Source organism: Bombus bifarius, unplaced genomic scaffold (assembly GCF_011952205.1).
Source record: "Bombus bifarius isolate JDL3187 unplaced genomic scaffold, Bbif_JDL3187 scf7180000010271, whole genome shotgun sequence".
Taxonomy (NCBI): domain Eukaryota; kingdom Metazoa; phylum Arthropoda; class Insecta; order Hymenoptera; family Apidae; genus Bombus; species Bombus bifarius.
Genome location: NW_022885586.1, coordinates 395,798 through 639,590, shown reverse-complemented (window position 1 = coordinate 639,590; position 243,793 = coordinate 395,798). Strand labels below are relative to the sequence as shown.

At 42.8% G+C, this 243,793-nt stretch overlaps 2 protein-coding genes across 5 annotated transcripts; one reads left to right on the top strand and one right to left on the bottom strand.

The window, feature by feature from the left end:
• The first annotated feature begins 542 nt into the window (after positions 1–542).
• Positions 543–3,830, top strand: LOC117216326 (alpha-amylase-like). Its single transcript, XM_033462950.1, has 5 exons — positions 543–831; positions 1,456–1,886; positions 2,275–2,641; positions 3,208–3,696; positions 3,789–3,830. Exons 1-5 carry the CDS (start codon positions 652–654, stop codon positions 3,798–3,800), a joined length of 1,479 nt encoding a protein of 492 aa, XP_033318841.1. The 5' UTR covers positions 543–651; the 3' UTR covers positions 3,801–3,830.
• Positions 3,831–7,766: 3,936 nt separating this feature from the next.
• On the bottom strand, positions 7,767–183,702 carry LOC117216325. Of its 4 annotated transcripts, XM_033462946.1 has the most exons (8): positions 183,543–183,702; positions 181,164–181,217; positions 89,708–89,943; positions 86,372–86,598; positions 83,313–83,614; positions 81,870–82,147; positions 38,445–38,492; positions 7,767–9,513 (listed from the first exon to the last, which is right to left on the bottom strand). In XM_033462946.1, exons 1-8 carry the CDS (start codon positions 183,589–183,591, stop codon positions 9,226–9,228), a joined length of 1,482 nt encoding a protein of 493 aa, XP_033318837.1. In that variant the 5' UTR covers positions 183,592–183,702; the 3' UTR covers positions 7,767–9,225. The 4 variants fall into 4 exon arrangements, with proteins under 4 accessions (XP_033318837.1, XP_033318839.1, XP_033318838.1 ...); XM_033462948.1 differs by lacking the exons at positions 181,164–181,217; positions 183,543–183,702 and adding an exon at positions 156,622–158,615; XM_033462947.1 differs by lacking the exon at positions 38,445–38,492 and having other exon boundaries at positions 9,226–9,513; positions 183,543–183,591.
• Between the last annotated feature and the right edge of the window lie 60,091 nt (positions 183,703–243,793).

Below are 243,793 nucleotides of genomic sequence, written 5' to 3'. Positions count from 1 at the left end.
TCAGAAATAAATATCACGTTTCATGATACTCGGGGAAATATATCACTGAAAAGAAACAACAGTTTAATAAAAAATGATACATTGTTTCTTCCAAGGTGTTTTTCACATTTATAGACGTATCTTATCATTCGTAACCATAATGCACTCAGATACTTACATTTAGCCTTTCTTCCAATAATATTACGATACTTGAATACCGATTTTTCCACGAAATCGAGAACTAGGAAAGGATAGTTGTATTTAAAACCTTTTGCTTGTGACAGTGACAATATTTCAATCGATTCTATGATTAAATAACACTAATTGTAAATGAATTCTTATTTAGTCTAAACAAATTTCCAGCATCGCACTTTTTCTTTATATCGTGTTAAATTAAAATCGAAGAAAATTTATCCTAAACCGAATGAAATCACAACATTAAAGGCTCCACTGTTCTGCTTGCTTTAACAGCTCTGTTTGTTTCATTGTCACGGCGATAAGAAGATAAGTACCGTGTATGATTTCGTGGGATAGACAATAGACCTGAGTCGCACCGATAAAACGTAGTTCGTGGCAGAGGGGTGTAGACCTTTGGATACAGAAAGCGATTATGTAAGCGACGATAGGTTATATATTAAGAAGCAGAGCATTTTGCAACACAAACTGACCACGATGTTGGCGACTGCGACGTTTTTAGCTGTACTTGTATTGGCAGCGAGTGGAGCCACGAACAAAGACCCCCACTTTGTTCCTGGCCACGATACCATCGTGCATCTTTTCGAATGGAAATGGAACGACATTGCAGAGGAATGCGAAAGATTTCTTGGGCCAATGGGATACGGTGGAGTGCAGGTATGAAATAAAATAATTTCCCGATACAAATACTATCCGTGATAAAGCCAAGTGTTTTGAAAATTGACACACATTTGGTTCGTTTGACGTATAAAAATTTCTTGAATGTTTGTTATCGATTAAATTATACGAATAAAGAAAAATGAATTATTTTCAGTTAAGTCTCTAATAGAAAATTCGGGTGGTTTTAGAATCTCTTCTCACAGGTGTAAATAACAATAAAGCCCTGTATCAGCGATATCTTCAGTCGCATTATTGTTGGATTAATTTATCATTTATGATTATTATCGATCAAGTGCTTAATTAGTTTCACACAAAAAATGATATCGGAGAAATGATATCTATAAGAGGGAAACAAACATAACTCTTTTATCTGAAACCTGATTTTCACGCGTCATAATCACAACATAGTACTAGAATACAAGATAATTATCCCTTTCTACTAATCCTATTTCACGAGTTAGTAATTTATTCGAAATAAAAATTTCTTCGAAATTCATTAAATATGTACATCACTGGCTAAACTCTTTTTTTACTCGTGAATCTTCCTATTTTTTTTTTTTTTTTTTTTTACAATGTATCGAATGCATAGAATTCATTATCAACGAGATTCAATCACTGCAGGTATCACCATTACAAGAGAATCTGGTGATCGCTAACAGGCCATGGTGGGAACGTTACCAACCAATTTCCTACTTCTGGACTACGCGATCCGGCACGAAAGAAGAATTTATCAATATGGTTGCAAGATGCAACAATGCTGGTGTCCGAATTTACGTAGACGCTATCTTGAATCACATGTCCGGCAATTTGAACAATGCTCATGGCACTGGAATCTCCAAAGCAGACACGTACCACTACGAATATTATCAAGTGCCTTACCACGCTCAACATTTCCATAAACCTTGCTCGGTTAACAACTACAACGATCCACAGAACGTGCGAAATTGCGAACTGACTGGTCTTCACGATTTGGATCAGAGTCAAGAATACGTCAGATCGAAGCTGGTGAATTTCTTGAATGAAGCTGTCGACGCTGGTGTTGCTGGCTTCCGGTTTGTATAATATTTCAGGATAGATTGTCTTTTTCAGCAAAAATATTCGTCATTTCGACAAATCTTAAGAGCCGAAATATATTACAATATAGATGCTATTTATTAATTAATTATTTGTTAATTAGATTTTTGGTGAGGAACACTCGGGATTGTAGAGCTTTCGTCAACAATGATCAAGGAATTATTTATATCACAAATTGTGAATTATTTGTGTTTTAAAGTTGTTACGCTTGACTCAGTAAATGGAGTAATTTTTTTAATTTCTAATTTAAATCTCAGGTGCTCTTTTCTACCAGAAGTCTATGCTATTCTATTTTAATTAAATAAATGATTTCAATGTAACAATGTAAAATCGCGTGGGAAATTGTTAACAGTATATATAATTCAGAATCGATGCTGCCAAGCACATGTGGCCAAACGACTTGAACATCATTTACTCGAGAGTAAAGAACCTGAACACTCGGCACGGTTTCCCTCCAAATTCCAAGCCATACATATACCAAGAAGTGATCGATTATGGCGGCGAGGCAATTTCTAAACGCGAGTACAACCAACAGGCTGTGGTAATTGAGTTCAAATACGCCTCCGAACTCTCCAACTCGTTCCGGGGTAACAATCTTTTGAAATGGTTCGTCAACTTTGGAGAGCAATGGGGTCTTTTACCCTCTCAAGATGCCCTCGTGTTCGTCGATAATCACGACACGCAACGTGACAATCATCAAATACTCACCTACAAATCATCAAAACTGTACAAGGTAAGCCCTGCGTGAGAATTTGCTTTTATATTCCAAGAAGTACTTAATTTTTTAGCGTTTACATAAAAGTGTTTTCCTTTAAGTAATTTCGCGTTAAGGTAGGCAATATTTGGAGTTTTGGAAATGATAATTATCGTTCATTTGGCTTGTAAAGCGTAGCACGAGTCGTGTGGTCACGAGGGCGTGAGTCTGCAAGTAGAATAGGTCGTTTAGTTGTCAGGCATTAGGAAGCAAATAGGAACGCTTTTCCTTCGGTGTTTGATGGGATAATCTGATTTCAATTTTGAGATACTTTTGAATGAATTACGTATGAATTACGAACACTGAATTACGTATTCCGAGAGTAATATAGAGTTCTAATATTTTATTAGATTATTTCTATGGAAACATTAAATTACGTATTCTAAGAGCAGTATAATAAAAATAAAATACCAGTATTTCTCTGAACTCTGCAAATTAGGGTGAAAAACAAAGTTCCATAAAATTACCGAATCATGGCTAACAATTATCCAACGTTTTATTCTACGATCATTCGCCTGTTATATTTTGAACTAAACTACTTGCAGATGGCGGTCGCCTTCATGTTAGCCCATCCCTTCGGTACACCGCGAGTGATGAGTTCCTTCGACTTCCAAAGCAAGGATCAAGGACCACCTCATGATGGCAATGGCAATATCATATCTGCAACTATCAATCCAGACAACAGTTGCGGCAACGGTTGGATCTGTGAACACCGTTGGAGGCAAATTTACAACATGGTTCGCTTCCGCAATGCAGTTAAAGGAACGAGCATTAAGAACTGGTGGGACAATGGCAGCAATCAGATTGCATTCTGTCGTGGAAATTCTGGATTTGTTGCGTTTAACAATGACCGGAATGATTTGAGAGCCACCCTCAAGACCTGCTTGCCTCCTGGTCAATACTGTGACGTGATTTCTGGTAACTTGGAGAATAGAAGATGCACTGGAAAGGTTGTTAACGTGCAACAGAATGGCGATGCTTATATCGAAATCTCTAAAGGAGAGGAGGATGGAGTTCTTGCTATTCACGTTGGGGTGGGTTTGTTTTAGAGATGATCGAAAGAGTATAAATTGTCATAAAGTTAAGGATAATGATTATTAGATAATTGGAAATATTTTATTTTCAGGCTAAACTGTAAACGAGTATGAAGTCAATCACTATGAATGTCGAAAGACACGAACAAGGATGCTGAAATTTGCATTATATTAAGCGATGTCTCCTGTTTGTATTACATAGATTGATCTAACGTACAATTACACGCGGACGCATCTTGTAATCAAAGAAACATTGTACCTACCTTATGAGAATAAATAAATGTTATTTAAAGTTCAAGCACACTTTTATTTGCCACGTGTGACACATAAAAACTAATTTACTTATCAATTTTATAGTACGTCCGTTTCAAAGATAATGATGGACCTCTTTTTCATTATAATTATTGTTATTCCAATAATTCGAATTTATTATTACGAAAATTTACATAGCTCGTAATAATTGAATTCAAAAACTAAAACTCACGAAAAATGTACAAGATAAGCCCTACGTGAGAATTTGCTTTTATATTCTCCCAAAAGTAATCTATTCCAAGAAGTATTTAATTTTTGAGTATTTACTTAAACGTGTATTTCGTTAAGTAATTTTGTAGTAAGGTAGACAGTATTTGAAGCTTTTAGTTAGTTTTATTTGCAAAGTACAGTACGAGGCTCGGCGTGAGTCTGCAAGTAGAATAGGTCGTTTAGTTGTCAGACATTAGGATACAAATAGGGACACTTCTCCTTCGGTGTTTTATGGGAATGCTCTGATTTTAATTTTGAGATACTTTTGAATGAAAACATTGAATTACGTATTCCGAGAGTAATATAGAGATCTAATATTTTATTAAATTATTTCTATGGAAACATTGAGTTACGTATTCTAAGAATAGTAGAAATAAAATACCAGGAAAATTAGGATGGAAAACAAAACTTCCACAAAACTAATGAACATTGCTAACAATTATCAAACGTCTAACTCTACGATTCTTTGCCTCTTGTATTTTGAACAAAACCATTTGTAGCTGGCTGTCGCCGTCATGTTAGCCCACCCAATCTGTACATCGCGAGTGACGAGTTCCTTCGACTTCAAAGGCAAAGATCAAGGACCTCCTCTGGATGGCAATGACAATATTATATCCGTAACTATCAACCCAGACAATGGTTGGATCTGTGAACACCGCTGGAGACAAATTTACAATACGATTCGCTTCCGCAACACAGTTAAAGGAACGAGCATTAACAATTGGTGAGATAATGGCAGAAACCATGGTTCACCAGATGTGCCACATAAAAAATAAATTTGATCATAAATTTGCTTCAAAGATAATGGGAGATTTCTTCCCAAATTCTCTGCCCTTCAAATTTTTGTATTTTTCCCCCCTAAATTAAACTCCTATTTTTGTGAAATTTTTCACACAATATCGCATGATCTTCGCGCAATTTCGGGTCTGACGAAAACAACTTGACCAGGCATAGATATTTTTCAACAAGGTTTATTTTAACAGAAACAATGTACTGTTCTTGTTCTCTTTTCACCATTAATTTCTACTATACATAATATGACAGTTAATCAGTAAAATAATACACGACAGGCTCGCGATGGAGAAATAAAAAAGGGGATGTCGGAAGGAAGTTTTTCATGGGAGAATGGTAATGATTGGATGCGGAAATAAATTGCAGAAGGAAACGAAGGGTGAAAGAAGAAAAAAAAAATAGATGGAAAATAAAATCATCGAAGTATCACAAGATTGCCTTATCGCCCGCTTCTTCATCCCTCTTTTTCTCCAGCATGCTCGTCTCATTCTGTACATATATTCTCTCATTTATATTTTTTAAATAAGTCGATATGCATACGAATTTCCTCTCATACTTCTCCTTTCTGTATATCCTCTCCTTTCTATATCCACTTTCTTCTATCTCCAGCAAACACAAACACACGTATCTCGTAGCTCGCTACTCGTATGTCCGTTCGCACCCCAAAACGATCCTGTTGCCCGACAATTTAACGATCTCGTGCTAACGCGGTAATGATGTGCATGAACCTCTGCTACGAAACTAAATAAAATACTACGGGTTCTTCTTCTGTAAAAGCACGATATAAATAAATGCTTAAGCATTATGTACAATGATCTCGTTTTAAGTAAAAGCCGCTAGCTCGGTTAATGTCCGCTCGTGTCGTCCAACCTTCCGTTTATTCATTTTTCAAAACGTTTCGCAGATAGTCTGTTCAATATAATAAAATTTTCGAGAAACTTTGTACTCGTCTAATAAGAACGAATGAAAGGAAACAACTAAGAATTGAAAATGAACTCTGAAAAGTGTAATATCTTTGGGTCGCAGGTAACCATAACAGTTTGAGTTTGATTCGGGACAGGTTGTTTAATTTTAATCTGTGTTCTATACCTCGTCCGATATATGCCATTAATTGTTTTACTAAATTGTTAACGTACTACTAACATGTAACGGTCAAAGTATGTAAAGGATCGCGGATTTACCGAAAGCTGGAAGTACGAGCAGATGTACTGTGCGCGAGAACGCGCGTATAAGTGTATGTATACATAATATTTATAAACGTATAATAGTCTGCAGTAAATTCAGGCTAATGTAAATCTAAAAATACTGCTCGTCTCACGACTTATCAACTCTTCCATTTCTAACAATCGTCCTGGGCGACTCGCTCGTCTAAGAATATCTCTCTTTCTATTTACGACTAAATTGTTATTACATGAATACAATAAGGCAACGGGTTTACTGCTAAATAAATAAACGTTAAACGTTGTAAATAAGAGAGGGAGAAGATTAATTTACAATGTTTTCCCTAAATTATATTTACGGGTCCGTCCATCTCGTAAATCTATATCGATTTCCAACGTATCGGCTTCTAATTTGTATTCTCGTGTTTCTGTAATGTCGTGTCTATGCGTGTATGTATGCGTTTGTGTGCGTTACGTATACATATTCTTTATAGGTATATGAATGTTACCCGCTCGTGGATTTTCTCCGTGTGGTTTGCACGTAGAACGTTAGCAAAAATATAATTTAGTATATTTTATCATTTATAATTCATTCATATAAAAACTTTGTTAAAATATATAAAAGAAACAACGATTTGAGCAAATACGTATCATCCTATCGTACAGCTAGATATAAGTACCGTGTCGAAGAAACGTTCCCTTTCGTCGTTATTGCACATAAATTCTTCGTCTTTCCTTTTTCTTTATTTCTTCGCTAATAAAGTGTTGTCTCTTTTTCATTTTTTCTTCTTAGCATACTTTCTCTCACGCTCGCCCTCTCGTTCGTACAACTGTTTCACTCATTCGTTTTTCACACGCTCTCACTAAACAACAAATTGTTCACTTAGTTCGTTCGATATATTATACCTACTGCGGTATGTACTTATTTAATATTTCCTTTTTATTTCTTATCGTCGTTTACGATTTTAATTCTTCACACGACGATGAAGATTAGAATCGTCGTTCGACGCTTTACTATCTGTGTTTGTCGGACTTGGTGTTTCCGCGAAATTATTCGAGTTCATCTTGGATGACTATTATCGCTTCGAATGCTTCTAACTGCATTATTTAGAATATATTTACAATCTCTGTTATCCAATAGACATTTTCTAATGCTTTGCATTAATGAAATTGTACGTAGTATCGCAGAATTATTTTATTATTATTTTGTATCTTATCTTTAATATAGCATTTCATCCCTTGTACAGTATTCAAATGTTACAAATATTACTAGGACATTTTATATTTCAGCGACAAGCAAATTAATGTATTTGCTTGATTTCTAATCTACAAATTTATCGTACAACAGAACTCGAATAATTTTTCTCGGTACAATGAATCTTTCTCGCTCGAAAGCTTCAATTTCAGGTAACAAAGAACAGCATCGATGAGCATTACGAATTTCTAACTGACGTTAAAAATTGCCAATTGTCTCCATTGTTTCGTTCATCTAAGAAAGGCTAGCCTTGTGGAAGACTTTTTAAAGATAGAGGCACTCGTTTCGTTGATCTCGCAGAATGTACATTAATTCGCGCTTTAATCATTCTAAAACGTTAATTTCCATCGCTAAGTCGATATTCCGGAGATTTCGAGGCTATTAGTTCCGCGTGAAACCGATCTTGAAATCCTGACACGTTAATTGCTCACGAAGAATCGAACATGTTGCTTCCGGTTGGCCATTCTTTTTTTTTCTCCAACCGAAGGATGTAATTTGAATAAGCACGCAAACCAAGCGGTCTAATCGCTAATTACTATCCCAATTAATTTGATTATCACGCAGCGTCATCTCTTTTATGCTCATCGCGTGTCTATTTCTAATTTATAAGCGGCAGAACGCGAGAATGCTAACACTTGTTAGTCACCCTCCACTTCCTGCTCGTCGAAGAGAATCTGTTAGCATGACCAGCGGTACAAGTCTCTTAAGAACCGGACAAAGGAATTACAAATTAAAGAGAATCGCACCGTTGGAAGATTTCACGAATGAAACTCTGAATCGGGCTGCCCAGATTCTCTGGACAAGTATTCTTGTTTCAGGCACTGGCGATCATCCTAAAGGTTTACGATTTAATTAAAGGATACCGTAATCGTCGATTGAAAATTTCATTTTAAATTCGATGGTTTGCCGAGCTTTCGGATCAGCGTGCGGACAAGAAGTTTACTAGAAGATGTCTTATTGACTTATTACACTTCCTTCATGTTTCTTCCTTATAATAATCGTTGTAGTCCAAAGTGATAAAAATTTGGATGTAGATAAAGCTTACGGTTTAACGATTTAAATATCTGAAGATGTAATTTCATTACATCAAAATCGCACGCTACATTCGTCGGAACAACGTTATATGAATAGGAACGAAAAAAGGAATTCATTTATACGTACGTAACAATGAGAATTCTGTCAAAAATTAAATCAAACATGAAATACCATCTTCACAACAAATCCTCTACAAACTTATTATCCACATTTCAAACTCTATATCGAATCAACGTAAAAAACTAAGTCTTCTGGCTACTCAACCTTCGCATTTCCAATCTTCGCTCTCTTTCTCGAAGAGTCACCTACTCCCACGCACAATTTCACCCGATTCCACGAGCCAGTCATCTATAAGTAAGTACAACGCAGCAAAGTGAAATTTCGCCTCCGAGACGGAGCAATTTTTCTCCAGGTACTCTCTCTTTCTCTCTCTCTCTCTCTCTCTCGCTCTCGCTCTCTCTCTCTCTCTCTCATAATATACATATACATATGTATATATACGAAACTCTTTCTCGTTGTCGAACGTCCAAGGAAAAAGGAATATAACATGAAGGACAAGGCGGAGCCTCCGGAACTCCACAGCGTCCGCGGTCACGTGTACGCGCTGTCGCGTAGTCCGCGTCACTGTTTGATGGGCTTCTTGAAGACGACTTCCGGCTTGCGTATGGGACGTGATACGCGCCGTTCTATCCTGAGGGCCCTGTTCGGGTCCGTGGAGGGCGTGACCGTGCCCTCCGGGCCCAGAGGAGTCTCCGCCATTGTTTGTCAGTTTCCTGTGCTGCTCGGCCGCCTTCCAGGCAACTGTTGTTGCTGCGGTTGCTGCTGGTGTTGCTGTTGCGACGCGGCTGCCGCAGCCGCGGCCGCGTTCAATGCCGGCAAAGGTGTCTGATGGCAGTGTGCACAGTGCAAACAGACCGTGCAAGCGCCCAGCTTCCGGGCTAACAGCGCGCGAAGCTTCAGGGCTGGACCTAGCTTCATTCCCATAGGCCCGGTTAAATGATCCTCCGAAAGAAGGGGCAATGCCGCTCCATCGATCCGGTGCTCGCGGAAATTCTGCAAAAGAAACAAGAATGATGGTTATTTCTATTTGACAGCTTTGGTTCTTATTGGAAAAAGATTCGACGGTGTCTGGATGCAAAGGTAAAAATTCTTTGTTGCACAGTTCCTAACAAGGTATATAACGTTCTCAAAGGACATTTAATAGATTTATCAAAGTGATCCGCTCTTTAAGTCTGTGTCAAATGTGAAAACGTGACAACGACACGAGGTTTAAGAAACACGCGACCATTACCCGTAGAAAGCGGAACAGAAAGACGTGGGAATTATTTCTACCATAATTCAAACCAAGAAAAATACAACGAGGTCTCTAAACACTCCAAACCGCCTTAAAATAAAATGCCAAAAACAAACACTCCGCTCCGCCAATTAAAACCACCTTCTCTTCATGCTCATTCACAATGATCATGAACAATGACACCCACGCGTGCACCCACCGGTCGTCTGAATCAGCGGAACCCACGCGTGTTCCTGAACGCGTGGCGTGACCCACGACCCAGCGGAAGGTCGCGCGTTCCGCGCGGTGTCTCTTCTCGTTGCGCAACAAGCGGCATCCTCAGCGGCGTGGAACGCCGCGCAGCGCTCGCTCATTAAACCTCCGTTCCGCAAAAAGTCGGCTCGAGCTGCCCGCTACGGATAGAATCACGGTGCAGGACGTAGCAAGAGGAAAGAGGCGGAACGGCGGAGGAAGGAGGCGGAAGAAGAAGAGGAGAGAAAAAAAAAAGGACGGGCGTTTCATTCACGGGGGCCACACGATCGTAATTGCGGCTGCAACTCGCCGCGATTTACCCCCGCTTAGCGTTGCACGGTTCGCGGCCACTCACATCGTACTACGATCGTTTGCCCGTGTGCGCTCCGTTCGCGAGCACAGAATACGCCGATCGCTAGCTTATGAATGAAATATTCAGCGTTCTAACGCGAACGCCGCACGCAAACCCCAGACCGGTCTTCGTCCTGGTCTTCGTGCATTCCGCGAACGCCAGCCGAACATCCAGATCCAAGTAAGTCGAGTGGTCGGCTTTTACGAAGCTGAGGAACGATTTAGATTTGTTTCCAGCTTTCGTTCAGCTTTCGTGGCAAAAGAGTTCGAAGATAAATGTTCGCGGTGGTGGATCTCTAGGTTGAATAGTTCGCATCGACTTGGAGGACGAAGCTCCGGTGGAAGTTTTCACTGTACGAAGTTATTTCGAAACCCTACGAAGTTACAGTGGGAAGCATTCGTTCTTATTCTACAATATGTGTTAAGATAAGATATGTGTTATGCAATAATATAGGCTTCGTTTAGATAAAAATGAACTTTTTACAAGTTACGGAAGACTTGGAGCGAACTAAACAAAATAAACGGCTGTGGCATTCATCTTCGATTAGAAAGTTCCCTTTCGTTAACTCGAACTCAAATTTTCAGAGCGCGTTAACCAAGGTATAATCTCTCACAATCGCCACTTTGAAAAAGCCAGTTTCTCCGACCGTTCTCAGCACACGGTTACAACAAGCGCAGGCAACCGAGTAGCGAAGCTGGAAAGTTATTCCTCGTCGGCCGGCTCGCTGACTAATTACAAGAAAAGGACAAGAAGGAGGATCAACGAACTTGCACAAATTATCCCGTGCCGCGGTTCTCGCTTTACACGCCGTTTACTCGCGTGAACCTCGCGGCTCGGTGCACGGCTAATTATCCCGTTTCTCCCTTGCAGCTGACACTGTGATCGCGCCAGAATACGGCCACGGGGAATACACAGGGCCATCTATCACGGGCGACACGGCCAACATTGTTTCGAATTTCCGATAGCCACGCTAACGGTATGCGAAAGCGGGCGAGCGTAAGAATGGAAGCTCGTCGCGCTTACCGTTTTCTTACGCGTGAACGTTAATTAGCCGAGTTGTTAGCTGCTACAAGACAAAACAGGGTCATGGGATCGTTATTAGATGCAGACGCGAGGCCTGTTTCACGCCATCGAATCGTGCACGCTGGTTTCGGCTCGTTTGGGCCAAAGCGCAACAAACTATATCAGAAATATTCGTACGAGCCACGAAGATCTATGATCACACATTCCTCTAAATATTTTCGAAAAATGATAAGTCGAAGAGAAGCGTTTGATATTTGTCCATGTTGCTGGATATTGCGATTGGATTTAGTGATTTGGTTGAGGCGTTGGTTTGAGATATTTTTCTAGTCGAACAGATCGCGGATGTTAGTGCATCTATGGAAAATTTAAATACATTGGACGTGGAAAATGATTCTGTGATTTCAACAAGTTAAAGAGTATGACCGTTTTTCTCGCAGAATCTAATACAATTCAATTTCACCAAATCCCTGAAACTCTCTTTAATCTCCTCTCTCCTTTCACGTTATAAATTACAAATTTCATATACGCAACCTAAAAACATACCGGGGTATCCTAAAAAACCGTTTAAATTTCTGTCTACTCTATCATATTTTACAAGACACGGTTGCATCCCTCCTTCCGTGAACGATCATCGCAAAAATACCACATTACCAGTAGAAATTAACTAATGAAAACTTGCACCCGTATTACCTATCGTAATTTCAGGTGAAACAAACTCTCGAACTATTTCGTTATTAAAGCAAGTATATCAGAGAGACTAGCGCAAAAGACGTGGAAATTATAACTCGTGTCTCTGTGTGCTACGACGTGTGTTCTTTTTTTTTTCAAAATAGAGACCTGCCGTGATGTTTTTGCCGCGCGTTAAACATCGTAGAGAAATCGTCGAGCTGTATCGAGTGCCGTGCTACGAGAAAAAGGCGTACTTTTATTATATTAAATTGCGGTACGGAATAGAATGTTGCTACGAAAGGCAGGCTTCTGCTCGCGATCTCTTAGCTGATTATTATGAATTACCACTCTGAAATCAGGGTATCAATTATGCCTGCGAGCCGTGGCGCCCCCAAGTAGCAGGAAATTATAGTGCACGATGTCTCCTCGTTGATCGAACCGCGGCTTTTTGCACCGTGCAACGTTCGCGTGGAAATTGTCGAGCTGTGCAACGCCGTGTAGAACGTTCTATTTCATTAAAATGTATTTAGGGTAAAACGTTGCTCCCGGAACACCGAGATTTTTCCCTGATCCGTTGATGAGCATGAATTAAAACCGCCGTCTCCCGATCGTTTTTACCACCCTTGCTCCGCAAAGGCTTGCTAGATTACATACGAAGTCTGTCTGTTCGTTTTGGCCGACTGCGTGCAGAAATCTTGTCAAGCGACAGCGGTCTCTCAAAGAGAGAAAAAAAGATGTTTAATGCGAGTCGTGGCTCTTTTCTTTCCAGTGGGATTCTTTCTGCCTGGGATCAGATGAAGATTTTGACATTTAGCCGAGTGCTTGTAAGATTGGAAACGGGGAAGGAGAAGAAGATGAGCCGCGTTGAGAGATTTTCATGAAGCAATTGGAGCGTTTCCGGAATTGGAAATGCAACAGAGGATCGTTAGGTTTGCGTTGAAAGAACGATAGAGTAATTTCTGATACGATTATTAACACGGAGATAATATGGAGATTCAGTGGAGCCTGGAATCTTTTAATCCATTACTCGGTAATTGGATACCGTGGAGGAAAATACTGTAATTCATAATTTTACACTTTTTACGGGGGCGTAATATCATACGTCAGACAGTCTAGTCTCGACGATTAGAACGTAATTTGTTAACGCTACGTCATCGTAAATTCCAACTCTACGAATACAGAAAATTTCTTCGAAGAACGCATTCCTTCACGATCGGACTAATATCTAGAAAAAACTAGCATTGACAAAGAAACAAGAAGAAAGTGAAAGGAACCATAAAAAAGTTCGAAGATAAGTTGACAGGAGGTCCTTCGTGGGGGCAGACGTTCAAGATGGCAGAATCCACAGGAATCTCATCTCGGCGCATACATCTCATTGTCTTCGAGCAGGGATACAAGCAGAAGTTTCGTAATCTCACAAAACCTCGAGCCAGCCGTGGTGTCTGTGTGGTGCAGCTGCAGTTGCAGCGAATATATCATCCTCGTGTTGCACCGCGGGCGACCGCGGCCCTCCAAAGGCCCAGCCACGAAGACAACCTATATTTTCTCCACCCAGTTCCAAACTCTTAAGGGCAAACGCGATCCCAGACCGGGTCCAGCATCAATTATACCTTCCACAAACACGCTCTTATCTCGCGCGCTTGCCAGACAGCGCGAAATTCGAGCGCAACAACTTCCAGGGTGTGTTTAATGATTTTTCTACGTTATTGTTCCACAACTAGATATTTGGATTCCATATTTACACGTTACGGTGGACAATGCGATTCTCGAACGGATATGGAAGATCTTTTACAGAGAATAATCGATAGAAAGAGGCAAACTTTACCTTTTCTTGACATCTCGCTGATAGAAAGTTTTCCAAGAGAACCGTTTCCTTCCTACAAAATTTTATACGAGGAATATTTCTTCGATGGAAAACTTTGTTAAAGGAAAGGAAGTGATAATTGTTCGACAGAGAATTTTACGAAAGGAAAATTTCTCTGATACAAATTTTCACAGGCAAAGAATTTCCTACATACGCGATTTTATGGAGAGAATATTCCTCTCACAAAAGATTGTGCAAAGACAATATTTCTTATTACACGCGTATGTGCAGGGTAGCAAACGTATTAAGGAAATCGCATTGTCCTATTTGCAACGCGATTCGAACGACGATGAAGCAAGAACTATGGAAACGGACAGGAGAATTCTTTCCAGTCGAGGATCCACAGAAAGTGTTGGCCGAGCGTGAAAAAGATCGAGGTTCCTCGAAAAATAACGGCTTGCTTCTTGCCAAGTTCGAATTCTTGACCCCGAAGGATCTCGAAGCCGCGGTTATAACCTCGGAAGAGCACCGACTCGGAACAGCGTCACGTTAACTGGTCGCGATGGAGCCGTGGAATCTTTTCTCTCGGTCCATCGGTTTCTCTATGGGGAAAAACAGTCGCTGTAGCTTGCCCGTTGCAAAATCGAGTCGAGGCCTCCGGGAACGAATTTATGGAATGTAGCACTGCCGATACTCGTCGACGTTTTATACCTCGTTCTTCGGTTGGTTAAAGTTTCGAGATCTTTCTTAGATTCCCTTCCTTTTTCATATAAATGATAAGACGACTGTGCATGAAATTGCTGTCTTTCTTTTATATTATATATTATAATTTTAGTTTTCTGGAATTTTAATGTCTTCATACGTTTGTTATGGAACTATGACTACTCTATTCGCAGAATTGCAAATATTTTTCGTGGGAAGTGTTTTCTTTACTTAAAGCGACAACGATGGTTACCATATATTTTCTAGTGCTTTGTTTAACTTTGCTCGCTTTACCAATGTGAAAGTATTTGAATTTTTTAAGTGTTCGAAAATGTCTAATTTTGTATCATGCACGTGTTACCATGTCGCGTACAATTTTCTACGAGAATTACGATGAATTCTGTAAAAAGCTAAATATTTAACGCCTCTCGACGCCGATTTACGACGCGTAAAATACGTCCTTTAATTATTCTATGGGTTTAAATCATCTTCCATCAACTATACCATGTTCTTCGAGGTAGGTTCGTAATAAAAGTCGCGTCTGTGACATCTAGAAGCCTCGTCACTACAGCTGTTGTGCAATGACAATGACGAGTTAATGAGATGAACGTTTTACGATATGTGAAAAATTCCAAGATGGTTAGTCGCTGACAAATGACAAGCTAGCCCTGGTGAGTAATTTGCCGAGAACATAATGGAATATATCATTGGAAGTTTATTGGTCCATTATGGGCTTTTTGCTATTAAAATTCTTGATCCAAGAAGATTTAGATACTTGTCAAGAAATTTAATTTATCTTTCAAAACCAGACGAAAGATTTGTTTTATGCCGAATGTAAAAAGTCCCAATGATTTTGTCTCTTGCAATGATAGAATAATCTGCTCGTAATAAACTTTGCCTAATTACTATAATATCGAAGAAAATTTTTTAACCATATATCTTCATCAACGTAGAAATAAATAATTTCTTTCTCGAGTCCTACATTAAAATGTATCATTAAAGACTATATAATTAGATTTTACAGGATTAAGCTCTATATTGCAGGAATAATTATCGCTGTAATTCTTTTTCTCGTAGAAACTTCGATATCTTTTCCAATCATACGGATATTATCTTTCACTTTTCTCTAATCCAATACTCCCTCAAATTGACGTACATTACTTTAACAATCTAAAATCTAGACAAATATTTCACAGAAACCTGATATGTATCAGATATATTTCGCATGTCTGTATAATAACTATAATTGCGATATAACCTAATATAGTCGGCAATCTTGCCACAGCTGACAATTCTATACGCTAATCTGCACACGTCGAAGAGAATCTTCGTGACATTTGTAGCCGGACATGGAACGGTTGTTCGACGCAAAGAACAAAGTATAAACCAGCACGAATCTGGGACATAAGAGGCGAAAAACGTCGTAACCGCTGTTATAACTTTTGTTAACGCTATTGCATCCAGCTGCTGCATTCGCTTCGGGCTGTTACGCGCTCACGGTACCGCCTTATATGGCGTTGCAGTATGCAAAACACGACGTGGAATGAACTAGGATGAACCGATGCTCGGAATTTACGTTTATGACTCCCTGTCGGGTTGTACACTACTGGGCATACAACGGATACAGTTTGTAAAAACGAATGCTATCGCTCGTACCTTCGTTCTTTCCCGAGTTTAGATTCTAAGACGTTGCTGCTTCTGTAAGTTTGGAAGTGACTCACCAAAGTATTTGAACACTTAGCGTAGAAAACTTTCGCGAGTGTATCGTACGCGTTATATGAAACATTTTGGAATTTTATTACTACTGTGATGAGACGTGACTATAAAATTTGGAACCGATTCCTAGATTTATGTTACAGAGGGTCCCATTGAACACCGATACCTATTAATGCAATGGATAATTGATTATTCAAATACTTTCTGATCTCTGTGAGACATACACTTGTACCAAATATCATGCAGTTCCTTCGTCTAATTTCACATTTGTTCCAAATATTATCAACGTGATCTTGATAGCCTTATCAAGTCCTATGCTATACAAAATCGTTGTGAATATAATACGTACAGGGAAGTATATTATATGAATTAACGAGGAACGAAGCGTGGAAGGTTTTCTATGGAGACGTTGAATATTATCAGAGGTTAGGAAATGTAAAGGTTCCCCTACCGCGAGTTACTAGCGAGATAAAGGTCGCGATTAACGAAAGGTGGAAGGTGACCGGAATTTCAGATACCTGTTCGACACAAATTCCGGGCGTCGGTTGAACCTAGCATGGCGCATCGTTACATAAAGGAATACCACACGAATTTACGATTTCTCCGCACGCATGGTATTTTCGACACAAGACCAAAACGTACATCGAATTATCTGCAGAGATAACGCTGACAAATTATCGGCTAAATGTTCTACTGGAAACTATTTTATCACATAAAGTGATCGATTTTGTAGTACGAAATATCTTTGCTCTTTTAAATTCTTTAAACGAATTCGATGTAGTTTAGATACCCCTACCTTTGTCGACATCAGGAAATCAGCGCTCGAAATTTTTTAATACCCAATGGTAGCTCAAAGTGCTAAAGAAATTCAATATTAACCCTCATCAACAATCGTCTACGTACTGGATCGTTTAAGCCCATGTAGCTGTATTTAGATTCTTCTGTTTTAAAAAATCGACAAAACTTCTTGAATACTCTTCGAGGATTTTTCGAATACCATTTAATAGCTTTTATTGCTACATGTAACCTTCCAGGAAATTTAAACAAAGATATTAGAAAAATAGATCGTAGCAGTGGTATGATTAAAAATGTGATCGTATCAAAGAATTCTTTAAAAACTTTCAAAAGAAGCAAATAGTTTCCTGTAATGTCAATTGAAAATGGAAATTGAAATTTGACTATCAGGTTTTCCGTCAAAATTAAAATTGAATAAAAATGATAAAACAAGAAAACCAAGGATCTACTTGGCTCGCAAATTTCAAGTTCAACTATGACCGCTTTAAGATTGTCTCAATGGTAGAACGGTTAGAACTGATGCTCGCAATGGAATCACGCAGGAAATTCCTCGCAGCTGGCCTACCTTAAACCCGATCGGTGGCTACGCCACTGTGCACCAGCGAACAAGAACCGGTGACCTGCCACGCCCTGTCGAGGTCGTCGCGCGCCTCTCTCGCCGACGACCGGCGTACCGACGTCGACCGCGGCGTACCGACGACCGCTGCCCACCAGCCTAACCAGATCAACATCGCCCCACTGCTTCCCGCTACGCTCTATCTCCCGCTGTGCTTCCGTCTCTCCTCCTTTCTCCGCTCTTTCTTTATCCCTCTTTCACCGCTTCTTCCCTTCTGCTCTTTACTCTTGCCATCCAACCTCCTTTCATCTCGCTTCATACCTCTCTCTTTCTTTTTATATGTGTCTTTTAACTGCCTTTTTTTTTTCTCTTTTTTATCTTTGACGATGAATTTGTATTTTAATTCACTTACCGAATTCTTGTATTTTGAGATTTTTAGACGATTCGATTCGATTTAGTTACTTCGTCAAGTTTTGTAATTTACATATCTGTTCTCAGGTGTGTTTCGTCTTTTCTTGTTCGGCTGCTAACGAGACGATCTAGTTTTTTTATTTTATTCCTTTATTTTTAAGTTGAACTATTTCCATTTCCTCGTGGGTTGCATTAAACGTCGGCCTTCTTCAGGCACACGATTTTTATTTCTATCTTTGGTTCATTTACTGTTCTCAGCTTCCTTTTAAGCGACTTGTTCCTTTTCTACTTTCTCCTCTCGCGATAGAAGTCATTTTCTTTCTCTTATATTTCTCTTTCTGCCATCGGGCCAGTTAAACAAAGTGTCACACACCGTTCTTGCGACCGATTCATTTTATCCTCAGGGTTTCGTCTTCCTTCCCCTCTTTCTAAGTTACAATCCCAAGTTAAAATGTGCTCTGCCTAGCCGCACCCAACGTGACGTTTACGACGAGATTCCCTCGCTTTTTTCTCTCGTTTCTTCTCTCGCGCAGGAAGTCGAATGAAATCATACCTCGAGTTTCTTGAGTGTTTCGCTTCCTCGTGGAATTGCGGTTACCGAGAAAAGATACCGAGGATCAAGAGGTCAATCGGCTGACTCGCGACATCGCGCGATCCCATCTTTTCCTCTTTCGGTCCTTTTCTACCTCCACGGATGAACTTCGATTTTACAAACAAATGTGCGTTCGATCGAGCGAGACATGTTCTCCGGTGTATAACTTCTAAGCGACTAGAACGAAGGTAACAGCGTGGCGGATTAAAAAATTCTAACGTTCCCGTTAACGAATGTCAGAATTTTCAACGTTACATTTTTCCATATTTGTAAATTCTTTGTTCGATCAAAATGTAAAAATACACATGTTCAGATATAAAAATACACAAACTATACGAATGCGGTTCATCGATATCTGGAATAATTTTTATTTTACAAAATTTCGGACGCCTGCATAATATATCCTCTTAATCAACGTTTACGCGTTTAATTAAGCATCCTGTTCGTTCCCTTCGTTCAACCACGAAACGCAATCAGGCACACAACCACGCCCAGCCTATTGCACAATCGTGAGCTTCTATTTTCCACGCGCGATTCCTACCCTGGATCGCGTCGGGGTTCGTTAAATCGTTGTTATCTCTGATTTCCACGCTGGCAGCCAGCTGTTTTGCGCTATTTTTCATCCAACCGTGTTTTAATTATTATTCTAGCCCGTGTTACCAAACGATATCGAATCTGGAGTAATTAGAGTCAGGACGGCAACGAGGTAAATTAAGCTCGACGGAGATACGAAGTTATTTAGATAGACTACAGCGTGTAATCATGTCGCCTGGAAAAGAGTCGTGGCTGCTACGGAGAGAAAACCGTGTTCCATGGATGAAGGAACTCGCTTTGGATAAGTTAGCGTGTGACTATCCGTGATAAAGTTGCGGTTATTTTTGTGGAGAATAAATTGAACGATAGGAATTAGAAAAGTTTACTTTATAGGTATCTAAGGATCGTAAAGGGTGGTTTAGTTTCTTTTGTAAAGAGATACACCACGTTATAAAAATATCCAGCCACTTGTCTATTTTTGTCAAGATTTAATTTACTCGTGAAATTACCGATAAGATATTAGTACAATATACAGACTGTTTACTTTGAAATCCATTTTCCTTCGTTTTAAAATATTCAGGTGATTGCGTTTCTATTGATTAAAAAATCATGATAAGGTCTATTTAGTTTGTTTTTTTTTTTTGAGAATTAACAGGACCAATATCTTTTTTCAGAATCATGAATGGGCTTACACTAATTTCAAAATTGACGAATTGCAAAATGAACGATTATGAGATTCCATTTATCAACGAAACTTCAATTGATTAAAACGAACGAATATTTTAAGACTGAAATTATAAATTGTTTATAACTAGAAAAATCACATTCAACTATATGTGAATTTAAAAAAAAAAATGAACTTAACATCGCTTTCGAAATAAACCGACCCTATATATTTATTTCCGCTTCCCTTTCGACTTTACACGATGATCTCCAGTTTGCATTGTACAAACACGATATTATTATACTTTCCATAAGAGACGTAGCAATCCAGGAACGTAATAGTCCTTTCTCACCTCGCAATTTCCAAATTGCAACACGATGCATCGAAGTTTCAACCGCGAATTATCTATACCAAAGATATTCTCCGTGTACTTAATGAAAGATCCATCGAGCATAGTCTTCTACATATACGCGAGGATATCCGAAGGGTCCAGGAGGACATAAAGAGACCGGTGGCATCGTGACCGTGAGCGTGGCTTCATTACCGGGAAACCTGTTAGTTATGCTAATATCGGCTTACAAACCCTTCATTACTGCTGATGAGCAATTAATACGCCTGCCTGCCCCCTGGCCAGCAGCGCTAATGCACTCTGAATGTCTCTCAATTACACGACGACACGAGCGTTGTCCGCAAGGACGGCCGTAGTCGCGAGCTTTTTCGTCGTTGCGCCTTTTTCACGCTGGCCTTGTTTAATGGGAATTTAGAGGCTCGTTACGGGACAATTTCCTCGTTGTACGTTCCGACAACGGATGGAAATGAAGCGATATACGAAGTCGTGTTTGCTCGATGGGACTCGATGCAACGAATAGGAAGTTGTACATCTTTTAAATGGTTTTCAAGCGCAGAAAGATTATCCTGTTCGTTGGATCGGACAAAGATATCGCGGTTATTGCCGGTGTAGTTAAATGGTAGTTTGTAAGGGTAGTTCTTCTCGTCTGATTTATCTTTGATGACGTCGTTTCGAGTTTATTGAAGGATAATCAGTTTACGTTTAAAGCCTGTTAATACGTTTAGGACGATTCGTCGTTAAATTTAATAGTGTAATGTTCCGGTCTACTTAAAACCAATTTTAACGAAGACTCGAATTTTGCTTACTTCGAATAAAAATTATTTTCGTAGCATCCTTCGATCTTCTGTTTCACTCGCGAATCTTCAAAACTTTATCTCCCTAATCACCCGCCGACGAACAAACTTTTGTAATATCTTCGTATTGAAAATTCTCGGTATAAAATTTCGCAAAATTTCACAAGTCAAAGTTCGCAAATTCCATCGAAACTTGTCTTCGTTTTATTCGAACGGAAATATAGAAACGAAGAAAAAATCAGTGATATCGAGTAGTGGATTCTCTAACGGAAAGTTAGATGGTAAATTCGTCTGGAGAGAAGGAATGCAACAGGAGCCCTATATTTCGATTTTACGTTTTCACTGAGAGATAGAGTCGGACGATAGCTAACTCTTAATTAGCGAGACGTGTTCTTCAGACGGTAGCAAGTTCGAGGCAATCTGCGGTTGATTTCCACCTGGAATGCAACTGCCGCTTTTACAGACCAACATTTGTTGAGATTGCTTAAACACGGATTATGATGCTTTCGAGCATTCGGGTTAATTGATGTTTGCCTAATGGGATTGTACAGTGAAATATAGTATAATTACGAGATTTGGTAAATAGCAGTTGTTCGACGGAAACGTAATAAATTGCCACGAATATAATATGCATGAACGTAATAACCAGGAGGAAATAGTTGCTGACGTGTAAAAAGCTGGAATTATATTGTAACGTTAATTACACAATTACGATAACCTATGCTTAATGCAGTATTAAGTCAGAATTAATCTCAATCTTTTAACAAGACAATCAATTTGCGTATAAATTACGTTAAATTCCGATTTCTCAAAATTACATTTTCATCGTAATCGATACGCTCAATATGGAATCCAATTACGTCCAACCGGACTTCCAATTTTCACAAATACGAGAGATACAATCGGTCAACACGGATTTCGCTTGATTTAATCTCTAAAAGAAAACTGCGAAGAATCGCACGTTTGTATCCTACATCTATTCAACGTGCAGCAAAGTTTCTTAAAAACGAGATAATTTTCTCCTCGATTTTAATGGAAGAAAGATTGCGTATTACCACATAATTTATGGCGTGCAATATGCCCGAGGGTGGCTCTTCGCTCTAAAATTCTTTCTTCATCTACTCTACTAAGCACCGAGTCTTTAGAATTTGTCTCTATCGCGTAATGCTTGAAATCGTTTCATTCTGCATTTATCATTAAGCCTTGAAAACCAGTCTTTTCACAATAAATCATACCAACGCTCGAATCAAGAGTATAAAAAGCGACAAAGATAAAATATCAATAGTTATCAAATGCTAGATCTACCTGACCAGTCGTCAATGTGATAACTGAATAAATCCAGCCCAATACATTATCAATAGATATCGATATCAGCGTTCAAGACGTTCAGCGATATTTATCGATCCGTTTAAAACCGTCAGCGAGCCAGCCCCAAAGAAGATCGTAACGACGCGCTTATCTGCTCGACAGAGCAAAAAGGGATCGCATTTAGAATTTAAATTGCGACCGATCCTGCGAACTATCAGCGTCATGGCCGTGGACGATCGACTTCGAATGGCGCCACGACACCATTACGTTCCGTCGCGAAGGAAATCGCACCGGATCCGCCGTCTCGAGATTTCGAGCATCAAATTCGCAGCTTATGTGCCCCCTTCTTATTTCGAGAAATCGATAAGACCAGGTCACGTGAGAGGAATAAATTGCCGGTAGCCCTCTACACGGCCCTCTCTCCATCCATAGAAGAACAATCGGAGAAAGTATCGAACGAGAGGTCGAGGGAAAAATGCACGAAAGGTCGAGGCGATAACGAGATCGCGATAGCCGCGACAAAGATCTGTGTCGAACGGCCATGGTATGCATAAAGGCAAGTCTAGGGATTGGTTACTTTCTCGAACAGAATTGATAATTGACCCTTTCCACTTAATTTTTATACGATCGATTGTTATAGCTTTTGCAATGGTCTTTCTGGAAATCAAAGATTTAGATTCGAAAAGGAAAAGGTTAGAAGCGTTTATAGGTCCGTTTATACGGCAAGTCTCTTCCTTTTGTATCTTCTTTATCAGCGAAAATAATATGAGAGATAAATTTGAGATTATCAATGCCGTTGTTGTGGCCAGAGTAGACAAAGGATGAATATTCTTGAAGGAAGATCATATTAGACTTTCAAGAAACGTTTTCGAGAAGAAACTTCACTTCTTGGCTTCCTGTTAGCATGTATAACGGTACGGATATTCTTTCGCGTGCATCGGTTATGAGGCAGATAACAGTCTTTGATAGGAAGATCCAGATTAGCGTGATCTGCATGCAAATTTCAATGCACGATACTTGAATTGAATGTATCTTTGATACCTGCTGATGATTGTCTTGTTAGATTAGAGAATGCAGGTGATTTAACCGATTTCCGCTGAATAGGTTACATATGTGTGTTCTACAAAAGAAACAAGTTTGTTTCGTGAGTTTTAAATGAGTAAGCAAATAAGTCGTGTACAAATATAAATAGGGAAATACGAAGTCTTCGATATATCTCGATGTAACAAACTTTAACTTAAATTTTTGTTCTAAGGGATAGTACGTAAAACTGTGGTTATAAAGCGTCACACAACGTGTCATTTTTATTCATTTTGATGCACAGTTCTTTATATATATCCAAATATATAAAAATGGTGAATGTTTTTCACGATATACAAATAGAGAAAACATCTTCTCTTCGTATGTATCGTATATATCGTTAATAGAATTCTATGTTACTAATTAAATGTACATGTTGTTAATAAAATAATAGTTAAAAGTAATAAATTTTTCGTCGTAAAAATAGCTTTTGCCCATTGCTTTCTCCACCAATCAATACGAGTTGTCAACTCGTGGAAAAGGGAATTTCGCTATTTATATACTCGTCACTGTATACTTAGACAAAACTGGTATCTGCTGTTGGTATTCGTGATAGTTTGGTCTTGGCGTTTATTTCTTTCAAATACGATAAATCACACAGTGTTTTACTTTAATAATATTCGCCCCTCTACATACAACTTGTAAATCAACACGAGACTTGTAAGTCGACAAAACGATATAGAAATTAACAGTCTAACTGTCTCTTCGAGTAAATAACTAAAGAACTAGATTTACATGGTTGAATATTTCTTACCTCTCCGTATTACAGAAAGAGTAAATAACTTGCTGGAATATCATCGAAAAATCATAAAAGAAGTGCTGAAATCTAACAGACATCGAGGTTAGATTCCAGATCTGTGATTCCACCCCATAGACGCGTTGAACGAGGGAGGAACAAGGAACGAGACGCGTGGGTGGTTACACTTTATTATCCGGCATTGTTACAAATTGCCGCCCCCGCGTACTGCTCACGAACCAGCGCATTCTATTATCGGCTAAACCCCTGATAAATGCCTGCCTCTTTCGCGGCGTGGTCCTCGGCAATAACTCGTTATTAAAGTGCGGCTCGCGATAAACTGGCGCCGATAAATCGGCTCGATTCGTGCCGCTCGCAAATTCTAGTTTCCTACATCTGCGCACCCATTTCGCAAATCGACAAAACTCAATGCCTCGGGCAGCATTGATATTTTCTACTGTTATTTTCATAATTTGCCATTTTTGTGCTGCCGGCACGTTCTACCGTATTATTTATGCTATAGAAATTGTAGCGTGAAGTAATATAATATACGCGTATAGCGTAATATAATGCAATATGAAGTAAATTGAATGGCACCGAAGTAGATTGAATAATTTTTTTTATTCCCAGTCTAATCTCAAGGCAATGGGAATTATTGGTATCTAACTAGCCGCCCGCAGCTTCACCCGCACGGTGTTTGCTCGTTTTTATGGTAATTTATGTGTATCACGTTCTGTTTTCATACCATTCCGTTTCTTTTTAAATGAGCAGTCTGTTTGCCGAGTCCCAAATCTTCAGCTTTAACGGATATAAAAATATGGCTATTTTTCGAGAATAAACATACCTCTAAGAGTTGAATAAGTATGGCGAATTTCACGTCTGCAATTTTGGCAACTCGCGAGACACGGTCATACTATCGAAAGAAAATTTTTACCTCTTTTTACACCTTTGGGGTACGTATTTTCAAAAATCCTTCCTTATTCCCCGTGTCTACGTCATGAAAGAAGTATACTTTCCAAATTGGACGTTTCTAGTTACAGCGGTTTGCACCGAGTGTTGATGAATGAACCGGTCACTTTTGCCTTTTACACACAATGTCTAGATAACATTTGTTGATGGATTTCTATCGGATACAGAAGACTTAATTAAATTATGACTAAGAGGATTAAAAGTGAGTAAGCTTTGAAAGAATTAAAATATCGAAGCTTCTAGTTCTATTAAAACTATTCAGTTTCTTAATGTATATTTTCTTCTTTATCTTCGCTGGATATTATTTATCTCTTTGTGTATAAAGTCACTGCATGGTACTAATATTAGTAGGAGGAAACTTCAAAGCTACAACGATTAACAGAAAGAATTCATTAATCTTGGTCAACGAATAAATAAGCAAACATTAAAGAAAGAACCTTTCGGTTCATCGATCGATCCATGGCGTTTATCAAATTTCTCCAGGACGTTGTACGTATTAGTGCTTGTCAAATCAGTGAATCATTAATTCATGATTGATGAGGTAAACCTCGATCCGATGGGTATATTCAGCAGAGGCCAAGATCTAAATTCGTTCAAGTTCGACACATCACGAAACGCATTATCTGCCGGTGAAAATCAACCAATCGATGATTTATCGTTACGATGTTCCTTCGATAATAGTAGAATTCTTCTTCATCTCGCGTAACATCTGTTTAATGAGCTTCTTTTAGCTTTCCGTTGTAAGAACTTATCAGATACTCTCTGCCGTGTGTCTAACACAATTTCTTTTAATATTCAAACGTGTACTCATTTTTCAGAAGAAAATTGAATCTCTGTAGATCCGGTGATAAGTATTTGTACGTTCTCGATTCTGATCGCTACACGAATACTTTAATATTTCGAGTTTCGAAACGGTGTGCTACATTATTTCACATTAGGTGAGTCAATCGTTCGTAGTTACATCGCGCTTTTATTTATCAAATGTTTGTCGATAGAATTATATAGATCGCCATGAAGCATACGATCAAAAAATTTATATCGGCTCCTTCGCTGTCAATTTATTCAGTGGGTAAAATTTTTCTCTGCAATTTTTCTGTCTGTGTTTCCATCGGTTGACGATAGTTAGAAATAGAATTGTTTAAAAATGGAAGCAAACTTCTATCCGTAATTCTATCACTGTCTTCCGATGAAACGTTCTAAATATTTTAAATGTTCCATCATAGAGCTACGTATGCGAACAAGAGTGTTAGGTAAATTTAACACCGTGTTAAATCAAGTTAGTCGTTCGGATGAAAATGCACTTGCAAAAGGTAATGTTCGAGCGCCTTCTGGCAAAACAAACATGTTAAGCAACAAATTACAAGCTGCTTTTCCTTTCACAGCAGCGGCAACGGTATTCTACGCGGCGAAAATTCCGATCGAACCGATTTCCCCGCTTTAGCCGGGAGCTATCGTTTCCATCGATCTACAAGCAGCTGTTTCCCGTGCCGCTTTTCGTCGACGAGCGTACGCACGGACCCGTAGCGAGTCGACCCTGAACTTTCTAAGCTAATTTAAATTCTAGAATGGTGCTCGTAGGTGCGTCCTGACCTTTGGTCCCGACCTCGACCGCTTTACTTCCGGTGAAAACTCGTGCTATCAATGTTCACCTCCGGTTAACGCACCACCGAGGCAGTGACGGTCCACTGTCAGGTGTACGAGGGTACTGTATGTCATTGGAACGATCGACGAGATGCAAACGTGTTAAACTGATTAATTTTCTGGGAGATTAGAAAATCATTTTTTGTATGACAATCGAAGCTACATTTCTTTGAAAATGGGGAAAAAATAGTTTCTCTTGAGAGGAAGATATTTATTTGAATATCCACTGAATTTTGTAAACATATTTAGCACCGCGTTTATGAATATTTTTATTAGATATGTAATTTTATTTGGTCCTTTGAGTCTTGTCAAAAGCCGCGGTAGTTTCTTGCTCTAATTTCGACTAACTGTATTCAAGACTTAATTTATCTCATCGTATAAATTACACGAAATAGGGGAGGAATTCTGAGGGGTAAGATAAACTTGTTGGAAACAGTTAAAAACTCAATCCGAGCGAGTACAAGCGTAAGATCCATAGCTGGCGAGCTTGATACCACGTGTTCGCGCTTTTCCTTGCTCGAGGAAAGATCGAGCAAGCTGATTTATGCCCAGTTTGGAGACAAATTAACGGCATGACGTCTTATTCCCGAGCTCCGATGGTTTCCCTACGAACATATTTTATCTAGGCTGGCGAAATTTCTCGGAGAACCGACGTTCCAATGTTTTTCAAAGTCGGTGTCGTGCAGAGACCCGCGATCCTATCGACGAACTGTACAGTTAAAACGGTATAATGGATGAAATGCAAATTATCGGTGTGATTTATTGGCCGGGAATTCGTGGCCGGTCAAAGATGAAAACGGAAACACAAAAGAGACTGGACGATTAGTGTTCCTGCGAACACGTGTTCGAGATTTATCGCAGTGGAATCTCCGAGTCGAAGTTCTCGATTTGAATTTCGTATGGCGAATAAACTTGGCGCGTGATTTTAGCGGAACGAAATGTAAAGAGTGTGGTAGAATTTTATTGGGCAAAAATCCGAAGAATTTTTAGAAAGTCGATAGTTCGTTTTTGTTTAAAGAACTTACGAGCGGATTCTTAAAAACTTGTTGGTAATACTAAAAATAGGAAACATACAGGAAATATCGAGTAAGCGTCTATAAACACAGCAGTCAAAAACTCAATTTCGTACTTCAGTTTAAACTAATAGGGAAGGCGTTACAAAGCAACATATCATTATTGCTTGTTAGCTAGAGCGCCATAAACGTTCTAGTAGAAGTACTAGAAACTGTACTAGGTAGTTACAGTCACTCTGTCAATACAATTTCAAGCCTGAAAAAAGTACAACTGTACCATGCAATAAATTACAATACTCCATTACTATATACAGGTACTTGGAGGAAAAACAAATACAAGCTACGGAATATTAAACCGTTCTAATTTCCAACAACTATCCGAATTACATCGCCATGCCACAACACTTAAACAAACCTAATCCAAACCACCTTTCAAAGAACCACTCGGTACGTACTGATATGTACCAAAGATCTTTCGTTTACCAAGCAGTCTCTCCAAAAATTTCGGTGGATCCCTCAGAACGCCTTCGTCATCCCTCGGATCGTCCACCCACACGTCTCGGGGCAGGCACAGAGCGGCCCGTAAAAACGTCGGCGCAGAAAGCGCATCGACCTCATCGCGGGCTTCACCTTCAACCTCCGGGGCTGGCTCGTTGCAGCGGCAACACTCGAAAGAGCATAGCAGGGTGATCAAACGGGGAAAGTGGTCGCCCGGAGGAGAGGCTCGGCTGTTCGAGGCGGTCTCTTCGAAAGGCAACCTTGCAATGACCTCCGCTGAACCCAGGCTGCACTCGACGGCCACGGAGGGAACGAGCGACAGAGAAAGGCCAAAGAAGAGAGGGCAACAGAGGGACTATATTATACAGCCATAACCGTGGCTCTCTCACACGCATGTACACCTACGTACGTAGATCTCGTATATGCGAGCACACACACACATACACACACACGCTTGTGTAGTCAAGGGGAGAGCGCACCTATGGCCACCGGCGGACCTCCGTGCGGTCGCCGGTTTATCTGCAGGAAATCTACTCTTGTAGGCATGCCAGCGGATCTGGGCGGGGGCGTGCGGGGTTGCAGGGACGCGGTGGAGACCCCACGACGGCCTGATGTCCCCCGTGGAACCGCAGCCGCCGCCACACTACTGGCATCCGCGGCGGGGAGAAGCGAATGGCAGCGCCGCGGATAGAGTAGAACAACGTGCTACCAGCAGGGGATCGCGGCCCCGATACAAGATACTGCCACGTGTTACACGCTGTTCGCCACCAGAAGAAACGCTCGCCTCTGTCCCTTCTTCCTTCCCACCCCCTCCCCCTTTCTCCCCAGTACAGAGTCGTTCCTCGTGGTCTTTCGGTAGTAGCCCGGATATCCAGGCTCTGGTGCCGGTTGGCCACCTCGAACAATGCGCTTCGATCGTCTTCCGGGTGTTTGAATAATGGCCAAGCATCGACCGGGACACACCATGCTCTCGCGCGTCCGCCATACCGGGGATGGCTTGAGTTTACGACTATTGCGTTGAAATATATAGTATCATATATTTTTCAAGAAATATCGATCTACATCGGTCTTGACACTTCGTACCTAGACATCACCTAGACTAAAAGTTACAAATTCCCATAGCTTTGTCAATCCCTACCGTCCAGTTGTTAAAATCAACTACCTGTTCCTCTCATGGCTTCACGCTGCTTAAATCAGCCGACCACTCCACCCGCCATCCCATTAACCCGATCCCTAATCAAATTAAAGTACCATATCGTTACCCTCAGCCCAGCGCCACGCTCTTCCCAAACCCTCCTTTACTTCAGAACCACCTGTTCGCCTCTCTCTCTCTCTCTCTCTTTCTCTCTTCATCCCAATTGCACACCCTTCTCGCGAGACTCGTGAAATCGTTTACGCAACAGGGAATTTCGCGGAAGAACCGCGAGGCTCTTCCATGGCAGAATACACCGTGGCAGAAAAAAGCGGCTGGGGCGTGCTAATATCGGCGTAGCGAGTGATTACACAGGCACGCACGCGGCCATTCGACACGCGAAGGGTCAGACAAGAAGGCTACCGTCCGAGCAACCAGCGTTCAACTTTCTCCGGCGAGTTGTCATTAGCTCGTCGCCCGGCTCGTTTATCTCGCGCTTCATCCCTACGCGCGCGGAATAACCTCGTTTCCTTTCTCGCGATTCCACCGGCCGGTTATCGCCGTACGATCGGCATACATCGTGCATACACACGAGTACATACTTTCCAGATGCCATTTGAGATTACGCAAATGAACGACGACGATACACCACCGAGCGGGCAAGAGGGGGGAAAAAAAGGAAGAAAAATGGCAGATTAAAGGAATTGAGATGTTCGCGGAAGGGGACACCTCGCGGCGACAGCCAGCCCTTTCTTTATCGAACCAGCCGTAAAGCCACGGGTTTACCGATAAATGAGGGGTTTCGCTGTAATCTGTATCTACCAATTAGGTAGCTTGCACGGCCTGCACGCAAATTAACCTGGCACCATCGCTGTCATCCGACCACGATTATTAGTCTGCTTCCCTCGCGGACGTGTTCTTAATGCGCGCAACGGTTCAGAGGGAATTTGATTTATACAGAGCGTCGAGTTTTATGGATTTTATGAGTGGCGTGGAAATATGCGTTCGAGAGGAAGAGGATTATCGAAGAATCTTGGATTTAACGACAGCCCTCTTCTGTTAAAGGAATGAAATTGTTCGATTGAATTTCCTTTTTACCAATTGAATTCATAAAATTCATACGATTTATAAAGGTAATGATTCTCCTAAAAAAGAAAAGAACAGTGAAACGTCATAAGAGATCTCGCGTTGTAAAGTGAATTTAAATGACACAAATAAGCCGAAGAGAATTATCCGAAGAACTGCAATCGCCTCTACGTAAGAAGAGAAACTTCCATTTAATTTATCATTGCTTTTCTAAACTCAGTTAACGTATCAAAGCGTTTCCCAATACGCCGTTGTTCCCATTACATTCTCAATATTCCACGCGATTGTTGTCATCGAATGGCTGCAGGGTATTTTCGTAGTGTTCGTTTCCATTCTACTCGAAAATGATGCAGTTAATATCGTGTGCACGCGTCGTTTCCCATAAAGCCAGAAGAAGTTCACGAGAAGGCCCTCTAGCGAAACGCAAAACCGGGGTTACATCGATCACGTCCTTTTCAGAGAGTGACATTTAATACCGTGGGTGGTGGGCGCCACGCCAAGAGAAATGTCATGGGGCAAACGGGAACGCCGGCAGCGGTGCACCGGAGAAAAATACCCCCGACAGTGACATAAATTTGTCAGTCGAGCGATTCCAACCGGACAGAATGATACATTCACCTCATTTATCATTTAGCATGGTTTTGCGTCTAATTTCATTTTCCTTGTTAAGTAGTAGTCGCGTTTGATTAAGCCTTCGCAACTCTCTGTGATACATTGCGAGTAATAAATTAAGATACCTTATTAGACAAATCGCTGAAACGTTAGTCGAAAATTATATAGTTACTTGTTCGTCTTTATTTCTGGTTTAATTTCCTGTTCGCTTGATTCTTCGCCAATTTTCCTTCCATATCTTTATATAGCTTTATATAGCTATTACTCGCTGTTTCTTTTTTTATTTGTAAGTAGATCTTTCCAGGAACGAATCTAAATTAAAACAATATCGAGCTAAAGAAATTTGAATTGAAACAGAAAGGCGCCACTTGCAGCGTAATTCGCTTTGAAATAAACAGATCAATAATACTTGGCGTAAATAAGGCTGATGATCATTTTACACTTTCGAATTAACAAGTTACTATGCAGTAAGTAGAATGGCCCTTCTTCATCAGCCGCTTTACAGCCACTTCATTATATCACGTCGTCTCTAGCCAGCTCCCAATTAAGTTTAATAATTTAATAGCAGATTTCGATGTCGGAAATCACTTTACGCTTTTACAGCGTCGTAATTCACAGTGGCGTGCAATCGAGTGAAAAGTTCATTTGATCGACACTGGGTCGCGCCTAATTGAACCGAGTTTTTGATCGCGATCAACCGGTGAATACGTAAGTCGTGTTTACCTAACAAGATTTAGCGGCGCAAGTAAAACACAGCAGTTTTGTACGTGACGTTCTGGTTTAACGATTTTTCGCTTGGGAATCGCAATCGATTTCGTTATTCGTCGCGAGGTGCACGCGTGTTGGCGTATGCGCGATAGCATAAACGACTTTTACGATCGCGAAATTTATATTGCGGTCCGACTGAAATTTTACGAGTTCTCGCCGTGTATCTCTTACAAATTGCATTCCCCTCTAACTAACAGCGCCCGTCACTCGTCGCGATTCTAATTTCTATGCTACTACGGTTTATTATTAATCGTGCAGGGGATCCGGTTACTCCTGTTCCTACCAAAGGGTAATTCTGGCTATAAAAAGCGTCTGAACGATCATACTACCAAGAAAATGCTTCCTTTAACGATCAGAAATGTTTCATGACCCTTTAAGAAGATAAATGCACGCGGGCTAGAACATCTGAAATAAAAAGTTGCCAAAAATGAAATATTCGAATGTTTTCTCCGCACAAGCTGACGTTTCCACGCAAATACTCCACTGTGCACCGTACTGTTTCTTCGTTTTACGATTTTCGACTTGCCCAAAGATCCTTAATCTTTCGATATCGATTTTACGCGAATTCACGTGCCGAGGATGCTGCGGAACGGCAGAACTGCTCGGTTGCACACGAAGATGACGTAACGGCCGCTCCCACATACGTTCATACATCACACGAGTCTCGCGAGGAATGGATGTATGTATAAAGGCACCTTTCCAATACGCCGCGTGCACGGGACATGCAAACCGCCAGGCTACTGGAGTGAGATATTAACTGTCCAATCGGTTCGCGTTAGATCGAGTCTTGCCGCGTTGCGATAAACGCGATTTGGTAGTCGACGAATGGCGTTGTACGGTTTGCTCAAGGCGCTGCTTGGAAATTTGGAACTTGACGAAGCCAAGAAATATAGCGTTAACATTGGAAAGATCGCAAAACGTATATCAGCTCGTTGATTAGAATAAAGTTCGAATGTGACGGCGAAATGGGAATTTTCAAAAGTGTGAGATATGATTTTTGGAAAATTTGAAAAATCACAGCTTCACGATGTTTATGTAGAAAGAAATACGTAAGTCGGTAGATGAACGATCTACCCAGGTCTTCGTACCTGGAGCCGTTCTGTGCGAAAAGAAAACTACTAGCGAATCACGGCGATTTCTCCTTCGCCGTGCTGACACGATAGACTTCGCCGGATTAAGAGAGGAGTATATGGCAAAAGGTGTCTGTGGAGCAAGGTGACAGCGACGCGTCAGCGTACTCGAGAAGCTACAAGCAATATCAACCAGCTCGTACAGCACCGCTAATGAGACAGCTGCCCTTTTTGCGAGCGATTCGCCCATTTCGCGAGTAATAAAGTGTACGCTGAGCCTCGGCGTTTGCTGCAGCCACATCATAAGACGCGTATGACACTTGAGCAGAGACCGCTGAGATAATGACATTGTGAATTATCTCTGCGACGAGTATAGTAAGAACTGCAATTATCGAGATTCGTGTAATAATCAAAGACAGAACCGGCTGATATTTCGCGTAAAATAACGCAAACGTTCCTTTTCCCTTTAACGAATTATTACGTCAGATTATAGCAGATGTAGCTATGTACGAGAAATTTAGAAAAATGGGCGGAGAATTCCCTAAAAATACGTTTCACGTCGTCATTAGTCAAAATTGAAAAGAAATCTTACATTGTCCGTTCCAAGCCGTGAAAAAAATGTTCTTTCGAGACAATTCCCCTGTACTTTTACATTCGGGTACAGAGACCCGCAATCACATAACTTGGCCAGGTCAGAACCCATGCTTTAAACTAAAGTGGCCACTTTCGAGGGGTCTGGCTCGTTTTATGGTGCATTCCTAAACCATGGAACGTAGAAGGAGATGGTTCTTTCTCGTTGTTTAACTGCGGAATCGATGTTTCTGCCTTCGTACCGTGGCTTTCTCATAGACCTAATCCATGTTGAAGAAGGTTACGATGGAACCGTAGGAGAAAAGCTTTCCTTCGTGGAACAGAAAAGGAGAGAGGCGCTGCGTAATTCAGCAAGCAACTCTCGGAAAAACTGCTGTTAGAGTAATTGGCCGTTTTAACGGCGTTATTATTGCCGTGCGCGTTGCGTGCACTTTGCGTGCGTCTAGGATTTCAACCAGAATTATAGTTGCAACCGAGCGATCTAGCCAATTTATCTCTGGCCTCAGCCGTGGATTGCCTGTTGCGAGGCATCGAGAGTTCGAGTATAAAGATGCTGGGCTTCGATTTAGATGATCGTAATTAGGCGCCTGAGTATTTTATTAATGTTATTGAAGATGTCGTGTCGAGATACTTGACATCGGGGTCACGAGGAAGATGGAGAAAATCGAGTTTATATTGGTCGTTGTATACCATTCAATGAGAATGATGCGAAACTAATATGGGCTGCTGTTAGTATTAGTAATGGTAGCGTTATGCTAATGCTACTCGTTTTGGTACCTTTCAATTACTCTTCCAATTCGATTTGTATGCATTAGAAGAAAGTTTATTTGCACTCGTATTTATCTGCTGGATATTTATTAATACCATCGGCATCTGGTGTTTATATAGTTTTCTGACACGTTTATGGCTGCTGATAGATTTAATATTGGACTGTAAATGACATTCCGTTATTAATGATAGCCACGTGTCGTGAAAGTTAAAAGCATTGATTAGTTATAAAATAGGTATGTCTCAAGGCAAAGAATTAATACATTGCAGTTACTAAACAATCACGCGCTAACATTCTTATTGTGTTTCCAGAAGAAAGCGGTATAAATATGACAACGACAGCTTATAAACGGTTCAACTTCGTAATACTCACGTCCAAGAAACGCTAGTACAATTAGTTGGTCGTCTGACACGCGACGTCACATTCTACTTACAATCCGACCGCTGAAGAAACCTCGCCATTAACGTCTAAACGAACAAAAAGACGTTACGACGTTGTGATTCTACGCGTATGACGTCGTACGATTCACTGCGTTTATATTTCTAACGGTGCGCTATCTTACGCGTGGTAACACTAACACTTTATCAAACTGCGTAGCTTTATCGATACGAAACTGTAACGATGTCACGTTAAATCATGTTTTATACCAACGCGTGGTCTTCAAGGCTGTAGCAACGTCGCATCCCTCATCTGCATCCAGCCTAATCCGTATATCCTGCGAACAAATTTTATTCAGCGGGACTCGGTGAAGCTAGCGTACCCATATACATTCGCCGAACAAGCAGCGTGCATCCATTAAAAGGATGCACGGTGAAAGAATCGCGTACAAATGTTCGTCGAACGAAGCGGGGCCCGAGGGGCGGCGAGGCTGGCAGAAAGCGCGCGTCGATGAACGGCGGAGGGAGAGGAATAGGAAAAACCACGCCGACAGTGGGAGAAAGACAAAGAAACCCCTGGAGACAGAGCGAGAGGACGAAGCAAGGAACGAAATAGGAGGATCGAGCAAGGGTCGAAGGTTCACCGATCGTTCGTGTTATGATAGGCCGCGGGCCCAATAAAAGCACTGGCTAGTGAACAGAGAGGAAACTGTCGGAAAGAGAAGGATCGTGTAAGACAGAGAAAGCAACACGAAGAGAACTAGACGGAGTTACACGCGGTATTAGAAGAGGAAAGTGGAAGTAAGAGGAGGATGAAGAGCGAAATGAATGATAGGCGTACAGAGACGAAAAGGAGGAAGTGTAAGAACGAGGAGAAGGAGAGTGTAACGAGTGAGCGAGATGAATAGAGAAAATGTGAGGTATTGGCGAAGACGGAGAATGATGGTTAGTTGGAGAAAAGAGAGAGACAGCTGAGGGTAAAAAAGTCAATCGGAGCCCTCCCATTACCATACGTTATTGGCCGGCTTCAGGCCGGTCAGTGTTTGCCATAACTCCAGATAAATAAACCCCAGGGGCAGATAAATCTGCGTGCGCGCCGCGGCGTGTATAATGCAAATGCAATCATGTCCGCGATCCACCGGTCCTACGGACCTTAAAACTCGGACGTGGCCCCTTAAGAGCCCTTGCCTATAAAGGGCACGCAACCGAACCGCGGGGCGAATTTACAACTTCGGCTCCGAGCGACACGCTGTAACCCCGTGCAACCGAAAGAACAAAGAAGGGGGCAGAGAGGAAGAAGAAAGAGGGAGAGACGAGTAAAAAGGAAGGAATGAAACGAGCGAGATGTTTCGATGCAAGTAATTAAGACAAAGAAAGGGGATTGTATTACTGTGGCTTGGTTTCGCCAGTGACTTCGACAAGTTGCTGTTAAAAATGGGGTTGATAGAGAGAAAATGTTCATTGTACAATATTCGACGACGAATATTTGGATTGCTACAAGTCAAATTTAGAGAATCAACGTTCGGAATTTGATAAAATATTCGTTAATTGCGATTCGTTAATTGATCAAGCTACGTAAACCTTAATGACCGGAATTTGTATGGAAAGAGCTAAAATGAGTATTTCATGGAAGCCACGCTTATCGAGGAATTATATTAACCGAGAATACCGAGTTACACGAAACACGGAATTGAGAGAAGAGCGGTGTACATGGGGGCCGATGTATCTGCCGATTGTATCGATCGATGAAACGATTTATGGTTAATTATATCGGCCCGACAGATTTTATTGGGACCACTGGCTTTCGATGAGGCAACGTAATGTCTCGATTTCTTGAGTCTCGACGTGTATCGCGCAAAAACGTTTTTGTTCATCAATTATATACGGCTCCCTTTCTCCTTTATTGGACACGAAACTTGGTATTAAAATCGAAACGATGCGTATGGACCCGTGAGAATCAAGGAAAGTAAGAGCTGTCAGCGTGAACGTGACATTTATCTCGATTATATGAGAGAATGCCTTGTGTTCATTTCGTTTCCAACATTATAATGTCGATTTGCTGGATGATTATCTTGATTTCATTGCTTCGCTTCTTGATTATCTTGCTTTCAACAGAATAAAGACGTTAAAACGCTAAAGATTCGCGATTGAATGTTAATAATCGGGGATCGAAAGGCTTATGGAACATCTTAGTAAGTTCTATTTAAAACACAGACAGTGGAACTTTCTTAGATACCATTCCCACATCATAAGTTCTTATGCGAACAAATAAAGAAAAATTCTCTGTAAGAAAGTGTATCAGTTTGAATAGAACGTATAATACATAAAATGAAAAATGTCTATATTATAGGAACAGGTCGTTCGTTCATCGATACTAGAAGTTCTCAATTATTATAACAAATATTTAATAATATTCAATGAACAGTACTGTAATAGTATTAAGCAACTATTACAATTGAATTGATAGTTTCAATATGCCATTTATATTATTTCTGTAATATTTACGTAGATAATTCACAGTTCAAAACTCATTTGTGTTTCTCTTTGAAATGAATAGTTAGGAAGGTAAAAACAATTTACTGAATACAATCACATTGAATAGAAAAGATTAAATGGCATAATAATACACAGATAGTACGTATTCATATATTCTATTGTAGAAATATACAAATTACACATAAACAATGTAAATGTGTTTGTAATTAACAAACGTAATTACTGTTGAACTCGGCGAATGTAAATATGTTTGTAAACTTTCATTGAGCTTTCAAAAGTTCATTAAAATCGCTCCAAAAGAACTATACAGTTTTCCTCAATGAAATTTCACATCTCCTCGAGGGAACATCCTTTGTAACTGTTGCAACCTGCGCGATAATAAATTCCTCAATTAAAACAAATATCACCGGTCGATTGATTTATCGCAGTCATTGTTGAAAACGCACGGTGCTACAAGGCTGTCTGGTTAGTAGTATATTAATGACGATCTTCCTTGAAGCCGTGTGCTACAACATGCCGCAGCGTTCTGTACGCCATAATAACGAGAATGATGATCGCGCTAATGCACATAATTAAGGCCGGCGTCGATTCCGTGCACGTTGGTGATAACGTGTCGTTCGTGCATTAGATTCACCGTGTGCAAAATATCTGGCTGTGTACCAGGAATCGATATAAACGATCCGGCAAGATCATCTTTTAGGCCCATACGTCGTTGAACATCGCGCGATAACGGGAATGTGCACAGTCGTTTATCAATCATCGTGACACTTTTCCTTATTCTGTCATCTTTCCAGCGAAGGTGAGGCACTCGTGAAGATTTTTATTATTTAGACAGATTATTATTTCTTTTATCTCATAGTGAATTATTATCTGACTTTTCATAATCTTTTTGGAGCTATAAAAGCACGCGTGTGACGTAACACAGTGTTAACTAAGAAAACTCTAACGAGATCTACACAGCATTCGAACCGACGAAATAACGAATGAAAATTGTCAGTAAATTACGAGAGTGTAAAACGAAGGTGCTTCGTCATTAAACGGAGGTCCTCGAGCAACATGATAATTACGTTATTCTTGATAAGATCGCTATTCAACGTTAGTCGACATCAGCCGTCATTAACGCTACAAGAAGAGTTAATTTCACGATTTGCTAACACCCTCTATCATCGCGACCATTAGACATCTAGCTTTCACTGAATTTATTTTTGTCAGTGTCAAACATGCATATGCTATCCTCCCACGTTTGTATACTAAATATACGCGCTGCTTTCATCGTAATTTATTAGAACGGATTCATCTTTTGAACGTTACGAGTCTTTGTAGGTGGCCAGAAATTAACTTTTAATTCATACCTTGGCACCAGAGAAGGCATTGCGGTATGGCGTGGATAATTTTCTTACCTGCAACAGAGAAAGAGAAATTTTGGTTAATTAAAATTGTAGAAATCTCGTATTACAGAAAATTGCGAAAGATTGACATGTTGGAAATATTATAGCTTTCTTCTGTTAAAGAAAATTTATTTTGTGACGCTGTGGCGTCATTTTTCTATACTTTTCAGACGAGTAATGCTTGTTTGAATTCTTATGAAGTTGAATTCTACAACTTTTAATTATTATTTTTTACGAATCAGTTTAACATCTGCCGCTGGATACAGGTATGCTAGAAATTCGCAATAATCACAAAAGATCGCAGATGGTGCAAATCGAGCTGACAAATTACGAATTCTAGGACGAATTCTTTTCGCGTAATTCGAACAGGAGGAAAAAACATTCAGATTCTCCGACTATCGATGCGATATAAACGCAGGGAATTTTCCAACACGGTTTCTTCGATTCAAATTTAACAGTTTCATAAAGAATGCCAGTGGCAGGAAGAATGTCCATCATGTTGGGAAATTCCGTGGAACGACGTTCTTCCCGTGGCACGCAGAATATATCCTGTTGTTACGAATCTAAGAAATTTCCGAGTGTTTGCAATTTGACCTAATTATCGAACGATTTCCCGAAGGAATTTCTGCGAAGAACTAAATTCCTGCGTTTGAACGAAATTCGTTTCAACAGAACAAGAACTTCTTTTCAATTTATATCACTTTGATCTTTGTATTTCCATGTTTTTCACTTTGCGACCATTTTTTACCGTATTAATCAATCTGCTTTTTATTCGCGTGAAATATATTCATGCAGAATGTAAATCAAAGTATAATGAACCCTACGTAACAAGGACTGGTAGGTGTAAAAGAATGCACGACCTACGTTGCAATTTTTAATTAGAATCGCACAAAAGAGTAGATCGATCAATTCATTCCCTGACACGATTCTGAGAAATTCTTTGAAAGAGTCGATAGCTCGCTGACAAGATAAAAGATCTGCCGCAAGAAGAGGTCATGCTACGAGTTCTTTTTTGCCCCGATTTACTTCTTTTCGCAAGACAGTTAAAGAAGAAGAGAAGCATTCGTTATCCACTTGGACGTAAGGTCTTGAAATGCTTCACATTACGAATTAAATAATAAATTAATAAATAATAAATCAACTTATTAAAATTCTTAGTTGTAGAAATAATTTACGAGAAGGAAGGAATATTTCTTTATATGAACTAGTCGTTATCTTTTACCGATTATTAAACGCTATCCATTATAAATTTCTCAAATAAATATAATAACTGACCTTAGACTTTTGAAGCAGGACATGTACCTGTACCTGCATTAATCCAGCGATAAAATCTCAATCAAACCACCATATGTGTCACGTTCAAACACAAAATTCAAAGTCTCATCGAGTTCCCAATTAATTTCCTCGCTGAACAACACCCTCCACTCCGCTCTTCCCTGCAGCCGAGGAACATTCTAAACCGATGTAACGATATTTCGAGAACCATTAGGAGAAGAGTTCTCTTCACGAGCTGGCTCGAGAGATAAACGAGGTACACGGAGGCGCAGCGATCGCTTGGTAGAAAGAGAAAAACGTGACACGATGAGATGGCGAGGAAAAGGAAGGGTGAAGCGCGACATTAAATTGGGATTAGCCGTTGGTTTAGATGGCTGTAAGTACTGGGAGACACGGTCGAAGATCGGCAATGGTGACAAAGCTCGGCCTTTGGTTTAACCCCTGATGACCACTGCGGCACCGTCCACGTGAAAGAGAAGACAACGAGTACCGAGATCGCGACGTGTGTGGCCACCTTTAAGGACGCCTCGAAATGCGCCACGTCCTCCTGATCATCGAGACGCGATGAGAACCGCCCGACCGAACCGCCGCAAGAGCGATCTGAAACCATTCGAAAAAATCCTGTCCCCGATCATGTAGATCCATCGTCTCGTGTACTCGGGGCAGTGTTGCTCGCGAGATCGATGATTTTTCTGACTTAATCCATTTTTCTTTATAAATATCGATTTGTTAAAAATAAATGAACTAGAAGTAAATAAGTTGCAATTATCGTAGTATTATTGCGTTAGACTGCGATAAACGTATCTGTGTCACTGTCAGATTCTAATATTGATGCGAGGTTATCCATTGAGAAAAGAAAGCAAGATAACGACTGTATGTAATACTTTCCTCAATCTCAGGTTTGCACTTACGACCCAATATAAAGGCAAAGCTATTATTAATTTAATAATACCTTAAATGTAGTAATAATTGCATTTAATTATAGCATTTTAATTTAATCGTAATAATAATAATTTAATAAATGTAATAATAATTTACGAGTATATTACTGATTCGCATTTAAACGACTCGTTCACATTCGAACATGCGATATTACGTAAGATAGAGTAAGGTTGGGATTACATTTGCTATCATTTGATTCTGATTGTTGGTGCCTTGTCTAGTTGGACAGCGTACAGATTACAGGAAATGAACTAACAACACCATTTGCAAAATAAATGATTATGCAATTTCATCTATTAGAGAGATTTCAATTGCATTGTGACAAAACGAATATTTTAAGATTTCAATTATAAATTGTTTATAAATCGAAAGATCACGTTAAAGTATATGCAAATTTCTCGTCTTCTCAATTTCTTCGAGAAATGGCTGCCATTTTCAAAACAAACGGTTCAATAATCGATATTTGTAACAATAGCTGCAATATATTTTCAAATATCTAACTTGTTGCGTTTGATCTTGACTTGCCCTATGTAAGATATAGTCTTTTGTGTTGGAAAGTTGATTTGACAGAAATATATTAACATGCTCGCTACCATGTGGCGTGTGGAGAACCGACCGCTTCAGGTTTATTGTGTAGATACAGTTTATTATAGTAGTAAATCACAATGTGCTGCACGATTTCACTCTACGTACGTACAAAATGTGTTAAACTGACAATATGTTCAAAGCAGATTTCAATTATTTAAGTGATCAGAAAATTGAAAACCATGGCTGTCACATGTGTATGATGCCCGGCTGTCACGATGAATTAGGGCCATCGCGCAGATGTCACGACGGTAGCGAACACGTTACTCCTTACGAAAGTATGAAAATACAGACAGATAGTTGAAAGCAGCTGGTAAAATTTCCAAGTGACTCGAACAATAGCAGAGAATTTTGATTGTTACAATCTTCGCGTTGTGATCCTAGGACAATGATTTTTACATGGAACAGTGAAGTAACGTTTAAAACACAGAGCGTGGAATAACTAAATCCTCTGAATCTCAAATCAAAATTAATCGATGCTATTCTCCGATGATAAAATTAAAAAATCTATCCTGTTCCTTAATTACCCTCTTCCTCCGAATCACAGAAATCCACATTCCTTTCACACAAAAAGAAGAAGAGGAGGAAGAAAGAAAAAGTATATTACCCAGTCCATAACTCAACTCCAATTCGCAAATCGAAGCATTTTGTAGATGCAGAGCGGGTTTTCACTTCCTGCACCTGCAGCTACCGTCCGGTTCATCGGCTGCGGCGCGCGCGCGCATTCCAATAAGCAATCCTCATAACTTTGGTACGGAGGCCGGGGTTGGCTCGATATTTCATCCCGGCGAAAGAATCCAGCCGCGGACACGGACGGAAAGGTGGGCATCCGCATTAATGCAGATCGCTCTCGTCGGGTCGTTGCGGCGTGGAACATAACGACGATACAGCATTGCCTTCGGGATAGAGCCCCTGGCGCGATTAATGCCGATTAAAAAGGCAAAAGTCCCGCCTCTGATCATTACGCCGATGGAAGCGGCACTGGCAATTCCGTGCTCGAAGTAAGGTAGCCGTCGCGACCCCTCTTATTCCCTTTTCTTTCTCTTCTTACCTTTCTTCTTTTTCTTCTTTCCTTCTTCTTTTTTATTTCCCTTCGTCCCTTTCACCTTTCTCTCTTCCTTCTTCGCCATACGATACGATCCTTCCTTTTTCTTACTTATCCGCTCTTCTTCAACCTCTGCTTGTAACGTGTTCTTTTTCCTCTCTTTCTTCTCGCGTCCCTTCTTCTTTTTCTACGACGATCTCGGCTAAGGTCGCTGCCGTTCCGGGGCCCCTCCAGGGCCGAGTAATTACTTCTAGTCCGGCGCTGAGCTTCGCCGGCGGTTCGATAGCCAAACTTATAATTTAATGGTTAATTATATAAGGAGTCCCCCGCGATTCGGCGGAGCCACTGGGCGGACACGGTGACGTGCAGGAATTCCTCTACCGAAAAGAGAGAGAGAGAGAGAGAGAGAGAGAATGTACACGGTGTCCGTTTTCCTGGGCCACTCATGTTAAATCCTGGTGTTGCAACTTCGTAGCATTGAAGTTGATGTGTTGGGCGGAATTTGGTCGCGGTTGAACTTCGTCAAGTTTGTGAGACGTTTTCGGGCTGCTCGAAAGATAGTTATATTTCTTTATTTAGCGCGCTTGAATTTTAATAGGCTTCTGAATTGTAAAGTCAAAGAAGAAGAAATTTATATGGCACAAAGGTAATGATAATAGAAATTTAAATAGCGTATTCCCAATCGTGCGGACAAGCTACATCGTTTAAAATCGTGTTTCAAGTTTTACTTCCCAGCAACAGGTGACAGACACTCTTCGAGCTATTTTATTTCTTCGATAGACGATCAGGACAGCACTACGTTTAATTCCATCGTTTTCTCACTTAATTTCTTGCTACTGTCGTTACACATCCCGGCGAGTATGCTCATAAACGTTACATTTAAATTAAACCAGAAAGCAGATATTTTGATATTAGTTTATTGGACTCTTCCCAGAAACTATCTACATCTTCTCTCTCTAGAAATTATCTACGTATTCAAGCCCGGCTTTAGATATAACAGCTTCTTGAATACGTAATATACCCGATTAATTAAATCTTATCTCGATACACCTGCTGTGCCTTCAAAAAAAAAAACCATGTAAACATGTAATATCAAGCACAAAAAAAATATGTAAAGAAGAGCTTAAAAACCTATCATCTTGGCAAAAAGTACGACTCATTCGTAGGAAGAAAAAAATCGGTAGCCTGGCATTTCGTCGAAAAAGAAACGATCGTACGTTGTCGAGGAATAAGGAGAGCTGGCCGATCGAAAAAGATTGCTACAAGCTGATGGAGTCATCTCTCCCTCCGCGAGGGAATGCCTTGCATGGGAATTATCTAAAATCGTCGGCGAGCAATTTCCAGGAGCGAATTTGGTCAACGTTAAATCACAACGTTAAGCGCGAGTACACGGCTTGGCGATCTGGCCGGGCTCATTTTCGAATCGGCCACGGCTGATTGATATGTATAACGCGAGCTGAGCATACGTTATGAATATTGATAAGCTGCCACGAATATCTGACCCACGTCCACCTGGAACGCGTTCCACGGCCTCCAGCGACGATTTTCCAGTCTTTTTGCGGACGTGGATATAACACGAAAACAAGGATATTAATATCGTCCGATTCGGCGGGGCCAGGCGTGATTGAATAAAATAAGAAATGAAAGACCAAGATTCTATAGTTGCGCGGTTATGTTCATAAAAATAGTAACTGCGGCTACCGCTGAATCGGCGAAACGCTATATTAAATTTCGATCACTGTGTTCCTCTCACTCGCATTTACCAATCAAAATCAGCAAACAGGTTAAAGAGACTAACGATAATAACCCAATTTGTAACAAATTACCCGCAAACTACCGTTAATTTTCCAATTCCTTTAATTCGCGTAATTTCAATCAGCAAAAAACAGGCCACCGAGGGAAAAGCGGACACGACCGAACACGAGGTTCGTTAAAAAACGCGTCTGAATGATCATCTACTTAATTGATACGATACTGTCGCAATTACCTCGAGTTTTCTAAACCCGCGGGAGCATCCACTCTACCCAAAGAATAAAGAGGCAAAGTAACTGTACTTGAAGCAACTGTATCCAAGTAAAGGGATCTATGGTAATTATCGATGATGACGAAACGAGGGACAAAGTGGAGCAAAGCGATTACCAAGGATCGATGACTAGCTGATACGCATCTGTCCACTAGGTTAACGTAATAAGTATATACTAGGACAAAGGAGCGATCTAGTAGGTGGGTTATACCCAAGGGGAAAAATGCCAAGTGACAGAATCCAAAGATTCCATGGTGAACCTGTAACGTCGTTCCGCGTCCTCGCACACCAGGCGTGTCTCTTCTGTTTCTCGAGCAACGAACGCCTAGAGCGGAATCTCGAGTAAGCTTCTTACTCGATTTCTGTCCATCTCGCCTGTCCATCAAACCGTGTCCGCGCGATAGATTCCTGGTCACGCTTTAAATCGACCGTCTCTCGATTGCGACCGTCCTCTTGCCCTCGATTTTGTCGTTCCATACCAGGATATTTCTCGCGTTTGCATAAGAACGAGAGTATACACAGGGAAGATTGACTTTTTTCTCGAAGAAGTACAAATCTGATGGATTTTTCGATTAGTTAGTGAACGTGTCTCGGACACTTTTTACTTTTATTTACCGAAGTTGTTTCTCTACGGTGAGGATGTCCGAATATTGCTCGCGTTTCATAATATTTTTATTTAATCGTAGGATTATTCGAGTAAAACTAAGTTTCCTAAATATCTCTGACGGATATCAGTCAGATTGCTGATTAACAGCAATTTTAATATTTGTTTGGCAAATTAAAAGTTTCGAAGAAGATGTACAGGATATATCGGATAAAAATCTACAATGCGCTGAATCTTGTCTTTTTAGTGGAATCGACAAGCTACTTCCTAGCAACGTACCGTTTCCCTGAAAACGTTCGCGAGTCGAATTACCACGATCTAGCATACGGGTCTCGCCGATTCTATCGTCGTTCCTGTCGACAACAAGTTCCATTCTCATCGAGAACTTCAGAAGCTACTCTCGGAACACTCGATCCCGCGACGATATCATCGTTTCATGTAACTTCTGCCGCATGAGAAATCGAAACAGAGGAGAACGCGATTCGTTCCACGCAACGGACGCCACCATGGGAACGTCTAATCACCATACACTCCTCGTCACTTTTCAAACAATCACGCTAACGTCGAACGATGCACCGTGTCGTGACAAGATCTTTCTAAGAAATCGAGAAGCTTATTATACTTTCATTGGTTTAATTTTGCGCGTTAAGTGCAAAAGAAATAACAATGTGCTGTTTTAGTTTCGAAATTATTCCGGCACGAGTTGAAGGATTCAACATAGTTTGAAATATGTTTCAGAGGATGAGAAATTCCAGTAAAAATCGTAAATTCGGATTAATTCGATTTTCCCCGAAGTTCACGATCGATGCTCGTGATCGTCGCGATTTATGCAGCTTCTGGCGCTTTCTCCGCGCTATTACGTAAACCAATGCGGCAAAAACCGTGTAATATAGTCTGGGAATTCTCCGTTAGAACGGAATTCTGCGTTTTCTACCGCGGTTTCTGCCCGATCGACCGAAAGCCAGCCGAATTTAGGAACCGAGAAGGATATATTTTAATATTGTTGCTAATTTAAGATAATTATATTACGAAGTATATTACTTTATTATACCGTCGTATAATTTGATATATCGATTATTATTAATTTCTACGAGCTTTCAAAAGAAAGACATATCTTTCCTTTTAATACACCATTACGTGTATATTATCATAAATTGTAATTTTATAATCTTGTTATCGAAATTGGTCTATATTTATCTTCTCCCGATAACATTTTTAATATCGGTAGTCAATAACCATTACCTAGCAGTAATTACGGTCATAAGTTTCTAGATAGACGCAACTGAGCGAGCATTAGAACGCTGTTGACGTTCACAAATAAAGACGAAGGAGTCAACTAATCGTTGCAAAGAGAAAAATTCGAATCCTGTTAGAGGGAAGCTCTCCCCCCGTGGAAAAGAGTCGACTCACTCTGTTATTTCAACGTTATGAATAATGCATTCGCGATTGGTACCCATTGATATCGAACGAGTACATATAATTACAATGGATCGTGATAATTGCCAGGAACGCCGAAAGAGATTCTACAATGTTGGATCGAGCAACATTCCAGCGCCCCTAAAGCGTCTTCTTTACTAAATAATTTGTTTATTTCCTTCCTAAACTGACTGTACTCCTTATCAAATTTAATTTAAATTAATAAGTTCTAATTAGCTTTAACGGATGAAAATTCCAATCTTTTAACAGGATAACTACTGAATTTTCATGAATTTCTAATATTTATGAAAAATTTAATGCAAGAATTCCTTTAACTACGTCCATAAAAATGTCCATAAATTTACATAAACAGCCGAAGTCTACATCGGAAGTACTCCCAAATCTCGAAATAAATTCTAGAAAAATTCCAATGTTATTTAAATTTCCCCATTCTCCTAAAAAAAAAAAAAAAAATATTTCTATCAATCTTTATATCATAAATTCCACAATGGCCGCAAATCTTGGAACATTCCAGGCATTCCAAACGTTCACAATTGTCTCGCCAAAGTCGTTCGAAATCCTAACAGCCCTTCGCCAATGGTGTAAAATTAATACCGGACAGTGAGCCCGCAGCGAAACGATCCATAACACGCATACGCAATTATTGTCGTTAGAACGAAACTAAATCGGTCGTTGGGGCCGACTACAAATTGCACGTTCCTCGTCCAGGCAAATTAGCCGAGGTGTAGCTCGTCGTCCTGCGAATATATCTCGCAAGGAATGCGCTTTCGTGACGGTTTTATCTGATTCTACCATCTAGACAATGATTATGAATTATACAATTGTCTGTCCGTTTCGGGGACGAGCGCCGTTCTCTGCTTCTCGTTTATAGAAACTCCGATTGGTTAATTATACCGTGATCGTGCATGGCACGTTCTATTGTTGTCGGCATTGGAAACGTTCGTTCGTGCTAGGATTAAATTTTGGTAACGAGCAATTACTGACCTCTATGAATTACGCATACGTGATTTGATAACGTCGATGTCTGCAAACAGTTCTTGTGTATGTAATTATTGGCAAAATGGATAGGTAAAATGATCAGAGCATATAAAATATTTTGACGATCTCCTTCGTTGAAGTTCTGATTAAGGTTCAGGTTGATGTCTATTACATGTCGTAGCTTGCGAAATTAATAAGTTGTTTAACAAACTTCGATTTTAAATACGCAATTAGTACTTTAGTTTCACGCTGGTTGATATGATTGAAGAAACCTGTAAGGCAACTTCTGTAATATCTGTCATAATTCTCGTGTGCATATCAAACGTGGACTTCACATGGATATGTTAGACCTTTGCTGTATAATAAAAAATTTCCAGTTAAATGAAAGATAAATTGCAAACTTATGTCTACGAAGATTAGACTCGCAAATACGTGTAATAGACTTCAACTATCTCGTCGGAAATATTTCCTAGATTTCGATCAACGCTCCTTCTGAATATGTATAAACCTGTCGCTAATAAAACCCCAATCAAGCAATCGTTAGAAAAATATAGATTTTTAAATGGCCACGATTTAAATGTAGATTTTTAAAACCAATATCGAAGAAACCTTTGACGGTATCCGGAATCAACCTTAAAACTTTCTAAATTCTAAAATACTCTAAGTAGAACAAAATTTTCATCGAGATCTCGCCGAACAAAAACTCTGTACAAGAACCTGTCGTACAAATTGGAAACGCCTTTCGCCTACGGAAATCCAGTTAAAACCTATTAAAATCACAGACTTAAAATACGTTTGTTCTCCGTGACAAACATTTCCAAGAAAATGAACCGTGACTGTGATAAATAATCGACGAAGTCTCGAGTGGTACACGGTCTAATGAAACCTGGACGCCTCCCGGGCGCCACGAGTTCCACGCAAGAAGAGAACCGAGCGGAGCGACAGACGATCGTAAAAAGATAATGAAGAACGACCGCGGGTGTAGCCGAATAAATCGAGGGGCCGTTAAATGGGAAGCCGAAATGCCCTAATTGTCGATACAGAGACCCCCTATTGGCCTCGCGGTACGTATAATTACACGAGAATGACTCGGCGCGACCAAGAGCGCTGCCTTCCCTTCTTATCGCCGCGGCTCGAGCCTGTGGCTTGGCTCGATCCCACCAGACAGTCATTTAATCCCATGACGATCAGTGGAGGTACTGACCTTCGGCTCCGGTAACGTGTGTCCCAGACATTTTGCGGATCATACTACGTCCGCGTCGCCGCTTCCAAGCTCCATCCTATGCTCCAGCTCGATTGGATATCGAAGCACGATTTCCATGCGATCGAACCGATTCTTATCTCCATAGTGGCAGGTTATTAATTTTCTACGAAGATCATGCAGTATGTCATAGCCTGTACCATGGACGTGCGGCTAAGCGTGTGAAGGATGAGGTTTATGGAATTGATCGGGAATCGATGGTGAAGCCGAAGAATTTAAAATGCTTCTCTGGAAGCTGACGGTCTGCAAGATGTTCCATAGGTTGAAATTTGAAAAGAAATTTTATTTACGCAAGGTAGTTGATCGCGATGATAAGAAACGAAGATGCGAGAATTTCTTCTTGTTTCTAATAGATTCTAAGAACGAAAGTCTTAAACTGATAATAATGGACGTTCTTTTATTGGAATCTTTGATAAATGCAAGCTTTCTATCGTAGTGAAATTGGTGAAACTTTAAAACGTGGAGGAACAGAGTTTCGTTGCAGGATAAGCGATAATTAAAAAAGAGTTATTTCAGTGAGAGTTAGGTGGTCGAAGGGTTGTGTGCAAACTCGTGCAGGTCTACATTTCCATCGATCCTGAAGAAACGGCCGAGCATAAGCCGGAGGAGAGGTCGGCCGGGGCGTATACCAAAGCCACGTGGCGTGCGCGCTTCTGTGATTGCAGAGTTCGGCCTGTCATTACCTGACCCTAGCGTGACCTATTCGCGAGAGGCCTTCGAGGTTCAGGCCGAGCGTGTACGTGCGCACACGACGCTGCCAGCCTGTGCAATATAGTAAGAAGATACATGAACGCGTGTTCCAAATCGTGCCAAATGGAAACTTCCTCTCCTGACCCGTTTATTGAAAGTGGGTACTAACACGGAGATCGATTTTTGAAATCGGTCGAGGAATTCTTTCGTGGGAATTAATCGATGGGTTGGACCGAATGTTGGTTTTCAGCAAATGGTAGAGCTTCTTTTTTCCAGAAAGGAATTAGATCGTTAAAACGTATTAGTTTGCAACAGTAGTTTAAAGATTGCGCGCTAAATATATAATTTTACGTTAGGAAAACTTCTAAAGTATTCTACATCGAACGAAACAATATAATTATGTAGAAGTAAAACTGGTCTTGCAATTATCTTGAGCAAGACAAAACTGGAATAAATATGAAAATAATTCGACGAAAATAACACGAGCAAAAAAGTTAATATACTAGCTAAAAGAATCTCTAGGAATTAACATTCTTTTGTTATAAAGAAACTCTCAATTATTCCGTACAACCGCTCCTCTATTTCTATATCGAACGCACGTAACTAAAACGAAGAAGAATACCTAATTTCCTATACAACATAACCTACAACAACGTCGAGTCTCATATTACCATAAGTAGTTTGGTATACTTTGCCACGTCGCCGTGTATCCTAATTAAAGAAAATTATGCAACCTGCGATCAAACGGGGCGGCTGATTATAATTTCAAATTAGCGCCCGTAAATTTCGGCGACCGCGAACACCGCCTCGTAAATCACAATCGAATACAAATTGACCGTATTCGCGGCTCCGTTATCTGCTCTTTTTAATCGGTCAATCTTCAGCGTATCGATATCTCTCTCTCTTCGCCACAAAGTTCTTATACGTGTAATTCGTCATTAAAGGATTAAAATGAAACACGTAACGGCCATCGGCAACTACCGACTACCGGCGAAAGAGGAAAGAAATAGCAAAAAAGGAGAAAGAGCAAGAGAAGAAAAAAGGAGGACCGAGGGTCGAGCGAGCACAACTACCGCGGCTGAGTGCATTTGTTTGCCGTTTCCATGGGTTTCGACCTTAAAAGCGTGCCGACGAAACCGACATCGCGGATATCCTATCTCGCGAAGGGATCTCTCCGGCAAGATTTTTGCGGCTCGGACCGCCTGCGCCAGAAGGAATGCGTTTACGCGCTCCTGCCTTCGAGTAAATCTCGTTAAAGGCTTCCCGTGGATTAAAGGGAAAAGAGAAAGAGAAAGAGAAAGGGGTTAGACGTGCGAGAGGAAAAGAAACGAGAGAGCGGAACCTATAGGCTACCTATTCCAGTACTTCGGTATATGCATAACAATTTCGCAGGAGGTTTCATGGGCCAGCTGAAAGAGAAATTCACCGGGGGAGATGGTAATCTGATGTTGCGTTATCGGGGAACGCTGTGAACAGGTCGGATTATCGTTCCACCGACGTTCCGCGCTCCTCCTTGCTGTAATTTAGTGTATAACTGTTCGCGACTGGCGCACCGTGCCAGGGATAACTGATACACGTGTATACGCGATGATTAATGCGTTTACGATGCCACGTCGAGTGAAACGTTTTTATGAATAGTCAGTCAGTCGTGATGGGTCATTGCGAGCCGAGTGGAGACGGTTCTTTATCACATCGTTGTGCGATCCTTCTTTTTTCCTTCTTTAATAATGTACGGTTATGCGAGATAAACGTTATTCGATTAATCGTAGGTAAAGATGTTTGTCACAACTTCGGAAGGATATAGTTGACTGTCACATCTTTGTGAAATAGAATTGATATTTCCCCGCTTTTTCACAGATGTAGAATTAAATAAAGAATCCTACTTGTTCGCTAGTAGAATGCAACTTGCTTGCCATTTGCCAGAGTAAAGAACCCTTCCTTGAACCTTCACGCTCTCTGCACCCGTACACATCGAAAGACAAACCCGTAGATTTTCTTCAAAAGGACCACAACAAGCCAGAAACTTCCTCCTACTACCATTAACCTTGGCATCACACACGGCACACATCCGCGTGTTCGTAACTGCAAGTGCAACGTGCAACATAATTGCAGACCAGGCTGATACGTAGTAGCCAAAGGCCAGGGCAAAGCGTAGAAGCGAGTCGGTGAAGCACCGTAGACGCGGTCGTTTCGCTCTAGAGAGGAAAAATTAATTTCGTGACCTCGTTCAGGAAGAACCTGCCATGGCGGAGGCGGAGGTGGGTCTGGACAGTGGATGAAGAGGAGTAAAGAGAGTCATGAGCTCCCACAGGGGCTGACCTTCTGACCCTATCAGCCGGGCCTCTCTCCGGTATTGTTTATAGCGCTGAACCGTGCACCGGCTACGAGACGGCCATTGTTTCTTCAGGACCCTATTGTCTCCGGACCTGGCTCGTTCTTCACTGGCCGCCACCGTCGCGCCAACTTGCGAAGATACAAAGACCGGCTCTAATTATCATTCGATAATTGCTCAATTCCAATTGGACTACGATCATCGATAACGCGACAACTGACAATCTCTCGCGGAACTTCACGATTACAAGTACGAATGGACTGTGAATGTTTATGCATTTACATAAAAACGCCTAACTCAATATGACTCGATCGATTACTGAGACAAATGGCGTCACGAACACATAAGGATGAAAACAATACCCGTTTCCCGGACAGATTTTTGATACGGGCAACTTAAAAAAACACGGAATTCGTGACATGTTACTTTGTACGTTCACGTGGTAGATGTACACAGAATTTATACGATGACGTATAAAGTTATAATTAATGAACAAAATATTTAAAGTAAAATATTATAATATCTAGCGAGTAAAATAAATCTCTATTAACGTTCTTTAGTTGTATACATAAAGACCTGAATTTGCATAAATATATCCACGATCAACTTTATATTCTACAAGATAGAAACTAGTTCTTTGATATTCAATAAAATTGCAGCAACTTTCTTTAAGATACACGCTTGGTAGCATCGACGTACAATAAAATGAGCTTCGATATTTGTATCGAATAAACTGGAGAATTACGAGGAGAGAGGATTCGCCGTACGCTGATTTTTCCAGATGTTCGTTTCTCTCGATGATCGGCGCTCAAAGTGCGACAGTGCGTGAAATTAAGAACGCCGCAAACGTGACACGCGTGTCTGTGTGGATCGGTCATCGAAGTCGTAATCACAGTGATCGAAGTAAGAGCTAGAGGTCGAAGACTCGTGCTCGTATTCCTCGGGGGTAGAGGCACATCCTGCTTCCCCCTCCTTTTTCCGCCCTCATTTATGTCTTATTTCTCCCTGCCTCGTGTACACCTTTCATCTGGATGCAAATGCTGATGTCCGAGCCGTGTACGACTATCGATACGCTGGTTCGATGTCCTGATAGCGTTAAATATAGTCTTGCAGATTGTGTCAGATAATTGTGATGGCGGATGAAGTTCGCAAAGAAACATAATTAAATATGTAGCATTGAAGATTTACTCTGAAGAGGATGATAATTATTTTATAGATAGAAAGCGAAGATAGATTCCTCGATGATTCATATTCTTCGATAAAATTTCATGTTGTAAAATTCTTCCAAAATATCTCAAAAAAATTCTATAAAATTCAACAGGTTTCTGAAATTTATCAAATCGATAAAGAATAAATCGTTTAGGGTTCTCGGCTGAGAGATCTTTAAGTATATCGTAATAAGGGTCTTGAAACAGGCTTCCAAGTTGAATTATCCGACAATTTACCCTACACGAAAGCAGCATAGACAGAGAAAGAACGAAAAGAAAAGGATCTCGCAGCAAAGGAGCAATCTGTATCGACAGAGAGGAAACCCTGTCCGTCGTCCCCTAATAAAAGGCTTCCCTGTGCCATGGAAAAATAGAGTAGCGTGCAAAGCGAGCGAGAGAGCGCAAAAATTTGCGTACGCGGCGCACCGTATCGACGACATAATCACTGTGATCGACGTAACGTCGGCAAAAGTAGAGACTCCGGTATTCCTCGAGGACAGATTCACGTCCTTCTTCAGCTTTCATCCCTCTTCCGTTGAACCCTTCTTTTCTCTCTCTTTCTCTCTCTCTCTCTCTCTACCTTTCTTTGTCTTCTCTTTCCTTGTACGAGTTTTTCATGGCCTTGCTGGAACGGCAGAACGTTGCATCGCAGGTGGACGAGCGAGGAAGGATCGTGTGTTTCGAGTTTGAAAAGTGGCGTCGCGCGGCCTACCTCTAATGACAATGTAGATGTGGATCAAGGTAATGGTAATGCGTGGCTAGGCCGACATGCTGTACACGATTCACGGCTGCGAGCGCATCCGTGCGTAAATCGCGACCAGAATGACGGGCAAGCTGTTGACGTGTCACGAGATGCGTTCCAGAGTTTCAATTTCCTATAATCATGTACTTGAATTCGTAGTTTTTCATTTTTCGTATCGATGAAAATGTTATCCGCGTTCGCTTTTAACGACGGCCAATTATTTCATAGATTAGGGATAATCCTAGCGTATCTAATTTTTCTATAATGTGTGGGCAGGATCTTTAAAACACACTGTTATGTAGAATATATAGGATCGACAGGCGATAAGAAGAATCAGGATCAACGTGCATAGTACAGTGTTGCGTCACGGATGTAACGAAACGCTACAATGCAAAGGGTTGAAATCAGCGTTGAGAGAATTCTCAGAAAGCCTCTCACTGCCTCTTCAAATTACCGATACCGACGTTCCATGGCGGAATGTCTCGATTGCTTTCATCGGAACGTCGGATTCTGCGAACTTGCGGGACGAACGGTGAAAACGCGTCTTGGAATTGGAACGATCGCAATTAAAAAGAAGAACTACACGTGCATTGGCGCAGAAGCAGAGGCACGTAGTCTTCTCTGTGCCGAGTAAACGCGATTATCCTGCGTTTCTATGTGCGTCCACGTACACACGTACGAACGATCGTGTACCGACTGAACTTTCACCGCAATTAAACTAAAAGCGCAATTTCAACCGCGTCCGCGTTCGCTCCTACTAGGGTTAATGGCACGGGGTAGCGAAACATTGACGTAACGCGGAATTCCGCGAGTTACGGGATGAAAATTGGATTATCGTCGCGGCGAGTACATCGTTCGAACGAACGATGCCTCGAATTGATCGATTTCGAACAACTCGCTCCGACTGATTGCCGTTACGCAACGTTGCTGTCGATGGACGATTTTTCGCCTCGAAATCTATTTACGAAGATATTGCAAATAGTACGATAGATCTTTTGCATTGTTTCGTCAATGGATATTATATTTTTATAAATACTTGAAAAATTTGAATGTTCGACAAATAAACTCGATAAACTCGCCTAAATTCATCTGGTCTGTTCTAATATTCTTTCCTCCAAATATCCTGAAAATGTTTTATATTTGAAAAACACTAGGGGATCTCGAAATCTTTATCAATCTGCATCAATCAACAGCAACAATGTACCAACCATAAACGTCTGGATGAAGCCATCAGTATTGCTGACGAAACGCGAAAAAATGATTGCCAATAAGAAGAAACTTACGCAAGGAATTGTCCAACAACATCGATCTCGCTTTTTTCCCTCTATAAACGCATCGACTAAGACACCAGGATCTGCCAACGAACCGTAATCCACGGAACGAATGAACGAGAGTCGCGCGGATCTCGAAGCGTAACAGATCCTGACGTTAATCGCGGATCATTTTCTCGCAGCTGATGCACAGCAACGGGCTCCTCATTACCCATTAAGATCAATCATTGTTTTTATTAGACCTGGATGAGGATATAGGTTGGCTACGAAACGAGCGACAAGAGGGTGGTCGATCTACCGACTTTCCATCCACGAGCATCGTTCAATATCTTTCTTGCGCATTCAACATTCCATCCGCTTCACGCGCGCATCGTCGATTACGCGGTGATCAGCTCGGCTACACGCTTTTTACCGCTTCGATCTGGCTTGATTAAGTTTTTCGCGTTATGTAAACAGTCGAAGGTGGATACGTTGCACGGTAGCTACCGTGCGTCTTCTTCTCTGTAGACGAGAAGACAAGTAATGCAATATCAGTTAATGGCTGTCGTGTTAGGGATGGATCGTAACGTTTGCTGAATGAGCTTCTGCAGGCTTTGACGTAAAATGGATTTGTTAAAAGGAGTAAACAGGATTTAAGTGGTCTTCTTTGAATTTTACGACTCGAGTGAACGGAATTTTTTAGTACAATAAGCATAATTTTAACGATGGAATTCCCTTTAAAATTGTCTTTCTAAATTAAATGCGCTCCCTTTAAAGTCTTAGAATCGTAGCGCTTCTATAGAATCTTACAAGTAAACCGAAGAACTCGCATTTTGGAATGTTTAAAACGATTGTCTATGCAACCATCTGGGAATCTTACAAATACACTCAATGAAATTCCATTTTGTCATCCTGCAGACGAGCTAAATAAAATTCGTGTTCCTTCGATTACCGAATTCCCGCGTCAATTTATTCGACCCATATCCCGAGATTCGCTCACGTTCAAATACCTGAACGCCATTCGTATGTAAAACACGGTATATCTCCTGAAAAATCCTTTGAAAACGATTGAAACTCCGACCATAGCGACGAACCTAACCGCGAGAGGCCGCGACCATCCGAATCTGATCAACGATTACGCACAATCGAGCCAAAGGAACGGGCATACCCATCAAATCGGTTCTTGAAATCCACCTTTCCCCGGGTAATAAGCACCTTTTTCAAGGATCGTGAATCCTTGAAGCCACCTGGTACACCGATTTACCGTCCTTCTATTGCCGTTGGTCGCGGGTTCTCGTCCTAACGCTCCAAGACTCCGAGAGATCTCTCCAAACGGCCCGGGGCGGTGTTCCAGGAAAGGTGAAACTGGGAGGATTTTACAGGAGGATGGTCGAGAGGTGGACGCACGCGCCGGGGGCAACCAGGGGCTCGCACTCTGTAATCACTTTTCCCTCTTTCTCTTCTTCTTCTTCTTCTTCTTCTTCTTTATTCCCTTCCACGTCGTTCGCCACACCGCCTCCTCTTCTTTCTTACAGAAACGCACACGTGTGCTACACACGTAGAGGGGCGAGGGGGAGGGGCGATGGGGCACCGTGTTTCCGTTCACCAAGCATACAGATTTGTGTATGAGTACAGAGTATGCTAATTCCGGACAGACGACCTCTATGCATACGGTTTTGTACGTGTACGTATGCGTGTAGGTGCGTTGGAGGTGTGCACGCGCACGAGACTAACAGAGGATCCTGAAGCTGCACGACACGCTCACGCGTCCCGCTCTGCCAGCCACACATCTGCGTAATTGTCCCCGGCGGCAGCATCCGACCGAACGTTCTGTCCGACATGCGCTTATCGTACAGGTTCGTTCAAAATCGTGCAAGATTTCTCCAAGGGGAAGTTGATGTTCTCGAGCAACAGAAATCTTACGACTCGTAAAAACACAGAAATCATATCGCTCTGATTTAATCGTAGACTCGGATACCCAACGGATAATTTGAGAAACATTGAAAAACTTTTCAGTGTAGATAAGAAGGATAGCGAGATTATGAATAGAGAAGATATGCCGAGAGAACCAACGTAAAAGTTAATCCTCATCTTTTCCACTTCTCGCGCACGCGATAGGATCTTTGATCTATTAAACGCAACATTATCATAAATTCAATGAAACTCGCGTAGGAGTGGTTGTATCGCGTTCTACGGTGGAATCTGTTGCGGAAGATTTATCAGGCTGTTGCGCCCGCATTTATCTAGCCGGATAGTGGATAATTTAGTCCTACGTACGGAGGTGTAATATTCTGATTACATATTGTGATCCGGAGCGTGGGCCGATGGTGGGATGTATCTAATTGATAGTTTCCAACAAATTTACAAGCTACTGAATGGATTGGAGATCGCAGCAGGCAAACGAACGCGATCACCGAGATATCAAACGCTGGGGAATAATCGGCGTTTATTCCAGAAAGCGAGCTACATAAATTTACCCCTTTAAAACGCTAATTTTCGTTCAACGTGGCAGCTAACGAAATTCTTCCGTTGGTTAGTAAGTAAGATCCGAGTTGTTGGTTCGTGAAAGCACACAGTCAATTTCGAAAGCGAAAGTCACGATCGTACAGTAAGAAGGAGAAAGATTTAAAGTTTAAAAATAGACGACAGAAGACAAATGCGCTTTTAATAACTGTGCATTTGCTTAGCAAAATGACGATAGAAACCATTCTAAGATAACAGAATTAATAAATCTCCACAAAATAAAAAGGGAACAATTTTTATAGAAAAATCAACCCCTTCAAACCCTTCGTGCGGCTAGTGGTAAAATCATCTAAAAACAAAGTATCTGAACGCGTTATCGTTTTTCGTAAAATCCAACTGCCTTTGGTGGAACAGAGAGGAACAGAACCCAAACAATAACTGCCATTCTGTGGACTACCTCTTCGAATGGTCTGTCCATCGCAAAACCGCCCCCGCTTGATTTAAAAGCTTCCGCAGGACCGGAGCACCTTACCGAGCCGCAGGTATTCGAAACGAGTTTTCGATTCTCGCGAGTATTCCTAAGTATTGGATGTGGGTTGGGTAACTACCAGCCATCCGACGTAGCACACGCTGCCTGCATAAATCCCTTGGAGCTACGTTGGCCCGTTCTTGCGGGTCCCGACGTTTCGATCGCCTCTAGTATTCGTCGGAGAACGGAAGACAGAGAGGAAGACCAGGGTCTAACGATCGATGGTTGCGTGATTTATTTTTGGAAATGGCCGCGTCGACGCGGCGAAGATAACGCCGATGATGATCCAAGAAACGGGGGAGAACGGTGAATCGATGCTTTGGCTCGGTGTTTCGTGCCCGGAAGCAACGTCTAGGATCGTTTTGCACATTTAAGCCGCGCCTGAGAACCAGACGAATTCTTCCTTCCTGCCTCTTATACCAGGAAGAAAACTGATATTATCTCTAGCATAGGTTCGAGCCTAGAAGGGATCCTCTATCTATGGCTAACCCGTGGGGATAGAACAACCGAGGAAGACGAAAAAATCAAGGGCGAATTATGGGTGAAAGTTAATGCATTGTGCTATGTGGATTATGATGGGATCGGTTGACCCCTGGGAGGGGTTGATCGGTATTGTGATCGTGTTGATCGTAATTAGAAAAGAAAATAATTTAAGGAGCCAGGTATGTTTTAATACCTTTCGTCTTAAAGAGTCGATCTGTGTTCCAGAACTGTGAGAATTTAATTAATATCGGTATACAGTTGTAGCTCTCAACAATGTGTAGAGCAAAGTATGCACTATGAAATATGCTAAAGAATAACTTGAGAGTTGTTTCTCTCGTATGATCTCACGACACGACATTTGAGAAGATTCAGTGGCATTAGGCTGTCAGTGAACCGAGCCTCGAAACGTCAGACATTATTCATTTCTCACCTCTCAAGTGTAATAAAGCATAATAAAAATCAACCGTATAATAAAAAGAAAAATCTCAGCTATGCTTCGCAAATATTTTTCATTTATTCGCCGACAGCAAATCTTCTCGCCATTCTCATTTCCATGACGAACAACAGCCCAAAGAAATTCAAACTTCTAAATTTATATTCAACTATCTATATCCGAGAGATATTGCTTGACTTTGCAAATGGCCCCAATTTACGAATTAACGATTTAAAATATTTCTAAACGATATCTCCTGCCACGTCCTTATTGAAAATCGTCATCGACATTCCCCGAATTCTATCTCAGCAATTAACGCACATATTTCAAACGTTATTTGCTCCATCTTAGCACTAACGACACGGTCCTCCATCACGATCCGTAATCCTGGCAATTTCGAAAGACAAACGCATCGCGCCACGCCGTTAATCAGGGAAACCTATAAAATCCGCGTCGAAGCCGACTAGGGAGACACGTTTATGCAGTATTAATACCATTCTCGGCGACGAGGAACAGCGAGAACGGTATAAATTTCCCATAAAATCGCTGCGGCTAATTGAAAAATCTCCGATAGCAATGCATCATCCTCGCTTTCTAAATTATCCTAGCGCGCTCCCTCGCTCCACTCGGCTCGGCTCGCGTGTGCACGAGAAATGACGCATTAACAGGTAACGAGAGACAGCATGATCACGAGCCCACGATCGCGAGCTACGAGACGAGATACAAGGCTGGCCTATGTATGCATCCAGGCAAAGCGCACACGTTCCTGGGCGGCCTGGATCATTCTTCTTTTAGCCCTCTTATACTCATGAGTTTTCGTTCGCGGCGCAACATGTGTTACGATTTCGACATGGTCGGGGGCCCGGCGCTTACCACGCGTTTCTAAATCACGCCGTCGTCGACGCGATTCGTTCTGGTTCTTGCGATACGTCCACAGAAATCGAACCCGCTGCCTCGTCACGATCGTATTCTCGTCGTGTTCGTACTAATGGGATCGAAACGACATCTTCGACAGTATCTGCGGTAAGACAGTGCAACGAAAAAACTGGAGGATACTGCGATCCGTTTGAACGTGTGCGGTTGAGGATTAGTCCAGTCTACGTGTACCTGGCAAATTTTCAAATTCGATTTCACAGGGATTCGCATGAGAAAATCTTGCTCTATATCTTCGATTTGTTTTGCCGACCATTCGCTCCTATTCAATCGTGAATCATCAAAAATCGCCAATATTTTGTTGAAAATTTCTCAAATTGAAATTCAACAGAGATTTTGTTCTATACAATCGAATCGTCTTTTCTCATAGAATTGCTCTCTTGTAAGTTGTATCGCAATTACCGAAACACAAAATATTATTATACATATGAATGCGAAATAAATTAAGGTTTCAACATTCATTCATGATCTTTCATCACAAAATGCAAGTTTGCCACTCGTCAAATAAACGATACTTAAATATTTTAGTAGCAGCGTATCACTTTGGTTCTCGGACGTTTCATGAAAAGTGTAGCAATTTAAAAAATTATAAATTCTACAAACTCGTATCTGTCTGTGTTACCCCATCCTGTCGAAGTTTCTCCAATTTACAATATTCCGGACAGCTATACAACACACACGCAGCTTCGTCTCGCCTACGGTGGTCGTACAATAGATACGAGTAGATACAAAAGAGATACAGACAGCTAGGAGCGGGCAAGATGAAACGGAGAGCATCTCTCGCAGGTCGGTCCGGTTACGTCTGCCAGGGAAAGTGTGCAGCTCTTGCGGCCAATAAATCTTCGGCACACTCGGAGGTGGAGGGCTCCTCGCGTCTATTCGCTTCTCCGCTCGCTTATGACACTTCTGTACTACCAGACTGACGATCATCGCGTTGTTCATGCGACCGTCGCTCGCTTGTCGCGCGCGAAGCTCGCTCGCTCGCGTGATCGCGCGATTGCGACAGAATACGGTGGGGTGGCGCGATTGCGCGACGAACCGGCCATTTGTTAACCCCTTGCACTCGCGTTATTTCTTTCTCAGCTTCTGCATGTGTGTCTGACAATGTATATGCATGTATACAGGGTGTCTCGCGTAATATAAAATTGAACAACTTTTTTTTAAGGTGTAAGGAACATTTTCGTTAGAAGTTGAGCATTATAAATTGCCTTGAAACTGTATTATATTTAAATATGCATGATTTTTATGAATCAGAATTTCTTCGTTTCGATTTATGAGAATACTGATGTTATATTTCATAGTTTAAACGCAACTACGATGTCTGTTGCGGATTTTTTATTATTTCGAGTCATGCAAAGGAAACCGAGATGGCGAATTAAAATGGAATGGGAAATGTGTAACGCGATTTATCAAGCGGTCTTCTTTCGAGACAAAGCAAATTTTGCGCTCGCTATCGTAGCAGAACAACAGAAGGTTAAGTTGCCAAGTGGTCACAAACGATCAGCTCTATGCATAGTCTCACTTTGTCATTAAGCGAATCAGAATGCATTCGCACAATGAGAAATCTGATACGCAATAACAATGCAAATTTGTTTCATCGTACGTAGCTACGTTTGCAAGATAGAATGCAATTCGAACGCTTACTATAACTCAGTACTGAGCTCTACCATGACGTGATAAGCTGTGAAACTTTTAAACGTTTGTCGTAATTCGTTCGAACGCAAAAGAATCGAAAATCTTAAAGATACGAATCTTAGAAAAAAGTAGAAACGAAAAAAGTGTAAAGTATAAATTATATAAATTACGAAATCCTATTCTAAAATTCCTTAGTGGAACTTATACGAGCCACCCTGTATGTGTACATATATAAATACGTCTGCGAAGATCTCCGAAGTACAGAGGAGGTAATGAATGAGATTTATTGTGCGCGTCGATTAGCTGCTCCTCTTGTTTTACGTTTCACTCGCGCGCCCGGCTGTTGGGAAAGCTCGGGTTGGTTTCTTAATCGCGACGCTTTGTGATTTATGTTCTGAGTTTTCGTTTTTTTTTTCTTTCTGTTCGTTTCAGACGATGATGTTAACGTAATAATTCGCGAGGTCTTAGGGAACAGGGGCTGCTTCGTTGGGGCTAATTGGAAATTAATGAGAACTACGCCAGGAATGCGTGTTATTTCTTATGACTTTGTGTTGCTGTGGATGTTCTTTTTAGAATGAAATTGTTACATATTATATGTTGAAAGTCGAAGAACTTGAACACTATAAAATGAAAATGATACTGTGCGTCTGTTCAAGCAACGTCGATGAATTTTCTTTTGGTCAGAGCTGCTAGCACGATTGTGCAATACACAGGAAAGGTACAGCAATTTCTGAAACGCTAAAAAATTTCTACCAATCCTAACGATAAATATCGACACGTACTATCGAAGAGTATCAAATTAAACTCGCACGAAAAAGAAGCAATCACGATATTGTACAACCTAACACGAACATCCAATCAAATTTCACCCAATAATAATCCGATTGAAATACCCATTCCCCTATCTGGCTCGGAACTCGCCGTCTAACGACTTCATCTACCACGTTCATCAGAATCAGCCGTTAAATTGATCGTGCAGGCGTCGTTTGTCGCCCGAGCCGTAGCGTTGCATTTATGCAACCGTGCATTTAGATGACGAAAGATAAAGCCACTAAAGGAGCACGAAACGAATGTAATAATCTTGTTAAAATTCCCCCTATAAAAGCAATCGACCACGAGTCAACTAATAAACAGGCGCAAAACCACCTCTCTCGAGCGAAAAATTAACAAGACGGAGATTTATTAAAAATTTCATCGAATAAGAGAAAAAGAAGGGGGAAAAATGGATCAAAGTACGAAATCTCGTGGAATTTCGATTAATTGCAACATTGTGGCTCGCTCACGTTCACGACGTTAGCAGTTCAAAAGGTGAGACCAAGCGAATAAAAGTGGTTGCGTCAGTGTTGGCCGACTGAAAAGATCCATTGTTTCCGCTCTGCGTTCCCGAAAGGAAAAAAGAAAAGTTCGCTTGTGGCTTTATAATTGCCCGGACCTGGCCTCGCTATCTGTGTACGTTTTATCGTTGCAAGTTTATCGGGCCGCGTTATTTCTTCATGGTTCAAGTGGTACGGCCGCACTTATGCAAGCATTACGAATCGAAGTCTCCGCGTTACGAGCGGAAAACAGTCGGCGAAAAAGGTGAAAGAGTCACGATCTCCCTCTCTGCTTTTTTCCCTTTCTTCCTTACGATTTAAAGATCGAGAATATTCCGATCTAATCGCAAGATTTAGGCTCCTTGTTCTCGAGATTTTTATCTAATCAAATTTTTTACTGTTTCCTGTGGAACGTGTACTACAATGAACATCGATAATTCATAATTTTAATAACTAAACTAGTCGGAGCAAATGGAAATATATCTTTGCGATAGCTAAAGAAGGTTATCTCGATTGTATTCAACCGCTCAACTAATCAGCAAGATCTTCGCTATACACTCGTGTTGGCTACTCTTTGAACCATTCGATCTAATAAAGCTACTACAAATCCGAGAAAGGATATCCAACGAGACCAACTGAATGAAACGACTAAGGGAAGTAACAGGTCAAGAGCCAAGCGACTCGAGAAACTTCGTCAAAATCTATCGGGTTAAGAGAAAATGCAAAACCAAGAGAAGTACCGCTGAAGTCCTGACCACAAACGAGTGAAACGGCAACGTAGTAATTTAAAAAAAAAATACCAATCTTCCTCGTTGAAGAACCATCAAAGATCAGATCTTGGACCTTCGCGAAATTGCATTCCCGGGTGACTCTGTCCCCGCAGGATTATAATCGTCTATCTCGAGCGAGCGACGCTCTCTGTTCTGGGTTCTTCGAACCCAGAGCCTCAACAACCGAGCGCAGGTACCGTTCGCCAGGGTCAACACAGGGAGGAGAACCGGAACGGTAACGCCATAGTAGGTGACGTTATTAATTGGTTAATGGGAAGAAAAAGAAGAAACCGAAGAAGGAGGGCCGGTGTGTACGAGGAACAGGAAGAAAGAGGAGCGCGCTTGCTCTCCAGGCTGACCTCAGGCGCCTCCGACGTTGACCAGCCGAGGTCCGGTTGAAAGGAGCGGTCCCTGCTGGATTAATTATCATTACCCTCGTAGAAGGAATGGGATCGTGTGTACCCCACCTAGCTTCACCTTCGCCGTGACTGGCTACCGCGCCCGTGCCACGACCCACTTCTGTTCCTCCGGGTATAATGAGAAGTCCGCTGGCAAGAGGAAGGAAAAGAGAGCACACTGGCCACATCGGGCCATAGAACTGGTCCGACGAAAGACGACAACAGTGGCTCATTCTTCTTTTTACGACAGGTTGATGCTGGACGTCGCGGAATCTTTTCACGGGTTGGTCCAGATATGCGCGACGCGTAAGGGTTTCTTGAGTATTGGGGTGTTGTTGATGGCGAACGCGATGAAATGAAGGGAAATCGGAGGTTCTTGTGGTTGATCGTGGATGGTTCGATGGTTTATAGAATTTTGGTTCACTGGGTCGCGAAACGTAGATGGAAATGTTATAGTTCGGGGGACTTGAAGAGTATTATAGAAACTTTTTATGATTCTTGTGAAGTCGAGTGATGTGAAATGAATGGAATTTCGAAATCCTACGTCGGATAAATCATTCGCGATTCCTTTGAATAGTCTATCAGAATTTACAATTACCTCCAACTGCTCGATATTACGTATATCCTAAATCTACCTTGTCGTCTGCAAAGCTATATCCCGAATAATCCCAATCAACTGCACCACCCGTTGAAACTGCAATCCTTAACCAAGAAACACAACCTTCGTCCGACGTCATTCCGCAGCAACTAAATCACTTATCCACCTCGTGATCGTCTGCCCGCCGGTTCTCTATATACGAAAACCTTCGGACGATTCTCTTTCTACGTTGTGCGAAGCAATCGAACCGAAAGGTTCCGAGTTCCCTCGGTTCCCTGGCTGACACGCAAAAAAGCAGACGCATTAAGGAAGAAAAGAGCAGCAGAAAGAGTTGATCCTCCTCTTCCTCTCGGGTCTCGTTTCCATCATCGTCTCGTTAAAAGCCATCGATCCCATGCGGTACGGTCCGAACACGCTGGAAATGCGGCAAACGAACAGGCCGCTGCCTTTAAAGGGACTCCAGGAGCCGTCTCCCCCTGTTGGACACGTAGCTGCACGTCGCTCGTCTCCGTCGTATCGAGAGGTATCTGCTCGACCTCGTGGTTGTATCCCCTTCGCGTGTACGCCAGGTTTCAACAACGAAGAACCGAAGCTCTCTTCTCTCGGTCGAACGTCATAGACAGCTGGTATCTTTATCGAATCGATTCGGCTGACAAACTGGAGGATACCGCAAGACGAATAGCCGATCTGCATGAGCTATGGAGTCGTGTGCATTGCGATTAGTCAGCAAGACTCCGAGTCCCCGTGCTCTAATGGGCATCGTTAGCCGTTCACATAAAGGAGAAGGAGAGCGTGTCGGTACGCGCCGGGCTGAGAGAGCAGGCTATCTAACCTAACCTGGACAACGCGTATACCGACTCGGCCTCGTTGATGAACGGGTCCAGAGAGGAGACGTCAACGCGTGTACGTTCCTGCCGATCTACTTGTTCGGGGTGTCCTCGCTAATCGGGTCGTGATCGTCATCTTCGACTACTGCTGCCTAGTCTCAGAACCTTGGGATATGGGAACAGGATCCGCGATATATAGATTGCTACCGTTCGCTATGTCAGATTCAATTGGTGCGATTCTTTTCGTTCTACGTTTAGAGGAATTGTTAATGGAGCTTTGGTGAAGGTGTTTTTTAGAATAGTAATAGGTCATGGATTCTATTTTTTTTTACCTTCTGATTTTGTAACGAAAGATTAAAGTTAAGATCGGACTAAAATCCTATCGCAATCTTCAGGCCATAATTTACACCGTGAGTGTAATTTAGTCCAAGGCAAAGGATTAAATTTTACCTTTGAGTCTACCATCATGCATACATTAGTCCTCCCTGTAAATTAACCAATAATACATCTTCCTTGTAGGTATGTAGCTGGACATGAAACACATTTGAACTAAATAACAGGAAGATCAGAAAATATGGATGAGCACAATATATCTTAGAAATAGTCCAGAATGTGTCTTGCGAAACTTCGATGAGGAAAGTGAAAACATAATTTAAAATACCCGCGAAATGATTGATGAAGATCAACTTCGGAACAATTTCTCTTAATTTCCCTCTCTCTCTCTCTCTCTCTATCTATCTATCTATCTATCTCGGCTTATTAAAACCACTATAAAGCGTAATAAAGTTTGTAAAAACAACTTAGAGAAATATTAGAAGTATAACGATATTAAAAGACCACTAATTCGAAAATATCATAAAACGAGGAAGAAAATTTTCAATTTTTCCTTTTAGACGACGAAATGCCGGTTCAAACTCAATTAAACTCGAACCAACGAAGAAACTCGTGCCATTTAAGAGCGATGGTTAATGATCGTGTTGCAAGTACAACCCGGAGAAAGGCGAAAATAGTTTACCAGAGGGGATCGACGCACGATTTTACTTCCGTGACGATGATCGACGTAGATCAACTGGGACGATGAGATGAAAATGCCACGTGGAAGTGACGCCCCCGCGGGCAACGATTTCTATGCGCTACGATGTTACAAAGTAGATTCTTAAGCAAACTGAAGGTTTACGTGGTATTAATACGGGTCACAAATTATTATGAAATGTAGCTTATTGAATTGCATAGAGCGGCAGATTTCATCTACTGCGATAGTTCGTGTCATAAGTTCTTATCTCCGTAATAAAACTACACTGTTATATAAATGTAATTGAACTGTTTGATGCAGAAAGAAAACTGGGAAATAATACTATGGGTTAATAATAATAACAATAATATTTTTGACATGAAACTCAACGAATCTACATTTCGAATTGAAATAAATTCCCATTAAGATTTCCACTGTTTAATTAAAAAGCAAAGGGAAGAAAAAAGAACAATTATTTATTCCAAACCATCCCCTCTCCGACAAAGCCCAACATCTTTAGATCTTTCAATCAAAATCCAATTCATCAGTCATCTATTGTACAATCGTTTCTTCAAAAAGAAGAAAAACGACGAAGAAGCTGCGAGAGGAGCACGAGGAAGAGGCTAACAAGAAAAACGAGCATGACGTAACCGTCGGCAACCCAGATCTGTCACCCGAGAAAGAGACGAGGGAGGATCAACCTCTCGTAAGAGGACGAAGGGAGAAGACGAGAGAACCACGAGTGCTGGCCATTCATCAGGCCTGCGACTGGATGAGAGTGTACATCGAGAGAGAGTAGAACAGGTCACCGAAGAAGCATCGTCGAAGAGATCGAGGATTGGAGAGGAAGACGGTGGAAAAAACAGAGTCTAAAACGACCGGCGTCGTCTCGTGATCTCGGGTCTCATCATCGTCGCGCAATCGTTTCAACCGAAGGAAGTACACGGTCTATACGCGCCAGGCTTCGCCGCGTTTTCTAATCATCTCTAAATGATAACGAGATACGTGTAGAACGAGACGAGGAATCTATCTGAGGAAAATAAGCATAGGTGTGTCTATTACTGCCGCGTGCCACTGAAGGAAACTGGAGACGTCTCCCCTGAGGTAGAGAACACGCGAACTTTGGGCCACGCTTGCAGTATACGCTACTGGAAATATTTATTACAACGCTCGAATATTAAATATTTTACCGAAAACTCTAAACCGCGGATTCTTTTCGAATTTTTCAAAAAGTATAAATTTTCGGATTGAGAATGAATTAAGTATCAATTACGAACAACCACCCAACCACCAGCATCGTAACGATCAGTTTGCTTTAAGTATTTTGTACATTTTTGCATGTTATGAACGTTTCACTGTATGTAGCATTATGTTTCCTTTACTGTTATAATATTAAGATGTATGAAAAAGTAATTGTCAAAGTTTTAGTACATACCGTGCAGTAAACTACGATTTCCGGTAAGTAGTAAAACTGGAAGTCTTTACTTCAACGTAGGTGTGCATATTTGTGGCGGAATTCTTTTTATTATAGGACATAACATGTTGCGAATAAGGAAGAAAGGTTCATTCAGGAATATAGTAAAGATAAAACTAAAAGGATTTTCATATTTCTGACATTAGGCGAAAGAATACAGCGTATTACCGGCAACATCAAATTATCAAACTTCATTATCAAACAGTAAATGTAATAAAGGTATTTTTGAAGATGAAAGTGCTGCTATCGACATACCGTAGCTCGAAAATTAGTCATCAATATCCAAAGATATATGAAAGAGGAAAGAACTAAGAATAACTTGTAGTTTATTATTCTTTACTTTAAAGACTCGAAGCTAATCTCGTCGTTTTCCCTCTAACAAATTTTCTCAAGCAAACTGCTCGCTCCATAGATGAAGGTAACTCGACCACTCTACTGGCCACTCTTTGATCTCAAATATTCGCCAAAGGAAAAAGGTCAAGATCCAAACAGCAGCTGAGAAGCTGCATCTAAAAGGATACAGATATCTGTGCTACTATTTCAAGTAAGCGTCCGCAGTAACTTAATCTGAAGCATGCACCAACAAACCGGCGAGTATACTCGCCGTGGAGAGATGGGACTGGTAGATGTTTAGGGTAAGAGAACCGCGACGAAGAATTTCATGAAAGCAAGAGCGTGCATCTGTGCGCTACTGTGCAATGCAAGGACGTTCCTTTTAAGGATGGAGCCCACTGTTTTATGCACATGTTTCTACAATGGTGCACCAGTTTAATGCTGATACCAGCCGATGCACTCACTTCCTACTGCAAACTGCACGCTGGATTGTTCTCTAAACACGTGTCGTGCAATATTATCGAGTCGTGGGTCTGCACATGTTTATTTGCCTGCGAGGGATAAACGCGACTTTTTAAGCCAGCTGCGAAAACGTAGAAAATCGAAAATTCTGTCATTTAATATATTCTATATATGTTATCGTATACGCCGCATTCTATCGTCCCATATAAGAAGATTAATGTTTACGTCGAATTTAATTATCAAATATAATTTGAGAAAAATTATTTCAATATTGCTATTAATTTTGTTTAATATCACGTAGCTTAGTTATTCTTTATCTTCCAACTGCGCGACGAGATATCTCGATTTTTTTAAACAAACCAAACTTTCACCAAATCTTTCATCCACTTTCGATCATATTTTTCTCTATGAGGAAATAAACTTTAAACAAGACACGATCAACCAATGAAACGGTGGATCAATCGACCATCCTCTTGCTTTCATCGACCGAAACAGAAGTCGCTTTCCCCGTTTTATCAGTTGTCTGAAGCGCGATACATCGATCGCAGAAAGTAATTACCGCGATCAGGCTCACGGAACGACAGATCTACCAACACCTAAATAGGAGAGCCGGCGAATTCCGCGGCACGACTTGTGACACCGACGTGGAAAAGGTTAACAAGCTGCACGGATATTCGGATCAGAAATTATGGTAAAATCGAACCAGTCCGGAGGAGAACCTGTTGCCGTGTCTAAGATCGAGAAGTCGATAAGACTTCGAAAGCGGAGGTGGAATCTCGCCCGCGGTGTAATTAAGCATTGACCTATAACGAGCTATAATTAGTTATGTCCCAACGAGCCGGATAGGAATCGGTCGATAAACTGGCCGATATCGTCCAGACACTAACGCTTCCGTCACAGTAAATTTGTGAAAATCAGCCGTAGTTAATTATGCTGGTCGTGAGATCGAGCGAACGATGAAGCTATTACAGATTTTATTGTTTCGACAAAGCAGTTTGATATTACGCAACTAAGCAACGTTTGGCTAATTTCGTTAAACGTTTACTTCTGAAGAATTATTAATTTAAATACTCTAAATGCTACTACCTTTTATTGAAAGTTCCACTGCTAAAATAGAAACGTATAGCCATCTCTTACAATCAGAAGAGAGGGAAAAGTTTTGAAGCAACATTTCGTATCTTTGAATTAATGAAATTAATAAGTTATAGCTACTATTTCATTAGCAAATCATCAGCAACGCTTAATTTCACCAAAGCTGTCCACTAATTTCAGTCGTTACCATTGTAAACTATAATTACCAATAGGATTATCAATAAACTTTAACTACCCAACGATACCGGTGAATGCTATTAGGTTTACAGTTTCATCAAAAGAACGCGGAAAGGCGTAATAAGAGCACAGAAACCTAGAACGCGCAATTAGGCTAGCATAACTGTCTGAACTCGATCGACAGTTGCAACGAGCATTGGCTCTGACCATTCTAGAACCAGTTTAGGTAGCCGAGCACGTTGATCAATCACTTTTAAGAACGTATACAATGAATCTGATAAGAGGGGGCGCTGGTTTTTAGTTAGTCCTGGTAAGAGGATAAAACTCGAAGCACGAAGACAGGACTTTGTGTAATTCATTTTGTCGGATCTTAATGATGTATTAGCGCGATGAATCTGATAGCAGGTGATGAATCGTTTCCAACTAGTTTATTGAAGTTTTGGACCGGTCCTCGATCATTAGTGGAAACAGGACTAACTCAATTTAAGCTTCAACATGCTATACAAATGATCGCACGTTTCAAGTTGTTAGTTCCGCGGGGAAAAAATCCAAGATACTTACTACTTGCTTCATTCTAATTGGATGTTTAGTTATGAAGTATATTTATGTGGTTGAATAGACAGAGACATTAATTTCTTCTCTAAAATCTAATATCTTAAAATTATCCTCATCTGTTCGCTTTTAACTTTCCATCTATCAAATTGAAATTCTATCGTCCATGGAAAATATTCCTCCAAAAATCGTGAACGTAACTGCAAATCATTTCCACTTCACCGAGTCACCTCTCGAATCAATTTACCCTAAATTTCTCCACGAGACACATTTTCCTTCGATCTTAACCACAAAGAGGTCGATACGCGCGCATGTTCAACGTGTGTTCGATCAACGATGTTCCTCGTCGAATCTCATTCGACTTTGTCAATGCTGGAACGCTAACAAGGGACCGATGGATCGACGGTAGCCGGAAGAAGTGCTCACCGGTGTTGGTCGAAGAAGGGCAACGAGAATTATAGCGAAAGACAGCCAGTGGAACCAATAAGACGTTGATTGCAGCTCCGGGCACGGTAACCGGCTGTCGATATAGGAAACTCGCGCGTGTGCCTCGTATACACGTACGTGTGTCACGACCCTTCTCTCTCTTTCTTTTCTCCTGTTCCCCTTTTCACTCGCCACCACGTATATGTAATATGTAGCTCTTTCTTCTTAGTCTCGTTGTGTTACAGGGGCCCGGCCACGAGATGCGGGTTAAGCCTTAACTAGTCGAGAATATGTGGTAACCCGACGTTTAAGCCGGGGGCTTATTGAACCGCCACGTAGGAAACGTGAGTGATGGCCCCAGGCTGGATCATATCGATCCTCGCGAGGAGAAAACCCGAGCAAAAATTGGCGGGCATACGTGGTCTTCAGAGCCGGTGCTCGTAATTGGAAACGTCGACGACACCTTCTTCACCGGTTTTCGATCGTAGCCAAAGCGTTTCGAACTACCAGGATCTTTCGTTCAGCGATAGTTTAGCGACGAGAGGTTCGAAGAGACTTGAAGTCGGCTAAGAAAAGAAATCAAAGAATCAGGAACTCTGTGACCTATAACTGATATCTTTCCCGATTATAAAGTAGTATACGAAGGATTCCATTAGCACGTCTCCGATTTAAAAGGATTTCCTTCGAGAACTCGTTTCAAATCAACGACACTTTTATCGAAGAATTTTATTATACGTAAAAGTTAACACCTTTATCGAGTGCTTCAACTTTTCAGGATCCTCAAAGAATTAAGAAACTTCGTTTTATCTCGGAACTCGTTACTTCGCTCGCTATATATCTCAGTTTCTAAAAATTAAAAAAAAGAAAAAAAAAATGAGAAAAATATCGAGATAGCAGAATGGAGAACAACGAATGCAAATACCTAATTAAACGTCAGCGTCGTTCCCGATTTCGACATTCATTACGTCACAACGTTCCATGGTAGACGGTATTATCGCCGAATTCCCACAGCCGGCTGAAAAAGTCCGATAAACCGAGTAACATTGAACGCGTTCGCTTTCTACCAAACGCCATTAATCACAGAGCGAGGGGACAGGTATCGAATCGACCCATGAAAAACGCGCTGTTCCCAACTCGTTTTATCACCTATGTCCTATTGGACACGCGACGTCTCGCGAGAAAGAGCGATGAGAAAGAAAGAAGTTCGATCCAACTGGCTATCTTTCATTATCATAATGAACCCGTGTAAATAGCCACCGGTTAACGTCCCTCTAATTACACCTACGTTCAATTAACATATCAAGAGACATTTTCATCTGGAAATGACAGAACACGAATGCTACTGAAAGCAGTATCCAGCGTTTTATCGCCGCTACACGTTTCTAAACGTACGGTAGCGATCTGTCAGTCGAAGAAAAACGGTCTGGCCGGGGCTTGACTACATATCGGCTTGCATACATCTACCTACGTGCCTCTGTATGAATTTCTCTTTCTCCGCGCTTGCACGAGGACGGACAGAGATACCGTCTGTTTATGTGTATATTCCAGTGTAAATCAGAGTGTACACGATGTTGGTCTCGATTCCTTCCTCTGCAAAATGGTTACAGACCTTTTAATTCAGGCTGCTGGACAATCGGGGCAACTGGTTTCGCTGGCTTGTGTCAAAATTAGGGGTTCGGAGTACGCGAGCCAGAACGTATTGGCAATTGCACGCTTTTCGAGTAAAGGTAGTGACACGCGAGTGCGTATTGGAGTTACGGAAATTTAGTGGAGTTAACAGAAGGAACTGAGAATTTTGGAATTATGGATTTTCAAACGAGGGATGTGACGTGCAACGTTTCTGGATTAATGAAATTTAGCGAAACCAAGACTAGACAATAGGGCATTTCGAACTAGCGTGCTTACGATTAAGAGCAATGACACGTGTAAATTTTTTCCAGTTATGTAAGTGTAATATAACATAGCAATTCCTTCCAATTAGCCTCCAAAATAGAAGAATAAGAAAGATCGAACAATAACGATAATCTGTAACATTTTATAATACAAAACACTTTGCCAAGCAATTCTTCCTTATCCGCACTATCGCTAGCAAGAATCCAGTTATATAAGGACCAGTTCCGTTAATAAATAGGCCAACAGAAGCCCGATTATGACTCACCCTATACAAATGCCTACGTATGTATGTACATACACGTGCAAACATTCTCTTTCGCGATAATTCGAAAAAAAAGTGCCAGGTTCTACCCATTGACGTATTAGCTGCACCATTACCATATAAACTCACACGATCGGCTTCGTACGGTCGTTTCACCGTTCGCGTTTTGCCACCGATGTGTTCGTGTAATTACACGCACGCAGCGTCAAGGAGAAAGCGCGCACGTGGCCCTCCGGTTAATTAGCTTTCCGAACGATTAGCCAGACAGCGACCACGTGTCCAGTCATTAAATCGATCCTTGAATCGCGAGGATTCCATGAAAACCTCTTGGCTACGGAATAAATCGCTACTTTCTAAGTCGCGATTTGCATCAGGCCACATCGCGATCCACAGCGATCCTGTCGTGCTTATCGACCTCGGATAGAGTCGTAAGTTTCTGAGTCGATCGAGTAACTGTTTCTATCGACAACACGGCTCACTTGAATTTTGATAAGAAACTTCGTTGTGTTCGGATAACAGAGAGATTTTTACGAAAAATTGCCAGACCCGTGTTACCGTTTATCGCGAGATGTTAAGTTGTGCGAAGGCGAAAAAGACGAAGAAACACGGACTAGCTTAATCGAAATCGTTCCGTCGAAGATTTCAATTTTAAGTTACTCAAATTTTCGAATCGCCGCCTTTTCGAATAATCACGTTCCCGAATTTTTCTAAGCTTCGAAGCTTCTAAATTAAAAATTCACCATTAACCAACTTATCCCGAACCAAAGGTTATGCTATCGTTCGAATGCAATTCACCAATAACTTGAATTTCTTTGTATTTCTTGGCAGCACCTCTGATATAATTTCATTGATAACAAACTTCTCTTCGCAATACATCTGTCTATTATCGTCGAACGAATTAAAAGATAGTACAGTGAACGTCCCGTTGAAATTTCCAAAATCATAAATTCTGAAAGTATCCTAAATATCCGCGATACTCGAGACTTCGATAACTATTACTAAAGAGCGGTGTGCGTGGAGGTAACGAGCTCGGTTTCATCGTTCATCATCCGAATCCTCTCGCGGCGAGATGCCACGGGGAATCGCGCCAATAAATCGTCTGCAACGAATCGCGGCAGAAGATCCGCGCGTAGGTTCGCGACAAGTCAAACAAAGAGGCTCCTCGTCGCTGGCTAGTCGACGTGGGGCCTAAAGGCGGCTGATTTATACGTTAGCCGACGCGTGTCCGTGTATACGTATAAAGGTAACGTACTACAAGATCTTCAATTACACAAGACTTTTCCAGCGTAACGACCGCGAACGCGAAACCCTTTTCATCTCTCGGGGAGCGCTAACAACGAGCGAGATCCTCCGCGTTCGAACAATCCCGCTCGATGGATGGCTCTCTTCCTAACCGAGACGTTGGCTACCCGACTGCTATCGATACTGGCTCCAGTAAAGATGGATAGAAGGGACGAAGAGGTATATACGCTCGCTGACAAAAGTTAAGAAACATAGTGATTGCTTGAAAATTATATATATTTACAAGTATACATATTTTTTATCTTTCGAGGTACATTGGTTGGAATTAAAAATACCATAAAGAGATTACAGTCCACGCGTAAGCGTACAATATCTTTTAACGTTAACTGTCTAAAACGATCAGTGAAATTTAACGGTGATAACGCGCTGGCGTGGAGTTTTTCACGCGGAACGGTCCTGGTTCGCTAAGACAAATAAAAGAAACTACGCGTAGATTCGTGTATCGGGATATTTCACACACTCGCGCGTTTCCGTTCACAAACGAGGAAATGCCAACAGAGCGATCGTTTCAACACGATAAAGATCCGAAAAATTCCTCTAAAGTAATTTAGACGTTTCTTCTGGAACAGAATGTTAATGTAATTGAGTGACCAAATCAATCTCACGACTTCAACTCGATCGAACATTTGTGAGGTTACGCCAGACGTCAAAAATGTCAAAATCAAGGGTCATTCGACGTGCTACTACATTATTTTTTATTTAGTTCTTCTTAAAAGCAGATATATAATGCAAACAAAGCGTGTTTCTTAATAATAACTCTGTTATCAATGTAGAGAAAAATGTCAAACGAGGGAGACGAATGATGGAATTAGAACATTGAGCAGCACTACGTTCTTTTTATATAAGCGCAATAATACATGTGCGTTCAACAATTACTCTATATTAAAAGACCGAAGAAGATCTCGATTTTTATCCAACAAATTAGCACTTAAATATTCCTTCAGACACTACGTGTAATAGCGATTCGTAAAAAGATTACTTCCCGTAGGCAACGTAAACCAAAGCCAATCAGCCAAATCAACCTTTCACATACCAAAAAGACCGACCAACCGTCTAAAAGGAGCAACTCAAAAGACGGGAAGAAATCCAGCTGAACACGAAGGAAAAAGGAAAGAAGAGGTTAATACGTAGATTCAGAGCGGACTTTCTAACGATTCGGCGCGGAGCGTGATGTGACCCGGGTCGACCTCTCGTTTCTCGATGCAGAGGCAACGCGTAAGCGGTGCGCTTCTCGCGGCTAAGCCTGTCGGACGTCGTTCAATTAATCATTAATAGGCGATAATATTCATCCGGGGATCGCGCGTCGATCACGAACCGAGCGTGTCGAATGATCTTCTAGAAAGAGAGACGCGTCAAAATCGTTCCAGATCGAGGAGGCAACCGTTAGATCGTTCGCCTGGCTTCTCTTCTTCGTGAATCTGGGCTTCCTCGTTACATCGAATCTACGATTTACGACGAGGTACGCGTATAACCACTGCACGACGTAACACGACTACGTCGGGGTAATTGCACGGCACGCAGATGTGTCTGACGGTTCGACATTTTTGGAGCGGCGCACGCGGAATCGGTGATGAACGATTTGCATGTTGGGCGAGATGCGGAGGATGAGGTGCGCGGCTTTCTACCTCGTTTTGCTCACGCTTTAAATAGATCTGCGTAAGCGGTCGCTGGGGCGAAGCTTTTTCAAGAGGATCGAGCGAAAGCGGAGCAACCAGAGCCGAGGAAACCAACGGATTTCTAAAACCGGGAAGAATCATGCGTTCGATGCATGCTATCTCGTCGTGTCAGCTTCTCCGTTTCTATACGAGTCGATGTAAGATCGCGCGCTATCATTTGAAATTTTGCAGACGCTTCGTCCTCTTGTAGATTTTCGCGATTGTTAGTAGACGAGCATTCAGTTTGTTTTTAAATTGCATGTATCTTTGAATCTTATATATTTGGACAAATCACACGGTATAGGTATTGAAATGTTGGAAATTCCTAAATATATCTACGGTTAACTAAAATATCTAAAACAAACCTGTGATCTTATTCGCACAATCGACACATTTAAGAGATAAACGACGTTCATACTTCTCTCTCGCGGAAGAATCTTGGCAGTTTGCCCATTCGATCAGAACAAAGGTGTGGAATGGTCTACAAGCGAGGCACACACGAGGCCGATAAAACGCGAGCGAAAACGTACGGAGGAGTTTGCACGAAGAGGATGCGTGGGACGTGAAGACACGATATCCTCTCGTGTGCCACATCACGAAAGACGTACGAACCGATTCGATTCGCATTCATGACTTTCTAACGACCTGGGACCAAGTGTCTTTCGCCTCTTTTGCGCGTCAGTGCACACACGAGGGACACGTTCCTCGAGGATGCTTCAATGTGGCCACTTTAAAAACACTTCTTCCCTCTCGCTCTTTACAGGTCCCGAAACACGTTCAGTTCCTTATGAGTTTCTTATATCGAGACTCGAACGCCTCTTGTTAGCGTAAATTACGTCTCGCCTGCTTATCGTCTCTCTATACTCTTTCCTTTTTCGCTCGTGATTCCACTGCTAAATGGTTGTATCAAAGACGAGGCGAAATTCAGATGTTTTACTTTGCGGTTTATGGCGAATTACGGACGGTTTTCGGCGGTTATGGGGAACAGGAAGAGGGAGAGGTAATCATCCTTTATTCGCGGTTACTGCTTCTAATTTGGCGAAGTATAGCGCGCAGTGTGAAGATTCTCTGCGAGAAACCGTTTAAGCGATTTGCCTCGGATCAAGATTTTTGTAAGTTAGCCCTTTTTCCTGAAAAAGTTCCCCCGTTAATCAACCTTTAAACTACATTATTTCAAAATTCTGTCACCGTTCCTGGTATTTCTGGTACAAAAAGAAGCTGTCAAAATCGAAAAATATCTATTAGACAAAAGAACGATCGATTTGAAGGCGAAACAACGTGCAAAATCTCGAAGCAGGTATCATTAACAGGCAATTAAAAAGCTCTTCTCTTAACGTATACCTATTCGAGCGATCATAAATCGCGGGTGCCAAACGCGCCGCGATAATTAGGTACGCAGTCCTCGTGGCAATTATTTACATTTCCCGACGATTCAGTTTCTGGCCGCGTTCGCTTTGGCGTTTCTCGTTCTCGTTCGAACGAAAGTGAGCGTATATACGTGGTCGCGCCACTATTCCAGATCTAGATAAGGATCGACGCTATAATTCCAACCGGGGATCTCTACCGAACGATCTACTCTCACCGTTGATCAGACCCGCTCGCGGTATCCTTTATAAGATAATCTCGAGATGCCGCGACGCGGCTCGCTATTTACGAACTGGGGGAATCTTGTAAATCGTACGTTCGTGCTTCCACTATCTACTATTCGTCACGAGAACCTGGTCCCGCCTCCGTCGTCGATCACAAGTGAACTTTTGCCAACGTTTTTCGAGGCAGTTTCAACGAAACCGTACGCGAACACAAGCTGTACGCGATCTATCATGCTTTTTTCGAGCGGATTTATGATGTGATAAATTGCTCGGTTCGATATCCGCGCCGATTATTGCACAGGTTTTGTGTTCCCTCGTTGCTCGCCTTGTAGATCCCAGCAGAATTCTGCGTGTACTTTCTTGATGTGTACGATGATTTATGGACCTTACAGGGTATATCGTTCTAAATTTTGTGGGAAACTTGTATTTATTTAGATATTGCTAACGTTCCGGGTTAAAAATTGTTTCCTCGTCGAGCTTGATGTGTACATATTAGGTTCTACTGCTGAGTAATATCTGGCAAGTTTATAGAGCAACATGACTCGGTTACTCGTTTCGAGATTCGCGTGGAAATGGTTTTGTGGCAACGGTATCGGCAATTTCATATTGAATAATAGCATTAGTTTAGAAACCCTCTGGATATTATATTTTATATTTAAAACTCTACAAATCTTCTAGAGGATTTAATATTAGAGAAGTGAAAATACAATTACATAAAGTAATTCATTGCGCTAATTATTCAAAGAAACGGAGGATCTGCAATGATTTCGATCAACATCTATGCACAGAAGAAGAAATAGCCACCGAAAACCCTCAGAAATTCGCGACTCATTCGCTGCGAACGAAATCAAAGGACGTAGAAAGAGAAGGTCTTGATCGAAGCGTATACTTTACATACATTCGTATTTGATCCCTCGTCATTCTCGAATCGGTTGGGATGGTTGATCGAAATACTCGATGTCTTCCCCTTTTGAATCCAGTGTTCATGAATATGCATGTCTAGATGGGTGCCCGCGCAAAAATTTACGGCCCTGACAGGCTGACGTTTCGAGGACCGGCAAACGAGGCCTGATACTCGTGGATATAATCGGGACTGGCAGCCCTCGAGGAACCACGTTACGCCTCGAAATCGGGCCGAATCGTTCGACCGTGTTTTCAGAACGTCATACGGAGATGCTGTGAGAGGTTTCTTGTTCTCGATGGAATCGACCGTGTTATCGGAAGGGGCGCCACATCGCGCTGGATAAACACACGCCGAGGATTCGAAGAATCGACGCTTTCGAATTTTTCGGATGCTCCGGATGAAGAAACACTTTCGTGTTTTTATTGAAAATAGACGCGAGTTGAGACGTCGTGGAGACGGTAATCGATGAACGATGGTTATAGTTGAGAACACGTTTTTTTTTACTTCAGCCAATGTTTTCTTTTTCCTTTGACGAAAAGAGATGAAGCGTGGTTGTTCTTTTGGTAGACAGTGGAATGGATCGTTGTAATAGGTAAAAGTAAAAAAAAAAAAAAAATAGAGAGATTTGTTCGTTTGAATTCTACAAGAATTCATTGGTACAAAAATATGTACAAAGCTAATGTTACACGTGTAACCAATTTGTTTCTCCTCGATAGAGATCAGAATGCAAAGAGAGAAAAAAGGAAAGAAAAAGAGAGGGACGAATGTCTTTTATACTAATTGCAACGAAAGAATTCACGGCGATCGAATCACGAAGAATCCTTTTGACGTTTGACAATTTTGAGTGGTCAATGTGACAGGTTAATAACTTCGTTCGGAGAAAGCAGAGCCCGGGAGAAGTGGAAGAAACAAGCTCGTGACACGGTGAGCCTTAGTAAGAATACCAGCTCATGCTAACGAGCTCGGTAACGCTTAATTGTCCGGGATTAATCAATTTGCCCGTACCGCTATCAGATCCATAATTATAGCGTCGGGTTTAAGCTCTAATTATAAAACAATCCATCGTGTCTTTGACGATGATCGAGCAGGATACTCGGTTGAATGAATATCGCACTTACGCGATTAAAATCAGACACGGTTCACAAAAACGTGGTTTGAACCGGTTGCGTGACACCATGAAGGATTACTAGAGTCGAATGAAAAGGAATGAAAGGACGCGGCAGATTCTCATTCAGGGTTTAAAAATGCCAATGAAAAAAAGAATTACAAAGACAAAAATAATTACAGAAAGAAGTGTTCGAAGAGACGAAGAGCATTATGATAGATACGATGTTAATTCCTTATTGTCGGACATGGTCGTTTGTTCGAGAGAATATCGGATTATTCTAGGAGTGATTGCGTAATTTAGAAATCTATTGACGTTGTAAACGGATGTATAAATTACCGCGGTTATTGCTATATTAATTCAAATGTTAATTTATTCTATTTCCAAGTTATTAAAGTTATTAAGTTATTACATTATTATCTTATTAAAGAAAAATTATTAGAAAAGATTGATGTTAGAACGATAAAGGAAACTACGTATCTCTCTGTGAGTAAAATATGGACTTCGAAGTAACGGTGTATTTCTGCCTTTTTCAATGAACTGGCGAAGTAGAATTATGCGTGTGTAAACGTTGCTTGCAAAATTCCCAGCAATAGCATCGTTAAAGGATCAAATAATACCGAAACGATAAAAATCTCGAAGTTAATTTCATAATTCTAAATTTACAATAGTGAAACGTTCTATTCGCAAAGAAAAATCCGCATATACATATATCTTCATCGTTATCTAACAGTGTAACCCTGCAGCGCTCCTAAATTCAAATGCACGTCTCGTCCTCTCAAACTTCAACTTCACCCTTTCACTCGATTCTATTCCCCTCGACATCCTGCAACCACTCGTATTTTCACTAAGCGTCGGCTAACGATCAAACAAACGAGCGCACTAATACTCGAACAGGGTGTCGAAGCAGCTTTCCAGAAGAGACAACTTTTCCCCGTTCCATCGAATCTGCCACGTGAAAAGACAACAAAAACGAGCGAACACCGCCAACGATTACGAATAACTTCACGTTCGCAGCGGAATGCTCGCCCGGGGATAGAAGAGAGTGAAAGAGAGAAAGAGAAAAAGAGAGAGAGAGAGAGAGAGTTACAGCTCTCGTGGCGAAAAAGGGGGAGAAAGTGCGGACGCGAGAGATCAGAGAGGGGTGCAGGGTCGATTCTAGCTTCGAGGGGTCATTATAGAGCTCTCCTAACCGGAGAACAGCCATCTCTTTGGTCGATGCCAGCCAGACTGTCCGGATTGACTGATGTTAGGTCATTCAGAGCTTCCTAGACCTCCTCCGGTTGCCTCATCGACGTGACGACGTGGAAGTCGAGAGAGGAGGCTGCTCTCGAGGCTCAAACGATATTGCACGGCGGATCTCGATACGCCTCATTACGCCAACCACTTTCAAAAGCAATTAAAACTGCCACGTTCTCCAAACTACCATGTTCATTTGTTCCAGCTATTCTCGCTGTCGTCGGTCATTTGCTCGAGTTTCGCGATTTCAACAACCCACGCGTTTTTCTGCCAATCGTTTGGTATTTCCTCGGTGTTTCGCGAGACACCGCGAGCATAGAGAGAAATTTCTCGGTGAAATCGGAGCGACGCCGAAGCAATTAAAAGCGTAGCCTTCGGTGACCCGTTCTTTTCATTATGATCACCGAGTACGATAGCATCGAGCAAGTCGTAATGGGCGGTTAAGGTTTAAAATATAGAGTAATTGATGGATGTTTGAGTAGCAATACCAGGAATTGTCGTGTCAATCTCGTTTTTAAGTGCATAGCTAATGAACTAATAAACCGTCGTTATTAACCCTTCGTCTTACGATCACTTTTACGACTACATTAAATTTAAAGCAAACTGTTTTCAGAAATAAAACCACAAGTAATATATATTTCCATGTTCGGCAGCTCGTTAAACGTCAATGCTAATGAATCAAATTTTCTTTATTAATATCTTTCGTTCTAACGGCTCCAATTATCATCATTTCGTGTCAGATATCTACCTTCTAATCGTAAATCAAATCGAATGATAACTTCTAAAAAATACGAAATATATATGCGGCAAACTTTCCTTTAAATCGCGGACGATTATCATGACCGATCATCTAGATAAATCGCAACCGAAGTCTTCCTTTCCTGACGCGAATAAAACAGACTGACCCAACCTCCACTGACAATTTCGCGCTAAAAAAGCCTAACCTCGATTGGTTCACCTCTGTCATCACGGTGCAAAGTTTTCCCAGCGCCCGTGGCGCTTCTTATGAAACTTGGCAAACACTAGGCACCGCGTTTATTTGCCGTAGTAAATGTCGCAATCGCCATTTGCCATATTTACGGTTCTACTGTGCAGTTTCGAGAATAGAAAAATCCCCAAAACGAGCTAAGAAAATGTAAATACGTTTAAATGACTTACCTGTGCGTACTCTGCGCAAATATCGATCGACGATACGTAATTGACGACGTCCTCGATGGTCCATCGATTGACAGCTTGTCCATCACCGCAGGGCATGTGACCACATAGGGATGGACACCTGACTGGGGGTGGTGTGGTAGGCCGAGGGGTTGGTTTCGGCTTCGGAGAAACGCTTCCCGATCTCCTGGTTTCCGTCCTCTGCCTCTTCCGCGGAGCAAAGCCACCTGGACTCGAGAGATCCAGAGGACTCGTTACACCCGCGTCTCTTTTGTTCGCACCTGATTAAAGATAATTCACTTATCATTACGCGGTACTCGCTATCTAAGAGTATACTTTGTTGTTTATTCACACGCGAAAGACTTTTGTAAACGAATAGTTTAGAACGTTTAAAATAAAAAAGTTTCAGTTCCCTAAGACAACATAATCGGTTTTAATCTACAAACGCATATTACTTTTATCGTGTGTGTGTGTGTGTGTGTTTGTTGTATTATAAAAAATAGGTGTAGCTCTCCTGAAACCATTCGCTTCCTATCTGAATTACATTTTTATAGAACACACAGTGTGCGAGTATTTTGCATTTATAAATTAAAACCGGTCGCATGATATCTCATTCGATAGAATTTCACTATTGAAGATTTTGGGAATTTGATTCGAACAGCCTCTTGCAGTTTATATTTAAAACGATTATAGTTATATATTTGCATTATATTGTTATATATTTGATTTCCAACATTTCAAGGTTGGCATTAGAGAAAATGTTTTATTCTGCATTTTCTTCTCTTTCGTTTCTGTTATCCTATAACTTGCTTCACGTAGTAAATAATTGATACTTTAGTACAGTGTTTCAGTAAACGATGTGTAAAGTTAGAATTTACATCTGTTTTTAACTTTTGTGTCGAGCAACAGTAAGATAATGTCAATGCTAGCTAAAAATCTACTCACGAATTAAAAGAAGACTTCGCTTGTAGAACGAAATTGTTTGAACAGCTGTCTTCTCGGTTAATTTTCGCAATAAAATGGATATTCCAGTGATTTCATAACGAAACGACGTGTTACGCTCATGCCGGTCGGTGACAAACTAAACGCTTGAAGGTTACTGAACGACGCTCGAGTCTCAAATACGTGCGGCGTGTAATCAAAATATAAAAACGATAACATTTTCCGAGAATTTTAATAGCAGGTAATCAACTCTAGTCTATAAACAGTTTCGAGCCAGCTGCGTATTACGTTACATTAAAAATATTATTTTCTAACTGTGTCCGATTTCTCATCGCATGTATACAATTACATATTTCTACGAAATATTATTTAATAATATTAATTTTACAAATATTCATTTCTTAACATTCATAATTCCATAATTGACACTCTAATAGTCGTAATAACAGATAATACAAAAATATCACGTAGATGTATGTTTCAATAAAATCGTGCGTAAGTTACCTTTGAGGTACGTTTCTAATTCTGCTGCATTCTGTGCTGCATTTGCAGTCCTCACCATGTGCAAAAGCGCTTGCGTCGACGACATATCTAACATGGGTGGGAAGACGGGGTTGCCAAACAAACTGTCTTGTTTCTGCTCTTTCGGATCCTTATTGGAAAGGGGTGAGGTGGTGGACACGGTTGACGGTTGCGGTGCACCCAACGGGGCCATCAAACCGACGAAGGGTGTGGCGCCAGTTTTGAATCCTGGGAACCTTGGATCTAAGCCTGGAGGATAGCCGTTCCTTGGTGAACTGAAGTAGCTGCGAATTTGATTAATACTCTTCGTTGATATTAATTTAGCAATGGATATTAATATATATACAAAAATTGATACGGCAATTATAACAGGGGATATTAATATATATATATTAATTAGAATGGCGAAAGTTTCAGCTTGGAGTTAATGAAATAATTATACGACTATCTCTAGGCTATCTCTGCACTGCATCACTGGAGCTATTAAAGGCAACGAGTTATATCAGCGAGATATCGTTAGTATTCTATTATCGCCCATGTCTGCAATGTTAATAAAAGAAGAGAATCGTTCTCTGAATGAGATATAATTTATAGCTGACAATTTGTGACAGTTTTAACCGCTAAACTAAGTATCAACGATTTACGATTTTACTACGCAATAAAAACGAGTATTATGCGCGCACAGATACGTATGGATATATTGTCCAGGATAATTGTACAAGAACAAATAAATAAAATTCTGTTTAATCGAACTCGAATTTCTTGCTTATTAAATATCTATCATCGTGTCTATTCTTGCGTATATCATGGACCAAAATTTCCTAAGGTAACACATTAATGCAACACCTAGCTATACGTCTCATAAATTAATCCTAAACGATTCTACATTCCAACGATAGTTAACGCGAATCTCGAAAATAAAGTTCACTGAGCACATCGAACAACATTATGCAATAAAATTTTTCAGCGTAAAGTACCATTTACTGGAAATTGCATTATAGAGAACGAATGCCCGTGTCCAGGCAACCAACAAACAAGTTCTCCCACGAAATCTCAGCTTTTCTCCACATTTCTGTTTATCTGAACGAAATATAAGATTATTGCAAATTATTGTAAAATCGATGCAAGAATCGATTCTAGAACAGTTTTGCAATCCATGCTACCTCCAAGATTCTACAATGCTTTCAGAATTGCTATAGAAACCGGAACCAATTACAGTAAAAAAGTTCGATTCTTTACGATTCTCTGAAATAAAGATTCTACATAGTCGTTTTAAGAAACGAGATGAAATGGCAATTTCACGGATATTGGATAGACAGTAGCGTTTTTCGCAAATCTGCAGGGGATTTCAAAAGAAAAACTGACGTGTACTAATAATTTTGCTCATCGCTGTATATTTATTCAGTGACTTGGAACGACCAAGGAGGCACTTTCTCCTGGAAATGCCACAGATCGCAAGCATCGCGAGGATCTCATCGTCACGCGGATCTTTACTCGGCCGATCAGAAGTACCTTCTGCCAGAGCTGGGAGTCTAGTGCCGGAAGCTGCGCGGTTGAAAGTCGATGTACACGTCCGCGAACCTGCAACCGGTTAGACGCGACAATATTCTACGCCGGCAAGATACTCTGTCCACTCTGGACGAGCATCGATATTTCAATGCGCGTAACAACACGATCAATATTTTCCCTTTCCTATGTCGGCTTTGCGCAGTGTCCTCGTCGAGGATCGCTCCTTACGTCTTTCCCATCGTTCCCACGTATGCACACGGAACACAGTATGAAGAATGTCAAGGCAAGCGTTATGATTCCCAAGGTCTCATACTCTCTAAATAGTACCGGGTGGCGTTAGCTGCGGCTGTTGCGCTCATACCGGATGATTGCGTTTGAGAGAATAGCTCGTTTTATGTGTGTTCGTTGCAAGAAACTGAGAAATCTTCGTCGATCTCGATCGATCGAAGTTCTTCTAACCGCCGAAATAGTATTTTTCGATCTTTTTCTCGTCATGATCTTCGATTAGAATAACTGAATAACCTTGCAACAAGCCTTGACGCTAGACTCTATCGACTCTATCAACTACTCTCCTCTATTCAAATGTTTTGCGTTTTTCCAATATTTCCAAATTTTAGCAAATTTTCACCTTTCAAGATGCATGTGAAGCTTCTTCGTTCTTTACCGCCAAATACGAGGGTCATCCAGAAAATAATACATTTTAAAAAGATTTTTTGATTCGTAACTTTCCATACAACCATCAGCTCTACTTGAACACATAGCGTAACATTATGCAAGTTTTTCTACATCTTCGTCATACGCTTCCGCCGCCAGTTCACATAACCTCGTCTTACGCAATATCTTAAATCATCGTTTTTTGCGAAGCATTATCGATCATGCTATAAGTTGACCAAGCAAAATTTTAAGTTTTAGAAAAAAAAAAAAAAATTCAATGAATATCATTTGGAATGAAATCGCATACACTTTTTTGAGTTCCTCTGTCACGAGTCATTGACAGCCTGAATACTTACGATCACGTACAGTTCTTCTCTTCCCATTGATTTCCCGCAGCCATAATCTTACCAATAATTCATTCGTCATCCTATCGCCGTCAACTGCTGTAATTCGGTGGTGAATTCCTTTCGAATGAATTTTTTAGCGTTCGAAAAGCGTAAAAGCGTCACCGGCGGGATTTTCCATGCGCATCGTCGTTTGAAACGCGTGGTACAACGACAGTGTTAGGTATTTAAGCACAAAATGTTGTACGACTTATATACGACTTACATAAACACATTCAGTCGTTTTATATGGCTTCTATACGTGAACGTGTAGTATAATACATTCTGGACGACCCTTGTAAATTTATATCAACTTTGCACAAGTCACGATGACAATTCACGTTACATTTTTTCTTGTTGCATTATAAAAAATAGGAAATTGTCTCAACTAATATACGAGAAAAGGAAGAAGATATAGAGCTAAGCTGATTTGAATTACTGCTAATAGCAGGGAATGGAGGCTAGATGCTTTCAGAGAAGCAGCAAGCTACTCACTCATTAGGGTTGGCGTTATTGTACTTGGCAGCGAGGCTTCTCATAAAATCGCTATAATTTCGTCCCATCATCTGCTCCATGTGTTTGAGGTGATGGGGTGGTGGTGGGCCCTCGGGTCCACCCAAGGGGGTAGCATTTGGCGGCGTTCCTGGGTGGCTGGAGGATGAGGGCGTCACGCTCCTCGACGACGTAGAATTATTGTCTGGTGTAAGGCGTTCTGTTTTAACCTGAAACACCAATATCAAACATCGTTCTTGAATATGTACATTCTGTGGCGAGACACAATTTGAAAGTCCACCAATTCGATTCCCCACTGGAATACAATTGGAAATCAAAGTTCATTGAACGTTTCGTTCGATATGCATACAAAAGCAAATTTCTTTTCTCTGACAATTTGTTCACGAGTTCCTTAATCGTCATCCACTTACATCCTTCCCTAAATTGGATATCATTTGACGAGCAATTTTACATATAAGTCGATGAGCTTGTAAAACACGCGTAAGTGTCTCTTAATATTCGCATTGATACTTCCGTTTCAGCAGCACACATTTTATACACAATTCACGATACAAATTAATGACCTCGTAAGATTACACGTATCGTATCACAGGTCAATGTATCATTAAACACAACACATGTTTAAAAATAATTAACTAGAAGTAATAAATCATCCTTACGCTATAATACAACACATTGTTAAAAGACCCAATTAAAATGCAATTAATCACGACACTTGATCACTCGAACAGCTACCTCGCCACATCAATATAGAAAAAGCAGTATCCTTATAAAGAAAAAGAATCCCTAGTACCTCCGCTCTCCAATATCAAACGCATCAATCATCCATGATCTTCGCACTTCCACCTTCCACCGAGAAAACAATAAAAATCCTTGTAACCAAAAGGCAACTCTCAGATCGAGGCAAACGAAAAATCTTTTGAAATTCCATATCCTGTTGAAACCAGCACGAGCCACCACTCCGTCTCTGTCCTTCGACATGGGAAACGTCATCCTGAACCGCTCTAAGAGGCAGTTCAGGGGAGGATCCGAGCTAGCAGGAAATATCAAAGTGCGCATTAATTCCCGGGAACAGATTGCATCTGAGATATGGTAATGAAGGCAACGCGTGGCGTAACAGTTGACTCCTCTTCGGCGGCGAGAACGGCTACGTGACACCAAGAAGAACGAGACTCGATTGGCGTAGAATAGGGTCCCCGAGGAGTCCGAGGAGCCGTTCCAACAGACCACGGTAAATCTCTTTCTCGCCTCGAGACCTCTTCCTGACAAGGGGCCGGGGTTCTCGCAACGTAGACACGATCCCAACGTGTACAAGCTTCGAACGAGTCTGCTTGAATCGCTCGTCCACCCGTTTCTGCCAGTTTCTTGCGAAAGAAAAGCGACCAGAGGGACAGAGTTCTGGGCAAACGCGAGCCAGAGAACCATTCCACGATAAATGGAGAAATATTTGCCACCGTGGTCGATTTGTTGGGATTGATACAGGTCGAGGAGGATGGCCACGCTTTGGAGAAAGTAGGATCTTGGTGCTTGCCGCTACGTGCAAGGTCGAAGGTTTCTAATATTCCTTTCTGTTTTTTCTTTTTTTCTTTCTTTGGAGTAATTAGGCGAGCGACTGGGAAGACGAGATTGGCGTGAGATTACGAGCGATGAGGTAGGAGTTTAGTAGCTATAATTGCAGAGTTTAATACGTGCAATTGAAGAGAAATTACGATCTTATGATAAATTGTTTCGGTCCTCTTCTTCTCGTGTTTCTTTATGGTCGCGCGGGATATCGTCCTAGTGTTTCTTATTGATTTTGTGAGCCATTGAAAGACGCAATAAAGGCACGCAAGGGTTAAGTGTTTTATGGATTTCAAAGGAACTAACTATAAGAGAAAGGAAGAAGATGGGTATTTAAGAAACTTGTGGAATTGTCTATCACAATCTGAAATTCAAAATAAAGTAGTTAGATGGAACGAGTAGAAGAATTACATCATCCACGTTAATTACACAGTTCACCAATTAAAATATACCGATCAGATTAAAGTCGTCCATCCTTTCAAAATCCATCGATCAATCTGATCCAAGTCCAATTAACCCCGATCTCTTATTCATATTCATCGGAACGAACTCATCTTCGACATCCAAGATACTTCCTCCATCAGCAAAATAGAACAACATTGACGCGCATACCGTACTAATTAATGGATACATCGATTAAAAAGGATCAACAGCCTGGATCCATTAAATTCCAGCTTTATCAAGATTCCCTGTCAATTCTATCGTTGACTGTTGTTTCTACGCGAGGATCTTCATTGAAACGATGCAGGATAGTATTGCGTTGATGAGAAAGTTATGTCGAGCTCTATAAGAGTAGTGTTTTATATTCACAAAACGCTTCACTCCCAGCAGTTGTAGCTATAGACGTAAAATATTTTTACTTCAGAAACGATATTTTTGGAACAAATTTCAAAATAGTAACTCTGTCGTCATGCTTTCAAAAGAATTATTAACGTAAATTTTTCATAGCTTACTACATACCAGTTTTAGACAATTTATACAGTAATATTTATATAATAAATTGATTTACTTTTCTATTCACAAACCGACATTACTTTCCCATGGACCGGCTGGTAGCTGTGAAGAAATGTTCACGTGTCAATGGATGGCCATTCTTCCCGAACGATGACCATCGATACTTCTTGGCCACCGAAGCGTACACTTTTTCCTTTTTCCCTCTTTCTTTTCTTGGCCTCTGCGCCGCGTTTACAGAAGCGTCGAACGGCCGCGAGGATGTCAGCGACGGAATGACACTGCGGCTTTGCTTGACATCGCTGCCATAGAGCACCGACTAGGTCTGCCTCGAACGGGACCGCTCGTGTACACGTGTATACGCTACCGCTTCGATTGGTAAACTCTATCTCGAGAAGTCTCCTTCAGCCTGTTCCCGATGGCAATCAAACACTCGAGATCGCGCTCGCCGCAAGTCTTTTGGATATTTCGAAGGCAAACAGCGCGACCACCATCGTGTGTAAAATTCCTCCAAGATTTTTCTTCCGTTTTCCTCCTTTTAAAGTAATTTTTGCAGGTTGAATTGGAATTAATTTTAGACGGACTGTGCGTGATTGCAGAGAATGCTCGCAGGGACGTAGAAATTTCTGGGAAGAGTATCAGGTGAGAAATTCGATGCATAAACCAGAATGACACGTTATCGACGATTGGAAAGATGATATCGCAGAAATCAATGGAAAAATTATAAAATGAAGAGTGCGAGCGGATAATTAATATTTTTGATAACATTAAAGATTACAAATTAGGTTACTCTTGGTACAAACTTACTTGAGTAGTGTCGAGACCATTCTGGTTCTGTCGCCTCCTTCCCCTTGGCGGTCTGGGGGTGGCCGCACCGGAAAGGTGGGCACCCTGGGGGCTTCCGCCCCTAGCGTCGACCGCTGTGTTCGCGGCCAGGGTGGCCCCGTCGGTATTTTCCGTGTGTGTGCCTAAATCGGTCGCCTCTCCACGATCGCCGCCACGAGGTCCAGAGCTTGCAGACACGTTCTCACCTGATACCTCACCTGCAGAAGAACGAATCGATTTGCTAATCAATCTTGCAGCCTTTAATATCAAAAATGGATGTATCATTCGTTAAGACCGATCGTGATAAATATATGAAAATAGATACGAAGTTGGAATATTACTTCGATCCAAGTAGTATGACGCACGTGGGTTTGATAAACCAACGAATTTTGATTATCTATCGATTTTCGACCGAGGCATCTATCGGTATAATATCATTTTCTGTATCACCTAGCTTCTAATATCTTCCTATATTTTTAACAAATAGTACACCCTATTTCATCCTGTTTTTGGATTATTCTACACAAACACCAATTGCAAGTGTCTGTATCCTACCTGTCGATCTCCTTCTAACTCTTCATTTTCCCACAACAACATTGGCAAATACCAATAAACAATCCCGCCCCCATAAAACACACTGTCCTAAACTCATTATTCACCTTCCTCACCCTGGCCGTGGCAAATCCATCGAACTAACCACCTAACCACCCAACACAGTTCTCCAGGCCAGCAACAGCAATCCATCGAGCGTAGCCAACGGCGAGTTAAAGTCGAGCCCTCGTTCCGATCAGATAATCCATAAAATATCGGTTTCTCACGTGACGAGTAACTTCGTTTGCGAATACCTGGGCTGCGGAGAGTCGAAAGACGACGTTACCCGCGGCTTCGCGTCAGCCGCGGCTCGTATTTCGGCGGTCGGCCGGTCGGTCGTCGTCGATAAATCCAACCTCGTGCCGTACGGTTTCCTCGCGATCCACTCTCCTCCTCTTCCTGCTCCTAACACCGGTTTCGTAACGAGGCGGTAGCCGCGGCCTGCGTCGTAAAGCTTCCTTAACGTCGCGGCGTGTAAACGGTGTCTTTCGACACCAGGAATTTCGATGAAATACGTTAAGAGGGATAACCGTATAGGACGCGATTACACGGCGACCCAGGCGAGGCGCCGCTAGGCGGAGAGACGAGATTTACGCCCAATAAATGAACCCGTCCGTGGCGCCATTATCTTCATGCTCGATCAGTAAAGACGCGTATCTGCCGCGTTTCTGAGACGTGCGCGAGTGTTTTAGGACAGTCAAGCTTTCGGCCAGGGTGTACGAGGAATCAAAAGAATGATCAGATTTAAGGGAAGTGGTGATGAGAGAGTGAAAGAGAGAGAGAGAGAGGGTCCAGGTCACTGGCCACATTAGCTACCAAAAATATCCAATAAATTCTTGCCACCGTTAAATTGCCGGAATTTTATGGTCGGCTGTAACTCGTGCACACGGCCGAATTTGTTGGACGATAGGATCGCGATCGTTTCAAGCGATGAGAGATCCTCGTGATTCCGCTTCGTGTCATTGATGCACAAGTACACGTATGAGCGCTATCGTTCGAGACGAATTCGATGCGTGAGTTAATTTATAAGGCGGACTTTCGAGGATTGGAAACTTTTTATCGCAGATTGGTTACTGATGAAGTGGTAGTTCCTCGAGAATTATATCGCGGGATTAATTATGTATCGTTAAGAGCGTTTATCGCGTTCAAAGTTATTTATAGTTATTTGATTTCTCGATTCTTAATTGGCATTGGAAAATATGTGGGTGATCGACAGTCTAGGTCAGATTCGGACAATGTTGCTTAAAATTTAGAATGATTAATTTTATGTGTAACGCTAATATATATGATATCGATAATTAAATTCTCGATGAAGTTTCTCTCTTTGTCTAGATCGATCGTTTCGAAGAACGAGGCTTTAAATTTTCATCGCTATACTCTGAACGATCGTAAAAAAAAACTAACGTGAACTCGTTTCCTATTAAAAGCCAGCATCTAATAGAATTTTGATGGGAAGCTGTAAATATACTACTTGAAAACGATGAAGTCATTGGATAATGACTGTCATAGAACTGACTTTTACGATCGATGTTCCCTCATCCAGATTCTTCGTTCCCTCCATTTTCTCCAGGTTTCCTCGTTAAACCGTGCTAGAACTTTACCAATTTCAGAATAACCATCCCATAGAAGCTGTAAAATCGGTTTAATGTGTATCTTCACACTTACGTGTATTCGCGGCGCATCGTAAAACACGCTTTGCCGTAATTTAATGCTCTCCGATCTTATTTTACAGCATAAAGGATCGAGCGGGTTGAAATTGAAAAGTTCTATAATCGAGTGATAGAGAAGCGAGTTGCTCGAGGTTAAGAGTCTCGAACTCTCGTGGAATTTACGCTTCTTCCTCGATGATCAATATTTCCGTTAAAAGGGTGATTCTTCACTGGGTCTGCTCCTCTAATTAGCCTCGTTGAGTACAAAGTTAAAATTTCATTACAGGCTTGTTTCATAAAATGGCAGAGGAAATTGAAATTCTAAAACGTAATTGTATCGCTGTTTAGATAAAAATACCACCGAGAAACGTAATATTCTTTCTTTCTTTCTCTTTTTCTTCTCATGAATTGTTTCATGAAAATTATAAGAAGACGTGGAATCGCCACGAGATATTTAAAAACGACGAAAATATTTTCGTAATTAAAATTTTCCTATGTTCGAATTGGCACGTTGTTTAAACTTATCTGAAAGAAAGCTCATAAAATTTCGTGCGTTCCCATCGCGCATGCCGTCACGTTCTCTTCGAAACATACACTGGAACCGCAACTTTTATGAGCGCGGTAGCAAGGCTAAGTCACGTACCGCAAATATCATAACTCGTATTACGGAACTGTCGAAACGCCAAACTATTGTTTGCCAATGGTTCCCTCGATTCTATACAGTTGTTTGCGGATGAGTGAAAAATTGTTTGTAGTTACGATGGTCGTACGCGGAAAACTGCAAGTCAGCACGTGAATCGTTTCTAAATCGTCGACGAGCTGTCTTCAAACATTTGTCGTTTCCACGTACCGGAAATGATCGTGAAGAAAATAATGCAACGCTATAAATAGCTTCGTTATCGTCTATTTCTATAGATAATTAATAATCTGATATCTTCAATCAATTGAGTAATCAAACCAAAAACTGACGTTTCAAGGAGATTTTTTAACAAAATCTTTTCATCAAAAGTTCTCTATCGAAAAAAAATGTTTTTTCGTTCAATTTGAAACAATTTCGAATCATTTGCATATGGAATTTCTCGATAATTTCGCTTAAAAGTAATACTATTAAAAATTATGTAAGATAAAAATGTTCACTTACGGATTTTCCATAGAATTCTTCTTCTCAGGAGCAATTACTTTGTATCCACACGAAACTTGCTGATTAGAGTTGTACGGTATTCAGTATCAACATTGAGAGAGTTTTACGTATAGAATTTGTGACAAAACTGAACACACCGAGTTCAAAGAAGTAAGTTTTCATAGCAGGTGAGTAGAGGTTCGAGGTGCGACGACACGCTATTGTTAGCTCGTATTAACACGTCGTTACGATATTTCACACTGAAGCCTCATATTGTTTCCGAGTTCGAATGGAAGAACTTTGTGCCTCCTACATGTTTTTACCCTTTCGTAAACAAAATCTCAAATATTGTTGCAATATATGGTAGCTGGTTTATTAACGCTTGGCTCAAAAACACAGGTGAAAGATACACAGACAGAATTGTCGAAGAAATTAGCAAGCAGAAATACGATAATTTTTCCTGTCTGATGCTGTGAAAGTTGTCAAACTTATCTGAAATCCAGTTACGTTTGGACAAAACAAAACAATCTCGATATGACGAAATAATAAAATGAATTAATAATTTAAATCGAATCAACAGCCAACGTGTCAAGATTCATAAATTATCTGATCCCAGTAACAAGCATAGTCCATGATTTAAACATATTTTAAACGAACATCATCACAATCTCGGTGTATTAAAAATAATTTCTCAATCGTGCGAGAGAAACGCGTTTCTCTATCAAACATCACAGGATTGCAGACAACGTAATCATCGCAGGATCTATAGAAAAATGTCGTTTAGACACGACGACCCAGTGTGCACGAAGCGTCTTTTCACAGACGCGTATTGGATGGGTCGATGTTAACAGCAAATACGTTTCCACGCAGCGGTCATAGTAAAATAATGTGCACCTTTCCACGAAACAGCAGCGATCCGTTCTCGTCACGGCCACAGACGTTAACATTTTCAGTAGCGAGGCGTAAGTTACAGCTGCAAACGAATGTAGTGATATAAGATGAAAGCGTCTTCGATGTCGCTTGACATTTTAATAATGACGCGAAATGTATCTTGCTGTACGCTTCGTAGACCGGACACCTGCGTAGACGTATCGTCATGTCTCATAGACGATGCTTACGCTTCGTGGACAGTGGGTCTAAAGGTGGAAAATCGAAGTATCGAGAAATCTATCTATATTATACGCGGTGGGCATAAATTATTTCGCGAGATTATCGTTGAAACGAATTGACCCTCGAGGTCAAGAATAGAGAGTCTCGCGACAGGAATAAAAATGGCACCGTACCTTTTGGCTGACGTTAATTATTCCTCGAATTCGACGCTCTTTTTCGACGAAATCCACGCGAACCCGATTCGCTAACGTTTGCTCTTCGTTGAGGACACCTGAGACCAAAACGAGAGAAAAAGGAGAAGGGGAAACGATAATCGAAAGCCTGTCACAGAGATGACTGATCGTAGCTTGGCTCTCTTAAGAATCGTCTGGCTAGTGGAGATTGTTGCGAGTTCATGCTCGTTTCTAAATATAGCGAGAAATTGTGGAGAATAAATAATGAAAAGGTATTCGGAGGATGAAGATCGTTTCATGCGATTCAATACTTACTTTAGACGAAGCTTAACCGCGATTGTGCTTTAAAGTGATACAATTTTTGAATGAAAAGAATTTGAATGGGAAGAAACCTTAAACAGTTACGCAAAGAGTAATTATTCAGCAAAGAACTTTGAAAGAATGAAGAAACAGTTGGAATTTTTTAAGTGCAGACAAAGTTCGACGATCCTTCAATCGTAGAAACAGCGACGTTTTTCTTTTTAACTGGTTGTGTTTGAAGAGAAGTAGAAGAAAAAAGAAAGAAAAATAAACGTGTTGAGAAAACAAATTTCTTTGTCTTAGTTCTCTTACAAAGAACGATTGAAACAAGGTTTAGATACATTCGCATAATACAAATACATTTCCTCTTGGACGATCTAGTTCCAAGCACTTCGCCATCTGTGAAACAAAATTTACAAACAAATCAGTGGAACAACGAGAGAATTACCGAGTACATAACAATTGTATATTTCATATTATAACGAATGGAAAAGAAACCAGAACGTAGATCGCCTAAATTTCATGGAATCTCTCAGAATTTCAAACCACTATCCGAATCGATAAAATTCTAAATTTATGAACAGAAATTACTTTCTCCCGAGAAAAGTATCTAATATATTCAACACGAATTCAAAACGAAAGTTGACTTCGATTTTCCGCTTAATCCAATCTCGATATTACATACATATCAAATTGTGTTTAATATCGCCTGAGCTATAAACTTTTATAATAATTAATGCAGCGATGTAATAACGTTTCTCGGAGATTAGGTTTCTTAATATTTTATTACGGAGAATGTATCTTGTTCGATAAGGAAATACTGGAATTAAGCAACTCTGATGTACTTACACGTTTTCAACGATACTCTAAGCTCTTATGTTGGAAATAATTGAATTATGCAAATTCTACGTCGTCATTCTTAGCATATTTCGATGCATGAACATCGAGATAGTCAAAGTAGTATAGATAAAAATTACTCAACACGATTCTCGTGCATACGTTATTCGCCTGGACCGCACCCAATCCGCATTTGCATTCACAATCTTCACTCCTGCATCTCCGTTACGCAATGCACTGATTTTTTTTTCCAAGCCGCTGCAACACATTTCTCTGATTTTCATTCGAAGGCGGAGTAATCGTCGTTTGTAAATTCGAACAGAGACACGCTTTATACTTTCTTTCAAATCGAATAAAATCTAAACGATATCGTTTAATTCGCTTGATCGTTGATGCGTTTCGTCATTCACACTTATCACACCTGACGTATGTATGCATATCGCAGCGATTGTAAAGTTCAACAACTTCCTCCGGGTTCCAATGTTCGAGTGGTAAAAAATTATCGAAAACGTGATTCGTATCTCATTAGTCGGGATGATGTGACACGTCCTAACAAAGATCACGTAATTCGGAATACATTGCCGAGAGAATGCCGTGTTCTCAGCGAATTTTCTAAGCTCCCAAAGAAAAGAAAAATTTCGCAATTTAGTACTAACGTACGACAATCTCATCGTGTACTTTAAATATAATTTTCAACGCGAAACATCGTAATATTTTACCGATATTAATAAAAGAACGAAAGAATTTTATTTTCTTTCCTCTCAACCACGAAATAAGAACGTTCCACGACTTGCCTCCGAAACCATTACTCCGTCCAAAATGAGAAGCATCATCGTTGCAAAAATAAAGACCGTTTTCTTCATTAAACAGCCCTGAAAACCGAAACATTCATCATCCAAAGCCAATTATCTCGCAGGCTACGATTACAAGAAGCACCGACGAATATTTTTCGCGTGCTACTGACGCCACGGAGGTCTTAACCGAGACCAGTCATCATGATTAAAGGTTGAAACGCGAAAGAGCGGAAGCTGCTGTTTCCTCTGCGGCCTCCGCAAGGCTGGCCACGCCAGAAAAACAGCCGATGGATCGCTTGCTCCGCGAGGTTTGAACGCGTGCAGCACGCGTGCACGCACCTTTCCTCGCATATCCGCATCCGGGGTTAGCGTGGTGGTTAATGAACGATAAAGGCGGCCCTCCGCTGCACGTAGCCGGTCATTATAAATCCTCGACGCGACGAGCCATTATCTTTAAAACGCACGATTTTCTTCCTCGCCCTGTGTTAAACGTTTCTACTGTACGTTCTAAACCATTCGAGTTGAACATGGTGGAGGAACATTTGAATATAGCATTAATTGCAAAGTGTACAGCATCCGTATGTCGCTAGGAATTTAGTATTTTTATCGGATAGAATATATAGAATGGTGACAATTGAATTTGTAATTATAAAAGGGATTGTCATTAAAGTTAACAAGTACCTGGTAACTTACGGATGGCAATGGATCTCTTCACGACTTTCGTCGTTGTTTTCTCCATCTTTTTAGCCTTTCTACTTTTTATTACGAGGTATTCAGAGAGCTATATAATGTTCTTGCTTTGAGAATACATTATTTAGACCGTCGTTAGCGCATAAGTCGCAAAAATTATGGAAGATCTGGTGTATGTAGATTTTTAGTGTTTGCTATCTTCGCAGAAGCTTCGTTAGCTCGACAATGAACGTGCTTGGAATTTCTTTCTCCAATCTCATTTTTCTACGGTTAATTTTAGTTGATGGTTTGAGTACCTGTAGCATCGATAATTATATGGGTTTCTGTTAGTTTGTCGATTAATTCCGCAATTCTAATTAGACAGAATAGAAGCCTCGAAAACTCGCTAAACCTACATTCGTACATTACATTAACATTACATTACATTAAACGTACATTACCAATAGAACGAGTAAAAATCATCGAGCCTCTCGATCGAACGTCCTCGTACGAACGATCAAAAAGTTCTACAAAATTCTTCCACGTCGAAGATCTCTAGAACCCACTTTCTAACATTATTGCAGCCATTTTATTCGTTACGAACGATATCCGGCGCGTTGTATCCGTTGTTCTTAAATGTCGGTCCAAGAAAGATTCTAATCAAAGATCAACGATCAACCGTAGCAGTCAAAAAGCTGCGACAACTCTCCAACTCGTCTCATAAAGCTACTTTCCATAACAAACGACATTCTCCTGCAGAGGATTGGAACAAAATAACGTCGTACGAGCTCGCCCAAGATAAAACCTAGTGGACACCACCAGCGTCCGGCATTAATCGTCCTCGTAGCCTGTGGTGTGTCGCGGGCGACAATAATTACCGAGCGTAACGACCTTTAAAGGCCGGTCGAGGCCGTACCGTCGGCGTAAAAGAAACGCGAACGTAGGAAGCAGGAGAGAGAGATTAGTGTCGTGGCGTTAACACGATCAACGCACGGCGTCAGCAGCGGCTAGGGATCCGCTTGCGTTGTAAATCTGCCGTAAGTTATGCGCGACCAGGAGGGCTGGCCTGCGCCATTAAAGCGGGTTATGCCCGTTTCAAGTAGAAAATCATAAGTACCGCAAATACGCCGTTATTACTATAGACGCGCCACGAGCACGCCACTTACTTTGTAATCATGACTAATGCATAATGCAGTAGCCGGTGCGCCGGTTTCCCTCTGCGTATGTCATTCGCCGACGGTTCATGTGGGTGCGTGCATTCGTCCTGCGTTTGTACTGTTTCGTGAGTTCGACTATGAATGCTTTCGATCGTACGAAACGCGTCCACGGCGGATCGATTATTTCGAGCTGAGAATTTTTAAGCGAGCTTCGATAGAAATTTATAGGCGTCGTCTGTAGCTGGCGAATCACGGTCGAAGCTTCGAGAACGAGACGATATCCAAGTATACCAGAACGTCTGTAATTTCAGCTTTTTGATCGCCGCGTAACGCCGATCTCATCGCGACCATATTTCACGCCACGGGATCTCGTTCTGCATTGGTAGCATCGCTGGGTGCTATCCCTCGGGATGCTCGCGTGTTTCCAGTGCCTTCACCTACTTAATCGTAATACCAACTTCCCCTTGCCCCTCGCTTCACTTTGTACGTTCACTCTCGTTACCGCCTCTATATCCTCGCGCGTTTATTGATTTTCGTGGTTAACGAGTAGCGTACGATGGTTAAAAGAAGTTGGTAGAAAAGAGTACACTTTATGCTAGTGATATTACGAACAACTGTTGAAGAAAACGTAGCCCCGGTTCCAAGCACTTTCCATCTTTTTAATTCGCTGCTCTTTTCAAAGTAGGTAAAACCTACTTGTGTTATCGTTAGTGAAGATATTTCTAATAAAAATGGAATCTTCATATTCGTATTCGTTTGTCGCCTATCATAAACGTTGTCATTCACAAACTTAATACCAAATTTACAGATTCATCATCGTACAATGAAAACTCAATTCGAAGAGAAACAAAAGCATAAACTTTGCAAAATCATCCTGAGACCTATTATCGACTATTCGCCAGTCAATGCACAATCGAAATGAAAGAGCTAGGTTAACTTGATATAATAAGAACGCGTGTTCTTCTTAGCAAGGCGTAACCTTGGTCGTATGGAGAACGGCCGAATCAGCTGTTTCATTTGTGGAAGGCCTACCGCGGTACACAATGGACTATCACGTGACTGGCGAGCGTTTATTAGCCGAGGCGAGCAGAGAAAATACTCGGTGAAAGAAGGGGAAACGATAGAATTTATTACGGTTCTGGTTAATTAACATCCCTCCAGGAACACGCGACCGCGATACAGCGAGGTGTGTCTCTCAAATGTGGGACTTGGAACACGTGCTGGTGATTGAAAGCGTTCTCCCGAGGTGATTCTGTGCGTACGTGTGGCACACGATGATCCTACATATTTGATTTTTAACCTCGTTCGCTTACTATAGGAGGCTCTTACGTAAATATAATTCGATGAGCTAATTTATCGCAAACTTGCATATTATATTAGAGCGGAAAAATGCCTAGTTCTACATATAACAGTCTAATAAGTGAGAAGGAAAATCTGTTTTGTGAGAACGTGAGAAGGAAACATGAACGTTACGAATGTATAAATCTAGCTTTTCTACATTTTTACTACGAACGATAGTAGAGCTACTTTACGCATTATGCATATTTTAAAGAACATAAATATTTCAGACGTGTAAAGATATTTTATTCAAAGTAACTAACGTAAAAAGAAGAAAAAGGAAAATATCATGGTTAACTGCGAGCAACGATGATTCACCAATCTTTCCGTAATATCGAAGAAGATAGTTTGTTTCCAATAATTAATTCCGAATATGCAAATCGATATTGTATAAAAAAAACTTGCATCGATAGAATCTGTTGTAGGTGTACGTACATCGAGCAATTGTCCATGTCCTAGAACTGTATTTTTACGCAGTATCCATTTTGTTTTTTACTTCGAATGTTAATGAGATTTTTTGCCGCGAGTTCTTTCTTATTACGTGTATCTCATTTTTACCATAGGCTTTGATTCAAAGAAACACGGGAGAAACCAACATTGAAAATTATTTGAAGACATTTTCAATTAACTGTTTTTCTTTAACATCTTTCAGTTAAGATACGTTTTGTATCCTTCTTTTCTTGAAAAGTAAGATTTACTTGTTTATCGTGCGTATGTGTGTTCTTCTTGCGTCTATTATTTAACGTTATGCAAGTAACATTTCATAATTAACAGCGCAATATTAATATATTTTTTGTACGAGACACTTTTTTGTTGCTTTAGGTGCAACGTCGGCATTAATTATCGATTTCCGGTAGTTGCTCTTGCACAAACAGAAATAAACAAATTATCGATAAATTCCCTATAATAATCCGCATCACAGTTCTTTCTAAATTAATTACAATGGATTAATTGTGTAATCAAGTATTTCCAAGTTTGCTCAATATCCTTATCCGGCTGTCGTTTTGCTCAAATTTCCTGTATTTTAAAATCTAATTTTTAATTTCTTCGCTCACAACTAACGTTAACCATACAAAGGTGAAATTATACTTGCCGATACTTTAGCGCCTTAACCAACGATAAGTATATTTACCTTATGGTTTTTTTAATGATCAGATGCACTGAAATTGGCCGTTTAACAGTGTGGCCAACGGAATAATTCCGCTAGCCGATCGTTAAACATAAACTTATAGTTAAGATTGAACTTCATCGTGAATACATGGTTTCATCACACTTAGTCTATAATCCGTGGCACGAGCGTGACTCGATATTACAAAGCGAGAACTGAAAACGTGGGTCATCGGTGAGCCACGACACTTACTGGGGCTAAAACTATCATTATGCAAACAAAGATATCCTCTCGAGTTGCTATACCAGTCATGCAGGACTAAAAGAAGATCAAAGTGCCAATAATATCATAATCTCTGTAATCAAATATTTTAACGCGGTCGTTTTTATCATTCGGATGATAGTTTATAACTCGAAATAAATTCTGTAATTCCGTTCTATCCGACTGTAGCGCTCTATCAACTTAACCGACTATCGTGCCAACGCTATATTGACCCCCGATGGATTCCGAGCATCGTCACATGGAATCCGACGCTTCCACCTGCCCTCGATCATCGCGGTTACAAAGCGAGCAACGAAAGGCTCCAGGAAGAAGAGAAGCAGCCTGTTCACCGTTTGTTCCGCTAGTGGCAGATAGCAGCGTACGGTGACCTCCGTAGCCCCCGTCGTACGAGCAGGCTACGCGAAAAGGCAAACGGAGAAACGAAAAGAGCAGAAGAAGAAGACGAAGACGAAGAGGAAACGACAGCCGGGGAAAAAGAGAAGGAAAGGTGCGTGCCTGCGTGACGTAGCTTTCGCAGGCCATCACGCATATGTTACCCTCCGTGAGGGGCCCTGTACGCGTTCACAATACGATCCGCGGGGTCATTCCACCTCTTCAGCTTCTTCGTATTCGTCGACGTCTCTTCCGTGGACGCTCGCGAACTTTGTTCCGCCGGTTAGCGCACGTAGGTGTCCACTTTCTATGGGTGGCACTCGCCGCGAGGGAGAACACTCTTCTAATCCTCTCGTCAGGGTCGCGAGCGTACGACGGAAGGACGTAGGTGTCGTGAATGCTGGGCGTGACTCGCGTGTCACTCCGGCACGGATGAAGATCGACCGATACCGCGAAATACTATTCCAATGGAGGAAGTGGCATGTTTTGGAGAATACTTTTTCAGTTTAAGAGTAAGAGAGATAGGATGAGGAAGCATGCCGTAGAAATTAAATATCGTTGTAATTGGGAAGTGGTTAGCTGAGTGAAGTTTTCTGTGAATTACGTGTTGCAATAACGACTTATGGTACAGTTGAAAAATACTTCGTTTGTTCCTTTAACAGGTTTCCGATAATAGCTTTAATAGAATTGTACAGAAATAGAATCTTCGAGTCGATAGATTCGTAGTAGCGATTGTACTGTAGACAGTGGTTTCCTGAGTTTCAGTGAATTCCTTTACAAAATCATCTTACAATCCAGCGAAACGAATATCTTTAGCTTGCAGTGACCAGGATCTACGACAACGAGAGCAAATCTCGACAAAACTTGGAGAAACCTCGTGAAATCGCGGAAATCGCGCGACAAGCGTGTAAAACGACCGACTCCCACGACTTCGGTCGTTTCGTGTTTCACCGTCTGTTCGTTCGGTATTCCAGGGCAAAACGTGTTACGTAATCGCTTTATCACGGCCAAAAGTAAACGGTACAGACGGTGGAACCGATGGAGCAAGCTTGTAAATTAAGGCGTTCAGTGGCGACACCCATTGACGTAACCTAAGCCTGTAGTCATACGCACTCTATAGAGGGCCCGTTCGATCTTCTTGTCGTCTACAATTTACCTTTCCAATTTTTGTTTTATTTTCTTCAATCTCCGAGTGTCTGAGTCTCTAATTTTCTAAGCACGGAGTCGTTACACATCCTAAAACGCCTCGGAATATCCTTGAAAACTCTCGAAACATATCAATTTAGCTTCTAGCCGATTTTACTACCTCGCTATATCTCTTCCGCCAACTATACAGCAAAGAGCAAAAAGAAATATCCACGTTTAGAACCAATAGGTTCTCTGTTGGTGTTTCGTTACTGGCTGCTGCTGAAAACGAACGTGACACTGTGGAAAATTGCAGGAGCGACGAGCGCAGAAGCATTTAACGTCGCGCCAAGATAGAACCGATTAGATATGCATCTAAACAGGTTAATAAACCACCTACACACACCGGTCCAATGGTTGGAACGTTTCCACATGCAGCCACAACTGGAAACCGAGTCTTTACACGTCCTGGCACCGTTTTCTCTCTCTTTTCCTCCGTCATTTTTTTCCTTCCTTGTCTCCCATCGGTTCTTTTTCTCTTTTCTGTCTCCGTCACCTTGTTTCGACGACGCGTGTTCCCTCTTCAACTCCGACGACCAGACGAGTTACGAGTACGAACGGATGACAAACAAAGAACGACGTAGATGACCTCGTGGACGTTTCGTGCACGAGCACCGATTAATACCGGCGATTCTCTCACCTGTCGCGTTCTTCGGCCGTAGGCAAAGACGTGAGAAACCAGTCGCAAGAAAAAGTCGGGGATAAAGTGATAAAATGCGGAAAATGCTCGCTACGGAAAGGAAATAGATAAGCAGTGACGGAGGGATATTTTATGATGTCAAATGGGTTCTGTGACTCTTGGCTTGGGTTAATTGATATGGTAATTTTCGACGCTTTTAAATATCCATATAAACGCAAGGAAAATAGCGAGTGATTTCACGAAATCTGTTACGTAACTATATTATACAATCAATTAAAATAAAATAAAGAATCCTTCGTGAACTTAATTACAAGAAGGTACATCTAAAAATTATCGCAGAGAAAATTTTGGTCAAATAAATATTAAAGTGAATAAAATACAGAAGGATACACGATACGGCAAATTTTGGAAATATTTTACTCCGAGCGATAAAACGATACGCAAGAAAGATTCAAGGATAAGAAATAAATTACAACAATACTCGTATCTAGATTTCTGATATGTATCGCAGCTATACTATACGCGAACACTAGTTTACTGTTTCATAGTTCCCAAGTAATATAAAGTCTCATTGGAATGAAAATGTAATGGGTAGTAACGTTGACGGTTAGCATCGTGCCATAGACATGTTTGTCTTGGCAAGTTTATGCGAAACAAAGATAGAAAATTCATCTGAAACCATCTCGAACCAGCAACTCGTCACGCTGGGTAATTATTTCTCGAATCATCAGAAGTCACATAAAGTTTCTTAAAATACACATACATGCCACTGCAATTCAGAATGTAATTTATCATTCAAATCAAAGACGATCCTTTGGCCTTTGTTTTCGTTTATCGCTTAAGTAATTTGCAATCTCTCGGTAATTCTCAATTATCTACATCCGTTTGTCTCTTGATGGAATCAATCTTTTTCCATCAATCAAGAAATCCAAGATATTTCCAATTTCAAACTCATTTCCTCCTCGCGCGAAATATTACAACAGAATAATTTAAATCCGATAATCAACGAACCACATACAAAAAGAAAAATTTAATCGCACATACACATTACCAAAATTCGCTGTAATAAGATACCTACCATCGCAAAAATTCGCTATTACCGCGGTCAAAGTACTATCCACAGCTATCAGAAAAATAGGAAAGGTCCCATCTCTACCTCGTCCGATTCCAGCTAGCTCGTCGAGGTTCTAGCTCGAGAATGAACGCCCTTCGAACAATCCTCGGACGATTAAAGCGCTATCTGTGCCAGCAGAGGCAGTCGACAAAGAGCAAGGTGGCTTCGTGCGCGAGAAACGATTAGCACCGACAATCCTCTCTCGTCCTGCTGGTCGGTAGAACAGGAGGAGAGGTGCTGAAGGAGAGAGAGGGGAAAGAGTGGAAGTCAGGTACGTGGGTCGAGCAGGGGTCACAGTCGGACCACGACGAGTCACCTGTGGTGTGACCGATGCGAGCACCGAGCGAACGCGCTCGCTATCATCTCACCGAGTCTCTGGCCTTCTTCGTCATCGTGGCTAATGCTAACTGCTCGCCTGCTGGCGTACAGTCCATCGCAAAACTCGTTGCCAACTTTTATTAAGATTCACCGATAATACAGGTAGATTGTAGGTTTCTCAGGTAGCCGTGAGTAATTGAATGTACAGAGTGTGTTGAATCCTTAACCAGATAGATAGAGTAGAGCTACTAGAGTTGAAATTACCAGTTCGTAATTCTTCGTAGTAATTTCATAGATTTACGTGTACTCTTGGATTCCTGTGTTCTCGAATTTGAACGATCTTTGGCAAAGTATCTTTTACGAAGGATTATTTTCCCTTTCCAGAGGCTGCTAGCTTCTCTGCCTCTCGCTCTTATCAGTCACGATCTCATCAATTATCCGCTAACAACGTCGATCCGTAATAATCGTTTAAATAAAAATGATCTCTGGCTTCGAGCCTCTTGCGCAACGTTATCCATTCCACGCGTTGATTTCTCGCTATCCCATTAATGTCCCTTCAATCACTACTATTTCCCAATAATTAAATTAGAAAATAATTCCAACGTCATTAATTACCAATGCCATTTATCCCTTCCTGCGAGAGAGAAGTCGAGAAACGTTACGAGCATCTTTTCTGGCGTGTCAGAATCAATAGTTCCCGCAATTAGTTGTGCCACCAATCAAACCACATTGTTCAACATTCATCGGCGCGCACAGGCGGCCACGGTTACGCCACGTATCGCGTGTCAAGGAGTTCGTCAATAATTATTCCAATGACAAGAGCCACGCTAACGAACGCAATCAGTGTACGGAATGCCATTGATCGACTCATCGAGCACCGTTGTTTTTGAAGGACGCACGAGCATCGCGAATGAATTTCTCAATTTCTTCGCTTTTTATGGTCATCCTCTCGTATATAGCATCTTGTCTTCCTGTTTGCGATCGTTGAAGTTTCGTCGACGAAGACATGCAAAAATGTCTGTAACTGAAAAGATTCTTCGAGTGCAAAGAGTCGAGCGCTATTCTAGTTCCACCCTATCTGTCCTAAAACTCTTCCACAATCTCTAGACCCAAATTCAACACCTCATGTATAATTTCTCTTCCAATTGTTTCGCTTCTGATACGTAAACGTATACCAATAAAGTTTGAGAAAGCGGCTCAATTAAAACGGATGACAGTGTTTCCACGTGCATCGATCAGACAGTATCCTTGCAAGTGATGCGTTACGCGCGCAGTGTGATCGAAAGAAAACGGTTAGGTGACCCTCGCCGACTCCCGATGGTCACGAACTTGGTCATCCTTTCTACGCTTGTATTTCGCCGGACTATCGGTTATCCGTTCCGCGCGCATCTGACGCTTGATAGTAATTGATGCCGGTTTAACAGTAATTACCGGCGTAATATATTGCCGTTCTAAGAGCAGGCATTCCGCTCCTTGCGAACGAATGAAACGCGCCGTGGCCAAGCATCGGGTTGCTTGACTAATGGGTGTCTTTCGTTGGAGGTGCGTTCGATTCGAATCGACCATTCGCACAGGGCCTTTGATCCGAGCTTCTGCCACTCACGATCACAGAATGACTACTACGCTCGGCATTACGAAAACCATTCGGACAACTGTTTGGGAATTCGATGACTAGCATCGTGGCATTGTGTGCGCACTATAATCTCATACGATTGGAGGTAAATGGATCGTAAACGACTATGAACTGGATAGAAATTTGTTATCCGTAAGTTATTCATCCCCTGAATATGATACAATGTACAGAGAGTTAGGAAGTAAAGATACGATGGAAATGTACTGGCTGTATCGCGAGGATCAGCGAGAAAAAGAATCGTCTAGTCATGGCTATACCGAAAAACGTGACCGATCCCACCGATTACAGTTTCCTTCGGCGATATCGTTGGCCTGCTAATTAATCGGCAGCATGACGCGGTATTCGCTCGAGAGAGTGGCCAAGCAGAGATGCAGGACATATGGTACCATCGTATGGAACGACGCCATGGGCCACCCACGACAGGCCCTCGCCGTATCGACGACAAACGTAAATTAGCGACTTATCGTATCGCTGTGGTCGTTAGGGCGGTCGATTCGCGCGAAATTCGAAGACGTTTTCGTGACTCTACGGTATCTCGAGAAACGTCGTATACGGATCATGGTTAGTTTTCACAATGTGATAAAAAATGAATTCTTTGCTTTCTTTTAAATTCGCCTCCTCGTAGTTTTCTGTTGCCTCTAAGCTTTTCTTCAACTCCCCTCTGCAACACAATATATCTTAAGCTCAACGAAAGATCAATTTCTATTTAATTTCCACCGCTTCCCCTCCCACCGTGGCCGCATTTTAAACGTCGAAAACCCACGTCACGCCCAAAACTGTAACGCAAAATTGCGAAGCATAAATCAACGCGTGAAACCGAACGTCCCGTTGAAAGAGGCTCATTTTTCGATTCAGCTGGTAGAAAAATTGCTCGAATCCTTCCGTCGCCGTGGCTGACCCGAACAAGGGTCCAAAGGTCGACAGGCGAGGAATGCCGGGTCCTGATATACCTCGCTAATGAACCTTCCACTCCCGTCCATCCAGTCTATTTACCGATGGACAGGGAAACACACCGTGCCGTTCGAAAGCCCGCTCTCTATCCTTCTCTGCCTTTCGTCCAAGTTTGGTTGGCTTCGTTTCCGACCGACAAAACGTCCTAAAAGGCAATCGAATGGCCAAAGGCCAGCCAGTGACTTCGAACGTTCAAACGATGCCTCTTCTCTCTTTCTCTCTCTCTCTCTCTCTCTTTCTCTCTCTCTCTCTCTCTCTCTCTCTCTCTCTTCGAGTCGATATCTTCGTGAGGATGTCGATCCTTTCTTCTAGCCGTTTCGACGCTGTGCGATGGATAGATTAGACGGTCTTTTACACAGATTTTTCTCAATTTCCTAGGACGAGTCAATAAAAGCTCTTACAGCTGCTAATGAGTTGTTCGATGAGGCAAACTTTAACCCTTAAACCCGTGGATCCCTAGAAAGCACCGGCCATTAACGGAATACCATAAAACGCGGGAGAATGTTGCCTTTACGATAACATATATTTCGATCGCTGTTACCGGCTGGAGAACGCGATTATTACCGGATTCGTGCAGCTTGATGTCGCGAAAGAATGCAATCGAGTACGAGTTCGCGTAATCTACGTTACACTCGAGCTGTACTGTTAATTATGCGACCGCGTTACATTCTGCACGATTCATGATACAGCGATTGCTATGTGGCTGCTTGATATTGATTAATTGCCCTGATGTACGGTGGTGGGGAGTATGGATGGTTTTCTTTCTGTATGTCATTAATCGTTATAAGTATGATTTTTGCAACTCTAATGATGCATTTTAGAAACAAGTTATGTATCACACAGATCTGCTGCCTACTAAATATGTAAATAATTCTTCGATTATCGTTCTTGCTATTTCGTTATTCATTCTTTACAATCCGGCCAGCTTATTTGACACCATCAAACAGATGCTCGAGAAACGATCACGCTTCGATCGGGCAAACTTCAAAGAGGAATTTTAATAACGAAAACCACTTCGATCGTCATTCTCTTATCGTATTCGAACAAACTATAAACCGACGGATATTTTACGCGTAAACGCAGAATCACAAACTTCCACTACGCGTCACATCATTTTCCCCATTCTAACCGTTTACTTAATTCTTTCTCGCTGCCATAACCGTATACATCCACCTTAAATCAATCCAACCCCTATCTAAATTAATCTTTCAGCAAAGAAGAGAACGCGACAGCACTCAGCGTCGAGGTTTCCGTTTCACCGTGATACGGTGATGAATTTCTGACACCCGAAGCTATCTTTATTGGATCCCCTTTATATCGCAATCAATTTCCAGCTGCACAAAGTGCCTTTTATTGCTCACCTCTAACACCGTCATAAACAGCACGAGGAACCGCGGAATACTTTTATTACGTGCATTCAACTTTTAATAACCGCACGCGATACACTCGTGTGTACGTACCGTATACGTTTGCGAGTACACGCCTGTGTCACGTTCGACTTGCACAACCCGATCGACAGCGGATAAATTGCCGGTAGATGTTCGTATCGCGAACAGACCGGACGCTATACTCGAGACTCAACGATACAAATCTCATTTAACAATTATTCTTAATTGCAAGGACGACCAAGGCGATAGATAATTAGTCGCATGCCACCTGTCGATCCCAGAATAATTCATAGTCAAATATCGATCGTCAGAGATACGCGTAGAATGTACGTCTGTGAACCAATGCGATCTCTTGCGAGAAACTCGCATTAGATGTTCTTGATGTTATTAGATGTTAAACGTAGATTCGCGTATGCCTATTAATAGGAAGATCACTTTGTCGATCTATCATCGATCTCTATTTGTAATCGTCAACGCATCTGATTTCCTACTCATGCATAAATATCTCTGCAACAATGAGAATTGTCAGGACTACATGAATTAATAGAAAATCGATGGATGGTTATTTCTTTTTTTTTTTTTTTTATTCTTCGACTGATGACAAATACAAAGTACTTACGTATACGGAGATTCTCGACGTTTCACTTTAAATACTATGTAATACGTCATTTCCGCGGCCGGTATTTAACGCGACGACGGTTTCTGAGAATAGATCTTCCTTTCGTGATTGATTTCACATGTTATCTTTCACGATCGATGTTGTAGCGTAATTATAGGAAAAAGATTTAATAGAAATCTTGACATTTCTGCGACCATTGAGGCAATCAATCTAGCGTTCAAATACGTTTCAAAAGCGAAAACGTTCGTCTCTACCTTTGATTATTTGTTACTAACTGATTCCATATTTTTGGAATAAAAGCTAAAATACGTTTACAAGCATCGAAAATACAGCGTCAAATAATAATATATACTATGCGAGATTCGGAGGATTATTAATTCTTCCACTTATCGAAAGATGAACCAGTTTGCACAAATGTACATACGTAATAGCGATATACAGTTCTAATGGAATTACGAAGAGATAGAAAACTGAGACGTTATGATAATCAGGTCGTATTATCTCGATATTATCATCGATATTTTCGCACGTTTCAAGTCTTACTGAACAATATACTTCGTATGGATGTTTTCTGATAAACAGTCAGTTATATCAGAGGTTATTAATATAAATCATGATAATAGCGTACGGTAATTGATAATAAGCAAAAAGGGAAAATGAATTTAAATGTTCCATACTAAGTACTAGACTAAGTAAACTAAGTAAACATACTAAGTAAACTACTAGCTGCATTATAATAAAACTATGCATTGCAAATTTATTAATTCATAAAAAAATAGTATCGAACACAATCACAAAGAACCAAATCGATGAATATAATAAGTATTATGCTGCTTCTCCAACTGAGAACTTCTTTCAATTCTCTCCAAAGATAAAAACAATCGGAATTAAAGAATTATTATTCATCTATCCAAAGAACTATTATTCTTCGTCGTAGAAACAGCATCCCTTTGAAACTATAACCTCGTAGCAACCACAACGTTCAGGTAACAATTAAAATCGCCAATCACACACGTGTCTCGCGAGATAACCTTTCTCAAGCTTTCTCTCGTCGAATACGATAGAGTTTGAGAAACAACATGGAAGAAGAAGATAGGAAGGAACAGAGAGTAATAGAGAAGCGGCCCGATATGGTCATGCTCTCTCGATGCAAATGAGAGAACCGAGAAGAGCGTTGCTTCAGCGGTAGGCGAATGAAAGCTCGAGCAATTAAATTCTCATTGGAAACCAGACACGTGTTACCGCGTGTCTGACGCGGTGGTCATGGCGATCGCGACCTCGAGATCCTCGATATCGTGCATTACGCGACAAATCGACAGTCCTGCTTCCTGCTACGGCAACGAAAGATTCATTGGTTTGATCGTTCGTTCTATTCTCCTCGAACGGAGCTTCGTGATTATCTTACAAACTACGATGTCTCAATAACTCTCTCATTAATTCCACGTGCGTAAACTTGTCCAAATATTAACGAATCTAGTATATCGCTGCACCTACTCCAACCTCGACAATCTGCCTAAACTTTCTCAATTATCAACGATTTGTATCCTCTTAAAAATCCTGCGAAACTCAATGTCTCTTTTCTAAATTCTCACGAATCTCGCTAGTTTTGCCAGTTTACGCTCGTTCAAACCTCGGCAATCCAACTCCCAATTTCCTTTATATAAGAACAACGCCCAATATCCTCAAAATCTGCATCGATTCCCCATTATCCGTAATTATTATTCTCTCAAAAAACGTATCGAAATGCGCGTTACCTTCGCACCAACAATTCCAGCCGATCATCGCCGTGGAACAGTCTGCTCGACCGATTCACAGAAGCACGTCGCGGTCGACTCTTAACGGCAGCCGTCCATCGAGGCGACGCTAAACGAAATAATTACCAGCGTCGCGGGATCGACGGGGCCGCGTTTCGCGTATCACGACTGGCTCGCGTAGCAGCGTGTCGTTTAAAGGAATTATCACGACGTCCGTCCGACGTGGACGATTAATCTTCGCCTCGGTGCGAAGCCGGGTCTTTTCGTCGTGCGAGCTGCTTCCAAGGCGCTGCGCTGCGCTGCTTCGTTTCGCTCGCTCGGTTGCTCGGCGCGGGAGGAGGCTGCCGATCGAGAGAAGGAAGGTTTTCGCCTCGCTTATCTCGTCACGACGATCTGCCGACAGATACACCGCGCGCCTTGACACGTAACAATGCATGCATGAATTAATAGCGACCGCTGCCGTGCTCGTACTTCTCCTCGCTTACAGCCAGATTTACATCTTTATCGCGGCCTGGGAGGTGTCGTTCAAGCACAGCTCAAGTCGAACGCGCCCGGTTCTCCGCTTCTTCGAGATTTCTTGCTCCTTTTTCTCTCTCGTGCCTTCGATCTTTTTTTCTTTTTCTCTCCTTTTTTATTTTTTTTTATTTCGATCCTCCAACCTTCGCGACGTAGGATAAACGCGGTTTTTCACGCGTCGCTGGGTGTCTCGCTGGGATTTATTGCTTCTGATCGAACCCTGGGAACTGGTGTAACAACGGCTCGGTAAGGAGGACTTGCGAGATAGACTCTGAGACTAACAATATGTATCGCTGCGATGTGACAATTAAGCTATTAAAACTTCTATTGGCATGTGATTTTAATTTCATGTTAATCTTATGTTAATTTAAAATATACAAAAACTTCCATTTTCCTCGCTCTTAAATGATCTATGCAACATTATATAACCTTGATTATATAAGTGACTGCAAATATAGTACGTGTTGCTTCAGTTTCATAAAATTTTCGTTGAAACGAAAAATAGTCGAGATACAATGGTCTATTTTCAGAAATCTGTCTGTATTTCTTCTCACTCCTGTAACTAACAATAGACAAGCGTTTTGCCGGCATTTCCTGTTTTCCATTTTCTCATACCACCGAAGTATAATACAACTTTCTTAGAATCATTCAGCTGTACCCACTGTGAATCTTCGTAGGCTAAGACGTTATTCCACGAGTTATTAGACATAATTGCAATCTCGAGAATGCTTCCACGCGGAACAGAGAAAAGAAACAGAAACGAAACGAAAAATGTCGGTAAGAAGGACAACGAAGCACAGTAATGAGGGTAGTATCCGAGAAAATGCAATCCACGATGAAGAAACGGTCGTAAAACTTTTATTTCGTTATTCTTTCACCAAGAATAGTTTTCGATTAACTAGAGAAATATGTTTAATATTTTCAACCTTAGAAATACCGACACAACTTGTACGTTATACAGACAATAAATAGAAATAGCGTAAATCCTTCTATTAAGATTTATTATAACAATTTTAGTTGGACGTGAAAAACGCGAAAGGTCAAACACCTAATTTGGCCGATTTACCGATTCGTAAGTGCAATTTCCAAGAAGAACTCGAAGCAACACCGGAATACACGGTAATACGATATTAATTATACGTTCGCGTGGTACGAATTAGCCACGGTAATTGGTTCGTATCATAGACGTGGTAATTAGTGGCGGATCGAACACGTCAAATTTTATGAAACAACTGTATAAAGGTAGCTGCATGAATTTTAATCGAATTATTAAAGGCATACGTTGTTTTATAACGTTATCAAGCGAGTCATTGGCCACGAATTGATTTATCGAGCTCGGAGAAATTAAGTTTCGTGAGATATCGAAAGCTTTGATTTAGCTTTGATACAAAATCACGACGAGCTAATGCGATCGAAAAGGTTAAAGCAATAAAGGTAAGCTCTTCGAGCTACGTTCTTTCGAGTGGCCCGACTCGTCCGCCATTTCGATCGATCGTAATCAAATTGTGAGAATTCCTCGAGGTCCGATAAATGATATTTAACATTCGTAGATAATATCTACCTCTGAAAATGTGTCGCAAGGGACGATCAAAAGCAGCCACATCGTTTTCAGAGCTGTAGTTTCATGAAATGGTAGTGTGGTACCCGAAATAAGGAATTCTGCTTACCTGAAACAAAAGAAACGACTGTGGTTAGATAAATAAATCCAACGATTGAGTTCAGATCAAGCATAAGATCGAGTAACTAAAATTTAGAGCTAACAGAAAAACCTAATCATTGTACGGAACTGTCTCGTAAAACAGTTTGCTCGAAGAAATCCAGGAAATAGGTGCGTTTTACCAGTGGAACAGAAATCATTTACGGAGTAACAATCAGTCCGAGTTAATAACAATGAATTGGCCAGCGATGATCAACGGTTCAAACGACGATGCCTCGTAAATCTTGGCTCGCGATAAACCTGTCGATCCGCTGCTAATAAAAGGAGAGGATAGGAGAGAGACACAGAGGGAGGAGATTACTTGGGCGTAACTGCCTACGATTTGACCTCGCTATTGCACTAATGCTTCCACGGATTCATTCACCAGCAATCTATGGGGAAATTCATGAGATCGTTGACTGATGCTAAACGTACTCCCTTGAGAGCGTTGAATATCAAAATAGTATGTTAGCATTCGTTGAAACTTTTTACGCTGTTCTCTAATTCGTAGATTGCAAACGTATAATCTTCTTCGATATACCGAACAGCATAATTTTATTTCAGAAAGCATTCTTCAAATTACGTACAAGATCAACATCAAAACGATAAATATTCCAACGTAAAAATATTCAGCGTGTAACGCGCACGCTTCACAACGAGACGGAAATAACACGAAACGTAATTTATATTCTGCTTATCATTTGTACAAATTAAATTTATTCTTCGAACTGCATCCGGATATCAGGAAAAATTCTGCGCGGTAAATTGAATTATTTAGTAACTGTAAGCAGCAAATGGAACTAGTACCTTGTAATACCTAGACGACGCACTTTGCATGCTAATTACCCCAAAGCTCCTCAAGATTTTGTGGTACGAATGCACATGGTAACAGAGAGGTTCATTCAGGAAATGCTGCTGCTACTAATACAGAATGTTAATCAAATTCCGGCAGTTGATAGCCTCTGGCATGCCTAACGATATTTTTCCTTCCTTATCTTCTTCTTTCTTTTTCTTTTTTTTTTTTTTTTTTTAATTAACAAACGCTAAGTCCGATGAAATAAACGCCGGAATAACACGAAAAGCCCCCCAGCTGCAATTTGACTTTCGAACGGTTTACACGCGTCGAGTGTTTCGATGGTCAGCAGAGATTTATGGAGTAACGGGGCGTTTTAGTATCGAACTTGGTATATTCCACGGGTTTCCGTGCCGATAGAAAGTCGTCGATGCAAAGGTTACAACCTTCGTACCGACTTTACTCGGTCAAACGTGCACCATATTATTCATGAGCCCTGTAATTGACGACTGCGTGACCGTTTGCATAAATTACGCGCCCGATAAATTGAATCGAGCGCAATCCTACGATGCTCTATCATTTGATCGTAATATGTACGTGTGTTTGCCGGCGACTCAACGCGTCGAGGTGGAGTTATGTTATTCGTAAGGATAATTGATCTTGAACCGACACGACCGAGGAATTAGGTGGGGTTCTGTTCATTTAGTCATTGAATTTTCTTTTGTATCGAGGCACGAGTGAGAGATTACGTAACGCTTTGTCGATTTATCGATACAGTTTCAACGTATCATTACTTTCACCGTGAAATTGAAATGACAAAAATTAGGAAGCTTACGCTCGATGTGTACACGTTCGCGTCGCCCTACGAGTTCGAATTACCTCGAAAAGGTTTAACTTGATCCTAGTTCAACCCTAATCGATCGGTAAACACAGCGTGGCACTGACAGAACGTCAACTTCACCACCATCGTCCTTCGAAAGAGACAACGGTTGAAAGTTTCTAAGAAAAAGCCGAGAATCGGACAAAACCACCATCCACGAAGGCTGCTTTATCACACGAGTCGTTACCAACACAAACACGGCGTGGTGGAAGGATTCATGGGGCAAACGTTGACACGAATGACGACTAGTACGATGATCACGTGGGCAGGACACAATGCAGGGTGCGGCCTCACCTCTGACACGCCGGGGTCCCGACCTATTCCTGTGTACACGGGCCAAGCTGTAGCATTGTGTGAGGGGGCTCAACGTGGTACTGCCCAGCCCACGTGCAACGCCAACACGCGACGAAGAGCTGCGAGGTGAGCCTCTTTGGAATTTCACCGCTCGGGGAATACGACGACCAGGTAAAGACTCTTATGGCCTGTGCCACGGTTGGGACTGTACGTGTACGTGTAACAGGATTCGACGAAACGGAAGAATCGGGAATCGCCGCTGAAGAACGGTCGACTTTCTATGGGTGTAAACGGAGATCGTGCTTGGCGAGGGATGAAAGGCAAGGCTTGGACAGTGGACGCTGGATTTTTAATCCAACGTTGATTTATGTATTCATTTAAGTGTCTTTTATCGGACAAGGTGGTAGTTTCTCTGTTTCGATTGGTTTTCCATGGTACTTGACAAGTATGTAATCGATTGGCTGGGTCGATGATGACTTCGAGAGAATATTTGTCGTTATTGGTTTATGTGTGAATAACATAATTTATCGAAGGAATATTACAATTGATGGAAGGAACGAAATATGAGAATGTTAATTCCTTATGTATCTTAAACAATTTATCGCGTGATTCGTTCATTCATCAACCGCGTCTCGTTTAGCAGACATACGAATTACAAATTGCGCAAGAAACTTCGGAAAAGGTTACAATCTTACGAAAGCCTGTTCATAAATTCAATTGGGATTTCTTTATGGCACGGCGTTGTATCGGATTGAAACGCAAACGTGCACATATCGCAAACCTGCATCTTTATCTACACCTTCCATTCATAAAGTAACTCTTGTTCTTTGGCCATTCTACCATAGTTCAAACCGGAAAACCAAGATCCACCCACAACACATCTTGGTTAAAACAAAAAGTGCCACGTTGGGGGACAAAATCTATCGCGTCTTCGATGATATTTTATCACGTTGAAAGAAAATTCTTCGCATTTCCCACTCGTGTCGCTTTCGAATCACGAGCGTAACAGACGTGTCAGCATCCCTTAAGAAGTTAATCTACACAGAACCGTCTTAAAAGGAACGTAATTTATTTCGAAGTGAATTGCCAACTATCAAAGCGAGAAAGTTTGCCGCGATTAACATCGACGAAACATCCTAACGGATCGCTATAAAACTTATTACCAGGATACCTCGAGAATTGCCGAAGGAAAGGGGCCGTTCGCGGCTCCATTATCTCCGCGACACTTCGCGAACCGGGAGAGCTGCTTGACATCTTTCTCCTCCGCTTCCTCTTTACCTTCACCTCCGCTATGTCTTTTCGCGGAGGTTAATGCGACCGAATGCAGTGTCCACGCGAGCCCCCGCGTGCCCGTCGACGCCCACGGCATCTCATATCTTACGGATGAAGACATTTACGACAATCCTCGCACGGGCCACCTCACCCACCTCTCTTCCGTGCCGTGCACAAAGACCTCTGATGTCACTCTTCCTCCGTGTTTCTGTCCCTTTTCTTCTCCCTCTCTTTACTCCTACCTTCGCCATTCTTGCCTCCGTCGTAGGGAATTTTCTTCGCCTTTATTTATTCCTGGTCGGGTAAAGTTAAGGGACCTTTCACGGTTGACGTTTGAAGAAAAAAGGTGCCTCGATATATCGACCGATATTCTCTCCACGGTTGAAACGCTGTCGATTCACTAAGGTATTTTTAAGATATTTCGGTAAATTATGAAGTACAGAGTAGCACTGAGTGGAGGCAGGTCGAGGAGAGATTGTGAATGGAGTAAAAGTGCTTTCAACTGCAGAGAAGAGATATTTTCCTGCATCGATCGCTGTACGCATGCCAGGGCTAGTAGTTTCAACTGAACATTTGAGATACCCGGATACTCGTGAGACAACTGTGTACACAAAAATTACACGGCTGCCCGCGTATCTCACGAGACAACCGAATGAGACAGTCGGCAATTTCGATATCCTCCGAGTTAGGTCATTATGCTACGTGATACGAAGTATACGTTGGCGACGGTAGGTTCGAAATACTCCAAAAGAGAAGCCGCCATCGGCATCATCATTCTATACGTGCATTCATATGTGTGAGAGTCGAAAATAAAAAAATTTCGTTTCAAACTATCCACCGGCATGATATCACCTCGATGTCGTAATAATGTTCGATCAGCGGCTTCTTCTTTGGGACTAGCGACTACGGAACTCGCATCGAGGTTCTTAACTTAACTTTTATTCAAACGTAGCTTTGCGACGCAGCGTTCTACATTCAAACCGTCATTAGATATTAGGTCGTCCGAAAAGTATCTTTCTTTCGCAAAAGTGTTTTTTTACAACAGTGAAACCAGGTCTGTGAAATGTCGCGGTGTTTATCTATATAGAAGAAAATGGATCGTACAAAATAATATAAAAGAAAAAACGTTGTGCGTCTATTATTTCCTGATAAAACGAACGAAACTTTTCGGGCAATCTAATATATTATTCCGATCAAAGGAACGCAATATATGCAAATTAATAAGGCGAAGCCTATTTGCAACGAGATTCTCGGGTGTCAAGAGCCAATAGAACAAACAACACGCCTAGACAAGCACAAATGTCTCGTTCTGGAAAGTTGCTCAATTCACCAGGAAGCAGATAGAATTGAAATTAAGATAACAATAAGAGGGAACTCGTGTTCGTCGCGCGATTTTTATCACGGCATCGTCAGCAGTGTCGAGACGTTCTCTCGATAATAAAAGAAAGCAACGTTGAAATTTGCGAAACTGAACGTGCTTCGCGGGCAGACGGCACTTTCACTGGGCATATGCAGCACAATAAGTAATAAATGCCATGCACATAATGAAACAGATAATGTATCAAACACCGATCAACGATTCTGACGTAAGACGCCTTTTTTGGGACGCGTAAAAAATATGAAATCCCCCCGCCGCGCTTTCTAATATGTTAATAACGAGGCGAGCGTCACGACGCTGGTAATACACGTTCCACGATCCAATGATCTAAAGTTGGTTCTCGTCGAATTAAAGAACGCGACTTTTACGAGTCGTAACAACCAACTTACGTCCGACAATCATCATGATCCTTTTACGATATCACAGTCTTTAAATTTCACTGATAATACGAGGCAATGAGACGATTTCTTTATTTAATGAGAATTACGAGTTTTTTGGTTTTAATGAAGTTTCAGCTTTTTTCTATGTAATACACTGAAACATTTTTTTTTTTTTTTTTTTTTGAATGTTAAGAATGATGAGATATTCGTGGTTTTAGAAAATCGCGAAAGGACGCAAGGAAAAATATAAACATCGTGACTGCAACAAGCTAACAATCTGTAGCCACGAAATTCCATGCTGATCGAAACAAGGGAAACAAGCTAGCTGTAAGAGCACTCCAAGCGAAACAATGTCGCCAGAATGTACGACTCGACCCCGAAGCTCTTCGAGATCTCGTTCACACGGCGCAACCTTGCTGCCCGTGGAAGGATTTGCATTTTACAAAAATGCCACGCCGGGTATTCTATCGGAGCCTCGTGGTCTATGAACCGGAGACCTGGTCCAGAGCGCGTGTTCGCCGGTGTTCGTGTGTCTCTCCTTCTCAGGGTCGAGAGACGTTACTTATTTACGCAGGCTGCATTGTGGGGAACAATTGCGTAGGCCAGGCTATTAAATCTCCGACCTTTGTGTAATTACGCCTAGAGGTCACCTGGCCCAACCTTTCGGCTGACAAGTCGGAAGAAAATGAATTGCCTCGCGACACGTCGCGTTGTCGGCCTTAGCTCGCCCCTTTTTTGTATCTCCAACAAACGGAGGCGGGCGCTGCTAGTTTCCTAGCGAATGCTTTCATCGAGATTCGTTAGAGGACATTTAGAATGAAACAGCTCGCAGGAAAATTGCTATATACGAAAACGATTTTATTTTGAATATATTGGCAAACATATTATTTCATACCGTCAGCCAGAAGGGTCAGGGTAATTGCTGTGTCTCTACTCGAAGCATTCAACGTCACATTTTCCTAATGGAAAAACGACCATAATCGAACTATTACGTTCGTGCAAATCGCGTACAATGAGAGATAACTTTCTATCAGTCGGATTATTTTTTAGATTCTCTAATTCTTCCTGCAAAATGACTGACAAATTTCATCGTGGAGCTCGGTTGCGCCAACTAACGCCCACGGACAACGCACAGTCATCGTCGATTTTAATAACGATATCGGGCATTACGGAAAAAATTCCATAGGAAAGGAAGACTGGAGGACTTTGAAAGGGCAAAGGCGACGGAATCTCGGTTCTTTGCTCGCATCGAACCTCGCGGTAGAAGTTTCCAGACGGCAGAAAGACAGACAAAGACGCACAGGCTGGATATGCAACGGTGCAGATTAGGCCGTTTCGAGGAACGTGCTCGCACGTTGCTTTTCTTGCACGGCGCGACACGTCGCAAAAGTCAGAGGTGACGTGTCACCGAAGGTGATGACTATTCCACGCGGCTGTTGTGCAACAACGGCAAAATAACGGCTGCCGTTGCACGCGAACCGACCAAACGATCTCGTCGTTCACGTCTTTCCTGTTTGCCCGCGACCATCCTAACTGAACACGTACGAGTCGCGAGCGTAAACCGTTTCTTTCGAAACCTCGTCTAATCTGTTTCTTGTTACGAATCAATTTGGCGGGAAAAGGAATGGCAGATTGATCAACATGTTGTTCGGAGAACACCGAGTTCCAGCGAATTGCTCCGATGCAGGAAAACTTAGCGTAAAACACTTCGCGCATATAAACACTTCGTTATAAAAGGAACATTTGTATGTGAATAAAGCGATATAATTCTCTTAGCATCCAATTCACAAAAAAACAAACAACTTAATTCCGTAAGTTTATTTATCGCAAGATGATGGCATGATTCCAGAGTAAATATAAAAGAATACTATCTGAACCATCGTTATTTCCTCTCTCTCCTCGTTAGTTTCCGCAACGTATTTACTATAACAAATGGAAAATATGCAGAAATAGTGTATTGCGCACACGATAGTTCTTTAGCGACTTTTTATCTGTATTGGACTGGACTCCTTCTTAGACTTTGACGAAGTGTTTTTGTAGAATTAAAACTATAGATTGTCATCAATATTTAATATGTTTTTTGTAAAAATCTTTATCAGATTTCTCGGAAAATTCAGATATCAGATCGTGAGAATTAATATTGTTCACGGGTATATACTATGCAGCTAGCCCTTTGGTATACTAATTCGATTGCAGGTCGTTTCTGGGTAACAATGCTGTATTAATACCTTGGAGAGGATTATGAACAGAAAAAGTGCATAACCATGCAGCTAACGCAGTTGAATTGATCAAAGGTCATACGGCGGCGAGCTTCTTGATGCAGTAAATTACAATTTCTTCCCAATGACGTCGACGTATTTAAGTTAAAAAGAGATAATATTTCAACGCGTATGAAATAATGCGGAATGAACGCAGTATCATTTGCTAAACTAAACATAATCGAACTACGATCAGGTGGCCACGAAATTAACTGATTTTGAACATCTTAGAAATCGTGATCGCATATAGCAATTGATTAGACTCATTCGATGGTTAAACGGAAAAATCGATGCTGTTTAACTTCGAGCATATTACAAACGTAAGGCTGATATTACGAACAATATTCCAAGCGAGCCCGGACACACGAAAAATACAAAATTCTCGATATCTTAAATAATGTGTGAAAACCTAGAAGACGTATCAAGGAAACGTAAAGTTTTAAATGCACTGCTGGTTGTATCGACGTGTCGAGCAAAAGAGAGGTTCGACGAAAAGGTGACGCCAAGGTCACGAATATCATTCACAGTAGACAAGAGAAAATGATTATTTATGGTGCAATCAAAAGATATACGGTGTTCTCTATCTTGAGAAACGAATAATAGAGCGCTTTTTCTTTCAATTCTTCGTGGTTTGAAATAATTCAAAGCGTATTAGCTTGACTCCAGGCGATTATTTATCCTTAATAACGTATTTTGATTAGACGAGTAGCTACTGAAAGTAGATTTGAAAGTTCGCGTCTACGCGAATCTCGTAGCGTGTCACTCGAAGCAATAGCCTGTTACGAAATTAGCACGTCTCTCTTAATTATTGCCATTACTGTTATTAGTTAATAACGTCGACTACTTCGGCCATTAAGTTCCTCTTAATTCATTTCAGTTGCACAACGTTACTGTGAAATTCCGCGCGGGAAAGATGAACTCGAGACTTTCGTTTGTTTCGAGGAACAAAAATGGTGTATAATTATCAAATGAAAGATTACTTTCTTTTTCTTTATTCGAAGTGGAAGCATTATTGGCTTCGTGCTGCATCGTTGTAAAATAAAATTAACTGAATGAACGGAAAGAAGCAGGCTACGATTGCATTCCATTTTCTATCTTTGTGAACCTTTGAAGATCAGTTTCATCGTTAGAGATAGCAATCGTAAACCATATCACGCTATACAATGGGAAGCATAAATTTTTGCCGCGATGAAAGAACCTTTATTTTCATCGTGGAAACGCGTCACGCATCCTTTGTGTTGATCTTTACGATGATCGAAAGGGGAAGGCATCTTTCTTTCTGTACTTCGTCTTATCGAAGCATCATTACAAACACGTAGCTATATTTTCTCAAAACTCACGAATCTTATCATTTTTCTTCCACGAACATTAGCAAACAGCAATTTGAATATTATCGATGTCAACTATCAAATCCACCTTGTAAATCGTCAACACCGCCGCATTAGACCAACTAACTCTCTGCATCGAAACCTTCCAAACCAAACGGAATCACACACACACAAAACATACTACGACTATCAAGATTCCTCCATACCATGTCCTAGGTTGAGAACCTCTGACCCCATAGAACGAGCACGAGGCGGACCGGTTCGGGTCACGGAGGAGTGTTCAATCCCTGCTCGTGTTCTCCTGAAGCTACGAACGAACGAAACGGACGCGACCCTGCCTCTTCGGCCTCCCCTTCGCGTGACACGCGCGTTTCGTGCGTGCGCCTTCTTCAGCTTCTTCGGCGAAGATTGAAAAACGACGCGAGAGCCGGCTAGAGGGAAAAGGGGCAGAGCTCGATGGCGAGAGAACGAACGGAAAAAGGGATGCGGGGGGCCGAACGCGATACAACGATATCGTCGATCGATGTCCACTTGGATGTCAAGTCGGAGATTTCAATGGGGTGATAGGCAGCTGGACTCGTGTCCTGCCTCCCATAACCTGACACGCGGCGGGATCGCGGGAAGACGCCTTGTAAAACGATATTAAAGGATTAGTGTCTCCCTCGGTGCGACGAGTTGCAGACCTTGAAGAGACTTCGATCCGGTTCACACGGAGCGTTGCACGCGATATTGGTCGACGAGAAAGATCTGAGGTAGGTTCGAATTTGGGATCGGAAAAGAAGCTTCGATCCTATCAGGGATGGCTTTAAGCCAACGAAGAATCGAATCGATTCATCGGGGTATATAATCGGTTGATTCGTTCGATTTCTGTAATCGCTGGTTCCATTAATTCTACCCTGCTGCACCCTCTGCAATGTCTGGTTCACGGAAACCCAGCACCTGTACCATCACAAAATATCTCCTTGTCTCCCTGGGTGAGATGTTCAGGGTCGATCGTTAAACCGATTTCAAGAGCGTGGAGATCGTCGGCCGTTGGACAGGTTCGCGTCCAGTTCACATAGAAGAACCCTCGAGCACCCCGGCGGCCAGTCTTTCTTTCTTTTCGAGCGAGGTCGCTTGACCCCGAAGCATAGACGCGACCGCCAGGCTTCCAGGTTCAAACAGTGCCAGCTACACACGTACACGCACGCACACGCTACACGCGCACACGGATGTACGCGATGGAACATGCGTGTGGACGCCTCGTAAGGCGATGGAATGCGCCAGTCCCCCGTTCTTCTCGGATGGATAGCTTTGTCTTCGTGATCTGACGTCTCGCTCTGAAAGCCACTCGTCCGCGAACGCACCTCTTTATCCGAGTGACGCGACGCCAGGATGCTCATCGATGGGACAACACCGATGTTCCCACTGCCCTAATCTTTCCAAATCGAATTCCAGCCAGCTCCCTAATGTCTACAGTATCGAGATACAGCCAAGTGATCGATTGGACTCGCGTTGCTTTTCGGAGGGAATGACGACTATGGTGTTTCGCTTAATTTCAGGCAGAGAGATGGTTCGGAACAGATGGTTTAAGGCGCTTGGGTTGTGAACTTTGGTCTGAATTGGTTCTAACAGATTGGCTTGTTAGAGCAGGCTTGGTAACATCGCGGAGGACGTTTATGACAGTCGGTGAGACGGTGAACGACCTTTGGAAGTCTTACTTCGGTGATCCTGTGTAAAGTATCTTTGGTCTTTCTTTTTCTCTCTTTGGTTTCCTTTTGGATTGGTCTTGTGGATCGGATGCAGCATGCGTCGATCGGAATCGTAGAAATTAAAAAACTCACGGAATCGATAAAGTTCAACAGCACAGTAATAAACAGGTAGAATAAGATTTAAAAGACATAAATACAGAGACACGTGATCCCCAATTTATACGACGTTACGGAATATTAACTAGTCAACTGGGTTGTCAATATTTCGAGCCAAGGAAATTCATCTGAATTACAAATCCCCGATACATTTCACGGTAATAAATGATCGTATTGATATTTCCTAGGAGCGAACCAAACTAATCTTTATTTATCAATCTCCGATTCTTTACGAAAAATAAACGTCTACGTGGTTGAAATACAACATCTGGCGAACAGCGAGAACGATAATTGTACGGAACAAATGTTATTCATACGGAATGACTCTATCTGAACGATAGTGTTTACCAGTGATTCTGACTGAATATTCATCGACTTGACCCAGCCGCAATAATCTCGATGTAAAAGAATCTGAAATCTCGTGTCGCACTGTTCACGTAACGCATAGAACTCATTAACCTACAGGGTCAATTGTTTCGTCTTTGATGCTTGTTAGAAAGTCGACAACAAAATACGATGACATGAATATGAAGGGGCACATAGAATTTCAATGGAACGAGACCTCTCTGATCGACCAACCGCGGATCAGGGAACGCAAGATGCTACAGCAAAGTTGCGGCCAGTTACGTCTCTCGAGATGAAAACCATCACGAATACGCGTTTATCGTGATACTTTTAACGCGAATGACACGTGTGGTTCCTTCTGTGGAAAGAATGTGGAAGGTTATAGGAGGTTTTATGAAATTAGAAAATATTCAATTTCTCCCTGGTATAGAGATAATTTATTCGCCGTGTCTGACTAGTTACTTGTTCGTAGGAAATTTTAAACTTCCTTCGATAGTTTAGAATCGTATTCGTATTGAAATTATTTCGCTATTTTGGTATTAAAATCGCTTGATATTGGTCAGAGTGTAACTGTGCAAGACGTTATAAGTTCGTCTCGCCAATTAGTAATATACAGAGTGAGTCGCTTAAGAGTTTCAGCTGAAATATTTTCGATACTGCTAATTATACCGGGAAATGTCCTAGATAAAGTCGAATGGCTTGAAGAGAGGCAAGGAAAGACGTAAGATACTACCTTTGTATTTCTTTTTCTAGTCTTTCATACGACAAGTTTTACAAACTAAAAACCAAAATATTTACTAAACTAATAATGTTTCCGCGTAAGAAAGTTAACAATTTTTTATGGAGAACCTCGTGCTGCATCGACTACTGTATTAAAAAATATACGATTCCATTTAAAAGAGCAAGGTTCATCTCCGCATGATCTTTACGCGTCCACCTACGGAAAAACTAATAATATCGAAGCACGCACCCCCCTCCCCCCCTCCAAGCTATTCGACTTTTACGTGAAACCTTTTCCGGTATAATTAATAGTAGGAAAAATATGTCAGTTCGAGAAGTTTCTACGAGCAATTTAATACTAGATGAAATGTTATCAGAATTAAATCCGAATTATTAAACATTCTAGTATAATAAAAATTATCTGCCTAAAATCTAAATTACAGTATCTTTATCTTTCATCGACAACACAGTTAATTAATTCTAAAATCAATTAGGATTCGCTTGCTTGACCCCCGTACGAAATAGCGAATTTATTCGTGAAACGTGTACAACACACTGACGTATTGTGTAATGAACATCTTTGAAATTGGTTTTAGGCCGCTTAATTATAAAAACGCTGGTATTGAATCGTACTGTCATCAATATTCAGCAATTTGTAATGTCAACTGGAACCTTGGGCTGTCCGGCAACATAATTATGATAATGATCGATCGGACGCGATATTTCATCGCGATAGCTGCGTATGACGCGAGACCGCTGTTCCTACGGACTCGATGCCAAAATTTTCGTTCATCTATAGAAATCACGGCTATAGTAATACGTTTATTCGTAATAAAGAAATCGAGTATCATTCGAGTGTAATAATGGAAATTCCTTCGAGGAAAAAATTGGTATACATATGGATATCATATGGAAATCGTCACTCGCGCATCGGTCATCCTTCTCTGTCGTGGTAACACAGGTGTAAATACGTTTTACAACTGTTAATTGAGCGTAACTGCAAGACGTTCGAAAAATGGAGATTCGAGGAACGTGAGTATTTCAAATTAACTGAATGACGACAGTGAACTCTGTGTATAGAGAGTATTAATAACTCTGTGTACACACAGAGATGCAACCCGCGAAACTGTTAATAAATCTGCACTTTACTTTCTCCGTTCTGATGTGTTTACACGAAACACGACATAATCGTTTAATATGTTTGCTACACAGTGTCTCTTTGGTAATTCAAACTGTATTCTTCCAAATCAATTACGCGATATTCTTCGCTTAATTTTCAAGTATGGATAGTACGTATTCCTCAAATATCACTCGACTGGCCCCCGTATAAACTGTCCACACATTCAATATAATTTTCATGCTTTTTAATTCATTGTACTCTCTGTGGTTAATTGGAATATACCTTGTCATAATAGCCCAGTTCGATTTTCACGCACCGTTTCAATATTCTCGATATAATTTGTATATTCGGTTGATCTGCACACACGCATAATACACGTACACCTGTTATTAACATCTGCAATTTAATGCCCATATACCTTATTAACGCTTTCAACTCAATCTTCGTGGCTTGCCAAAACAAGCGATTCCCGTACGCCATTAAATATCCCCAATTTAATCTTAATTTAACATCGTGGAGGATTTATGCTGAACCTTTCACCGAAAGCACCAAATCATCCACGAGGCCATCAAACAACCGCCATCATCGCGTTTCAGTTTTACCAACATCCTCATTCCACCAGCACCATCAATCCACCTGCCGGCTGTCATCGATTCGACCTCCCTCAAAACGACCATTTCGCAAAGCGGAAAAAGCCGCGACGAAATTGATTGATTCTCCTTGGTACCCAGTGGCGGACCCACTGGCTGGGTAATTAATGGACCGTTCACACCTCACCCACGCTATTTGTCTCCGTTCCTCTTTCTTTCTTGTCGTCCACGGCCTAGTCTTTTGCCGTTCTGGTGCACAGTTCGTACGAGAGCACACGGTATCGTTCGATAATTAATCACCCAGTGGCGACCACCGGCTGCCGGGATCCATTAACGAACCGATCGTCTCCGGTTTCCTTTTTACCAGCGAGAAACCTTGCCGCGCTTCCGACTTCGACAAGCCGCGGAAAGGCCTCCGAGGCCTACTCGCGGTCCGATCATTTGTTCTCGCGGCCGAGATTGATACGCGCACGGCCTTCAAACTGGCGCCGCTGAATTAACGACCAGCTGGCGGATATTTATGTAAATTGATATTTTTCCGTAAACAATCGAAAGAGCTAGAAAGACTTAAATGGACATTTGCTCCACTTATCGAATATTTTAACAAGTACAAGAAGCGATTACAAGTAAACGTATTTTGGATATGTCATAGGTTTTCCGTTGTTATACGCGCATTCCACGCGTTTCAGTATCTTTAAATTAAACGCAGAGAAATTCCCAGTCTATCGTCTACAATTAAACGTATCAACGAAATACAACGCGACGAATCTCGTTACTTTCGGAGCAAATCGCGTGGACCTAGCCACCCACAACCTCTTCGAGCGAGTAATTTATCCTTGTGCCGTTAATCGCTGTCCGCAGAGACGACAAGGGACGTCGTCGGTGTGACAATAACGAAAGAGCGTCATCGACGAGCCGCTGAAAGACAAGACCTCGCCGATGTTGTATAATGAATGGATCGTTCACACCTCGCCCACGCCAGTCTCTCTTCCCTCTCTCTGCTCTCCTCTCTCTCTGTTTGTCTATCTGTTTCTCTATGTCTCCCTCTTTGTCTCTTTCCCTTTCGTTGCCCGCGAACAGCGCGCGATCGGCACGATCTCCTAGGAGGCAGGGCCCACAGCTCGATAATTAATTACTTTGAGCGATCGAGGGCCGTAGATCCCGCGGAGCGGGACTCTCCATTGGGAGTAGTAGGCCAATTTGTCAGGGCAGTCACGCGCTTTTCTACGAAGCCACCGCTGACAATGAGTAAAAGGGCTGTCGTGGCTGATTACTATTCCGCGGACGAGCGTAAACGCGACTCGAATCGAGCCGCGGCCAACTACGACCTCCCGCCTCCTTTCTGCCTTCTCCTCCACCCATTCTCGGCTTTAATACGCACCGCGTATTAGATAATTAATCACACACACTCCGGCGTATTCCCTTATCTAAGGGAAACAGGTGGTCTCGAGTTTGATTCAGCAAATGAAGCGAACAGCAACAGAAAGTTGACAAAGGTCGGTTTTATCGGACGAAGAATTTATAACTTGACTAGGGGGAGTGCCGTTCCCTGTTAATAACAACTTCCGTTTCCTGGACAGATTTTTCTCCTACGATAAGCTTTAAGCGAACCAGAAAATGTCGAAGCTCGAGAAAGGCCAAACGAAATGAAAGGAAAATACACTATTTTCGTGGTATTTTGGTTTATACGTTTAGGACGAAATTAAAGGTTGAAAATTAAACGCTTTCCCACGGATAAATTTAGGATAGAATGGCTTTAAGCGTACATCCGTGAGATGCGCGACAACACCAATTATTCGTGTTACATGAAAAGATTGTATAAAAACACGACACAGCAACGTTGCAGATTTTATTGTTAACCTTTTTATATGTAAATGTCGTTTGCCTGTATCCTTTCAGTATGTTCCATCAGATCACTTCATAAATTCAAGAGAAAATAGGACTTTGAACCGAAAGATTCTACTCATCCTACGATTTGAACCTGGTTTTTACTCGTAGAATATTCTACTATCCGATTATATCACACTTATTAATTCTGAAGTTAATTGAATGGATATCTTTAACCTTCTGAGAGTTGAACAGTCCTAACAAGTAAAACCGATCCTTCATTCCGGAATGTTAATGAGCATTTGTATATATATTTAATAATCGATGTCTGGGCGCGTGTTATTAATAATTAATCTCACTATCAGCTCAGTATTTACGTACACGCGTGTATTTATCGAATCTGACACGTCGATTTTCTTATTCATTGACATTCACATATCCTTCGTATGTATCGATAGCTATCGATGCTCGATAACCTTAATGCGAATAATTTATATCACCGCGAAGAATACTCGTCGCAGAAGTTGACATCAGTTACGTTCACGATGGCTATAAAACCACGAACGAATAATCATTATTCTACGTTATTGCGACACTCGATATTATGGTTTCGTTCGTGTCAATAATCGCGTTACACCGTCGAGTTTCCATTAGCTTTATTGATTTCTCGTTCGACTTTATGAAATCAATTTAAGATAATTGATTAATTTCGCCGATCAGTTTAATTATTACTCGTATTCCTTCTTTGACTGTAGATAATGCCCAACTACATTTAAATGCTTTCCCAGCAATAAATATTAATTAAACGACGCGATATGACATTTTGTAAATTTTTGAATAATTTATTTTTTCAGTTTTCGACACGCTGAAATTTTATAAATTATAAGCACCACGAGTTTAATATTTCGAAAGCATAAAAATACAAATTCTACGCTATTATGAATATTCAAAGGTGGGAATTTATTATTCTCAAAATTCGATAATTCCACAAAAGATCCGGGATGCAAATCGGAAAGGTTCGATCGGAAAGCGATAAATTAATAGCTTCGAGTCCTGAAAGCTGGAATCGAGTGGACAAATTCGTTGGAATGATCGTTCACCGTGCTACCACGGAATTAACAAGCCAGCAAAAGGGCAAACATGTCTGATTGTGCATTCAACTTCTGAATAGAGTCACGTTGTCGCTTCTCCAACGGCATACGCCACGATTTTCGCAATATTAATCGTTGTACCAGGTTTCACGTCGAACGAATATGCGCATACATGATCGTGTCTCTCGAGCATCTTCTTCCTGATCGATCATGTCGCTACGAAAAAATTCCAACTGGCGGGAAAAAATCAACGTGGATAAATCGCGAACGAATTAATTCACGGCGGTACTTGAAACTGAGCCAAGCTTAAAATGGTCGTGGCTGCTTCTTGCGAGAATCGATTAGTGGCACTGTTGGATGGTTTCAACGTAACCACGTGGATACTTTTTGCGAAGGAAGTTTGCTGAGATGCTGCTAAGCCATCTTTCTCTGTAATTTCTTCTTCTAAAAAATCTACGATGAAAAGGTGACGACTGAGAAATATCGTTACCAGCCCATTCCATATGCATATTTAAAACCTTACGACCTTCGATTTGACTAGCGCCAGCTTCTAAAACATCCAGAACTCGTTAAAGACTCTGGGAAGCCTTAAATCATCGGTAGAACCAGAACAACTAAACACCTGCCGATGGTTCTCGCCTGATCTGTTTTTCTTTCGCTTGTTTTCGAAGAATGCGTTCTTCCACGATCGATGGACGCGATTCGAAGCAAGCACGAACGTCCCACGGACGTTTTCGGAGGCGTCACGTAGCCGGGTGGCCCTGCACCAAGAGGGCACGCCGCCGCTGCACCTGCCAGGTCATTAGGGTACAAACGCCAGGTAGAGATCGACGTGGACGCGCCGCACTGGGACGAGGATGAAGAGACACGCCGACCTTTCGGCTTCGAAGAGAATTGGAACCGAGTGGCAGCAAAGCAGGAAGAAAAGAAAATCGATGCTTGGAAATGAAAGGAGAAAATCAGGTACAGGTAAGGGGTGTAGGATACGGAAATATGGGTTGATCGAACGAGAGTGAAATTCTCGAAAGAAATGAAAGTTAGATTATGGAAGATAGACAGGTTTGTATTTTATTATATTTTCTTATTAAATTTCAAATAGAAACAGTAAGACGAGGGAACGTTCAATGCACCGGGGGATGAATTTCAGTGTCTATAAACTGAATTTACTTTTTCAGAAGTTTCAAAATCTCGGAATCGGTTTCGACATATTGTCACAGCGAGAAGAGAAATAATTCTCAGTAAAATAGCGAAAAAAAGCCGACAACTGGTCACTGTTTTCTACTTTTTTTTTTTTTTTTACTAATGAATTCCTTCGAATAATGTAAAAGCGGTAACACAATCGCGGATAGAAATATGAAAAGAAAAGAAATAAACTGAAAACGGAACCAGGATACGCGGTGGTGGAGCGTGGAAGAAAGGAACAACACAGAGGGAAGGGAATCGTGGTTGGATGAAGAAGAGAGTCGAGAGAAGAAGAAGGAAGGAAGAAGAAGGGGAAAGCCGCGTCGAGAAAGGACCAAGGAGGAGGTACCCGTCACGAACTGCGGGCTAATTGTCCGGGAGATTGCTCCTGCAGCCTGCTGTGCGCTGCTGTTGCTGCTGTCTGTCCTGCACGTTGTTTCCTCGACCTCGAGGCAACCTCCGAGCGTCCTTAAGATCTTGATCCTCTCGGGAGATCGACTGGATCTCCGCTCGATCCGCCACGCACAATATTGTTTCGCCGTGCAACATTTTTGCGACTGTGTTCCTTTTCAATGACTCAAAGAGGTGCAACGTAGCGACTCGCAGAGGAAGAAAGGGAACGTGAGAAATTAAAAGGGAACTGTATCCGAAAGATCATTAAAAGAAGATAACTTTGACATTTCTAACTGCGAAGAATTAAAGCGTTGTTAAATTCGAAAGAAATCGAATAGAAATGAAAAGTGAAGGTTCTTAGAAACAAATGCTAATTTATTCTAACGAATACAGAAACTTGGAATATTGAAATTAAAAATTCCGCGCGCGATACCATCCAGAAGTACTTCATCGCAAGAGACACGATGGTTATACAATTTTTCGCCATATTCGTCATTTTGCGCGCATTGACATGGTCGATCTACGAGTTGCACGAATGATAATTTCGAGAGGCGAAGGAACCTATCGATAATGGAGATTAGAAAGCGCAACGAGAAGCCAGCAAGTAGAATAAACAGCTTATAATTCCACCCGATATTTTTCCAGTAGTTAGCGAGTCGCTTCGAGACGGTTCTGAAATAATTAATGACTGTCGCTGCGGAGGAACGTTGATCGGTTGCACATGTTGGTTCGTGTTACGCGATCGTGTCACTCCGTGCAATTAAACACGCGCGAAAACGAAGGCAAAAGACAAAGAGTGACGTAACAATGACTAGGAAACAGGATTGTTAGAAGATGGTGGTGTATAATCGTTGATTGTGCGAGCGCGTGCATCGACGAATTATTTCAAACTGCTAACAACCTTCCTCGAGAAATTCATTGCGGTTTCAATCGACTGCAATTTCATAAGGAATCTTGTAATTCAACCATATAATGAACTCGTTGGATCGACGTAATAAATTTGTGATAAAAATAGAGAGATATAATAATACTTGCGAAGATGAAGGCAAATCATTTGTGGTTCTTTTTTCTTTAGGATACTAATGGACAGATAAAAGCCACGGGCTCGTCGAAACGAGTGCCAGACGATCGCACGAGGAACACTGGCTACCCCATAAATCGTGGAAAACAAAGGAGAAGTCGATCGAGAAGAAGAATGCAAAGCTCGTAACGCTAATTATTCGACGCGTAATCCTTTTGGCCTGGCGCAAGTCGGCCTGAAGCGAGCGGATCTTAGAAGCTCCGTTAATATTCTCAAAGAAATTTATGCGACCTGTGGCGAACGCTGCTCCGCCATAAGTTACGTAATCCCGCGCATGGTAGCACGTACCAGCCGAAGTAGCGGCGACGATAAATCTTCGAAACGCGGTAACTCACGATGTTTCTCGCCTGGTGAGCCGAGACACACGAGCTCTCGGTTTCCAGCTTGGAGAAACGAGGAAAGCACCGTTGAAGCACGGTGGGGAATCGTGAAAAAGAATGGGCCGCGAATGGTGTCGTGCGCCAGAAAGCGAAATCTCCCGGGTTAGATCGAAAGATGTCTGCTAGAAATGCTACAGTTTTCCTATGTATTTACGATGAAACGCTTGGTTTTGCTTGGAATTGTATTTTTCGTTACGCTAAATACAAAAATTGTCAGATCCGATCAAATATCGCCATATTACACCACGAACGCGAACTTAATTAAGCACTTCGATCGATAATTTGCTTGCCATCGATCTGAGAAGCAACCTCTCGTTTGTAAAAGAAGCTATTTCTTATATCTGCCCCCAGACACGAAGTTTCTCGCCTCGTAAAATCACGCCAACTTCAATCGAGAAAGAAACGACGGAAGAAGAAGAAGAAGAAGGGGCCGTAGAGAGGAATAAAAGGCAATGAAAAAAAAAAAGGAAAAGAAAAGAGGCTACGGATGGTGTCGTGCGGCAGGAAGCGGGAACTCTCGCGAGTCAGATCGAGAGACGTCGATCGATTGCACGACGCCTGCCAGGGATATAGAGAAATTTCTTGTAGCGGCACGTTTCTCCTTGTTTTACAGAATGACACGACGTTCGAAGTCGACCCAACATCGCTAGAGCGCCACGGTATTAGTCGTTGCGAACAGTTTCTTGCCTTTACCCGGAAATATCGCCTATTATTCCCTGCCAGAACCTAACGTCCGTGATTTATTAATCGAGAACAAGCTTTCTTTCCGACGTTTTGCAACAAAAGCAACCGATTCAGCGCGGTTAACGTTCGTCGCGACCTCCTCGTTTATGATGGAAAGAGGAACTCGACGCTTTTTAACCACTAAGTCAGCCGTATCTGGCTAAAGGATGATGGATTTGGTTCTTGCCGGAGCGAGCGTGAAAAGAAAATGTTTTCACCTGCGTGTTACCACTCTGGCTACCGTGATGAATGACTCTTGGAAAATTTGAGCGCGTTAGAAAGAAGAGAGATTTAAGTTGGAAAGGGTAATAGCGCGACTGGCTCGTTTTTTTTTTTTTTTCTTATCTTGAGAATAATCGATTCAAGTTCAATGTCGGAAACGATAAAAGCAAAGTGTTCACGGAGCCAAATATTTTTCGAAAACAAGCGAGATAGACACGTTGGTGGCGAAGCCAGTAATCTTATTTCGAACAGAGGAAGAGAACAACATTATACAAATTGGAATCCGCTTACTTATCCATTAGATCGATAGAACGAAAAGTACTGCTGACTACGTTATTTCCAATCTCGCTATCGGTGATTGGCGAAACTAAAATCTACGCAACAAGCGAAAAAATCCAATCCGAAGAATCAACTGACCGAACCAGATTCGAGCCACCGTTTCTATCAACGAGAGAAGATAGAGCAACAATTTCCGCTAGGAAATATGGAGTTTCATCCTCCAGGTAAAAACCAAAGAACGATACCCTGATAAGGGAGACAGTCGAGCACTCGAGACACGATAAACTCTTCGAAATAATCCGACTTCGGGTTCAATTATCAGCGACGTCAAGACATGGGAGAACCGTCACGTATACACCGGTTATTTCACGTGCTCGATAACGTTGAATCGTGATCAGCTACCGGTCAGCGGCCGGCAGAGAGCACAGCCACACGAGAAATATCGCGTGTAGAACACGAAGCACGCTCGTGTTCGTTTGCTGACGCGTAGGACGGTTGCACGTATCTAACGAAAGTATACGATGCGTGATACCAGCTGCTTTCGAAGCTTTCCGCGGTCGTAGAACCGGAATTTCTTCTAGGCAAATCGCACATTTTTTTCGTCGGACATTTACATATGCTCCAACCATCGTCGCGCGCTCCTCTGTGGTTCGCAAAAGAGAAAAGAAAATCGTTTATCTGAATTTTGAGTTAATTGATCTTTTTCGTTACAATTCTATAGAATAGTTAAAATTTTTCTACGAATATCTGTGAATCTTAAGGGTTGTAGCGTTAATTTAAAACGGAATAAGAATTATTTATGCACTGTGCATCGATTCGTTGCATCGTATATTTAAATTTGAAATATATAAAACATATGAAACGGAAACTCCAGTTACGATTCTTCTCGATGAAAACGATCTCCGCGGTTACGTACAATTTAAATCATTTGGCACTGTGTTTGAAAATTATACTATCCAAAAAGTAAGAATACTATTTAAAAAGTTTCTCTTCTCTGCTTTCCTCCTCTTCTTTCCTGTCCGAGTTGAAAAAGTAAGTTCTATTACAGGATAGAGAGGATAAGGACAAAGACATTGGGCAAATGGATTTCCGAATAACGAGGATAAGATTAGATTCGACCAGAGCTACTTGAATTTAGGGCTTCCGTGTGGATTTCGCGTGGAATTTTAACGAGAGTTTAATGCTCGTCCGTTAGGAAAGTTTTGCGACAAGAATGCTAATTGTACAAGTTGAAGGAAGACATTGGCGGGAATGTGTCAATCGTGTCGTGCAGTTTGAGTTTCTCGTTTGAAAGTGTTCAACGGGGGGAGATGAATTTCGTATTGTGAACACTTTGTACTCGTGTGTATAGAATCATCGATATCTCGACGCAACTCGCTTAAATACGTGCTCGGATGTAACTTTCCGTCTTTGTAATCGAGTTCCTTGTTCGATACAGCGTGAAAGTGCGACAGAATTTTAACGAATCGCTCATTTATTATGCCTCGGAAACAGTCTCTAAGTAATCCATCGTTATCTAAATTATTTAAAACAAAACGCAGAAGAATACATTCATTCCACTGAAAGCAAAAAAGAAAAAAGAAGAAAATCACGAATAATGACACTCGTTAGCGAATATAACGATTTCTGTTCAGTCTTTAATGGACCAAAGTGCCTTCATTAGTCTTCTCAGTACTATTAGATCGTCCGAAAAGTGCCTATCTTTCGCAAACGTGTTTTTTACAACAGTGCACCTTCGTACAAATGCGAAACCAAGTCTGTGAAATGTCGCGGTGTTTATCATATGTAATTCGACAACATAATATAAAACACAAAACGTTGTGCGTCTATTGTTTCCTCATAAAACGAAAGAAACTTTTCGGACAACCTAATAAATTGCCTAAATCACACGTGACCCTTGTCGTAGCCTTCTCGACCAAACAAAAACCACTGTATTCGATCGCCTAATCCGAAACCCTCGATTCTGTCCAGTCACATCCGAAGAAAATTCCATCGTCGAATTCGCGGCGAATCAGAGATTGTCAGTGGTTCGAAACACGAACATCAATCACGGGATATCGAGGAACAGATGCGGCCGGTCTGTCCGGCGAAAAATAAACGCCGCGTCAGCCGGCCGTGTACAGCGTACGTACGTGGTCGCGTGCAAGAGGACGCGTCTGTAACGAAAGTAGCACGTGTAGAAGTATAGGAGAGCCGTGCGCGCAGGAACACGGTGGCTGGCCAGTTCGAGACTCTCGAGAACTCGAAGCCTCGAGGTTGAGGCGAGGTGGTGGCCCCAGGGCGTCGGGTCACCCAGATTTCAATCTAGATACAGCATTCCTCGGTTAATTAGTACTGGCTGACTGGCCGTGAGCTCCATCATTGGTCCGAACTCCTGCTACGCGTCTGCTACTCGAGGAGCCCATCCTCTGCCCTTGCCTGTCCAACCGACGCTCACACTTAACCTTTCTTTCTCCGATTTCTGCCTACGCGTGTCTCTCTTTGCACGCTGACTCGCTTCGAGTTTCCTCATATCGGTGTCGAGTTCTACGGTTTGTTGGAACAGGCCGGATAATGTCACTTGGGACGATCGTGTGGATCGAACCTTCTCGGTTCACGGAATCTCGTTTCTTCTCAATTTGAAATTAAGAAACTAATCTATAGCGAATAAAGATGTAATATCCTACGTTATATCTCTCTTAGTTAACGATATCAACAATTTCCCAGAAAATGTAACTTAATGCTAGATCCATGCAACCGTAATCATCAATGTAGAACAGTTTATGGTAAAGATCCGACTTCCAAGGAAATTCGCGCGAAACATTAGCATGAAATTAATATTAACTAATTCGTCGAGTCTCTGGAAGAAAAGTCATCCGACCCGAACTCCGATAAACCGACAAATCACGATCAGACAGTGGAAGGACGTTCAAAGTCTTCTACCAAGGATTCCTCGAATTCCTCGCACGATGATCTAATCGCGGACAAGTCGTAGTCCCACTTTTTATCGAGGATCGTCGTTTCACCTACGACACCGGGATCGCTCGAAGGTAAAAGGTTAACCGTGTGATCGATTCCAAGTACGATCGTAAAACTGAATTTACATCCTTCGCGAACGTTCGCTATATTCGTAGCGATGCGTTCTCCGACCATCGCACAAGCGCAACGAAAAAAAGAAAGTAAATTAGAAATAGCGTAGAGAAGATTGAAATTCGGATCTGTAAAGTGGAAGAAAGAATTCTTAGAAATCGAGACATCGAAATCTTTATCTATGGCCGAGGAGAACGCAAAAGGGATAACGAAAACTTTCTTTGTTGTTCCAACAAAGAAAAACAATGAATTCGAAACGGCGAGACAAGACGATTGCATAAGGCAAGGCGGTGCGCGATCTGCGTAGAAAGATAACTCAGTTTGCATGGAAATACTCGCGAAAAGTGTCTGATAATCGAGACAGCAGCACCCTGCGCGCAGTATTAGATATACATATCTGTATCATACGGTCGATCGTAAAAGGTCAGAACGTTATTTTACCCTTTGCCTATCTGTTGGCTAACCTTTACGATCGATATCAGTGATCTCATTAGGAGTTAACAATAAAATGTCGTGCTGGCCCGACCTATTGCATTGTTGGATTCGTACTAAATATCGTTCTCCCTCAAATTGGCCAATAACTTTGAGATTTTGTCCTACGTAACGTAAAAACGCCTTCTTTAATTAAACATCGCCATTGGATCGATTGAACATTGCCATTGAATCGATTAAATGTTTCACTCGAGGAAGATGGATAGAGTGTTAAGCTTCGGACAAGAGAATGCAATCAGTTTGCCTGTTCTTTGTTGATAGAGTTGTATACTTTCCTAAACTTGTACCGCATAAGATCAAGCAATCGAGCAAAGAAGTAAACTAAAAAGCTGTACGAATGAAAAAGCAGAAACAGCGAACGTGGTTCGTTTGCGTATCCTTGGATTTCGACGGCGTCGCTCGATCACTTCCTTTTGACGTTTAGTAGACCGAGTCGACGCGACGGTTGCTATTAATCTGCGCTCTCGGTGATATAATGAAGCCTTTTTATCGCGAGACCGGTATCCACGGCGATGGCAAAAGTGCAGAGGTTGCGCTCCGTTGCGAGGCCTTGTACCGACAACTTTTTCGTTCATGCGTCGTCGGCTATGGGATCAGAGGTCGATGGACAGATCGTGGAATTCAACGATCGTCGGAAACCGCACCGGTATCGCGCCTTGCTATCCCCCCCAGCCGACAGCTCGTACCTTGATTCCGATCGACCATGCAGCAAGATCTAATTCATCATCCGAGAATTCTACGTTGCGAGACGAAAGACCGGCAATCGCGTGTGCGATAACGACGCGATATGGATATGGTATGATGGCGTATCAATCTTTGATCGATAATAATCGGCTGTCAGAGCAGAGTGAAAATCCATTATCGGGAGTGTTGGCAATTTAGCTTAGGTTGCAGCTAACAATCGATTTTCTAGATTTCAGTCGAACCTTTCCTTGAAATTCGACAGAATATGAAACTTCGGATGGAAAATTATTGGAATACGACGTTTGCGGATGTTTGGAGGCTGGAAAGATCGACCGTCGAGAGAAAAATAAGCGAAGCAAGGTGAATTTGAAATTCTACCGAGGGAAGTAACATTTATATTATTTTATGTTTTATCAAGTAGAATCGATGCTTCTAACTTTTACAAGGAATTCGACGATTCATTTGTTATTCTGTTTGTTACTTGCATAAACTGGTAATTAATAACCAAATCGAAATGACGTCAATTAGTACTTATTTAAAAATTGGCTGAAGCTAATTGTAGCTTCGCTCTAATTTACGAGCGTGTGAAGTAGAAATATTTCTACAGAATAAATTAGACATTCTTTTAGGCTTCGGATGCTTGAAGGAATTTATAATAGTTTCCTAGTAATCGAACAGCGCGCATATAACCTGTAAGCTTCGTGCCACGCCGTAAATTTTTGACTTATCGTGAACTCAGCACACCAATTAATTAGTAGTAAACGTGGTCTTTAATGTAGCGTCACGCAACGCCGACGCGACGTAGATTCATTAATATGTATTAATCGCACGAAGTCGATTAAACGGTTATTGCTTTCTGCTTAAATATCAAACGCTGAAAATTAAGATGTCCTTTTCTCGATAAAATCTGTTTTCACCACGTCCAGCGATCTTCCAACGTTTTCTATAATTATACAGCATCCATACAAATCAAAACTGTGGCATTTTAATTACATCGATATAACAAATCGTTTACTATAAATCTTTTCCTACATGCTTATAATACACTCGTGCTCGAAATTATAGTAATTTTATTCCCAACCGTGATACTTTTTACACGTACGAATCTTACATATATCATAGCAAAATCGACGCCAAGTCTCTGTCTCGACTAATTCGAAACAGTTTCAATGTCCCAAAAATTTCTATCAGACTCGGATTTATAAATTCTCAGTCTCCACAACCTTCGTAAGTAAAATCTCCGTAAAAGAAGACTTCTCAGAAGAAATACGAAACATTGAAAAATCAGTCAGAAAAATCTAAGAAAACTCACCATCCGTGCAAGCTTCCAGAACAAATCAACCAACGATAGCTTCCTGTGCGTTTTCTCCGAGCAAATAAACCGTTCCAAACGAATCAATTTCGATTAACGGACTAAACATAGCGAACGCGACGACAAACGTTGCACGGTGTATCAAACGCCGGTTTCTCGGGCGTTAATTTATTCGATAAACGAACGAGAGACGTTCTGCTGAAGTCGAGCTGTCTACGGAGAGTTCACAGGCGACTTTCATAATCCGACGTTATTGCACAATCGATAATCCTCCCCGGAGTAAACGTTGGCGTTTTAACGCTCGGACATGGTCCGCTAATTCGGTCGCTTAATCGAAACCGGCGGTCGTTCGGTCTCGCGTGTATCCACTTGTCAATATTTCAGATCCATAAGCCCGAGCAATCCGTTCAGGGCTTTAGATACAATCGATATCGCGTGGAATCTGTCCTTCACGGTTCGCCAACTATCACCGTGTTCCGTCGACGTTCAAATTTTCAGAGATCGATCGTTTCCTCTGGTCGATCCGAAACGTTGCGATAAGAAGCTGTTTACCGCGGTAGATTTGTAAAAAGAGGAAAGTGGAAAACTGTAATTAGAGGATTAGTAGGAATTATGGTAGTAAATCGTTCGGTTGACGACGGTTTGTACAATGTTTAACATTTCGCAAAAGAGGTTTAACAAGAGGCGACTCTGCTGGCGAAGAAACTACTTTTTGCATAGAGACAAAATGATACAACTGATACAACTTAAATGTCCTTTCTGTGAACCGAAAATTGTTGCAATATTCTTTTAAATTGACGATATTTATGAAAAATATCCATCGAATAAAGTTAAAGATGCCGCTCGGAGTTCGTCCCGTGCTCTTTGCTTTTACCGTGTTTGAATGATATTTTTCAAAATAGCGACGCTTCTCTAATTTCCAATGATTTCAAATGAAAGCAACGTACGAAGATAGAACGAATAAAAATCTCGGTAATAAAACTTCTGACCTCCAATTTGTTCCTGAAACTTTAACCCTTTAGGTAGACGTGCTCGGTGTACGTGTGTATAGAAGAAAGTAATCGGAATTGGTTACGAACTCTTACGTGCGTCAAATGTCATCGGCTTGACCTATGAACTCTATGCATACGATAAGCAATTGCTGTAGAAACGTGAATGACCTATAGAGATATTCCCAGCAACATTTCAAACGAATCAACAGCCTCGATCGTTTCTTTCTATCGAGCCAAACTTGTTCGACTCTCGATTCTCAGTCAGCGTCATTTCAAGCGAATTACAACTACGACGATGAAAGAAAAAGCGAACACACAAATCTTTGCACATACTCGCAAACGACAGTTCTAACTACGAGCAGTATCTACTAGAGTGCTGAAATTGATTTGCAAATAGAAATCATGAATATTTTTTGCGATTTATCTTATACTACCATTAAACGAAGTTAATGAAGTCATACGAATCCAGTGAGAGAGATGTTAATGACGAAGGAGTGTCGAGCGTAAGTATGCGTCGTATATCAAAAATGCCACCTATCATTTGTAATCGATATTACGAGCTAATAAATAAAAAGACGACTAATAGAAGATATAAAATTTTTTTTTAATATTCGTGATATTTATAAAAATATGCTAGCTTTAAAAAGCCTGAACTCTAATAAATACACCGATAACTGTAAAAATCATTCTCGATCAAAATTAATAATTTCAACGAACGAGTTTCCAGTTACGTCTTATATTTATATGCATTTTATTCAAATGACCAAGACGTCTTCTAATTGAAACGGAATACCCACTGATGTCCCCAAATGACGTCGAAACTCGCAACAAGATCTCTTCTATCGATCGTAACGCGTCTATTCGGTTTGACGTTTCGACACGCTCATAAAACCAGACATCCTCGGGTTAAGTTGTCACCGTGGCCTCTCGACCAACAACTCGCTGGCTACGGCTTCGCGCAGCATCTTGGAGGGGGCATTAAACGTGGAATCATGGTGAAATACAGTCAGATAAAAACAGCAGGCTACGACCCTCGGGATGTGGTCAGGTCGGGTTACGCATCGCCTTTACGAAGGACTGACCTCTCTCTTCGGATCGTAGGAGGCCAACGAATGGAAGATGGAGCGAGCAAACGAGCCAACGAGAAATACCTCGGATCGAGGAAACGTCGGATAATGTTCTCTGGGATCGGAAGTTATTGATTTTCGAGCGTTTGGATTTTGGATTATTATCGAGGATTCGTGCAACTATCGACGAATAATGCAAGAAGCTCGTTCCAAAGAAGTTGTAGCGCAGAGAATTTCTTCTTTGAAAATGGATAATGTTATCCAGGGTTTGGTAGTGAAAAAAAAATTGCTCGCGAGTATGATAAAACTGTAAATTCTTTTTAAAAATATTTAAGACAGCTCGGAGAATACCCGTCTAATAAAAAGTGTATAATAAGAGAATTTGCCGTTTCAAAGGAAAATAGGAAAAATACACAGAAAAATACAAAAGCTAAGTAAGGATAAATCCTGAGTAATTTCGCTCCAGACTTGCAAATGTGCAAATGGCTACGTTTTTTGATTTACATTAAATAAATAGCGGGTTTATCGACGAGGAATTTATCGTGTTGCCTTTTTCATATTTTCTTCAAATTTGTAGAAACATTTTTACATTCTATTCTCGGAGCACTGCGTCTTAGATGCATCTTGAAGAATCTACTCGAAGAAAGTACGACGAAAACGATGTTCGAAGAAGATCGGAATATCGAAGGGGAGAAATACGGAAATTTCCGACTCGCACATTTTATTCATAACACGCTTAACCAACAGCTCAAACATCGCGTAATACTAGACACAATATTTGCTCGGCTCTAAAATGAAAATACAGAATCTTCCATCTTTTTTAGATTCCGCATCTTTTTAAGGTACCACCGTCAAAACTGAGATTTTATTAGCACCCAATCGTAACTTACTAATCGTATTATATCATCCTTCAACGAACCAACTAACACCTGGAAATATTCGTCATCCAAATTATCGTCGTTCTACAGTCGACGTCGTCGTCGTCGTCGTCGTGCTGCTCGATAACTCCACCGATCGCTGTTCGAGAATCAGAGAAGCAGTAAACCAGCGGCGAGGATTATCCGCGGGTGCAGGCCTCTCCATAAAATCGCTCCATTTCCGTGGCGCGGCCAAGGTCAAGCCCGTTTCCTTCGAGAAGGTGGAATAACGCTCAGCGGGTACGCGGCTATTCGCGGCGGAGGATGCGAAACGAGCGTGTAAACGTCGCGTATTTCACGCCAATGAAAACCGCACGGATCATTACGAGCGATCGCGGTCGGACGAGGAAATTCTCTGCTGCGGTCGACGCCGCGTCTGCATGGCTTACGTTACGGCCGCTCTGCTTCGGAGGAAGGTCGAAAATGAGAACTCCGAAGCGAGAACGTCGTGTCCTTTATGGGAGTGGAGGAAAAATTGCGAACACTCGCAGAGACCGAAGAAGCGAAATAGGCCACGTTGGGTGCAGATGGTGACGATGAAACGTTGATGGAAATTGGAAAAGGCGAAGTAGTTTGTTCGCGAAGGGAACAAGCATCGAGGAAAATTACAGAAGGAATCTTATTCAATTTGGGTAGAAGTTTTAACTTAGGATAGAACTATTTTATTTTTATACAGAAAATTAAAATTCTCTACGATTAGAAAAAGCACAAAAATTTGGAGAAATCGTAATTCATAGATACAAGAAATTTACTTTTTCTCAGAGAGACTGTTGATTGGACTATCCGGTCCTTATTTACTAACTGTAACAATATCGGTGAATCGACAAGTTACAAAATGGAAATTAATTAGATGACTTGTAATTTATAAAATTTATACTTCCACGGGTTTCATTTATCTTATTACCGAAGGTATTACTCAAAAAAGAAAAAAAAAACAGAAACCAAAAAAAAAGGGGGGAAGGGAACTAATTAAAACCCTTAAATGAAACCTCGTAAGAAATAGGAAAGGGCGAAGCAACGAGAGCAAAGGGAGAACGAAGGTTCAATAAAGTGGCCGATTAAGGGATTCCCGTGTGTATTTCGCAGGCTGACAAGCAAAAAGATCGACCGATAAAAAAGCTTACCACCGAGGAGGCGGAATTAAGCAACATCAAAGACAGAAAGAGAAGGATACATTGTAAAGGAACACAAGGGAAAAAAGGGTTCGAATTAACGAAGAGACCGCGGAATCGTCGCGAACAGATAAAGAGTAAAAGGAAAGAGGAAGGGAAGCGGGAAAAAACGAGGAGAGGCAAGGTGAACGAAAAGGAACGAATCGCGGCCAGATTAAAGAAGAAGGGGCTTTCGAGAGAAAAACGAGCAACACGGTTGAAGAAAGAGGGAAACGAGCTTCTCTCAGCTGGCGAAAGAAGAGATCCAAGGAGAGAGCCCCGACGTTACGTTTACGCCCACCGAATCGTAGTACAGGCCTGGGGATCACGCCCGGGTGAAAAAGGTAGAAAGAGACATTAGAGAGCCGAACGGGTATACCTTTACGATACCGTCCTCCGCCATAAACGTCACGTATCTTTGGCTAAAGAGAGCTCGTAGTGGCGCCCCTCGCGTACTCACCGGCCCTTTATTAACGACGTGACTTCACCGACTTCCGGGACGATGAAAAGAGACGGTCACATCGAACGAGACAGTTCGAACAAAAGGAAAGGACTAGAAGCGATTGTATCTATGTGCTTGTTCCTTCGGGACAACCGTGTCACCTAAAGTGGAAGTGGAAGTAAGGAGAATAGCGGAGAACGGGGAATGGTTTCTGATGAAATTCTTATGTACTTTTTTATAGGATAATGGAGATACAGTTTAATGAGAGATTACTGTCACGTAAACTAATACTTTCGATGTTTTTGATTTGAATAATATAAGTGGGAGTTGAGGAGTGGAAGCGTTCGTTATTGGAAACGAAGATGCTGAATTTATACGAGTGGAAATTCGAGATTTAGAGCAGAGAGAGCGAGGATTTTATAGGGAAGTGAAACGTCGTAAAATGGTGGTTTACGTTTATAGGGAGCCACATAACGATATTAACAGCGTCTTTGGAGCACTGAAAGTGACCCGCCGGTAGTAACTTAATTAACTTAATCGGATTAGAGAATACTTGTTTCGATAATCTCGAATCTTGTCGTCTCATTTAAGTAAGCCGAATGCTTATACAACCTAATAATTTCAATTAAAATATTCGTCTATACAATCCTGCTTTCCACGAAAGATTCCCAATTTTTAACGAAGGCCTGCGATTAAAGTTTCATCGAGATCGGTAACTTGAAAGATTTTACTCTATGTCGTTCAAACATTGAAACAAATTCCTAAATTCCTGCACCACCGGTCTCGATGATATCATCGCACTCTAAATAACCCACGAAACTCTCATCAAAGCTTCTCTAGCTCAAAGCTTCCTTCTCCAATTCCATCGCGCACAATCCCAAAACGTAACGCCGCATCTTTGCAAGCCACTGCGTGTATCTCTTTCCCCAGAATCTACGCTAATTCGATTAAATACCATCGCTGAATTACACCTATTTTTCTTGCTGCAACCACGAACCATCGCAGTAGGTACGATTCACCGATCTTAAATATCGACGTAGAAACGCGGTCCAACGATTTCTGGAAGAGAGACAGGCGCATGCTGCCGGACAACAAGGCCGAGGGTGAAGAGAGGAGAGGAAAAAGTGAGAGAGAGAGAAAGAGAGAGAGCGGTCCAGTGTCTTCCGATTAAGAGCGAGCTTGCGTTCCAAGGCGGTCGTAACGCCGCTCTAAGAGCCCGTACCTGTCCACGGCCGGGTAATACCTGAAAACATGTCTCTATCACGAAGGGGAATCTCCCTCGTCCGGTAACGCCTTCGCATAAAACCGACGTTTTATCCCGTCTCCGGCGGCCGCGACGTGTTTACGGCGTTTCTATAGTCGACGGCGCAATAACCAACGTCCCTCGTCCTCTCGCGGACTCCACGAAGCCAGAGGGATGAGGAGTGGAAAGAGAAGGCCAGAAAGGGTTGCAGGAAAGAATATTTTCGCGGGGCGGCGTCTAAATTAAGAGACGACGGTAGCACCAAGTCGACTATCGGCATTTTCCAACCTCCCCTGGTCCTCATACGTAGCTATCAACGTGTCGCGATTCCGATAGGAACAAAGTTTAACCCGAGAACGAACTTTTAGAGGTTGTGGACTTTTCTCGGTGAAAAGGATCCGCAGAGACGACTAATCGGCTCTCAGCAAACCCGTTAATCGGTTAATTGGCTAGTCGGCCAAAATCCTATTCGATACGTTCAGAACGTTTTTCCATATAGCTGTCACTTTAATTTTCCTCATACGAGGATAGTACATTGATTATAGTTAGGTAATCCAGTGAGAAAAATTTCCCCTTCGTTCTCTGCCACGTTCTTTGGACTAATGTTCTCCTGTCAGTCTCTATCAAGTTTCTCTTTTGGTTCGTTCCACTACCCTTGGTAGCCCGACAACGTCAAGAACAAGCTGCGCGAGTTCGAGTTGATCGATAGGCCTATCTGATTGGATATTAATTAATAGACAGGCCAATTATGGAGCGTATTTGCACAAGTTTCGTATATTGATCGTAGGTAGGTCCAGCGTGAAAACTTTCATCTTCGTTCTCCTCCACGTTCTTTGGACTAACGTCTTTTTGATAGTCTCTACCAACGCTGTTGCGTCGGTTCTACTATCTTCGATAGCCCGACGACAGCGTCGAAAGCAAACTCGCGAATTCGAGCCGATCGATATGGCTGTTTGATTGGATATCAATTAATAGACAGGCTAATTATGGAGCATATTTGCACGTGATAGACCGGATGCAGGCGTGATACCGACGTTGGCGTTCTACGCTCGTTGGAGATCGGTCAGTGGAAGGTGCAGCTGCGGTTACTGATTGAGAAACGTTTAATTGCTCCGCTGGCAGGCTTCGAGTTGGCGCTTAATGAGATCGTAAGTTTCATTGTAAGATAGCGATCCAAGTTACTTCGGTATGGTTTTTCGTCTTTTTTGACAGGCAACCGCGTGTTTTACGTTTCAAGCATTGACAGCGTCAGAAGCTAAATCTTATATCGCGATACGGTACATGTCAAAGTTTAGGCCGGTGTTAATTATCGATAACGTTATTTTTTCCACTTTTCTTCGCGATTCAGAGGTATGCGTGCCACTTTTCTTTATGACCGTTCACGCGATATTATACGTACTGACATTCGCAAAGCGGAAATGAATTTTGGTTTATGCTTATCCGCGTTGGTTCCCGAATGCCTCGATCTAACTTTATTTTAGGATAACAATGAAGCTTCGCGACGACGAAAATGCGACTGAGACACGAAGGGAGATCAACAAAATTAAAAATACGACAACTTTCAACTACGACTCTCGGACGATATTCGAACAATTTACGGTGGTAGTCGTTAAAAAAAAAATTCGTTTTAACCCTCGAAAAAGGACGAGATAAAAGTCGAAGCTGAAACTCGTTTAAGAAACCCGCAACGTAACTCCTGCAATCGTCTACTTCGATAACCACGAGTAAGAAGAATACCACAAACCCTGCTGGACGATAGTCTCGAAAGAGAAAGACGTACCTGTGGCTGTCGTTTTCATACAATACGACGAATTAAAAGCATACGCGTACGGCACGGCAGAGTGAGAAATCGAATGCAAACGCGGCGATTGAATTTCACGATGCCGGGCCGACAGAGGGGGCGTTCGAAAAATACGATTCACACGGTGAAAAGAAAACGGTGAACGACGACGGGTACGCGCGAGGTTTTGCCAGCTCGTTCCCGCAAGAAGGACAAACGTTTTGGTATTCCGTCGACGTGTCGTCTGGCTTGTCATACCGACACGCCAGCGACGACGCGCTTCGCGTCTTCGGTACGTAGTTGGTAGGCAGACGTGCCAACCCGACGCACGGCTAAATATGCTCGAAGTCACGGATCCAGCGATCGACTCGTACGACAACGAATGCGACGCACCTGTGCTTTTGTTTCCCTCGCGACAATCGCCTTTCAATTTTTTCACCGCAACCAAAAGGAAAAACGAGCAGGCGGAGACGAGAGGCGAATAGGTTACGATTAGTCAGCTGATCCTTTGCATTTAACAGGTGGAACGGTCGGATAGTCAACGGAGTGTAAATGTTTCAGCCGCTACGCGAAAATATTTCCAAGCTTGCTATTCTAAGGAACGTGGTACGGTAGAAGATTCAGGTGACCAAGTCTTACGTTGTTGAGACACGAGATTCGCGTAGACGGAACGTACGTTATATCGTATTATAATATATTTAAGATATCGTTACGTTTATCGGATAGAAACATTAATCAGAGCGCGAAAATATTTTCTGGTTTGTTGTTTGAGAATTACACAAAATGAGACGAAAATATCTATCGATGCATCTGTACGATCGTCGAAGTTATCAAAAACCAGAAAGTTTCTATAGTTTTCTACCAGAAGGAATCACGGCTTCGAGCATTCGATCATCGTGCCGATAAAGATCTCGATTCGACTAACTCGCCGCACACGAGAGTCGCGAAGTGAATCAATAAAAAAAAAAAAAAAAACGACCATGGTACACCCGCGATAGATCGTTCGATCACGACGACACGACTCACTCCGCGATTAAAATTGACTTCCGGCGGCGGCGCGGCCAGCTCACGCGACCGAGATTCGTTCGGCGGATTGTTCGAAGCGGCGACCGTTGCCGTAAAAAATCGTTATCTGACCAAGGGACCGGGTCATTTGCATTTTCATAGGGCCGCGAGGTGTAGTTCACGGCTCGTTAGATCGGCACCATGCACCGACAGCTATCTCGCACACGCGCCACCACACATTTCACGCATCTTATTCCTCTCGTTAAAAGGTACATATATATATATAGCAGCCGCTTCTTCTTGCTCGCGAGCATTCGATCGACCGCCAACCGGAAAAGTGAAATCATGCCCGAGACGAAATAATATCGGTATCGGGATAACAGAGTCTTGTTAACCGTGACGAGCTGCGTTCTTTCAGTTTATTGCAGAGTTTCGTTCTTGCTTTTCGATTTGCTGGGATTTCGAATTTACGAAGCTGAGCGTTACGTTCAGTCTTGGCTTGCGGATCTTGGTGGTTAAAGTTTTGAGATGTATCGTGGTTGGTTCTGGATACTTGTTTCACCGGCTTCCTGAGACGCGTTGGATTATACGTTGGTTTATCATTTTTTCGAATTTGTGGAGTACACGGGTTCCACGTTCGACGTATTATTTGAGCCACGCGTTTAAGACAGCGAAGTTTCTCTTGGTTTCTAATTTCTTTGTATTCAGCATAGAAGCTATTCCTCTTAAAACCTCTGGCGACCACCCTGCACACTGCATCGTCCACACGACAAACAAAACGATCGAGCAGTCGTCGAATTCCAAAAGGGAATCGACGAAGAGAGAATCGCTGGAAGAAAACAGCAGGCGCGTGCGAACAGTTGCCGGCGCCCTGTCGTTCCGACAGGTGACAGCGGAGTCCTTAATCGCGCGATGACGTTTCCATGGCGCGAATCGGGCGAGTCACGTCGCTTAATTGCCCCCGCGAATCGTTCAATGGCTTCCATGGCGTTCGATGTGCGCGCGTTTATCTTTAGGGAAACGCTCGTTCGCTCGGCCACGACAGAAAGAAACGAAGAAAGCGTTGCCCTACCTGGCGCCATTATCTAGTAGCCAGTGAGAAAAGTGTCGATAACGAGCAATCAGAACGGGAAGAGAGGATGGCCAGAGCTCGATAAAAGGGGAATCGAATCGGGATTGTTCGGCCAAGATGAAAAATCGGACAAGCGCCAGCTGGCGAGGCGTAATTGCCCGCGAATGTTCCAGCACTTCACGCTCGTTCCTCCACTTCAGGACGATTCGTCTGCATGTCGAGACCATGTTCTCTCGAGTTAACGACGCTGGAAACGAGACGAGAGCTTGCGGTGTTCGCGCATGGCCTTCGGAAACTTCATTTTTCGTTTGCCGAACACGAGGAAATCTTAGAATCGGTCGCGCGATTCGTCTTGGCGACACTCGGGTCTTCTGACGTTCCAGGAAGATCGCAGAAACTCGGTGATAACGCGGATATTTCAAGATTCTGGATAATACACGGACGATATGTGGGTGATACGCGGGAACGAATATAGCAGAGTTTCAACGCTATAGTGTACGAATATACTAAATAATAAATTTCAAAAGCACATGCATCGTGTTTCCATGAAAAGGCGAGTCGAAGCCGCAAAGCGAAATCTCTGACGAATAGAATCTACCGGCTTCCATGGAGGCGCGTTAAAATCGGAACACCTGTTCCACAGAAGCAGGAAACGCTCGATCCTCGAGCGATTTAAGGCGAACGGTAAAAGGAGGAGGCCTAGAGAAAACGGGGGCTATGTTCGTTAAAGCCCGTCTCCCGCTGTTCGAGAAACTAATAGGCGCGCCATCACGACGGAAGCACGGGAGCCGCCTCGAGATTGCTCCGCGAACATTCCTAATCACGTTTTCTCGGAGACAAAGCGTGCTGCAACCGCGAGAAAGCAGAGAGAAGGAAACATCGTGCCGGTCAGATGACGGTCGAAAGGAAACGAAAGCTATGGGCAGAAGATGAGGAAGCGAGACAGAGGAAACGAGAAAAAGTGGCGGACAACGCCAAGAGCTCGCTCGAGGTGGGAACAAAAGCCACTTCTTCTTGTTTCTCGTCTTTTTTCTTTCTTCTCTTTTTATTTTTTCTTCCTCTACGCCCAGAGAGAAGGCTTTTGGCTCGCCACGTACAGGGATCACTCGTTCACCATTGTGACTTCTTGCACGTATGAAAAACCACAAACCACCAACGTTATTTCGCGGCTGCGAACACGAAGGGTCTCCCTTTCCACGAAGCCCAAACCGCGTAATACCATGGGCCCTCCGCTCTCTCTTCCCGCTCCTCTTTCTCTTTTCCCTTCTAGTTTGTCCCTTCGGCGGATCCAGCTCTCCGCTCCATTACGCCGATACCGAAGCAGCTTCTCGTTTGATCGACAGTCATCGACTCGCGCGTCGATCATTACCGTGTCGCTTTTAGTAGGCGAAAAGAAGCGAAGAAGATCGAAGACACAGGACGCAGAAGAAAGTAACGCGCATTCGGAGAAATTTTGACGATGAATGTTAAAGACACGGCGGATCGGTTGTGAGCTTTGGACAAATTTTTAACCGTTCTCGAAATGATCGGAAGAAACTTCGGGTTCCGAGATAGCGATGACACTGATTCTCCGATAGAAAGAAGAAGAAAGCAGAAATACACTGTGCGTTGCATGAATATGTAATCGGTAGGTCGGTGATCGGTAAGACGTCAAATTGCAAAGAAAAATCTCTGTCAAGCTAAAGCATAAAACTGCGCGCCTTGCTCGTAAAAAAAAAACACATCATCTTCGATGCTTGGAAAATCTCAGATTTCATCGCTTCTAACGCGGAAATTCCTCGTAACGCGCTGCAGTTCGAGGAACGAAACCGATTCTCCAGGCCAGGGGCCCTCTGACCGCAGAAAATCGCGGTCGATGTTGACGTTTATCGTAACCGACGATCGCGTGCTCCGCGACAAACTATCGAATCATACGTCGGCTGGTTGTCGGATCGCGGACAAATTAAACATGACAAGGTGACGGCGATACGTGGGCGATCGTTCTGCGCTAGGAACTCGGGTTTGTCCGGCTGCGCGCCAGCCAGCCACAATGGAAGCGAAACGATTCCGCGACCGCACGCTCCATCCATTCAACGAGTTCCTCCTCTCTTGTCGAAGCGACGAGAAAACTTGTCTCGCCGCTCGACACGCTGGTGGCTAGTTTGGAAACTTAACTCTCAAACCGAAGGGGTCTCGTTTTTCTTCGCGTTCAACCAAGCGCGCGGCTTAGACGGATGCGTTGCCGCGCTAGGAAGAGATTTTCCTTCGTTTGGTTATGCAACTCGTTGCAGATTTCCTACGGAGATAGTGGTTGGAACGGTTTTTGCTAGAAAAGGAAGAAATGAAAATGGCAAGGAAGGAGACTCATATCTTACGGCTTGAGTAACTTGCTTTTTCTTTCTTTTTTTATTTTTTTTATTGAAAATTGTTTTTATAGTCGCTGGTGAAAGCTCGCGTTTCGATGTTGTCGAAGAGAATCTTTCTTCGATTTCTTCGATTTGGACAAACAAACAGATATCGTACGAGGCTCTTTGATCGAGAAGTTAAAAGGGGAAGAGCTTTTTTGTGATTATTCAGGATACGCGTATTTTTACTGTTAAAGATACATTTGAATCTGAATTTGTATAAATTAATAAACACGACGATGGACGTCATCGGTAGAAGGAAGTGGAAATGTCGTAAAAACGGCAGTATCTACATCTTGAATAATATCTTCTTCTTGATGTTAAAAACATCGACCTTGATCTATCCCGTGTTACTTAAGAGAGTGTTTCTTGATTTCATTATATAAGACAAGGATAATGTACAAAAGATCGTGGTTAAGAGTCTCTTGGTTGGAAAATTCAGAAAAACGAACAAACGAATTTTTGACAAACGCCTTTCCCAAATTATTCTTCATCTCCTTCTACTTCGAGTATGATTCAACGGAGAGAAAGATTATTTTTCTGCTAATTACAGTATGTTAATCAACTTCATTAGTCTTTCTTCGCTGATCATTCTTCCATCTCCAGGCTGAATACCAAATTACTTCTTCCTTTTCAAAGGAACTTCATCCTTGTTATTTTAATCACGTCACTAACATCGAGTTACTTTAACCTAGAGAAACTATTCTGTTCGAAACTACGACACATTACAACGACGCAACACGTGGGCGGTGCCGCGTGTAACTCATTGTCAGTCAGAAACAATGAAAACGAAACGAATGTACATGGCGCTTCATTCACGAGGGCAAGGATGTGCGATGCAGATGCTTTGTGGCCCATAAACATGTCAATCGGCGACGGCCGTCAACGAGGCTAGTGGTCAGCGATGCAGCGAGCAGTCGCGTTTGTATTTTGAGCGACAGCCAATATTTAACATGGCTGATGGCGAATCTTACGAGACAAGGGAATTGCCAGACGACCAGCGTGTTATCCGAGGAAAGAGAAAGGTCGAGGATGAACGTTTAAGTACTTGGACCTCGGTTCGAAGCTTCAAGACCCTACATGGTGCTTTCGTTAGCTAAGAAGATGCTTCCCTCGAGGATTCAAGTAGCGAGAGTATCTCGTAATACTTATTACAATAAGTAGCATTAATCTATAGCTACAGGCCTCTCGTCTCTAGAACATCTTCTTCGGTATCTCAACAGAAGAAATCAAAGCTTGTAGAAAGTCGTGCCTTAGAAATCGCTTTATCAAGAAAATCTTTTCAATCGATGACGATTACATTATTAAATTCGATTGCCATAGCCGAAGAAGGTGACCACAGTCGCCGCAATAAGCCGCAAAAGGTAGTTAGAAAAAAAGCTTAAAACACGGGGGAAGAAAAATTACCGCGTTACACCGCCTTCCGATCGTAACTCAAATCTTCCCACTCGAATGCCTCGGGATTGCTTTTTACATAACCACGATAACAATGCACGACTCGTATTTTCATCTACTGGCGATTATCTGCGACGCGGCGAGCGAACGTCGATCATTAAAATCGGCGAGGTCAAGCGGTTGCAAAATTCGACGATCCGTCGAACGTTCGTTCGATGGAAACGTACGCTGGAAATTTGACAGCGCGATCATCGTCGTATGATAATAAGTGATTCATGAACCACTGGAGATCGCACTTGTTCCGATAACTCGAAAATCGTTCCTTCGATACGACTGTTTCAACGTTTTGAGCTCGACGAGACGCACGATCCTGCACGTTGTCACAGATTGAAACACTTTGAGCTTCGCTACTTGAAAAACAAATATATAATCATAAAAAATATACAAACTAGCTAATCAAATTCACCGGTAAGACAGAGAACGATTTACAAGGTTAAAGTATTATAAAATAATTTTGTTAAGGTGTGTCAATTTTTTCTGAGAAAAATGTAGTACCACCATCGAATTCTGATTCGATACTTTTGGAGTATGTTTCAAAAGTTATATGAAGTTCCGAGCGCGAAAAATAGAAAATTTCGTAAATTTCGAATCGAAAGAAATTTCCTCCCCTTTTTGTACTTGGTCCGACAGAATAGCACGTACAAGGGGTTTGACCGGACCCGATTTATCAATCTTTTTATTCTTCAAATAAATAATTAAATAAATACAATGTTCTGGAGATGTTGCGCGTATTACCTCAGAGGGAAATCCGGTGTGCACGGTTTACATCGAGTCACTACAAGTACGAACATTAATCTCATTAGTGGCCGCGTGAAAGAGTCGGCTGACTCGTCTGGAGAACGCTCCGTTCGCCATTACTTCGCCGTTATATCGCGACGAATTCGTTCCGCGAGATCGTAGCTGTCGCCAAATCACGAGTTGCATTGGGCACGAGTTAACGAAGACGCATCAACTGGTCGAAAGATAATATATGTCCCGTGAAAAAGCCGCTGATTGCTGTCGCCATTGTAACGCATTCTGTGGCAAACGGGACTGACGACACGTGGGACACATGCAAATGACAAAACGTTCCATCATCATCTTCGATACGTCAGCAGTTGGTCCGTGCCGTCAGTCATTTTTTCATCCCTGATGAATTGGATCTTCTCCGCGAGTGGTGTAGAACGAGAATAAATGTGTTTAACTTGGGAAGATCCACTCCGATGAAAATTAATGTCAAAACTTTCACGAGTCGAGTGGTGAAGTTGCCCGGTGAATAGATCATTATTTTCGAAGATGATTTAAGTATCTTTTAAGCTATGTTTTCTTCATTTTGGAAAGTCCGTAGATTGAAATCCACATAGAATTCTCTATCATCCTACGTTATTCCAAGCCATTCCTCTACGTATAATCATTATAATTCTACATCATTTAGTGTAAGTAGAACGTCTCTGTATTCTTGATCGTTTTTCTTTTCCGAAATTATTGATAAGTAAGCAATTATCAGATTTCAAGGTTTTACCGTATGAAACAATCATTTTTTAATTTCCCAACTTTCAAACGTACCATTTTCCTGATCGATCCTTCGATAAAACATTAACACGACAATTTAAATGAAACGAAACGATACGAAGCGAAGAAAAAGAACAGGATGCAACTATAGAAACAAAGCGCCACTGTCAACCAAACGAAAGCTGCAAAAAACGATGAAGCAATTTCGCGACAGAAGCCGTCGAACTGTCTGCGAATAGTTGTTCGGAGAGCAATTTCGCCGGAGTAGGAAAGAAAAAATCAGCGGAGCCCCTCTTAATTAGAAGAGCCCGACGAATAAACCGAGCCCGATTCGCCAAGATAAGGCTGTTGGGAATTTCGGCAGCTAAGTGGCAGCCTATTCGCTACCGACAGCTTCCACCGGCTCCTAATTGTCAAGATCGAGAACCGTAATTACACACTTCGACATTAGTTCCCCCGACTCTCTATCTTCTTTCCCTCCTTCTCTCTCTTTCTCTCTCTCTCTCTCTGTCTCTCCTCTCTTTTTCACTCTACCGAGACATCCTTTTAAGATGCTGTTGGATCCATTTTATGGCGTAAGGGCACCGAAAATAACGTTCAACGCATCCACGTTCGAACCAGTGATAGGGAAAGATAAAACGTCTGTTCAGGAAGAGGTAATGGGTTCGAGAAGAATTACGTGTTTTGTTTGAGGAAGTCGAGAAATATCGAAAGGTTTTTAGAGGAAGAATTTTCGTGGAATTCCAGGCAGAATGGTGTAGTCCCTTTTCCTCGAGTTTGGTAATAAACTGGTTGCTGTTGTGAATGAAACATTCGAATTAAGAAATAACGAAGAGGATAGATACCAAGGATGAGATCTATACGTTATTATAAAAATTCGAAGCAAAGAATATAATTGTTTTTCATCGAAGTTTAGCGATAAAGTAGTTGTTGCAACGCCAAATGTATTTTTAACGAAGTTAAGTCGAGCTTTACAAGAATATCGTGCGTGATACATTCTGATAAATATTATTTCAAACAAAACCTACAAAATTCGAAGTGTATTTTGAAAAATATGAATTATAATCAAAGTAAAGACGAATCGAATTTTCGATCAGCCTATCGACGAATCATTTTGCACAGCAATTATAAATAATCATCGAACGATGCTATCGTTTTATTACGCAAGTCCAAGTGATCTTAAAATGTAATTCGAGATTCCTTATCGATGATCGTGTTTGTTTCCCGTGTACGTCAGTCGATAGAATATCGAGTACGAATTCCAATAACGAAGAGTAACGCCTACTTTAAACGCACATGTGTTTCACAACTTGGCGCAAGCCGTCACCGCGAATGGCATCCTGTTATAACGAACTCGATAGAATTTTGTTCCCTATCAACACGTATGACTGATTAGAGCAGGCAGCGTCGACCATGAGGAAACGATTGCCGACCTCGAAACGATACTTCGTCATTCTCTCTATCATTGTGATACTTACGAATGTCCACAGAATTACGCGCTTACGGCTATTAATTTTAATAAAATGATCTCTTTTACGAAGATTCAAATGTAATAAAATGTCAGCAAATGCCTATTTCGTCCGAGTATAGATATAGTATTTGTACCTTTACTTTCACAGAAATCTGAATATTCTTATGTACTTGGTATAAGCTTAACGACAAGTTCAGAAAGAAACTCCTTATTATAGTTGTCACACTTACGAAAATCTAGACAATCGCGCACGTATTGTTATTTATCGTGTAAAAAAATACAAGAGATTCAACGATGAATATTGCAATTTTCACTCAGAAAAGTGTGAATAGCGACATATAACTTACGACCTATGCCAACGTCGTACTATCCGTGCCGGGGTACAATTATTGTAATCAATGGAAAGCATTGTTCTCAATGAAACCTGGACGATGAATGGCAACGGTATGTAAGTCCGACTACCGCAGGATAAATATTTTGGACGCGAGGCGCTTCGAAAAACTGTGTGTTTACAAAATATCTTTCGATCCATCGAGCCTTGCTACAGATAAAAAAAAATGATTAACGATATTCGAGAAATAGATTCCACGAAATTAATTACTAAATATAGTATTCAACTTTTTCTCCACGAATACCATACATTTCTAAAAAAATAGACGATTGGACGAATAAAAATGCGAATCAACGTTAAACTTCGGTTCGTTATACTACCTGAAATTGATGAAGATGCTAATAGCTTATTTGCTCGACAAATGGTGTCACTGAAACTGGAAATAACGCAAAAAATTCCGCACTAACGAAAGATTTAAGTAACTCGAAACTAATACGATAACTTTTTCCCTGTCTCAACTGTTCCTACGATAGGACATTACAATAGGATTACGCGTCTCTCAAGAGATGATTCTCGTTTCGTCGAACGACTTTAAGCAAACAATCCACGTCAAAAATATATGGAAGGGTCGCGATTTTTCTTTTCGAGTAGCTCTGTTTCTACAAGAAAGACCTAAAATATAATAAATATCACGTCGCTCTGTGTTAAATATTGCGCTCTCCTTAATTTTAACGGACCAAACCTGTGTCTGCCGGCTGTTTCGTTGCGGAACTATCTATTCGCCAACGACCTAACGATTCGACACTCTATGAAAGAAAATGTACGAAACGAATCGACTCACCAGTGTAACACCAGGCCGGCCAGACAACAGGGCTCTCGGTGTCCAGCTCCCTCATTCTCTCAGCGACCCGCGGACATCTCCACTCCGTACGCCCCGACGTAGCGGTGAGTATGTCCAGTTTGATTTCCGACACGAACAGCTTCCCTTGCAATCAACGATCAACCCCCTTTTCCGTTCAACGAGACTCAATCGCCCCGATCAGTCTACGCGCGAGTTAGCTCGAGTTCGTCAAGCTCTCAACGTTTCCAGCTCGTGCACGTTGGCGATACCCAAACCACCTGTTGAACGTCAAATCTGCAGCACGCGCAAACGCACAAGTCCGACAAGGATCATGCCTCCGGCACCGAAACGATCACTTGGTTGTGCACGGGTCGCCAACGAACGCGAAAGATCGTCGAGCCTGCCTTTATCGAACGACTGCACGTCCAACGATCAATTTCATTAAACAGTTAAGCGTAGATAAGAAATTTGCGACGATAAAGCACGAACGACGATCCGTCATCGGCGCGACGTGGTTTCGCTCTGGCCTTGCTACCAGAGGACAGTGGTCGTGTTCGTAAGAGCAGAGGAACAGCACGGCATAACGATGTTGCACGCGTGTTACACGAAAAACACCGTCGCGTCGCGTCGCGTCGCCTCGAATCGTCGCGTCTGCCGCGCGGTCGCGCACTAAATGTCACGGAAATGTCAATGAGGAGTCGCGGACGTTTGACACCTTCACTGTCCCCTCCTTCCTCTTACTCGGCACACAGTCACACGAGTGGAGGGTTAGTCTCGTCTTCCTCCTTGTTTAAACGAGAGGCTCGTCGTTCACCGATCCTCTCGGAACACTGTATCGACACTCGCGCAAAACTCCGGCGATCCTCCGCGTCGGCGATCGTCGACGATCGTCGTCCGACCCTCGACTGACGCGGTCTCGTACTGGTCTACTGTCGCGTGGCGAACACCTCTCGAACGCTCCTCGCCGCTTCCACGAGTGCCTTCGAGTTTCCAGTTTCCACGATTGTTTACACACGACCGCGGACCTCGGCTAGAACCGAATCGTGTCTCCTCCTTCCTCTCTGTCCTCTATATTGCAAATCTTCTCGTACGAACATCCGACGAGCCAAGGACGTTAGACAGTGTCTTTCTCTCTCTCACATACACACACACTCTCTCTCTCTCTCTCTCTCTCACAAACGTTTTAGAAGCTTCGCGTCCCTAAGAGACTTTGTCGGAGGACGCGTCACCTTTACGACGACGGCGACGACCCGGTAGCGACGGACAGTCAGAGAGAGGATACGCGATCGATCGATCGTTGCCTCCACACGTTCGGGAGGATCGTTGACGTAGCGCAGGATGACACGACACTACAACACCGCACTGCTGCGTGAGGCGACGTCGAAGGGGACAGACGGAGACAGCGGGAGAAGGACGAAGCTTGGTAGGGGGTGAGAAGAGGAGACACACGCGGCGGGAGAGAAAGGGTGAAGGAATATATAAAGAAAAGAGAAGAGGTAAAAAGAAGAGAGAAAAAGAAAGAGAGAGAGAAAGAAAGAGAGAGGGAAGAACCTGACCACCGGACACGCTGGCTTGGTAGGCACGACACACAGGTAAGCGGAGTGGCACTTAGGTTGGTGCACCTGCCGCGAGAGTCCGCGTCGTAATGGGAGCGGGGCAACGGGCGGCAGGTAGGCAGGCCCACCGCTCGTCAACCTGCGGAGAAGGGGAATCAGTCACATGGCGAGGTGCCCCGCGCTGCCTGCGAACAAGGAGGTGGTAGCCGAACCAAGTGGTGGTGGACAAAAGGTGGCAGTGGTGGTGGTACTCGACTGAATCCACGGTGGTGGCGGCCGTGCTTGGTAGGATACGCGACCGCCGCGGCCGACGAGAAGGAGTAGGAATCGAACAGGACCTCGAGAACCGAGCGCACCGTCCGATCGGAGCAACCTGTCGCTTCGGGATTTCTTTGTGGATATGGTTCCTTCGGGCGCGTCTACCGACCATCGTCGTTCGGTTCTTTTCGATCGGACGCGAAGAAGAAACGCGATTTCGTTGAACTATGTCTGCTCTGGGACGAACGAATTTCTTTGGAGAGAAAAATGACGCCGCATTCTAGGTTACTGTCGCACGATTCGAAACCAACGGATTGCATCGAGGTTTCCGACGATGGTTTTGTAATAGATCGAAGATCGTGAATATTACAATATCTCGCGAGGTATTGCGTAGCTTTGCTTCGATGCTGTTTCAACTATTTTAAAATCGTATCTCGATACTAAACGTAGATTCTGTGCCAGTAAAGAGATCGGGATCTCCGCGTGGGAATTCCGCAAGAATCGAGAAAATTGTACGGAATTAGTTTTACAATGTATTATATAATCGTTCGCTGTCGCAGTTTCTTACATATTAACGCAAAAACGCTCTCATAAAAGATAGAAAGTCTACCGGAACGATTTGTCCTGCAACGATTAGTCCGATCGTGAATTTCACATTCTACTTAGGCTACCGCTACCGGATACCATCGCAAGAGTGAAAGATTCGCAAACACTTGGCAAATTCAGGACTCCGTAGCTTGTTAATACAACTTGTACGACGTACGGCAGAATGCAAACTTAATTTGAATTTTAAAGAATGCAAATAAAATTCAAGAAAATATAAGGAAAACGTATTTAAAAAAAAAAAATAATATGTGGAGGACATTTCGAAAGAGAGAAAGAGAGAGAAAGAGTGATTCCTTCATTTAGGTTCGACTCGGTGTTCGGACAAAAGGCACACGCGGTACTTTCGTGTCTCCGGTACCGACTATGGCTTCCTACAAAGGTCGTTGGCGAGTTCCATATTTGGATTCACCGAAGGAACAGAAGGGTATTGAATTCCAGGCGTTTCCACCGATCCACGGCTACAACCTGATGGCAGATTGTCCCCTGAGTCGTCGTCGAGGAACGTCGTACGCTGTCTAACTACGTCTTTCTTTACGTCTCTAACTGAACGGAGTTACGTTTCGTCTAGCTGGACAGTATATCGATAAAACGAGACAAGAATGCCTTGTTGCAGCCGCGAGCGGATATGGATGCGGTTTCAGAACAATCGCGTGTACCCGCAAACGCAACGATCAACTATTCAACTGTTTTTAGAAATTGTCATCCGTTCGAGTGATTAATTTCATCGTTCGGAAAGTAGACAAGATCTATATTTAATAGATCGTCGGAGAGAAATCATCGGATGAAACTTTTAACGTACTTTGGATCAGTTAGATTGGCGTTAAAAAAACAAATTATCGTCTCGATCACATATTCAAGGAAGAACGCTCGAAAACATAACGTCCGCTAATATACTATAATCATTCTAGTTAGAAAAAAAAATATCCTGAACGACGAGTACCACTCGACCTAAGCTGCATTCTCAATTCAGCTTCATCGTTATTCCACTTCCACGCGGACCATAACGCATCCCATCAACGAACCACCAATCTGCCTAGGAAGAGAAAAGAGGAAGTCGAACGAACCTGCGACGAACGTAACAAAAAGTCGAAGCACCTATCGAACGGCTACCTTAACGAAAGGAAAGTCGCGTAGGATCGTCAGGGGCTGGTTAACAGGGCCATAACCCCGCGATCCCACGACTTGACTCGCGTATGTCGCGACATCGTTATCGCCGCGGAATATCGGTAGTATACGCCGGTGTCCTGGAAGTGTTGCCCTAGGCGTCTCTCTGCGTGGCGACCGGGCAGTGCAAACGGCGAACGAAACGAGGCTGCAACCGTGCAGAGCACGGTAGGGTAGCTCAGCACGCTCGAGAGCACGGATGAGAGCTTGTTAGGTTAACCATCACATTGTTTCACGAGGGCGTGGTGGCGTGTTGTTTGCAACGAGTGCGTGGCGAGGAGGCCTTCCTCTCTGTGCATGCTACTCTCGACCGTCTCTCTCTCTCTCTCTCTCTCTCTCTCATTCTCTCTCTATCCCCGTTCCTCCGACCGCTATGGCCCGAAGATCGAGTCGTGGCATCGAGAGAGCGATATATCGCGGTCGATATATATCACTCGGCGAACCACTCGACTTCCATACGTCCGCTCCGGAGAGCGTACATATGTACGCGTGCATCGCCCGCGGGCTGGCTTCAAGGTCCTCGTTTAGATATCCGTTCCCTTCGAGATTATTCGAGGCAACGACGACGAAGACGATGACGACGACAACGAGAGTCGTTCGCCTTCCAGTTCGTCGATCCTTCCTATCCGAAGCCGATCGGCCAGCTTCCGGAGCTAGCCATTACCACCTCGGCCATTTTCTCTTTCGCGGCTCCAGCCGCGATTAAACGGTCCGTCGAACCCATCCCTTCGTCCCACGACGATGTAGTAATCGCCTCGGCACCGTCGATACCAGAGATTAGCGTCAATCGAAACCCTGCCCAGTCGCTGCCGTTCTCCGAGCCGATGGCTAGCGCGAGACGCGATTAACTACGCTCGTCGTGATGCTGCTTGCTGGTTTCTTGGTACTACCAAGACGAGTGCAGCGATTCTTTTTGTAGAATGTTTGTTTGGTGCGTTTCTAAAGAACGTGTGATTGGCGCGTGATTGGCGAACTTTTGGCAGATTGCCTGTTGTTGCATCTCGTGACTTGAGCGATTTGAGCAAATATTTTTAACATATTTTTCTGCTTCCCCAAATAGTTTGAAACGATTCGTGCTACTATATGTCGTTCGAACGATGAAATCTTGATTTGATATCTCGAAAACGCGTCGACTTTACGATTAGACGTGCAACGCACACGGTATCTGTTTGAGTAATGCAAATGTTGGGTCAAAGGTTTCCAGTTCGATTTAAAATCCGTAGAAAGCTTCGGAAATAGCGCAGCACTTTCTAAGTAATATTTGATCTATGATAAAGCGGCGTTTTACCACATTTTCCATCGCTCCGAGCGACTGAACAATCATCTTTCTATGTTTCCCTCCTTTCCAGTGAACGTTCTCCCTTCGATCTGATCAAAACTCTCAAACTTTCATCGAAGTTGCCTGTCTAACGCCAGACTGCAAACAAAATTAACACAAATTTGCCAACATAGAAGTTTATGCGCAATTCTAAATGGTTTTCTTCTCTTCTTTCCGTTCGATTAAAATATCCTCGTCGGGCAACAACTCGTTAAGTCGGTTTAATTCTTACGGAAATTAGAACTGTCAAGAAAGTTGACAAGTAATACTACCTTTCTGAATAATTTCCAGTTTACGTTAAAGAAGTACTTCGTACTTCCTCCTGTTTCAAGATGCTAGATCATCTCTTATTCATCAATTTTATCTCGATTAAAATATTTCTACCTGCTCGTTGCTTGCTGTAAAGTCCTATACGGGATACCCATTAAAACACATTTTATTAAAAGCTTTAGCAAGAAACACAACATTTGTAACACTTTTGCTCGTCTCGTCCTTGCTTCTTTTCCAATTGCAACTGTCCTGGCTAATTATAACCTGCAGCAAAAGTTCGCTATGCAGCACCGATTAAAGCTAAAATTATCGGCATTCCTAACAAGCAGCGGAATACTCTTATTTTAGCGAGCAGAGTAGATGGATTTAACCGAACAAATTACATTTCGCGTATTCTTTTGTCCGCGATAAAAACATCTTCCAACTAGAATAGCCGCACGGGCTATCGAAAATTTACGACAGTCGACAAAACTGGAAACGCTTGAGTAACCACTCGTTGCCTTCATTTCGATAAAAGTCGCTGTTAATTTTATCGAAGGCAGCTGCAGCTCTTTGATGCTTGCGAGTACCTCGAATCTGACTCTGTCATTTTAACCGATTTGGCAATTCTAACATTAACCAGTTCCTCGAACCTGATTTCGAACGAGCACACAGTTAAATCTTTGCTCGTGCCCCGAGCAACCTGCGCCCGGTCTATATATTCCGGAGGAACGACTATCCGGAGAAACAGAGTGAAGCAAACGGAAGACGATCGGCTCGAAATCGACGCGTTAAAGTCGTCTCGCGGGACTGGAAGCCACGGCCTAGCCATAGCTCATCATCGGGGCCGAAGTAACCAGTGGCGTTCATGAATACGTGTTCATTATTTATGAGCAACGCCTCTCGGCATCAACTGGACCAGCCTCCCTATCTACCGGTAGGCACGAAGAGAGGCAGCCGGATAACGTATTACGTCTTCATATTTTTTTCCACCGATGCACGGCTGGTAATTAAAGGTGCCCCGCCAAGGACTCGGATGATTTATCGGCCGTGCTGCTTCAGCCTGATAAGATGGGACCAGCTGATAACGAGCTGCCTTTTGTACGTTCCAGGCACCGTGGATCGAACTGGGTCTCTTTTATTTCCCTCTTTCCCCTATCCTCTTCTTTTCATCTTTTCTTTCCTTCTTTCTTTCTCGAGTCGCTGCTCAGAGTGGTACTTGGCTAAGGTTCGAGAGTATCCAGGTGACACTGTAACGAGTAGTGTCAACTCTCATGTCCATTGGCCTACTCTCGTGTTGCGGTTCGTGCAAAACAAGCGATATCGCTGATGAACAGGAAGTTGTAAATTTCGCGATAAAGTCGAAGCTAACGGACACTCGAAGGTGTTTATGAACGCTCTGATCGAGGTGTTGCGTGGAGGATGGTGCGGGGTACGTTGAGGTGAGAATCGAACTCAAGTCTCGTACGTTTTAAAACGTTCGAGAGATAATGATAAAAAATACGTATTTTATGCAAGAATCGCTCGGAATAAACTAGCATTGGAACTTAACATAGCATAATATAAAATTCGAGGCGTAAAAGAAACTACGAATATTCTTCATCAAGTCCACGATGTGACTGTTAAGTACTTTAGCTGTAATTTTCCAGAAACTTCGCTCACGCTCGAGAAAGAAATCGGCAAAGTTAAGCCCAAACGTTACAGCGTAGATGAATCGATAAAAATTTAAGGCCGGTACGTTTTAGCTGCATGGAAAAAAAACTAAATTGAAACAGCACCTGAACCTCTTAACAACGTCTCTTTTCCTCAAAGATCCTTCATGGAAGACCACTCTCTGTCCGGAAGAATCAGTCCTAATTCATGCTTTCGGCTCCAATCATCGTATTTCCCGGCGAAGATTACAGCGTTCCGAAACACTATAATTCACGCTGGATGGAGTCTCGCTTCTAAACAAACCGAAGCTGCCTCGAAAACCTAGCTCTCGGAGTTGCTCACCGGCAGTTGTTTCAAGTAACGTCAGAAACCATAGTGTTTCATTTCGTATAATATCGTTGCAGCGATGTAGCTCTCAAGCGTCAGCGGACTTTACCCTCGACAACGTTGGTACTCGAGTTTCTTGTGGTTTCTCTACTCGATAGATACGGTAAAGTCAAAGTGGTTCCACGTCGATTGCAACTGGCTACCGAAGAATGAATAGCATTTTATCATATCGATATTTCACATCTCGTTCTTGTTTCCCAATTTACCTTCGTGGGAACTGCTCTACAATTCCAAATTTTTCATTCATCGATCCATCTATTAATCGCTGTTTCGATAATCGAGGTTTCAACAGATAAGGATCGGATGAACGCTGGCGTCTGCCAATGACCAATCTGAAACAAAGTGAAACCAACACCTCGTACCACCGACTCCAGGCCCATGCAACACCAAGGAACCGTGCTTAAACCTTTACGGTCCCGTTCAGCGAAGAAATTTACGCTCGTCGACAAAACAGAGAGCTCGAGGCGGTCCTCGGCAACGGCCACGACGACGATACCCGATGATGATTTCGAAGATTTAATTAAGACGTCCTGCCGGTACTAAAAACACCCTGCTCCCCTCCCGCTGCCCTTCTTCCTTCTTCACGTCCCACGAGAATCCCCATCGCGAGTTTCTCTTCTCTCGTTCTCGTCTGTTCGCTCGTCTCTTCCGGGCCAAGTTAAGAGGGACGCCCTATCGAATGGCTCGGTCGAATTTTTCAGCCCGTTTCGAAGGACGTTTTATTGGCCGCCTGATTTACGAGGAGCCAGGCTCACCGCGTAATTTGTTGCGCCGTATTTAATTTGCCTTAAAAGCGTCCCGCGTTAAAATAAAAGGAAAAACAGAGAAGTAGAAAGAAATCATTGGCCCAAAGAGTACAGAACCGGAAGGGGAAGAGCGTAACAACTTGGCCTCTGCAAGGCCAATGGACTCGCGTCTACACTCTCGGAGGCGTAAAAACGATAACGGGCAGCTGCTTTACGAAATTTTTATTATGATGTACGCGGAGAACACACGACGAACCACGGCCTTAATGAGCCACGAACCAAACCAAAGCCAGGCTGCACGAACGCCCGTGATACCGTCGAGAGATTTCGATTTCAACTGACTTTCAGGTCGATAGTCCGTCTACGGGATTTTGAAACAGGCATTGATTCTCGGATAACGGTGAAAACTTGGATCATTATTCCATATATACGTAAGAATTGAATTCTTCTAAAAAGTAGATAAACGCAGGAAACGACATAGAATATTCGTATTTATATGGAAGAAAATGGTACATGCTTTTCTACCTTTTTTTCTCTCGTAACGCTTATACAGATGCGCATTCTACAGATGCGATAATTAACAGTTCTAGCCGTGAATAATCTGCAACACATCCACGTAACTCGATGCGCATAAATATAAAAATCTAACGAACACGAAAACCGTAACGCGAAGAAGACCAGCAAAAACTGGAAGCAGACATTTTCTCCGAGGTACTTAACACTTTCCGGTGACAAAAACGCTCGATTTTCTCGGCCACTTTATTATCTGACACAATCTCAATAAACGAGCCAATTAATAAACACGTTCCATACTAAAACTCGACACTCGACGCTTCGTTCATTAATTACGTTTCCCGCCATCGCATACCAACCGCGTCATCAAACTTAACCTCAAACAACGCCGATTTTTCAGCTTCGTTAATTACGATAAAAGAGAACTTTGTGCCCGAGGGGGGAAAACGGCGACGCAGCCTTTTATTAACTAGAAACCAGTCAACGGCGTATTGCATAAACGCGTTAATTACAATCTCATTTTGATCGAAGCGAGCTTCGTCCTGAACGCGTTTTACCTCTTCCATTTTTCATTCGAGCTTATCCTTTCAACCCGGCTTAATAGTGTCCCCTCGGTGGAAGGAACGAGCATGGGGCACGTCACAAAATTCATTACGTATAAAAAAATGCCAAGGGAGTAGAGAAGAGCCGAAGAATAAGAAGAAGAGGAGAGGTACTCTCCTCGCGTTTCTCCATTCAGGATCGCGTAAAGTTCCGGTGAAAAAGTTTCATGGCCTTTAAACCAAACCTCGCAGAACCACGCGAGTTTTTTGCCTGTACCCGGGAGAGAAACGAGGCTGCTTTAGTAACGTACGGCTAATTTCGATGTAATTTACAGGAATGTTCTGCTTCGCCGTTCAGCACGCAGGAAGAGGATCGGGTCGAATAATGTTCGCGGATTTTAGTTAATTAAATACCTTGTTCGATGCCCGGCCGCGTGTATAAAACATAAACGCCGTGCCCGTTTTATTATTCGCTCGTTTCGGTGGCCGTTTCGAATAATTTAAAAACAACGATTCTCGTTAATCCGTGGACTAAACGCAGAGGGATCCTCAGCTTCCACTTAGCCGGGCAATTGTAGAAAATAGAGAGCCGAGACGGAAATAATTAATTGAGTATCGAAGGATATAAAGTTTCGCGGAGCTACGTATATATAGAGTTTCTTAATAATAATAATTCTGTTGCCACTTTCGTCTCGAGCGAGAATCCGACAGTGAAAGACTTTATCAGTAGCGCGATGAAAAGTATCTGTCGCATACAGATGCAAGATAATCACGTCAGGCGAATAATCGTGTTTCCAAAGACTCGAATCATCGATACAGGAAATGAGGAGCTGCATTATTTTACCGGGAAAGCTTGTAAGAAAATTTTCTGTCGCTATCGAAAAATAAAAATTCGTATTCGGTTGAACCCTCGCTATTCCGGTGACTGACCGTTTCCAACGCTAAAGAAAATCGGAAGCAGTCGCAACCGGAACACCATCCGAAGACAGACGCTCGTTCGAAGCTCGATTCCCGGCTGTCTCTCCTTTCAAAGTCCAAACTTAGCCGTGTTCATGGCGATTTATATCGCGAGACGATAAATGGAATGACGAACGCGAACACGCACGATTATAACTGTCGAGGTAACGCCGACAGATGCCGATGAATCAGCGGAGGTAAAGGTCAGAGGAATATACGCGCACTTGAAAGGTCAAGGAAACGTGGTCGAACGAGCCATAAGTAAAAAAAAAAAAAAAAATCGGTACGTGATTTGAGAACTAATTAATCCACGGGCTTTCTCAACGTTGCTTCGTCTAAAAAGTGTTTGCTTTCCTTGCACGCTGCTTACGCAATCGTTCTTGTCCGAGCAACTCGTTAATTATATTGACCGACGTGTGCTGTTAAAACGATCGACGTGTAATCGAAATCGATCAGTCGTGTACTCGCGCGAGCTCGACATTCGGTTAGAACAACGTTTTCAAGGCAAGATACCGTGGATCAAGCAATCATGGAAACTTGTTCCACGCTCGCGTGTGGGTTTTCATGGATCGTGTTCTTCCACGATGAAAATGCTGGCCCACGCGTGTCATTCAACGCGCTCGATCAAATTATTTCTGTTTTATTAATGTCCTTGTGGTTGAACGTGTGCCGGTAAGTTTCAGCGGATGTTTTAATAGAACGCTTGATCTAAGCTCTGACAAACGTATTTGTATCATACGAAGAATCGTACAGTACAGTTAAAAATTGCCATAATTTTCATGCAAAAAGCGGAATAAAAATTTCATCCGGATCGTCCGACTTCCTAGAAGAGAAGCGTTAAAACGCTGTTTCATTGCTCTATAGATCAAGACGCAAGAATCTTTCATCTTCGACGAACTGAACCTGTCGACAGGCACGCAACCATACGTTCGGCTTTAATTATCAAAAAATAAAATCCCTCATTAGCTAACACGTTGTACATCTCCTATTCCTATATTCGGTAGTTAAAATGGCTCCTGGTCGATAACAAATTAATCTCCGACCTCCTAAAACCTGACAATTACATAACGAAAAATCCAACTATCCACGATCATTCACGCTTCCAATTGGAATCGAGTGATTATTTTTCCTTCGGATATCAAACAACTGCGTGCTAGTTGTCATCGATCGAACGTGGTTATATAAAATGGACGCTTTACGAGCGATAATAATTTAGAAGGGAGGAAGCCACCGGACTCACGGAAGGCGTCTTCGGGAACGAAAAAGATCATCGACTAATTTATTATTCTCCCCGCTCGAACCTGTTAACGCTTTGGCCAATAAACGAGGGACCCTTAATTAACAGCGAATCGTTTATCGCGTTTCCAACGTGACATCCGACGTGTCTCTAGTTAATTTATATAGCTGCACGCCTAGAAGCGGAAAGATTTATGTCTAACAAATGAAAACGTTAACGGTTCCAATGAATTTTACACAGCGTGTTTGTTTCTTCCAGCCTTTACGTACTTTTCTGTTTTTTCTTGTCCAACCTTTTCGTATTATTTTTACTCCTCTTTAATTTATTTTCCCTCTATCGTTCGTTTTATTTTATCCTTTAGCTTTTTCATTCTCGTTGCCGCTATGGAAGATTCGATGTGCACTAGCAGCACAGAAGATTTGTAATTAGCGCAATTCCTAAAAAACGAGCTACTCATTAGAGACGTTACGAATACGCTAGCATTTCGTAATTGAGAAAAACTCGCTTGAGAAACACCAAGAACCTCGATGGTGGTCTAATAATATAAGTTTCACTGTAAAATAGTCGACCTAGTAACAGATTCGATGTTTTACGCTACAGTTTGCTCGTCTTCGATCTTGAAAAACCCTGGTGCGTTCAAATTTTTCCTCGGCAGTATAAATCTGTTTAATTCAGCTCCCCTCGCCCCTATAATTTAATACAATTTGGTCGAAGAGACAGGCGTGTGAAATTGTAAGACGAAGGCTTGCGTAAAGGAGAAAACATCGTAAATTCGTCATCGGGACGTTAAGTACGGACGTATCGCTGGAAGCTAGTAATAATTGAGGGAACTGGCGCCTAGAATGTCAAATGTTATTACAAGAGGGTGGCGTGATTCCTCGAATCCGATGGACATGGACCACTAAAAAAAAACGGGACGCTCGATCGATGTTTCTTCAGCGTTTTAATAGTCAACGATCGCTATCGTTGACGGGATACAAGGCAGTAAAATACTAGAAACAGTCGTAAATTGGCTAAGCAGAGTAAAATCGAGTAGCGTCCGCAGAGACGATGTAATTGCGACGTTTTGCTGCTGGACAGTGGCGAGATGAAACTTGAAGACTCTCAGAACGATGTGCTAGAATGACGAATAACCGGACGACGAAGGAAATCCTCTGTAATTAAGCGAGTTACGTCGAAATGTGTCGTAATCGTGTGTAAGAAGAATAGAACGAAGCGAGATGTCCTCTATCGAATTTGCATTTTGAAAATATTCAAAAAGACTCGTATCTACGGAATAGAGCAACAAAAGTAAATGTCCATCGTGGGTTTTGTTTAACAGTCGTCGTTCCTTTCCTCTAAAACTCGCGTTTTTTCAGCTACTATAGTAACGTGGGATTTAAAATTCACGAGATCGTAGGATCACGCCTCGAAACGATGATCAAAAGGCAGGAATCCATGGAAGAAAGAGTAGCAATGGTGAATCCCGAGGTGGTTTCCCATCAGCTACCTCGACATCGCAACCGCGGCTCTCCGGAGCGTAAGAATAAGGGAAAGAAAGGCTGAAAAGAGCGCACAGAGTGAAAGAGGGAGCGGGGCACGCACGGCGCACAAAGTGCAATTTCACCATTTTTGCCTCGTAAAATCCGGCCAATGAACGACGTAAAAATGAATAACTGGAGGATCGTTCACCCGCGGAACGAACGCGTAGCGTCCCGCTTCGTGTACACGACGCCTCTTTCCCCTTGTAGCCTTCCATCTCGTCCTTCTTCATCTCGCTCCTCCTCTTCCTTCGTCTCAAGTCTCGCCCCAACCTTGCTCCGCGAAACGATTTTTATCTTCCGGGTAGAATAGATTATCTTTATTTACGAGCGATCCGTGGCGCGGGCAAATTGTTTGGGAACGGGAGGGCCGCTTATTTAGAAGCCGTAAACTATTCAATACGCCAGCGAACCAGGATCCACCAACGCGCACACGCGAGTCAAAAACGAGCCAAAAAAAGGGTGAAATCGGGTTTTCGCTTCGCCACCTTGTCGTAGCTCTGCACCAGATTCTCTCGCGATGTTGCCTGTTGTCCGTGCGATACCGCGATTACAGGTCAAGGTGTGGCGAAGCGTTCGTCGCGATTAAAAAATTAAATCGTCGAGACGCGCGATATCAACGAATTCCTCGAGGCTACACAGGGCTACGTGGATTCCACGTAGACGAGCGATTTCTTTTTTCGGATACGAGACGAAGCGCCAGACGCGTGACAATTCCGTGGAATGTGCACACGCATTGCGTGTCAATAGCTTCGGATTACGCTAAGCTCAGGCTCGGCTCTGTAGTTCTGCACACGCGAATGGGTTAATACGGCCTCTGTTTCGAGGTCTAGGTCGCGAGAAACCGTAGTCTTTGCCAGATCCTTTCACCCCGCGTCATCCCTGGACAAGAAACACGGAAGCTCTTATCTGATACACCGGCCAGGCAATAAACTTTAATCGGAAAGGCTCGTTATCGGACCGAATCCCGCGGCGATCGACTGGACGGGGAATTACGGGTCGAGGCCGATAAACGTTAGCCTCGTTCCTTTCGTTGAATAAGATGAAAGGTTGCTCGGGTGAAAAGCGTTTTCTGATGGATTTCTAATTTAGTCGGACGGGATGAATTGTTCGGCGTTTCGAGATGTTCCAGGTAGATGGTGTAGTTTCGCTTTTAAGTGGGGAGCGATTCGATCAGGGTTGCTACACTCGAGAAGCGAGAAGAGGGAACGTCGACGCCTCGGAGAAATAAAAGTTGGAAGGTTGAAAAGAAAGGAGGAGGAAATGACAGGTAAGTTTGGGAGGAAGTTTAGGATAAACGAGGACCAATGGAAACGGATTTCTAATTTTCTTCTCTCGCCGAACACCTCGAATTTTGCAGAAACATAATAACGTTTTACTATTACGCAACTTTTACGGATTATTTGATTGCTTCGCCCCTAACGGGTTAATCGAGGCGTTCGCTTTCAACGGAGGGTGTAATTTTAGCTTAATGGAAGTTACGTTTTCGTTTTCTTCATAGTGGGTGGTTACAAGCTATTAAAGATCCCCATCCAACATGTAGCAATAGGTAATCTTGAGCAGTTAATACAAATTCCTAAACGTTATAAAAACCTTGACGAATATTAGGAATTTAGATAGACACTGATGAAAACTCGATGTTCACTTGTCGTTCGCTTTTCCCAAAAATATAAAAGAAATTCCAAGTGTATTCGTGTTACATATCCTGAATCATTGAGGGATTTCAGGCGAAAATTTTAACCGACTTACGGTTAATAGAAAATTCGATTACGATCCTTCGCAACGTCAATTTCTCCCAAGGCCACGATTCGTGTGATTAAAGTTACGCAGGATATCCTCGATTCTGGTCGTTTAAAACCTGCAACCATCAAATCCCGAGAAATGCTAAACTGCTGCAAAGAAGCGACGCGAGCAAAAAGAAGAGAATCGAATAATGCCCTGAAAAGATCTCTCACGATCGCTCAAGCTCCCATCAGGCAAAGGTCAACTCTCGACGAGTCAAGACGGAATGTTAATCAAGCTCGAATCAAGCGTTAGAAACGAAATACAATTAAGGAAACCAGATAGAGGCGGAACGCCATAAAATGCACGGGACGTGTGAAATGCTACATATCGACACGCTGGCGAAGCCTCATCGGTGATCGATAATGGCAGCGTTACGATGGAAGAGAAGGAAGAACAACAAGACGCGACCATAGAAGAAGACGAGGAAGACGACGAAGAAGAAGCAGAGGCAGAAAGTTCCACCAGAAGTGGAGAAGAGGTAGAAGAAAGAAGCAACGATGTAGGAAGAAGTAGGAGAAGAGAAACGATGAAGAGGAGCAACAAAAGGCTGCGCCTCGGGTGCCGGGCGGGGCTCAGATGTTTATCCCGGTCGACCTCTTCCCCTAGCTCTCTTCAGGCCCCTCTTCGTGGTCGCTGGCGTGCCCCCTTCACCTCCGCTTCTTGCGGAGAGAAGCGCGCCCTCGGCGATCCGGAGCTCTCGAGCGTTGCATCTCTACGTTATGCGTGCTCTTCTGCGCGAGGATGCACGGTCACAGTGGCGTCGCAACCGTCACTTTGTCGTGATGTCGTATTTATGGCTACATCGACCGACCGTACGAAGATCGACTCCTGTTGGCTGTCGTCAGCGAAATTTCAACCCTTGTGGATTTCTTACGTTATCGTACTCTGAGAACGACACCATCGACTGCAACGTTTGTAAAGTGTTTGCACGATCTGTGACCAACGTTTCTCTAACAATTAAATAGTCGATCAAGAATTAATTGGCACAGAGGTTGACAAAGAACGACCGGTCTCGCGTCGTGACTGAGAAAGCGAAAGCTATGCACGAGAAGATATATTCGTCGATGTAAAGAGAACCGACCCAACGTCGATATTGTCGAGAAATGAGATTCGACTCGCGCTTCACGCGTTAGACAAAAAGCTTCTTACGCAAACTTCGATTATTCATCGTGCGAGCGAGACTGAAATCCCCTTGGAAGCATCGGGAGCAATCTCGATCGCGGCTAAACGTATTCGCGTGAATCGTCGCTGTACGTCGAAACGATCTTCCTCCTGCGAGACTCCGGTCTGAAAGAAATTTCGCTACCTCACGACAAGAAGATAATTGCCGGCGCTGCTAGCCGCCTACCGATCCGATCGCCGATCGATTATGCAAAAGAATGCGCCCGAGATAGCGCCCAGCCCAGGATGTCGATGCTACGCGAGGCGAGGCTGTTCACTTTGATAGCCATATTCGCTCATAATCGAGTCGACCGGAAAGGAAGCGAAGAGGGCGAGGTCGTCGGCTCGTGACGGGCCGCTGGACGCTCTCTGATAAAAGAAACTGAAAAGAAATAAAAGGAAAAAGGAAGAGGGAGAAGGGCAGAGAGAGAGGGAGAGAGAGAGAGAGAGAGAGGGAAAAAACGTAACCTTAATCAGACACTTCGCATCGCCTCTATTCAGCTCCTGGCGAGCGGAGTGATCTAGCTCGCAGCAGGTTCTTCGGGACAAAAAATCGATGAATGAACCTTCGCCAGAGCGAACGTTTCGCGCTTCCTATCGTCTTGCTCCAAGTTTCTGACGTGGATCCCGCGAATTTTTTTCCTCTGACTGACCACCTACGCGACTTGATATTTGGGTTCCGAGGTCTGGATAGCTTCCTCCGATTTGACACGGAATTTTTTGAGAAAATTGACTTTAGAGGTCGAGCTTCGAACGAGAAAGCGCGTGTTTGACAAGGTTAGTCGAGGCTTGACTTTACACAATTGCCACGATCGAGGTTGATCGACGCAATATCGTTGCAAGAAGCGTGTAATTGACAGTAGATGAGTGGCTTTCTTATTGATGATGCGATGAACGACCTCTACTCTAAATAGAAATCACACGCGAGAACTCTGCTGTTCTAAACTCGTCTCCTAATAAAAATCCGCAGGATGACTTACTTTCTGCAACATCTTAAGAATCCAAAACTATAGCAACGGATCTCTTTTTCCAAAACGATTCAAAAACAATCGCAAACTTCTTGGAATGTTTCTTCGTGGCGAATCAATTACGACGAGCCTCGCTCCACCATCCATCGAACCTTGGTTCTTCCTATTCTCCCAATCGTCCGCATTGACGATAATTAAAGCAGCAGAAAGCGAATGACAAAGGGCACGCCGTAGGAATCCATAAGAACAAAGGAGCGCTGGCTGCGCGAGGATCGTTAGCCGCGAGCACGTACACCGCTGATGACGCACTTCCGGCCGGTTGAACCCCCATGGTGGCCCCGTGATAATTCCGGGGGATCGAGAAACAGCTCCGAGGATCCATCCACCGTGACTCCGTGGCCCCGTGACGACCCCGTGGTGGATGTTTGCTCTTGTTGCGGTGCGCAACACCGGAGAGGCCGCCGCTCGGTAGGAGAAAGAGTGCGGAGGCGAACGAAACAAGATAAAGTGGAAGAGACGGAGGAGGAGGTGGCGGTGGTGGTGGAACAGGCGAAAGGAGAGCGAGGGGCAGTAACAAGAAAAACAGGAAGACCCGCGAGGGGAAAGGAGGTGGACGAGAAGGAGTGCTCGGATCCAACGCCTAGCCTCCGAAGGAGCCGAGTGCCAGCCCGATGGTAGCGGTTCGCTCATCATTGTAATTACTTCGCGAGGATGTACCAGTATATTGGATCATTATCGACCGCTCCATATCTACCACCTAGCCCATAAGTATAGACTTATGCTCCCGATGCCTCGTAACAGCTGAACCCCCCTTCGTGTATTCGCTTCTGCCAAACGCGCGTATATCTTCCACCTCTACGAGGGGAAGGGGCAAGAAATCTTCGAGTATATTGGCACACTTGTATGTAGCAGGAGAAAATAGCCGCTGCCACTTGCAATATAACTCGCTGCGTCGTTGTCGTACGAGATTATTGCCCCTGGAGACCGGATTGCGTAGGGTGTCTTCGGGTACAAGACAAGGGGCTATTAGAGGTGTGTCATTTCGAACGGGGTTTTTGGTTTCGTTCTTTTTGGAATTGCCACGACGTTTCGAAGGAAGTTTGAAGATATTCGATATTCCGCATATCGACGGATATCGCGTACTTCTTTCTCGCTTTCTTTGCCAATTATTTCCTGTCTTCTCGAGTTGTTTAATTCGTCGTAGAGATTATGTACTCGGTTACCTGTTCGGTTTACGACGAGCAAAATGCTTCATTCTAAACGGCGAAACGCTCTATGTGTCGGTGTAATCTCCTTCGTATGAAATAAATAATTTAAACAAGTTCCAAGAGCTTCGCTCGATCTCGGTTTCAACGAAAGCTACGTTCGCGTCTACGATTATCGCGAGCGTGTAACTGCCACAAATCCTCGGAAAATAATAAAAGCTTCGAGCAGCATTGCACGCGAACGATCGCCAATTACTTTGTCGCGTCGTAAATCACGCGAAAAAAATTCCCATTCATGCAAATCGGTATCAGCGAGCACCGCGGGCCGAATATCATTCAGCTCGTCCCTCGAACGCCATTCGAGCGAGTTATTTCAAGTGGCAATGGTTATTACCCCACCCTATATATCGAAGGGAATATATACCTTGGCCGCAGCGATGGAGTCACGTATGTCGATGATACGGGAGCACGTGCACCGGTGTTGGTGTCCACACCGGCGAATCTCGATCTTGGCACGTACGAGCTAACGACTCGTTCGTACGAGTCTCTGATCAAATAACCGCGACCCGAACAACTTTCTCGGCGGATCTGCATCTCCCTGTCGAAAGGGCACGTTCGAGGAACGTATCGAGAGAAGAAGAAGAAGAAGAAGAAGAAGAAGGAGCAGGAGGAGGAGGAGGAGGAGGAGGAAAAAGGATCACGGAAGCGCGTATCCAACGACGCTGGATATTAGACGAGTAATTGGAATATGAGTTTTAGATCGTTACTGGAATTCGATTTAGATTGAAGATTAAACGTAGATTAATCTAAGGGCTCAATGGAAGATTGGTACACGCCTGTTTTTTTTTCTGTTTTTATCAGGAACTAAATGAATAGAGAAAACGATATATACCATTCGAATTTGCCTGGAAGACTTGATTATAAATTTCTCAGTTTTTATGGATACACACGGTGCTTTAATGAGAATACGAATGAAATTCATTTTTCGTTGTAAACGCATCGGATAAAACATTTAAAGCATTTAGAAAGTCGTAGAATAGAAAGTATCAACATTCTAGTTGTTAATGCAGACTCACTCGCAAAGTTCACTCTGGATATTACGCGTCTAATATCGAGCTGGAAATTGTTCTACGTTACAGAAACTGTCCCTTGGAATGCCGTAGAAATTCGATCGCGAGCTTGTCAACCCGGTCGACGTGACCGCGCGAAAAGAAAGATCGCTTCCGCTCGAACGATAATCATCGATACATCTCGATACATCTCGAAGGATACGCACGCCTTCTTTGTCCGCGAGATCTATCGTATCTCGCTTCTTTCTGTCGCACGAATCTTCGATTTTTGACCACCGACACGCTCGAGATACGATGTCTCTTCTAAGCTTCTCAACCGTATCGAATATCAACCGCTTTCCGATACGTAGCGAAATAATTAAAAAAGAAAAAGAACGTTCTCTCACTTCGTGTTACTCGCAACGTTCTCGAATCCATCTCGTCTTCCAAACTCGGATCAAATCCGACTCAAAGCTTGTAAAAAGCAAGCCTCGCCTAAGGTGCGAAGTTCGAACGTATAGCGTCAAACGTTCGATCGAAATCGATCATCGGATCTGTTGAGCAACAGCAGATAAGGGAACCGAGCCGTTAACTCGGAGCAGCGAGGTTCAGGACACCGGAGCCAGGATCGATCCAGGACGTGCAACGGGAGCAGTCGAGGCAACGGGAGCGTATCGAGAGATGCTTTGTCGATAATCCTTCAGGGTAGGTCGGCGTGCATCGTGCTCGGCCCTATCGAGCCGATGCACAAGTCCAAGCGAGGCAAGTTGCTCGTTCGCTCGGGATCAGAAGCAACAACGGCAGCATCGGCATCGGCATCAGAAGAAGAAGAAGAAGAAGAAGAAGAAGGAGAAGAAGAAGTAGCAGAAGAAGAAGAAGAAGAAGAAGAAGAAGAAGAAAAGGAGGGACAAGAGCAGAAGGAGCGGCAGGAAGAGGAGAAGAAGGAAAAGAGGAGAAGAAAGAGGTGGAGAGAAGAGAAGTTATCGGGTCTCTTTCTCCATCCTTTCTTTAACCTCTGGCTCGCTTCTTCGGCCGCCTCCGACCTACGTGTAGATGCTCAGGTGTAAAACCGTTGATTGCCACGCCAGTATTTTCTCTTTGCACGGCACGATGGTAGTAGCGGTGGGCGTGCCGGCCACGACCGAAGGGAGACGGCCAAGGCCTCCTCTCATCGTGCTACCGCGATTATGTTTATTATACTTTGGCACACGCGTGTGCGTACGTGCGAGTACTTACATCTGGCCTCGCCTTTCCGCCGTATAGCGAGCATCATCGCTCCGGACGTGACGCCGGGACGCGGCGTTATTCGCGCCAACTGCCTCTTACGCGAGAGAGCTTCCCATTCGAGTTCGCTCGAGCCAAGAAGCTCGTTTCCAGAAGCCTCCCGATACTCGACGGTTAATTTGGGAGACCGTGGTTAAGGTACGACCGGCGGTAAATTAAAATTTTGATGGAGTTCGCGCGACGATCGACCGCTTTAAAATTGGGAACGGGAAGTTGGTGGGTAACCACTTTGCCTTGGAATTTGGTCGGCGACTCGGTGATGAGCCATGCGCGCTTATTTAATTTTGCGATACTTAGCCGAGAATAATCTTTGATGAAGTAATACGTGTACCTTGCTCTTAGTAGGAATATAGTGGAGGTAGAAATTAAAATAAACTGCCGCGATTATTTGAAATAATTCCTCGAATTCTACCGACGACGTAAAAATGCTAAAATGTCAGTCTTTTAAATACGCAATTTCTTCTTTGAACAGTGAAATAACGCGAATAAATCATCCGCTTTGAAGATTTTATCGGTATACTTAGTCAAACTTTATCTTCGTAAAACTTTCCTGTACGATAAAACGCTTCGTCTAATATCGATATGGAATCAATGACGAAATTCTTAAACTCTTGCACACAGCTGTGCTCCACCTTCTCGATTACGATACTATCGCGTAGGCTCGTTACAAAAGAAGCTGATCGAATCGATATTCCCGTGAAGGAACGGCAAGCGCATCATTATCAATGACGCTCGTGTCACGAGCACGCACGTATCAGGTTCGAGACTGAGCGGCGAGGATGAGGCTGGCTTAGAATTCCATCGAGGTGGAGCCTTGACATTTCGTGGCCTGGAATCGACCGGCATAATTGATCGGCCTCTGGCGGCTCCCATTCGACGAACGACCATGCTATTCCATTGCGTCTGGTACGGTTACGACGAACTCTGCGTACGACCTCGCCGACCGGTAGAACGCGGCCACGTTGACTTTGTGAACTGGATTCCACCGACTCTGGTGGGGATCCGCTATTCCTCCACTTTTAAATATCTTCGCACTTTTACCGTGTTCGCTGCTATATCGTAGAAAACGAAGAGTATACGTTCTTCATCTTCTACGAGAAAGCAGTTTTTAAATTCCGTACACGGTCGACCGATCCTAAAAATTATATTGTCTTCCTATATCATTAATTTTTGGCATACCGAAGATATCAAAGTATTACTTCCCAATAAGTTTCCAGAATTTATCAAGTATTTTTAACAAACGCTATTCTTGTGGAATCCTAACGGATATTAATCGATAATTCTACCAATTGATCCAGAGATGGGAATAAATTTGAAAAAGGACCAAAGGACAAAGCACTTGTTCGAGCAGCTTCCTCCGGTCTCTCTATTTTCCTGACCACGAACGACCCTTTTCCCGCAACTATTCCCATTGACCGCAAACTACGCAAACACAAGGCAACGACCAATTTCATTCGCATCCTCTGTAGCGATTATCTGCGCGGAACCGCCTATTCGATCATTGAACCGCGAACGCCGCCACCGTTCTATGCAACGACTTCCAATAAATCGGCTGTGCGCACCCAACCGCCACTTTCATAAATTACACCGTCTCCGGCATCGATGTTCCGTGACGCCAAAAAGTTACAGCCATCGGCGGGACTATCGATAACTTGGCTCTGGTACCAGGCGACACCGGACGTTCTCTTCTATGGACTTTCCATAAATCGGACACCGAGGAACTCGCCGATAAATCTGGATGCAACTATGCCCTCGAGGAACCATTTACGACGAGGAAAATAAAAAAGGGAGAAAAGGAAGAATCGAAAGGAGAAAAGAAAAAATCTACCACGACCAAGATACTGTCTACGAGGACGTTCTCCCTAGCATACCTGTCATTATCGCGAACGGTCGTTGCAATTCGTTCTGGTTAAACGTGGACGTTCGACCGGTGGCGAATGGTGGCCGACTACGGCAAACAAACGCTACACTGGCGCAATTTCGCGTCGTTAACGACGTCGAGGCGTCGAGGCGAGGGACGCGCGTGTGTGAACGCGCCAATAACGCCGCTCAGGGCGTACTAAAAATTTTATAGCGTCGCGCGTACGTCAGCGTGAACAGGGCGGAGGATGAACAGGAGGAAAGAGCGCGGAAAGGAAGGCGAGTAAGAAGCGAACGGTGGCGATACCCTGTTTAACAAAGTAATGACTACAATTATTCTGCTTTACATCTGCCTCGCGGAGCCACGGCCACGATCCGACGTACCTTCGAACGGAGACGGTGCAATTTACCGCGGATAATCGTCGATCAAGAAGAGTTACAACTGCCGGAGATTGTGTCAGCTACTCGGTTACATTGAAACGATGCTTCTTTTTTCACTTTGCACGATCGCTGTCCGGAGAACGCATAAACCGATGGTTTATCGCTCAATCTCTGTCCTCTTCGGACTTCCTAGCAGATAAGAAGAGAAATTTGAACGGTTCAGAGCTTCGAACGTCCGACTCGATAGAAAATAATGTACAAGTTCGATCGTAGCATGGACCAAGAGAGAGATTTTCGAGAGTTTCGAGAGATTCGGAAAATCGTACAGCTATTAAAAATCTACACGCTAATGTGTCGCGCTAATTTATCACGTCAAACGACTCTGGCTGAATTAAAACATCCACAACTGCTTCGAACGAGATCCGAAACTCCTTCCAACACGAAATTCGTCATTCGCAGGAGCAAGCAAGCGAGGAGTCCTCGCGTGCAGAGGGGACATATCGTCTTCCTCGTGAGATAACAAAGCATTCCAACCCTCGACCGGCCCAGGTCCCGGGCGTATAGGAAAAGTTGCTCGCGTGGTTCGTGTCGTGGCTCGTTCAATTTACATAAACACGTACTCATCGATTGCTGGACCAGATTGCCGGCCGTTATTACTTCTACGACCGGTTAACTGCGACATAGGACCACGAATAATCGCTAGACCCTAATCGTTTCGTTACGCATCGACCACGACCACGACCACGTTCCGAAGATCGATATACCGTGGTCCAACGAAATATCTGGTCCGTTTTATTTCGGATACGTGTCTCCGTTACGCGCGATCGACTCCAGAAACAGCGTGTTTCACTGTTTCAAAGTGATTCTTTGATCGTGACGATGCTGCCACCTTGAAAACGTGCCTTGTTCTGCGGTGATGTAATTTTTTGCGACTCGTGGCCCGATGATTTTGGTGTAGGGAGAATCGGAATGGCGATAGACAGAGAGGCAGGTGTGGAAGACGGTGTAGGTTGATTGCAGGTTCACCTAATTTCGGCTGATTGCAGATGGTCGTGCAAATTAATAGCTTCGAAGAAGACGATGATTTCGAAACTTTTTCCTCCGATATTGGCACTATTACTTTAATAACTGCGATGCTAATAAAATGAAAAGAAAATTGAAATTGTGGTTTCTAAGAGAATCCTTGTAACGCGATACTCTGTGTCAGATTTTATGACGAAAAAGAAAAATTAACAAGAAAATTAAGGGGAATTAATATTAGAGGAAGAGAAAAATCTTTGAATCGAAGCGAACTCGAAACAAATTGATATAAAATTTGTTTTTAGGAAAAATAAAGCAATTTCGAATTTGCATACGATGCAAAAAGGAAATGACACGCGGAATAAAACGAATTAACTTTTGCCTTGCAAATGGAGGAACAAAAATATTTAATATATAGTTTTACCATCGCGAACTCCTCGGATATATCTACGTATTTTATTTGCAAAATCATCGACGGTCTACTAACAAACAACGCTTAACCTTCCATTATAACATCCTGTCATTATAAACGGCATTTTATGTTCGCTTGATATTTCCAATTTTAGCAAAACCATCCTCGCGCTCATTTACCTTCATCATTTTCGTTATTCGACCAGATTTCGCATAAATTCCACTTCTTATGATCAATTGTAAAAAGATCATTGCACAGTTGATTATCCGTAATCACGGAAAGCAGTCTTAGAAAAATATATAAGAAACTATACGTTGCTAATAAGACGCACGGAATTGCTTAAAAACTGATCATCGTATCGTTAAGACAATTTAACCAATAATATCGCCATAGTTAAATATCTAAATTAACAGGTTAATAAGTTAATGCGAGTTGGTAAGTTAAACAGCGAAGATGGTAAATTAAACGACCAACGAATATCGTTTCGTGGTTGAACGAACGCGAGAAAAGTACCGATATTGCAAACAGGCGTAGTAAAATTAAAACAAGTTAATTCTAAAGCCAGCGGCGATTGAAACATAAAATTTGTCTCGTTGTCGATGTAAAAATTTTTAACGATCCTAATTCAATAGCCATGGACGGTAAATCGATAAATCAGAAAGAAAAAAAATGATAGACAGAAAGGCGAACAAAAGTTGTTTGATAGCTCACCAAATTGGCACGCGAATGAAGCACCGGCATCAGGAAATCCATTCTTCTCCGAACCTGGAACAAAAACGAAAGATAGATCGTCAGATGGAGGAATCGATAGCGGGTTAAACGCAGACGGATAAACGGCAGAATCGAACAAATGCAGATGCAAGGCACCACCCACGGCGTAACCCTTTCCCTCGACTGTCATTAAAGAGACCGCCCTAGATGTCGATTCCAAGGACTCGCATGAGCTCAATGGAGAGATTTTAATCAAATCGATCGTGGAGATTCGATCGAGATTCGTGGGATCTACGTTTCATTGTTCAACAATGTCGAGCGTATGGTAACGTGAATGTGTACGGTAACGTGAATGTATGTTAATGGTTGGTATTGTGCGGATGTTGTGCTGTTGCATCGAATGGCTGGGGATTATAATGCTTTTTAATTATACATATATCGAATGATGTTGTAACATCGTGAGGTTCGTTACGAGAACCGATCCTATGGTAAAAGTTAGATTTTTATCGAGATAAGTAGGAACAATCCTGTTTGAAAAGAGAAAGCTTAGAAAACAGAGGTTAATTATCATAATGGTGATAGGTTAAAGGGATAACAGGAATCATCGTATTGCTAAATGGCAGTTGTAATAGATTTTGTACGCAGATTAATAGACGGAGAATATTAATTTTTATGTCAATCCCACGACGTATATGTTGTGTAACTTTTTTCAATACGGACGATTGTCTAGAAATTTGTATCTTTACGATTCGATATTACACGTTTTATCTATTTTCCAATTCAGATCTTGACAATTTCTAAAAGAGAGGAAAAAAACGACACTTGTAAGAAAGCAGAACAGGAACCTTTAGCAGGCGTGCACTTGCTAAACGGAAGATCGAAATCAAAGAAGCCTTGGGCCGCACTGCCGGACGAGCTGAAGCACGCTAGAGGGGGTAGCAATTCCAATCACTCGGGGATGGAACGCGTATCGATCGATCGATCGACGAATACCACGTGCTCCGCGACTGCAACTGTAGGTGGTAGTCGGGAGCACCACCCACGAAGTAGCTACTTAGCATGCACGACCAGCTAGAAGGTAGCTACCTACCTATCTGACAAGGTTAACTAATACAACTTCCCTGGTCGAGCAGATACTCTTTTGATTGCAAGCGCGTCGATGAATCGATAGAAGAAATGCGATTTCTAACGATCAGTAGCGGCAGAAAGATATTTTTCGTTGCGGAATATCAGGTCAGGCGAGAGAAAGAGAAGAAAACGGAGATCCAGAAAAATCCAAAGATTCGAAATTTCAAAGACTCGAAAATCCAGAGAATACAAGCGCTCGTTTTTAATAAGATACGCGAGTATTAAAACGATTAATCACTCGCGAGGAAATAATGCAAAGCAACCTGCAACACGAATGCAAATGAGAGGAAACCAAATAGAAACAATGATGATCGGACAATTTACAACGTTTACACGCGCAGCTATCGACGAATCGTTAATTAAATCAGTGCGATAACCTAACAGAAACGAGCTGTCGTTACGGATCGATTTAATTGGTCTTTGGTCAGCGGTATGTATTATTCCACGTTGGTAGACCGGTACGTCGAGCCACGTCAAAACGTTGAAAATGAGAAAACCTCGCAGCGGGGCACCTGCTACCGAGCTTTCCATACTTCCGACCGTGACTTTTTTCTCGGTCCACGCGCTCCAGCGGATTGGAAGCCGGTCGCTTCAGCGGACGCCCAGCATGGGGTGGCTTCGTGCGAGCACCACGACAGTGAAATTGCGCGATTACTCGTTTTCTTGGTGTTTCAACGTCGGGGCTCGTCGGAATACCGATATATTAAGTCATAAATTCGCGACTAAGGCCTCGCCGGGATTAAGGACTGTACTTCGTGCTTGCGAAGTATACCCCTTTTTGCGAAGACAAATTTGGTACCGGCCTGCGTGCAAAAAATTTATTAATAACACTGATCCGTAGGAGAGAAATTTCGTTCCTTTTTTAGTTTACGTTTCATTTAGGTTCGCGAAGTTTCTCCAGGGTTTTCGAAGACAAATTTTACGTCGCTTCGCGTACAACAATTTATTAATAACGTAGGGGAACGTCGTGCCTTTTTAGGCTGCGTTTCGTGGAAGTTGGCGAAACTTCTTTATTTTTGGATTGTTATATGAATGCGAAGATTTATTAATGATATTAAGCGTTAGGGTCGTTGATGGCTCAGGCGGAATTGGATCCTTGAATTTCTTCGTTAAGGATTTTTATTTTCATTGAGAAATTCTTGCCGCGCTTGATTTATCGATGATTGTACGGTGTAGGGGGCGTTAATAAGGGTCCAGAATTTTGTCAACTGGCAAATTGATAACTCTTCTTATTAAAGCACTTTTTCTTACCTCCATATTCTTCTGGAATGAAGTGAAAGCCCCAGTCGAGGCTAAACATTTTGGCAGATCTTTACAACAGTATTTTAGTAACATTAATTTATCGAAGGTGTTTTTTAAAGTTACGACCACAAGAACACTGATATATCCTCACAAGAAGTATTAAACCGTGTTTTTCGTTAATACAAAAAATTTAGCTCGATTTGGTCGGTTTTAATTAACACTTTTCTCAAATCTATGTCAGTTTGCTGACAGTTCCAAAGCACAGCTACGTGATTTTCCTGAAATCGATTATCTTCGCTGAAACTTACGACATCCCCAAACTTTGCTACCAAAATCAAATTTCTCCCACAAAATACGAACAACACGCGTATCATATGCCAATCAACGACACTGCACAAAGTACAGTCTCAAACCATACGCACTACTGGGCCTTTCAATAATCGTCTAGAAACGACGTTCGATCACCTAATCATCTCGAAACAAAAAATCTTGCCATAAATACCAGCCGCTCTTCGCAACATGTAAACCCAATATTCGCTGGTTACAGCACGGATTACCATTTTGCAGTACAACGAAACAACCTTGAAAGACGAAGGCGCGGTCAAACAGGCTCGACAAAAAGACTCAAAGAGGCTTAGGAAAAAACGCGAACGCGGATTTCCCTTTTGCACGTAGAACCCGATGCTTTCAGCATCTGCGGCGTTTCCTATGGCTGCGTTCCTTTATCACGATGGTTTTGCCACTTTGCCGCTAGAAAGGAACGCGCACTTACCCGCGGATCATAAAACACGTCGTAACCGTACTATTTCGCGCGATCCTGGTCGATAGTCCGCTTTTGCAGACTGGCGGCCTGCACTCGCCTCGCAGACGAGGCGTGCCGATCCTTCCCCGCATGCAGAACGGGGCTACTGTTTTTCGCGTTAGCGCAACACGCCGTAATGCCACCTCCTATCCGCTGGATTAGATGTTTTCTGGAATCGTGCGGTTTGCTAGAATGATCCGCGACCAGCTCGAATCGATCGCCAGCGATGGGAATAAGTGCGCGTCAAGTAGCTTCGAATTCGATCGCAACATTTTTGGCCAACGAAATGAAACTTTCAAGCAGATTGGAATTTTTCGGAAATATTTTCGAAAGAACGTGAGCCGAGGAGTTGCAGGAGCGTGTAGTAGAATCTTAAGATAATAAATTGACGAACCGCAGAATGCTATGGCAGACTGACCGAAGCAAAATAACGTTACAGTAGATCAAACTAAATTAAATGAAATATAAATAAAATAATATAGTAGATTATCGATAGATTGGCAAGCTAGGAAAACGAACGAAACCCGTATAGATCGCAGCTATGCTTCGTGAATTCACATGGAACTCGCTCCCATCGCTATCCGCAGGCAATTCGATTGGGAATTGCTCGGTATTTTAAGTCGGGGCGACTCTTTCGCGGTAAACGGTGGCAGCCGTTTTCCTGCGCTAAACGCGCGGAACGTGTTTGCGAAACGGAGCCAGTCGATGGAACGAAATTGGAGATATTCGAGGGCGATTTTGTGGAAGTGCTGCTAGGTATCGATAATGTTCCGTAGTGATGGGTGATTTGTTTTATGAGCGCGGATCCAACGTATATGGAAGATTGTTTGACGTGGTTTCGGATGATTTGATATTTCTTGCGGTTTCAACGAATAAAGAAATAAATTGGAATGTTGCCGTGGTTAATTGACTTAATTCGACTACGGTCGAATGATACAATAATAGACGATAAAACGTTTCGATCGATTTCATTAAAGTGATAAAATGGACGCGAAAAGATACGACGAGATGCTCGTAGCTCTCGGCTACAATTGTTTATTTTATCTCGGATACATTTTTATTTTCATCCTAACTAACAGCAATGAAACCGGATAACTCGTTCCATAAAATCGAAATACTAGGAAGCTTTAGAAAGTAGAAAGCGCGTTTCGAACGTTCCTCGATGTATTCTGCTCATAAAAAATGTCCTGTTCGCCCAGCATTCCGACTTCACCGGGCGAACTGGCCGAAGCGTGAAACAAACTGTTCGCGCATTTCTCTATTCCGCTTGACCATGAAGAAATAAATCGCACCACCGCTGCGCCGATCATTCTTTATCCTTTAAACTATGACTCACGAGCCTATACAGTTACTATAGGCGTAACGTAACAATCTACAGCGTGAAAAACTAAGGAATTCCGAAAGAAAGAAGTCATGCAAAATAACGTTGCTACCGAGACAACCTTCCTTTCTGTCGACAAGTATGACAGAGAGAGAGAGAGAGAGAGAGAGAGAGAGAGAGAGAGAGAGAGGGAGGGAGGGATAGAGGGGAAAAAATACGTGAACTTTGCCGTTTTTGTAGGTTGTGCAACAACGAGTCGTAGAATTCTAGGGTAAATCAATTCGCGTCGAAGCGTGACTCAAGTGCTATAATTGCGGTAATTGGAATCGAAGAAAAAGAGGTTGATGTTCCAAGTCTACGGATACCAGTCCTGGTTCTGGTTGTTTCAAGTTTTTATCCTGTTTCTTACGTCGATCAGACTGTTAGAAATTTTAGACGCTTTTTTCGATTCCCGATTAAAGTACAGTTGAATCAAGACATCGAATAGGTAGCACACTATAAACTCAAGGGTGACGTGCTCGACTTACTAAAACTTCTAAAACTAATCTCTAAATTTCGCCATTCCTCTCAATAACGTCTAACAGTGGTTTTACAGTATTTAACCCGTTAGCAGTATCTCGAAGATAAAGAGATAATTACTTCCTGAATTCTTCGTCACTTTATTACACTGCCGAAGGGTTAACACGAACCTCCAAACACCATTCAAGAATCCCATTAACAGTTTCCACGGAACGGTCTCATTATTTACAGGCATTGTTACTGGAAAACGAGGCTCGTTCGCTCGCTCGTTGGTCGAAGTAGCCCATAATCGTTCGCCAAATGAAACACGACCCTTGAACCCGTGGCGAGCCCGTTTTGCACCGGAGGTCGTGAATGAAGAGCGGACTCGTTAGTCGCGATAGTTGCGCGTGATGGATGGTGGATCCGAGGCTTCCTGGTGGACCAAAAGGAGCAGATCAGCGAGAAGAACGAGCACGTGGCGTGGGAGTTCGCGGGGATGGAGCGAAGGGAACGAAGGAGCACGCGTTGTGGGCGGACCTCGGAGAAGGTGGTGGAGGTTCAGGAGGCGGCGTTGGTAGGGGCCGGCGAAGATAAAACCAGAACCTACGAAGGTGAGGCGATTCCAACTTCCTCTCGATCGGAGCACACCGACTTTCTTCGTCACTCGCGTATTACGTGCAATTTTCGCCAAGCATCGAGCTCGGTTCTGACAGGTTGGCGTTGAAAATAGCTCGAGAAAGTTGCTTCTGGAATTTTCATTTCATCTTTATACCTTGCTTTTCGAGAATTACGATTTAGGAGCAAAACGGATCGTTCAGGAGAATCGTTCAGTCTCTGGGAAGTACCAACGATTACTATAGAATTATTTCCCCCAGCGACCGACCCATATTTTTCTTTTAACGCAGACGATAAAAATAACGCCACGTGTGACGAATCAGCTATTCGCACTAAAGTTCCGCAACCACGTAGCCTTGTACGAAATTGCTTTTCTTCTAAGCCATATTAGAATTTCCAAGTGGAGCTCACCGTACTTTTCCAAGCTATTGAAGTTTGAAAAAATAACGCTAAAAAATCCGACAGATTAAATACGGGCTCTCCTTCCTTTACGCGCGATCCTTACTTAAATGTCATCCTCGATGGCGTAAAATCAACTTCTCTATTGCTAACTCGACGTTCCTATACGATCTCCTCGACGATCTCAACATTCTGGAAAAGAACAGGCTCCAGGCAACGCAACGAGCCAATCCTCTAATCACTTTCTCCGACTGCCCTTTGGACGCCGGATTTGCATCGAGTTCGCGGCTGATTGCTCGTCATTAGCGACGCGTGGCCCGCGCCCACGTCGGGTCAACGTCGCCGAGGTAGAAGAGGAGGGCGATCCTTGCTAACGAACCGTGCACCGAGGTCGTTCGTGCGCCACGCGTAATCTACGATATACCTACGCACCTACGCGCTCACGAACACGCGTATAAACATAGTCTGTGCTCGTGATCAACGCGGCGATTCACTCCACGACCATCTCTCGTCTATTTGTTCCTCGATATACGTTGACTTTCCGTAGTTAGACAGATTTGCGATATTGACGATGAAATGGACGACGGAGACTTTAGAAGAAGAAGAAGAAGAAGAAGAAAAAAAAAATAGAATTTTGTTATGGCTATGGTTGGATTGCCTCTTATTTTTATTGGCTAAGGTTTCTGTGTTTATGGAGGTAATTACTCGAGACTATATCGAGGAACTGGATGGGGGTACCGAAGCACTGCGATCGTAATCTGAGAAGCCTATAAAATCTCGTTCTCCGTGTAAAAAGTTTACGAATTTAATAGAGTTGTCGAGACGAAGGAAATAAAATTAATTATGGAGATTTGGAATAGATAACGAAAAACGTATGGAAATGACAATCGAAGCAGTGCCAGAATTTGGTGTTCCACTTGTCGTCCTACGGTTATTCCGATTAAGCAAGCTTTCTACGCGTGGCCGTAACAAATATAGGGAATTGCGAAACATTCGTCAACATTCCACATACCGCAATGAAAGGAACGAACAAAATTTCCATTCCACTTGTGTAAGAAGCGTCCTCGGTAATGTCGATAACGTTTAAGTGCAACGCTGCTCGTAGAAATAGCAAACGAGCCGGAGCAGAACAACGGTAACAGAATAAATCAAGGGCCAAGGACGCAATTACTCTTTTTTAAGAATTTAACTTGCCCGGCAGCGAAGCATCCTTCGTGAAAGGAGACTTAATGGAAAGGGTTTGGGCCTCGGGTAAAAATCATCGGAATACCGATCGTAACACTCGGTTCGGCCGATTTTTCCTCGTGTTCGTCCCACTCGCGCTTTAAACCGTGTCGTTAATCACAGAGGTTGATGCGTTAGCGAAACAGGAAGAAGCAGGTAATTGCACGAAGAATCGAAGCGAAATTCTTTCTAGTGGCGAAACGAGAAGCAACCGGCCAACAGATTATCCAGCCACGACACAATAATGAAGCTCTTTCGATGTGCAACCAGCGTTTATCTAAGATCGGTTTATAAAGCCGGCAAAACGACCGACACGCTACTCGACAGATAACAGTATTAATCATACCCCTGAATGGACTGCTTGATTATCCATCAGTCTCGTTTTATTTACGATTACGCGATATCGCCGCTTGCGTCTGTAATTAAACATGTAATCCGCTCTCTAAGCGTCGATTACATTTGCAACATCCGATACAGATTCGTAGCGACACGTTCCGCGGTTCCACGCGAAGATTATCGATAACGATAGAAAGCGAGAGTGCCGCTGAGATAATGTGTCCGCGATTTAAAATTCAAACAGCGGAAACGTCCAAGTACGATGGCGATTATCTTGCGAATAATTTTCGCGCGTACGTTAAAACTTCAATTTTCTTGATACAGAAAACTTTCAAAACGGAGATTCTATTTCTTTCTACCAGAGTGAGAAGAGAAATTTGACTGTAACTTTTAGCAGGAATATGATCAACTTAAATTCTTCTTATTTCGCTACTTAGAGATTTCATTGCCTAAGCATACGAAATCGATTTTGTTATCGATTAGAATCTTTCGAGTTGAAACTCGGAAGAAAGAATTTTTGCGCAAAGTTGAAAAGACATGTAACGCCGTTATCTGGAGATACGGCAATTTGTCTGGACAAAGGCTCGGAGAAGAAACGATTTTCTGGCCAGCAAAGTCGATTTCTTTCTTAATGGACGCGAGGGTTACGTACTGCCTCGCGATAAAGCGGCTTTACTGCCGATATCCGGAATAATTTATTGTCATTACATTCATCATGTTGACTGTAATGCGCGACACTCGCGTTCGAAGAGAAAGCACTGCATCTGGAGTAACGTTACTAGGTACTAACGCCGATTTACGAGCGACATTTGTCCATGCGTTTAACAGACGCCATCGACGAGCATCGGACGACAATTTCACCGGTAATTTATCCATCGAATCGAAAGCCAGACGCGTGAACATTTTCGTGACTTTTAACGGCGACGTTTTATAATGAAGCGACAAGTTTCGAATAACAAACCGCGCGAAACTTTCGATACAAAAAAGGCTAGAAATCCGTGGAGTCTCGAATACGAGTCGCATCGCTTGTTTTTGTATCGTTAATCGTGAGAGATAAGAGGAAAAAGTAAGTTAGAAATTAGAAATATTTCGTCAGCTGATAGGAATTACGTAACACGCGCGTATCAACGAAATAGAGCGATAAAGAAGCCAGCGCGATGACAAAATTTTATTATGGATGTTTGGCTATTTGATTTTTCGATTGTTCGTGATTTATCGACTGTTGGAACTTGGTATTTCACAGTCGCGCATGCAAAATGTAATGCATTAAAAATTTACCTATTTTTTCCAAAAGCTCTACCTCTTTCGAATATTGAAAATTCAACGTATAAAACGCGTATACCTACCGGTATATAATTTACTAGGAAAATGTCAAACTTGACATATTACAGGTTGCAAAACCGTAACACGCAAATATCCAAATTACGAACGACCTTTGAAAGTAGTTTATTGACTACGAACCAGTTGCGATAAAATGTCACCAAACCGCGAAGAAACACATCGAGACAATATTACGTATTCCATTGCGCCAATCTGCCTATCAATCTACATAATCCCCACTCTTATCAAACACATTCCCATATTGCCTTTCCACGCGCTCGTCTATCCAGAAACAGTGGACGAGTAAAATCAATTCACCATCCGGCCGAGCTGAGGTCGCGTGACACAAAGAAGCGAGGCAGTCGGAGGCGCGTAGCCGAGCGGACGCGGTCACACGCCACGAACAACAGGCTCCATCAGCGTGGCCGGCCGTTGTAAAGATCGAATCAATGCGTCGTTACACCGTGTCACGAGGCCACGTTGCACGCCGCTGCATGCGTCTGCACCAGATGCACTTGCACACTCGCTAATCTACTGCTACCAAAACATAAACGATGCCAAACTTGCGCGTCGTTAAACTGCTATCCTCGCTAAACTGTGTCAAGGTCTGCAATCACGTTTCACAGGAACGAAATTTTTATTGTCACTTTGTTGCACTCCGTTTTTTTTTTCTTTTCTTTTTCTTTTTATATTTAAGTTGATATCATCGGACACACCGATTAGAAACAACGATAGGAATTTTTTGGAAGAAACGCAAGACGACACCGCGGGTACACCGCGAGACCCGAAGCGGAGTCGAACACGAAGTAGAAGCGAGTTCTAGGTACGACTGGTAGGGGTCTGCACGGGGTCTCGAGAAGAGCTGGAAGGGGATAAGGTCGAAGGTCAGGGCTATGCCGTACGACCCGTGACCCATGACCCTCTCGATCCCTCCGACCCGGCCGACCCTGCCTCCCCTCTCCCAGCTGTTCTTTCTTCCTCCGCGTCCACATCTCTCCGCGGCTTCTTCTGTGCCGTTTCGACGCCGCCAGACGCGTCGCCATCTCTTCCTCCCTCTTCTTTTCTTTCTTTGCTGTATTACGGATGGCACGTTTCCGTGGGAATCATCTTTTGATCGAGGAATCTTTACTATATAGCGTATACATGCGGTAAAGTATACAACAGCTGTGCATAGTAGTTAAGATAGAGTAGTAAAAATAAATCTTTGCTGTATCTTTAGTACATGCTATGAAAAGAGTATATGCTTTTAAGATTGTTATATAGTAACTATCAGGTGCGATGGAACTTGTGTTAAAAATAGACAATACATTGAATTACGGCTAACGAGAATATCGTTGAATCTGTTGATAGCGTTGCAAATAATCCGAACGTAGAATATAATTCTCAATGTGATAATACATATACGTGTGTATATCAAGATTTCTTCCTATTTATGCGCTCGTGTTTCTTCCTCTTCGTTCTATTGGGCTGGAAACTAAGTGATTGCGGATTTTGTCATTAGATGTTATTGACAAAATTCGCAATCGCTTAGATGCCGACCCAATAGATAGAAGAAAACGTAGAGAAGTTTCTGTGCTTTCGAACTGTTTGATTTTATAAAACGTTCGTAGATGTAATTTCTACGTAGAGTGTTTCGTAAATTACGATTTACATTTTTGAAGAATTCAGGGAGTGCCTTTGAGAAATAGATGCATCGAGAAACGTGATTATTCTTACGATTCAATCTCGTTGTGAAGCATCCGCCTTGCTTCGACGAGGAAGCAGATATCGTGTAATAATACGAATATGTGATGTTATAAAAATTAATAGCGTGTCTAAGTAACATATTTTTCTTCGGTAACTGTTACGTTAAAAGAGGAAATTACCATGTTTACGCTGGTCATGCCCGGTATCCTGTTTCCTGACACACTACCTTTCTAATTAAAAAGGTGATGTGATAATTTTTGTAATGAATTTTAATTCACGCAAGGAATGAATTCTGTGGTATTGTGCATGAATGTTACGTAAACCGCGATAGGAATCTATAGATGTAAAGGGCGGATGTGTATCTCTGGCGAAAGAGTTAAATATGGCAAGCTAAGTGAGGATACAGTCGAGTTTCTTCTTCTCTTCGTGACTGCATTTCTTTTTTCCAAGTGACCGCTCACCGTGAGATTCCTCGCTTCTGGAAAAATGGCGAAACGTGATCTCTGTTTCCTCTGTGAGAAGCCCGAGCTTTCTGCTTATTCTGCATTTTTCCCGGACGGGGATACGGAACACTGGATCACGAATCATACTTGCAGACGTACATATGATTGTAATGCTCTCTCGTCCGCTTATTTCTCGATGAATAATTTCTATCAAAGCTTTGCTCTTCGAAAGTTTTCGCGATACGATAGATCGCCAATCCCAGTATACTTTTTACACAGTAACTTTCTTCCCACCTTCTTTTTTTTTATTGGTATTTTCATCATTTCACACGTGGCGTATAAAAAAATTCTGTAATTTTATTTTATCACGTCAATGATAGAAGAAAGTATCGAGCACTACGTAATACGCGTCAAGTATCAGAGTATTAGAATACAATGGATTTCTACAATATTTCCTTCTTAAAATATTAAACTTTTATCGATTCAGCTGAAGTCTAAATGCGAATTAAAGTTCACAGAAGCCACCGCCATAATGACATTCGTTCTTAATAGATTCAAAATTTATAATGCAAAATGTATACCAAACTGTTTATACTATAAATCTTGAATAAAATGGAATCGCTGGAAAAATTCAATTGAATCACGTACGAAGTTTCATTTGCGAAAACAACATTTCACATGCACCGATCTAACATACAGAGAGTCCAAGAGTGAAACATACTACGTAAAAGAATCGTGGCGGAGGAACGCGATATTTTCACAGCGATCGAGCCTCTGTATCCGCTGGTTTTAAGAGCGTTTCAGTGTCCAGCCGCGCGCATAAAAGCGAGCCACTTAATATGGATGTGTGCGGAAGACCCGCATCGGACCTCTGAACCATGACCCCTGCATCGGGACCATCAGCCAACCGGCTGCCTCGAACGCAACAAGAATTCCACGTTACGCGGACGAACGTGTCCAATTACCGTGCACGCACAACACACCGCATCCTCGTTTCCCCGACTGATTCTATTTCGTTTACGAACCAGCCGAATTACCAATCGACGAGTCAATCAATTCCCGTTGCATCTCTCCAACGAACTCTGAAAACGAATAGATCGCAGCTTACGTAGTGCGTGCGTTGTTGCTGCTTTTTCTTAGTTTCTAGAGAATTTTGTTTCACGTCGAAGAATACGATGGCACGATCGTTGTCGACAGAATCGACGCCTGACGACAATTTGGAAGAATAGGAGGTTGAACGAACGTTTAACGAATGGACTGCTTGTGTGATAATTTGGTCATGCAATGATAATAAGAGGAAAGTAGCAATAAAGCGGCCGAGTTCATAGAATTCTTCATTACGGAAAAAATAATATTCCAGAAATAGAAACGTAACCATCTTTCGAAGGAGATCACGGAACCTAATAGCACGCGGTGTTTCGCAACTACGATATTACGATCGCCATTCGATCGAACTTATTCCAGATTATACGACTATCGCCGACTTGAACGTACTCGCCCTTCGAACCTAGTCCATATAACTCTTCAAGCAACTTCGTTCCACGCACTGAACAAACAGACAGGCAATTTCACGGAACCGATTCCATCGGCATCAACGCAATCGAAATCGGTTTACGATCGCGTCTTTATTGCCTCTCGCAGATCGAAATCGCACTTTCGTGCCGCACGTGTCGCGCAAAAGGTCGCATCTCGCGAGATGTCTTTACGTAACGTGGCTAATAATACGTGTTCGACTGACTTTAGGAAGCCGTCAACACCGCGAAATGGGAACATCGAGCATCGTCGACAGATCCGTTGCGTTGAATCGACGCCGTACGTGCAAAAAGACGGAAACACGTACAGCCTGGTTCATAAGTATAGGGACACCCGCTGATCTTACACGAAACGTGGCGATTAATCTAGATTATCATCGAGAGGATTAATCGACCAGAAATTTATGCTCAGGCAAGGTAAAAAAACATATGAATTTATGGCAACGTATCGTAGAAGAAGTTGCGAGAATTAGCTGCAAGAGATAGGGCAGGATATTTCGCTTTCAACGCAAATTCGTCGATCCTGTTTTCCGATCAGAGTTAATATATCGTTATGCCATTCATCGTCCATCGTTGTCATCCATTTCCTTCGTAACAGAATTCTGTACGATTCAATTTTGTAGAACGAAATTCGTAGAAACGCAGAGTGACGTTGCTTGGTCCGAAGCTTTGGTTACCTCGCATTTCAAGGCAAGCCAGTAGACGTCTTGTCACGGATCCGGTTACACTCTGAATAGATGTTTGCTTTTGCCGATTTTGTTGAAAAGCTTCTTCTATTCCGAATCTTAACGCTTCAACCTGTTGCGGTAGATGTTACGTACACAGTGGATTCGTTACATTTCATAAACGAAGACAGATGGAACATACGTTTACACGAACTTTTCTCATTGTTTTTAGATGCACGATCAACGCGCAAAGTGGGCCACACGTGTTCCGTTACACCCTGTATATACAGAACAAAGGATGAACTAATTTCCAAGGCCGGACACCATCCAGCAGAAATAAATTCACGTATCGTCTCGAACTGTTGCAACTTTACCAGTTCTGAACGGGGGTGTACACGTGCACGTGCAGCGGCGGTATAGCACGAAAGAGCGTGCAATCTGGCCGCGTTTCGCCAAAGCTTTGGGACAAAGGTCATCGTGGCTCACGCATCGCGCCGCTGGGAAGCAGCGACGTGACCGATTCGATCGTCTCTACGAGCCCGTTCGAGCGGACTCGCGCGACTCTCTCGTCGCCAACGCGCAGATACCTCGCGTAGATTAAATTCTGAATAAGCCTCGATCGCGATGCGCAGTCTACACCGCCGTGGACGTGGACGAGGCCGTCAGACAATCGTCGGGGACGAATGGCTTAATCCTTGAGCATTTCTTTCGGCGAGACGCGTTTATTTTGTTTGCCGGTAGAGAAGTTATTCCGGAGCGGAGATTCTGCGAATTTCGTTCGAGACCAGCCTTTCGCGTAGCTTCAACAAAAGATATAACTTGAATTTTTACTTCTGAAATCGTTCGACAGTTCCAAGTTTGGTACTTCAAACTCAACCGCGTTTAGGACTAACGATTCGATCGTAATCGCGATTGTAATAATGATTTTGAGCGAATTGCGGCGAAATCACTCGTATAAGATTTACCAAAGGTTTAACTTTGACCATGTTACCGTAAGCCTCGTTATACTTTCGTTTTCTTGTTCTAGTGCGAGAAAGTAGTTCGAGTCCGTTCCTAGTCGGACGTCTCGCAATCTATCGAAAAGTAAAATTTCGTACCTTAACGTTTGTCTCTATACAGCTACTGTTCTCGCTTCGTTGCAATAGTTAAATACTAATTATACTTTCCCTTCGAGTTGAGATGAAACGAAAGAGAGAAAAAACTCCGTGCATATTCGACCCTTTAACTAACTTTTAAACGAGGTCTTTCGTTCGACGCATGGAATGTACAGTCCGCTCGAACGATTCATTTACCAACCACCTATAAGTACCATTATCAATTATTCGCGACGCAAATTTGCATCTCTGTGTGCTCCAACTTAATTAATTTCCATGTACCGATAATTAATACGGTTCCATATGCGATATTAAAACTTAGCCTCCGACAAAAACCAATCAACCAATCAACATGGCCAAAGAGACCAGGAAAAAAGAGGGAACCAAATCAAAGAAGAGAAAACTACCACGCCTCCGCCGCCCTTTAATTATCGAAACGCGCAGGATCCGATCAAAATAAATGGATCACCGTGCAAATTCCTATAAATATCGAAACAGAACGGTTCGAGCCAGCCACCCTGTACTTCCATCGTTCGATTTAACACGCGAGATCTCACGCAGAGTTGTCGTTGTCGTAATTGTCGTTGATTTCTCAGCACGAGAGACGTGCCAGAAGAAACTGGCCAAATAAATCAAACATACAAACCGAGAGGGTAAACGATTAATAAGAAGAAAAAGAGGAAGAAAAGAAGAACTAACGAAAAGAATTAAAGAGGGTAAAAGACCAAGAGAAAAATAAAATCGGACTTAGAGAAGTAGAATTTCGTCGAACGTTCACGGCATATCGATATTTATCGCCACCAAGTCGGTATGTAAAGGACCGAAAGGCACAGTCTCTCTCGTTAATCATACACACGGTGGCTAGCACGTAACCGTGGCCGGTCTACGAATTGATGATTCCTAATTAAGGGCCAGCGGCGCAATTAATGAGACGCGCGCTTTTAATTGCGGCGATCAATAAGAAGTACGGCGCAGAGTCCACGGGATCCCGGTGTCGCCCGATAAATGCTCTCGTGATACCGTATACGTGTGTACATGGCCACGCGGATCGATTTCATACGATCTTGGTCCCAAGTTCTTCTCTCGCTCCCTTCCACCGCCGGAATTTCGCAAATCGACTTCCGTCCACGCCGCTCGTTAATTACGCGCCCTCCACTTTTAATCCGAACCACGACGCGATCGCGGAATCAGATAAGGTCCCGATTTCGCCGGATTCAAAGAACACTTTCGGGGAATCATCGGCGATTCCTGGATCGATCCTTTAGGGTGTCGAGACTCGGAGTGATGAGTATAATTTTTTTTTCTTTTTATGGAATATCACAGTTTCGGAGAGAAAATGATCATCGGCGTCATGATTCGATTACGATGATTGATTCTTTTCACGATGGTGATTGACTGTTTGAAGATCTTACCGTTAATGCAGAAGAAAAGGACATAAGAAGAGATGGAAAGGAAAGGAGCATAATCCAGAAACGAAATATGGAAAATACACGCAATTGTTATTCATTAACTCGACAAATAATTATTCATCGTTCGAAGAACTTCTCAACCACCCACGTGTCCAATGCTTCGTCCTCCAATAAGGAGCCACCGAAATTGAATTATATTAAATTTAATCCTTCGTTAAAAATGGACCATACACGTCGTCGGTTAATCGTTGCACGCTGGCGCCTCGCAAACGAATCGTCGACAGAAACAATTACAATTACTCACCGATGCGAGATTCTTAATTACGTAGCTTCTAAAATAACTAAAAACTCGATCTGGCTCATAATTGAAATCCAGTTTCTTCGATTTATGTATTTTCGCAAAAATTCACGGTCGACATATGGCGTCGAAGCGAGGCGAATGATTATAACAAGGTGGCGAAAATAAACGACACGGTGGAGCGGACGCGTTCATTAAAACCAGCCTGAAACCACGCGGACGCGTAAATCAAACGAGCACAGAAGCGTTCGTACATTGCCGTTGAAACTTCTCAATTTGACTTCCGCTCCAAGTGCTCGATAATTGCGGTTCCTTAAGAGGTGAGACGAAGACAACGCATCCGGCGCACACGTCTCGCGTTTTCTTAATTGGATCGCTATAGGCCGGATCCAACGAATATGCGCGATTAAACTTGGTGACTGGACGTGCCATGGATTGTCCCGGGAATACCAATTACTTCGATTTTTATCAGATTTTCAAACATTCTGAAATAACCACGCAGACAAGTTTTATGGATGTCAAGAAAATACCGATGGAAAAATCTTGGTTATTTCATTTAAGGCTAGAGGAATTTCAAACGTAATTATTCACAGAATCTGATAGACTGTCTTAAATATTTCGAATTGATAGAATTTTACAACCTAAGAAGAGAAAAAAGGAGTTTATGCTATAAGCTATCGTTTCCAGGCAAAAAGATCGTCATAGCTTGGATCTCTTCTCGCAAGAATATCTTTGGAAATGCGAACTAGCTGACCTGACGACAAAAATTGTATCAATTTCCCATGTGCAACATCCACTTGACATCGTAAAACATATTGAAGCAGAAATGCGAACAAAACTGAATCGTACTATGACAAAATTTATTATATAAACTCGTTCCATAGATTAATCCTTAGCTTCTATGATTTGAAGACAAGCAAAGAATTCAATCGCAAAGAACAGGCACCAAGCATTACCAGGATAAGACGAGACACGTTCGATCGACACACACGTACATACTGGAGAGTGTTCCTCCTGTTAAATATGACATCTGTAGTGCGAGGCTATCAACGACTCACATGATCATAGAGTGTCCTACACGAGTATGCGATAAAGAAAGGAAAAGACAACGTGAAAAACATTCTTAAGGATAGATCCAACTTGCCTCATTTTACACCAACTTCAAATTCCTCTTCGCTTTTTCAACCAATGCTCGGAAACTCGACCAACCGTTCAAGAATTTCAAAAAATTCTTCTCTATAAATATTTAACGCAGAAACCACGGCTGTTTCGCCGTTCTCAGCCGTATTAGCCATTATTTCGCGCCAAGGAGAGCATCCTGGACGCGTGACATCGGTCATCGAGAAGCGAAGGGGGTGGATGCGTGCGATGCATCGGGAATTTCAAATCGTCGGCGGATCTAGACGCTAGAAAGGCGGGCAGGGTACCGTCTGGAACTCGGGAGCTGGACAGGTCGGCTTCTTTTTTGACGAGAAGGGGACCTGGACCGAATCGAGACGAATAAATTCCAGTCGTGACAAAAGGAGAACGCTCTTGTACGAGACCTAATAGCCTGCGCTGGCCACCGCAAACGGACACACACGCCGAATCTGTATTCCTCTCTCCTGGAAGCCCGATGGAACGAAATAACGACCCGACGTTTCTGCCTCGAAAGCCAACCTCTTCAATCTGAGTTGAAGCGCGCGTTCGCTCGCGCAGCTCCCGCCGAGTACGGATTCCGTTTCCTATAATTTAGTGGACCATGCAAATAGTGCCATACAAATTTCACCGAATGCCTTCCTTCGCTTTCTATTGTTTGCCTCTAGCCAACTTTCAAGCTCCACAGCAGAAACCAGCCCCGTGAATTCTGTCGTTCTGGTTTTCAAGTCTTCCGAATACGCTCGTTGGCTATCCGAGCGACGAAGAACGACGGATTCTTTGTTGGAAGAAACGCAGCAAACAAAGAGCGAATCATCAAATTCGTATCGATAAATTTAAAAGAAACACTACAACTACAGAAACACGTGCTACGACTATAACTTTTCAAAGGCAAAAGTAATTGCTTCTCCTAGGAACTTGTCCAAAATACTTCACAAAACAACGATACCAATAAATGTCGCGTCAAACGTATCTACAACCTCGTCGAACCCAAAGTATCTGCGATCTTTCACCAGCAAATGAAACGTAACCACCAAACGATCTCACGAGCTGCCCGGAGTCTTTATCGAACTCCGAACACATCGTGCATGGAAGGCATAAGAGACAAGCTGCAGCCCGAAGAATCTTCGCTCGGTAGTTCCCAATAAATGGTCAGGACGCCAGGAAGCATTATTTCCAAGCCTGTCAGCATCTTCAATCAAGGCCAGATGGAAGTCCCGGCAGGGTGACTGGGATAGCTGGTCGGTCCCGGGCGCAGTCTCTCGTGCGGTGTCCTGCGGTCGATGTAAATGAAAAATGTAAATTGGTCCGATTGGCCTTACCGATCGCGGCCTTTCGGCCCGAGGGACCTCTGTCCGTGAGCGGAAAAAACATCTAAAACGCTTTACGCGGCTGGAGTGGCCAAGAGGAGGACACGGAGGAGCAGAAACCGGGCGGAGGCAAGAGAAAAAGAGGGAGATGCAGCCTTTCGCTAGACTGAAGAGACAATGCCATTGTTTTTAGACTTCAAAGGGACCTGGCCGCTCGCGAACTGGGCCTTTGCTCTCGCCGTCGCTCCTAAATTCTTCTACGTCAAGCCACACGGTCCCCGTGACCGCGAATCCCTCTGCCTCACCCCTTCGCCGGTCCTCGTGTAATTCCTTTTTCTACTCCTCGGCTGATACTCTTTCTCCCTTTCTCTCTTTCGTGCTGCATTATGTACGAATACTGCCACGAAGGGACGTTCGTTAACCCTCACGGATGGGACGCGTTCTTGCGACATATACCTCTCATCTCCTGCACTGTCGCGAATCCCTTCCTCCTTCCCGTCGGGCTTTTAATCGACTGACTCTCTCTCAACTGCACAGATGGGATATGGGTGTGGTTAATTACGACGAAAGATACCGGGGATTTTTACTGGAACCTTTAGTGAATGGGCAGCTTGCTTGATGACGGGGATAGCTTTTTTGCAGCATTTTATGTAATTAATGGCAACGTTATAAAGAAGACGAATATATTTGCGAGCTACACGTGGGAAAGATTTGAAGGTTCGATTAAACCGCATGTCGAGTCAACGCGTTACGTTTAACGTTCTAAATAATCGATATAAATTCCAAATACCAGAAACATTGTACAGTAACCGTCGTCCCTCTAATACGACGCCACACTTTAATCAAACGTCAGCCAATTCATCATCCCACCGAACCTGCTCAAACCTCGGACACCCTTTCGCCAACGACCCAAAACAAACTCCCTGGTACCCCCGCGACCAAATAAAGAAACAAAGAATCAAACAGGAGACAAGAATCTTCGCAAAAAGAGGACTCACCCCTATAAGAGCAATCTCCCCATCAGCCCTCGCGACGGTAGGGGAACCAAGCAAGGGGGAGCAAGAAAAAAAGAGGGAGAGGCAGCCAGGGAGAGAAGAGAGACAGGCACTTTGATGCTTGGCCGAAGGAGCCGGCACGGCGGTCAGAAGCGCGGTAATTGCCGCGCTGGCGCGGCCTCCGCTCCAATAAGCCATGCCATATGCTCGTGGTGTGGCGCGGCCGGGACCGTGGCGTGGCGCGGAAGGCCTACACGCCGCGCGGCAGCGCTCGCGCGTATGTAAATGCGTATTGTCTTACCCCGCCGATAAAAAGACCTCCGCCGCGCGGCGGCTGCATTACCGGGGCCCAGCCAGTATATTAGCCCTTTGATTTATGCCGGATCGCCATATAAGCCCTACAATGTCCGCGGCGGCCAGCTCGTACACGTTCGCCGGATCGGGCCCGCGAAACCCGCCTCCTCGAGCCAATTCGCCTGGCAAAAAGTTGCTCTTTTCGAAATTTCGGGTGCCAGACTTCTGGATGGATTTTGATGAATGTGTTTGAGCGAAGGCTGCGAGAAGGGAGGTGATTTAACAGGTGGAAAAGTTGTAATATCGTCGCCGAAACTGGATGTTGGAATAAGATTGAAAAACGGGAGGAACGATCGATTTAACGCCAACGAAATAAAAGATAGAATCCTTGGAAAAGAATTACATACACAGGTAGAAATGTTAGGAACTCTTAGAAAATCCGAGAACCGAGGACAATGCCTCGTACACTTAACGTCTCCACTAAATAATTCCACTCAACGTTTTGCCAATAATATCCGCGATAAACACTGAAACGCATTCCATGGTGAAAACCGCGGCGTGTTAAGCGGCGTGTTAGAGGAAAGCAGCTCGACCGAAAGTAGCTGGAAACAACGAAATAAATACAAGTTTTTAGCCGCGTTATCTCTGCAGGCATTCCGCCAGCACAATTGCTGCGGCGGGTTGGCTCGGCGCGCACAACGGATCAGTGTTAAAATTCTTATCTAACTAATTTAAGAGGCGTAGTTTTCTTTGGTTTCGCGAGGCGGATCTACGCTGCTCTTGGCGTCCAATATGGTCGTGAACGAGGTAGCGAACAATGCCGGACAATAATGCTTACCGCTCGATTTGCATGTTCACGGGAATATCAGCGGATTCGCATCGTGCAATTAATAAATTTGTCGGCCTGCTGCATTATTCATTTGCCACGGTGCTCGACCACTGTTCTCCGCTTCTTTCTTTCTCGAAATATGTTTTTCTGCTCGCCCGCAAGGTAAACGCTTGCGAGTCGATTTAGGCGCGCAACGCGTCAAGTTTGCAGAAGTGGCGAGGTACCGCGACAACAAGTAGGAGAACATGATTCTTCTGGACAATTGTACGAATAACATCCCGTTGAAATTGTTTCCACTACTCTTAGATATATTTGATGCAAGCTGCTCGACGTTCGTAACTCGCGACTCGTGCAACATCGGTGCGATTTCAAAGAGGATCCGTTCCAGCGCACATCGATCGATCCACCTCCTTTTCCAGCTCTCTCGCGACTCACCCCAAGATACCATCCCGAAACGTCGAATTTCCGAGGAATAATCGCGGAAAAAACGTTTTGGAAATTCGCGCGAGCCACTGTAAATTATCGTGGCGGAGACCGAAGGGGAAACGTTGGATCGCGTTCGCGCTTTTTCATTCGCCTTCGGAGGCCGCAGCAGGATCCCAGAAAGAAGCGAAGGCAGAGAAGAGAGTCGAGAGAGTCGGTTCGTGCGGCGACCAAAGTTAGTCGGCGTCTTCCACGACCGGTAGCCTCCTGGGGACCTCGTTATCGGTACGATGTTGATATATGGCGTGCATTGCTCCTCCATCCACGCCCTGTGTGCTCTCTTTGCTCTCTCCACCGCCAACCGTCTCTACCGTCGAAGTAAAGCGACGGAGAAAGAGGAACAAAAAAAGGGGGGAAGGAAGAAGACAACGGAGAGAACGAGAATGAGAAAGAGAAAGAGAGGCTGGCTCCTCTTGTTACACACGCAACAGACACCGTGTGTGCGAGTGGCCTCTCTCCGCGGATATTCAGCCCATTGTTCGGACCGCCCTCTGTGGGCCCCGATGCCGGTTCGTTCATGCGATACTGTCTTATTATAAGGCGGCAATATCGGGGCCCTCTTGTCTCACACTTGTAGACAAGGCGCAACGTTCTTTATTCTAAGCCTGGCCGCGGGTCGAAGGGAGGAAAGCCGCGAGCAACCGACCCGGGGAAGAAAGAAACGTCCAGGAGAAGAGGGCGCGGATTTACTCGCGACGCGATGTTATAAATTTCGCTTCGGACTGCCGTTGAATGCGCCGCTTCTTTCCAGGTCCTGGGCCCCGTGTATGATTCCTCTCGCGCGGCTAGCAATAATTTTTCCACTGGCCCACGGCGGCCCCTTTTTCTACCCTGACGCCACTTCCGCTCGAGATTTACGGCCGCTGACAGATTTACGCGGACGAACTTCTTGATGAAGTTTTCGGGAACTTTGAGATATATTTGGTAAAGGTGGGATAGGCGGAGTGTGGGAAAGTGAGAGTATCGATACGTCGCGACGTGGGAAGCGGCTGGCGAAATTGTTCCAACACTTGCAAACGTCGCTTGCGCGAAAAGTATTGGACTCAAATAATATCTATCCATAAGAAACTTTGATGATGCGAAAGTGACGTGTAAAAGTTGATGAAAATGGTTTGATAAATGAATATTTTGTAAAAGTCATTGCGCAAGAATTTCCGAAGCAAATTCATCGTCGACACACACGCAACTTTATGAAACGTTCTCGACTTTAAAACATTGGCCTGCTCGCATACTAAACGATCGATTATTAGTCACATAAAAGCGTAGAACTTAATCAACGTTGCTCGCATTTTTGCAAAGAATTCTACGCTAACTATTACGGTAGCCCGCTCGGAGCGATAAAGCAATCGCGTTAGAAAGTACGAAACCACAACGGTATAAAAAAAATTTGCTTCCCACGCACTAGAAACGAACAGCCATTAAACGCTGCTATGACAGCCGCTATGGCTACCGTCATAAAACAAATATTAAACGGTCACTTTCAACGCGGTCACAGGTCGATACTCGTGCATTTGATCTTATTACAGCGAATACGCGGTTTACGACCGATACCACGCGCGTAAACCGACGAAATCGCGAATAACGAGAAATCTACTCTTGAAACAAAGAAGAGTGGTTCAACTTGCCAGAGGAGAATGATTCGAGCAACGAGAAAGATTAATAATATCGCGAAGAAAACTCGGAAGCGCTTGTACAAGTCGAATTCAAGAGATCCAGAGTAATTTAGATGATACGAATTACAAAACTTGGCAACACCAATCAAAATTATATAGCTCGATCGAATCTCTCGACCGTTTAAATGGACAAAATGTATCTGTAATCGAAAAAGATTTATTTAACCCGTTACCGTCCGGCGAAGAAAACTCGCGAACGATTTACTCGATTCTTCTTATTTTCTCACTTTGGAGAATAAAGTTAGTCGATAAATCGCTGCAGAAAGTCAATGTCGGTGTAACCAAGCGGTCGCAAGCAACGTAATTTAAATTATCCACGATTCTCCGGATATTTTTCCCTTTTACAAAACGACGATCGTCGAGAAGACATCGTCAGGATGTCCTCCGCCCACGCATGGGAACCGAAGATAGAAGAGAAAGAGAAAGAAAGAGAGAGAAATCGAAGGAAAACGAAGAAGGCGTAGGAGGAAGAGAAGAGACCGAGGATGCGTTCAGAGAAAGTAAACGCGCGTACATCAGGGGAACGGAAGGGAGACAGAGAGGGATTCATGAATGAAATTGTAACCTGCTGCGCGGCTCTACGATAATGTCCTCTTACGCAACGCGTCATGATCTTCCTGTCGCTGGGTCAACGACATCCCGCGAGGCCTTCCACGGTAAGCAGTAACGCTAGGAAGAAAGCTGGACATTGTTCCTATCGTACGAACCACTCAGAATCTACCGATCGATTTTACAAATTGAAACGTCGAGAATAGCGACCACGTTGCATATATCATTTTCTTCGATTTATTTTGTATAACCTGGTCGTGATAAATTTACGAATGTTGTAATTCCGCGATTTTTCGAACTGTCTCAGAATTTGTCGGAAAAATATCAATTTTCTAATAAGATCTTTCACAAACGATTACACGACACGAAAGATCTACGAAACAAAGTCTAAGCGCCGTTTCAAATTTACACGCATACCCCGAAACGATTCGGTATTCCTTGGTCTTCCCCTTTACCGTGCAAAGAAGTCCGTAAACTCCAGCATACATGAATAAACAACTCCGCACAGCTCCGGTTAGAAAAGTGAAAAAAGAAAACAAGTATACATTCGCAACACCGGCGCATCATGTAACCAACAGACCTCGAAGGCTACTCGCTGCTCTGCGCTCGCCACACGTTCTAACCGTAAAATTCTTCCATAAGAATCAAGCGAAAGAACAGCGAAAAACGAGAAGAAACAGAATCGGAATATGGGATTCGCTATGAAGGTAAGTCGACTTGGCGGATCTGCCACCTTCGAACGATGCTCTCGTTCGCGTTCGTTGCGCTATATACTTTACTTCGCGGAGCACCGTGATTCGTTTACGGAGAACAATCGTTTAAGGTTAATCAATTTTATTATCAAAACTCACGGAGACTCGACAGAACCAGCAGAGACGAGCATCAGTCAGCGTTGGTCGGTAATGGGACTTAATGCAACGTGGAAAAGCTGGTGAATGAGTTGCGTGACACGTAGGAGGTTTGCAAGGCCTCCATGCGAAGATCCGCGTGACTCTACGTCTTGGTATAGGAACCTGGACTTCCTGTCCGCGCTCACATGTCCGACTCCCAGCCATTATAGCATCATCTACTACCGGTGCTCGTTGTGGGAGAGTAAGCATCGCTCACACGTCACGTTATGTGACCAGTCGAACGATGGAGGAGGAACTTCTTCGTCCTCTTCTTCTTCTAGTCGTATTCCGCTTCTTCCTTCGTTCGTTCGCCTGCTACCTCTTCGCCATTCAACTCTTGGCTTGGTTTCATTCACCGAGCCGTTCGTGAATTCGTGGCCTCGTTTGCAATTTCGTCGGAGCCCCGCTCTTTCCAGCCTTAATTTTTTTGTCGATCCAACCGTGTATCATCGCTGGTCCTCCTTTAATGGGAAGAACGTAGAGAGAGGTCGTGGAGTCTTCTTTTTGGCGGTCTCGCGCGAGAAAAGTTGCGACGATTCTTTTTGAAAAATTTTGAAAAATTGATTCCTTCGGATGCAATTGATATTCGAAAATCATTTGGAGGTTGTTACGGGAATTATAGATAACGATACGTTTTTAGTTTTTATATCGCGGACTACTCTTTCGTTTCTTATAAAAAACGTTCCATACTTTCATGAAAAAGACACGTGTTTGCACGACCAGTTGAGGCATAAAATGGATTAAGAGAGGGAACGAAGAAAACGAAAGATATTCTTCAAAAATGCTTCGATGTCTTGCGCTGTATCGTTCGATAAAATTTCTCGCGACTTTTACGAACAACGTTTATATCCACGGAGCAACAGCTCGAATCAATGTACAAGGACTTGAGTAAAGATGTCAAGCCCGCCGAAACGCGACAAAAGATCGCCCCTGTCGTATTTCAGGGCCTAATCAAATTGGAATTGTACGCGGAGCAGGGAGCGACGTTTTACGCGAGCGGCGTTTGCATTTACGACACGTCACGATTGCGCTTCGAACCGGTGACACGACGTGCCACAAATTTTATTTTACGATATGTTGACTGGGCGCTCGAATAGCGGTTACAATAGCGGTCCCGCGAAAGCACAATTTACTGCGCCGCGTCCTTTACGCTTTTCCATGACGAATCGACGTGTCTTCTATGTCTTTATACTCCAACAGAACGTAATACAATATGATTTAACACGGAGAATGTAATAAAATTTTATTACAGCGTGCTCCTTTCGTCGTTGCCGCCTTATTTGAATAAGTCCCGCCGTAACATCCGTGTAATTTTGTTTTCGTCTCGTGTTCGAAATCGATGAGTCGCTTTCTTGTTATGCGTTTCGTCGTGGATACAGGTGAATTTAACTGTGCGAACGACACTTTGACAGAGTTATTACGCCTTATTCGGAACTTTCCTTTCAAACATAGTCGTGTGTTTGCGAAGATAACATTTTCTTTAGCGTAAATTGAAACACACCGGTACCTGCTAACCGATATATGTATTTTCTCGTGCAAGTCTCGGTTACACGGTTGCGCTGTCGCCGACGTATGCCTCGCGACCCATCAGCAACGACGATCGTCCATCCTTTCGGCGTAGAAGGATCATGGACACACCTTGAAAGACGACGAATCGGAAGAAGCCGTCACAGCGATGCAACCAACCTATTTGTGGCAAGAAGGAACGACGAACAGGCCTGCAAATGAGTGCACAACGTCGTGGTCGCCGATCGTTACTTTCAATCAAGCGTTCTCCCGTATAGCGGTCCCCAAGAGATCGTCGATCGAGTCGAACGGTCACGTATCGACTCGAGGTGATTCGACCTGAATGCCAGATATCGATTTACTACGATCGATCCTAGCCCCGTGACGTCACAGATCGTTTTCTACCCGAGTTTAACAGCCATGACTCGGCTGCAAATAGACGAGCAACGTTGTTAATTGCCGCGACGGTCGCACAACCGGTAGCTCGTTAATTGCCACCGACACTGGCGACGTGGATATATACAGTCGGTCGTGTAATAACACGCCGGTTTCTTGGCGAACATCGCGCGAAAGCGAACCATCGCCTCCCGCGATCTGTCGCCAGAGACCGAGTTGGTAATTATTGACGCTGCCTATGTACTTTTCAGCGATGATTAATGCACTATATCGTCCCATCTAATTGCACAGCTGACCGATTATACCGTATCGTTGGAAACTAATGAGAAAGCGAAGGTAGCGAGGAGTGGCCACGCGGCTCAACCTCTTATACCTTGTACCAGTGAAATTTCGAAATTTGATTTATCCTATTGGTGGATGGCTAACAACTTGGATAAAAATTCTGCTGTAAGTGGGAAAGGAGAAACCTTTCGGAAATCTCAGAATTATTCGTAACTGAAGATATTACCATCGCTTGACTGTATTTCTGACCAAGAAAATCGAGAGTGTACTTACTATCGAGTTCTCCGAACGAATTTCTCGAATTCAAATACGATTCAATTGGCTTTTAAAAACGTGGAACAAGAGTGTCGAGAATGAAACGGAATCATCAGTAGCGGCTCGGACAGGCAGATTTTTCCGTCGGGAGCGAATTAACGACACGGGAACGCTAAATCGTCCAAGGACAAATGTCGCATCGGCGACAGATTCTTTAACAAATAATATTACAGAAGGACGCGCACTGGAACGATAGGAGTAACGACGTACAAACGGTAGAAACCAGTTAGCAGATACCAAGGAGACCTTACAATCCCGACAAGATCGACCTAATGGGAATTTATTGAATCGATGAAACTTTGTTCTCCTCTCTCGCGGGTCCCACGAACAGAACTCGCCCGTGTAAGAAACGATCCTGGCCTCACAAACGAGCCGCGCCGCCGTGTCGTACGAGAGAAGCAACGGTCGAATGCGTATGTCGGACTATGGGGGTTCCCCTCGTTGCATCCAAGTGTGCCAGTGCGTTATGCGTACCCGTAACATGCATCGCGATCAGTTTTTACCAAGCAGCCTGTCGGCTGCTTATCCTTCCACTGGTTTACATAATCCCGGGAAATTTATATCTCGCCGCTATCCCCGATTCCCTTTCTAGAGAATGTTGCCGCGCTCGATTCACTCTGATCGATATGCAGGATTCATGGAAAACTTGGATGGAGACGAACGATCTTCGACTGGCAATTCTCAATATCGTTTCGATGTACCGTGGTTCGGTTCACCGAGGTACTGGGACTTTGCCAAGTTGACAGATTACGCAGATTGGGTGCACATGGCTGGTATAAAGTTTCACAGAGTTCGGTATTACAGAGCGCGCTCTATATAGAGCCAAAGATCTAGAAACGTGATTGTTACGCCGCGCGACTCTCTGCCTGGCCCAGGTCACACACCGCGGGCCAGACGGACACCAGATGTCCGCTCTTCCGTACGGCGTACCCTCAATAGCCTAAGTACCCGTCATAAACCCGAGTAATTTGCTCGTTAAGGTCCTTCAGACCCAACAAATGTCCTTTTCTAAATCAGTTTCTAAAGACTATTGTTTACTACGGCTTGGCAAGGGAAAGTTGGGTTTTTCCACGTACGATGCTTCCTAATAACAACTTTCTATCAAGGGCAGCTAAGACCCTTCCTAATCCACCAACCTTCGTTTAACCAATTAAAAACGAAGCCTATTCCCTCACTCTCCTAAATAACATCGGCTCCAACAAATCCGATGGTCCCGTGCGCTGGAGGGACCGATCCTTAGCCTTCCACCGAGACAGCATCGTCTCCCAACGGCACTGATTCTACATCCTTCGAACGGTCAACATCCTTCGAGCGGGTATACACACCCGCAGATCAGTCACTCACTCATCTCGTACATACGCACCAGTGTAACTATCCTCGTTATAAGTTGTGGAATAAACGGTGACCTAACTTACTACTGTGTAATATTCAATCAACCACCTCTGTTATCCTACCCGAAACAGGGGAACGACTACTTCGCGGCGTCGATTCACCGAATCGTAGCGAGAATTTACGCCTCTCGCTGACGCGTTTTCCTAGCGACCGCGTCTCTCCGCGAACGGCCGTAACAGTGATCTTAACACCGTTTCAAACTCCTGTCAAATTTCTTAATTAACGAAGGAAATATACGTCGTTTAAGAAAGGAATCTATCGTTCCGAAGCATCACCTATGCCATTTTTAGAACCTATACTACTTTTCAAAACGTTAGAATGTCTATTCTACTGTATGGAACCGATTCTGTAAAACGCTACATTCGCGCAGAATACCATTCGCGAATAACGTTTCGAATTAATCAGCAATGCGAGCAGTCTATATAACGCTAGGTGTACATAAAGTACCACGCAATCGACATATGCTAAACGATCTTCTACAAAACGCCCCCTATATAGGCGTGCAACTGGTACAACTCATAACCAGGATTTTATTCAACGTTGTGTCGAACTGAACGCAACGAAACACGCGAGATACGTTGGCCAGGGTTTCATTAGCCGTGCGTTATGCGTTCGCATGCCATAGAAGGCGGCCGGTCTCTGTCGATCGGCATGGCACGAAGTGCGTTAACGCCGCTCGCGGCTGCTCATTGTGGGAGCGGCTGAGTTACGGTCAGCCACGATGTCTTTTTACGCGGACACCCCGGCTTGTTAACGATAGAAATCCGATCGATACAATACCATTATTTAGCCGGTGTATACGGCCGGCCATTAGCGGCTACGAAGCCAGCTCTTTCCACGGCTAATGATTTCATTTCGACCTCTCTAGCCGGCTCGAGATCGAAAGGGATCGAGACGTTTCATCCATTTCAATGGATCGTGGGGACCGTCGCCGCTGCGTGCCTGGCATCGACAAGCTCCGCGCTGACATCGGGGCTCGTCATCGGGCAAATGTCATTAGACGGTAAATACAGTGGTCGAGTTGCGAAACACGTGGACAAATTGGAGCGCGATTAGAAACGGTACGATCCGAGGATCTGGGTTGCCGTATGCGAGACAGGATCTCCTCTAATGACACGAGAAACGGTAGATGGGAAACGGTAGACTGGGATTGGGAATTCGTGGAAGACGTTATTGGAGCGAATTCGAGCGAGATTTCTGCAAATTGAGTTAATAGTGCCGGAGATACGTTCGAGCGAAATTTTAATTAGTCTCTGATTAGACGAACGTTAAACTGTACGTAAATAACGTTAATGTTTGAGAACATTATCCGAACGTGTTTGTACTCGCAATGCGCGTCGAAGATCCTAAGACTTCGTGCATTGTTCGTCAGAAATGGGTTGAATAAATTACGAGCCTGTACATCTTCAACTTACCTGAAACAAACAGAAAAAGTCCAGTTAGTTACAAGAACGAATACACTTCCTCGGTTTCATTCAACATGATATCCGTTCCATTCAAAGGAACGCTCATTCACTGCATCTTAAAATTCATATTTCATTCATTTCTTACCGACGCTATTCAAACCATAGCCGATCTTCGTAATTCGCGCTCCTCGTTAACGCCGTGTACGTATAGTGGCATGGAAGTACGCGATTATACGGAAAGTTAATGGGCAAGAAAATATAGAGGAAGAGATAGAATTCGATTTAAAATTTTAGTAGATTAACGTTCGAATTTGTAAAAAATTATCGCGCTAGAATTTTTCAAATCCATTCGAACTAGGCGCAACTTTGCAACGCTTTCGCGAGTCAGCGTGCCATTTTCAACGGTCGGAAACAAAGATCACCTACGATGGAAAAATCCTTCTTCCAATCTCAGCCAGAGATAAGAAAGGAAAGAGTGCGAGTAAAGATTGAAAGCTAGGCATGTGGTTTATCGGCGCGATACGAAAGTCCACCCGGAGGGCCGGAAGCGACCGCTTACGATTCTTCGTTGGCCGGATAAGACCCGGCTACGTTCTGACCTTTAATTAGTTACCGCGGGGCTGCCGGTAGAATGAACGGCTTCCTGGCCTGCTAAATAAATAAACGAAGGCTACAAGAGGCTTAGGAGTATACATACGGCCGCCAAGTATACGGTGGATCGTTGGCGTGCAGGGACGGGGGGGGCGGCGGCCGTAAGGGAAACATAATCGAGCTTCAGGCTGCTGATTATATGCGAATGCCACGCTCGGTGGCTCAAGCACATCGCGACGAGACTCGCGTGGAAATTCAAACGCGGCCGTGATCCTGCTCCTTTCTTCCTTTCGCGGTAATTAATTGGCCGGTAGAAGCCGTACGCCGCGTCCAGAGACCGCACTCGACCGAATTTCAACTCGACCGTGAGCAAGCCTTCGATGCGATCTAACGAGTTCGAGATGTCGAGCACCGTATCTCTCTATCTTTCCTTTTCTATAGTACGGTACAAGCTGCGTGCATCGCGCGCTGCAAATATCCGATTTTTCCGCGCTCCTTCAATTAATTCGTCTCACCACGGAGCGAAACACGGTTCGTTAGTGGTAACTCCTGCGTGGAGCGGTTGGAATTTAGATTATTGCTTGGGTTAGGAAAGGGGGGAGGGCTTAGACCGCGGAACGGCAACGGGTATCGAGCAAAAAGGTGACTCCAACAGAGATACTCGAGAGAGGAACAGGTAGGTACGTATTAAGAAACTGATTTAGTTCCTATCGATGCCTCGTCTTGCCGCATTAATTTACCAATCATGTTGCCTTCCAACAGCAACCACCTCTTTCCCCGTCTACTTAAATAAATAAATCGCTTTATTTCATCGATCGAACAAGCAGAAATAAAGCCGCAAAGATAAGAATAATCTCTGCGGTCTTGGAAAACGACACAATCCGAAAGAACAGCTAGGTTCGAAAACATTTACCGTATCCTGCATAAAGCACGATTCGTGTCGATTTACACCGAATGGATCCATCGCGTTTCAAGCGGTACACGCGCGCTTTCGATGATTCCTAATGAGAATTCACGGTTCGGTACTGAGTTCTCTTGCCGTGCAAACGCGATCCACGGGAAATATTAAGATTTTTGCCAGCCCGTTCAATTAATTCGTTTCGCCGAGAGAGATCACGGTTCGTTAAAGGTATCCTGTACCGCGCATTTGGAATTTAGATTATTGCCAGGCCGTTAGAACGGCGTGGCCGTTTTATAATAGTTCAGATAACGTTGTAAATGAGTACGATGCTGCATCGGTTCGCAACCAGCCTCTGTGTTCAAGCGGTCTTGTTTCACGGGACAAAGAATAATAAAAGGGGCGAGAGAAAGCTGAACCGCTGCTCACCGAGTACAGGATACGCAGAATTTCTGTTTCGAATGGCTATTCATTCAGCGATTTAAAGGGAACGGGCTATTCATTCATGTTTCGCGGAGAGTTTCGCGCAGGGAAGCACTTGACAAATGTTTCCTTTCTCGAGGAAGATTTAAATGAACGAAAGTTGACGCGACGAGAAAGGAAATAGTAAGCGTAATTCTCGGTTCGAGTACAGGATACCCTGGAAAATTGGATCTTCTTCTCTCGTACGTTTCTCGCAACTGGATACACTCGACGAATTTGATATTACTCTCACAGATGTAGGCACACTGAATCTAAAGCTAATTTTTACCGAAGAATTACTTTAAAAAAATTAGAAAATAGTATATAATAAAAAAGAAAAAAAGTAGCTAATGAAAATTACACAAGAAAGAATTTCCATTGATTCTAGGAACGGTGTCTGTTCAAACACTTCGACAGAGTAATTTAGCCTTTCTGATTGACTGTTCGGAACATGTAATTTTCAATTGCCAAGGGGAAATAGTTCTTGTATACGAAACTCATTGCCTGGAACTCATTAGGCGAGCGCGTAACTGTACATACAACGTGAAACATGTAAAGCGTGACAAATAAGCATCTTCGCAAATATTGGACAGTTAAGAGAAAATTTTCTTTCCAGTTGGAAGCTATTAAGCTTAAAGCAAATTTGTGGAAAAGTTACGTTCTTTTACTTCGACTAGATTTAACACGAACGAGGCAAAGGACGCGAGGATATGATCGACTCTGAGCGACACGTTAAATATTTTCGATTTTACACACAAAAAAAAAAAAAGAAAAAAAAGTGGAAAATGTCGAGAAGATCCAGCGGTTGTTAAAATCTTCCGAACGAAAAGTTAGAAATATGGAGGGTAACGAATAAGAGATAAAACTCGTAACGCTGCAGCTACAACACAGAAGAGAATGCAGCACGTTCAACTTCCGTGACGATGAGGAAGGCTGCCCGCCTTAATAACGCACGCCGACATTTTCTTACCTCCGACTTAGACCTGGCCCATTGCTAACCGTCACGCTGGCGAACCTAATTAAATTACCGCTAATTAAGATCGACCTTAATGCGTGCTTTCGTGAGCTCTATCGCCTATTATAAATTCATTTTCGCGCGTGCACAAATTCGATAGGTGTTCTTGCATCCACTCCGAGCAGCACTTAAGATTATCAAATTCTTTACAATTATCCACTCTCGAAGTACAGCTGAAAGAATTTTTTCGTTGCTTCGATGTTTGATTTTGAATAATTTGTTGGCGGAGAATAATATTCTAAAAGTTTGCTACGCGATTATCGAGGCACAACGTTATCGGGTCTCGCGATCTGCTCTAAACGGCGGTCTAAATTCTCACCTGGAAATCTTTCCGATCGTTATCGGGGCTTGAGCCAAAGAAACGATCGAACAAAGGCCAGACGGGTCGAAAGCAGGGCTAATGAAGTAATTTCAATCACGACGCAAGAGATCTATATCGTAGCTGCGCGACAAGCCTCGAAACCTTTCGTTCGCTTTTTAATTATTTAAACGTGCAATTGCACGCGACCAACGGCACGCACTGGCAGAACGGCAGAATCGTGAAAACATATCGTTAATGTAACAGCTACGCGTACTTAAGCCCCCGCAATGTGCCCCGGATAATTAGATAAAATGATACACACGGCGGCGCGCACGAATCGGACGAACGCGATCACTCCATACGAAACCGTGTTAATTGGACTATGTCTAATTAGAGGTCACTAGAAGGGTCCAGACAAGACACACAGGAAGAAGTTTGACTTCTTTCTTTCGTTTGTAAAAACAAATGAAGATTGCAGGGGAAAAGCGTGATAATTAACAGATCTTAGCAACAACTTTATCGCAATAACCGCCATTTCATATTTCCTTTGAACTTAACAAAATTTGTTCGAGGACAGGTCCAAGGAACATCGTTGAAAATGTTTTATGTCGACGATATTAAATTTAGGTAGTTTGTTCTTCGATTCCTCCTTCGCTACGTTATCTAAACGCTAACGTATCGCAAAATTCCTCGATAAAACGAATACACTCCGAGCCTGAGGATTTCAAACGAACCGAAACAACGCATCAAACTCTAAAAGATCCTTTCTCGAAGCAGATCGTGCAATAAAAATTCCTTCTCGATTGCATAAAGCCACGGACAAGCACATCGGACGAAAAACCTTGTGAAACCGAAAAAGGAAAAAAACGAGGCTCGTAACGCGTTACGCTACAAGGAGATAGAGATGAAGCGGTTCGAAGGCGCGCTTCTGGTTCGCTCGTTCGACCTTCCTTCCTTTCGAGGCCTCTCCTCTCCTACGCCTTCCTTTTCCTCGACCGTTCTTCAGGGTCTCCCCGCGGAATGAATAGCGTGCGTTCACGGTAAGGCGCTCCTCGTAATGGTGGCACACGCCGTTACCACTACGTAGGGAACGCAGGAAGAAAGACAGCCGGCCGGTATTCTGTGCGGCTGTGGCCGCGGCGGTGGCGCGCGGCTCTACTTACAATAATTAACATGATTGCCATTATACGTACGTGCGCCGGCGTGCGTCCTAATAGCCAGCCAACGACCACCGTCGACGATTCGCGGATGCTTTCAGAGTTACCCTCGCCAGTTCCGTAGTCAGGAAATTTATCGAGCTACAGGCTTTTTATTTCGTGGTAGCGAGGGTTGATTTTTATCTCAACGGTTTTGCAGTGTATGGCTTGGAAATTATGGTGAACAGATATTCAATGATAATTCGGATATTTAGCGATATCATTTGTACGAATGTCTTTAAAGGATAATTTCGAGGGAGAGAGAGAGAAAAATTTTGAAATTTTTCAATTCGCGAACAAATTATCGGTGAGGCGAAATTTTTTCATAAAACTGGACTTTTGGAACGGGGATGAGATAATATGCGAGGGACGAGTTTCGAATGGGACAAACCATATTATCGCAACAATATCGAACGTGTTACTCGTGCAAGTGATTTTCTTGTTTATGGCAACGCTAGTGCTTAATCGTTTGAGTAATAAAAACGATTATTAATTAATTTATTATCATTATTGTTTGTTAGAGACTATATTAAAGGGATATTAAAGGTTACTATCAGGAATGGATGTTAAAATATATTGTCCCTTTCATAGCACTTCTCCCCTACTACGATTGAAAAATCTATTATATTACCAAGGTTGGATAATTAAATCTAAAGAATTATATAAATCAAGGAAATTCATTTAATTACGTACTGCGGCAAACGGTATCATAGAAAATTGCTTGATATTAACAATGCAACAAATTATTTTTTTCTATATCTTTATAACATTGTAGCAGTTAGCAACTAAGTAATTAGTCTTTCAACCCGCTAATTGACTTTGATTTAATCGGATGAAAACTGATAAAAAGCTACTCCACTTAAAACACACGCAACATCATCAATACCGAAAGTCCGTTTTTTTAACTCGTTACTCTACTTTGTTACTTTTTCGCGAATAATATATCTGCCTGTTCTTTCATTTTCGGAAAACTTTGCAGATCTATAAAATGTACGAACAATCGTAAATCTGTCGTAACCTTTAACTCGTCACTCGACGAATGACGCGAAAAGTCCAGATTTTCTTCTTTCCCGCTTTAATTTCGTCCTCTTTGATCGCATTGGGACATTTGCATCGATAAGTTGCGAACTTATCAAAATACTGTGGAGTATCTTTAGACGACGATAGCGAAAATTGATTTATCGAGCCTGCCAACTCGTTGGAAAAGCTTCACCTCCCTCCAACGCTCATTACCATCGCTGAATCTCTCGCTCTTTCTAAACCAACTAAACCACCCCGCGACATTCTCCCACGTGCTCTTCCCATGCTCCCTCGTCCACTTCCTCTATGGATTCCAGCGGTCCACCTGGAATCGAGCAGCGTGCCACCGCGTCCAGCATCCCCATCCGTTAGCCTATCTAGAAATTACCATTTTTCGCGAGTAAAATATGGCCACGCGATTCCATGAAATCCGACGCGAGTTTCAAGTTCCCCCGGTGTCGGCGTTGCGCGCGCGTTAATCTCTCTCTGGGCCCCCTTATCTGTCCCTCTGTGTTGCCTCGCGGAGAGACGAAGAGGCAAGGGACGGTAGATAGCGGTTATCCGTCCCTGAAGCAAAGGAGTATCGGCGAGCACACACAGCCGGGCAAGAGGCAACCAGACACGAGCCATTACCGTGGTGGCCAAAGGTAGCGAGTCGGACGGTAATGGTCATTACGAGCACGCTCCGCTGATTGTGCGCCGCCACGAGGCGGAGAGGGCATCATCGTCGACCCGGAGACCCGCTCTCTCTCTCTTCGTGCTGCTCCGCTCGTGCTCGAATATTCTTTTATTAAGCTAGGCGCTGGCCGCACGGACTCGTTCGTTAGCTAATTTAATGCCAGCCACTGAATACCGCCGCCGCGCCGCCGACGCCGGGGGCCTTATATCACTTTAATCGACCGAGGCCCCTGCGACGAACCTCGACCCTTAACCGTAGTTAAGTGCCGCGAGTGCGAATGTAAAATTGAGACGAAAGTGTGAGACGAGCTTGCGATTGCGGATCAAGCGGACGAAGATGAGGATGAATCGGAGCGGGTGAGACTGTCAGTTTCTTCTCTGGTTTCTATCGTCGACGCAACGCGAAGATTCTTCATTCGAATTCGTCCCCATCTCCTAAAGGATATATTCGCGTGTGACTATATCTTCTTTGGTACATCCACCAGTCGGTTAAATCGCAATACGAAAGAGTCATTGAGAGATTTACGATCAACGGTATTACTTCGCGAAATTGTTAAATTCTGCAATTCCGCAGTCAAAGATATTCATTTATTCGGTACTATCTAAACGGGACTTTAGAAACCAGTATGCTTAAACGAAATACGCCAATTAACCATTCATAATTAGTTAATTAGCGGATAACCATCGCGCGTTTAATAACCTTATTATTGAATAAACGCTGAGCTGAATTTTTTCCAAAAAGATTCCACGAGAAATTCAAAAGAGAAACCTATTATTTACCGACGCGTGTCGGCGTTTATAGTCATTTCTCCTCCTTAATCAACAGGTGGTTTAATAATCAAAAGAATACTACGAACCTACGAGTAGTCGTTAAAAATCCATTTTATCGCAGTTAATTTAATCACCTATAAAACGATATTTCGCAGAAGGCGTGTTACTCCGGAATTCACAAGCCTGTTAAAACCAGTCGTCATCGATGACAACGTACGTTTATAATTCTTCTGATAATCGTTACGGTTCGACCGGTTCGACGATTATAAACCGCGTATGGTTCGTTAGCGAATTTAATACCTAAGCTGGTACGTGCATTTGTCGCCGCGGTCCTATATCACTTTAACGCATGCGAAGTTCACGGCTGCACCAGGTACGATGAACTCTTCTGACCGAGAGATATACCTTCGCGTCAAGAGACAAAATTTGCACTCGATCCAGCTGCGTAAATGCGGATAAATGAAAAATTCCAAATTCTACCGTGCAACGACATTTCACTGACAACGTCGATCCAATTAAACAAGAGAATACATTTGCTCCAGTGAATATATTTATACTCTTCACCTACGTTCGCATCCTTAATCGCAGGTCACATCTTCTTCGCGCCGGTTCCATGCAAAATGTGCGAGCCAGAAACGGAAAAGAACGGTCGAAGAATCCAAAAGGAACGAAAACCGTGTGCCAAATGGAACAAAATCGATCTGAATACCGATAAAAGCAGTTCCATTTCTACGCGAACGGAAAGTGGAATTTGAAAACGACCTCTCGAGGATCAAACATTCCATTGGAGAGGCTGCACCCCTAGGATCCTTGGCAGGTGGCGTGGCACGTTCTAAGCAGAGCTAAACGGAGCTAAACGGGCAACTAAAGCAGAAGATAGCGGCAACCCGGTAATTACGGGCCAATATTGCGATCGAGAAACAGTATGCACGCGGCTTAAGGCCGCGGAAGCCGCGGCTGATCACGAGATAGGCGTATTATGGATACCCGTTTCGCGTACGAACCTCCTCCTCGTTGTTGCGTCTCCTCCTCCTGCTTCTGCCTGCCGAAAGATTAATACGCTCCCGAGCGGTCGTAACACCTGATCTGTCCTGGCCTGAAATTACGCTACACCCTCGATACCAGCCACGAGAAGATGCTGTATGTCGAGAGATCTCTCCGGGAGAGGACTCCCGGAAGATCGAACCAGAGATCGACCCGCGATCGTTGAACCTTAAAAGGTCGATCGGCCGGGGAGAGCTTTTAAAGCGAGGACGCGAGCCATGTTAAGGCAGCGAGTTTGTAGCGTTGGTTAAGAGGAAGAGCTGTAGTTCGGGTCAGCTGAATTTTATGGGTGTGGATTAACGAGAGCGTGTGAGATTCGTACGAGTTGGACGATGCTGCTGACGATCGTTGGTTGTCAGCCAACTCGGTGTGACTTTTGGAATTGGCGCGAGGTGCATTTAGAAGATGTTTTTACTTTTGCTCCGAATTTCACGCTGTCGTCAAAATAACAACAGTAGAACATTATGAAAGATAGGAAAAGCTTCGCAATGGTGAACTTTCCAAATTATATCGCGACTCGAGATCGAACGAAAGTTTTTAACTGGAGGAAACGCGAGGAAAGCAAGGAAAAAGTAACTTCCTAGGAACGGTTAATAAAACACAGGCGGGACTCGCAAGAAAGCGAATTAACGAGTCCCTGATCCAGCCTGTAGGCAGCCAGTGGCGATACGCCCACGCACCGCTGGTCACAATGTAAAACGGGCCCAGATGTCGGAAGATATAGCGAGTTCGGTCGAGCGCCGCTCTACCTTCGTAATTAATTATCCCGCTGGATATTACGGTTGTCACGAATACGGAACGCTGCCAACATCTCTGTGCTCAAAGAGAAGCTGGCCCCCAACGTTAACCCTTTCCCTCTTACGATCATTTGCGATCGTGTAACGGAATATCCTGTATGGTATGAGGATAATTTACATAATGAGTAGGGTGAATTTTAATTGTTAGAAGAATTTATCGTTAGAGAAAAGTCGTGTATAAAATACGATGATAGGATCTCGCTGTAAGTAAGAAAAGAATAATTTCTTGTATAAAAGTAAGTCGAACGAGTTTTATTTGATCAAAGATCTGTTTCTTAGAAAATTAAAGTTCGAAAAAAAATGAAGAAATTGGTAATTACGTCAGGTAAATTAACGATAATCTAGAATATTCGTCAGATTGGACGTTCTTTATGTGAATGACAAGAATTTCTTCTTCTTTTTCTTTTTTTTTTTTTTTTTTTAGGGCAAACCAGAAATTTCGTATTCGTTCGACATATCTTTCACCCTTATCTTGTGATCACTTGTAAGAAACGAGGGGTGGCTCGGTTCTAAACTCGTTCCGACGAAGATCAAGTTCGAGGTTTCCGCCGTATGATTTATAATGAACGATGGCGAGAGATCGCGAACACGTTTTTAATAAACATAATTTAGCGTATATGCGATGCGTTATCGCGCAGTTAAGCGTATTATAAATGCCGCGATCGACAAGATAACGTTATAGTTCTTGTTAAGGTCCCAGCTGGGATGGATTCAAGAATCGTTGATTAGGGTTGAAGCGGTTCATGAATAATTTGATGTACGGTTGATTTTAATAATGCATCGCGCCGTGAAGTTAAAGCGATGAGTATAAAGCTACTACCGAGGAAATGGCTCTTAAACGAAAAAGCAGGAGTCTACAGGATGCAGTGAAAAAGTGGAAAATATTCAACAGAAAATAAAGGGAGCGATTTTTAAATGACGATATTAATAATTAATATGATTTTGGTCGAGAGATATACTTGGTGCTTATATCAGCATAATTTAAAAGGGGAAACAGATATTGCTAAGAAACATGGTGCAGGTGTTAGGGGAATTTTGTTGCCTAAAAGGCGTACTATCGGTAAATCACACAATTTCCGATGACTGTATAACAACGAAAGTTCATTTTTCAAACGATCTTATAGTAACGTGTTCGTGAATCGTCAGCATTGGATGGTAACAGGGCGATACATTTCCTTTAGTTACTTTCTAATATACCGTTTTTCACGTTATGCTGATTTAATCTTTTCAGAACGTTGATACTATCGACTTAAATACACATTCATTGTTTTAACACCTGGCTGACAGACAAGCTTTGATAGATAATGTCTGGCTTAGGGCTGTTTATATAATCAGGGTTAAAGTAAACCAGTCAACGATAATTTTATACGTCATTTATGTCTGCAACTCCTACGCTACCGCTTAGTTCAATCATCCTAATAACCACATAAATTCTGAATTCTATAATAGAGCCAATCTCAATTATCTTCATCCTTTCATCATTCGCGCATCAAAGTAATTATTACCTTCTTCCACTCGTATTGTACATTGACCAATTAAATCATCTCGAGCCTATGAACGCTTCATTCGTAAACTCACCACTAATTAGACGTATGTAATTAATACGACTCTGGATCGATCAATCCGATTTGAACTACTCGATACGAACGAACGAAAATGTTTATCAAACTCCTTTTGAAGAAAACGAGAGGAGAACCATCTTCGTTCAATGATACGTACAGATTCTAAAATCCCGATGAACTAGTAGACATTATTCGCACGAAATTATCTGCTCGGTATGGATCGCAAATTAGCGAATAAATTTCTCTTTACGCACCATGGAACAGCCTGTACATTGCCATTTCTATCCAGACGTCATCAGGAATTGCTTACACGTGTGTAGGTATAGTTGACGGCGGTGCAATGGCAATATAGAGTGGTCGGGTGCATCGGTATGCACACGGCGGTTTCAGGTCCGCGAAGAAAATCGAAAGTAAGCCGACGGCAAAGAGGCGGCTCCGTTGTGAACGCGGCCACGTTACTGTATGCAAAACAGCAGTTTAAAGGCAAGCCATCCCGCTAGTGTGCGCTCGCACAAGCAGAAGTATCCTTCGTTCTCTTGCACGCTGTACGCTTCAGAGTAAACAGAAGCGACTAAAACGGGGTAGTTTTATTGTCCGCCACTGTCCGACTCACGATTTCACGGGTAGCAGAGATAAATAGAGGAAACGTGCCTACGAACGAAGCTGAGATTATCCAGGATTGGGTCTGGCGATTCTTTCAAGAATTTTGAGACGGATCGAGATATGATAATTACAAAAGAGGAGAAGTAGAAAGGGGAAATACATAGACGAATTTCATCCGACGTTAATTTTGCTCAAAGCAGCTATACGCTCTCGCTAATTCACGCGTGCCTTAAACAAACGCGCGCACGCTTCGCCGTGGCAGATGCTCGCGAGCACGTGCGTGATCGCGCAGGGCTAGCAGTAGTCGAACGGTGTGTGCGTGCGATCGAAACAGAGGTAGCGCACACGAGCAGTTCAGATTGCGAGATTTCATTCTCTGAACCTGCAATTTACGAAATTGACGGGGGCAATTTGTTTACCGGTAATTGCGATACAATCAGGCCCGCGCAGCTCGTTCCAAACTGGCTAGAATCGGCTGTGTTCGACCGGGCGACGAGCCGTATCGAGGAGGCGTGCACACGCGGTTTTACGCCAACTGGCACGCGTGTAAAAGTACGCGCCAACCTTCGACATTAACCGTTAACGTTACTGTTCCCTCGACTTAATTTCGGCAACCTCCGACGTATCTCGAACCGTTCGCCTCCGCTTCGTTATTTCACCAGGCCCTTTAAACGTCAGCGTGATTTAATAGAACGAAGATACGAGATGATAGGTTACCAGCGAACCTTGCGCAACGCCGCCGTGTATTTTCGACCGCGGACGTGCTCCTATTTAACGGGCCCCTCTCGGATATTGCACGGTTTTAAGACAAAGTTTGAGAGATCCTGGTATACGAAGAGGGCACCGAGTGAAAGAAAAGTGAATATTTGGACAGCGTTTAACGTTACTTTTGCCCCACTGTGAGAATTCTTGTGCAAGAAACTCTAGCCCTAATTTTACATTGTAAAAGGTATGGAAACCTTTCTTCGATCCATCAAACACTTAGCATTTGTCGACGATTCGTGGATCGGTCAACCATACTACAGCTAACACGCCTGTGAGCGGCTATTTACTACAAACGCAGTTCGCGTCTTCGTCCCGTGACGATCGCGGCTGTCGTTAATTCGTCGGACGGATCACGTTACGCTTCGGTAGATAAATGTTTGCATTATTGGACAGCTCTGTATAAACCACGGGTCCGAGCACGACGATATAGGCGAGACCCAGGGCAGCCCTAGAGAGAGGAGCCCTAGAGAGATGCAACCATCGTACGGAGAGGAGTCATCTCGAGCGGACGTTTTAAATTCGAAGCAACATCGAATTACGAGTTATAGGAATTTCTTTGAAACAAAATTGCATCATACGCTCGTAACATTTCTACGCGTTCTAAATAACACTAAGCCACGTAAATCACCCATCACCTCCCACGATCGTCACACATTACCCACAGCCATCCACGCTAATCTTCCAATCTGAATACTCCATTACCAACTTCGACTCGCCATCTAACCCCAACCACATTCACGAATCGACGACGCATCATCACGGAGGTCGTAGCGCAATCTACCATATACCGGTTTTGCATAGTCGTCGACGATGAAACGTCACCGTGGCGGTCGGACAGTCGAGTTCCTGCTTCGCAGTGCACGAGGAGAGGATCACAGAAGAGAGCAGAAGAACGTCGGTGATCGTTGGTTGGCCACCGAGGTCATCGTCCAAGTCATCGATCAAGCACCAGAGCCAGGGTCATCCCGCGACCCGGCAGCAGCTGTGTCGGTCGGCGCGGTCAGTCATTGATCTACGGATCCTGGCGTAGATCACTCGACTCGATATATACGGCTGCGGCCACCGTGAACCGTTCCGTGGACGTACGAGCCTCCGTGTTGATCGTACACGCGTGCGTGCACACTAACGCACGCTTGTATATATGCACGTGAGCGGCGTGGCAGGCTACGGTGTGTACGGGCGCACGCGGGATGAAAATCGCGCCCAACCATTATTTATACGCTCGTAATCTGTCATAACCGGAGGCCCCCCTTATGCAACCTGACAATATCGTTACGGTCTAACGGAAACGCCTACCGGGCTCTTTCGTTTCTCTGCCTCGCTCTTTCTCTCTCTCTCTCTCTCTCTCTCTCTCTCTCTCTTTGACTCTCTGTCTTGGGAACGCGACGACAGTTATCAGCCTCTGAATCTGATGGCGAGAATTTCTATTTATCTTTGCTCCTCTTCCTATTCTTCGTCTACTTTTTCTAAAAGGTCGAGAAGTTGACGCTTCTGCTTCGAATCCGAGTTTCGTTACTATACCGCGGTATATGCGATGAACGTGTTGACCGAAGGCTTAAGAATTTTTCGATGAATTCTCTTAGAGTTAGGAAACGTAAACCTTGCTGTAACGACTGTTCCAGTGATTATGGCGCACCTTTGTGTTTCTACCGTGAACTGTTCGCTACCAACGCTTGTCGCAGAGTGATTTCTCTTTCGACCTGCTACAAGGGTCAACGCTGACTACCTCTCTTTTTAGATATCATTGTCCGTACAAGGGAACAAGTAGATTTCAATGCGATTGCTATCGTCTTAATTACGTATGCACGTCGCGAAAGGTACTTTGATTGATAAATACCGTAAAGGATAGTTTCATTTCTCATCAAATCCTACCATTCGCGATCTCCCCTCAATTTTTTCTTTCTTTTTTTTTCTAGAGGGAAAGTTTTCGAGCAGCAACGTTACCTCGCCGTCGCGATCGTTTATCAGCTACATGGCCCCGACTAGTCGATATATTTTGAATTAACACGTCCCGTTCCGACAGAAAAGTCTCCGCCCGTTGTGATTTATCGTGTCGCGAGCTCTGATCTATCAACCGCGACCAGATTAAACGGAAACTTCGCCGAGAAATCAAGCGTTTTCGTCGTGAGTCAACGATCAAACTTTCGTTCCGCCCTCTCCGTACAAACTAGTTCAGATTATGGCGAAAGTTCTCGCATGGGGAGGAACGGGATCGATCGATTAAGCGAACATAGTTTTGTACATGAATCCTTTGGCTGTTGGATAACTGGTCTCTGATCAATCGAGCTGTCCGGATTATATTTAATATTCTAAACGATCGTTGTCTACGACCTAGCATGCTTGATAGATCTAACGGTTCTTTTATTCCACGTCGAAACTCGAAATGATACGACGGTATAACGAAAAAACGATTTTTATTCGTGGCTGGAACACGAGTGGGTGGATAACTATTTTCAACGACTTCCACTGTTTAGAAGATTTCGAAAGTTAACATCGTACGAGTAAAAGTTAGTTTCGTTGACTTGGCAAAAGTATCGCCGTACTTGGATGCCTATAAATCTAAAGTACGAGGCTTCGACTAAAAATGGGAAGCATCGCGGCGCAAAACTTATGGAAGTGGTATAAAGGAACAGAATTTTTAATTAAGAAATTCCTTTGCATCATTTTTCATTTCTATAGAGCATAACGTGTTTCCTTTCGTTCAACGCTTTAATTGATCGTTATATAATTTTTTGTTGAATTTTTTTAGCCTCTTCGACGCAACGTTTCTCAAGCATCTGTCGATTATACATGGGGATACGCGAGCTTCGGGTCTTTGCACTCGTAAAAGCAATTCTTCTGCAGCGGCAGGGGTCTCGTGAAATTTCACCAAGGTTTTACACTCCGAGAGCCGAATTACGGAGGGCTAATAAACGAGCATTGCGTGTGTCGTCAGGTACTTTTATAACGCCAGATTGTAAAGGCGTAAAAAAGGTACGCGCGGGAAATACAGGCGGTTATCTGCGGTGTTGATCAGCTTTCGCGACTCCATCATAAAGTCATCCCCCGGGAGACGTCGAAATTTAACACTTGGGATCGTAGCCCACAAAAATCTGGCATGCCTTTTAATCCACCGTCGAATCTTTCATAAATTTTTACAACGACTAGAAATTATCAGAAACTTTGCACGAAAGGAGGTACATTTTAATTTTTTCGCGATATAAATCGCAAGTATAAAAAATTACTCCAACGCCTCATCGAGGATTTCAAATATTCCACTCTTCGTCTCGCCAACTTTGGCAAACTGAAACACAACACCACCCAAGCAATCCGATGGTCTCTACCAACAGCCGAGTTAACACTTCGCAAATCAAAATTATTAGAAATTCGCTGCAAGCTGGAGAGACTGTCGGTATGTTCATAAATAACGCAAGTACTGCGGGGATTCCGATCACTGGGCAGCACGGTAGGTACACATGCCATTTCCCACCGATCGCACATGGATTCCCTTTTATCTGACCTACGGCGAACATCGGCAATCCTCTATGATGATGAGTCGTCGAAACGCTTCGAGCAACTCGAATTCCCTCGGTCTTGTTCGAACTTCTCGACCTCTACCTCGCGAGTACCTCGGCAGCACCGAGACTCCCTCAAGGACGCGACTGGGTGCCTCCACGATTACGGGGAATTCTTACGGAATCCTGGAATTCTCTGAATCTTCGCGAATATTCGAGACACAGTCGGCGCTCTCTCGATAAGAACGGTTTCTATAATCGCAGATCATCGTAGATAATGTTCTACAACGATCGCGACTCCTATCCGCGGGTATCTGCCTTTAGTCGCACTTTCAACGAGTCTCCCGCTTCGTAATTCCGCGCCATGCCGCGAGAGAACACAGCCAAGGTAGGATACGTCGCGTTAATCGAAGACACGATCCGAGTTGGTGGGATTAGGAAGTGTCGAAACGCTGTCAACGAGAATTATGGCGGATTATGCTCGCCACGATGCGCCCGGCTCCTTTAATTGCCGCGCTGTTCGCTAACAGTGGATTGGAAATTGTTGGTTCTTCGAAGAACCGAGAGAGGAATTTGGGAAGTGTTGGAAAATTCGACGCTTCGTTGTGCCCCGTGGCAGACTGTTTAAGAACGTAGGATAAGAGATTTTCACGTAATTTAGTAGTAATTTAATAGCAAGAAGGATTCAGTTTACGCTCTCTTCACTCTGTTTCTCGACGAAATCATCGTCGGACGACCATGGTGTCACCTTCGTTCGTCACAGTCGCTGACCACAGCCGGGTAAATTCTGCTAGCTACTTTTTACGTTGAATTTCCATATAGGGAACACGCGATACGATGCGGTCCACGATGACTGCAGAAAGGGTTATATACCTAACGCGTACTCGACGATTCTCGATCCTCCCCTCGAGGAAACAGCACCGCCAAGGGAATCTGGTGAAGCTGGCGAGAATTTTTTTGCGGTCACCGATTCTTTGTTCAATGAATCTTGCCTTCAACATCGACTTCGGTCGATTGAACGATGGGAAATTGTTTCTGCGCGCAGGATCCAGGCGTATGGTTCGAATTCTGCCAACGACGAGGGTGTTAAACTTCGATCTTACATTTATCGCGTTAAATTTCTAACATTCGCGATGGAAATTAGAGAAAATTCCATTTTTGATCGAATAGATCGAACAGATTTATTATTGAATATCATATTCAATTTTGAACTTTGTATCGTGAAGTGAAAAATTATTGGACAAGTGTTTCTCGTTGAAAAGAGTATACCCTACCTTAGGCTAATCACAATTTGTACAAAATATTCGTAGAAAACGTTCGTTTGTATCGCTAGGGAACTTAATTCCGACGATCATCGTTCGAGCGATAATCCAGTGATCTGTGAATACAGTGAAAGTGCCAGTTTTCAATGAATCCCATTTATTACCGCGCCGCTACATTCTCGTGCTCGATTCAATCCAATTACGAACACGTAATTCTTCACATCGAGCTACTTAATAAATTTCCTGATCAAGATTAAACCTTAATAACCGTAAAACTATCAATTACATTCGTTAATTCAGTTAAAGTAATTAAAAACCCTTGCTCCTCTTTCTCACTGATTATTATTGAATTATTATACCGGACGGTGTGCGTACGATCGGTTAAATTAATTAGAGAGCGCATTCGAACTTGCCATGTTAAATAATGATAGGTATAACTCTCTAGCGATTTAGTCATCGAAAGTTGTCATCGTAAAATCCTATGCAACTTTCCTCTTCTTTTCTTTTTTGGACGTTATAATTTCTTATACGCGAATATCTCTTCTCCAATCAACCGAATCTACCGAACGTTCTATAGAATATTCCATTTACCGAAATTACGCTAACAACGAACTTTGATTAATCGCGACAAGGACGTTGATCTTCGGTTTCTAAATTACTCTATTATTCTCTGTGTAAAGAATAAAATCCTTCTTTAAATTTATCCGTAATTCGGTAAATTCAATCTCGTGGATGACGAACATGTGTCCGTATACTTTTGAACGGTAGCGTAAATGCCATCTTCTCGCAATGGGGCCTTTCCAGTTTTAAGAGTTAAAAAAAAAAAAAGAAAAAAGAAAAAAAGGAAAAAAGAAAAATCCATCCCAGAAGCTATCGACCACCCCAGGAACATCGTTTCCCCGTATCGTCATTAGGTAGCTCCCTAAAAATGACCATGTAATCACAATTTCGTCCGCGTAATCCCATCATCGTCATGGCATGCCTTTACTCATCAATTCCCCATGGCAGCCGGGTAACCATTGTCTCGCTGACGGATCGCGTTCATTTCTCAGCCGCTTCGTATTCACCGTACCGAGCTACAACATAATCGACGACAGTGCCGAGCATTAATAACAACGACAGAGGTAGTCTCGATTTCGCGATCGATCGTCGAAAAAGCCGGAACAATTATTATAGACGGCTGGCTGGCTCGGCTGCGAAGTCGTGAAAGCGCGTATCGATGCTTGTCTTCGTACTTTAGCGTGGCGGCGGACATTAAAAGCGTGCATTAACCCGTTCTCGAGAACGTATAGGTGCACGCTGCTCGACATGATATTAATAGGACAAGCTCACGGTAGCGGAGAATGATTTAGATGGTTCGTGTATCGATCGGGTAAAGTGAAACTTTTTTCGGAGAAATTTTTAGCCGACGTTGGATGCTATAATGGATGTTTTGAAACTACACTTGCTCTGCTTAGGCGATAGTGGAAGTACGTATTGGGTGATATAATGTTTAACGCGCGCAATTTTATTATCGCAGGAGCATCGATAGATCGTAGCGAGTCTTTAAAATGCAACAGAGTCTGCCTTATCGAAGCTAATAGAGGGACGAGAAACTGTTTGGTTTCGTTTTTCCCATATGAAATTTCGTCTATTGAAATACGGATTAAGATCCATTTTTTATTTGGAAATTGTGATAAGTCAAAGTCTCTGTAACTTTTAAAAAGATTTTAACTCTTCCCTTGAAGCTCGAGTCACCCAAGTTCCACTGTAACTAGAACGTTCCAACATTGGGATATTCGCGTAATATTCACTATACACCGTAGTTATCATTCCCTCGGAAGTTACATCGTTGTTTCTTTCGCGTTACACCGGTTAACCAGCTCCGCTCAATTTTCAAAGCTAATCTAAATCCTGGTCGAGTAATACTCGTGTGCAAATATCCCCTGCGACCGTGTTAAATTCCTGGGGACGCTATCGCGAGTAATCGAGCTTCGGCTCGTAGCGTTTGCCTATGGTCGGGAGCTGGTGGATGGCGTGGACGTCGCTCGATTCTCGCTTCTTGCTGCAAAACGATACCTCGCGAGCGTTTTTCAGTCGGCGCGATTCGACCGGGACCCGATCGCGCTTCCTGGCACGACCGTAAGGTAAATCGCAGCCGGATAGTCGGCTGCTTCGTGGAAGGTGATAACGATACGGTACATTAGCGGCTGCGTGAATTTCTCATTAGTCATCGACGGTGGCCGCCGTAATTTCCAGCACGCGCTGCCGCCTTTTCCAACCTCCTCCGGCCGACCTGATCGCGTTAGCGGTTCAACCTCCTGCTAGTCGGAATGTTCGGCGCGGTAAAGCTGCTTTTCTTGCGAGCTGGAATGTGTGACTGTCTAACGAGAAGACGCGCAGGCCAAGAGATTGAAGCGCAGTGAATTTGGATGGGAATTACTGAATATATTATTAGTAGGCTACGAATACTTGTGCATTTACGAGGGGAAAAATACACAGAATGCGCGTAATACATGAAAACACGTAAAATATTCAAAGTATGGTATTCGTTGCGATATTTAGTGGACCTTTGGTTCGCAAAGTTCTTTTGTGAAGCCAGCAGGTAATTCTCGTAACTCCTTGTTATTCAGGCGTATATTTAACGCATATTTGAATTTATCACTGGAAACTTACCCTTTTGCGTTCTTTCTGACTTTATAGCCTTTAGGATACAGTCGAGATCACGCTGAAATTGTCGAATTTCGTCTGCGGATCACGTAGGAGATGAAGAGTACTAAATGTTAACATGTTCGGTACTGTGCTCGGAATTAAAATACAACGCGTGTCACGATTGAATATGTTTCTTAATATTCGATGTATCTTGAAAACTCGGTTCTACCATATTTTCGTTTCTCTTTCTTTCCAAATCTTCGCAAATAACAGCGTGCGCGAGCCACCTCTAGTAAACTCGGGTGAGAATACAAGTTTCGTAACGACAACAGCGACCGACGAATGCGCGTTCCACGAGGAAGACTCGTAAGTCGTACACGCTTGATATACTCCGTAAGAATCTCAAAGGAAACAGTTGCAGGGTGGTTGCGCCCAGTTAGACAAAGATAAAGAATTCACGGAGTGCACGGGCTACCGATCACGAATTAATTAAATCCGTGTAGCAATATGCACCGAACACGGTTCCGCGTGTTCATACACGAGATAGGGATTTGAATTGTTCACGATCACGCGCCGTTTCACCTATAACTGCGGACAATATATCGTGATTATCCGTTGCACGACGTGCTCCCTTGGCCCCTGTGCACCCTCGATTCGCTGGAAACGAAGTAGCGTTTGTTCGACAGTCGCCTATTGACGACACGGTTCGTCGAATTACAACAATTTAACCGCGTGGAGGCTGATTGCAGTGCGATTAAGTAAGACATTATGAACGATCCCGATTATTTTTGCGAGTCGGTAGATCTTAATTATCTTCGTGCTCCGTATATTGGGCAACAATCTTAATCGTATTGTTTATATCATTCTCTTGATATTTGTCGGTAATTAATCGCCCCATTATTAAGTGTTCCATTCCGCTCGTACTTTACTTTAAACACCGGTTAAGACATTTGCAGTGATAAAATAATGGAATTAAGATATCGGAAGTCATCTTCGAACCGATCGTGTTTTTCCTTCGCTACAAATTATTAACTCTGACGATGTTCCAAGAGAAACGTTAAATATCTTTTTATTTGCCAAAACACGAGCAAGATCGGAGGCATAAAATTCGAAGATCATAACGAAATTAAAATTGTAGGAACGGAGAAGCATCGATTCTGATGCTTAGCTCAATTTTCAGTCGTATTCGCCACGATCGTTATCTCAGACTTTCGATAATTTCACGTCTCGTGACTTGGCTGTCTGATTTCTCCCTCGTCCACTTAATCCATCCTGCCCCGAACAATTAATCCAAGTTGAGACAAAGGAGAGCAAGGAAAATCGGCGCACGACTTCGCCTTTAATTACGAAATACAGTTAGGATTATATTGCCCGAGGCCAGCTGGCAAAGGCGACGTGCACTCCTAGCGAAATGAACTCTATTATGCTGTATTTACTTCTGGATCAGCGAAGTCACGATCACCGAGCATATTCCAAGCTGTCATCGAGTCACGGCAGGCGCTCGCTCAACGTTTTCACCGTGTTCGATTTATTACATCCGGTTGGTACACCCGGGACACCTGCATATACATATGTTGCCTGCACGATTTGGTACATTCGGTACGTCGATGGTGATTCCGATCACGCTCGTGAACGGTGCAGTTTTTTCATAATTACGCGGATGAGAAAGAATCGGAACCGTGGTGAACAATGACACGATGACAAGGTCGTTTTCTTTGGTCTAACCTTTGATATCTCTCGATATCGAGATACGTAAGAGACACAGAACGATGGTGAACTCGTTCAACAGCATCGCTGAACGTAATTCTTGTTAATAAAATAAAACTTTTGTGCGGGAGCAACGAATCACCCGGTATGTGTTTCGTACAAATTGAATAAATTTGGATAAAGATACGAAGCGGTATCGATTAAGCAGCTGCAATACCGTAAGAGGATTAAACGGTCGAGCGATCGCTGGAAGCGTGTCAGCCGAGCAGACAGTTTAATCGAAAGCGAACGGTCGCGTTTCACGTTCAGCATTTTGACACGAAGAGACCACGAAGAGGTTGGAGATCGTGGTGTCACTATGAGACAGTGGCAGCACCTGCTCTGCTCTAAGTTTCCTTTCCGGATTCGACCTTGAGTAGAAGGCGATCCGAACCGGCCTCTTTATTCGCTTCGCTCGGCCTACCAGCCTTCCCCGGCATCGTAGATCAAACAGAGCTGATACGCTCCTCTCTGATAAGATTCATCTACGAGATTTTACCGTTTCGTCGAGAGGCGAACGTGAAAGGAAAACGAGCGACGCGAGTTGCTGCGAGACCTTAAGGCGACTTCGCACGTGTGCTGTTTCTTTGATCTTGAATTTAGTTCGCCCACGTCTGAAGTATTGTTCGATTGTTCGGTCATCTTATCACCGATTCCTATGCAGTGAAGTAGAGAGCGTTCGACGATCCAGAAATTCCTATGCTTATCCGCTCGTAAAACACGCCGTTCTACGTCGATCTACCATCGCGACTATACAACGCTGCTGTCTCGTCTTCAGCTTGTGTTGGATGCAGCTGTTGCTTGTCCCGAAATTGTAACTTTCTTTGGACGAATCACGTTTTGGCCAGCGTCGAGGCACAGGAATCTAACTCTTTTTGTTCACATGCTAATTTCCAACGTATCTCAATTTTTATTATCCTACGACTATCCTTATATCTTCTTTTCTGTATGCCGAAGAAATTTTTATCGATTGATCTTGCGAATAAATGAAGAAACGAATAACACAATTAGCAAAGTGTACTACGTACACGCGTAAAATGGCGAATGCTCCGGGCGTGGTTGCATCTCGAATTAATTTGACAAAAGGTTAGCTATCGGTGCACCGGTAACCCGACCGGGTCTCGACCGCGAAACCCCTGAAAAGGGACGACGAAGAAGAGAGATAGAAAGAAATCGAGGCGATGCAGAGAGGAGAGCCAATGGCGAAACATTCTTACACGCATCCTGTTTGCGGTTGACGAAAACTTATCGAGGCACGAAATTTCTGGGAATCGGTGTTACCACGAGAGCACCACGGGACTATTCGTTCTCTTGCAGCCTGCAAAGGTTCACCTGTGCTCTAGCTGTGTCTCGGGGCGAGTTCGGTTTAGAGGGGATCTTCGACTGATGGGATTCTTTGTGTTGGTTCGACTGTCGGATAGCATGATGCAGGTATTGAGAGCAAAGGGGTTCGAGTAATTTGAGATCTCGAGAATGCCGATGGCTGATTGCTTGCTGGCATTATCCGAAATTGTCTGAAAATGAACGTTCGGATGGAGTTTCGCACGACGTGGATTATTTGTCTCTGGGATGGGATGGGCTTTTGGGATTTGGTCCGATCTCATTGCGTTTCGATGGGAATTCGGGTTTTCCTCGAACCGTACGTGTTGCGACGCAAATTTAACGAACGATAAACAATATCCACACGCAAATGAACCTCTAAATAACGGAACTAATTTTAATAACAGAGTTAAGGCCTGGCAACTCAACTTTTTACGAGGAAGAGCCTGGCATAATGCGTTGCTGACACGTTTCTACAATTTCACCGGCAAAAACGGAAGCCATTAGCTGGCTCGATGACTGTATAAATCTTCGAACACGACGCTTGCTATTACGAGAATTGTTTCTCCCGTTCTTGCCATTAGAAACCGCCTAATGATCCGAGCCGCCAGGAATCGACCGATTTCGCGATTTCGTTGCCCTTTCTGCGAAAGCTGAGACGACACGCGATGTGCACGGTGACTGAAACTCGGCGAAAAGTCCAACGTGTAACGAGAAAATAGAGGTGAAAGATGAAAAAAGATCGGTAATCGCGTGTTGCGTTTGGTCCAGTTTCGCCTCGAGGAGATACTCGTCGATTTGGAAGAAACGTGTATGGTAAATCGTCGCTTCCAGACAAGCCTCGACGATCGTGATCGCCGATCCGACACACAACCGCTGCCTTTTTAAAGGAAACGAGGGAAACTGGTTGCTTTGACATTTTTCTTCCAATCGATCAATCTGCTACTTTGCGTAATTTTGGTTACCAAGGTTGCTTGAAAATCTTATTAAATCTTGCGAAATTGTAGAAATCAGAAAGCATAGAATACTCGGTTGAATCGCAATCCATCTTTTTCGTGACGAAATCCTACGGTATCTCGCAGATCAGAAACCACAGGATACTCGGCTGAGCATCATTCACCGTTGCAATTCCAAGCGAACAACCACACCCAAAATCAGCCCTTCGAGTGTTTGCAAATGTACAATAAGACGCAAACGAGCAAAGTTCGCGCAAATGAGCGCACGGCGCTCGAAATTCTGACTCGGCCAAGATTCAACAACTGGCCCCGAACTGTGGCCACTAAATGAAGATTTATAGAAGGGCTGCTATTCGCACGCCACGCCATACCATACCATACCACTTGGAGTGCCTCGTGGCGGCTCGCACACAGCCCGGCAATCCACAGATACGAGCAAAAATACGAGTGTCCCTTTCGTGAGCTTCTAGCGTGCTCGCATTCGTATGCAGAGTGCACGCACAGCGATTACACAGGGTACAGTGGGAAAAATAAAAGGGGGTCGGCGGCCCCGAAAGCACGGTTGCAATTGGTCGCGATTTTGTCCACGATAGCCGCCGATATTTATGAGCCCAGCTGGGCCTCGGAAATCGATGTTGCCACGGTGTTGGTAATAATGAGTTATGGCCACGTGAATTATTATAAATCGTCCCTGGTATGATGCATTGTCTCACGGCCTGATGCAAAGTGAAAAAGTAACGGAGGTACGATCAAGTTGATTCGGTGGTCCGTGTCGCGCAAGACGAGGCGGCTTTGGATGGCGAAGTTCGATAGGATATTTCGGTCGACGTTTGAGAAGCGGAGTTGAAACGTCGTCGAGTTAGATAAATCGTGCGACACGACAGAATGAAACATGTGAAAGATTCTTCAAAATCTACGGCAAGCGAAACGATGTAAAAAGAAAGAAGGAAAAAGAAGAAAAGAAAATTAAAAGTGGAATTCGATGATTTTTACTCGGCTATTATATTCAAAGAAGGTAATTTTCTAGTCGAAGAATTCACAATATTATAATATCCTTAACAATGGCAGTCTTGTAATATTCAAAACTAGAAAAATTACAATGTTATCTGTACAATTGTCCAGAAGCAAAATAGCATGAAACGACTGGACAAATTCAGATAACAAATCCAGATAACGAATCCTTCCTCTCGTAATTATAAAATGATCGTGAGCGCATGAAAGAGAGACGCGTTATTATCGAGACATCATAATCGTACAAACACGAATCGGAAAGTGATACTGTTTCTACATCGCGATTGTTTATAATCAACCTGCCGTGAAACTAGTGTAACTGAATAAAAACAAGTGGAAGATGGAGGAAAGATGAATAAATTTGAAGGGAAACGGAAACATATAGTGTAATCCAGAAAAGGATCAGAATTAACCGTTTCGTAACCAATTTTTGGTTTCTAAATAAACGAATATTGAAAAGAATTTCGTTCGAAATTGGAAAGAACGCGTATTTAAAAGTTGATACTCTACTTAATTGGTATTTCTGTTTTCACAGACACTTGCTTTCCAATGTTTCTTATGGAAGCTAAATTACTTTTGCGAATGGGATTTCTGTGATAACAAGCAAGAAAGGGAATAAAGTACCAGTAAATAAATATAAAGATAGATGGCTATTAAACTACTAATAGCTCATAAAATATTAAAATTTGCTAATTCTGTTAGCATGAACTTTCCTACCGTTCTCATATCGACATGCTAATATACATTTCTAGTAAAAAGTATTAGGGTCGTGTCATTGTTAGTCACGCAACGTCGGAGCTTTAATTAGGTCAATCTATTTTATCAAGATCTCTTTAATTGGTTACATATACAAAGTATTGGTTATTCAGTGATCATAAATAAATAGAGATAATTAACTTGGAAGACTTCATCTGTCTGATAATACTTGCTTAAGTGTGTCTTAATTATGCACAAGATCGAGCACTTAACGAAATGATTGTAATAAATGAAAGTAGACTGAACGATTTGTATGAATATATTATAAAGAAATCCAAGGTAGAATAATATATATTTGTCTACGGAGAATAAACTTTCGTTATTTCGTTGATCGGTCCTCGATGACTTAATGAAGCGCCATTTATCTCAAATTATCGCTTCGTTACTCGACCGCAAGCTTACGATAAATTCTCTTCCAATCTCGCTAAATGCACGATCGATACACGACATGTCGATTATCGTAAAGCGCTGCCCGACTTTGCGAATAAATAAAAATACGCGTACGTTTAAAAAAGATTTAAAAGAGGAGGAAAAAAGCGAGTAGTCGCTAACTGACCGCGACCAAAAGGAAAATGCTGACCCAATGACTGAATTACTGTGTCCGCTAACACGGACACGTATGATTAGCGGCGATCGAACGGATATTAGAAATTCGCGTGGCATTTCGCAACGACTGTTCCAGCAACGACGTTCGATACTTTCGTCGGCATCTCGGTCTCGACTTTTAGTTGAAAACTGTGTGCATTACCGGATACCACGAAAGTTTGAAATATCGAGTCGGATTGCGATATTAGATACGGCTAATTGAATACCAAGGAAGTTTTCACGTAACTTGGGTTTCCAAGAGGCTCGGCAGCGTAATTTATTATCTACTTAACGCTTTTTCGTAATGATTAATAATGCTCGCGCGCACGCGTGCAGCCCACTGCGCATTACGCTTTGCCCGCGATGATTTAACGACCGATATTTATTATTGCGTAAGCCATCAGTGGAATTGTAATCCCTACCGTTTAAATAATCTTTCACGGCGACTATTTTTTCCAATTAGCTTACCGAGTCGGTTTGCCTTACGTAAACTCACCGGTCTGAACTTTGCAAAAGGCGTCACGGACGTATGAGATCGATTAATTGTAAAAAATGGATCTATCAACGATATTCTCAGTGGCTGATCTCAAATTGTATACACGAAATTCTGACCACCAGATGGAATCGATTCACGCTGTGGAAACGCTAATACAATTTCGTCGTTATCCTTATTTTCCAAAAGATATATTCCACCAACGTTTATTGCTGGATAATTCACGGTTTAAAGCAAGACTGAAACAATTTTTGACGAGAGCTACTTACTGTCAAAGGTTACGAGTGTCGTTTATGGGCTGCAAACTATGTCCGACGATAATTACCTTTCTTCGCTTAACGTTTTACGTGTTGCGTTATACCTATGAAATTTCTCCTGTCTGACAACGATGGTCGTTCTCCGTTTAGTCTTTTACTTGTTACGACAGCTCGGCGTTAAGTCGGTTAATCTCAAACTCGCCACCCTGACGGTTCCATTGCTCAACCCTACACCCTACGAACAGCACAAAACAAATTCGACGAGCACCGATATTCACCGGTATCTCACTCGGAACAAGATCGATGCAGAAGAATACCGCATCAGTCGCGTTTAATTATCGACTGAATCCATTGCACCGAGCGTTCGAGCGGAAGCAATCACGATTCCGTCGAAGCGGCCCAAGGATGAAAAATATCGAGACAAGGGATCATCTCATTTTCGATCTTGGCCGAAGTCGAGGCCTGCAACAAGAAGGGCCCGCTGTTCGATTTTTCTTTCTCACCATGGAAGGATGCTTCATCCTGAATGGAGCACAAGCGCTATGACGTATCTACCATCGGTAATTATTGCTGATTAACGACTGGACGCTCCGTTATCTCGACCAACGTCGTTCGAACAAGAGTTTCGATAGTTCGGTCCAGTTTCCATTTCGGCCTGCATCGAACTTGTCAAACGAAACCATAGTACCGCCCTAACCGATACGCCGAGCGGTTGATCAAGCAGAAGGAAATAAATTTTCAATGGTATTCAATAAGTGGATTTTATTGGTACGATTGCTGATCGCAATTATCGATCATCCCGCACGGGGGGAGATTACCGAGCTCGATGAAATTAAGTGGCTACGGGGTCAGCAGTCGAGAAGAAAGTATTTATATCGTACTGGAGAACGAGTTGGAAGTTGATGAATGAAAGGGGTCTATCGTTTCGATAAAAGTGGAGATTAAGAGAAGTGGTTCGACTGTCGGGCAGAGGTGGAGAAAGAACGATCGATTTTTGATAAAAGCGATGGCGCAATGACGAGGGTTCGGAATGTTTCTTCTAGAAGCCGAGGAGAACTACACCCGTAAAACGAAAAGTAACCAGAATTCCTGTGCTACCTCCGTTTAAGTAAATCCTGAAGTTTATTACAAAATAAACTACGAGGCCAAAATATTCGAAGCGCTTCTCCACAAATTCGATCATTCCACATTCCTACAAGCTACTCGAGTACATTTCGTAAAATTATCGACCGTCGTCCGTGACATTCGAATAAAAATCTCTCCGAGCCATCTCTGCAACCAACGTGGTTGCGCTCAACCGTGACAGACAAACCAGAATAATCGTTCCACGACACAGAGACGATGCGTCTAACCAGAAGGCAGTTTGCTCGGTTTCTATGCGCTTCTCTATTTGTCTGGTTGTTCGTTTTGGTGAAGGGCCGCGCCCCGGACAGCTGTGCTCGTTCTTTCAACTCCGATCCTCTTTTTTCTCCCGCTACATACTCTCGGCCGCGTTTCTTCCAGCTTCCTCTTTTTGCCACGATCCTCCTCTCACGCCTCGTCAGCCACTTCTTCGTCGATTTCCTGGCGACTACCGCGGGTCGACGTGATTACTTATGACTACTCGAGACGCGGCCAACCAAGAGAGGTGGGCACATGCTCCAGCTCCCCCACTTTAATCCATCCTCTTCGTCGTTCCTCGTAGGAAGAGATTAGGGCTGTTAAGAGGCAGACTCCAGTTTATCGAGGCTGATCGATCATCGAGGCGACGACGAGGACAGGCCTGATTCCTCCAGTTTATAAGTTGGATCACTATCGACCACGAGATGTAATTTCCCGAGATGAATTTCAGCTTCCTTTCTGATATTGTTTATCAGACATATGCACAAGCGTTGGCCTTTTCGTTCAAGCGTTCGTGTATGGTTATTTTTAATCGATACGTGTAATTTTCTGCCTTTTTGTGCAATTGTTTGGTCGCTGTCGATCTATCCGAAACGCCATCTTCGTGATCGATCGGTGACAACATTCTCGGGAAGCAACGGTGAGAACGACGAGCGACGACGATAACGCTGGAGAAGTTCTTCCGCAAGCGTCGTACTCTCCAGATTCGACATTGATAGATTTTCACTTGTTCGGACAGTACTTTGGAAATGAAATACTTTCGACGTGTCATTCTTTCGCGATGGAATCCGAAGCTCAACGGAAAGTCGTAAAAAATGGGGCAGAACATTGCGAACGTTGATTTGTATTGTGTATAAATAGAAGAAAATCGCAAGGAAAAGGCTAAGACTTTTGCATACAACTAATAATATCGCTTCATCCCTCGGAGCTACTCAAGCGATTCGCGTCTCAGGAAAATATTTTCCTACTTTTAAACCTCAAATTCTACGCATAGAACACACGCACACACATATTCCACCGATACACTGTACTGACCATAAATATTTGTCCACCAGCAACTTTTGAAACCTGCGTGGAACATACAAGTGCCGTTAGTGACGAAAGGGATTAAGCTTCAGGCGATTCACGCTTGTTACAAATTTTTTTATCACTTTGGCGCCAGTGATCCTTAGTTAACCCGCATTCAACTGTACATGCTACACACCTGTCTACGTGTTGCAAGCAAATTTTCCAGCGGGAATGCGCGCGTCTCCGACCGTGAAGACCGTTATCATGAAGCAGCGAGATTCAGTAACGATCCAGGTTTTCTTAGACGGCAGAGAGGAGAGGAACGCACAACAGGCGGCTCACAATCAACGGAAAGCATTTCAGGTATTAGCCCGAACACGTGGCACGTGGACCGTGTCGCTCGATCACATGGCAAGAAGTTAACTACCGCGGCACACCAGTCGCGGGGTAACAGGGAGAAAAAGAACAGCAAAAAGTTGTCGTTGCAGCCGACGATGAGCCTCTCTCAGAAGCTATTATACCGGAAGCTACCGACCGACGATTATGCGAAAGCGGAGGGGGCCGTGTACCGTTTTGTGTGGCACGCACGTCGAATCCTTGCATCGAGAATCTTAGGTACACGGAATCTTTCACCCTTTTAAGGAGGGGTGGTATTTTACTTTTCAAAGAAAAAAACTCGCTTTGTACGGTTTCTTTCTTCGGAAGCGATTTTTATACTTTTTGCAATTTCATTCAATTATTTTCTGTGTAAAAATGGCCATGCCAATACGTATTCCTTCGATACGATCATTTCTTCGAAGCAGGACATCGGCAAAATTCACGATAATTTTTTTTAAACCAAGCTTTCCATTAGCCGCGAGTTTCCTCGACATGATGGAACAACTTTTAACAGAACGCGAGACAAAAACTTGTTGGCAGCATGTGACGCGCACAAGTGCCAGTGTATCCATTTCTCGTAGGCTCGCTACGTCCAGAAGAAACTTAATAGCCAACGTAGCTGTACTAAAATTGCTCGTGGAAATTACAATTTTCGCTGAACAGAAGCATGTACCGTTCTTTATCAATGAGCTCTACGACATCGATATCCAATCGTTTAAAAAAAAAAAACTCTTGTAGTTGGTAATAATAATTAGAAGAGGCAAAACGATTTGGAATAGCGAAAAAAAAAAAAAAGAAAAATAAAACTTCGAGGAAACAGGAAATCGTTCTTGCCATAGATATCCTGTTCGTGGAAAGCTGTAGTCCACGCAGCAGTGCCTTTCAATTATCTGCGCAAGGTGTGCTTGTATACTCAATGCATAGTAATTGACAGTAATGTGGACCGCTTAAAGCGCGTGCACGCGCTGGAGTAAATTAATCCGGACGCGAGTTGGCGTTGCGTCACGGAAATATTGTGACATTTAAACACCGTGAAAAATTGTTTCGCTGTAAGTAGAAATTAAGTGTGTACAGCGTAATTGAAGCTGTTGCACGAAAAACTACGAGTGCGTTGTAGTCGGCGCTTGGAAAAAAGGTTCGTTGGACGTTCATTTCCGTCGAGTGGCGACAAACTTATTTTTGCTTTTACGTAATTCCATAGGAAGAAACGAGAAAAAAAAAGTGGCGTGAAATAAAAATTGAAAGCCAGTGTTATTTTTACACGGGATCGGTCATACAAAGTGGAAAAAGGGAGCCATTTCGTGCCACATCGATCCACGATTTACATTCCCAAGTTTTTTATAGCAGACCGATCTCACGAAAGGAGGAACGATTTCGAGCGCTGACTCGCAGTTCCAGGAAAAAAAGATCTCTCGTGACGAGCAGTTTAACGATCTCGCCTTGCCCCGAAATCGGTAAGGTCCGATCAAGTGGAGAAAGTGAACAAGGCGGCCGAGAAGAGATAAGGGGCCACCGACCAGAACGTTTGACGCGGCGAGCCTAATTGCGATCTCTCGATCTCTCGGTCGCCAAACAAGGAAGTCGCTACTGTCTTATTGGTCGGCGATCCCTCCTCTTGACTCTTCAATACACGAGCTTACACGCGTCACTCGATCAAACAGATTTCACGACCACGATTTCGCGCCGATATTGCGCTTGAAACGATATAAGGTAAGATAGCGATACCACAACTGCGATATTTCTCGAGTACTTCAAGGATAGAGCGGTTTAGGTATTTCAGTAATTGCTGGAAAGATTTACGAGTTCCTGCAAAGACTACACACTTTCTATCAAACAAAGCTTCTTGCGATTCGAGAATTTGATCGCGAGTTATTCGCAGATTTTCTTTGAAAGAAATCTTCAAACTTTTGTACCGATCAAACACGGACAAACTTTCCAATCCAAGCTGTTCCATCGTTTTTCCACAAGCATACACGTACCCATATAATAAAATCGGTACGTTTGATTTCGATATCCAGATACAACTGACTTTAGTTTCCCAATTTACGATTTTAACGAGCGATTGAAGAAACGTAAACGCAAGAAAGCCATCGAATCGAATTCTCGCGGCCGCGTGTTTCCCTGGATCGCCGGCGTCGCCGCCGACCGGATAATTGCCGATGTCTGGATAACAAAAGCGTGTCAATAATTAATCGACGCTGAGAAGCGGAGATTAATCAATTTGGTTAACGCCACACGGCCGGGCGTGCGGTATCGTCGACAGAGCAGCTTCTCTTTTTCTCTCCTTCTCTCTTTCTTTCTTTTTCTTGTCTCTGTGTCTCGCCTTCGCGAACGTCGGTTCCCGCTCGTGTTAATTAACCCCATTGAGATCCCAGTTAAGATATCATTGTTCCGTGGCGAGTTCGCGTTTCGACGAGAAACAAAATCGCCAGGCCGCGGCCGCTCCACCTTCCCGCCAAGGGGACCAAATAAATCTTACCGCCAACCGGACCCGACTAATTTTTAAGATCTCCGTTTTCAATTGTAATTGCACCGCGCCTGGCCACCGATAAATTATGGATCGACCGGTGTTTCGGCCAGAGTACACCGTCTACGGGGAAAAAAGCCCGAAGACTTTCAGAGAGATCTCTACGTAGGAATGAGAAATTTGAGGAATAGTAGCCAACGATTTATCTGTCTTTCGTGAGATACTTAACAGTCGTATCGGAAATATTTTTAATTCGTGAATTTGTCGGATCGTTGCAGAAAAGTTTTCAGGGTTTCTTTAAAAACAGAGAAAAGTGAACAAAGTCTCCACAAAGATATAAGATAATCTTACATGACATAGAAAAAGATATAGTTAGACACGCGCTTTTCTTACGTTACTTTAATAAAAATATCGATCGAAATTTTTCTGGTCTATCAAGAGCTTAATTGCCTTTCGAGTGCCCAGAGATCTAAAAAAACGAGATCGCGTACGTCGTGCAACGATCGATTATCGTTATGGCGCGCGTAGCTCGTCAAACTAGAAGATTCAAACGAGTCGAGCGAGAAACTGGATCGCCCTGAACGCTATCTGTCACGGTCAATGATTCCAACGCGATTTCCGTGGTAGAGGCACGACAGTGAACAAACGATTCCTGATGTCCATCAACCGAGGAACACGGGAGAACTGGTGAAAGATTGGCTTGGTAAATCAGTTAAGGAAATCGTAACACTCTGTACATGATTGAGACGGTCAGAAGAGATCATGGTACAAGCTTCTACTTGATGCGTTACGATATTATCACGCTAAAGAAGAATTTGTATACGATTCGTTTGTTTTAAAATTATCAAATCTAATAATTTTCCGAAAATTTATATCGACGATTATAATCCGTATTTCTAAACGGTTGTAAACGCGTTGCATACACAAGTATAATATATGCATATTTATAAAGTATAGATATTCCTAAAATAAAAGAAGGACGTTGTAGAGAAAGTCGAGGAACTTATGCAAATTCTAATATAAAATATCTAATTTACAAGTATGCAAAACTATGTAAAATACAAGGATATTATGGAACTTTATAATTTATCGAAGAGATGAATTATGCAGCTTAGAAATGAATAACAAACAATTTATGCAGACGCGGAAATAAACAGTAAAAATGCAAGTAAATTAACGGCAGTAAAGTCAGTGGAAACAGTACCGTCGTAGTCAGACCTAATGAAGGGAGATATAAACCATTGTTAATAGGTTTAGAAACACAGCTGTAAATTTAATATCCGTCGTTCTATCTAGAACCTTTCTAGCCGTTATCATGGAGAATTTTTTATATCATATCCATAAATGTTACTTTAATTCACTTGAATTCTGCGATATTAAAAAACCTTGCACAGTAATATCAGGCACAAACAAGGAATTAATATTTAATACATAGGCAAATAGCGTTTCGTGATTATATTTCAAACGTTCGACGAAAATAAATATATTTAGTCCATCGGCGAGTTCGAATCTCTCTATAATAATCGCTTATTTCTCTAACAATCAATTTCCTCGTCCGATTTCCCCGTTTTTCATTTTATAACAGCGCACAAAACGATACCACCTATTCGATCATCTTTCTTGCTATCGAGTTACGAGGAGGAACAGTTCTCCTCTGCGAGATCTCGAATTGTTCGCGATGATCCCATCGATAAGTAGCTGCCTACCTGTG

What these genes read in the sequence shown, in the direction of transcription:
- LOC117216325 (XM_033462946.1), bottom strand. Translation starts at nt 183,591, where the DNA reads ATGTTTAGCCTCGACTGGGGCTTTCACTTCATTCCAGAAGAATATGGA. An exon ending in TTCATTCGCGTGCCAATTTG is followed by an intron (nt 89,944 to 181,163) that starts GTGAGCTATCAA and finishes GTTCTTCTGCAG; the next exon opens with GTGAGGTATCAGGTGAGAAC. An exon ending in ATGCCTTCTCTGGTGCCAAG is followed by an intron (nt 9,514 to 38,444) that starts GTATGAATTAAA and finishes TTTCTTTTGCAG; the next exon opens with AATTTCCGCGAGCACCGGAT.
- LOC117216326 (XM_033462950.1), top strand. Translation starts at nt 652, where the DNA reads ATGTTGGCGACTGCGACGTTTTTAGCTGTACTTGTATTGGCAGCGAGT. An exon ending in GCTGGTGTTGCTGGCTTCCG is followed by an intron (nt 1,887 to 2,274) that starts GTTTGTATAATA and finishes TATATAATTCAG; the next exon opens with AATCGATGCTGCCAAGCACA. An exon ending in AATCATCAAAACTGTACAAG is followed by an intron (nt 2,642 to 3,207) that starts GTAAGCCCTGCG and finishes AACTACTTGCAG; the next exon opens with ATGGCGGTCGCCTTCATGTT.